Source organism: Silurus aristotelis (assembly GCF_946808225.1).
Source record: "Silurus aristotelis genome assembly, chromosome: 19".
Lineage (NCBI taxonomy): Eukaryota > Metazoa > Chordata > Actinopteri > Siluriformes > Siluridae > Silurus > Silurus aristotelis.
The window spans coordinates 7,535,803-7,808,954 of NC_139592.1; the positions used below are offsets into that span (position 1 = coordinate 7,535,803).

At 37.2% G+C, this 273,152-nt stretch overlaps 7 protein-coding genes and 1 long non-coding RNA gene across 68 annotated transcripts in view; 6 read left to right on the forward strand and 2 right to left on the reverse strand.

The window, feature by feature from the left end:
* Positions 1 to 6,729: 6,729 nt before the first annotated feature.
* On the forward strand, positions 6,730 to 128,648 carry rap1gapa (RAP1 GTPase activating protein a). 50 transcript variants are annotated; one of them, XR_014538020.1, is made up of 28 exons: positions 38,217 to 38,482; positions 56,193 to 56,228; positions 65,074 to 65,148; positions 88,291 to 88,384; positions 100,149 to 100,184; positions 102,983 to 103,030; positions 103,433 to 103,471; positions 103,566 to 103,751; positions 104,210 to 104,313; positions 104,752 to 104,830; positions 105,020 to 105,073; positions 106,358 to 106,441; positions 107,560 to 107,660; positions 109,169 to 109,298; positions 111,542 to 111,697; positions 112,019 to 112,090; positions 113,626 to 113,712; positions 115,854 to 116,003; positions 117,695 to 117,847; positions 119,649 to 119,726; positions 121,154 to 121,263; positions 122,002 to 122,097; positions 123,258 to 123,380; positions 123,745 to 123,880; positions 124,025 to 124,136; positions 124,292 to 124,489; positions 124,941 to 124,989; positions 126,513 to 128,648. XR_014538020.1 is itself a non-coding variant. In XM_083569827.1 (28 exons), exons 1-27 carry the CDS (start codon positions 38,439 to 38,441, stop codon positions 124,947 to 124,949), a joined length of 2,490 nt encoding a protein of 829 aa, XP_083425953.1. In that variant the 5' UTR covers positions 38,217 to 38,438; the 3' UTR covers positions 124,950 to 124,989; positions 126,513 to 128,648. The 50 variants fall into 50 exon arrangements, 21 of the variants coding, with proteins under 21 accessions (XP_083425964.1, XP_083425960.1, XP_083425962.1 ...); XR_014538021.1 differs by having other exon boundaries at positions 123,261 to 123,380; XM_083569827.1 differs by having other exon boundaries at positions 124,292 to 124,389.
* A 30,059-nt stretch (positions 128,649 to 158,707) lies between these two features.
* Positions 158,708 to 177,354, reverse strand: spsb1 (splA/ryanodine receptor domain and SOCS box containing 1). Of its 3 annotated transcripts, XM_083570601.1 has the most exons (5): positions 177,253 to 177,354; positions 175,983 to 177,014; positions 175,694 to 175,765; positions 162,144 to 163,026; positions 158,708 to 160,327 (listed from the first exon to the last, which is right to left on the reverse strand). In XM_083570601.1, exons 4-5 carry the CDS (start codon positions 162,835 to 162,837, stop codon positions 160,200 to 160,202), a joined length of 822 nt encoding a protein of 273 aa, XP_083426727.1. In that variant the 5' UTR covers positions 162,838 to 163,026; positions 175,694 to 175,765; positions 175,983 to 177,014; positions 177,253 to 177,354; the 3' UTR covers positions 158,708 to 160,199. The 3 variants fall into 3 exon arrangements, with proteins under 3 accessions (XP_083426727.1, XP_083426726.1, XP_083426728.1); XM_083570600.1 differs by lacking the exon at positions 175,694 to 175,765; XM_083570602.1 differs by lacking the exons at positions 175,694 to 175,765; positions 177,253 to 177,354 and having other exon boundaries at positions 176,050 to 176,192.
* Positions 177,355 to 194,042: 16,688 nt separating this feature from the next.
* On the forward strand, positions 194,043 to 203,118 carry LOC310741745. Its single transcript, XR_014538049.1, has 4 exons — positions 194,043 to 194,229; positions 195,011 to 195,130; positions 197,024 to 197,075; positions 202,166 to 203,118. It is a non-coding gene; the product is annotated as an uncharacterized lncRNA (long non-coding RNA).
* A 4,812-nt stretch (positions 203,119 to 207,930) lies between these two features.
* gpr157 (G protein-coupled receptor 157) lies at positions 207,931 to 214,361 on the forward strand. The gene is made up of 4 exons (XM_083569477.1): positions 207,931 to 208,552; positions 210,721 to 210,934; positions 211,441 to 211,635; positions 213,482 to 214,361. Exons 1-4 carry the CDS (start codon positions 208,176 to 208,178, stop codon positions 213,704 to 213,706), a joined length of 1,011 nt encoding a protein of 336 aa, XP_083425603.1. The 5' UTR covers positions 207,931 to 208,175; the 3' UTR covers positions 213,707 to 214,361.
* Positions 214,362 to 219,731: 5,370 nt separating this feature from the next.
* On the forward strand, positions 219,732 to 225,618 carry slc2a5 (solute carrier family 2 member 5). 2 transcript variants are annotated; one of them, XM_083570414.1, is made up of 12 exons: positions 219,732 to 219,888; positions 220,249 to 220,347; positions 220,437 to 220,594; positions 222,209 to 222,333; positions 222,414 to 222,566; positions 222,842 to 222,967; positions 223,455 to 223,642; positions 223,784 to 223,894; positions 223,971 to 224,072; positions 224,321 to 224,396; positions 224,594 to 224,721; positions 224,938 to 225,618. In XM_083570414.1, exons 1-12 carry the CDS (start codon positions 219,862 to 219,864, stop codon positions 225,154 to 225,156), a joined length of 1,512 nt encoding a protein of 503 aa, XP_083426540.1. In that variant the 5' UTR covers positions 219,732 to 219,861; the 3' UTR covers positions 225,157 to 225,618. The 2 variants fall into 2 exon arrangements, with proteins under 2 accessions (XP_083426540.1, XP_083426541.1); XM_083570415.1 differs by having other exon boundaries at positions 224,324 to 224,396.
* Positions 225,619 to 227,220: 1,602 nt separating this feature from the next.
* Positions 227,221 to 240,431, reverse strand: ca6 (carbonic anhydrase VI). Of its 2 annotated transcripts, none has more exons than XM_083569880.1 (11): positions 240,415 to 240,431; positions 233,270 to 233,393; positions 232,243 to 232,425; positions 230,298 to 230,446; positions 229,896 to 229,991; positions 228,825 to 228,891; positions 228,589 to 228,746; positions 228,385 to 228,511; positions 228,222 to 228,305; positions 228,069 to 228,095; positions 227,221 to 227,980 (listed from the first exon to the last, which is right to left on the reverse strand). In XM_083569880.1, exons 2-11 carry the CDS (start codon positions 233,349 to 233,351, stop codon positions 227,358 to 227,360), a joined length of 1,596 nt encoding a protein of 531 aa, XP_083426006.1. In that variant the 5' UTR covers positions 233,352 to 233,393; positions 240,415 to 240,431; the 3' UTR covers positions 227,221 to 227,357. The 2 variants fall into 2 exon arrangements, with proteins under 2 accessions (XP_083426006.1, XP_083426007.1); XM_083569881.1 differs by lacking the exon at positions 240,415 to 240,431 and adding an exon at positions 239,914 to 239,930.
* On the forward strand, positions 240,432 to 249,431 carry eno1a (enolase 1a, (alpha)). 4 transcript variants are annotated; one of them, XM_083569907.1, is made up of 12 exons: positions 240,432 to 240,832; positions 242,527 to 242,625; positions 244,149 to 244,244; positions 245,129 to 245,187; positions 245,807 to 245,876; positions 246,049 to 246,182; positions 246,277 to 246,499; positions 247,255 to 247,452; positions 247,900 to 248,101; positions 248,227 to 248,335; positions 248,438 to 248,496; positions 248,993 to 249,431. In XM_083569907.1, the coding sequence occupies exons 2-12, from the start codon at positions 242,541 to 242,543 to the stop codon at positions 249,054 to 249,056; spliced, it is 1,299 nt and encodes a 432-aa protein (XP_083426033.1). In that variant the 5' UTR covers positions 240,432 to 240,832; positions 242,527 to 242,540; the 3' UTR covers positions 249,057 to 249,431. The 4 variants fall into 4 exon arrangements, with proteins under 4 accessions (XP_083426033.1, XP_083426035.1, XP_083426034.1 ...); XM_083569909.1 differs by having other exon boundaries at positions 240,673 to 240,832; positions 244,149 to 244,504; positions 244,560 to 245,187; XM_083569908.1 differs by lacking the exon at positions 245,129 to 245,187 and adding an exon at positions 244,841 to 244,899 and having other exon boundaries at positions 240,673 to 240,832.
* A 6,613-nt stretch (positions 249,432 to 256,044) lies between these two features.
* rerea (arginine-glutamic acid dipeptide (RE) repeats a) overlaps positions 256,045 to 273,152 on the forward strand; it is a 166,350-nt gene continuing 149,242 nt past the window's right edge. For 2 of the 5 annotated variants that reach the window (XM_083569756.1, XM_083569762.1), the window contains exon 1: positions 256,045 to 256,380. The gene's annotated coding sequence lies outside the window, so the exon portion shown is untranslated. Of the gene's footprint in view, positions 256,381 to 259,816; positions 260,655 to 273,152 lie in introns of those variants that run through there. The other 3 variants (XM_083569759.1, XM_083569758.1, XM_083569760.1) reach the window with 2 other exon arrangements.

Sequence of the window (273,152 nt, forward strand, 5' to 3'; positions counted from 1 at the left end):
CTATCCATGGGCTACAACTGATGCTTGTGTCAAGCCACTCTTGAACCAGAGACAACATCAGAGGTGTCTTACCTGGGCAAAGGACAAAAAGGACTGGACTGTTGCTCACTGGACCAAAGTCGTCTTTTCAGATGAAAGAAAAAAAATGTTTGCATTTCATTTGAAAATCAAGGTTCCAGAGTCTGGAAGAAGAGAGGAGAAGCACAGAATCCAAGTTGCTTGAGGTCCAGTGTAAAGTTTGCAGTGGTGGTTTAAGGAGTCATGTCATCGGCTGGTAGTCCACTGTGTTTTATCAAGTCCAAGGTCAGCACAGCTATCTATGAGGAAGTTTAGAGCACTTCATGCTTCCCTCTGCTGACCAGCTTTATGAAGATGCTGATTTCATTTTCCAGCAGGATTTGGCACCTGCCCACACTGCCAAAAGCACCAAATGTTGGTTAAATGTCCATGGTGTTGTTGTTCTTGACTGGCCAGCAAACTCACCAGACCTGGACTCCATTGAAAATCAATGCAAATGAGCTGAAGGCCACTGTCCAGGGCTTCCATACCACCTCAGCAGTGCCACAGACTGATCACCTCCATGCCACGCCGAATTGAGGCAGTAATTAAAGCAAAAGGAGCCCCTACCAAGTATTAAGTACATAAACAGTAAATGAACATAATTTCCAGAAGGCCAACAATTCACTAAAAATTCTTTTTTTGATTGGTCTTATGAAGTATTCTAATGTTTTGAGAGTTTGATAGTGATTTAGTGGATTTTTGTTAAATGTGAGTCAAAATCATCGAAATTAAAAAGAAATGAAAAGAAATTAACACTTGAAATACATCAGTCTGTGTGTGATGAATCTAAATAATATACGATTTTCACTTTTTGTATAAAATTATTAAAATAAATCAACATTTTAATGATATTCTAATTTATTGAGATGCACCTGTATATAATGGAATCCCAAATATTCTGTATTTTTTACTGATATTGTGCCTTTAAAGCTGCAACTCCAGTGGCCTTGTACAGTGAAAACCAAACTCTCTCTCTCTCTCTCTCTCTCTCTCTCTCTCTCTCTCTCTGAAAAATTCCTCTCCTCTCCTCTGCTATCAACAATTTATGCAGCAAAATTTATTTTAGCATAAAAATATATATGGACAGGCTGGGCTCTCTTGAAATGGTTGGCCTTCAGCAGTTCTCGGTTACCAATGAATGCGACTTTAGACCAGTGGCAACAGAAAAACATAAAGAAAACTAAGAGTGACTGACTTTCATTTTATTTTTTTTATATTATCTTAACACTTTTACATTTTGTGAGAAAACTGCGAGGCTGCTTAAATACTCTTGCGACTTCACTACGCTGCTAGCGTGTTCCTGTTCTACTTTTTTAACCAGTAAAACCGCATGGCCTGACCGAGCAAGGTGAGTTTCTACTCTTTAGACAGCGATTTGCTGAGAAAATTGCCATTCACCATTTCTGGCCTTGTCCTCTATAAACATACTGTGGTGTGCCCCTTACTATGCACTTCTTTGTGCTGTGCAGTGCTTTTTGGGGAGGTTATAAAATGGGAAGCTTATTAAATGCTGAAAAACAGTCAGAAGGGGGTATGCATACATTATTTCTGACTTTATGCAGCTCCTTTATACATTTCTTTGTCCAGACAGATGTTTGGATTGAAATAAATGATTGGTGTGTGCACAATGAGATGTTTGATGTGTGTTGGTGTGGCCTGGGGCAGCAGTCTTTGATGTGTGTAAGGGACTGAGTGTTGATCTGCTTGGGGGAGTTGAGGGGTTAGGACCAATGTCGAGTAAAAAGGCATGGAAGAATCAATAGCTTTCATCATATCACAAAAGCAAGCATTATGTTTGGAGGAAGATGGGAATTAGATTCTGAAGGTGATAATTGTAACAGCTGTGAAATGATAAGACCATTGATTCTCAGCTATCTGGCAGGAAGAAAAAATAACAATTGCTTCGTTGGGGGAGTGGTAGCCTAGTGGTTAAGGTGCTGAGTTACTGATTGGAATTTTGGGGGTTCAGCTATCGCCAAGATGCTGCTCTTGGGCCCCTTAAGCATGGCTCTTGACCCTCTATGCTCCAGGGGTGCCATATCATGGCTGATCTCACTATGCTGTAATGTATATGTGACAAATAAAGTCTATTCTATCATGAAAACATTGAACTGATTTTATAGAACTTTACATACAACATCGTGCACCATGTGTAAAAAGAATAAGCTATTCTATATTTTGCTTTGTTTATGATGCTATTCATATTTCAGTGTAGATGTATTAGTGGCTGCAGGGCTACACATAAATAATTCATCAGTCAGAAATTTACACAACACTGTGCATTCTGACTTTAAGTGGTCATATTATATGTGCATGTGGTTCTATAAAAAGAAAGTAGAAAGATATACTGTATATCATGTGATGAAAAAAGCACACCCAGGATGAGCACTACAGTTATGTGGGCAATTATTAGCTATCTTTGAAGAACTTGAGCCATATAGACCCGTGGTTGTCTGAAGGCACAGAAGATGCACCAGTGTCAGAATTTATGTGTTTGTTGAAATGGCTATATTAGTTTTACTATCCAATGTAACTCACCTACTAATCATGCTTCCAAGACAGTATTCTAAGAGTAAAACAATTATTCTAGATCTATTAATCAAAGGATTTCTGATTGCATTTATGAAGGTCAGCTGACTGGGAATTTCTGGCAAGTTCTTCATTTCATTTGCCATCTCCTGATATAATCATCTTCAACCACAGGCATTGTCATTAAAGGTGTTTTAGAGGTGTCCACTTGTATAGACTGTGCTTTATCCTCTGAATAATCCAAACCTGGTTATTCTTCGGAGCTCTTACTATATACAAATCCGATTCCAAAAAAGTTGGGACCCTGTACAGATTGTGAATAAAAAAGGTTATGAATAAATTTCATAACTTTATATTTTATTCACAATAGAATATAGATTGAAAGTGAGACATTTTGAAATGTCATGCCAAATATTGGCTCATTTTGGATTTCATGAGAGCTACACATTCCAAAAAAGTTGGGACAGGTAGCAATAAGAGGCCGGAAAAGTTAAATGTACATATAAGGAACAGCTGGAGGACCAATTTGCAGATTATTAGGTCAACTAGCAACATTATTGGGTATAAAAAGAGCCTCTTAGTGTGGCAGTGTCTCTCAGAAGTCAAGATGGGCAGAGGATCACCAATTCCCCCAATGCTGCGGCGAAAAAATAGTGGAGCAATATCAGAAAGGAGTTTCTCAGAGAAAAATTGCAAAGAGTTTTAGATTATCATCATCTACAGTGCATAATATTATTCAAAGATTTAGAGAATCTGGAACAATCTCTGTGCGCAAGGGTCAAGGCCGGAAAACCATACTGGGCCCTTAGATGGCACTGCATCACATACAGGAATGCTACTGTAATGAAAATCACAACATGGGCTCAGGAATACTTCCAGAAAACATTGTTGGTGAACACAATCCACCGTGCCATTCGCCCGTACCGGCTAAAACTCTATAGGTCAAAAAAGAAGCCATATCTAAACATGATCCAGAAGCGCATGCATTTTCTCTGGGCCAAGGCTCATTTAAAATGGACTGTGGCAAAGTGAAAAACTGTTCTGTGGTCAGACGAATCAAAATTTGAAGTTCTTTTTAGAAAACTGGAATGCCATGTCATCCGGACTAAAGAGGATAAGGACAACACAAGTTGTTATCAACGCTCAGTTCAGAAGCCTGCATCTCTGATGGTATGGGGTTGCATGAGTGCGTGTGGCATGGCCAGCTTAAACATCTGGAAAGGCACCATCAATGCTGAAGGGTATATCCAAGTTCTAGAACAACATATGCTGCCATTCAGAAGTCGTCTCTTTCAGGGAAGACCTTGCATTTTCCAACATGACAATGCCAGACCACATACTGCATCAATTACAAAATCATGGCAGTGTAGAAGAAGGATCCGAGTACTGAAATGGCCATCCTGCAGTCCAGATCTTTTACCCATAGAAAACATTTGGCACATCATAAAAAGCAACTAGAAGCCTGTTTTAGACAAAAATGGGACAACATTCCTATTCCTAAACTTCAGCAACTTGTCTCCTCAGTCCCAAGACGTTTGCAGACTGTTATAAAAAGAAGAGGGGGATGCCACACAGTGGAAAACATGGCCTTGTCCCCACTTTTTTGAGATGTGTTGATGCCATGAAATTTATAATCAACTTATTTTTCCCTTAAAATGATAAATTTTCTAAGTTTAAACATGTGATATATTTATGGTATATTCTGAATAAAATATTGAAATTTGAAACTTCCACATCATTGCATTCTGTTTTTATTCACAATTTTTTAGAATAGCGTTTGTAACTTATAGTGGTACAGTAGTATTGTTGTCTCACAGCTCCAAAGTCCCTAGATTGATTCAGTGCTTAAGTTATGTGTAGAATGTTTTGTGTTATCCCAGTGTCTGTGTAGAATTGTTCTAGTCATACCCCATCTCTAAAAACATCTGCCAGTGAATTGTAAAATTGAACTAATAAGAAGAAAAATATTCTTACAAAATTATTGTCCCTTTAGAAAATAGCAATGTCATACTTAGATCACAAAAAAACTATGTATGTAAATGGAAATTGTGCCTTGGTGTATGAATATGTATAACCATGATACCCAGGTTGTACTGAATATGCACTTTGTATCTAGAATATCCCAGGAATGCCCCTAGAATCCACCACCATGATGAAGCATTTATTGAACACAACTGAATGAATAATAGAATGTAAATCATCAATAATAACTTTTATGTAGTAATAGCAATAAAATTAAGTATTATAATATTGAGTATTCCAACGTTTCAATGCAAAGCACAGTATATATGTTAATACTGTTGTTGTTGTTCTAATCTAATCTAATAGTTTGTCTACTTTGTGACATTAAACTGTAAATATATTTGTTAATTAAAGAGACCTGTTTAAAAGATTGCTTTATTTCTTTGTTTTTTTTGAAAGACATGTTCGGCCTACTTTTAATATGAGTTAAATGGTGTTGAAGTATGGAAAAGAAGCAATGTTGGTTCATTAGGCTTATTGATTGCTTGCACAAGTTGGAAGTGGTAGTTCAGTGGGTAAGGTGTTGGTTTGCTGATCAGCAGGTCCCCACAAAGTTGGGGGTTCAAGCCCTGGCATTGCCAAGGTAAAAATTTTATTTCTCCTTCGAAATCTAATAGTTTGTCTACTTTGAGACATTAAACTGTAAATCAATTTGTTAATTAAAGAGACCTGTTTAAAAGATTGCTTTATTTCTTTGTCTTTTTTGGAAGACTTGTTTGGCCTACTTTTAATATAAAAAAGTATGAGTTATGAGTTACATGGTGTTGAAGTATGAAAAAGAAGCCATGTTGGTTCAATAGGCTTATTGACTGCTTGCACAAGTCAGAAGTGGTAGTTCAGTAGGTAAGGTGTTGGTTTGCCAATCAGCAGGTCTCCATGAGGTTGGAGGTTCAAGCCCAGACATTGCCAAGACTCTAATGGACTACACCAGTTCTGGCAAGGTTCCTGGTAAAGGCCAGTGCATTGAAAAAAATCCACAGCAGCAATTCAAGGGAAAGGTTGGGAGGCAGTCAAATTTTATATAAAAAATCGCAATGATTCCATGAAGCGAAAAATTTAAAGGTGAAAAGCCTTTAATCGATGTTTTTTTTTTCATATGTATGTTAAAGGCAACATGTTCAGAAACATTTTAGTTCAAGTTGCTTACAAATAAATGTTAAAGAGAATTAAGATGTCACATATTCTTGTTTTTGTAGGTTTGCCCAAATGTCCAAACTTTTCAGGTGGTTGTTAATCATTGTTGTATATCAAATATCTTCTACTTCTACCTAAAATGTATATAGATATATAGCAATATAGCAATATATATTGCTATATTGCTATATAGCAATATAGCAATATAGCAATATATATTGCAACACGGTTGATCACATGCATGTTCTGTTTTAATCTAAATAGATTCCAGTATGCACAGATCATTATTTATTTTAGTCCATGATGGTGTAAATGAACATGAACATTTCCTGCTTGTCATATAACATGAGTGTTGTAGATACCAAAGTGGAACTTTTCAGACTCTCAGAATTGAAGAGAATTGAATGTGTTAAACAGGAAGTGAGGTAAGACTTTTTTACTGTTTACTTTCTTAGAAATTGTCTATTCAAACACAAGAGATGATAGGAAATAGTGAAAAGCAAAATAAATGAATGAATAAATAAATAAAAACAGTTAAATTCTTCCTTTTAAACAACACTTTAGTTATGGTCTGCACTTAATCTTCATCTTCGTTAATGTTATACACAGTTATAATTGCATATAAATTGGATAATCTGCAGATAATTTATAATAGTGACACCTAGAGGTGGCTGGTGGTAAGACAAAATAGGGACGTCCCCACCAGAATAGAAAAAAAATCGGACAAAAATTGTGCTCTCTAAACTTGTGTATTTCTGAATATAAAGATTTTTGGGGAACAAAAAATCCAAAAAGAGACGTCTGACTTAAAATTGTGGCCTTAATGTATTTAGAAATCGGTGTTACCACGAGTCAGTCAGGAGTCCCCACCATGTAGCAAAAACGTGTGTGTGTGTGTGTGTGTGTGTGTGTGAGAGAGAGAGAGAGAGAGAGAGAGAGAGAGAGAGAGAGAGAATGTAGTTAGATGTTAAAGCGAGAGAATGAATGAAGCTGTAACTCTCCACGCATCATCTCACCTTCAGTTTGGAAACGGCTTGTCCTTCTCTGCGGTGCAGACGTTGTAGTGGCCTGTGCACACTCGGCATTTAGCTTTTTTTGACGGTGAAAGCCACAACAGGACAAAGTAAGTCGCGATAAGCCGGAAAACGACATCAACGTATGGAAATGTTTCTTGCTGAATGCCCTTAACTCTAATGGCATCCACGACGCTCGCGCGTACGCAACGCAACTGTGCCTTGCGCATCTACTTAACATGTGAACGTAACTGATGTTACTAGTGTAAATATACTCTGTTTTTTTAAAGAATGAAGTATCGCTTGCAATACAATAGCACAGCCTTAGATGTTTGTATAACGTTAAACGTATGTTTAGTACGTTTTTACTGATGACCGAGCAAGTTAACAGTGAAAGTGTACAGTACAGTGTGTCCAATTACTAGAACTTTTCACTGACATGAATATTTATATATGCAAACAAGACCTCATCTAACTAAACATTTATTCATTTGCATATTTCATAAATCTAAGAATCTATGCTTTCTGTTGTAAGTTAGAATTGAAATGATTATTTCACTATTAAGACATTTAAAATGAAAGATTTACAGGAAATGTTGCAAAAAGGATTGCGTCAAGAAAATATTTGTTCAATTTGATGCATTGTTTTTGATATAGAATCTAAAATAAATTCAAGAATACTCAACATTTCCCATATGATTTCTATAAATTAGGGTTAGTAAGGATTGCAGGTCATCTATGCACTGTGGTTTTTATATAAAAAACCCCAACTGATTTTAAGATATTATATCATAACAGGAAACAAGCTTTTCAGTCATAAAAAGACATGAAGAAGTTAAAAACTGCCTGTAGGGTAACTCCTTTTTTAAGGAGATAACTTGCTAACTCTTTTGCAGTCATCATTAAAATTCATCCCAATGGTGGCATATGAATGCCAATTTTTCCATTCCAAACAATGTATACCATATTTTCATGGAGCTTGGAATTGTCATGTTGGAACAGGTTTGGGTCTCTTAATTCAAGTGAAGGGAAAATGTAATGCTACTGCATACTGTACAAATATATTCTATACAGTTGTTTGCCTTCAAGTTTGGGGTAATAACCACAAATGGCTGGAAAAGTCAGGTGTCGCAATACATTTGTCCATATAATGCATTATAGATGCAATTTATTCAAGAAATAAAAAAAATTTGTGCTGTGTCTTACCTTTTCAAGAATTACTTGTCAGCCATTGTTTAAAAAAATAAATAAATAAATATGAATACACAACAAATTTACAAGACATACTATTTATAGATCTGGCTATATTCTGTATACATTTATTTTAACCCAACATTTTTTATTGGTGTTAATCATGATTGATACATGGCATTAAATGAACAGGCTAAGCGTTTGAGCTTGGATGACATTTTTGACTTGCACTGTAGCAAAACATTTTCTAATACACTGAGATTACATCGAATACGTTCATTTAACGACACTCCCCTGACTCTGCTTTACAGCCCTTTCTGTTTCTTAAGTCAGCTTTTTGTGAACCAGTCAGCTTCATTCCCTGATTGATATTCACCGTTTCTCAATCACGGTACAAAATGCATCAGCGTTCAGGGAAAAACAAGAAATCATACATTTATCAGTGTGCGCTTTCTCTTATTCCTGTCAGGCGTGAGTGAGCGAGGCGGAAGCCGGGGCACAGCAAACAGACTTTAATGCACACTAAACAAAAGCAAACGTAGAAAACATAGAACACCCTCAGAGTCCAAACACAAACAATAACGGACAACGGAGTGGTGTGAGTGAGGCGTTTATATAGCTGTGAGGGTGATGAGGAACAGGTGTGTGGAATCAGTATGATGGCGAAGCGCTCCGGGCGGGCGGGGCGCGCACCGGAGAAGAAGCAGGGTGATCCCTGACAATTCCTACTGTGCCTCCACAATAATAAAATTGAGGCAAATTTGGAGGGTGTTTTTTTTCTAATAAAGCATGATTTATTCTGTGAAATTGCTAGCTCCAGAAAAGAAAAGAAATGAAAAGAAAAGTCACAGCTGGCTATATGTTTGTTTTTATTTTTTTTTATATTTTTTTTTTTTTTTTTTTTTTAGAAATATCTAATATTCAAAGAGATGACATGTTGCTTCATGTCAATCAAAAAAGAAAAGACATGCACACAGTGCTTCCAGCAAAAGCTATGTATTATGGAAAATGTCTTTCATGTGTTCTATTACTTGTGATACACTGATGTCAATAACTAGAAAGCGTAACAAAATATTCACACCAAATCAGTATTTAAGATCCACTGACACCTTTAAAGTACAATGTGAGTAGCATATTTAGCAGTTTTCATACCAGTATGCCTTGTGCTAGAAAACACTGGCACTACTGTAGTACTGCATTTTTAATACAATTGTAAAACAGCAAAACAAAATGTTATTTTTTCAAGCAGTATTGGGAAATCAAGGTACTTGATGCTCTACAATAAAAATTTTAAATGACTGATACAAAGTAAGAATATTTTATATTATTTCTCACAAGAGTCTGCACATGCACATTTATGTTAATGTTTGTTAATCCAGCAGAAGAACTAGTAAAGCTGTTTGACAACTTAAAAAATAAAGCAGATCTAAAAAAACAAAACATATTTGGATTTAAGGTAGACGTTGTCCTCATTTGTTATTAAAAATGCAAATATATTACAGTGGCGGCTGGTGAAAATTTTCTTAAGTGGGGCTGTGGCACACTGCCACAGCAAACAATTTCAGCAAGTGCTGCAATATGATTTATTGAAATGCAGACACAGTTTAAAAACATCTGGTCACATTTTTATTCGTTAAAGCATCTCTAAACAGTTAATTTACAAGTCGCAGTTAAATTCTGGATACTTCCATGACTCTGAGGATAACCATGTACAAGAAAATCAATGTGGTGAAAAAGCCTGCATTTACACACCCACATAGCCAGGCCTTTTTGGTGTACCAATGTGAAGAGTAGCTTCGCGTGTACGTCTTCCCCTTTTCGCTTGTCTGCTGTCTGATTAAGAGATCAGGCTGATCTGGACCCAGTTCTTTTACCTTCAGTTTTTCTGCCAAAGTTCTCTTCTCAAACGGGCATTGGAGTAGAGATTATACAGAGTTTTCGTGTCCGGAACTAATTACACCTGAGTCCGCCATTGTCACATAACATTAATTGAAAATCGCGCCACTACTGGCCAAGCCCTCATTTGAGCAGTTTGGGGGCGACAAAAAAAATCGGCCATTGCAGATAAGAATTGGGGACGCTGATTGGCTACATTTTATGTCACATCTTGAATATATTTATATATTGAATAGGCATTTGACTTAATTCTACAAAGACCCGCCTCCTTTGGGCGTTTTCTCGATTGCCCCTCAGCTGAAATTGAGTGGTGCACACAGAGAGGACATATGGTGATTGTGAAAAAAAATATTTTCCACAGATGATTTTCTAATATATTACATCATACAAATATACATTTAAATAATTTTTATGATTATAATTTTGCGTGTGTGGTTCAGGGAGGGCGGCGCCCTAGCACCCTCTATTGGCCAGCCGCCACTGATATGTTATCTACTTATAAATGTGAAAAATGTGACTCTATTATCAGGATAATTTATGCACGAGTTATATTGCATTTTAAAATTAAAACCTGAAATAAATAAACTGCAAAAAATTGCTTGTAACAGATATTTAAATTGATGCAATAGTTTGTGTCAGTATCTATCTTTCAATTATTGTTAAATAAACACCAACATTTTTTTTATAAAAATATCAAATCAAAAGGTATATCTGGATAGAAAACACAAAGGTGTAATGGTTTGGTTCTCAAGTGCAACATGCAACATTTATATGTACATGTATACATCCAGTAACTGCCCACAATATTACAGTGAGGAAAATAAGTATTTGAACACCCTGCTATTTTGCAAGTTCTCCCACTTAGAAATCATGGAGGGGTCTGAAATTGTCATCGTAGGTGCATGTCCACTGTGAGAGACATAATCTAAAAAAAAAATCCAGAAATCACAATATATGATTTTTAAACTATTTATTTGTATGATACAGCTGCAAATAAGTATTTGAACACCTGCCTATCAGCTAGAATTCTGACCCTCAAAGACCTGTTAGTCTGCCTTCAAAATGTCCACCTTCACTACATTTATTATCCTAAATTAGATGCACCTGTTTGAGGTCGTTAGCTGCATAAAGACACCTGTCCACCCCATACAAGCAGTAAGAATCCAACTTTTAACATGACCAAGACCAAAGAGCTGTCCAAAGACACTAGAGACAAAATTGTACACCTCCACAAGGCTGGAAAGGGCTACGGGGAAATTGCCAAGCAGCTTGGTGAAAAAAGGTCCACTGTTGGATCAATCATTGGAAAATGGAAGAAGCTAAACATGACTGTCAATCTCCCTCGGACTAGGGCTCCATGCAAAATCTCACCTCGTGGGGTCTCAATGATCCTAAGGAAGGTGAGAAATCAGCCCAGAACTACACGGGAGGAGCTGGTCAATGACCTGAAAAGAGCTGGGACCACCGTTTCCAAGGTTACTGTTGGTAATACACTAAGACGTCATGGTTTGAAATCATGCATGGCACGGAAGGTTCCCCTGCTTAAACCAGCACATGTCCAGGCACGTCTTAAGTTTGCCATTGACCATTTGGATGATCCAGAGGAGTCATGGGAGAAAGTCATGTGGTCAGATGAGACCAAAATAGAACTTTTGGGTCATAATTCCACTAAACGTGTTTGAAGGAAGAAGAATGATGAGTACCATCCCAAGAACACCATCCCTACTGTGAAGCATGGGGGTGGTAGCATCATGCTTTGGGGGTGTTTTTCTGCACATGGGACAGGGTGACTGCACTGTATTAAGGAAAGGATGACAGGGGCCATGTATTGCGAGATTTTGGGGAACAACCTTCTTCCCTCAGTTTGAGCATTGAAGATGGAAGACCCAGCCTCGACCTAACATTACAATGACCCGAAGCACACAGCCAGGATAACTAAGGAGTGGCTCTGTAAGGAGCATATCAAGGTTCTGGTGTGGCCTAGCCAGTCTCCAGACCTAAACCCAATAGAGAATCTTTGGAGGGAGCTCAAACTCCGTGTTTCTCAGGGACAGGCCAGAAACCTGACTGATCTAGAGAAGATCTGTGTGGAGGAGTGGGCCAAAATCCCTCCTGCAGTGTGTGCAAACCTGGTGAAAAACTACAGGAAACGTTTGACCTCTGTAATTGCAAACAAACAAATATTAACATTGACTTTCTCAGGTGTTCAAATACTTATTTGCAGCTGTATCATACAAATAAATAGTTTAAAAATCATATATTGTGATTTCTGGATTTTTTTTTTAGATTATGTCTCTCACAGTGGACATGCACCTACGATGACAATTTCAGACCCCTCCATGATTTCTAAGTGGGAGAACTTGCAAAATAGCAGGGTGTTCAAATACTTATTTTCCTCACTGTATATACTAAAATTTTGGACTCAACTTTGTTTCTTGTATTCTCATAATCAGTTTTTTTTTGTGCCATAAAATGGCTAAGTTTTAACAGCTATACATTATTAATACATTGAAGTTAAATTTAAACACCAATGAATGTTCGAGGCTAAAAATATTTACAGAAACTAATATTCACAGGTTTAATTGACTAACCGCAGGAAAATGAAAATGTAAACACTATTCTTTTAGAAAAGTACATATTATATTTGATATTGCAAACTTAGAACTTATGCTATATATCAAAACAGTATATAACCAAAATAATGATTTAAAAGATGTACAGTATATTGGTTAGGATGCGGCGCTCTCACCACTGCGGCCTGGGTTCAATCCCCGGTCAGGGAACCAACCCCAGCCACTCTTAGTGCCGGTCCCAAGCCTGGATAAATGGGGAGGGTTGTGTTAGGAAGGGCATCCAGCGTAAAAACATTTGCCAAATCAAACATGCGGATGATCCGCTGTGGCGACCCCTAATGGGAGAAGCCGAAAGAAAGTTTTACAGTATATTATAAAGATTTATATCATGGGGAGGAATTGTACGGGTATATCATGGACAATGTGATATGGCAAAGCCCTACTCATCACACATAGCTTGATGAAACCACATTATAGGAAAATTATGTGTGTCTTTATAGTAGGAAATGCCTTAAGCAGCATGTTTTCATTTAGAACATACATTACCACTGATTATAGAATGAACACTGCTTGTCGCTTTGCATATCCTGCAATGCCAGTTGGGTGAACAGAAAACTTTTGAAATGTACTAAAACTTATTTTCACAAGGGCAAACCAAATGTGTTTGCACTTCCCAGGCTGAATTTTTGCCATTTACCCATAGCAGACAAATTCAGGTCGGTGACTTGCCCTCCAGGAAGGTAAAAGATCTATGTAAAGCCTGCAGGCTTGCTGGTTTGATAGACATAATGACTGTGCCATCTCCACAGTACCACCTGAGCACCAGGCATTAGTCTGGAATCCAGATGGTACTTATATTCCATTTTATACACCATGCACTGTATCCGTTATCAAGGCTATATCATTAGGGCTGCTTTCCAACACGTGGTCCAATATAATAAATCTTGTATGGCATTTGAGGTAAGTGGCAATTAGTAAAATGCTAATCCATTTGCCATTTTGCCATTTTATTGGGTATTCTCTCAACATAAAAGCATTGTGCAAGCAAAGAATAAGCAGTATGTCCCTCACTCACTAGCCACTTTAATAGCCTGTTTCGTGCCTTTATCCAATTAGCTGAACATGTGGCAACCAAACAATGCATAAAATCATGCAGATACAGTTCAAATAGTTCAATTAATTTGATACCCTTATAAAAAACTGACTATGAGAATAGAATGGTTGGTGGTGCTATTTAGGTCTCATGCAGTATCTATAATTAATACAGAGTGTGCAAAGAAAAGGTGAAGAGAGAAGCCAGAATAGAATAGCCAAATTGGTTTAAGTTTACAGGAAATTTGATAGAATTTTAAATCAAAATCTTTACAACTGTGGTGAGAAGAAAAGCATTTCAAAATGCACAAATCAACAAACCAAACCATGATAGATCATCTATTACAGCAGAAGACATCATCAGAGTCCACACATATCATCGGAGTGCAAGAATGTAAGGCTTCAGTACACATAGTCACTTTGAAATTGGATATTTGGAGATTGAAAAATGTATGGTCTTTTTCCTCCAATATTCACCTGCCTAGTTTTGTGTCACACAGATGAAGATGGGTTTTCTTTTGAGTCTGGTTTCTTTTAAGGTTTCTTTCTGCTGTCACCTCAGGGAATATTTCCTGGCTTGCTCAGTTGAGATAATACATATAGGGACAAATGTATAAATTAAAAATTATAAGATAGAATGGAAAAAAGAAAAATGGCAGATCTCCTGTCATTGTAGGGCAAAGCATTAGCATGTTTTTTAAAACTGAGAGCATTCTTTACATGTGGTCTCGATTTTTCTTTATCAGAAACAGAGCATCTTTATTATTCCTTTGAGTAATCTAAGAAAAAAAAAAAACAATCTTGCAATCACTTTACAACCAAACCTGTGTGGGTTTACGTGGCTCGGTGTATGTGCATATACATATGTTTGAACGCCTAGATCCTGCTGTGTCTTTCATTTCTGTCCTCCTGTGCCCTCTTGCAGTGTGGCCAAATTGAATCAGTAGGGAGAATTGCTCTGTTCTCCAAGGTTTTAGCCTCTAGACGTCGGCATCGACCACAAAGACTCTTTACAATACAGGAACGTTTTCCAATACGGATTAAAGCTACCCTCTGGCATTAGGTATCATTAAACTGAGGTGTATAAGTGTTTGTGTGTGTGTTTGTGATTATGCTAGACTCTGTTATAGTGCTAATGCATTGTGTTATAGTGCTTATGCATTATGGATTAGGGACTTAGCAACGGATTGTTTTCCATCTGTCTCTAACGCTGTGAAACCTGATTCAAATATTCCATTAATAGAGGCAGTTAAGTAAATGTTCCAGTATATGTGTTATAGCTTCACACCATGTACCGGATATCTAAAGTATGAAATTGCTTTAAATTGAGTCAAATTCTTCTTCAGTGGATTTGACATGACAGTATAATGGAATTAAATATACACAAAGTTTGCATAATCACTTATCTGATAAGATGGAAGAAAGCTGAAATTGAAATGAGATGAAATGACATGAGAAAATGACATGAGAAAATGAGATCAAGTGTTTCTTGTTTTTGTTTGTGAAAAAAATCCCAAAGCTGCTTTATGCATTGTATTTCCGAATGCTTTCTTATGATAATGATACACAGGATATTCACAGAGGACAAGAAGCACGAATGTTTGTTATTTTTGACTTATCTATGCCAGTAAAGTTGATAATAAACTTCATAAAGGCTTTCCAATTAGTAAAATTCATGTCTGTACCTACAGTCACTTCATAATTATTGGTACCTCTAAAAAATGTGCAAGACATTGTGAACATTTTTTGAAAATACCTGTGAAATAAATTTTTTGTGGTCAATTTATTTTCCACCATCAGCATAATTGGTGGTTTGTTAATGCTTTGGGCTGCCTTGTAGCTTGTAATCCCAGACTTTCTTGTGCCATCACCTGGCTGCCTCTTTCAGGAGCTCTCACTAAAAATCAGTAGGACTTTTATCTATGGAATGTTACAGTGCAATTTTCAATAAAATGTTTTTATTTTATTTTATATTTGGGAAAAAATTAACTACCTACCTAGGAACAATTCTTTACACACACACACACACACACACACACACACACACACACACACACACACACACACACACACACACACACACACACACACACACACACATTGTTCATTGTTTTTATGGGGGCTAATATACAGGCTTTATCTAGTCACATTCATTAAACCTATGAAGAATGACAGCAGGACCCTTTTGGTAATTTATCTATTACTATTTAGAACCTGTCACAGAGGATCACATACAAGAAAAAGTATATTGTCATTTGGTTTGGCTCAGACATTCATAAATATTGTTGTTCAGCCCTTTTATTCAGAGTGGGCATAAATGCATATGGCATTTCTCTAGTTTTTTTAAAGCAGTGCTGGTTTTTTAGTAACCTTATGTAAATGTGTCGTTAATCCTTCTCCATGTTTTAAATCACACTGTTTTAGTGAACTTAGGTACCACATACAGTATCAGACAAAATCACACACTCTACAGTACACACACAGTCTCATTCACCGATTAAGACAGGTCTTTCCTGTGTCACCTTGTGTCTTGGTATCAGTGTAGCTTATCTAAAAGGAAAGGTTAAAGAAAACAGAACTTTTTTCTGACCTTCATGTTCAGCACAAATTTACAAATAGAGACTAGGAGATCTGATGCATGGGCCTGCCTCAAAGATAAATCACACTCATTTAATAAAATAAATTGTAGAAATATTATCAGTAATGAGCTGTTATTTCGAAAATGAACAAATGTGTGTGTATTTGTACACATGTATCGTTTACTATATATTCCATGCATATCTATAATACATTCTTTTATTCGCTATAATAAAACACAGTCTCAGCGAGTAACTCAGAAAGACCCTTTATTGGGCAGAAAAACAGAGCAAATATTACTTGGATATTTGTAAGGTCCTTTTCTTGTCTATCGAAGCTCACAAGTGTTCAAACACAAGGTCACTTCAGAGACACAAAGCCACCAGGCGAGCTATTTTTTTTTTTTACTTAAGTAAATACTAGCAAAAAGCCAGTGTTTAGAGCTCAGTATGGGTTCAAGTGGAGCTATTATGTGACTTCAGTACAAGAGTGATATATCATTTTGTCCTTGGAGGACAAAAGTGTAAGGCTTAACCAGCAGTGCAATGCATAGCAATGACCACCACATACACATTAACATAGAAAGGTGCTTTTTGCTGTTTTAACCCCTGCAGTCTTCACCATAGGCCCCTTCTGGGTCACAGGTATGAACTTTCTACTCAAGCCTAAGTGCCATACAGTGCAACAGAAAAATTCATAGCTAATTCAGGGACCGTTTAGGAGTGATATATACTGATGCCCTAGCAAATTAGCCCTCCTCAAAAGTAGTAGCTGTGGAGTTTCTGAATTGCTTCAGAAAATATGAAATGCACTTACTGCAAATGTGAAAGGATGAAATGAGATAAAAGGAGTGTATATCCTATACAATATCTTATGACAATAAGATAGACAATATCACAAAGGGGCATATGGGATCCGAATGAAGAAAAAATGAAGAAGAAAATATGATAACAACAGCGTTTGTGTAAAAAGTTCACTCTGTATGACTTTTGTTTTAAAGTTGTTTTTTCCAAGAACTTAATTACAGCAAATTAGGAAATAGTATAGCTGTTTTGACTAAATGATATTGTAATAATAATATAGTTTTATATGGTTTTCTGTTAGAGCTGTCCAATTTCAGCTGCTATAAGGTTAGCTTGTAGTCTTAAAAAAGTGAAAAACTTTTTGATAGAGACCTCTGTAATGGTTGTTTTTAGTGTGCTCAACAGAGTACTCCCATGGTTTTTAGTGTGCACATTAATCTTAATTTATAAACGGAATAAAGCATCTAGACTTCAGTATATTTATTGGTACCTCAGGTAAAGGCCATGGTAACAGGCAATAGCTTGTGCATTTATATTTGTTCACTGGCAGTGAGGGCATGTTTCTGCAGCTGACTCAGTTTGTTCATTATTGAAATTGCTCTATTTTTAGCTTGTAGAAGTGTCAGTGATTGTGTGCAACATAACCAGAGATAGCAAAAATACACACATCCTTTACCCAAGTAGAAGACCAGATACTTACTTTTTAAAAGACTCTGGTAAAAGTTAAAGAACTGAATACACTTTTTCACTCAAGTAAAAGTAAAGAAGTTTGGGTGCTGACATGTAGCCGTTACTACTACCTGTTTTAGTGTCATGCTGGTAACTGAACCTCACATCATATTAATATATACTAATACAAAATAATTTAACATTTTGTTACTTAATGAATGTATCCAGGCTAAACATCCACCATATAGAAAACAAGCAGAGAAAAGATTATGATAATACAGGTAGTCAGGAATGTCTATGTTTTGTCATGTTTACATCGCTAACTCCCTCTCCAGTCATCCACGTCAGCCTTATACTTCTTGCTGCCTTCTGCCCTGCTTGTTGTTAAGTTCATAGGCTAACTTACATTGTGGTGTGTGAGAGCCAGGAAATTATACACTAGTGGTAGGTTGAATAAGCTGCGCAATGACAAGAAATTGGTTGATCGGCAGAAAATGGCAAGCAACGAGAAGAAAAAATATTGATCACGTCACCAAATAGATTAAATCTAAAGTAACAAGCCTAGTTTGAAAATGTAAGAACTAGAAAGTACAGATATTTGTGTAAAAAAATGTATGAGTGAAAGTAAATAGTGACGTAAAGTACTGATACCAGAAAAGTTTACTTAAGTACAGTAATTAAGTATTTGTACATCATTACATCCCATCTCTGAACATAACACCAGGTTTGGCATTACATACATTTTCAAATGCTTTCTAAATGCTCACTATAAAAGATGGTGCAGCCATTGCAAATTGTGCATATTTTTAAACCTGTGCAATTTTTCTAATTTCATGCACTGTTAACAATGTATTAACAAAAGTGTTACCAATGTTTTAAACTCTTAAATATTTTTTATTAAAGATTAAAATAAGATGAATGTGGTACTTTAACCCTGTTTGTAAATGTGGGTTTAGTTTATGACAAATGGATAACCAGGACACTCTGGGTGACCATCCAGAAATCACAATGTATGATTTTTAAACTATTTATTTGTATGATACAGCTGCAAATAAGTATTTGAACACCTGTCTATCAGTTAGAATTCTGACCCTCAAAGACCTGTTAGTCTGCCTTTAAAATGTCCACCTCCACTACATTTATTATCCTAAATTAGATGCACCTGTTTGAGGTCGTTAGCTGCATAAAAGTAAAAATCCAACTACTAACATGGCCAAGACCAAAGAGCTGTCCAAAGACACTAAAGACAAAATTGTACACCTCCACAAGGCTGGAAAGGGCTACGGGGAAATTGCCAAGCAGCTTGGTGAAAAAAGGTCCTCTGTTAAAACAATCATTCGAAAATGGAAGAAGCTAAACATGACTGTCAATCTCCCTCGGACTGGGGCTCCATGCAAGATCTCACCTCCTGGGGTCTCAATGATTCTAAGGAAGGTGAGAAATCAGCCCAGAACTACACGGGAGGAGCTGGTCAATGACCTGAAAAGAGCTGGGACCACCGTTTCCAAGGTTACTGTTGGTAATACACTAAGACGTCATGGTTTGAAATCATGCATGGCACGGAAGCTTTCCCTGCTTAAACCAGCACATGTCCAGGCACGTCTTAAGTTTGCCAATGACCATTTGGATGATCCGGAAGAGCCATGGGAGAATCTTTGGAGGGAGCTCAAATTCCGTGTTTCTCAGCGACAGACCAGAAACCTGACTGATCTAGAGAAGATCTGTGTGAAGGAGTGGGCCAAAATCCCTCCTGCAGTTTGTGCAAACCTGGTGAAAAACTACAGGAAACGTTTGACCTCTGTAATTGCAAACAAAGGCTACTGTACCAAATATTAACATTGACTTTCTCAGGTGTTCAAATACTTATTTGCAGCTGTATCATACAAATAAATAGTTAAAAAATCAAACATTGTGATTTCTGGATTTTTTTTTTAGATTATGTCTCTCACAGTGGACATGCACCTACTATGACAGTGAAGTGGGAGAACTTGCAAAATAGCAGGGTGTTTAAATACTTATTTTCCTCACTGTATATATATATATATATATATATATATATATATATATATATATATATATATATATATATATATATATATATATATATATATATATATATATATAAAATAAAACAATAAGTTGTGTATTATTAGCTTAATTGTACAAATGTGAATTAGTTAAAACAAGATTGTATAATCGATCAATATTTAATCCAATGGGGATGAAACCCAACTGAGTATTCAACCCTTCTGCCATTTTTCAGGTGAAGGGTGAGGGCAACTTTTTCCATCCAAAGCAAATTATTTTACTGAGAGTGCCTGTACTTTTGGGTTAAACTCTTCGTCTTAACAATAAGCAAAATTTAATTACAATCTCATTAGAATGATTTTAAATGATAGGTTATCAAATATTATATTTTTTACATAAAAAAACTGAAATTTGTTGTTTATGTGAACAAATAAATATTGTTGTGAAACGTACTTAAACACTGAATTAGTTTCTGAAGTATAGGACTATAAAATGTGGACCACTTTGGAATTGGAATGCAAAAATATTATGATGTGTCTGGGTGGAAAATGGCTATATTTAAGTAGACTACATTCTCGAAGGCCCCTTTTCTTGCCAAGAGAATTCGCTGTAAAGTTACAAGGCTGTTGTTCATAGTTCATGACTGCTCTTATTTAGAGCTTGCCTGAAGCCATTCTGTTTGTCCGATGTTTCCTTTTACACACTTTTCAATGTAGCTGATAAATAATGTTATAATTTCCACGGGACATCATATGCACAACGATTTAATGTTTAGACAGTTGTCTTTAGATTACTGTCTGATCTTAAAATGAGCAATTACAGAAAAACTACTATTGCATACTTCTAAGCGAACACTGCTCATGTTCCAAACCACTAAATGTAGATTTTGCTGTTTGGTGCCAGGTCTGTTGACTTTGTGATTGTAGGGTTAAACATGCCTATTATTTGTGGTGTTGTATCCAGAGGCCAGGTGCAGCTTTAGCTGTACAGTTTCGGTCATGAATCACTGATTAGGACAGACTGTGACGTGACTGTCCAGACTGCCGGAAAATAATAGAAGAGAATTCTTCTTACCCATGCTAAATAGTAAGCTCTAAAACAGCATCTGACACTTTATACACAATAAAAATATATGAATAGTAATAATAAATAAAAAGATTAAGACAGTTTTATTCATTTTTTTAAAGAGTTTTTTTTACACAGAAATGTAAACAATTGAAAGTATTGTGCTTTTATATATTGAGTATAAGAAACGTAAAAGCAAATAATTACCATTTATGAGAGACAAATAAAAAACAAAAGTTGTATATATAAATTATACAGTATGTATATTTATATATTGCGTTATATATTATTAATGTTACGCAAAGCTTATTTTACTGAATGAAATATTTCTCATATCATTAATATTCTCTATTATTGTTTCTTTTTTTTCTTCTTTTTTTCACATTAGGGGTCGCCACAGCGGATCATCTGTCTTAATACCCCCCTGTCCTCTACATGTGCCTCTTTCAAACCAACTACCTGCATGTCTTCCCTCACCACATCCATAACCGTCCTCCTTAGTCTTCCTGTCTTCCTCCTTTCTGGCGGCTCCATCCTCAGCATTCTCCTACTGATAAACCCATGTCCCTCCTCTGCACATGTCCAAACCATCTCAATCTCGCCTCCCTCACCTTGTCTCCAAAACGTCCTACATGTGATGTCCCTCTAATCAACTAATTTCTAATCCTGTCTATCCTCATCACTCCCAATAAAGATCTCAACATCTTTAGCTCTGCTACCTCCAGCTCCACCTCCTGTCTTTTAGTCAATGCCACTGTCTCTAAACCATACAACATTGCAGGTCTCACCACAGTCCTATAAACTTTCTCTTTTACTCTTGCAGATACCCCACTATCACAAATCACTCCTGCCACTTTTCTCCACCCACTCTTTTCTTCAGTTCTCTAACACACTTTCTATTACTTTGCACTGTTGACACCAGGTACCTGAACTCCTTCACCTTCTCCAGCTCTTCTCCCTGCAACTGCACCACTCCACTGCCCTCCCTCTCATTCACACATATGTACTCTGTCAAACTCCTACTGACTTTCATTCCCCTTCTCTCCAGCGTGTAACTTCTGAACCTGCTCCTTACTCTTACCACAAATAACAATATCATCCGCAAACATCATAGTCCAGGGAGACTCCTGTCTGACCTCGTCTGTCAACCTGTCCATCACCACTGCAAACAGGAAAGGGCTCAGAGCCGATCCTTGATGCAGTTCAACCTCCACCTTGAACCAGTCTGTTGTTCCTACTGTGCACTTCACTGCTGTCACATTTTCCTAATACATGTCCTGCACCAACCTCACATACTTCTCTGACACACCTGACTTCCTCATACAATACCACAACTCCTCTCTCAGTACCCTGTCGTACACTTTCTCTAAATCCACAACATTTTTTCTCTATTATTGTTTAAAGAGAGCAAAGTAGGAATCATTCTACTGATTATCTATCATGCTATACATTTCGTCTGGAGCCTGCACCATTACTGACAGTTACAGTATTTAGCACTTGTGAAGTGACTAATAGCTTTGGATCACAAACAGGGGCATATTATAGGTACTTCTTGTTTTTTCAAAAATAAACCTCTGTTTGTGGCAATCAGCATTTTTGCTAATCACACTTCTGTTCAAAATATTCTGCGAATCAATTTAATTGTAAAGCCAGTATTGCAACTCAAATCAAATCATGACTGGAATGGATCATTACACCTCTGATATACAGTATATAATAAACACCCAATTACTGAACAAATGATAACTTAACATTTGACATAACAGAAGTGACACATTATAGATAGAGAATGTTTATTAAGATCGATTTTTGCCCACAAATAGGTTTTGAGTTACTATTGGATACTTTAAATGAGAACAGTAGTTATACTACACAGAACACATTCATGGCAGTAAGTGATAAAATATCAATAAAAATGAATACAAATTCCAAAAAGAACACCAGGGGAATATAGCTTTCATTGTCAGATAAGTTAATGTACATTAGACTGTAAATAGATATAATTAGTCACAAAAGGAAATATTTACAAACACGATATCTACAATAAATCTACTGATGATTATATGAATAAAAAGTATGTAAATACCTTACCATCACACCCATACATTCTTCCCCAAAGTGTGCCACAAAGTTTGAAGTACACAATTGTACAGGATAGAGATACTGTTTTACTTTACTGGAAGTATAAGGGCTCAAACCAGTTCAAGCATAACAATTGCCCTCTGCACAAAGCAAACTCAATGAGGCCATGGCTTGCTAAGGTGAAGTGGAAGAACTTAAATGTCCTGACAACAATTGCAAGAATAAACAATTGTGAATATTTTGCATAAAAAACACATAAAACCAGAGCTATGGCACTGCATGAGCCTGCATTTAAGGTTGTCAGTTACATTAAAATATACTGCTCAATATTTTTTATCGACGAGATAAAATATGTATCAACATTATCAAAGCTTTTGTTGAATACATTTGCAGTCTGAACACGATCCCTTAGTCATTTATCAGATCTGGCATATTAAAATTGCCTCCAAATCCACTTATTTTCTCCTTCTTAAATGTGACCTGTCTAAGGCTGTTAAAGCTTTGGCATCTGTAATTACATTTGTATGATTTTATTGAGATGAAACTATATTTATGCCAACAGTATTTATTCAAAATTTCTATCTAAAGCATGTAGACGGTATCTTTTATTTTAATTCACATGACAGTTTTATCGTAATTTATAGGTAAAGTATAAAAAAGCCAAAAATGTATCTTTTTAGTTTCTTCTTGAACTTTGTCTGCAGAGTAGATACTAATGCATTTTTATATTACTGTTTTACAGTGAATGTAGAAGCTGTGAAATGGAATATGGTATTGTATGGTACTGTGAAGAAAATTGAATAAAGAGATTGTGGTAGTGACTAAGGCTTTGTACTGTGTAATTTGAATACTTTTTCCCCTGATATATTTGTGGTATTAAATTGCTGATCCGAATTGTGCTTCTTTTTATCTCTTTCACCAGAAGATTCCAGAGCATCTGAGTCACTATACCCAGACTCTGCAATCAGGCATACCTTTCTATGACCATTACTACTAATCACACATGCACTTTATACATGCACCTCATGGCATTTTTGGGCTTTATTCATAGGGATATTTTACCCCAAAATGTCAAAATATTAATTATTAATTCTTTTTAACAGCAATTCATTGGTCAGACAACTGGCAAGAATGAATTAAATTGCACTCATGCACTCCTGCACTCTTGTGCCTTCATTTGCTTGATTACAGTGAACTATTTGGGGAAAATCTAGATAAACTATAAATCTATCACTTATATAGTTGTTTTTGTGTGCAACTGCTGGTGCAAAAATTGGCAGGTCTTTTGAGTCATGCTCCTATATTGCTCTATGCTCCACTATATTTTCTGCCGTATACATCGACATGGACTTTGCCTAAATAGATGTACACCAGTGATCACAGAAATTGTATTCATTCTTTCTGTAGAAAAATCTTTTTTATATAAGTTGTCTTTTTATTAAGAGGTTTATTATTAAATGTGATGTTTACTTTTTTCAGAATATTTTTGTGTTTGTTGAAAATGCTTGAATATGTGAAAATTAAGCATATTGTGACACATATGGGTGATGCTGCAGTCTCCAGGCAATGTTTTTAATAACGGAATGCACTGATGAACATAAAAAGAAAAAATATAATAAAAAGTAATAGGAATAGCATTTACCATTCCTTGCATCAAAATTTCTTTGAGAAATGTTCTTTTCTATTCACCAAATACTGACTGTGCAAGTTTTCCATCTGCAGTAAGGTAATCAAGGGAACATAACAGACTGAATCTAGGACACAGTGTACTGCACAGTACGGTGTGAGAAAATTCATAGTTAACACAAAAAATATAAATAAATCAGCAGGTTGGCTGAGTGGGAATCACTGGGTTTTAAATTGAGATCAAATGCATCAGCGGACAAGTGGGAATTTGTGATCTGCTTAATAAGATGCAGAAATGCAGAATGGAACGGAGAAACACAGCGATCTATCAGGCTTGAACGAAAGGACTAAATATGCATTGGTGTAAAAATGCATAAGCATTTGCTAAAACCCACAACATTGACTAAATATGAATTTGATTCATCATTATGTTGCGAGCGAGGTGATTATTTAACCTGATGCCTGCGAGTCATGACAGAACAGATAATTCCAGAAGTTAGCAAACAAACAGTTTACACAATAGCTCCTAATTAAACTATGATGAGGATTATACACTTTTTGCTTACCATGCTGATGATGACACTAGTGCATTTTCTTTTCATGTGCTTGTGCAGCACTGTGGTACTTCCATTTCATACAAGCTCCACTTTGAATAACTTGTAGGTTACAGTCTTATTTGTTGTGTTTAATATACTGTAGAATGCTCCCATGCCTTGGATGACTTGGGACGCACACTTTTTCCTGCTGTCGGTTGACCTGTACACTCTGCCATTATCTTGCCGTCACGTTAATCCATAACTGGAGCAGCCCAACTAATCGATTACACCATTCGTTCACAACAAATTTCATTATCACTTATTATCGATTTTAGCAATTCATTGTTGCATCCCTACGTACACAATAATAGGAATTTCAGCAAGTGCTTATAGAGGCCCATTGTGGCAAGCATCACGCTGCCCCATGTTCAGTAAAATAGGAATAGTAGATAGGACAATTAATAAAATTACAGATATAAAACAGGGATAAACTTAAAGGGATTTTATATTCTTGATCTATCTAATTTGATTAATTTAATGAAGCTAATTTGTGGCAATGTATATAAAACAGAATGTTTGGTTATATTTTCTAACAACAAACTAGACTGGATTAAAATAGTCTGTGCATGTGAAGGTGATTTATTGCAGCACAATTGTACCATAATATTAACCGACTAAATAATTAATTGACTAATATTGATATACAGTACAGTATATACTTTTGTTATATTTATAGTTTTACTAAATGCAAAATTAACCAGTTTGCTATTAGCAGTTAATCATCTTAGGTCAGGTATCAGGCACACAGCTATATTTCATTATGCGGCTGCTGCTGAGGACTGTATTTAAGTTTGCACACGTATCTTGAAGCATCAAACTCAGCTCAAGCAGCAGGAGTCTAAAGCAAAAAAGGATGAAATTGTTTTTTAGCAAAACAGCAGGCACAGTACTAAATAAGGTTTAGTGTGTGTGTGAACGTTTCCACAAGTAACAGTTGGAGTCTGTCTCATAATCAGGCACTAGGATAAGCACAGTTTTAATACCTTGATGTTCTCTCTCAGCTGGATTTTCTGTGCGATACTGCACCCTGATGTGTTCAGTGGGGTTTTATGTACAGAAAACCAATGACACATCACTTTTAATGATTAGTTTGTGGCTCTAAAGTAGAGGTTGACCGATTTATTGGTTTTGATTAATCAGCACAGATTGCAGGAACTATCAGCTATCGGCAAAAATCCATATCTATAGTTTTTCTGGTTTGCGTCTGGTGCTGGAGCGCCTGAAAAGGTCCGCTGTCATAACAAGAGCGGCCTCTAAAGGAGAATAACTGATGCCACATGCTGTTTGTTATGTTTGTTTGCTTTTCATCCAATATTTATCAATTGATTAATCTGTAAATGGCAAGTACATTCCAAGTGTCACACATGACTGCACACAGTATAAGTCAGTTTTGCTACACATATCAGTCCATTCCCTCCATTTCCCTCTATACTGTACTCCAGCTATGTGGGACATTAAAAGTTGCTGTTCGGTCCAACAGTTGCTGTATGGTTTGTGATGTATTTTTCCACTCTATGGACAGTTGACTCATACACATACTGTTACAAAAGATGCAAACATTCACAGCTACACGATTCATTAAGGGACAGGGGGTGTAGACTGTGCTTAAAAGTTTGCACCTCTTCGCTTTGAATGTATTCTGCTGCATTCTGGAGAATCTATAAGCATATGCTATGTAAAATAGCTTATTCAGGGCAGTACTTAATAAAAATACTATACAATTTTTATTATCCTTCTTACTTTTTGTTAAATTATCAATTTGCAAGTTCTGCAAGGCCTCTGATCACAGCACTGTGCTTTTACTCATATTTACTCAGGAGGATATGCTGAACAGATCTCGCTGATGTGCAATGACAGTGGCGAAATTTCTACAGTATACATGATTAATGGGTTGCTGAGATCATATTGGTTTATTCAAATTGGCTGTACACATTGTTCAGAGCTGACACAGCTTTTTTTATTGCACTGGGGCAATCTTTACTTACATTACTTTCAATCAAATAATCAGCTTTATATCCTAGCTTACTGCAGGCACAAAGTAATTATATTTGATTACATATCACATTCTTTCTAAAAGGTTGTTGATAGGCTGTCATTAAAAAAGGAGTTCATTCTTAGTTAATTCTGAAGTTTCATATGTTATATATACCATAATAAAACGTAAAATATAAATAGATTTTTTCTTTGTTCCTTATTATATTATATTCGCCTTTTGACCTACAAAGTATAATGAAACCTTTCAGTGCTTTTATGAATAAAAGGAGACTGTAAGAGTTCTATGAGCCCATACGCAGACAAAGTTTTGCTAACGTTATCGGTTCCCAATGTGGTTTTGTTCCCGTTAAAAGCAATTCCTCATGCTAACAATAAAACCTTGTGCATGGGGGATATGAGTCTTTTTTATAGTTTCTGTTTAAGGGAATATTAGGATATGCGGTTAGTTCAAATATAGTTACTTTATAACAAAGAATGTGGGAGTGGACACTATTCCACTCATCTTTTTTACTTTTAGGACAAGCCTGTGTATGTTTTGCAGACATTTCATCATTATCATGCGAGAAATTTGTAAAAAAAAAAATTAATAATTAAATTAAACTTTAACAATTCATGATATCTCTTCAAAGATTTCTTAAGTAATGTGATATAAATATTCGCCAATAAGGTGCATGCTACTACTTCACATTTATAATCTTTTTTTCTTTCCTTTGGGTCCTCACCTAAACTTTTGAACAAATGTTTAGCAATGCAAATGACAAAAAGAATCTGTAATACTAACTACCGGTAATTTGTGAAATATAATCCTGTCTTTTATCTTGAGTCAGTGTTTTAATTAAGTAAAGCAGCATACAGTTATATAGGATGTCCTTCAGTTTTAAAGCATTAAGATTCATCTTCACTGGAAATAAAGGGCACAAACCTGTTCCAACATGGCAATGCCCCTGTGCACAAATTGAGGTTCAAAAGAACAAGGCTGTTGTGGATGAACTTAAGCTTTCTGCACAGAGCCTTAACCTCAGCTGAACACAACTGAACTGGAACATTGACTTCACCAGAGACCTTTTATCTGTCATCAGTTCCTAGTCTAATTATTGTGCTTTTGGTTCAGTGAACACAAAAGCAATGTTCAAAATCTGGTGGAAAGCCTTCCCAGAAAATAGGAGCTGTTCTATAACTTAACTTAAGGGATCAGCTTTATGTTAATAAATTAGGCATATATGCATATGCTCTCTATCTGCACATGGGTGGCTGACTGGATAACTACATAGCAGAGCAGGTGTACCTGTGTTCCCATTAAAGAGAAAGGTGTCTGTTTGTGTGTATAATTAGGCAGCATTTACAGAGCAGAGCATGAGTCTCTGTGAATGGTTTACATTTTCTTAACTCCCTGACCGTACAGGTGGTGCTCATACTGACCACAGCTTTGACTATCCAGCTCTGAGATTTTGCAGACATGATGAAGCATTGGGTGCTCGACATCAACTCATTTAGACATTCAAGTAGACATGCAATTATCCTTAAACGCACTGCTGCACGTCTCATTACTGTCATTTAAGTTCCTAGTTATTACTTTTTCTCTCTCTTCTTAATTTTTTCACTTCCTTTCTTTCTCCTTATTTGTTTCGGGTGGTATTAATGTCAACGTCAATCTATCAGAGAAGGTTCACACAGAATGCACGCTAGCACTCTCTAGCTCTGTATCTTCTACTTCGATCCTTAATTTCCTCTTGAGACATGGTGACACGCCTACTATGTGGATGTGGAGGAACTCAGATACACAGCATTAAAGATTAAGTGATAAGAGATGTAGAACACATGAATACAGATGGTCAGCTTCAATATATTAGCAAAAGTTTATAGGCATCTATTCACAACATCTGTATGTCTTTTTTGACATCCCAATCCACCTTTAGTCTCCATTTGCTGTAATAAAAATCTACACTATTCTTGGAAGATGTTCTAGTAGATTTTGGAGTTATCATGATTTGTGCTGATTAAGGCACAAGGGCCTTGGGCAGGTACTGATGTAGGGTGATGGGTCACTGGGTGCAGTCAGGTTTCTAATTCATCCCAAATTTGTTCAATACAGTTGAGGTCAGAGCTCTATAGCAGGCCACTCAAGATATTCCAGTCCAACCCAGTAAACCATATCTTCTGGAGCTGTTATTGTGCACAGGAGCAATGTCATGCTGCAACAGGTTTGGGGCTCCAGTAGGAAAACACCAAAACATACAGTACAAATACTTTGTATACAATTGTGTGTCTCAAACTTTGTGGTGAGAGTTTGGGGAATAACCACATATGGCTGGAAAAGTCATGTGCCCCAATACATTTGTCTATATATAGTATCTTTATAGGAGAAAAATAGCAAGCTTTGCCTTGACATGCTTCAGCATTGATTTTAAACTCTATTCACTGAGAGGTACAAGAAGAATCTAGAAAGGGACTGGATAAATAACACACTTAATAATGATCATATATTTAAGAGTAGTTCAGTGCAGATAATTCCATATATTTCCGTTCTTTTTGTTAACTACAGACCTTAGGAAAGTTGTTTTAAAAGAAAGATATAAAAGAAAAACATCAGATTCTGTTATTCTATTAAAGATTATAACAAAACCAACAACTCCAGTCATCTGAAAATAGTTTTTTCTGTTATCTGTCAGTTCCATAATGCCTAGCTGTAAAAAAAAAAGTTTTTAGCAAATTTATTGAGCTATAGACACCACAAATTCAGCTGCAGAAATGTTTTTAATGAACCAAATCTATAACATTTTTATAAAACTATTAAACAGCTAGTCACAGCTTTTTTTTTACAAGCAAGTATCAACACATCAGGTTCCCTGGTGGTCTAGTGGTTAGGATGCGGCGCTCTCACCGCTGCGGCCCGGGTTCAACTCTAACGGCTGGGAACCGACCCCAGCCGTTAGGGTTGCACAAGCCAGTGCACTCTTAGTGCCGGGTTCAAGCCCGGATAAATGGGGAGGGTTGTGTTAGGTAGGGCATCCAGCGTAAAAACATGTGCCAAATCAAACATGCGGATCATGAATACGGATGATCCGCTGTGGCGACCCCTAATGGGAGAAGCTGAAAGATCCTAAACATCATAAATATCTGTCACAAGATTTACATTTATACATTCTTTAGATACAATGTGCAAGCAATAAAATCGATCTTGAAGATACTTATTTCTTTCCAGAAGTGCTTTGCTACTGTAGAATGCTGACTTCCACATAGTCTCCATCATTTTGTAGGTTCCTCAGTAAAGTATGCTATTCCTTCTATCGTTCTGTATAGATAAGAAAAAAATTTGTATTGGAGTTCTAAGCATTAGATCAATTCAGATTTTAGGTAATGAATATTTTAATTTATACCTTTCATCATTTTATTCCTGTTTCATGAACTTGACTCATAATCAAATTGTAGTCTCAGGACAAACATGGAAGTTTCCAATAGGTGGCAGTATTGCATGAGACTATCAAACTGGCATTCTAACAGGAACTACTTATTTGTAATTGAAATTTTTTGGTGTCCTCACTAGGGTCCTGTTGTTTGGAAGGCTTTTAATGATCTTGCACTGTCTCTGCAAGTCTGCTACTGAGTAAAGGACAAGGAGACAGAGCTCAAAGCTGCCTTGTGGTCATAAGGTGACATCCATCAGAGGCTGAGGCTCCATTAGAACGGTAATAGATCTTTACGGTTTGTCGGGGCAATCGATGTGCAGGAAAAATTCTTGGCCCGGCATCTATCCATGCCTGTAAATCACTTACCGAGTCAACCTATTGATCCAGCTTAGACTAAAAAGCTTCATTACAGTTATACTGAAGTGAGATTGGTTGCAAGGTGAAAGATCACATTACTAGTTGGAATGTGAATTTGATGTGAGGGGGTCTGCTATGAAAAAAGAAACTGAACGTCAATGCAGATGCACTCATTTACTACTTTAAAAGGTACACTTGTACATGTAACAAGCCGTCATGCGGCAACATTTCAATGCATCAATAGGCCACAAGCTACTGTTAGTGCTCCCGTTAAACATCAGGAGAAGAAAACGTGTAATATCAGTGATTTTGGACAATGGTTCTTGGTGCCAAACATGCTTGTTTAAGCATTTCAAATTCTTCACAGTTATAGATTGGAAAAAGTCCAGGTGACATTTTTACAATTTTCAACTGCCTTGTTTTGGTGAGCCTGTGCCTGCTATCTTCTGAGATTTATGTTTTCCTCAGATGTTTCTACTTTCTAAATTGCTTTTCTTTTCACTGTGTTTGTAAAGCGTTGCCATAACCTTTCTGTCAACACGAATCAGTCTGACTGGTTCCCTCCGACCAACTAATGTTAAAGTATGTTATCTAGTTAATAACCTTGTAAAAAGCGGAGCAACATGAGATTGCAGAAGTTGTTGTTAAATGACTGAAATTGCTGAATAGACAATTTGTGTGATTGGAAAAGTTCTATAAAGCAAGAGCCTTATAACTGCTAACAGTTTTCCTATTAAGTTGGTCAATGAGCCTGTTACAGTTCATCATTCCACTAGGCAAGAAAATACTGATCACACAATGACTTAAACTTGATGCTTACTTAATGTTACGTAAATGTTCTGCTGAACTTAAAAAAGTCGCAAATAACCTGTGTCTACTTTTCACTTTCATAATTATATTTAACCTCCCAAACAGCTTTTTTCAGATGCACACTAGGCAAAACATGCCAGGGAGTTTAGAAGGTCCCAGCATAAACGCTATATTTGCAGAATATTTTTCATGATTTTGCAGATTTTGGATAGTTTTCTGATGGCAGAAGACCAAATAACCTCAAAGTGATTCAGTTAGTGACCTAACGTTCTTCTTGAGCTTGTCTTTTGTCCAAGCATGTCTGACAAAGACAGACATTATACAACTAATCTGGCTACATTGCAGATATGCTCAGAACATTACCAGGAAAAATATGTTTTTACAGTAAGTCTAGGTTTGCATAAAGTATAGCCTTTTTTAATGAGCAGCATCATGTCTTCAAAGACGCAGAGCCTTTCTCACACAGGGTGCTGCGGTGACCAGAGCGGTTATATAAGAAGCAGCTCTAAACACAGTCTCATTGAGTTTACTCCACATGTGATCCAAAACTTAAATGAAATAAAAACCAAACAGTTAGCAGTACCCTGAAACCCTTTACTCTATGAAATCTGACCCAGCCCTCACCTCAGTGCATTAGCGCTTTAGCATGGCGGTATGGAAATGAGGACAAGAAAAACAAAGCACACACGAAATGCAGCTTATTTTCTCAAAATGTTCAGCACAATTACCCTTTGAATACTACTTCTCTCACCCCATGTTTGAGCCTCCTCCTACATTCTAAATATGACCCAGCTTAGCTCTCTTCAATCAGGCTTCTGTGCTCTGTCTGGCCTTGGGCAGGGTGCTCATCATGGTTCGGTGTAAATATTATCATTTAATTAACCCTACTCTCTCAAGCGTAATAAAGAACCAAGCAACCTTTTACAGATTCTGGATAAACAGCTTATGAACAGCTGCTCTTTCTGTTTACTTAAAAATTTTTGTGAAAACAAATTGCAAAAATTCAAAATAAGTCATACAGTTTTGGCTTCTGACTTCTGTATTCCACGTATATGTGTTTGCATTATATTTATAATAACATAATTTATAATTATATTTACTGTATTTGTCTCCTTCCCACATGTACAGAAATTGTATGCAAATTCAGACTTAATTATCGAACTAATTTGTATTCTATTTTTATTATAAATATCAACATGGCTGCAATTCGGCACAAAGCAAGTCAAACGGGTTAAATTAAGATTTCCTTCATCTTTCTTTTGTATCTCTTTCTTAAACAGTTTTTGTCTACTCAAGTGATTTTCATGAACAATTTAGCATTTACAATGTTCACTGATTATATGGCTAACTCTCCTGTAGTAACTATTTCAGTTAAGGAAGTGCACATTTATGTAGCAGTGTAAACAGTGAAATATTACAGTGTGTTTATGCAAAATATAATTGTAATGCACCATAACAAATCAAATTAGTGGTGTATAGTATGCTTTATAACAAATACATTACATTCCACATTTTGGGTAACTTGCAGCATTGTTGCTTTATACTGTAGCTCATGGGTACTTGGGCCCTGTGTCCTGTCTTTTCAGAATTTTGCATGTGATATGCACATCCACATGGCATGTCCAACACATCCTCTGATTTCATCCCAGAGTTCAAGAACATGCAGTTGTGCTGATTTCTATTACTACATTTGTTTGTAAGGTGCCTCACACTAGACTGGTGTTTCATCCCGGTTAAATTCTCCTGCCTTGCTTGCAGTGATCCTACAATAGTCTCTGGATCCACAGCAAAACCCCGACCATGCAAAACCGTCAACTGGACATAAATAAATTAATATTATTCCTCTTTAATGAGTGTCTTATTATAAAGGGAGTTCTTTTGTGTGGTGATAGGCTGCTCACCCCATTTACTAAGAATTTAACATATTCTCCTTCAATCATAACCTTTTAATTATTCTCTAAGATGCAGATAAACTCCAACTTAACACAGAAGAAGCTTGACTCTATGTGACCTTGATGAGATATTCATCTAATTATCTTAATTTTATTCAGGGTGATGAATGTTTTGCCTTGTAAGATCTAGCAGTAAAACTTTAATCAAATTTGCTAATTGTTATTGGTGCATGGCTGAATTGTCAGAGAAGGAGATACAGCAGATTATTAAAAAATGCTCTACTTCCTCTAGGCAAAGTTCTCTAAATTTTACAGCAGTACGATTTGTAGGATTAGTCTTCAGCATCTTAATTTCTGTACATGTTTAAATCTGGTTGGTTGTGTGAAATGTAGGTAATCTGTGGAGTCCAAGTTTGGCAGTTGTTCAGAGTGGCTTCACTGGGTACTCACTGTCTTGCCATTAGTAAGTCTTTGCATAATTCAGTTGACAGCCAGGATAAAAACCAAAGCATTGGAGCATACTTTAAATAAATGTTTTATCTGTCCTCCTGTACACATCATTTCATGTCATGTTGTAGGTTGGATACTCAACTATGATGAGTTACAATCTGATCAGCAAAGGATTTTTCTGCTGAGTATACTGTTTTGTTAATAGCCATTATTAGCATCTCCATGAAGATTTTGTTTATTAGGACTTTTCTAATCGCTGATTTCGAGCAACAGAACACCTTCAGAGTTTTCATCTAATCTGCAGGTTTTCCTTTTCTTTGCAAGGGTTTCCTCACAATTGTTAGTCCAAGCATCTTAGAAAGCCTATTTTCAAGTTTTCAAAATAAATCTGTTTTGGTAAGGGGGTCCACAATGGAGTTTTATGGAGTTTTTCCTAAGGTCCAAGGTTTCTTTATTTGCAGTTTAAACACATAGAAAGTGCTATAACGAAGCTGTAGCTGCACAATATGAGCCCTTACTACTCTCTATTGTCTGTAGCATTTAGGGATGTAATGCAATATCACCATCTGTATCTATATCTGTTTAGCGCTCCAAATATCTGTTTCCTGTGTGTATCTGTATTCGAATTTATACTGAAAGCTACTGTCACCTTAATTAGAAAGGTTATTGTTAGTAGTACTAGTAATAGAAGTACAGTAGTAGAATTATAAATTTTAAAGAAGTACAGGAAATCAATGAAAAACAGGTCTGCAAGAAAAAATTATGTTTATAACAAAATATATAACAGCAGATATGTTATTCGGTATGTTATTCAGATATTCAGTATGTTTTTAGACTCCAGCAGAGATATTTAGGACTGTGCACAGTATGTGATTTCTGTTTGGATGCTCTATCAAGTACTGCCTCTCTAAAGACAAGAATACATTAGATTGTAATTGTATTTAAAAACGAGTCATGCACAGTGAGAACAGGCACATTGCGATACAGAGGTATTAGGAGCCCTGACATAATGCTTAAGAATAGTATTAAAACAGTACAAACAACGAACAGAGTGAGCTTCCATTTATTTCACAAATGTGACAGACACAGACATGTCTTTGACTCAATCCACAGCCATCTCCTACTGACATCTGTATGTGTATATTTTTAGGACACACTAAATAATGATAGGTTATTTATTTATTTATTTATTTATTTAATCTCTATTGCCATTTATACATTTGTATATTTTTTTTGCATATACACAATGTTCTATAGCTTGCTATAAGAGTTGTGTGATACATTGACCTTGTCATTTGTTGGACCGTAGAACAGCATAATCAATTTGGATGTTTTTTATCTCAGTTTTAAATGTTGCTGTGAGCTTTTCCCCGTCGCTGTAATATTAGCTCCTTATGTGGCTCAAAGATTCCACACCTCCCCCATTGATGGTTCAGCTGTTCTGTCCTTAACCAGTGACATAAGCTATATTAACCTAGCTACACCTTTTGGAGATCGTTTTTTACATAATGAGCTGGTTAATGAGTTCATTGGGTTTTAAATCAGATTGACTTCATATGTTATTAAATATAATTGATCTAGAATTGTCTTTAACATAAAAAATACAATTTTAAGCTGTTCTCTGCCATTCTCTACCAACATTTTGGATGCAGTCTTTACTTAGGGTCTGTGAAACGAGTTGCAAGGCTTGACATTTATACTGGTCTACATGTAGAAAAAGAACACATAACTATTTCTACAAATGATTATAGATGTTATTTCTACTGCCATTTCCAGAAAGTGCTAAAAATGACATTTTGTGTTTTGTTCAATAATGCCATGTGGTCACTGTTTTTTGTCTCTAGTACAGATGTGAAAATGTATAAATGTGTAATAAAGTTTGAAAAAAAACACCACATATCACCTCTACCCATATGACAGAAAGGAAGGCAAGTTCCTGAGGAATCTAAGCTTCAGTGTACTTGTGGATGTCTGTCTGCCTATCTTTCTTTGATAGAAGAGTTAAAAACATGCAAGTCAGAAGCAAGCAGGAAGTGCTCTATCTTGGGTTTGTGTGGAGGAAAGGTTTTGGGCTGGTATTTTGCAGACATAATGCGGTTGGTGAAAGAAAGAAAGAAAGAAAGAAAGAAAGAAAGAAAGAAAGAAAGAAAGAAAGAAAGAACGAGAAAGAAAGAACGAGAAAGAACGAGAAAGAACGTGAAAGACAGAAAATAGTGTTGAACACTGATGTTTCAGTTGAGCATTAAATACTTTATTTTTATTCATCATAATTCAAGTTTAAATATCATGTAGTTCAAATATGTTGTTTATATTGACTATATTTAATAATCTTTTGCATTGTCTATATTTCTTTATCTGGGAATCTTTTATTTATATAATTATTAAACCACAGTCTATGTTTATAATTAACAGCCCATTTTGCATGCATTTATTGTAGCTATGTAATGTGCAGGAGAACATTGCATTGCTGACAAGTTAACCCAACAACTTTCTATTTTTGGCTAAGCAGCACTGCATACTGCCATGCTAATAATATACATCTGTACATACAATATATACATATAACCTATCCTAATGGCTACTGTATCTCTCAGGTTGTAACAACAGTTACAATCGACACATCTGTGTTTCCTTTTGGTTTGCCTTTCATATATACCATAGAAATAGAATGTAGCCAAACAAGAATACATTATTTAGGTTGAACAGATAACTTTCTTTTCGGCTTCTCCCGTTAGGGGTCGCCACAGCGGATCCTCCGCACGTTTGATTTGGCACATGTTTTACGCTGGATGCCCTTCCTAACGCAACCCTCCCCAATTTATCCGGGCTTGGGACCGGCACTAAGAGTGGCTGGGGATAGTTCCCTGACCGGGAATCGAACCCGGGTCGCAGCGGTGGGAGCGCTGCATCTTAACCACTAGACCACCAGGGGACCTCTAGGTTGAACAGATCATTTGTTTTAAATTAATTTGAAGACGATATGAATCGTATGCCTTTTCCTTTAAACAGCTTCCAAAATAGTTTCAGACTGGTGGCATTGGGACTGGGCTCCCACAGGGTAAATCAAAAAAGTTGCACAAACATGAGGTTTTACTTTCATGTGGAGCTTGAAAAGACTGCCTGTCGAAGTTTGTGGGCAGAATTCCCAGATTTCAGCAAATTCACACCCCAACTTGAAAACTGTTTAAAAAAGATTTGCAACTAACCAGAATGTTCAGGGTATCTTGCCAGTGGTTTTCTTCAGCAATCTTACCTAAACACTGTCTTTACAAGTAAAAGGAGTAGACATCGAGATTTTTTTTTTTTTACGATTTTTAAGATTTTACCTTATATAACCAGTCAAGTACCCCTAAATGAAGCCATTTTAACTCACATAAGCACTGTGTTCTACCATAATTTTTAATATTGAGTCAAGCTTACTTGATTGCAATAAACCCAAACTGAAATCACTTGGATAAAAAATTATTAGAAGGCCATTGTTGCCAACTATAAACTTATTTTTAAATTTGGGAAAGGCATCATTTTTATGAATTTTATTAGATCTCTTAGAAATCAAGCAAATTAAATGAGTTTAACAATATGTCTGGTTAAGGAGTGGTTTAAAGTTTATTGCAGATAGATGGATCGATACATAGAGGGACAGACAGACTGACTGATTGACAGACAGACAGACAAAACTTTGTGTAATTTGTCTTTAACTGTTTTAGTCTTAAATACAACAGACTGATCTTGCTAAATTAACACTTCCACTTTCCCCTGTTCTATTTAATTTATTGTAAAAGTGCAGGTGTAAAGGGGAAATAACAGCTTGCAGCAGCTGTAATCAGTGATTTCAGAACTTTGTTTTGCAAGACATTGACTGCAAAGGAGGAGACATGTCCCTCTAGCTGAGCTTGTTCCTTTGTTTTGTTTGACCAGCTGGCTTTTTTTCCCAATGATTGGTGAATATATCACCTTTTTTGCTTTGAGACAATGTCTGTTGTGAAAAGTGCTATAGAAATAAACTTTTGTTAATGTACTTCTGATGCTCTCTTTAAAAGAGCCACTGTATCTTTTATTTTCAGTCTGTTAATTATTCTCTATTTTGGCATTGGTGACATTAATGCCAGCAATCACATATATTCTGAAATTTTATTTTCACTGTTACTGTACATTATATACAGCGTTGAGTTTGCAAAGCTTTTGTAAAGTTCCTTATCGGCTTGTTTACAGATTGTCTGAAAGAGTTGAATCATATTTAGTGATCACCTATTGGTCACTGGGGGCTAAAAGTGGTCAGTGGGGAGAGAAAGAAAGGAAAGGGAATGTACATAAACAGAGAGGTGGAGAGGAAGACTGAAGTGAGAGACAGAGGCAGACAGAGAGGGAGGGAGAGAGTCAGGGGAGTGGAAGAGAAGGGACACACACACACACACACACACACACACACACACACACACACACACACACACACACACATGCTTGGCCACTCATGGTTCAGTCCGGTGAGACAGACATAGTGCCTCCATCTCAGTGCGAATCACTGCCACCGTCTGTGTGTCTCTAATGCTGAGTTTAGTCTGTTTACCAAGATGCCTCAAAGGAAAAGGAGTTTCACTTTTGGAGCATATGGAGGGTAAGAAAAACTGCCATTTATGTTTTCTAATTTACGTTTTCAGTAAATCACTTTGTGTTTGCTGAGCGGGATAATAATGGCTGTCCTCTGTCACTGGTCAGAGATTATTGGCTATGCTAAAGGAAATACCACTCATCCTTAGCTTGGTTTGACATTAGATAAATACACTGATACCAGTTTTAATGTGTCTTCAGGGGCAAACATAGAGCCTTTTAGCATGTGCTCTAACGCTGTTAGTGTTGATTGGCTATCATGTAAGGAAAAACCTCATTAAAACCTATTACAGCAAAGGCGGTAATCGAGTCCGGATTTTATTAGCCTGTGCAGCTGTTTGCAGCAGATATTGACATCCAGACAGATCTGTGAACTGGTCAGAGAGCATAACACAATCACGTGCTATTTACCTTCTCAGCCAGCCCATCTGGTTTTGATTATATCCCACTTGAGTTGCTTGTTAACTCACCAAAAGAAGGCACCTAATGTGAGATTTGTGATCGACACTTGTCCGGACAGCATGAGACATGAGTGGGCTCCAGGAGACTCTGAGCGGAATTCTTCTGTCTGCTCTGTGGAGGAGTATCCCACTTGAGTCAACAGGTGCAAGGCTACCGATTCTGAACACTGCCTCATCAAGGACAAGGGCTTTCTGTTCCTGTGCTTGTGTCTAGAATGCTGACGAGAGAACAGACACTGTCCCAATCGACTGGCCCTGAAATACAGAAAACATTTCTGTCTGTGAAAGGGCAACTCTTTGTTCTTTTTCTTTTTTGCTACAGATGCCAGACATTTTCGAGGTTCAAAACTCTATTGATACTCTCATTTTTTTTTAATGATGTTGATATTTCTCATCTTGGTGGGTGATTATGTCTCAGAAAAAAGGTCATTAAAAAAAATTGCATGCTGTTTATAATATTTTGCTGCCCAACATATGTTTCACTTTCAACTGAGTTTCTATCACCCATTCAGGATCTGAAATAAAACAGGGAAAACACTTTTAAATTAAGGAACTTCCCAGCCAGAAGTGAACTTGCTGGCTAGTGTCTGGGTTCATTCACATATTTGAAGTGCATGGCATTTTTTGTTTCATATGGGCAGTCATGCTTCATTTCATGCTCTCTTAATGAAGCAACTTGAAATCAACAGTGTGTTTAGAACCAGAAATGCTCAACCCCCACATGCTCTCTCTCTCATTGTAGCATTTCACCTAAACCAGGGCCAGACAATCTGGGCACTAGCTTGACTCACACCATGTCTTTGTCTGCTGTTACTGCCACAATGCCAGTATATAAAAAAATAAAAAAACGAAGGCTTTGTGTGGACCTTTTCAGGAACAGCCTTGTGAAAAAGGACATTTGTTGTATTGAATCTAGTGTAGTCATTCTAAGAATCCCACAAGTTTTATATACTATTTTTTTTAAATCATTCTACATTCTTTTATTCTATCAATCTAAGGCAATTGTAAATGGATCATATAGTGGAAAAGAACAGATACTATTGCTTTTTGCCATTATGTTATGGTTTCATAGCCTATATTGTATTTATTTGGCTTTACTTTAGCAGGTTCTTCTATAAGGTCTCATGTGGGATAACTGTAACATTTAATTTCTAAGAATTGTATTTAGACAATTGCTGATGGACTTCTAAATGGTAATACAATGTAGTGGTGAGAAATAATGTTTATCCAGTATTTTAACAGATTTTAACAGATTACACTAAATGTTGCACATGTGCACTTTGTGTTGTTAGTTTAGAGTTATGTGTACTTCTGTGTTCTTTGTATTCCTTTTGTTAATTTATGCTGTTTGCTGTAGCACCTGGGTCCTGAGGAAACATTGTTTTGTTTCACTGTGTTTAACTTCACACGTTGTAGCCATTAATTCTCTCAAAAACTGTTAATCCCAAAACTTACACTTGTTACAGTTATTTGCATTCGCTACACATGTACCTGCTGCTGTAATCATGAACATTATTACAGTCATCTGTTAAAAATCCTTTCAACACACTTCATGTTGACTGATCAATATTCATTGTCCCACAAAGACGATGCGTTCTCATTGAGTCTGGTTCCTCTAACTATCAACTCATGATAGATCTCACAATAGATCTAAATCCACATCCGGATTTATTTAAAGCTGCAAAGTAACTATAAGTGTAACTAAAGTGCAAACTATATATATAAATATTTTTATGTTTGTTTTAATTTCTTGTTAGTCATTTCACAGTTATTTGGGAATCATTTGCTTCGTTACAATTGCTGTGAAATTTGGCTTTATAGAGTAGCTTGTTACATAGTTAAAGCCGGTACGAAATGGTGCTGTGCATGCAGCTGTGCTAGGATGCAAGATACTAAATAGGAAAGGTTCACACAATATCTAGGTAAGCTTACACAAAATATTATTTTGGCCGACTGCTTATGAATAAGAATTACTAGCTAATCCTAGCCGAGCAGGTAGGATTGCATGTTGGAATGAATATTTGGTTATGCCTTGCAGTTCTTGTCCTAATTAACTGATGAAAAAATCTCTGATTGATTGCTGCACATGGTTCAGAAAATAATGCTTAGTTATAATGGTTATAATGGATGATCAGAACGTCAGGTATTTGGTCATTAAGTGACAAGTCATTCTTTACTAACAATAACTTGTCATGACTTTTTTGGATAATTTGCAGTTAAAATACATTAACCAATGGTTCTTATGGATTCCTAAAAACATATCAACGTTTCAGCTATTCTAAAAATGAAGGCCCGACTTATCACTCAGTGTTATCTGAGCTGCCTAGGCACATGCACATGACATTCTTCTTGTTCTTTTGTATGACAGGTGGCAATGAGTCTCAGGGATGCTTGTCCTGTTGCACAACATGATGTTATGTTGTGTTAAAAGTCAGTGACAGGGTCAAACGCCAATGTGGGCCGCTAGTCTTGCATACCAGCATGAAATATATACTGGTATGATGATTAGCAGTATTTATTTATGTGACTGTCATAGTGGATATATTCATCTGGCTGTCCTGCTATGTGTGAGTGTGTGTTATTTGTGTGAGTACAGTGCAGTATACTGTGTTCACTGTGCTAAGGTATGAGTATGCACATTTACACTTCTTCACGCTCAGTTACTGCATTCAGTAGATATTGACCGAATGAAACCTTGGGTCAAACTGCATACCAAAGTACTGTGGAAATACACCAAATCCTTATAGTAGTTACTTAGCAATATATGCACTATTGACATCGTTGACTCATCATTTTTTATGAAAAAACAAATACTCAATATGTCTTAAGTTTCATTATGTACAGACATGAGATATGAAATAAAAATGTGATTATGATTAAAATATGCAAGATCTCTCATGCTCCTGAATGAAATCGAGTCAATACATACATTGTCATGCTAAAAATATGCAAATAATGAAAATACATATGTATTTCTTACAGATTAAATATGCGCATGAGCTTTAAAATTTTTTTTTTTTTTTTTACTGTAGACACCATGAAAAAAACCTGTTTAATATTTCTTGTTTCTTGTTGAACATTGAAAAGTCAATACGCCTTTTGTGATTTTACATACACAATAAAATAAAATGTTTTAAATAGCAGTATGAATACATTTTCTGCTGTTATTCCTCAATCAAGTAGTACAAAGATATTAAAGGAAATTTTCTAACAAAGATTCAAGCTGTATTTTGTAGTTATTTTGCACTATATAGTTAAAATATTTAACCCACTTCTTTTTGTGAAGACTTTCTACTAGATTTGTACAGCTGGACTGTAGGAATTTGTACTCATTTAGCCACAAAATTATTAGTGCGGTCGGGCACCGAAGCCGACTGAAGACATCTGTGGAGTAAAGAATGTTCCAGTTCATCCGAAAGATATTAAGGTCAAAGCCCTCCAGTTATTCCATTCCAAGTTTGGCACACATTGTGATTCTGAAACCGGTTTTGGCCTCTTACCCCCAGTGAAGGGAGATTTTAATGCTACAGGATACAAAAATATCCTACACAGCTGTGTTATTTTAACTTTGTAGCAACAGTTTAGTTGGAGCTCCACATCTGATAGTCAGGTCTAAAGAATTTTGCATTTTATCCTTGTAGTTAATTTAGGCTAGACTGGCCAGACTAAACTGGTGCTTCCTTTGGACAGTTAAGGAATATATTTTGCAAGAATATTTGATTTTGTGTAAGAATTTGTGTTTAAACAACAATAGTGATTGCTATTGCATACTCTTTAATTGTGTAATAAATGCAGCGTTTTTGTTCATGCTGATATTTAGCTACTGTGTCTTTTGTAAACTTAGACATATCTAATGGCTACAGCTAACAAAAGGTTTTTCTTCATGCTATTGTGGTTTCCATGGATATCTTAAACACTCAAAGAATTTGTTAAAGGTGCTAAAGTTACAATATACTGGTATTTTGTTGGCTAGTTTCAGGGCTAGATTTACCTCAAATTGCTTGTCATTTGATTTGGTTTCATGGCATACCTAGTGGTTGGTAGCATTCTGGTTGAGACCACTAATGCTATAGGCAGGTTATATAATTGATGCCATAAATAATGAAAAAGCATGTTAGATATTAGGCACATGATACTGTAGATAGGTTTTGATTTTGCACATAATTAAATATATACAGTAAGCATATAAGTATACAGACTCAACCCAAACAAATCCTTTGTCTTTACGTGTCGGTGCAGCACACGGCACATTATCCCCAGTGTTTTTATTACTGACTGACCTGCTTATAGACAATGTGTTGGTGGTGAGAAGACAGTGTAATATCAATATTGTAATAATTTAAGTCAAAGTAAATTTTACTGAAATACCATGGATACCATGATTTAAAAAAAATATATTAAAATTTTAATTATCACAAACTAACTGGAAGGAACTCATCTGATTATTTATTTAGTTAAGCCATTTAAACCATAGTTAAAAACTAATAAACATTATTATTTAACTATTATTTTGGCATTTACTTTCACAGTTTTTTTTTTTTTACTATAACTGTATTTATTTAAAATAAATTGGATTAGATGTTTATTAATGTTTGTCAATATTATTATAGTGTTATAATTTTTTTATTACTTTTTACTTTAAAAATATTACTCTGTTTTGGTGGAGCTCGTCTTGTGATTTATTTGTGATGTCAGACTCCACAATAGTGATTAATTGTTCACAAATAGGTTTAGATATTTATCTTTTTAGTTTAATGTGGCACTTGTATAAGCTTTAGTGTAGGTGGGCTGTTAAGTATTTGCCCAGCAGGGGGCTCTTTCCTCTGCCATTGCCCTTTTTACCAGCAGCTAAATACTAAGGTGCTACACTCTACAAACAGTAACCCAAAAGACTTGTAACAGATGTGTGTCAATTAAATAATAATAATAATTCATTTATTCTTTCTTTCGGCTTCTCCCATTAGGGGTCGCCACAGCGGACCATCCGCATGTTTGATTTGGCACAGGCACTAAGGCTTGTGCAACCCTAATGGCTGGAGTTGGTTTCCTGACCGGGGATCGAACCCGGGCCGCAGCGGTGAGAGCGCCGCATCCTAACCACTAGAACACCAGGGAACCAAAAACAAAATAATAATTATTAATAATACAAATAATAATAATAATAATAATAATAATAATTATTATTATTATTATTATTATTATTAATAATAATTATTATTATTTTGTTTATACTAATTGAGCATGTCCAATGAGCTGATTTCAATTTAACCAGTGAAATGAAACATCAGTGTTTTGAAAGAAAGGGTTAAATGAAATGATCCTGTATTGCTGACAGTTTGTAGATGAAAATTTTTCTGTGTGATACCAATTGTGTAGTGTTGAAAAGCCTTAAAGAATCCTGAACCTTTTTTTTTTTTTTTTTTTTGCAATTTCCAGCAGTAATCTTTTATTGTTACTTCAGCTTTCTTTATTAACAGAAAGGGAACTGATTAAAGAGAAGCAAGATGTCTGAGATACTCTTTTCTTTTATTTCTTTCATTTCTTAGATTTCATGTGAATTTCACTTTGTGTGTTCCTCTGGCTATAAGACATGTGAACCAGGAGATATGTAGCAATCATCTGGTTTTCTTATCATAACATAAATCATAAACCATAATGTGACCTTAGACGCTTTTTTCAGTATTTTCTTGAGAACATAATTTGCACAGAATAGAAATAAAGAAAATGTGAAAAATGTATTTGTGGAATAAATTGCATTTGTGGTGCAGTAATTAATTCATTATCTTGAGTGAGGCACATGATATGCCCCTGACATTCTCAGCATTTCACATGGTCTTGTTATCTATGCTGTGCTCATGCAGAAATAAAGATAACATTGCTAGAACAACCCATCAATGGTGTTTGCCATAGGAAGTATGTTTTGTTAACAGTTAAACCTGTAACCTGTGTAACTTTATTTTGTCAGGGAATACAGGAGTATTCGTGGAGCTGTAACTTAGCATCTCATGCTCTTACATGTTTCTTTTGTCTTATTCATAATGTCGACTTTATCAAGTCTTCATGTTTTCTAAACGAAAATACATTTCACTTTTCAATTTGAATCACAATTCAAAGTACAGTTTTAAGAAAATCATTTTTCCTTACAATTATTTAAAAATTCTATTTCTATTCCACTAAAACACACAAACACATAAATATTTTATTTGCAATTGATTAATTAAATCAAACATAAGCACTTCATTTATGTATTAAACATAAAAAATAACCATTACATGAAAACTATCTTTATACTAAATGCATATTATAATAAATGCATCATTCCAGGTTGCCATTTATCTCCCAACAGTGTTGAATTATTAGATCTGAAGCTTTTGATGTATTTTCTATAACATCAATCAACTTAATAACAAAATACATGTTTATATTAATGTGCTTATTCTAGTAATGTACATTCTTTTCTATATAACAGCACATTCACATAGACTACATAAACAGGTCTAAATCTAAAACTTAATTTACAACTTGTGTTATCGCAAATTAATTATTATTATTTTTTTTTTAGATTATTACTATTATTATTATTATTATTATTATTATTATGGATTGGTTGATTTATTTATTTTTTATTTATCTTTGTACTTGCTAAATTAACTTTAGTTGAGAATAAGTGTGTCTGTGTGTATGGTGTTTTGCTAGAGGCTTATACAGTATCTCATCCAGAGTGTATTTAGACTCTGAATACAAGTATTCTGCACCCACCACCACTCTGACTTTAATAAAGCACTTACTGAAGATGAATGTATAAAATAATAATAATTTTTATTTAGATTCCTACATAAAGTGAAAAAACTGCTTTTATATAAAGACTGCATTTGATTGCAGTAGTTCTCTTTATTCGTTAGCACCCAAGCTGGCAAATCTAGATTCCTTTTTGTTCCATTTCTTCATTTCTTTTTTTTTTTTTTTGATGTATTTAATTAATGTCAGCACGGAAGCCAAGTAGGGCACTCCCTTCCTCTATGGCTCCATTATGTAGGCACAAAGCACTTGCTCTACTGGCCCAGATAAACCAGGATAAGGGTTCTCTGTAGGCTACACCTCACTGGTCATGCCTTATGCCACTGGGCACTAATGGCAATTTAATATGCAGCCTCTACTGATAGCAGAGATGGAGAAAATAAACATAGTTACTTATCTAGCATATCCTTAGCATAACTGTCCATGTCACACCTGTCATGGACAGTTCAAATTTTCTCTTAAATTAAACTAGAAGACCGAAACCTGTTTCAGCATAAAACTGTGTTTTATGTTTTGTGACCATGGTGTACAACGTCTAAAGTGAAAGATCTGAGTTCCTTGCAATAGAGCTCTGACTTCCACCATACTGAACATATTAGGGATTAATTGGAATGCTGACTGTACCTAGTTAGGTGTATAAATTCATCTTCTTATTTACCAAAGGCATTTGCTAATAACATGGATCCAGGGAACCTCTGTTTAAAGATTATATCCTAAAATCATCTACAGGGTAACATCAATCTCCAACAATTTGGAGTAGCTCACACAGTTCTTCTATCTTTTACTCAGAAGTAGACCACTTCTGCTCTTGTTTTGTAAAACCCTACGAATATTATGGATCTATGGGCAAATGCACTGTACTTTTAATTTTGCCTGTACTTAACCTTTGCCTTTCCTGGGGAATTGGTTTAAACCTGACCTACCACCATTTCAACCAAACAACACTGAACCAAATATTTACAGAGAATAAAAGAAAATTCTTAAAGGATTTCAGTTGTCTGGAATCAGGATAGGTTGCAGACTTTGAACCACTAATTAACTGCAAAGGTTTTTAAGGATTTGCCCATTTCTGCAAGTGATTCTTCCTGTGATTCAGCTCTGAAGAAGCCCTCTGATATTACCCTTAATCTAAATGGGAAACCTAGTGGTTAGGAAATGAACCCAATGTTTGAAAATCACTGTTCCAGAATGCTTTGCCAGCACTCCCGATCTGCTGTCTAGATGATGAAGTAATCAGCCCCTTATTCTCTATTCTTAATAGAGATTTACAGTGGGAGCAATTTTTTCTTAACAACATGGCAACCTTGAAAAACTGCAACATAGATTCTTTATGGAAACTAAAAGCAAAAGAACATAACTATTATAGGGGGAATCCAGAACTTGCTTATAATTAAGGATGTAGTATTGTAAAGAACTGTCTGAACATCTTTACAGGTCACCAGAACATAAAGCAAAGACATAAAGTCCATGCCAAGGCAGTGTCCCCTCTTCTTCACATATTCTAACCTGAAAATGCTATAGACCTGATTCCAATAGCTTAAGCACTTGCCTTGTCATGTGTCTGGTGTAACCTAATAATAATGATTTTCCCAGAAACCACCCTCCACAGGTCATGCATTGCAGCTCTATACTTCTTCTTCTTCTTCTTCTTTCGGCTGCTCCCGTTAGGGGTCACCACAGCCGATCATCCGTCTCTATACTACTCTGTCCTCTAAATTTGCCTCTTTCAAACCAACTGCCTGCATGTCTTCCCTCTTCACATTAAAAAACCTCTTTCTTGGCCTTAAGGTTTTCCTCCATTCTGGTGGCTCCATCCTCAGCATTCTTCTACAGTTATACCCCATGTCACTCCTCTGCACATGTCCAGACCATCTCAATCTGGCATCTGTGTCCCCAAAACATCCTACATGCACAGTCCCTCAAATAAACTTATTTCTACTCCTATCCATCCTTGTCACTCCCAATGAAAATCTCAATGCATTGCAGCTGCATTCAACTGGAAAATGATGATGGCCCAATACAACCATGGTTTTCCCTAGAGAAGACATACAAAGATGCGTGAGAACATCATCCAGTTATTACACATCTCACCTAGTTCTTTATATTCCAGGATTCAACAAGTCTGGATTCAGGATTTAGTCCTGGACTTTCATGCTGAGTGTTAGGTTCAGTTTCACACCTTATATTAATTACCACCAGGTTTTCTTAAACGTCTATACACCTCAAGAGAACATCTGTAACACATCGCTCTCTATTTAATCACAGATCTCCCAGTTTGCCATGGTAATACTACGATTCTGGATACAAAATTTCAATTTTGTCACAGATAGTTCACTACCACACCACCAGAGGGAACCCTCCCCTAAATCGTAAACTCTTTTGTAAGTCAGACTTATTTCTCGCCATAACTGTATGTACAGCACACAGACACTCATGGTAATTGTAATGTCTTGTTGCTTGTTTATAAATTGAGTAAGTTCAGAGCTGATGTTTCACTGATTGAGCTCTGTATGTGACCCAGCCTTACTTTTCAGTTTTTTGGGGTTTTTTTTTCATCCTGAATGCCCCTTGCTCTGGTTTTACATTGATCTACTCTTGCCTGTTTTGTGACTATTATTTTGGATCTGCTGTTTGGATTGTGTTTCATTAGATTGTGTCTTTGTGGTGTATGACCTAGATCTACCCATTGTATGTTTTTTTTTTTTTGTGTTGGACATTGTTTGAGTTAAACTTACACATCTAAGTATACTCTCAAGTCTCATTTTTATACACAGTATTTACATAAAGGAGGATAAAAAAAGTGTTGTTGTGAAAAACAACCAACCAACAAACCATCTTCAATATTATGCCCTCGGAGAAGCATGGTACCATTTAACATGCTTTAAATATCACATCAAATATTGACGTCTGTTACAGACACTTATGAATTTGAGACTGAATCAAATGAGAAGGAGGAATTAATTTTAGATAGACAGTGGGACATTAAACTAGCAGAATAAATTATCACAGTGATGACTAAACACACTGCATATGTTCAGGGATGTATGTGGGAAGCTTTAGAGTATCTCTCACAAGACAACTATTGAACCCTAAATCCTTAGTTATTATCCCACACACAGAGACACACAAACACACACACAAAAATCTTTCTTTTAATCTGGGAACACTGGCCGTGAGAAGGGAATCAAAGCCACCATTGCAAAGAACACACACCATGACACATCATTCATACCCAAGGGCAACTTGTGGCAAATTAGGTAAGCAGGACGAAACCAGAGAGCCCACATAGTGGTGGGAAAAAACGTGAAGCATCATACCAGGGACCCTGGAGCTGTAAGGTGGTAACGCTATTCAACAATTACACATTGCAAAAACTTGGAATGGCTTATTGTAAGGCAGTGTATAGCATATCAAATAAATATCTAAAATATCTTTCACATTAAATCCTGAGTTATTTTCCACGTTTAATACGATACTAGTGTCAAAGTATGTGGTGGAATACAATTATGTTTTTTAATATTGCACCAATTGCACAATATAGCAACATCAGAGTTTGTCTACTTTTGACATCCTCACAGTGCCTATCTAACTATCTGCAAGTATCTGTTGCTGACTTATGTCCATGGATAAGTATTAACGAGAGGATTATCAGGATGATTTATAGCTGAATAATCCATGTATATCTTAATAGAATTTTGCAAGATCTCAGGTCTCTGAAGCTGTGATTATGAGCATTATTCAAAACTGCATTGTGTTGTGCTGTAAGGCTCATTATGCCATCATTATGCCATCATTATGCAAAATAACATAGGTGTGATGATAAGTTGTGCCCTATATTCCTGAACTGTGTGGTGGCTGTAGATTGAAAAGATAAATATGCAAAATCCGAATTTTAGCCTTTCCTGCAATTGTCAGTTGGACTAATAGGTTTGCCTCATGAAATCCAGGCTATGTATTGCTGGAAAGCCCCAATGCTTTCTTAATATTTCAATATCCTGAACCTTAACACCACATGAAAGGATTTCAAATTTTATTTAATCAGGATTAAACATAAAAATACCTTTAAAAATACATCAAAAGTATGTGAACGTCTGAGCAATCACACATGCACGCACTGTGCTTATGCTTGTCGAACATCCTATTATAGATTTAGTTGCCCTTTGCTCTTGTAATAACCTCCACTCTTCTCTAAAGGCTTTTCCTGTCTATTGGATTGTTACTTGGTCATTCGTGTTCATTCAGCCACATGCGCATTAGTGAGACCAGGTAATGTAGTTGGCATTTCAATTCATTCCTAAGGTGAAAGGCTGAGGTCAAGGATCTGTGCAGCCACTTAAATGCTTTGAAACCAAACCTGGCAAGCCATGTTTTCATTGACCTTGCCTTGTGTACATTTGAAAAATAGATTCGCTTTAAGCCTTAGTCACAGTGAAGGGCAATCACAATGATGTGGAATTTAAGACTTTCTATATAATCAGGTGTCTCCATTTTCAAAACTTAAGGAAGTCTCACATATTAAGACATGACCTTGCCATTTTTTAATAATTGAAGGCAATCATAATGACTGAGCATATAAGATATTCCAAGCCATCACCTGCCATAGTTTTGTGCCAAAAGCTTGTGAAAGGCCAACATATAGAGGTCATTGTCAGGCATCTATATATTATTGGCATATTGTGCACTACCCATGTATTTCTTAAGCTAAAAAATACTAAAATGCCTTTAGTTTCTGAATTTACATTGAATTGTGCACATCATAGATTGATCTTAGATATTTATTTAGATATATATGCAAATCTAATCTAAGACAATCAATTATGATAGCACTATTTTTTATTCCTCTTGCACCATGATAAGCATTGTGCGGCAAGGGCCTGGTGGCTTACTTGCCGTTTGCATAGCAGTTTTGTTACGGGTCGGGTTGCTAGCCCAACTTCCCTTCCTCCTCCTTTCGCATCCGGGCTTGGGACTGTCAATGGCAGAGTATTTTGTCCCTATTCCACAACTGAGCACTCATGGGGGGTTAAGGGCCTTGCTTAAGGGCCCAAGAGTGGCAGCCTGGTATTGCCGGGACTTTAGCGCACAACCCCTGGATCCAAAGTCCAATACATTAACCACTAGGCTACCACTTCCCCCAATATGATAGCATAAAATGACTATGATAGATAATCTATACAAAGAAAAGCAATATCAAAAAATTATTAAGTATGCATAGTTCACTCAAACAGCAGCCATTAAATTGCAGATAAAACACACACTAGGTTTGAATTTCCTTTTTTTTTTTTTTTTTTTTACTCTGATTGTGACAATCTACAGATACTGCATGCATAATAGAAGTGTCTGGGATCCAGAATCTCTTAGTTTAGGTAACCAATATATTCATTAATGAAGTTTTAATGATATAACTATACAAACATTGAAAACAAGCATTTAAAGCCTCAGTAAATCACGTTCGAAAACACAAGTTACTAAAAGAGATTACAGGTTTGATAAAAAAAAAGAAAATAGTAAAATAATTTGATGTACAAATGCAAAAGCATTCGCTGAAAACCACAACAGTAACTAAAAATGTTATCGTTGCTGCTGTTATTTGCTGCTTTTAGATTTAGTGTTTGTCTGCACCGGTTTAATTGAATCAATCATTGTCGCGAGCGAGGGACATGACCTGATGCTCGCGAGTCACGACAGAACAGATCCAGTGCGACTGTCCCGAAGTTACAGTTTACACAATAACACTTCATTAAACTATACTATTTTCACTTAATGAGGATGATATTAGGTGAAGGTGATATATTGGGATATTTCTTATTATAAGTATTGGATATAATTTTAGGAAATCTGTCATTAACCACCATATGCAAACTTTAGCAAAAGGTTTTTTTACCAGCTTCTATAAAGGTAAAGAATGCAAGGCAAGAAAAGACAGGCATGTCCTGTATTCTCACAAGTGCAACTTTAGGTTTGTGTATATAGCACTGTTCTTTAAGCCACATATTAAACTTCGTCTGCTTATAAGTGCATCCACGAACAGTGCATGTTGTTCCTGATCTTTTGAGTGCTATTTTAACATATTCCTGTCTGAAAAACAAACCAAATATAACCAAAAATTGCCATCGGCACAAGTCAGTCAACGCTGTTATTATTTCCGTCTGAAGTTATACCCATAGTTTTTACAGCAGAGCCCTCAGAAAACAGGTGGATTTTAACCCTAACATTAGTGCTACGCTAGTACTTCCTGTCATTGTTTAACTGCAGAGATAACAAGACTGCTATGTATCTAACGGCCAGATATAAACTTTTAAAATCTTAATACAGTTCCGCCGAACAAAATATTGCGATACTGATGTGTATTGATATTTTCTTACACCTTTTTTTCTATGTAGTATAAAACAAAACGTATTTACTATAATACCATTAGTAACTTTTCATTTAAATGTATTCCTGAGGTGAGCTGAAATTGTTGATTTGTTTTCTGATATTCATGTGCCATATCTAATCAAGAATCAGGAGCATGTGATGTTAAATAAGGACCTGCCGAGTCTGTTTTGATTTTTGAATTTGATTTTGAGGTTGTTTTTTTCTCGCTAACCTGCAAGCACTCAGTAAACAAAACATCATGGAAACTGAAACATATTGTTCAACTTTCATGATATTGTATGTACGCCAGAAAGAGTTATATATAAACCAAATCCATCGTTTTAATCTATGATTAATGCTTCCATATAAATCAGAATTCTTCCATGGTAACAGGAATACCCGAATTGTTGTCAGATGGTGGTGGATGAAGCCATGAATAAGCATCTTAATCCAGGACAGAAAAATTGAGTAAAAGTGCTGGATTCCCAGAGTAGCCCACTCTCTGGCCTGCCTAGGGACAGGGGACTGTCTGTTCAAAGCAAAATGCTTCACAAAAAAGAGCAGAGATATGAAGAGAGACTGCTTAGCAGTAGGAGTGCTGAAATATTGAGCAGCTGGGTAAGATTTGTTGATATGACAGAGAAGTGTGTATATCTATTCAGATGCCTTCCTGGGCCTATTTAGAGGATTTTTGCAGAATAGAAAAAAAATAAAATGGATTTTAATTGAAAGCCTTGCTTTATGTCTAGTGTTGTTCTAATAAATCCCTGAACGGGATGAAGCATTTACTGGAGAGGAATTAATAAATGTAAGAAATGTGATTAAAAAAAAAAAAAAAAAAAAAAAAAAAAAAAAGCTGGCACTCTTTGTCATAATATTCCTAAATGACTTATTTACTTAGCCTACGTCTTTTACGTGAATGTTTTTATCTTGAGAGGATATTTCCATTGTTGCATCAGATTTAAGCGAATATATGGATTAAATTTGCCACTGTTCATGACCGACAATTGCATGCAACATAAAAATGAACTAAATAAGATCCAACTGCCACTCTTTTAATTTTTCGATCATCCTTCTGTCTTTGGTGTGTGGTGACGGATCTGAAATCCTTGCAGCTGTGCTTGTCTTTGAGTGTTGCACCACAGCTCCATCTGCTGCTTTCCAACACAACTACTCTTCTAAGCAACAGATGAATATTAAAATGTTTAATTCACAGTAGCAGCAGCTGTTTATGTGTTTATGATGCTGAGATGTTTATTTAACTCACGCATTCAGGTTGCATTTGTAATCATATACAGCCGAAATCAGTTTAAAGCGGAAGATGGAAAAAAATTATTAAGGTAAAGAACATGGAGGAGCCATCAGGAATCAGTGTTACATGACTACCCCATGTTCATTAGCCAGCTATATTAAAAGTTTAAATACTTCAGAATGTAAGGCAAAGGTTTGAATGAGGACATGGCTATCTAACAGGCAATGCTAGTGGGAATCCTGCTACACTTTTGGCACTCTAATTGGAAAAGCTGTTCTTGTGCTGAGGGAGCGGGTGGGTGGAAGTCATGTACAAGCAAATTAGACACCACTGTGTGTACAGTCAAATGAGATATCTCCAATAATTACTCTATATGCATAACAGATAGCAACACACTGAGATGTACTGTATATGTTCCAGTTCTGACCCATGTTCTCCTGCACTTACACTAGCAACTCACGCAGTTGCGGTATTAAATAGAGTAGGACTGAAAAGTGACCCCAAATTTCCTGGACTTGTATTAGATTGGATGTGACATACACTATATACACTGACCAGGTATAACATTATGACATTATAACATTATAAACGGTATAGTGAATAACACTAATTATCTCTTCATCATGGCACCTGATGCGAAGTTGCGACGGCTAGACGACTGGGTCAGAGCATTTCCAAAACTGCAGCTTTTGTTGGGTGTTCCCAGTCTGTAGTGGTCAGTATCTATCAAAAGTGGTCTAAGGAAATAACAGTGGTGAACCAGCGAGAGGGTCATGGCGAGAGGGCCAAATCTCATCAATGCACATGGAAATCGAAGGCTGGCCCGTGTGGTCCGATCCAACAGATGAGCCCCTGCTGCTCAAATCGCTAAAGAAAATAATGCTGTTAATGCTTGACAGGTCAGAACTGTTTTGGCAGCAAAAGGGAGACCAACACAATATTATGCAGGTGGTCATAATGTTATGGTGTATTATCGGGACACCTAATTTTTTTTAAAACATTCATTGGATGTGGTAAAATTCTTTCATTTGATCTAGAAGACCTCAACCCTTTTCAGCATGCCAATGTCCCTATGCACTAAGTAAGCTCCATTAAGATATGGTTTACATAGTTTGAAGTTGGAGTTCTTGAGTGGCCTGATATAGATATCTAACTTCAACCCTATTGATCATGTTTGGGGTGAATTGGGCCACTGACTGCACCCCAGGCCTCTTCACCCTACAGATACTGTATGAATCTCATGGTCAGATGTCAACAAACATTTGTCCATATATTGTATAAATACAGTATATTGTATGCATTTGGAATGATTCATGTCCAAAATAAGCACCTCACTTGTTATGAGGAATCTGCATACTACGCAAGATTTTTCACATGAAGCTGGCTCTTTTTCCCAAGATCACATTGTATATGAAAAAACAAGGCACAAGACTGATGCCTTGAATATTTTGGTATCATTAGTGCATGTGAAAAGAGGTTTAGTTGAGCATGTTGCTGTGATTTCTGATCAGATCTGCTTCTCATCTTTTCCCAAAATAATTGACATCATTTTCCTCCTTCAAAAAGTGCAGTGTAATATTGTTTTGGCTTCTTGAACCACCCCATCCATTTTCTTTGGTTTGTTACCTGATTGTGATCACCTGTTACTCACCTGATTACTTTATCTATGTAAACCCTGCTGTTTCTTTATAGTAGTATTTGGAATAATGTTGCAGTCACTGTCATTAATTCCAAGCTTTGTTTTCTAATCTGTTTTTTTAAGTCTTTTTTTGTTTTAGGATTAATCCTTTCAATGTTTCTGATTGTCCATTGCTGCATATTAAGTTTGTCTGCCTTTGTCTAAAATCCATTGCTGCAGCGTGACATTCTTTTGACATTCTCGTTATTACCCTCTCATTATTAGTTATTGCTTTCATAATGTTTCTCCATGCACTGTGACCAAGAATAAGGTTTTTGTAGTCATCTAAATATAGTAAATATATTTCGAAATCTTATGTCAGTAGATTTGTGGTTGTTTGACAAATGTAGAGATGCACAAAATTAAAATCATGCAAGATCAGTTTTAATAATTTATTATTGTTTATCTATTAATTTTATATCTGAGTAAAGAAGGACTTTGAGAATAGATTTATGTTGAGCTGAAAGTTTAAATGTCGTTTCATTTTTATTTATTAATTAATTTTTTTATATTTTTAATAAAAATGGTCCAAAAGAAATGCGCGCTGCGTTAATCGCGTTACTAAAATTTGTGCCATCAAAATGAAATTTGCGTTTGACATCCCCTGTATATATATATATATATATATATATATTATATATATTACTGCCTTACGAATTTCTAATTTTGTTGCCTAACGAATGTATCCAGACTATCTCATCTACGTTAACCCCAGACTTCTTGTTGTCTTTTACCTTGCTGATTGTTAGCTTCATATAAAATAAAATATAAAATAAATAGTGAAGTAAAGAACTGATACCAGAAAAATCTACTTAAGTACAGTAAAAAAGTATTTGTCCTTCGTTACTTCCAACCTCTGGGTACTTCCATACCACACTAGCTCCGCTTTGCATAACTTCCAGGTACAGTTTTCTTTGTTGTTTTAAATATAAAATGTTTCCCTGTCTTTGATGATTTAGGCTGCACACTTGCTCCTGTACTGTCTTGCATTTTCGCAGGCAGCTGTGTTATCTTGCCTTCATGCTAACCCATAACTTAAGCAGCCCAACTATTCGATAGCGGCCTTCGTTAACAACGAATTTTATTATCGATTATTAACGATTTTATCGATTAGTTGTTGCAGCTCTATATAAAACCTGCTCTCTGTGACAATTGTTTTATGTCCCTTCAGGGTTGACAGGACCTTCTCCAAAGCTCGAAGCTTATGGTGAGTATTTAAACTCCTCAATTACTCTTTTTGCAATACATTTATTTGTATTTAGTGGAAGAGAATTACACTGTGTATCTGTCAGTGGATAAGTCTGAGTTCAAAGCTTGCTTTTTTACAAACCTCTCTGATGCATACTTACAAAAATGCCCTTGATGATATGGATTAGAGCTTTATTGTTATCTTGTGGTGTATAATATAATCCATTTACAATGAACGATGTGAATAAAGTGATTAAAATATGAATTCTGGAATAAATTTTAGCTTTTGTACATTTTTCGCTCCATTTGCATGACAAAAGTAGGCTTGCTTTTAATAATCTATCTGCTGCTGTCTATCTCTAGATCTGTCTAAATTACATTTTAAAAATGTCATGCATTACATTCCTTGGATGTTTCAAGTGAACTTTTTCCCAAAGTTGTATTAACCTTGATGTTTAAAACCTTGGTGCTTGTTATTCTTCATATATATATATATATATATATATATATATATATATATATATATATATATATATATATATATATATATATATATATATATATATATACATACACATATATGTGTGTGTCTTAAAAAATATGTCCAACTTTTCTAGTTTCAAAGAGTATCTGTAATTAGTGTTAGGTCACATCACTCCACCGTGCCATTGATTATTTGTCTCTTTTATCTACTTACTTTGCACAGATTGAGTATTGAAGTACTAAAACGTATTAAGGATTCTTGTCATTTATTTCTACATGAAGACAAGTTAAGGCTGGTGTATATATAAATACTGCAGAAAACAAGTGTTGTGTCAGTTTCAAAGCAACATTATGACGGCTAACATAATTAGTGACTAAAAACAGACACATTTGAAACAGTAAAGTCTATGTTAATATGATACACTGGCTACATAAGCAAATAAATTATAATAAAGTTAAAATAAAGTTAAAATATTATAGGATAATTCATTTTGTAATAGTATATGTAATAGTTTATTTATTTCTTTTATTATAACATAATTATTATAGCCTGATTATAAAATTTCTTTATATATATATTTCTGTATATATTTTCTATACTGTATTGTAAATTTTTTTTTATCTTATATTCTCTTTTCAGTATTGCATGTATCTTATATGTATTTTACATTTATTCAATATTATAATTGTAATGCAGATTTGTTAGAGAGTAATTTGGCACTCCATATACCTGTCCTTTTTTCAATCCAACACAATTTCCTTCAAAAGTCTGAAAGCAAAGAGACTGCTGTTTCCTGAGCTAGATCATGTTGCCCTGTGCATGTGCGGGCATAGTGAGGCAGCGGCAGACAGAGAGCGGTCCCAATATGAGCCGAGACACTGCAGCCCCGCTGTCTGGTTGCCACAGTAACAGTAGACAGTTCTGCAGTGTTGGCAGGACAGAGCGAGTGAGGTGCAAAGTAGGATGTATGCGAGAAAGTGTATGTGTGAGTTTGCGTGTGTGCATGCATGCTCGCGATGACAGGAAGTGTGTGAAGGCAGATGGACAGTGAGCTCATCCAGCTTTGAAGGTCAGCCTGCTAGAGCCTCTATCAGGTTTCTGCAGTACCGGGCACTGGCGTCTTTCCATCTCTGAGCCTCTTTAGCTTCTAGCTGTCCTGGAAAACAGGAGCCTACCGCAAACCACACTCGAATCTTCCTCATCGCACTGAGGGTCTGCTTCGTAAAGGGAGTGCTACCTTCATAGCATACTTACACCAGTGGATTTATTGCTGTAGTTGCGGTTTGTCAGTATTTTTGCTGCTTGATGTGCATGATGACCTTTATGCATGCAGAATATGATGCTGATAAGATCTCAAAAGAGAATTTTGAGATATCATTTATATATCATTTGGAAAAATAAACTAGTTATATAAGACCTGAGCTATTCACAGGCCTTGTTTTGAAAACGCAGAATGCAATTTTACCTTAAGCGTTATTTCCGAAGTATGTTAATGTAAAACTTTGTTGAAGTTTAGAAAATTGGAATTAAAATATATCTTAGCTTTGGAAGATCATTTGGAAAGAACTTATCCAAAGCAAGGAAGAATGTGACCCATATTATTTTCAGAAAAATGTTTCAAAGTAAAAAACTTCCCATAATTGTGAGGTTGAGCATTAAACAATAGCCAAGGCCTTGTATTTCTTTAAGTGTATAATGTTGATAAGAATAGGGTTAATCTCTGGGATTCTGGGAGAAACACATACAAAAAAACTCTGTAGGTCTGACAAGAGAGGATCAACATGCCTTGCTCTCCATTCCGAATCGGGAGGCCAAAAAAATTCTGGTGAGTTTTGCATGCAGCAATGTCATGTAAATGTTGTGACATTTAAATTTGAATGAAAAAACAACTTTGCTGCCCAACAGAGGACTTTTATTTGCTGGAACATGTGCATGCTCTTCGAAGTTAACAAAAAAGGACAACAATTCTCACAATGCAGAACACATCAAATAAATGTACACTACAAATTAATTCCCATACTATTCGCTTATCAGTTCAAGTGTATTGTTTAGTGTGGTCAATTATTCAGTTACAATTGTGAAAGAAATAGAAAAGGTATACAATTACAAGAGTGAGGCACTGGTATATCCCTGGAGTTTAAGGGGTTAAATATTAATGAGTTTGAATAATAATGAATGAAAATAACATATTACATTCTTTTATATTCTCTATTACATGCCTTCTTTACCTACAGATGTTGTTTTTAGGGTTTATGTATTATCTATCAAATTATCAAGCAAAATAGCAGCGATATACAGATTGATAAGGAATTGCTTTAATTCATTTGCAGTTAACATTCATTTAATGCACATTGTTGCTTTCCAGCTTCAACAACACAACTGTAAAAGGTTAATGAAAATACCTAATAAAATTTCTCTAGCATTTTTTATCATTATTTTATCCTTTATATCCATTCCCTGTAGTTATCAATATACACTACATTTATGGATGTAGAAACACAAGGCACAAGGCAGGTGGGTTTGCACGGATGGGTATTTGAATTATAGTTGTGACAAGCCTTTTAGGTTACAAATGACTGCATAAATCAAAAATACCACTTCTGATCTGGTTATGTTTTCTATAAGTCTGGATAAACTCATTGTAATAAACATATATGTGATGTTAAACGAACATGTTTTAATGCCATTGCACTGAGCAAAACATTTCTTTTTGAAAAGTATGATTACAGTATATATATATAGTTTTCCAATCTGACTTCTTACTTGAGGAAGTACTGTGCTATATATTGCATAATTGCATTGCATTGTATATTTGCATTTACATGAATGTCAGGTAAGTTTGATGCTGTATTGGTCATAATCAAAATAATTTTATTGGACGTTCATCATTTAGATTTCATATAATGCATTACAGGTTATTTATTTCAAAGCTGGTGCTGTATTTGCAAAAGCCTTAAAAATGACAATACATATGCTAACAATTTTTTTCTACTTTCAAACTAAACTGACGTGTAAAAAGTATTGTTAATAAAAACAAGCAAATATTTAAAAGTGCATCCATCCATCTATCCACCTATCCATTAGTCAGTCCATCTATCCATCCATCCATCTATCCATCCATCTATCTATCTATCTATCTATCTATCTATCTATCTATCTATCTATCTATCTATCTATCTATCTATCTATCTATCTATCTATCTATCTATCTATCTATCTATCTATCTATCTATCCATCCATCCATCCCATCCATCCCATCCATCCCATCCATCCTTTGATATATCTTTTTATCCATTTATTTTTCAAATATCACCACAAGTTGGACATAATATTTTATTTATATATTTTTACAGTGTAAAAGAATTACTGCAGTCTAACACAGACAAATAAAATGCTACAAAAGTTTATTGCATTTGTAGAAAAAGTGTTTAAAATGTAAAGCTTCTGAATGCTGCAGTGATACTGTGTTAGTATTGATAGTATTCATTGGCTCTAATCTCTGATAGAGGTGACATTACTGTCCATCTCTCTGTATATGGACAAGGTCAGTTAACTTGCCCCTTAAGCATGTCCTGGTGTTCTTTTTCATTTTAAGAAGATCCAGTAAATATCTGCAAGAATTTTATCGTTAGCTTTCACCACCCCAGATTCGTATCTGTGAGACGGATAAGAGACAAGTGAAACAGTTTCTTTGTGAGTGAGTAAATTGTCAGATAGAAAATAAAAAGAAAAATATGTTAAAAAAACATATGCAGCCCATAAGGTCCAGTTCCACTTGATTAATGAAGCTAAAAGTGTGGGGAACAAATTCATCTATGTTTGGGTGCCAGGTGGCTTACTCGACAACTCTTATTTAGTCAGCATGGACTTCCCACTAAACCACAGCCTAGATTTTACCCACTGTTTTGACATTGGAACAATATTTGTTTCAGCCAAGAGCCATTTTAGCGCTCCCAAATTGCTTCTCATTGTCAAGTTGAACAGTTTGGTGGCAATAGTGAGGATGAATAAATAGGGGAAGTAATTACACTTCACAAAGACAGGATCAGACAGGATAATAAATGCAGTTGTTCACCAGTAAAGAACCATCTCACAGCTTTTTTCTTAGTGGTGGTAATAAATTGCCACATAGTGTGAATTTGTTTGCCTGTCCTTGGATTTTTCTATATTTTATATATGGGTTTTATGATTAATTACAGATTAATTATGAATGACGACGGTCATTAGTGTGAACTATAGGTTGAGACTTGCTTGGAAATAAGTTCACCACTAATTTCCCCCTGTTGTAAATTTTTTATCAGGATGCATGTTGTAATTGTAGCTGTGATATATAGAGCTCTTCTCCAAAATTAATAGTCGTCTAAGAGGAGCCAAAGCCAGGGCCAAATGGTAAATATGGAAGCACTAATTCATCATGCATACTGCACAGAACGTAACAGAGATGCCTTTTCACACTTCTTTTTGTCTGTGGTGTTGTCTGGCAGGCGAGCTGTCATTAATATTGAACTATGACTAACCTGTGTTTGGGAAAAAGGCAGTTTTGACATTGGGAAGTGATATTTGAAAGCAATCAAGTGTTTTTTTGTTGGCGTATTGCTTCAGCTGACATCAAAGCGACATGGCCTGCTTTGATTCAGCTCTGGACGTTGACAGAGATGCTTAGCTTGCACTGCCATAACTCATACTGCTCATTCATTACCTCTTTAAAAGAAGTTGTCTCATCATGTAGGCCAGGTGATTCTTTGAACTGAACTATTGCTGTTTTAATGAAGTTATATATACAAGGCAATTCTTTTAGACCCTGGCTAGTTTTCAACACAACAAGAACAAATGATGCATACTATATACTGACATTTACAGGACATCTGGAGTCTAACTAAATGAGGACACAGCAACAAGCCTGACAGCAGGGCATCGTAGACAGTAAAGCGATTTGGCACTCATCTCGTTTGTTTTAACAGTTTTTCTCAGCTGCTTTGGAGCATTTCTCCGATCATGCTTAATATTTGCAAACCAGTAAGTGCATTCTCAAAACATTATGTACAAACAGCACAAAACATTGGATTTTTTGCAAAAACTTATACTTCTCTCAAAATCCTTAGTTCATCTCTCAAAAGTAAGTATTTGAGTCAATAAACATGTCATTCCCATCAGAATGAAACTGCTATTTAAACATTTTGATGATTTTTTTGTGAACAATGACAGTCATGTTGTCAGTATGATGACACATAGTTTTAGGATTTCTTGATATAAACTTTGGTTTGGATTACAGGGACTGAAAATGCACACAATTTGACTTCCTTCTGTATGGCATCTATGAATTTCAGCGGCAGAAATTCATTTATTTGATTGCATATTTGATTTATATTGATTGCAATAGACTGGACAGGATTCACACTTTTACTGTACTATACAAGTGTTTGTTTGTTTCTTCCATTTCAGCATTTATAATTCTGTGTTTTGCTCTGTCTGTATACACTCTCCAATTGAAGGTTCACAAGATTCACCTTTGACCTGTTTTAGAGAACTAGTAGATTATTGGTTGATCTGATGCCTCTTTATTAGTGACATTCAAGATTCATCTGCACAATTCATCAATTTAAGTCACATTTACAAAAAAAACCTAAATTTAAATGACAGATGTTGACAACTGGTTTAACCATTTTTCAGTCAATGGCTTATGCAATAAACTGATGTCGAGATGTTTTGGGGGTTAAGACTATTTAGGTGAAACCAGTATAATATTTTTGATCAACATGACAACTGATAAAGTACGAAACAGCAGACACTTGTACACAATCGATGAAATGAATGTCCAAAAGCATTCACAATTTGATCAAATCAACAAGAAACGTTCTTATGATGTGCACAAGTGACTAAATGATGTGGAGGTTGAACAATGAGTTTTGAGAATTTAATTTCTGATCTGAGAAACGCTCCAAGGCAACTGAGAAAAACTGTAACAGCTGTTACAGTTGATATAAGCACTTTCACTTTAATGCTTTCAGGTAGTTAGTTTAAAAAAATATGCATTTCCCCTCATACAATATACTCTTTATGTACAAATGTTTGTGGACACCTGTCCATAAGATGATGTGCTTTCTAAACATCCTATTCCACATTTGCTGTTATAATAACCTCCACTCTTCTGGGAGGATGTTTCACTAGATTTTGGAGTGTTCTTGTGGAGATTTGTGCTCATTCAGCCACAAGGGCTTTGATAAAGTCAGGTACTAATATAAGGTGAAAAAGCCTTGGGTGCATTCAGAGTTACACTTCATCCCAATGGTGTTCAGTATGGTTGAGGTCAGATCTCTATAGTAGGCCACTCAAGATCTTCCACTCCAATCCATGTACATTATATCTTCATGGACTTGCATAGAGGCATTGTCACAATAGAGGTTTGGGTCTCCAAGTAAAGGGAAAATAAAGTTCTATTACATCCATAGACATCCTTAACAATTGTGTGCCTTCAACTTTGTGGTACAGTTCAGGGAAGGACCACTTATGGCTGAAAAAGCCAGGTGTCCCAATACCTTTATTCATATAGTGTATATAGCTCTTGGTCTCTTGATATTATATACAGTGAGGAAAATAAGTATTTGAACACCCTGCTATTTTGCAAGTTCTCCCACTTAAAAATCATGGAGGGGTCTGAGATTGTCATCGTAGGTGCATGTCCACTGTGAGAGACATAATCTAAAAAAAAAATCCAGAAATCACAATGTATGATTTTTTAACTATTTATTTGTATGATACAGCTGCAAATAAGTATTTGAACACCTGAGAAAGTCAATGTTAATATTTGGTACAGTAGCCTTTGTTTGCAATTACAGAGGTCAAACTTTTCCTGTAGTTTTTCACCAGGTTTGCACACACTGCAGGAGGGATTTTGGCCCACTCCTCCACACAGATCTTCTCTAGATCAGTCAGGTTTCTGGCCTGTCGCTAAAAAAACACGGAGTGTGAGCTCCCTCCAAAGATTCTCTATTGGGTTTAGGTCTGGAGACTGGCTAGGCCACGCCAGAACCTTGATATGCTTCTTACAGAGCCACTCCTTGGTTATCCTGGCTGTGTGCTTCGGGTCATTGTCATGTTGGAAGACCCAGCCTCGACTCATCTACAATGCTCTAACTGAGGGAAGGAGGTTGTTCCCCAAAATCTCGCAATACATGGCCCCGGTCATCCTCTCCTTAATACAGTGCAGTCGCCCTGTCCCATGTGAAGAAAAACACCCCCAAAGCATGATGCTACCACCCCATGCTTCACAGTAGGGATGGTGTTTTTGGGATGGTACTCATCATTCTTCTTCCTCCAAACACGTTTAGTGGAATTATGACCCAAAAGTTCTATTTTGGTCTCATCTGACCACATGACTTTCTCCCATGACTCCTCCAGATCATCCAAATGGTCATTGGCAAACTTAAGACGTGCCTGGACAAGTGCTGGTTTAAGCAGGGGAACCTTCCGTGCCATGCATGTTTTCAAACTATGACGTCTTAGTGTATTACCAACAGTAACCCTGGAAACGGTGGTCCCAGCTCTTTTCAGGTCATTGACCAGCTCCTCCCGTGTAGTTCTGGGCTGATTTCTCACCTTCCTTAGGATCATTGAGACCCAACGAGGTGAGATCTTGCATGGAGCCCCAGTCCGAGGGAGATTGACAGTCATGTTCAGCTTCTTCCATTTTCTAATGATTGCTCCAACAGTGGACCTTTTTTCAACAAGCTGCTTGGCAATTTCCCCGTAGACCTTTTCAGCATTGTGGAGGTGTACAATTTTGTCTTTAGTGTCTTTGGACAGTTTTTTGGTCTTGGCCATGTTAGTAGTTGGATTCTTACTGATTGTATGGGGTGGACAGGTGTCTTTATGCAGCTAACGACCTCAAACAGGTGCATCTAATTTAGGATAATAAATGTAGTGGAGGTGGACATTTTAAAGGCAGACTAACAGGTCTTTGAGGGTCAGAATTCTAGCTGATAGACAGGTGTTCAAATACTTATTTGCAGCTGTATCATACAAATAAATAGTTTAAAAAATCATATATTGTGATTTCTGGATTTTTTTTTTTAGATTATGTCTCTCACAGTGGACATGCACCTACGATGACAATTTCAGACCCCTCCATGATTTCAAAGTGGGAGAACTTGCAAAATAGCAGGGTGTTCAAATACTTATTTTCCTCACTGTAAATATATATAATTGTTTCTTGTGGGTTTTTTCCATAATATTCAGTGATGAAATTATATTTATGCAACCAGACCTGCCATACTTGCCATACATTATGACCTGCAAATTAACATCAGCATACACTAATATGTTATCATACAAAAATACACTATTGGGAATAAACATATTTATCTGGAATGATTTGTGCAGGTCTTCCTGTTCCCGTCCCCTGTTTTACATCCCTCGGGACTCAAGGAATGCCCTCTCTTTCCAATTTCTGTTAAGGTAAATGAAGAATATTTTTAGTTTATTAATATGAATTCAAATATAGCAGTAAATCTTTAATCTAGAAAGTATTAGACATGTACTGTAAATAATTAACATGAAATTACATGACACCATAAAAGAGAAGAAAAAAGATCTAAAGCAATTAAGTATGTGTACGTGAAGGGTCAGACCTAACACTTAAATAATGTTACTATAGTTTATATGCTAATCAGAAATTGATTGAATACTTAAATACTGCATTTTGAATCCCTTATAACAGACTGCACTTAGACACCTTTGCAACTAAAGCAACAGCATCAAGAGTGGAAAATATTGGTCATGTGGACATTAATATACCACCTTTAGTTGGCTTATGTTAATTGTTTTTATATGTAAGTTGTCTTATCAGTGTCACACAAGCCAATTGAAAACAATGTCAAAGGTTTATATTCTAAGTACAAAAGTGAAACTCCAGCTATAAGTTTGTTTTCTTTCTGACAGTGATAGTGATATTTTTTAAATGAAGAAATCATTCGTGCACATTGACATATACAACAAATTGATGTTTGCATTATACTTTATTTTTACTAGATGCAATGAAAAAAATAAAGTCATTTAAAACTGACTGCCTACAATGAGAAGGCTGAGCAGACATTGTTGACTCTGAAACTGAGAGCACACAGCATGGACGCTCATTAACAAACCCATGCCTTGTCTGGCTGTCCTTGTATGGAGGATAAATATCCTGTTTACTGCAGTGTCTGGGAGGGTTTTGACTTGGGGTCATACTTCAGCCACATTAGCCTCATCCTGGGTTAGTCGTAATAAGCCAGTTTAAACTAGCTGTTTGGGATTGGAGGATGACCAGCCCGACTAGTAAACACCTTCACAGTAGGCAAATAGTAAATACACTATATGGACAAAAGTATTAGGGACACGCCAGGCTTCTCATAACACCCTGGCCCTCTTCACACATAAGTACTTTACTAACACCTTTATAGGAGATTGAAGAGAGATCTTTAGAACCACATTTAAAAATCTAGTGGATCATCTTCCCAGAAGAGTTGAGGTCATTATAACAGCAAATAGGGACTAAATATGGAAAAGGATGTTAAAAAATCATATACAAATCTTTTGTTCACTTGTCCACAAGCCTTTGTCTATGTATTGTTGATTAGTCCACAGGTCTATTCATTGCCTAAATATACCTGGGATGACTGAGAAGACTTTTTTAATTAAAACAGAGTGAGCCATTAAGATGGAAATCTGTTGTTCCAGATGGCCATTAGGGGAGGCAATAGAGTCTAACTGAATAAAGAACTACAGCTGTTACCTCTTTTCTATGAGTAACTCTGATTGTTTCATAAAAAACTCTGGTAAGGAAATATTTGTATTTTATTATTAGATTAATTTAGCATTTTTTTGGCCAACAACCACAAAAGGACAACACAAAAACTACCTAAAGTGAAAGTAGATTAGTAGACAAGCACCTACATGATTAATATGCAGCCTGCAAAAAGAGATTTTGAACTTCATAGTCACTACACTATAGATGAATGTGTGAGTTTTCAAGATATATTCAAGTTCTGTGTATAAATTCTCTATATTATTGTATATAAATTAAAAATAAATGAAAACCAAAACGTATTTTATACTTTAGCTCATTAACAAGTTAATAAATAAAGGGTTTTGTGTGTACTGTTCTGTTTTAGATAATTGGTTACAAATATTTTTTTATCTTTCTACCAGTGTAACCAGTTATTACATAACGTAGTTGTAAACCACTCACACACTTACTAACTATATAACGAATGAATGAACAAACTAACTAAGTAAACAAACAAATAAACCAAAACTAATCATGAATTGTATTTTATTTAATTCTGTAGTGCAAGTTTTTGTTATTTGCACGTATTTTAGTTATAATCTTTCACTTAAATTTTTATATTCTATTTTAATTTTAAATCCAGATTACGTTCTAAAATGTATTTTGGATAATTGGAGGACAAAAAACAGCATCCTATATTGTGGAGCTGTTTTGTTTTAGATTTATTCTCGTCACGGGAATAACCCATTGACCCCTTAGTTTAGAAACGTGTGCAATTTATGTCATGGTGTATGTGTTGGGGAAGGGTAATTGCTTGGTGAGGATCAACTGTGCTGAAAAGGATAGGAATATATTACATTTTTGACCTTGTAGGGACACTGGGTTGAGGACATTGCTGTTGTGTGGGAAAATCCAAGGACATCAGCAGTTTCTGAAATACTCAAACTTGCCTATGTGGCGTCAACAAACCAGACACAGCCACTAAGAACAACATTTTTCACAATTTTGATGTTTGATGTGAACAGTATCTGAAGCCCCTGACCCATATCTGCATGAATGTATGCTTTGTGTTGATGCCACATGAATAAGCAGGTGTACAGGTGTTCCTATTAAAGTGGATTGTGAGTGTGCATACACACACTGAACTAGTAAAAACATTTCTAGGCTGCATTTATATTTATCCTGACAATCTGGTATATTAAGACAAATGTGTGCGAGTGTCTGGGTGTCTTTATTGGGTTCCAGGAGTTTAATAGAGGGAGCAGAGAGCTGTCATACTCAATCAGCTCCGACTGTCTGCGTGTGTCACCTACATGCCACAATCTCACTAAATATAGCAATGAAGTGACAGGCTAGTGTCTGACTCTCAGACACTACACATCCAAACATGAACCCATCCAGATCACATAGCCATAAGCGCACAGAGTAAAGCATGACGCTAAAAAGTAAATTCAACAAATCTGCCACATTTTACACTTCAACTCTGAGTAAATCTCTTCGTCTTATCTCTTTTTAGTTCCTCAAGCTGCCATTACAGTGCACTTATGTGAGGGGGGATTAAAGTACCTGCAGCTCAGTTATGATTGCTATGCTGGCGAGAGACACACACAAACACACACACACACAAACACACAAACACACAAACAGACACCAACAGACACACACACACACACACAAACACACACACACACACACACACACACACACACACACACACACACACACACACACACACACACACACACACAAACCTCCTTTCAGTGATTAACTAGAAAATAAATCTCTCTGTAAGCTAATGATTTCCATGAAAATAGTGTCACACAGTAGGATGAGGAAGATTGATCTGCTGCATGGAGAGGGTCTCTGTGTGTGTGTGTGTGTGTGTGTGTGTGTGTATTGTGTATGTATTGTGTATTGTGTATGGCAAAGCAGCTGTCTGTGTGTCTATGGCTAACAACATTATTTATTAATGCAAATGAAGATTAAGGTCGGCACTAACACTTTAAGAGGAGAATAATAGGGGTCAAAAGTTACCTTTCACAGGTCTCTCTGCATAATTGTCTATATTTTGTGACTTACTGTTGTACCTGTCATAGTGGCATTGGCCCATATGCCACTATTATCTGCTAAACAAATCGCTGTTAACTTTACAATATGGCACATTATTAGTATGCTAATTACAGCAGTTTCAGCTGGTTTAAAGAGAATACTCCAGCCTGTTTCAATCTAATTCCTATTCAGCATATTTGTTGGACATATATGTTGTTTTCCTTAACTAGAAATTGAGCAGAAAACCTGTTGAATTAAAATTCACTTATATTTATATGTGCATGCCTTAGTGCAGTTGTTATATTCTACACTACCTGTGCATTGTATATCAATGATATTATTCGAATTTATAGAACACAGTTTAAAAGCTCAGTTAAAATTCTGATTGTAAGAAAAGCTATTTTCAGACTACAAGGTGAATCAGATTTATACTAATATGCTATACATTTTTACCAGTTATATAATAGTGACACCTTACACAGAAACTTGTATGACACATAGTTCACATAAACAACAATAGCAGAAAACAACTTATAAATACAATTTGGGATTTAGCATGTTTTGTAAGAGCTATCCAGTGGCAGTTCTTTTTTTTTTTAGAACAGTCAGATATAAGGCTCTTCAAGCTTTGAAATCTTCAGCTCGCCTTCACAATAACAAAATGATCTGCTATTCCGTTCTGTCATTACTTTTAAAACATGTATAACACCAATAAGCATAACCATAAACAGATAACAAAAATATAACATTCTTTAATTAATAGAAATTCTTTGCTTGGCTTATTGTACACTATATGGACAAAGGTTTGTGGACACCTGAGCATAAGCTTGGTATGTGCTTTTTGAACATCCTATTCCACATTTAGTCCCCATTTGCACTTATAATAACCTTCACTCTTCTGGGAAGATGTTACACTAGATTTTGAGAGTATGGTTGTTGAGATTTGTGCTCATTCAGCCACAAGGGCATTAGAAAGTCAGGTAGTGATGTAGGGTGAAGAGGTCTAGAGAGCTTGTTTTCTGCACAGGGACATCATTGTAAAGCTCTAACAGGTGAAGGGAAAATGTAAACCTACAGCAGAATGTGTTCCTTTATCGTTGTAATGACAGTTGAAAAAGTTCTATGTTTTGTCCATATAGTGTATAAGAATAACATGATTTCTGTAATGTATGTTTTCTATAACAACAATTGCGTCTGTTTTATATGAGATACAATTTCAATCACCACCTAAATTATTCTGTCCATACTCTAAAAAGAGCTTTGTATGCCCATCATATGACAGAAAAAAGTAGGGGTTTGTTGATCTAGAAAATGTCTCAAAATGACAGACAGTTTTGTTAGGACTTGTTTATTTAACATTCTAAAAACTTTGTCTCCAGTGTCCGGCCTATGTAACCGTCTGTATGTTTTCTGACATGTAAGAGTGTTCAGGACAGGGAACTTTGCACTTAATGGTTTCTAAATGACAAAACAAGCTGGGATTTTTTTTTTGCTTGAATAGATAGAAAGTCTAGAGAGACAGATGCTAATGATGGAATAACTGTTCATTGTTGGTAATTGGTAAAAAGCACCAGTCATGCAGACCTCTTCAATGTAACCAAGCGAACACTAATTAAAGATTGTAATCATTAGTCAATTTTTGTGGTATAAGAGAAATAAACCTGCTAGTTTAGAAAAAGAATCAAATTTTGCATGGTAATGGCTTTCTGCTTTGCATTACACCACTCTTGTTGATTGTTTCCACCATGTTTTATTTGTAGGTTAATAAAAAGGAATAAGTATTATGATGGTGCTTACAGATATCTGGATAAAGGTAAGGCTGGCTGCGAGTAGTAGTGAGTAGTGGCTGAGGTGGATATGCTTTAAATGATGCCCTTTGGGTCAAATGTTTAACATTCTGCATTTTTAGCCTGCAGGTCTGTGCATTGTGTCATACAGTCGACAAGAGAGAGCACTTGTGTGTGTGTGTGTGTGTGTGTGTGTGTGTGTGTGTGTGTGTGTGTGTGTGTGTGTGTGTGTGTGTGTGTGTGTGTGTGTGTGTGTCTGTGTGTGTGTGTGTGTCTGTGTGTGTGTGTGTGTGTGTGTGTGTGTGTGTGTCTGTGTCTGTGTCTGTGTGTGTGTGTGTGTGTGTGTGTGTGTGTGTGTGTGTGTGTGTGTGTGTGCCGATCTGATTCAAATCTCAATGCATAGCCAATGACATGATACATTAAAGATACATAGGAAGCAGCTACTGATGCGATGCAACACAATGCGTTTTAATGCAATACTATGCAGTGGAAAACATATGATGCTATGCTATTTAAAATGGTACAGATGGTACGCTTTTATTTCTTTGGTTCAGACAGACAACATATTTAAAATGTACTTAAGTGCCTTCTGACCAGTAATACATGGCCCTTTAACAAAAGGCTTTTGTAGTGCAAAACAAAAAATAAAAATAAACCAGACATTCTTTTTTTGTTCTGTTTCCAGCAAAATTCAGCTCCACATCTGCCATGTAATCTATATTTTATGTGACACTTAAGACATGCCTCGGTCTTTGTAGTGTTGTGATATGTCATATTCACCTAGCATCATTGGTGCTGATGTAAATATGGTAAAAACAGTGATCACGATACAAATGTCAACTTGTCACCACCTGGATTTAACTAGTCAAAGAGGTAAGAGCCTCCCATTGGATAATTACTGCATGGATGATTATGTTGCAGCTGGCAACAACTTATTTAACCCTAACTGATGCAGTGAGTAGCTTTTCATTTCTTAAACCACCATGTCAGAAGACACATCCTGTGGTCGTGGAAAAGATGTTAATCTGTTTCAAAAGGGTCAAATTATTGGCATGCGTCAAGCAAAGAAAACATCTAAGGAGATTGCTGAAACTACTAAAATTGGGTTAAGAACTGTCCAAAGCATTATTAAAAACTGGAAGGATAGTGGGGAAGCATCATCTTCTAGAAAGTAATGTGGTCAAAAAAAAATCTTGAATGATTGCGATCGGCGATCACTTAAACGTTTGGTGAAATCAAATCGTAAAAGAATAACAGTAGAACTCTCGGCTATGTTTAATAGTGAAAGAAAAAGCACTTTCTCACGCACATTGTAAAGGAAACTCATTGGGACTTAATAGCTGTGTAGCCTTAAGAACACCACTTATCAGTGAGGCTAATCGGAAAATAAGGCTTCACTTATGTAGGGAGCATAAAGGTTGGACTCTGAAGCAATGGAAGAAGGTCATGTGGTCTAAAAAGTCCCGATTTACCCTGTTCCAGAGTGATGAGTGCATCAGGATAAGAAGAGAGGCCTAATGTCTACCATACCAAGCCTGTAGGGGCAGTACTATGATCTGAGGTTGCTGCAGGTGGTCAGATCTAGTTTCAGCAACATTATGTGCCCAAAGATAGAGGTCAGCTTACTACCTGAATATACTGAATGACAAGTTTATTCCATCAATGGATTTTTTCTTTCCTAATGGCACAGGCATATTCCAAGATGACAATGCCAGGATTCATCAGGCTCAAATTGTGAAGAGTGGTTCAGGGAGCATGAGACATTATTTTCACACATTGGCCACCACAGACTCTAGACCTTAACCCCATATATATAACATCTCTCTGTTTTTTTCTGTCTCTGACTTTCTCTATTGCTCTTTCTCTCACTTTCTCTATCTCTCCCTCTTTGTTGTTTTGTGTGGATTTTATTAATGTGCCAGGAAACTTTCTGCTGGTAGAAATAGTTGTGATATTTGGCAGGGTAGCAAAGTAATGTAAAGTGGTACAACCTGCACGAAAAGTCATGCAGTCAGTCTCATTCAGTATTTTACATCAAGCAACTAGTGTTGATAAAATTCAGCTATACTTCATTGAAATACTACGAGGGTTTACTCTGCTTTAAGGAGCAGAAAGCATGTCTGCAGATTTATGGTGACGAGATCATACTGTCTCCTGGCTTAATGCATGTGTGATGTTGCAGGGAAATGACAAGGTAGTATGATTATTAAGCAAGGGCTCGACCTTTAAAAAGCAAGTCACAGTTCAGATTAGAAGCAAGATTAGGATATTAGAAAAAGGATTAGATTAGAGAGAACACAAAATGAAATGTGACAAGAATTGTTTACAGATGCATAGTATTAACTTCTACATTTAAGTACAAGCAGTGCTCTAAATGAGTGAAAAAACAAGTATAATTCTTATTAATGTTGACCAAAGTGATTATTCAAAACCACAGATATCAAAGCACATTCATTATCATTGCTGTCTTTCTTCCCAGAACGAGGAGCATTTAAGGTCATTCTTCAGCCCAGCTAGGGACTTTTAATACAGTATTTCTTCTTCTTCTTCTTCTTCTTCTTCTTATAGCTTCTCCCATTAGGGGTCACCACAGCAGATCATTCGTCTCCATACCCCCTGTCCTCTACTTATGCCTCTCTCAAACCGACTACTGCATGTCTTCCTCTTACCACATTCATAAACCTCCTCTTTGGCCTTCCACTTTTCCTCTTTCCTGGTGGCTTCATCCTCAGCATTCACCTGCTGATATACCCCATGTCCCTCCTCTGCACATGTCCAAACCATCTCAATCTCGCCTCCCTCACCTTGTCTCCAAAATGTCCTACATGCGCTGTCCCTCTAATAAACAAATTTCTAATCCTGTCCATCCTCGTCACTCCCCATGAAAACCTCAACATCTTCAGCTCTTCTACCTCCAGCTCCACCTCCTGTCTTTTACTCAATGCCACTGTCTCTAAACCATACAACATCGCAGGTCTCATCAAAGTCCTATAAACTTTCCCTTTCACTTTTGCAGATACTCTTCTATCACAAATCACTCCTGCTATCACTCTTCCCCACCCACTTTACCCTGCACTCTTTTCTTCACTTCTCTAACACACTCTCCATTATTTTGCACTGTTGACCCCAGGTACCTGAACTCCTTCACCTTCTCCACCTTTTCTCCCTACAACCGCACCACTCCACTGCCCTCCCTCTCATTCACACACATGTACTCTGTCTTACTCCTACTGATCTTTATTCCCCTTCTGAATGTTAGTGTGGTTCATTTGGGTTTGCACAGTCTGAGAGTTGCCAGTCTGAGAGATGAACTCCAGCTGTGCAATAAGTATTGGTTTAGACTGGCTCACAATGAAAGTCTGCATGGCATCAGTTCTTGCTTGCTCTCTTTAGGGTAAAGTTGGGAGGGATAAGGGGGGTTATTGGCTGTTTAGAGAATCTTTATTTTTTTTCCCATTATCTTTCCATTTTTCCTAGCTGATACCACTTGAAAATTTGTGAGTATATCAAAATCAGTTATCTTTATCAGGTTCATGTTGAAAGGAAAATTAGATGAAAATAAATGCTTGTTCCGACAAACTCAAAGCATGATTTGGGTCACTTGACCAGAGCTATTTGCTTGTTTTTGTTCCTGTGTTTCTCCCAAGACAGACTACTGCTTAACATATAAATGGGGCATCTGCTGTATTACACAAGTCCAACAAAAAAGGTGCAGCAATCTGAAAAAGTCACACACAAAAAATAAATAAATAAATAAATAAATACATTTTGGTCAAATTTGCGATTTAAACATCATCTTGCCAATCCAATTCTGGATCTCGTGCCATTAAGCTAAATAAGTTCCAGGTCTTTTGCAATGAACTTCCCTGAAGCATTGCCAGCATGGACACAAGGTGAACAGACTTTACTAGAAGGTCTGCAGAAAATCAATAATTGGGGTAAATAAGTATATAAACAGACCGACTCGCCCCTGAAAAAAACCCTCTATTCTGTATTCTGACGTTGATACAAAAATATTTGTACAAACCCCTATAATAATATTCAAGAAAAATAAACAAATATAAACCATTTCTGGCCTGGAAAAGGTAATAATGATCACATTATTGTTTTAAGCAAAATGAATAAAATAAAACAAAAATAATAGTTTTTTGTTTTCTTTCCACAAACCATTAGATCACAAACACTGTTGTTGTTTTTTTTTTTTACAGTCATTATATGGGGTGTTATAGTGACTTAGTGAAGTGCACTCAGGGAAACAGCAAATTGAGGTTATATGTAGTTAGTTGTTTTTTTGTTGTCTAGCTTAGCTAGTTTATAAAGCTACACTGACCAGCTGGGCATGTTGCTAAATCAGCAAGCAGGTCACATATTGTGTGAGGCTTTATAAAATTTATTAAAATGTGTTTTAATGTCATTTAATCTAAAAACGTACTTTGACATGGCAGACACCAACATATACAAGTAATTTGTTTATGGGTGAAGTGAGATTTTTTTTATCTATTTCAGAAAATATAATGTGAATTTAAAATTATAAAAAAAAATCCTACCAGATAAGTTTTTTGGACGCACAGACACAATGAAGCTGAGTGAAGAGGAAAGATGTCACTTTAGTTTCTGTGGCTAATTCAGATGGGTACCAAATATAGCCCTGTCCATCTGAAACTGGTTGAAGTAAATCACAACAAAAGAAATTCAAAAGAGGATTCTCTTAAGTGACTATACCAACATTGTTCCTTCTTTCACAGTCACCGATTAACTTGGAACAAAAGCTACACCTAATAGTAAAGAGCTGATATAATAAACATTGGGTAACAGGGGCTTAAAAGCTAGCTTGAAGTGATGAATAGCCATTTAAAGAGAAATGCTGCTATGGGTTTTTTTGTTTGTTTGTTTTTTTGCATTGGCATTTGGCTGCCATAACTACTTCGCTAAGTGCATACTTGGCTGCCTGTATTCAATTCAATCACAAAACCTGCAGTGGAAAATAATTTTTCTCTCACAGCTGTGTACTCTTGCCCATAGCTCCCATTGACACTGAGCCCATGTCCTCAGTGTGTTTTTCTGGGGTTTTTTATTTATTTCATGAAGACAATTTGCTTGTGAATAGTGTTGAATAGTCAGAAGTAATTTTAAATTAGCCTTTTTAAATCTCTGCAAAAACAGTCCATTCAGAAAGTATTTAGACACCCTTCACGTTTTAATATTTTATGCTGCAGCCTGATACTACAAATGTTCAAATGGATTTTTTTTTTTTGGAGGTCTAATGGTAAGCTGAATGGAGCAAAGTACAGATATATCCTCAATAAAACCTGTTCCACAGCACCCAGGACCTCCGTTTAGGCCAAAGGTTTACCTTTTGTACATGACAACAACCCTAAGCCCACAGCTAAAACAACACAGGAGTGGATTAGGGATAACTCTGTGTATGTCCTAAAGTGGCCCAGCTAGAAGCCTGACTTGAACTCTATTAAACATCTCTAAAGATACCTGAAAGTTGCTGTCCACCAACAGTCTCCATCCAAACTGACCCAGTTTAAGAGAATTTGAAATAATAAAAAAATCTGCAGAAAATCCCTCAATCCAGGTGTCTAAAGCTTGTTGTGTAATGCCCAAAAAGACTTGAGGCTGTAATTGTTGCCAAAGGTGTTTCAACTAAGTACTGAGCAAAGAGTGTGAATAGTCATGTACATGTGATATGTCAGGCTGCAGACGCGGAAGCCGATATAGTCCGATCATTGTCCTTTTATTTCAACAACCGTACAACACAAAAACACTCATAAGCCGTTGAAAACAACAAACAAAGACATCCGCTCGATACGCGTTGTCCGCTATGAGTTTGAATGTCCCAAGCATAATCCATAAAGCCTTCGGCAATGAGTAATCCAAGTCGGAAGTGGAATTCGCATATACAGCCGGCGGTCGAGCAGCCACGCGATTGTCCAGCTTGACAATATAACGACCGACAGCCTGTGACTCAAGAACGTGAGTTTATGTAGTCTGATCTTTTATGAGCCACAGCTGTCGGTAATTTTGGGAAGCAGCGTGACTGCTATCGAGGGGGGCGTGGCAGGGTGAATCCCTGACAGCTACAGAGGGGGGCGTGGCAGGGTGAATCCCTGACATGATATTTCATGTATTTTTATTTTTTTTTAAGAATTTTTCACAGACATTTCAAGAATTCTGTTTTCACTTTATTATGGGGCACTGTGTGGAGATTAATGGAAAAAAAAAATCAATATAAATGATTCAGGCTGCATTATTGCAAAACTGTATAACTCATAGCTCATAACAATCCTAATAACCAAACAATGTTCTGAAAGCTCAGAAACAAGGGATAGACATTGGACGGTTTTGAATGAAGTGACAGACTATGCTAAATTAAGTGTGTAGCCTGCTGTGCTACAGTTGCTACTCTAACAAACTAGTAGGTTTAACTCAGTGGAATGCCCTCTACTTTTATCAAAGCTATAGACAGAATAAGGATAAGACAGCTAACACACTGTCCAGGCAAATGCCAACAGGCATCGACAAATGCAGCATGTGTTAATGTCATCTGTTGACAAGGCAAGGCAAGTTTATTTATATACCAACTTTGACCATTTAATGTGTGTAACAGAGAAAGTACAAGATCAAAGATCACAATAAAAACTCAATAAAAATTAATAAAAACTGTTTTTTTCCTAAACAACATGTTCAATAGTTAGATGCCAAACAAAAACATAACAAATAAAGATTAATGAGATTATTTCAGTGCAGAGATGGTGTATAGTTGATCTATTTGACACTCATTTTTACTCCATCAACACCATCATGGATTGTAGTTTTTTTTTCCAGCACAATTTTCATCTGTGTTGCTGCTGAAATCATTTTCAAAGTGATTACAGTTCACCTCAAAATGCATTCAGACAAATCTTCTTCTTTCGGCTTCTCCCATTAGGGGTCGCTACAGCGGCTCATCCGTCTCAATAACCCCCTGTCCTTTACATCTGCCTTATTCAACCCAACTACCTGCATGTCTTCCCTCACCACATCCATGTACCTCCTCCTTGGCCTTCCTCTTTTCCTCCTTTCTGGTGGCTCCATCCTCAGCATTCTTACACAGATATACCCCATGTCCCCATATTTCTGCACATGTCCAAACTATCTCAATTGCGCATCCCTCACCTTGTCTACTAAAACATCCTACATGCTCAGTCCCTCTAATAAACTAATTTCTAATCCTGTCCATCCTCGTCACTCCCAATGAAAATCTCAACATCCTCAGCTCTGCCACCTGCACTTCCACCTCCTGTCTTTTACTCAATGCCATTGTCTCTAAATCATGCACTCAGACATATAACATTTAAAATCTCTTGGGTGTACCTGTCCCTGAAGTCTCTTGGAGAAAGTGTAAACTTTCACGACTACAAAATTATTTTTATAAATTTTGGCTATGCCCTGGATGCACTGACTTTTGTAAGGATAAAATTACAATGAGTTTGCTTGCAGATGTTTGCATGACTTATCTCCAAACCTCACAGGAGATGAGATCAGCTGGATTTGTTTGAACAGTTCTACAGTTGTCACTGTGTATTGCTTGGGAGTGGCAATGTAATGGTTTTGAGCTAAACTGTTAACTAAACAGTTGCAATGCCATGACACAATCCATAGGAAGAGAAGCTGGAGAGATTAATGTGAAAATGGAAGGTTCGGAGGTTGGATTTTAAAGTGGGATTTACTGAGACCTCTAGGGGTTGGTAAATGTATATCCAAGGACATTTCGGAGGAACTTCTGTTTAAATTTTCATTGGAGTAGTTTGAGCTATTTTTCTTAGCTGGCACTATGGTAAGGTCACATTCTTATTTATACATTTTGAGCCAGTCAGAATATTTTAATCCACTTTATGGCCAAAAGTGTGGTTCCCTCTCTGTCATGCCCATATGTGGGCCTTCCCTAAACTGAAGCACACAATTGTGTAGAATGCCTTGGTATGCAACTATAATGCTTAGCTTAAGCCTGTACCAGCATGACAATGCTCCTGTGCAGAAAGCGAGCTTTATAAAGATATGGTTTTCCAAGGGTTGACAGGAAGATGTTAAGTGGCCTGCACAGAGCCCTGACCTCAACCCCACTGAACACCTTTGGGATGAACTAGAATGCTAATTGCACTTCAGGCTTCCTCACTTGCTAAAAGGCTAAAATCAGACTAATAAAAGTGGAGGTTATATCTGGAATTTGGAATGGGATTAAAAAAAAATCTATATGATTACAAAAAAAAATAATAATTTACCCATGGGTGTGATGGTCCGGTGTCCACAAATCTCACCATATAGTATACATCTGAGGCACTCACTAAGCTGAGGTGAAGAGATAAAGATGTTCAGGAAAGTCCTAATGCTAGCATTCTTAGAAAAAAGATTTAGACCATTAGCTCATCTTGGTGAAGTTTGTATTTAATGAAACACTCAGAGAGACATTTTCATTTCTGCTGTGTACACTAAAGTCTGAGCCATTAGTTTTTTGTGGTCATGTCCTTCTTACATATTGTACATTTATGAAAGAGAAAAAAAAAAAGAATTTTCTTTTCTAAAGCTTTGCTGTGCACTTAGCCACTAGTCCTTGTACTTTATCTACTCTCAGTTGTTGAAAGTTCCCTCTTTTTTCTTGCCTCCTTTAGAGGACGTTTGACAGGCATTGACAATGTGATAGATTAGACATTCTGTCCATTTGGCTAGTGAAAAAGATGACACTCACAGGTTTTCTCTGAGTGTGGCTTTAGCAGCCTGCTGTAAGCAGTTGGAGTGGTCATTATGATCAACTGGCTAGAGATTTGAAGTGATTTTGATTATTTGGTTTGTTGTTAAGGAGGCCATTATTGAAACTTGTCACATTTGCTGGAACTAACACATGTTTTTTAATTGAGGGTCCTTGCATTTACACTTAAAGCTTGGATTGACTGTACTCTTTTTTCCACTCACAACAAAATATTCCCCAAGCTGTATTTAGATTGCCACATGGATTAAATTATTAAATTCCCCATCCTAATTCTAATGTGATCAGATTTATTATAGACCTATTTTGTACATTTTTAGAGACATTTTAAGAGAGCACTGATTCAAATAGCTTGTGTATGTGTTAAAAGGTAGGAAAGTGGCAGGAACCCACACCAGCAGAATCTCTCCATATGTGACGTAAAAGTCACAAATGCAAATACAAGTGCAGGCATTATTTGAGTCTCCTGCCATTTTTACTTATTTCCTTCACGCAGTCAGAGTTGCTTAACAATAAAAAGAAATTCTGAGCAATTTATGTGCATTCATATGTGGAGGACTTTTAAATATGCATTTTCAACACACACACTAATTACTCATTGGTCTTAAAAGCAAAAACCCTAAGCCAGAATATTTTATTTTCTTAGACTGACTACTGTAAAATAATGCCACATTATATATTACATAGCTAATTAGGTCCATTAAAAATATTATTATAACATATTAATAACATATTTATAATACTAACATAGTAGTTTTATTCCCACGGAGGGGACTAGTGTTCATCTAGCTTCTTTATACCCTTAACTCCTGATAAAAATCTTCTGATGTAGCACATTAAAACCTCAACAAAAAGGCTCAAAGTCATTCGATTTATTTTTATTCTGTCTATGTTTTTAATCAAGTGATGATTGTTACTTAGCAGGACAACTTATAGCAGGTTCCATGAAAGCTCTGTAGCCCTGAAAAGATCACATCACCTGATCATCTTTATTTGCACATTAGTTAGATCACATACAGGCTGATGTGTGTAGTGCAGCAGATTGTACAATGCTGTAACAGCATTGACGTACAATGCACCTCCATGAGGCTCATCAATGTTGAACATGCACATTAAATACCTAGTAAAGATAAAAAAGAACACAAAATCTGTTTGTTTTAGATGATTTATTAAGCTTTGAGAGGTGCTATGCATCTATAAATGGAAGTAGCAAACATTTGTATTTATTTATTTACTTAAATGATTATTGTTACTGTTATTCTTCTTCTTCTTCATATTATTATTATTATTATTATTATTATTGAATTAAGAGATCACCACAAATTAAGGTTGTGGTTCTGGTTCTGTAATGATCACTGACATCTATACCAACTGTAAAAGTGTGAGGGCAAGTTCATGCATCAGGGCAGTAGAACTGACTTAAGATATAGTCAGAGATAACTAGCCTGTTCTGTACACATGAGCTCACAGGCCCCCATGTTTGGCTAGTGTAGCTATAATTGACATACTGTAGAAGAGAGGAATCCCCTTCTAAGCACCCAGGGACAGGGGTAATTACCACTCGTGATGAAAGGCCATGGCACTGCTGGGATTCTAACTCGTGGTCTCACGGCAAGAGGGCGATTGATTTTTTGTTCAGCTCTTCAGAATTCAGCATTTCAGAGAGAGAATAAATATGAAAGTAGAACATCCACCGCAAGGAATTAAGATTAGAGATTACAATGATTACAACACACCTCTCATTTGGTTTGGGGATTGCTCATTAATCTTGTGTTATTTGTATGAATGTGCTTGACCTCACTTTCATGCACTGCATATTGATTGCTGTGGCTTGTTTTGCCTTGAAAAGGTCAGGAAGGGGTACATGGGCTTTTTCCACTCTCTAAGCTCAGTGTTGGGCAGGGCACAATTTGCAAGCCAAAAAAATCTCTTTGTGTAGCTTATTGACCTAAGCTTCCATTTGTTTTTACGCAGGTCATCTGCGTTTGAACTCGGCTGGGGAAAAGGAGCAAGCTGCCCTAAAATATGCTACATATATATATATATACAATACATTCTGTGTTGAATTGAATAACATTTGTAATGTGAGGTAAACAGCACTGTTTCCATGGTTTCCTGTTCATCCTAAGAGCTTCAAAGCTTTGAAGAGGAATGTTGTAGATTGAAACAGGTGAGTGTGTGCTAGATGGACAGAGACACATGTATATTTAGAGAATGTTTATCGGTGAGTTTTATTTTCATTGCTGATTCCAGTTTCCTAAGCAACAGTTGCTAATAGGGAGATGCGTTTAATTATGGTGGAGCATAATTAAATGCAAAGTGCGGCTGTATCAAACATCTTGGATGGTCAGCACTCAGTCTTTTAGCAGCATTCTGGGGGAAGAGAGGGACAAAGAGAGAGAGAGAAAAAAGAGGGAGGGAGGCAAGAGGAGGAGCTAGCAGTGGAGTGGAAGAAAGAAGAGAGGGGAGGGGGCATAGTGAAGGAAGGATGAGCATAGTGCTGCTAGCAGGTGTGTGGCAGAGTTGAAAGCAGCACCAGCGATTGCACTGCTTTGGCTGGGGAAACACACAACCACTGCTACTGCTGCCACACAGTGAGTAACTTCTTCACGTTGCCCACTTTATTATTTGAACATCAGCATCCGGTGCACTGCGATGATGCTCAGCTTGCAGTTGTTGCGCGGTTTGGGTGAGATTGTCATTTTCAGTTTTGTGGTAATGGAGTAAACAGAATCAACGCACAGGCTCGGAGCAGATTTTTACAAAGCGAGTTATTCAGGTTGATTATGTGTTGCTGACAGCTGTTGCAGGGTTTCATGTAGCACAGGATCATGAGATCGCACGTATGAGTGTGGTGCCTGCTAGGAGCAAAAAGTGTAACCAGATAGCCCTTGCACTCCTAACCCTATGTTGCGCTTATTGACCTTGCACACTTCAATTCAATTGAGTTTTTTTTGTATAGTCTCCTGTGACATCTCTCTCTCTCTCTCTCTCTCTCTCTCTCTCTCTCTCTCTCTCTCTCTCTCTCTCTCTCTCTCTCTCTCTCTCTCTCTCTCACACACACACACACACACACACACACACACACACACACACACACACACACACACACACACACACACACATCCCAACATAGAAGGAGGCTGGCAGATTTTCCATAGCAGCAGTATTACTCGTATCCAGTGGGACAGACAAATCAGTGAGCAATAACAATGAGATCTGTTCTGTTCACACCTCATTAGCTGTAATCAAGTGCTCAGATAATGACGTACCATATATGAGTTTCTGTCTAAGAAGTCCTTGTTATAGGACTTGCAGCCACCACAATGCACAGCTGTAAACCCTCTTCTGTCTGTATCACGTTTATTTCCAGACAAATTTGCCTGGGAAAAAAAATGAAAAAAACAGATTATGGGCGATGGGTGCATCGCATTCGAAATGTGACTCACTCTGTCTGTCTCATTCTCATTCTGCTGTGGAGAGCTTTTAATATCTCATTTGCTCTCAGCTGAAGTCTCTTCCGGGAAGCTGACTTTGTCTGCTCGGAGGAAAATGAGAGAAAGAGCAAGACCGAGCAAGTGCAGCAAAAAAGACTCAGTTCAACAGGCTGCTGTCAGTCTAAAACTGTCTCTCAGGCATCTCTCAGTTTAATTTCACATAAAAGTTCTCTTTTAAGAAATTCTTAATCGAATCTACTCGAATCTCAAAAAAAAAAATCTAAATTGCTTTGCAGGTTCAGACCACATTTCTTTACTTTGTATGTTTGTGTAAAAAAGAAACCTCTTAGAGATTCAGTCAAATCACACAGTTTTTATACTTGTTTAAATGAACTTTAAGATTATAATCTGCAGCACTGTTCTTATAGTTCCTGTGTAGTAATTATAATATAATTATAATACACTTAATAGTCTCTGTTTCTATTAAGGTGACAACTGACCCAACTTCTCCAGTCAACTACTTTTTCATATTATTGTACATTTGGTCCTTTAAAACATTGCATTTTCATTAAGAAACAGAAGAGAACATGTACATGTGCCGCTTATGTGTTGTGAAGGGTCTTTTGGACTTCCAGGAGAGTGAAAAGATTAGGATTATTTAGTCAAATCTTAATTAAATTTGTGTTGATTAGTGTTTTCTGGTTAGCAGGACTCTGATTGCTGTTGAAAAATCTCTGTTGGGTAATTCAAGTTTATAAAAATTGTGCAAAACCTCAATTATTTTTCGACTGAGGCAGTTATTTTTTATTATTCATTATTCAATCATTTATTTATTACTCATTAATCAAAAACCTTTATTTAAGTATGATGCATTTTTCTAGTTTATTTTCGTAATTAATTTCATCTTATCTTACAAAAGTGCATTAATCACACAACGGCATGTCGAATTTTATTGGCAGCGGATGCTGACTTGTTCACAGTGAGGTAAATTGTCAGTTAGTTGCACCTGTTTACTGCACCGATCCATCATAATACATGCATGCCTTCAATTACAGTATGGAGGTGTAACAAATTGAGAGGGCTGATCCTTTTATGTTTTCATCTCATTGGCTGTGTATTATTTATGCTGTTGAACACTGTTGATTGTGATAATAACTGTGAAGTGTGTGTTTAATGATTGCAGTGTGCTTTTTCTCAGAGAAGCTCTGTCGATGTCTATGAAACATGGAAGATGATAAATGTTTTTGAATATGATTATTTACCAAAAAAATTTTTAAATTGTTTTTAACCTTGCTAGGGTTAATAATTATCTTCACAAACATACATTTGTAATTGCAGGTTAAATGTTTAATAATGAGTGGCTAACGGGTGAAGTGACTGTAGATACATAATATAAACCTAACTATTACCGAGAATCATTCCTCATTCATTTATTATATTTGAACTCCATGAAATAACAAATTGAATTTGACTCTAATCTTCACTTCAAGAGATGAACATGGTGGACGACTAAGACTGGCAGTCACACTAAATAGAGTTTACATTTCACTGGGAATCCCAGACACTTTGACCACATTTGCATACATTCTGTAGTAGATTATAAAATATCCTTTTTTTTTTTATTCATTTTGAAACATTTAACCATCTATTAAAAGATGTGGCAAAATCAATATCACAATTTGTTTATATGCGCAAAAGAAAGACTATATGATTATTTATTGTGACTTCCGAGCTTCCGAGATGGATAACTATCACATAGGGGGAGTGGTGGCTCCAGTGGTTAAGGCGCTGGATTACTGATCGGAAGGTCGGGGGTTCAAGCCCCGGTATTGCCAAGCTGCCACTCTTGGGCCCTTGAGCAAGGCCCTTAACCCTCTGTGTGCTCCAGGGGCGCCGTATCATGGCCAACCCTGCGCTCTGACCCCAGCTTCCAAGCAAGCTGGGATATGCGAAGAACAACATTTCACTGTGCTGTAATGTATATGTGACAAATAAAGGCTATTCCATTATTATTATATATTGTCCACAATCTTGATTTAAATTTTTTGTTCTAATTTAGAATAAAAATCATAATATTCTAATAGCAACTGCCTGAAGTAATATTATGAAGAACAGTAAAGAATACAGAATAGAGCAAAAAAAATAAAAATCAGTCTGTATCTCACAGAAAGAGGAGCAGCTGAAGCCATTCTCCAGTAATTACCTTTTAGGTGGACTGAGTGCTATAAAGACACCTTCTCCCTCCCAACAGCATGGTGTTAGAAGCTGTAGGGAAGCAGCAGTGGAAAACTGGTTAATGCACTCTCTTGGGAGCCTAATGGGAATTAGGAATCTCAGCACAAGATGACCAGGGGGGAATTAATAACCCTCTTCCTAATAAAGTAATGCATGATCTCAAGTGCACATTTGGCAAAACATCAGCTATGAAATTTATTGCTGAGTTATATGTTTTACATTAAGTAAATTGGGTATTAATGCCATGGTACCTCAACAAAGATAAATTCTTTTCATGATCAGTAAATGAGAATCTTAAAAGTTTGTTTTGGATCCTGCCTGAACTTCACGCATGGTCCATGCCTCATTCTGTGTACCTGTTTTAGCTCACCGAGTTTCACAGATTTTATTCAAGTGCCTTCATTTGAAATAATATATCACTATAATGCTCTGTATGAAATCTATTTAAACGGCTGACTAAAAAATGCAGAAAGGCTGTGTATTTAACAGAAACCCTCTGTGCATTAAAAGGAAATTTGAAAGTTAATGAAACCTGCATTGCATTCTGTCTTGCTTGGCATTTCCACTGCCGTTTATGATAATAAGGGTTCAGGAGGGTATGACCCAAAGGAGGCACACTGCAGAGTAACTGCATTTCACTCCAAAAATGCCTGTCTGCTCCATGATGAATGGATTTTGCTAGGCAGGGAAGGTCTAATGAAATCGGTGAAGGAAGTGCAAAACCCTAGTCAAGGGCTGATCCACAGAGATAGCTTCCATAATGTTTGTTTCCAAGCCGGATTCTAGTGCTGCAGAGCACTGCAAAGAGGATCAGATACATTAATATGTCAAAGTGGTAAAAAAAAAAAAAAGTATGGTGCTATACATTGGTTTGTTTGAGATTTCAAGATTTCTACAGATGGCTGTAGAAAGAAAATAAACTAAGTTCCAACTTAAACATGCACATTATGGACTTTGGATGTGGACATTTTTAAAGTGCATCTGGACAAGCAGTTTGATGCCTTTGACACAATGTGTGAACTTTTCTTATCAAGATGCAGGAAAGTCAAATCGGTGTTCCATCTGAGAACAATGGTCAGGATTCTCCTCCAGCTGAAGCTCAGTGGTTAAGACATTAGACAACTGTCTGAAAGGTTGTAAATTCAAATCCCAGCGCCACCATGCTGCCACTACTGGGCCCTTGAACCGGGCACTTAACCCTCGACTACTCAGTTGTATAAGTTAGATCCTTACATGACACTCGGGGTAAGAGTGTCTGCCAAATGCCATAAATGTAAATGAATTTAGGTGTATACGGCATTACATTTATCTGTATCAGTATATAATAGAATAACATTTGTGCATGCATTTGTATCAGATTTAGGATAAATTACCATACATATGATTGCCATACACATGCATAATTGCACATTGAGCATAGCTCTACTTAAAGGCTTTAATGAACTAAAAAGCAGTTATATAAAACATGACATGAATGCAAAGTTATAGAAAAAAGACCCAGTTATTGGTGTTGGTATGGAATGTTTAATGAATACTAAATATAAAGCCAGATATAAAAATATCTAGGAATATTCATATGAAAGATTGAGACATAATAGTTACATTTAGTGATATAATGAATGAAGGGTTATGAAATGCTAGCTCTTTAGTTGGCTAAATAAAAGTGGCCAGGGTCATCCAGGGGTTTTCTAAAATGGGTTCTACTCGGAACAGGCCTTGCAAGGGTTGATCAAATCCTCGTGCTGTGCATCAGGTGCGAAAGCTGGCTTTAAAAAACAGATGCATGAGTGCTGCCAGCATTACTTTAGAGGTTGCAGAAGCAGAAGGTCCGCTTGCCAGTGCTCAGACCATATGCCACTGACTTCAACAAGTCTATTTGCATAGCCATCATACCAGATAGTGTTTGGCTCAGATGGTGTACAGCATGTGCGGCAAAACCCTGGTAAGGAGAACCAAGAAAATTGTACCTTGCCCACAGTCAAGAATGGTGGTGGTAGCAACATGGTTTGGGGCTGCATAAGTGCTGCTGGTACTGGGGAGCTAAGGTTTATTGAAAAAAATTTGGATTCCAACATGTACTGTGACATTTTGAAGCAGAACATGATGCCTTCCCTTCAGAAACTGGGCCGAACGGCAGTTTTCCAACATAACAACGATCCCAACACACTACCAAGATGACAACTGCCTTGCTGAGGAAGCTGAATGTGAATGTAATGGAGTGGCCAAGTACAGTCTAGTACATGTCTCCAGAACTGAACCTATTGAGCACCTGTGGGCATCCTCAAGCAGAAGATGGAGAAGTGTCATGTGTCTAATATCCATCATCTCTGTGATGTCCTTATGGAGAAGTGGAAGAGGATCCCATCAACAACCTGTGCAGCTATGGTGAAGTCCATGCCTAGGAGGATTAAGGCAGTGCTAGATAACAACAGTGCTCTCACAAAATACTGACACTTTGGATACAGTTTTTCATCTTCACTTAGGGTATTCTCACTTTTGTTGCCAGTGATTTAGACTATAATGGCTTATGTTGAATAATTTTTAGAGCATAGTAAATCTATACTACTATACTATATATATATATATATATATATATATATATATATATATATATATATATATATATATATATATATATATATATTAATTTAACTACTCTAAAATATATCCAAGTTTTATGTCTATACTATTGTCTCTTAAGAACATATAATAAAATGGTTGCTGAAATGTCAGGGGTGTACTCAATTTTTGTGAGATACTGTATATATAGTCATTTTCCCAAATGTACCGTTTCATACACTAAGGAAGCCTGACAAGACATGCTATTGTACTGATTTAAAAAAACGCAGTCACCTGCCGACCCTGTTATTAAATCAGCAACACTTTTATGTCTAAATAGACATGTACACTTACTTGCACCAATGGAAATGACTGCTTTATCATAGTTCAAGGGCTCTCAGAAGATCTAAAGTAAAATGTTCTTTTCACTCTTACTATTCAGTACTGACACTACTAATACCTTTGGAGAGGACTCTTGCTTTAGACTCTAGCTGATTTAGAGGCATGTGTTTGGCTGGATATCCTTCAGCCTGAGGATAGAACAACAGTTATTTGCTGACCGGAAAATAAAGGTCATACTGGACAAGCTCACTCACATTGCTACTAAATCATATTTATCCTACATTTTAATACAACATGTTTTGTTTCAGACTCAAAATAATAGAAAAATTTAATTATGTAAAAAAAAAAAAGGTAGAGCAGAAGAGCCAAGAATTGATTTGAATCACTCATCTCTCCCCTGCAGCAGATAGCTATTGCTTATCTTCCCATGTGCAGAACACATACAGATCCAGGAATCTGCTAATGAAAGTGCAAAGACTGCTGGGAGGTGCTTCCTACACAGCTGTGTGGAGTAATACAAATGTCAACCCCCCAGGCTGCCACATTGATAATGCTTCCCCTTCTGTGACCTCAGTCTTTGTGTTTATGTGTCTATACACTATGTGTGTGCGTTTGTTCACGAGACGTGATGCAGCACTAAACAGCAATGCATCTGTCTCTCTGTGTTTGCAGGAAACAGGATGGAGGAGAGCCACGTATCTCTAGCACACTAGACGCCGCACTGCTCCAGGCTCCTTTGCCCTACACTGCCCCTGCGTTCCTTAAGGTACTTCCTAAGCTCTGCACTTTTATAACAAGTACACATCACCGCCTTTAACACTAAGCCTTAAATCCTCCCTGATGCCATCCTCAAGCTTTGCCTTGTCCTCTTCAATCTATCACCTTCTGCATTAACAGCAATCGTCATATTGTACAAATGGCTCGGCTTTTGACAACAACCTTTGCCACTGCATGAATTTTGCTAGCATGGTACTGTACTAACAACTGACACAAATGACTGACATGAGAATGAGTTAATCCAGTGCTGTATGAGTTATTTATTATTTATGAAAAAAACATCTGTTCTGGTTTTAATCAGAATTTTATTCAGTCACACGATTTATTCCTAGAAACAAACATGTAATTGTTAAAACAATGCACATTGCAAACCTTATATTTTCACACCAATTGCTGGCTTTAAGCTCTAGGGATCTGCTCACTAATTCAAGGCATTTGCGACAGATCTACTGATTATTTTACTGTATATAGTGGGATAAAATAAAGGAAAAATAGAAGTCAAAGTAAAAAATTTTACTTGCAAAAAATGTAGTGCAAAAAAACCTTCTGCCATCATTCACATTTAGTGGAGTGCAAAAGTTTGAATGAAAATAAGGGTGAAGGGGCTTTTTACTTGTCACTTTACTTGTCACTTTCTTTGCATATCCTAGTGATGATAGGAAACTGGGGTCAGAGCCCAGGGTCACCCATGATACAATGCCTCTGGAGCACAGAAGGGGGGCCATGCTCAAGGGACCAAGGGCAATACTGGGGCATGAACCCCCAACTTTCTGATCAGTTACGCAGCACATTGCCATGAGCTACCACTTCCTCCTAAATAAAGCTTCTTTACAAATAAATTGTAAAATTAAAAAGGGTTTAAAGAAAAATACAAAAAAATGTTTTGACCTTTTGTTAATAAAAGAAAATCTGTGAAATCTTGATGCACCTTGGGCCTTAGGTGTGAAACACTGAGATCCAAAATTATGCAACCTAATTAGCATGTTTTGTTTTGTTTTGTTTTTGTCTTATGCTGGTTGTTCTTGTAGTAATGGCAAGTCCAGATCTTTAAAAAAAATGCAAGGAGATGAAATAGGAATGAAAGTGGCATACACATATTAATATAAAATATATATTCATATAAAAGCTATTACAGACAGTGAGGTCTGTGGAAAAATAAAAAATTTAAAATATACCATTATGCAAAATAACAATGTGTCTGTTTTGTTTAGGAGACATGCTAAACATGTTTAAACCCTAAAACAAGACCATCTTGGACACCTTGTTCTGAGGTATATTTGTGATAAACATTCTCATTATTACATCCCAATGAATGGTGCAATTTTGTGTTCAACTCAATCTTCAGGTGCTAAATTAATCTGTTTGTAGTTCTGCTACATTTTGCACTTAAACTTAGACATGGCCCATATGTACAAATATGTAAAACACACCTAAAAGGTGTTGTTAAGTTAGCATGTACATATTTACACAAAAACCTTTTGTTAGTATATGTTTATTTTCGTACTTTTTGTCATTTTGTCCTAAGGGTTTTTTCTTTATATCTGCTGCTCACAAACACACTGTAGATTCACTTTTATTTTATTTTTACTGGCTGTGTTTAGGCACACTGTTGCAGCAAGCATTGCTCCCTCACAGCTTCAGGTCGCTGGTTCGATCCTGAGCTTGGATTACTGTCTATATGAGGTACCATCCCCACCAATTGCCCAAAACAACAAGTCTACATGTTTGTATTACGGTTTCTTGGAAGTAACTGATGTCACTTCCTGGCTTTATACGTCCTCATTCCAAGTGTTGGTACATAGTTAGTACTTAGTACTTATTACTTATTTTACTGGTAGGTAAATTGTTTAATATAACATATGCAACCCCAAAATAAAGGCTTTAATCTACTACTGACACAAAACAAAATGTTTTGTTCATCGAGTTAATAATAAAACACAATATAGTCCTAGATTGTGAAGCTCAATCCATCCTGGCTTGAGAAAAGCAAGCTGTTTCAAGGATGTTGCCTGCATGCCTGTTTCTGTGTTAACAATTGCTTCACCCTACAGGCAGGCAAAAACAGCGGGTGTGGCCGATCATTTGCAATGCCAGTCAAATAACCTCGACTGTGAAAGGAAGCAGTTCTTGAGTGTGTTGAGTGATGAAAACAACCAGACTGTCTAACAATAGTTGGAATTCTGCTTTGCCAGACGATACGGAAGGGGATACAGGGTTCTGCGTTGTGTCTGAAGTGTAGAGACTGAAATATCTTTGTGTAATCTGATACATGTGACTGTAACACTCAGGGAATTGAGCCTGAAAATTAACAGGAGAGAATGTAGATGATATCAGGGAGCTTTCAAGTAATATACTTAAAGCAATGGCTTCATGGAGCTATAAATCAGACGTTCTCTAAAATATAGACTGTGTTCCACTACTCAATGAAGTGCTTTCTCTTTATTTCACTTTGTTCTGCATTTTATATAACACTCTGCAAAACTTAATTAGCCGTGCCTCTGATTGTAATTTTAGTCAGTCAGTTAAAATTAAGTCACATATTGACAGCTGCTACTAAGCACTTGTGAAAGAGAATTTAACACTCCTATTTGCTTGCTATATCCCTTTCTCTGTAGTCAGTACACACCGCATGACTGTGATGCTTCTCTTTAAGCTCCTGTTGTTCCTCACTAGAAGAGAATTTCTCACTTATTCATCCCCACCTGCTCATGGATTGATAGCTTGAACTGCTAGACAGGCACGGTCAGGGCCAATTTTCTAACAGCAATGCATGGAGAATAATAATGTCTAATATCAATAAACAAGCAGAGAGTGTAGGTTGTAAACACTTTAATTAATGGCGAGAGAGCTCAGGCCAGGACCTGGTGCCCATGGGCCTGTCTGTGGCTGGAGGTGAAATGGAGTTTAACTCACAGTTTTTAGCCTGAGCTCTCAGGTCTTTTCTTCACCAGACACTTTAGCCATGATTAGGATAGAGGAGGTCCAAAGGACAGCAGTGTGGTATCACTGATTTAATTAGTGCTAAGCCGAGGAAGGGCACGGAGGAAAGAGTGAGCGAGTGAGAACGAGAGAAAGACAAAGTCAGAGAGGGGACTAATATTCTTGACCCTGAAATCAGGTCTGTTTTAATTAATGATTCCCAGTGTGCAATTCTTTATTCCCAGAACATGCTTGCTATCTAATTGAAAGAAGGAAAAAAAAAGCCTTGTACATTTTCTTTTTTACACAGAAGAGCACATGTTTACACTTCTGAACTAGTGTTGACTTTTCTGAATGGAATTTCAAAAAAAAAAAAAAAAAAGATAATTTTCGATTTCTGGTAGACATTAAAAGACATATTCAAAATCCGAACCGCAATACTGCTGGAGCGACGGATGTTGTATATGATGATGGATATTGTTTTATCATTAAGAATAAGTGCCATATTCCTTTAAAATCCAGGCAAACAAAAAACACCCACTTCAAAATGACCTTTCACAGAAGATTATGAAAACGAAGAGATCAGATATTACAGATCTGTCCCATGGAGTCATGAATATGGAATAGAGCATACACAAATCATCATTCCACTGGAAACTGGAAAGTGTTTTAAGACTGACTAAATAGATTTTCTGCTTTATACTTGGATATCCAACCCTGAAGCACCAGTATTTATCAGCTGGGTAATGACAGACTGCTAGTTATTTGCTCCCAAGCATCAAAGGCAACAAGACTACAAAACCTATTTAAAATGTGCTTCAGTGGTGGGGGATGCAAACATTTGAAAGCCAGAGGAAATTGAAATCTGTATTGCTTTCTTGTTATACTAATATTGGCCTTATGACATGCAACCTGCATTCACAAGTGTGAATAACTGGTGGCATACTGTATCTACATGGACTTTGTCAGAATGTCTCCTCTGTGAACATCTTAAGCTAAGACCATCTTAAGTTAAGATAAAGTCTGCATACATTTTTGTCTCTTTAACTGATGTTACTTGTTTAATCAATATGGCACTTAACCAAAGATTTTCATGTGAAGGGATGACAGTAATGACTTTTTTTCTTAGGTTTAACATGGGAAACAAGGTCACTGTTATGCATACACATTTATGATGTATAATCCTCTCTATAATCCTTCTTTCCCTCACCCAGAAATACCTTACAATGAGGTTTTTTGCGTCAAAGATACAGTCTGCCCTTGCACGTTGCATTGTCTTTCTTTTTTTTTACTCAATTATTAACTATATACAGTAGATCAAAGATTTTGAATCATGTCATTTTTAATATGTACATATTTACTCAGTATACTCAATATGTATCCTATGTTTATCTCATGAGTATAGGACGGCATGATTTCTGCTTTGGTGAGCCTCTATTAGCATTTTTGACCACAAGCAAAGTGGGCAGCTAAGTGAAGCAGTAAGCATGTTGCCTCATGATCGCTGACCAAATTATATTATTAATCATATTTGTTAAGTAGCAACCATTTTGGCACAAATTACAATTTTATTATCATTTAAAAATGTTTGGAGGATTTCTAGGTAGATTCATGTTTGCTGCAATCTCTCTTTTATTGTCTTACTTTCAACCGTGTGTGATGTGTAATGCATCAGCATTCTTCTTATTATTCAAACATGTTTAATTTTTAATTTTCTATTCCCTGGGACTTTAAAGGACATAAAATTAGGATTGTCTATGAAAAATGAATTATGCCATTCTCCTGGCTTTAAGTAATACTATTCATCAAACACATCTCAGAGGATTACATTTATCTAGTTAATACAGACAGTCAGCTTTATTATATCAAATGAAATTCATGACAATCCTGGATGCTGATTTGTACCACTGATATTATCCAACTACACTCTAATGAACTAAAAGCACTAAAAGCACAGCAGCAATCATATAACCCCTTTCACAGTAGGACTCATTATTAACAAACAAAATAGAGTTTAATTAAGGCATTAGATTCAGTGTTAGATAAAAGTCAAAACAATAGACAGTGGTTTCAGGAGACGTGAGACTAATGGAGTAACATAGCAATTAGTATGACACATTGTGCCGTGCAGCAGGACATGTGATGCATTCTAGCACTTTGCACATGATGCAAAAGACTTAACGATGGATCTTTAAGATGACTGAGAAGGTTTATTGGGTCTTTAAGACACTACTTAGCCTTTTCACATTCATTAGGTAATTTCATTATATCAAGAAACCATGGACTTCTCTCTCTTTAGACCATAGGTTCTTAAATGGTCAGAACACATGACAATGACATATGGACAAACGTTTGTTGGTACCCAACCATAAGGTTTGTGAACTTCTTAAAATCCTCATTCTACATTTAGTTTCCATTTCCTGTTACAATATGCTCCATTCCTCTTGGAAAAGTGTTTCACTAGATTTTGGAGTGTGCTTGTAAAGTTTTGTGCTCATTCATCCATAAAAGCATTAGTATAGTTTGATACTGGCGTAGGGTGAGGAGGCTTGGGGTACAGTCAGTGTTCCAATTCATCCCAATAGGGTTGAGGTCAAATCTTTATAGCAAGCCATAGGAATTATTAGAGTAGAGGTTTGTGTGGAAACCTGAGAGTTGTATTAGAACTTGACTGATTTCTGTGTTCTGTATCATTTTGATCTGCTTGTTAATGTACTGTAATAGCACAGGCTGATATCATGATCTGAACCCACCCATTCTGTGTCAATGGTAATACAACTGTCCTGTATAGAGGATTTCTTAGTTGACAGATATCTTAGTTCTGTTTTGTGAAGTTTCAGTTTTACATGATGGGTCTTTATTGAGGAAAGAGATTAAGAAGAAAAGATGAATGTTATGTAATACAATCATAGGCAGATGCAAATTTAGATACAAATGTTTTATTTACAAGCAGACAAGTCAAAATCCAAACTCATGAAGAGTAAACTGTGCAAATGGTCAGGCAATCAACAAACAACATAAAAAGAAAATTTAATGTGAAAACTGAAAACAAGACAGAAACCAGGTAATAGAAACATGAAACAAAAAACTCGGTATTAAACAATGAACAGACACTGAACAATAATTCACGATCTCACAATGAAAACACTGGTGCATTTAAAAATGAATTAAAGGGTAATCTCATAATAGCTGTAGACAATTAAGATACATGAGGAAATTAATAAATGAAAAAAACAGCATAGAGACGGGACATAAATATAGAAAACGCACAAGTGGGCTATAGCACTGCAAGCCGGCATCCAGTGCTTGGCACAGGGAAATCATTTCTGACAATAAATAATGTTGCATGTCATGAGCATAGCAGTAGCAGAAGAAGTCACAAGATCAGAACACTAAGCCCTGTGATTTAGTATGTAGGAAAAACAAGATTGGACAAAGTAGTGATCCCTGGGGAACTCCAATAATAAGGCAAGTGAAGTAATGAGTCTTCTGTATGGTACATGGTGTGATTAGTCCTGTAGATATGTTGGAAACTATATCACGCATTACTTATGCTGGTTTAAAGTGCTTATATCTAAGAGAGGTGAAAATTGAAAAGAGGTGTTCGATCCAAGGCCTTATTTGCTGCATATTTTATTCCAAGGTATCCAGATATTTTTTCCTAATAGAAATTGTATACTATGTGAGAGTTTGTAAATTGTATGAACAATTTAAATGAACTTGCTTGCACACACTCACTGATTTTCCTGTTGCAGGGTTTTAATTTTATGCATTACCCATTAGAGTGAGTTAAGTATGGAATGGGCTGTACACACCACCATTGACTGTGTGTACAGAAAAAAAAAATGGCTGTAGTGTCCCAGTGATGAGACTGATATTGAGCTGCACCCAGTCATCACTGTTTGTACAGTGGAATAATGTGTGTGTCTGTGTGTACTTTTTGACCATATCTACAGCACAGGATACTCTCATACAAGCATCCTTTTATGAGATGATTGCAGTTCCTTGTTTCCACGGAACTAGATGGATCACGATAGACATCAGCATTATGTTTATTATTGTCTTATTAAAACGATACATTCAGCTGCAGGTAAAGCGGCATCTTATTTTGGAGACGCAATAAGCAGATGCCAGGTTCTGTTCTGCTCTGGTGTTGTTCCGTGATTGTGTTCTTTTATTACTCTGTATTTTATTTGCATTCAAGTTTGAAAAGCAAAAAAAGGTGGATTCGCTTGCATGGTGCAGGCAGGGCTGTAATCAGGGAAAGGATCTGCAGCGTTAAATCCTTATTAGTGCAACGTTCTTTCTTTCTTTCTTTCTTTCTTTCTTTCTTTCTTTCTTTCTTTCTTTCTTTCTTTCTTTCTTTTTTCTGTGTTTGTTTGTTTGTTTGTTTCTCTGTTTCCTTTTTTTCATGCAGTGTCTCAGCCAGATTGCCAGATTTGCCATTTAAATGATTTTATTCAATTTGGCTGTATGCCATGTCAAATGACAAACAAAATGTAATCACCAAATGAGTCCATCTTCTTCTTTCTTCTTTTATATGTATTTCATAAATTATTATTTTTTAAATCCACTCCATTTGGTGCATTTCTTACTCAACCTTTTTAGATCCTGGAGATGTTTTGACATGCCTTGAAGACTGCTGCTATTTCAGATACCTATAACATCTTAAAGGCAATACAGTAATTTGAGTAACATGCATTTACCTGTTTGCATTTTTCAGATAATCAAGTTAAAACTAAATCAAAATACACTCCTGTGCAAAACAATAAGCCGAGCAAAAATATCAAAATATGAAGCTGTTAACAGTCTTCACAAAATCAGGAAATTAGCAGGAATTAAAGGATTACTATACTGTAGATCTCTCTCTCGTCTGGTTCCATTTATGATCTTGTTATCAGGGCCTTGTTATCATCAGGTGTGGCAGAAAATCAAATAATGACTGATCTTTTAAGAAAAAAACATTGCAGAAGTTTTTTTTAGCCCAGACATGTTAGTTTTTTGCGTGTATTGCATTTTACATCAGACATTTGGATCTGCAAAAGGGACTACATAAATGAATGTCCCTGTTTCTAGCTTTCCCCACTGCAGCACCAGTAAACTATCAAATAGTGGCACAGGGGAGACTCATGAGCACATTTGTTTATTTTTCGCTCATTTTCTGACCAGTGATCTGTTCTTAAGATATTTAAAAGCTTTATACCGACAATTTTGACCAAAATAAATTGACACAGTGGCCCTGTTATGCAGTGGAAGCATTTATTTCACGTTATGAGATCATATGTCTTTTTATATCGGAAGAGTCACTGCAAATCAATACTATTCAACTATGACCATCATATTCACCTAATCTTAATGCAACTGGAAAACTACTGTAGATTTTTAGTGACTTGTTTCATCATGCTCTCAATCACCATTATCAGAACATCTTTTGGAAATAATGGTGTTCATCAGTCCAGTACAGTTACAGAGATTTGCAGAATCTAAAGCTAGAGCATTGAGTCTGTTCTGACAGTGGCTGCATGCTTATCATCTAAATGAGACAGTTTTGGTTGGGTTTTTGTGCAAGGATGCGGGAAGTAGGGGTGCTGAGGAAGCTGCAGCAATTCGTGCTGTCAAAATTCTTTAAATTAATAATAATCCAAAAATAGCACCTGCTACATGCATGCTGCTTAAAATTCCAGCATCCCCAATCTAAAAACACATTTACATGTCTCTGTGTTGTTTTAAGTAATTTACTATATGTGTTTAACAGATGTTTTACAGTTTTTCAGTATGGAAGAAAATGTTTGTCTTCAGACCCTTGTTCTTGCTTGATTCTTTATTTGTTAACCAAGTCAGTGAAGCTCAGGCTACAATGTTTGTTTAAAAGTCAGTCTTCCCTGCCAATAACATTTTTGACTTATCTATGATTCTCTTGTCATTATTCAGCCTTGATAGTACTGTAATACAAACAATACAAGATAATTTTTATTTTCTATATAACTATTTTACCTTATCATGATTATGCACAATACAAAAAGCCTATTTTTCTCTGTGTAGCACTTATTTTCATTAATTGAGATTGCTGACAATGAGCTCTTATTGAATCCTAACCAAGTGGAAAAGAGGTTATTTAGTGATACACTTTTGGAAAGACTTCAAAATTTGTCATTTTGACCTAAAGGGAATGGAATGCTCCAGTGTATTCATCAAACATTGAGCTCATTATCAGTAAACATGGAATTTAATGTACAAGGTTCTCAAATACAGCTCCAAAAACTGATCTTAATAAAAAAAAAAAAAAAAAAGCCCAACACTGGTTGATGTGGCACAAAGCACTAGAGTGCCATTGGGGGGACTCTATGCAAGCTTGAAGTATAAACACAAGTATCAGCTCCACCTCTATACCTCAGAGAGGGAGAGTACAAAAAGAGCTGCTCTGTGAAAAAGGAATGCAAGACCTGTCTTGCTATTTCCCACACCAGTCTGGAGAGAGGAAAAATAAAAGAATTACTGGCTCTAACCTCATGTTCATACACACAAACACACTTATAGAGGACATACATCTCACAGAGCAGTGTAGCACTCTCTGTCAGAGGCTTTCTTACATTGCTGTGATGGGACACTCTGCTGGACTTTTCTTTTCACTTGAATGGAAACAAACAGGTGTTCTTGGCAACAAAGGAAAAAAAAAATTGGACCTGAACTAGTCTGGACTTGATGTAACAGATTTTTTTTGTCGAAGAGGCACTGGACATCATTTTCTTACTTCATAATGGCCACAAGAAGTCCCGTTCATGTGACAGTAGGACACTGGAAAAGGCCTGGGGTCGTAAGTATATCTTTGCACAAAAGGTTGATTGCAGAAATTAGAGAACAAAAGTAGGGAGAATGATGCTGTTCATCTAAGAACATGGTAAATTCAAATGGAGTCTGACACCTGCAGGCAAAATATAAATTTCTAAATAGTCATATTGTTTTAAAAAAAAGTCCCACAAAAACCCTTACCATCTCTGCTGTAAATTGAGAGATGCAATCAAGGAATTTTGTGTTGCCTTTCACTGTAATATCATTTAAAACAGTAAACAGCGCAATAAAATTAATGGTTTCCATGTACTAGTTGTATCCGGGAGCACATTTTATTGTTGTGTTTTTAGCTTTGTATTTGCTTTGTATTATTTTAAAGCAGCAAGTGTTCATGACTCAGCCAGTGTTTGCTGAAGGAGGATCCACTGAGCTAAGAATCAGGAAGAGCATCTGGTGCAAAGTTTTACTATTGGTCCTTAATAAAACCTCACTGCCTGCTCTTTCATTTTGTTGTTTGATAGCTGAGAGGTATGAGAACCCTCTATAAAGTAATATACTAAATAGATGATCAGTTTCTCATCAGACATACACTGTCTACTTCCTTCCTTTTATCTACCAGACAGATTGTGAAATTGTTTTTTTTGCCTGGTTGAATTTCTCAGGTGTTTGTTTGCTAGGCAGTAGGGTCTGTTTGCATATGGAGGAGGAGCAGCACACTGTACTCAAACAATGCAAGACGGTACACAGTCTGTTTGCCCAGGTGAACAGGACAAAATTAATGCAGACTTCATTAGACACACACCTCCGGGAAATACACTTGCATAGTCTGCACATTACTATGGGCAAATGTGAACTTTGTGCAGCTCATACACTCTGATATTTAGTGAGTCTAATATAAAATGAGATGAAAGAGTTCTTCTTAGAACTCGTTAAACTTCAACATGTACTTCCAACTCTTAAAAATAGTTTTCTATTTATTATAAAATGACAATAGAGCATATGAACACTAAGCATTAACACTATGCATTAATTGTGGAAGACAAGTGTGAAACAAATTGAAAATATCACAGATAATCCATATTACAGAAATGAAAATTATGGGTTAAAGACAATAAAACATAGAAGTATTATTATTGTACTGGGAAATTTGAAAGAGTTTTGTGTTATGAAGTATGTCTGTAAAACTACAACCAATAATTGCCCTAATGAAGGTGACTCACAAACACAGGCAATCACATGAGGCAATCAAACAATTTAAACAGACAAATAAGCAGTTTGCAGCGTTAGTTGCTCTCAGATCCATGTTGCACACTGAACGGGTGAATGAAACTACAGTTAGAAATAGACAATATGGACAAAGGTATTGGGACAGTTAACTTTTCCAGTCATACATAGTTCTTTTCCAAACTGGTTTTACAAAATTTGTAGGTACATAATTGTATACGATGTCTTTGTATGTGGCAGCATTACAATTTCCCTTTACTTTAACTAGAAAATACAAACATGTTTCATGGTTAAAACATGGAACATCTTCCCAGAAGAGAGGGGAATAAATCTCAAATGGGATGTTTAAAAAGTATATACGAATTTGTCTGTATACTGTGCATTTTATTCAGAAAATAAACATATGCACAACTAAATAAACCTTGCAGTATAATGATGTGATGTGGTAATATTACTCAAGTGATTTAACATGAAATTAAAGATTTAACGATAAAGATAAGCAGTGGGCCCTTGCTGATGACTAACGCTACTAACACCAAACTCAAATAACCTCAGCACAAGCTCCTCCTGTTCTAAGACACTCCCTATTGTAATACAATCTGCTGAAAATGCCAAAAAGGTCATCCTAATAGAGCAGAGCTACAGTGGCATAGTCAGGTAAAGCACAGTTTAGTGCAGGAAGCTGATTGAAAGAGTGTGTTCACTGTCTTCACTCTTGCCCTACTGACGACCATGCAACATAATTCAGGGCTCAGCTCTCACATGTCACTATTATCATAAGGCTCGTCACTCATTTCATCTCCTCTCCCCCCTTTTTTCAGACTACTGGTTTATTTGAAATGATTGAAAGGATGCAGGTAAAGTATCGTTTTTATTATCTTCATTTTACTCTTTTGTTTTTCATCTTAGATGTCTTCCACTAACCTCAAGACCAGCTCTCAGAACCCTACATGTTGTACAGACATGTTTGCTTTCCACTTCCTGTGAAGGACAAATGAGTGGATAATGAGAAAGCATTTCCTTATTTTGTGCCACGCTTTCTAATGTGCAACTATAGATAAGTTTAGCTGTAAACTCACAGAAAAACAGAATCATTAATTGATGACAGCTTTGTGAGAAGTTAAAATGTCCTTATATAGGTAATAGGAATTTGAATAACCATAATCTTATTTTTCCTGAAATATATATAAAGCTCAAAGACTGACTCACTCACTCATCACGAAATCTCAAAAACCACTGAACGGATTGCAATGAAATTTGGAACATACCTTCCTCTTGGGTCTTAGGTGCTCACTAAGAAAGGGTTTTGAAAAATTCGCCCTGGATCGCAGCTAACTCGCGAAAAACCCGATTTCTCACGCATTGTAAACTCTTTTAAATAACAGTACGGATCCTCATGAAACTTACTACATTGTTTCTTATTACATGTTAGATGCACGATAAAAATTATTTTTAAAGTAGTTTGCCCTGTATCGGTACTACAAAGGGGTAGTACGTTATTTGTTGACGTTACGTTCTGATCTCTGATCATCCAGTCCTGCTCAGTGCTTACTGCTTATTGCCATATTGCTTAGCGTTCTGCCTTCCGTAGCGAAGCACGGGTACTTTCAGCTAGTTTTGTATATCCAAAGGCATTGCATTTCTGTTCAGTTTTTTTAATCCCTCCAACCTTGAGTAAATTACAGTCCACAATATACAGTAAACACCGGGTCTAATAATATTGATTAGATCCTATTGGACAAACAATTTTCAAGTTTCATCTAAATGAAGATCTTGAAGTTCAAATTCTTCAAGTTGTTATGTGAAGACATTTAATATATTCGGAAGAGTGTCATTTTGCTGACAATTTTTGCAAGTGTAATATAACTTCAAACCTGTCTTCCATATTATCTTCACTGGGAGTCCCTTCGGAAGGAAATAAATAATTTACGTAAATCAAAAAGAAAATGTAGAAGTTATTAAAAGCTTTTACAATTACAGCTACAGGCCTTATAATATATTCATGTACAGTATGGCACAACATCTTGATTGTACTGTTTTGTTAATTAATCATTAAATATTTGTTTATATTACCACATGTGACACAAATGTCTGGTCCTGTAGAGAGAAACATTTTTCAAGACAAAATAAAAAAAAAAAAAAATGAAGAAAATTTATGATGGAAGATGTTATCCTGGGATGCAAAAAGAACATGGTAGTGAACAGGGCTGATGGATAGTGCAGGTGTAGTGCTTAGAATTCATTCCAGTGAAAAAGAAATTGAAGAATGGTACAGCAGAGGAGAGCAAAAATCACATTGTTGCCAGCCCACTCTATCAAGAAACAGCTGTTAACACAAAATGAGAAATATGGATGTTTGCGGTATATCATCAGCGAAACCAAAAATTCAATAATCTGAGTATCTCACTCCTGCTTTCCAGACACAAAGGCCCCAATCAGTAGCATCAGAACCTGTACAAACACATACACACAAACACACACACTTGCAGCATGATGGTTTTGACCTGGACATACACATCTCACCTCAACACCGCAAGACCTCAATGTATGTGACGTGTCAAAGATTTGTTACACTCTGACTAAAAGGTGTTCTGACAATTCTATATTAATCGTGTCGTCTTTTTTTTTTTTTTTTTTACTCTTTTCTACACTTTTCTACCAGTATTCACTTATTCACTTATTTACTTATTTCTGGTGTAGCATTTTGGTACATTTCTGTGAAGAGCATGTCTATAAAAATTAATAACACATGCATAAGTACTGATTTACTGTACATTTATAGATAAATGCATCGGAATTAATGTAAACAAATCACATCATTGTTCACAACATGACAAGATGCTCAAGCCTTGATTGGATAAAACTTGTTACATGATTGGCACTTTAGGGGGTAAGACAGTGAAATATATGAAAATGGCAAACGTTTGTGACGTATAATTTTCATAGTTGATACATAATGCTAATGAACACATTGCAGGAAAAAGCATTAATATATTCATTACATCAGGTAAATTATTAGTGTCTTGTTTTTTTTTTTCCATGAATACACGACTAGTGATTTTATTGACCTCACACAGCCCTGGGGTCAATGAGAGAGGAGGCTCATATATGCTCATGAATCAATGCTTTGAATGTGTTATGGCATCACTATTTTCTCAATTAAAAAATTATTTTACCTCTATATTTACTTGTACTTTTTAATCACAGATTAGTTACAGCATAACTTTTAAATACGGTGTTTAGGCTTTGGTGGAAGGAAATAAAGAACGATACAAAAGACAACTTCCTGATGTTGTTCAACGATTATACATGTGTTATGAAGTCACTGTTTCAATAAAAGGCTATCAACATTTGATCCATGTTTATAGCATGTTCCAAAATGTGATAAACCACCTGTATTTTTCCTCCTATCTCTGGCTCCCTCCTTCTCTCTCTGCACCACATTCACTGTAAAACTCTATTCAGCCCTATTATTTCACACCTGTACACATTTTGTCTGACCAAAGCTTTTAGTGCTGTCTGACTATAACATCTTATTCATTACTATTTATAGTTTATAATATACTACAACATCTATCTAATCTATTTAACTAGTAAAAGAGACATAAGCAGATCACTGATGCTAATATGCTGTATGTTTTTTGCTGTGTTTCAGAGCAACAGAATGGATGAACAGCGATGTGCCCTTCCTCCACCCCTTAAAGTATGCCCTTCATACAAACACACACAGACACAGACACACACACACACACACACACACACACACACACACACACACACACACACACACACACACACACACTCACCTCAGACACATCCCTATTGTTTCTAAGCCATTGGTTGGTCCTCTTTAAATAGACAGATGAGCTATCGAGGTAGGCTGATAAGCACTGTTTTGTCAGCAATAAACTGTCTCTCATACATAGAGTCACAATTAAATGAGATGAATTGGTGTTGAGCAGTAGATTCAGGCCTGTGGCTGTTTGTCTGAAATAATTTCCACTTGATTTTTAAGTCTAACTTTTGCCCCCAATTTCTGAATATTTTCAAGTTAATATGTTACGGGAGTATTTTACAATAATGTGTATTTGGTTCATTTCAATAGACGGAGGAGGACTATATCCCATACCCCAGTGTTCATGAGGTAGAGTATAAACCCAGAGACAGCTTTCAGTCACATTTTTTTTTTTTTTTTATCTGTTACCTGGGTACAAGTGTGTCTTTGCTCTTTCGTTTAGGTTTTAGGTAGAAAAAGCCCTTTTCCTCTGATCCTACTGCCTCAGTTTGGAGGTTACTGGATTGAAGGCACCAACCACGAGCTGAGCAACGGAAATGACGTGGATCAACTGCTGTCTCCTACGTCTCACATCAGGCTTGAGACCAACACTTCAGCCAAGATCTACAGGAAACACTTTATGGGAAAGGTAGGACTACAGCAGAACACATTTAATATTCATACATATAAAAAAAAAAAGAAAAAGACTAGAACATAAATCTTGTTTTATAACACTCCTCCTTGAGAATGTCAGGCTCCTACTTTGCATTTGTGTGACGACATTTGCATTTAAAGAAAAAAAAATTCCTTTATAGATTTGGAAAATCTATTTGACCAAAGTAAGACATGACTAGCGTCACACTAGCGTGAGGGTTTACGCATATCACTTTTCACATTGTAAAGCTTGGCTCTAATAAAGATATATTAGTTTTGCCCTTAATTTGACAGAGTGTGTTTAGCTAATGAAATCCTCATAATGTATGAGGCTCTTGGTGTGACCTTGTAGCCGACACATGTCAGTGTGCATTTCTTCAAATGTGCATGTCTGTGTGGTGAAGGATGAAGATGAATGAGCTCTCACAGTCTTTTTCCCTTCTCTGTCATTAGGAGCACTTTAATTACTACACAGTGGACAGTGCTCTGGGCCACCTGGTGTTCTCAGTTAAGTATGAAGTGATCGGGGACCAGGAGCACCTCCGTCTGATGTTAAGGTATGCATCATCGCCCAAAATATCTTCTCCATACTATTTTATTTTAAACCTTCATAATTGAGATAAGGATTAGACTTTGACAAACATTCTCATTCTGAGCTGCTGTGCTTTGCACTTTTATTTGGATTAAGGATTATCCATGGCTTTATCCATTCTCCGAACCATGAGTCATATCTGGAGACAGTAATATCCCATTCATTCACACATTTCCCTCCTGAGATTACATAGGAAGCACCTCCACAGAAACCTTGTTTCCAAATTAGACACCAGATGAACAATATGGGAAAGTGTGTGGGTGGAGAGTGACAACTGTAGGACATTGCTGACATCTCACTCATATGGAATAATTGCACTATAAGTCTATTATGAGTCGGTACATCTGTTATAATGTAAGATGAAAATGAATTCATATTCCTTTTTGGGTCTTTTTTTTTCCAGGAGCAAATTGAAGACATATCATGACGTGATCCCGATATCATGTCTGACTGAATTCCCCAATGTTGTCCAGATGGCCAAGGTGAGAGTGTAATTCAATGTTGTTCTTTTCTGCCATTGTAATTTATCATCCTCAATGTCATGACAGATAGATAGCAACATCTCACCAGTCCTGACAAAAGCAATGGATTGATTTTTTTACAACAAACAAGAAGAAAACAAGAAAGGAAAAAAAATCATTCAGCTTCTTTTCTTGTTTCTTTACTCTCAGCTTGTATGTGAGGAGGTGAACGTCGATCGCTTCTTCCCAGTGCTTTACCCCAAGGTACCTATGTCTTCACCTACATGCTTAGCCTTTTAGTTAATAAAATTACAACTTTTATTTATAGGGTGCCTTTTATACATTTAAAAATCCCAGGCAATGTATATTATCTGGCGAAATTTATTTGGACACCTACCCATCCCATAAGCGCATGCCACAAATTGTTAGAGTACAATTGTCTAGACTGTCTTTGTATGCTGCTTTATTACATTGCACTCAAATGAAAAAGCTCAAGCATATGTTCCAGCATAACAATGTGCACATATCAAGGTTTATATCAATAGACAAGGTTGGTCAGCTTTGGTGTAAAAGAACTTGAGTAGCCTGCACAGTTTTGACCTCTACCCAGTTGTGCTGAACTGGAATGTCAACACGCCAGGCCTTCTCTTCTGACTTCATTAAATCTGTGGTCTGTAAGGGCACAAATCCCCACTGCCACATTACAAAATCTAGTGAAACTCCTTTCTAGAAGAGTAGAACCTGTTTCGGCATTAAATAGGAAACCAACTGCATAGTAATGTCAAGGATTTTGGAAAGAGATATTACATAGCGCAAGTGTTGGTTTTCTGTCCATAACCACCTTTAAAAAATATAATAATCAAAAATATAACAGTATAACTATAAATAATGAAAACAATCACTGTGTATGCTATTATGTATTGCAGTATTGTTAAATGTTTTACAATCAAATGTCCATAGTAAAATAACTTGTTTATGAACAGATTTTTTTTTTAGATTCTCCACTCTCAGATCAATAAAAGAAATCATTTGTAAAGTAAAAAAAAATGCATTATATTACTTTTATAAATGACTAATTATAGTTGTTTTAAGTAATTAATAAGTATCATAGGTATTATAATTAGAATATTTTGTGTTTTAATAATATTGTAATAGTGTTAATAGTGTCCGTTCTGAAAATAGGCTTAATGTGCTTGAATTGTCTTCTCTTTTTCGTTTAATAATTAACAATTATTGAATACATTTTGTAGTTATTTAAGTTACTTAAGTTATATAATATTTTTGGTTAATAAGCAACAAAAAGATGTATAGAAAAAGTCTCCAGCATATTTGCTTTTCAACAGTTTACTCTAATTGTCCAATTGAAATTGAATTTGTGTTTAGCTTAAATGTAGTTCCTGCTGTTCTGTAAATGTTGTAGATCAAAGTCAAAAATGTGATGTTCCATATTTAAAAAAATCTTTCTTCACCTTTATACCTTGCAACAGAAATGACACAGTTCTGTTGCAAAATGTTGAGTCTGTCTCGTTTATTTTTGGTTTCCCCAAGGCTTCAAGGCTTATTGTGACTTTTGATGAACATGTCATCAGTAACAACTTCAAGTTCGGAGTAATATATCAGAAGTTTGGACAGGTGAGTCCCACAGGAGCATCTCTATCCAGGTCTGACTCACTTTTTCATTATTGCAGTCTGTTTGAAATCTTTTAGGTGCTTATCTTCAAACATTGCCCAAGTGTTCCAACCACAGACACACTGATTTACTAAAAGAGAAAAGCAGCCTGTGTTAAAAAGGTCTTCTTCACATTATAATGCCTCCTCCAAGTCAGTAGTAGAAGCACCTTAAGCATTACTTCTGATTTACTCTTTCTCGGTTTTTAAAGCTTTGGTGTGGCAAGGGCGAGATAGAGATGTTTGTTTACACAAATCTTTGACCTTTATGCTGGGCTAGATGAGCGGTTGGCAGAGGAAGAGTGCTTATGAAAACCGCCTCTCTCTCGCAACATTAGTCTAAAGTGGCTCCTAATGAGGCTGCCACACAAAGAGGCGCTTCCTGTCACGTCCCGGTTTGTCATCACACACAAACTGCACTAGCTCTGCTCTCGCTCCCTTCTACTCTACTGAACTCATCAGGAGACCGAGACAAGTGTCTTATGTACACCTTATCATGGCATCAAGACAGCTCTCTCTACCACTGTGCTTTCAGCACCCATGGCTTCTCTCAACACAAAAGGCATGATGTTTATTCAGAAAAACAATTAGCATTTTCATCAGGCTAATTGCCCCATAGGGAATCATAATGAACTAGCTTTGTAGGTTTTGCAAATATGAGAGTATGCCAGGGTCTTTGTCTTGGCAGTTGTTTGTTGAAGCTCTTTTTATTTAGCATCTTTAGAATTTTAAGCTTTGTTCTGCCTAATAAAAGCAGTGTCATTACATCTTCATGTTATTGTGAACATCATGAAAACAGCAAAAGCTCCTGGGAATTTTATTGACTTTCTGTGAAGGTCCTACTGTACAGCCAAGAACAACCCCGAATGTAAATACAATTGTGATGCACGTATGTGGATTAATAACAGTTTTGTTGATTGCATTTCTTACAAAGTAACAAAGGTTAAGGAAAAAGTTTATTTTACATTAACTGAGCTATTTGTACATTTTCATGTAATTTCAATCATAATCAGCAGAATTCAATATTATATAAAGTGTTATAAATGTATTATAAGTGAAATGCAATGTCTTTTTGATTGTAGACTGTTGAAGAAGAGCTTTTTGGAAATAATGAGGAAAGTCCAGCATTTGTGGAGTTTTTAGAGTTCTTGGGCCAGAAGATCGAGCTCCATGATTTTAAAGGGTAGGACACTGAACAGATACAGCAGATGCATATAATGAAGGTTATCATGATTTACTGCATATTTGTTTTGTTTTTTCAAGTTAAAAATAGACAGACAGTCCAAAAAAGTGACAATACAAGCAAAAAAGCTAACAAAAAAAAAAAAACAGGCACATTGACTTGAACTGGAGAATTAAAAAAGTGTTGGTGTGATGCAACTTTAAATGCTCGGGGGTCAAATGTTTTACAATAACACAAAATGCAGAAAATTAATCCTCAATACTAAGACACACGTCTTAAGTTTTATTTCCTAAAATACTAATCAAATTGTACACCTCAACCAGTGGTGGACAGTACCACATTTTTTTTTTTTTTGCGGGACTCGGAGTGCACACCCACCGCCCTGAGAATTTTTCTCACTCATACACAGAAATGAGAGGTGGGGTTTGGGTGATGTCACTTCAGTAAGGAGAACTGAACCCAAATTAACATTATGGATGGTCTAAACTCTCAGGAGCCCAAAATATAAAAAATATGAAAGAAGTAGCGGGAAAACGTGCAAAATAGGAAGGTGTGCATGCAGCTCTATCACTTATCTCGTTATGAGGATTATATAGGCTAATGCATTTATTGAAAGTGTATTTCACTTAGTTTATGCTCTGTTCCATGCTATGCTTTTACCCATATAGCTACTATGTTTATTTTAGCTTCTATAACATTATAATTTGTAGTATGTAGTGTATCATTATATGTGTAGCTAACAAAACAATTAAAAACTAACTAGTCTAGTTGGATTATAGTTATAAACTAGCATTTATTGATTTGGCTACATTTAATTGGGTTGATGCCATAAATGTTTAATGTGATTGTACTGAAAAGGTCCTGAACTGAGTTCAGTAAGGGGAATCTCCAGTGCAGTTTAAAAGGCTTACAATTTAAAATACATATATTATAAGCTAGAACCGCCATTGCCGCTTTGTGATATCTGCTCAGCGTGAACATACTGTTCAGCGTCAGTTCAGAAGCAAGCAGAACATTTTGAGAAACTCCTGACTCTAATGTGCCACAGCACCTGTGGCCTTATTTGTGCAATTTTTTGAAGATTTTCTGCTTATTATAATTTATTAGATAGCAATGTTATTGGAATTTATTAGATATTAATATCAGTGTTTGACTCATTAATATCATTTTATTAGTAGATCCATATGCTAAGAGTAACATTAGAGTCTTTTATTTTTACATTAACTGAGTTAATTAAGCAGAAGTTTTGTGATAAAAAATGATAATTAGTTAATATATCCATCATAAATCATAGTACCTTGGATGCTTAAGTATATTTGAAGGCAAATACTTTTTTACTTTTACTTAAGTGAAAGTTTCACTGCAGTAATATTTTACATACTGTAAACTCAAGTACAAGTACTTCGTCCACCACTGACATCAATGTAATGTAAAGGTACACTTGAATTTTTGAAACAAATTCCATAATGCTTGACAATGAAACCTCTGGCCATTTGTATTTTCTCTAGTTTTCGGGGAGGCTTAGATGTGACACATGGACAAACGGGCACAGAATCCGTCTACTACAACTTCCATAACAAAGAAGTCATGTTCCACGTATCCACCAAGCTCCCCTACACTGAAGGTGATATGCAGCAGGTACAAGCATCCTTCAGGTTTTATCATCTGCTTCAGCGAACATCTGTGCTCCCCATTCTTCTTTATTAGCAGACTAACCCGCCTGTCAATTATCTCTTTTGTGAGCAGCAGTATTGTTCTCAACAAGTTGGTCTGTTGTTACAACATGCTTATTTAAGATGATAGATAACCTATTAGCTCAGATGAGACAAGCGTGAGCGGCAGTCATCTTACCCAGCTGTCCTCTGCCGCTGTGCTGGCAGACGACATGCTGCGCTGACTGACCTTCTTGTCTCTTGGTGACAAACACTATCTCTGAGGAGCAGTGTTTTTCTAGACACTCCTTAGAGACGCAACCATTTTTATACCCATCACACACAGAGCAATAGCAGCTGTTGCCATTTGACAGACCATAGGGTGCTTTCTGAAAGAGCTCTAGGTAAGAAAAAAATAAATCAGCAGCACCGTCTTTTCACTCGGCCCTTCCAAGCTCTACAGTTTGCATTCTCATTGCCAGACATCTGCTCAAGAAGCTTATCATGACTTTAGCAGTCTTTCAGATGCAGAAGGTTACATTTTCAGACTTCACTTTACTTCCAGGCATGATGCAAGAGGCACAATGGTTTGGTCATTGTGCATTGCATCAAAAGGTTTTAATATATTAAGAGACATATTCTCATACAACACATTCTTTAGAACATTTGCCTGTGTTTGATTTCATCTGTTGTGTTTGGGTTTGCAAGTGATAATACATTTCTACTGCGTTGTTTAATTTAAATACATTTTGCACTACCACTTTATTTTAAGGAGCACAATTTGTGGGTATATAAGGAGCTTTTTATGTGTTTATTAAACACCAAATTTGAAAGTTCTACATGGTAAATTCACTGTAAAATAGACTATGCTCCTCAGCACATGTATTAGTTCATATGTGGTGAACTATTATGTGAAAATGTCTAAAGTAGTTATATTTTGCAATAAATACTTGTTCAAACTGCTGTTATGTAAATTATTGAACAACTAATCATCGAAATCAATCTTTTATAAGAATACAATCTGTAACATGTTATACATCTAGTTTCTAGGTAGCATCAAATGACCTGTTGTTTAGTTCAGGACAGTGGTGCATCCCATATTCTAAAATCATTTAATGCAAAATTGGTCTAATACCATATACTGATGTCATATGAAATAAAAACATTTTTTATCTTTGGTGAAAATTAACATTATAGAGCATTGCCCAAACAGCATCTGAATGTTATTTTTAAAGATTTAATATTAAATGTATATGAAACTACTATGTGGGACACATATTGATATTATTATTAGTTATTAGTCACTTATGTGACACCTATTATGTCATATTAGTGCTCTCTGAATACTGCAAAAGTCACCTGATGCTACAGAGAAAATACAGAAATAGCATTTTGACAAATAAGAATTCCCAAATTTAATGATCAATTCATGCTCAGTTATTTGCATAACATGGACATAAAAAATTTATTCCAATTTATAATGTGTTTATTAGACATTCAAAATGGTGTGAAAGAGGCAGATGTAGAGGACAGGGTAGTATAGAGACGGATGATCCGCCTTGGCAACCCATAATGGGAACAGCCAAAAGAAGAAGAAGATGAAATCATAAAAAAAAAAAATCACAATTATAGCATGTTACTGAGTGAAGTATAATTAATAGTGAATGAAACATTTAGAAGTGTCATATTTAGACTTTACAAAGAACAATTTCTATAATAAGTTTGCTGTTTCAGGCATGTTCATTTGTATATCTTTGTATTTGTAATATTTCAGTCATGTTTTACGAATGCTGCTGTCTGCTCTGTAGTGTGAATCTTAGCAGAGAGACTGGATTACCGTATCAGATGCTAGTGATGTACAAGAAAGTAACAGGATTATACTTCCCACATTTCATGGTTTTGTTCTGGCTACTGTTTTTGTTCTGCTTGAAAAAATGTTTGCAATATTTGCCCCCGTTTATTCTAACAACAAAAAAAAAGGGGGGGGAAAGAAATTAAATAGGAATCATATTTTAGAATGTTGTAACTGATAAGGCAGAAAAGTTAGGAATTTTTTAAGTACAGTTTATATCAAGTACAGTTTATAAGATTTATTTTTAATTAAATCAAAGCAAATTGGAAAATGGACTAAAAAAGTAGAGAAACATGACTGATTATTGATCAGTGTAGTATAATATATATATAGTGTAGTTTTATTATTATTTCTGTCCTTCACTCTCTATGTTTTAGTTGCAGAGAAAGAGACATATAGGAAATGACATTGTGGCCATCGTGTTCCAAGAGGAGAACACCCCCTTTGTGCCAGATATGATTGCATCAAACTTCCTCCATGCCTACATCGTGGTACAAGTGGAAAATGCATGTTCTGACAATGTCCTGTACAAGGTAGAGATCCTAAAACAACTGACATATCTATTTATTACTTCACTGTTAACCAAAGGGTTATTTCTTGATTGATCCTAAAACAAGCTATAGAGTTATAGCAGGCAGCGTTCAAGATATATATGTATATTAAACATATATTTTACTTAGGAATATATATTTGATTTCATTATAATTATCAACAGGCTTGAGAGCTGCTTATCTTGCTTGTTTGCTAGTAACTTATTATTATAAGTTATAATATATAAATAAATACAATACATAAAATGTAATACATCTGTATTATAGATTATTTTTATAAAACAAAAATGTGTTATTTCACAGGTGTCAGTGACTGCAAGAGATGATGTCCCATTCTTTGGACCGGCCCTACCTGATCCTGCCATATTCAAAAGAGTAAGCTAAAAGACATTTGTTGATTTATCATATAATTAGTAAAATGTCATTCTTTTCCATTACTTATATGCTTTTAAGACATACCCAGCCATTATGGATGCACAAGCCAGTGCACTGTTAGTGCCGGTCCCAAGCCCGGGTAAATAGGGAGGGTTGCGTTAGGAAGGGCATCCAGCGTAAAACATGTGCCAAATCAAATATGCGGATCACAAATGAGAATTTCATACCGGATCGGTCGAGGCTCGGGTTAACAACGACTGCCACAGGTATCGTTAGCCGACAGGGTACCGGTGGAAATTGGGCTACTGTTGGCCGAAGGAGGAGGAGGAGAGGAGGAAGACGTCTACGGAGACGGCAGGGAAAGGAGCAGTGTAGGAGAGTGGAGGTTCGGGTTGGTACTTTAAATGTTGGTACTATGACGGGTAAAGGGAGAGAGGTAGCTGATATGATGGAGAGGAGAAAGGTAGATGTGTTGTGTGTTCAGGAGACCAAGTGGAAAGGGAGTAAGGCCAGGAACATTGGAGGTGGGTTTAAACTGTTTTATCATGGTGTGGATGGAAAGAGAAATGGTGTAGGGGTGATTCTGAAGGAAGAGTACAGTAAGAGTGTAGTGGAGGTGAAGAGAGTTTCTGATAGGGTGATGATCGTGAAGGTGGAAGTTGAAGGGATGATGATAAATGTCATCAGTGCCTATGCTCCACAAGTTGGCTGTGAGATGGAGGAGAAGGAAAAATTATGGAGTGAATTAGATGAAGTGGTAGATGGTGTACCTAGGAAATAACGATTGGTGATTGGGGCAGACTTTAATGGGCATGTAGGTGAAGGGAACAGAGGTGATGAGGAGGTGATGGGTAGGTATGGTTTTAAGGAGAGGAATGTGGAAGGGCAAATGGTGGTAGATTTTGCTAAAAGGATGGAAATGGCAGTGGTGAACACTTATTTTAAGAAGAAGGAGGATCATAGGGTGACATAGTGATAGCAGGAGTGATTTGTGATAGTAGGGCATCTGCAAAAATGAAAGGGAAAGTTTATAGGACTGTGGTGAGACCTGCGATGTTGTATGGATTAGAGACAGTGGCATTGAGTAAAAGACAGGAGATGGAGCTGGAGGTGGCAGAGCTGAAGATGTTAAGGTTTTCGTTGGGAGTGACGAGGATGGACAAGATTAGAAATGAGTTTATTAGAGGGACAGCGCATGTAGGATGTTTTGCTGACAAGGTGAGGGATGCGAGATTGAGATGGTTTGGACATGTACAAAGGAGGGACATGAATTATATTGCTAGAAGAATGCTGAGGATGGAGCCACCAGGTAGGAGGAAAAGAGGAAGGCCAAGGAGGAGGTTCATGGATGTGGTGAGGGAAGACATGCAGGTAGTTGGTGTGAAAGAGGCAGATGTAGAGGACAGGGTGGTATGGAGATGGATGATCCGCTGTGGCGACCCCTAATGGGATCAGCCGAAAGAAGAAGAGGAAGAAGATATGCTTTTAAGACAGTTCAGCATTAAACCATGGCTTGTGTTCTGTTTCCCTTTTAGGGTCCTGAGTTCCATGAGTTTTTATATACAAAGCTAATCAATGCCGAGCATGCATGCTACAAAGCTGAGAAGTTCTCCAGACTGGAGGTGAGTTGATTGTATTTAAGGCAACACATTATTTTTTCTTTACTCATATTAGAACACAAATTGTTTGAGGAGCACTTATACTGTACTAAAACTGATACATCAGCGTGTTGTAAATTCTGCAAAACATCAGTTCTAATCAAGTGTATTTTTAAATATACAAACCCGATTCCCGAAGTTGGGACACTGTACAAATTGTGAACAAAAAAGAAATGCAATAATTTACAAATTTCATAAACTTATATTTTGTTCACAATAGAATATAGATAACATATCAAATGTTGAAAGTGAGACATTTTGAAATGTCATGGCCAAATATTGGCTCATTTTGGATTTCATGAGAGCTACACATTCCAAAAATGTTGGGACCAATTTGCAACTTATTAGGTAAATTGGCAACATGATTGGGTATAAAAAGAGCCTCTCAGAGTGGCAGTGTCTCTCAGAAGTCAAGATGGGCAGAGGATCACCAATTCCCCCAATGCTGCGGTGAAAAATAGTGGAGCAATAATCGAAAGGAGTTTCTCAGAGAAAAATTGCAAAGAGTTTGAAGTTATCATCATCTACAGTGCATAATATTATTCAAAGATTCAGAGAATCTGAAACAATCTCTGTGCGTAAGGGTCAAGGCTGGAAAACCATACTGGATGCCCGTGATCTTCCTGCCCTTAGACGGCACTGCATCACATACAAGAATGCTACTGTAATGGAAATCACAACATGGGCTCAGGAATACTTCCAGAAAACATTGTCGGTGAACACAATCCACCGTGCCATTCGCCGTTGCCAGCTAAAACTCTATAGGTCAAAAAAGAAGCCATATCTTAACATGATCCAGAAGCGCATGCATTTTCTCTGGGCCAAGGCTCATTTAAAATGGACTGTGGCAAAGTGAAAAACTGTTCTGTGGTCAGACGAATCAAAATTTGAAGTTCTTTTTGGAAAACTGGGATGCCATGTCATCCGGACTAAAGAGGATAAGGACAACACAAGTTGTTATCAGCGGTCAGTTCAGAAGCCTGCATCTCTGATGGTATGGGGTTGCATAAATGCATGTAGCATGGGCAGCTTTACACATCTGGAAAGGCACCATCAATGCTGAAAGGTATATCCAAGTTCTAGAACATCCAGATGTTGTCTTTTTCAGGGAAGACCTTGCATTTTCCAACATGACAATGCCAGACCACATACTGCATCAATTCCAACATCATGGCTGCATAGAAGAAGGATCCGGGTACTGAAATGGCCAGCCTGCAGTCCAGATGTTACACCCATAGAAAACATTTGGCGCATCATAAAGAGGAAGATGCGACAAAGAAGACCTAAGTCAGTTGAGCAACTAGAAGCCTGCATTAGACAAGAATGGGACAACGTTCCTATTCCTAAACTTGAGCAACTTGTCTCCTCAGTCCCCAGACGTTTGCAGACTGTTATAAAAAGAAGAGGGGGATGCCACACAGTGGTAAACATGGCCTTGTCCACACTTTTTTGAGATGTGTTGATGCCATGAAATTTAAAATCAACTTATTTTTCCCTTAAAATGATACATTTTCTCAGTTTAAACATTTGATATGTCCATCTATGTTGTATTCTGAATAAAATATTCAAATTTGAAACTTCCACATCATTGCATTCTGTTTTTATTCACAATTTGTACAGTCCCAACTTTTTTGGAATCAGGTTTGTATTTGAGCATATTTAATGGTCAGCATTTTAGATACGTCACTAGAAACATGAAAAAAACGTCAGCACAGTGTGTGTGAATTTTGGCTCTGATGGTTCCTCAGCCCCAGGTAACTCGCCAGATGAGTGTTTTCTATTCTTACTCATGCATTTTTCTTCTGTTTGTACCTGGCTGTGATATTTTTCAACTAATTTAAATAAAATAGAAATAGAAACATCTAGTGGCCTAGTTTAAACTACCTGACTATGCAGGTACTAAGGAAGAATAAAAAAGTTAAAAAGAAAATTAAGTGTACTGCACCACTCATCCACTTAACCACTTTGTATCTGAATAATGCATTTGGATTTGGTTACATCCCCACTGTCGAAATAGAAAGGTTAATTACAGAAAATATTTGTATGTCTCTATGAATGTATTAATTTATCTAATGGATTCAATTGTCTGTTGTGTGTGGGGTCAGGAGCGCACTCGGGGAGCCCTGCTTGAGACGCTGTATGAAGAGGTGCATATCAACAGCCAGGCCATGATGGGGCTCGGCGGGGATGAAGAGAAGCTTGAGAATGGAGGAGGAGGAGGCGGAGGAGGAGGGGGCTTCTTCGAATCATTTAAGGTAGGACCTTGTTTTTCCTTCAAGTGCTCCTTATGACAATCTGAAGGACGGGCAGTGATTTATGGGTGGCTGGGTAAGTCTGAGTGTACCTAATGTTAATCCTGCACTGCTTTTGTGTGGTCTTCCACAGTACTCTTCTTTACAGGTGTAGGAGTGTGTCGCTTTTGTGCTGGTTTTGTCTGCGAGACTATATTTTCCTTAATCAAACCTAATCATACCTTATTCATTAGGCACTTTTTCTCTGCCAGCTTGGTAGCACTTTTTGTGAAATGTGTAAACGCCAGGTGTCGTAATCGTCCAGGATGGAGATATCAAGTCAGCATGCATATTACACCAACTGTTAAGTATCAGTACTCAACAGATTTTACAGTGTTGTAATACAATCACTCATTACGTTAATTAACCCTAATTACTTCACTTAGCACATGGAGAAATAGCAGTGCTCAAGCCTGTCTTCTGATAATTACAGCTACACATATCTAATAACCTTACATTAATTGATAGCACATGCGGGAAAAAGCACATCCATATTCGTTACGCTGTTACTTAAAAAAACGAATGACCAAAAAATACGATTAGATTATGTGTGAATTAATGTCAACTCTAATATGTATTTTAGACTATTATCAATGTATAGTACGAATTATATTCTCTACTTTCTTAAGGCTACATAACCTATTGTGTAGACTCTGTTTACATGTACTATATTTGTTTAGTTCAATCCTCTTTTTAAGCTAATCTTTAATCTCCTAAAACAGTTAGGCCGCCTTAACACTCAGGACTCATTAGCATGTTAATCATTTCCTCATTCTCATAACTAAATATCATTTACAAGTGGTTAATAAAGTATTAAAACATTATTTGGCTTAGCAGACACCCATGTAACAATTTCCCTATGGCCACATATTAGATTGATAGATTAGAATGTATTGGAGTGTTGGATTTGGTATGGAGTGTTAAATTTAATTAGCCACAATGACTTTAGGAATATCAAGAGCACTGTTATTTTCTATGGTGTTACTGTAATATTTGGTGCTGTGGATACATCAGTACGGACACAGAACTCAACTGTCTATCCAATACCGTGCTCTGAAAGTGTCCTATATAAGAGCACTTATGTTTTATTATCTTCTCCTTACTTACCAGGTTTTAAGGTTAGGTTCACAGCTCATTTTAAACATAAAGAATAAACCAGAGCTCAAGTACATACTCTCTAAGGCAAAGAAGCAAATCCAAAAATACATAAACTGAGCATGAAAATAATTGTACTGATGCATCCTTATGAACTGCAAATTTAAGGGAGCATAATTGTTCTTAATTGTTTAATTAACGTTTGTTTGGGGTATGGACAATCTGTTTTCTCTGTAAGGTTGCTTCAGTAGTGTGTGACACATAACTCTGTGGCTTCTCCTTGGCTTGAGCCTTGTTTGATTTCACTGTGTGCTTCATGTGCATTTAGTTTCTCTACAGTCATGGACATGTGCTCTGCTTCATTCTCTCTATTACTTGGTTCATTTCTGTTTCTCTTCTCATCTAAAGAAAACTTCAGGCCTCAGTGAAACAGGGTGTTTCTAATTTGAGATTTAAAAGCAGCTAGTCCAATCTCCCCCCCCACCCCTTACTTCTCTGTTCATGGTCCCTTTGCCCACTATTGCCCCCTGGCTCACATAGTCTTTCTCTCTGACCCCTAGCGGGTGATCCGCAACAGGAGCCACTCTCTGGATGCCATGAGTTTCAGTATCGGAAAGCGCGTGGTCTCCTCTAGTCACAGCGGCAGTTTTACCCAGAACAACAACAACAACGATCAGCTGCACTCACCAGATGCCCACAAATACACTGGGATAGTAAGTAACACACCCTCTAGCCTCAACATGAGCCAAAAGAAGCTCTTAACCCGTTTCTGCTACCCTTGTCCCAATCCCAATAATGTGCACCTTTCAAGTCCGACCCTCACACTTTTTTTTCTTAGCCCACTTATCACACTTATTTTCAATAAACATATAATGGTTAGTACAGTTACAAGCAAAAAAAAAAAAAGACTCCTAAACAGCATTTCTAAGAAAGACATAACAAGAGAAGCCAGCTGTATGAATTCATATTTTCATGTAACACTGTGTTTTTATATATGTATGGATATATAGCCTTTGCCATATCCATAATCCTGCTTCTGTTTTGTTACTAATGACACACTGCCTCGTGCAGTTCTTTATCACATACTCATTGGAGTGCATTCTCAATTCATGCTCATCTAATCTAATGATAAGCTGGATGAAAATGACATTTGAACCATAACAGAGGTTTAAATGACTATCTGCTCTATTAAAAGCATGTCGTATGACTCAGAGAAATGGTCCAAACCCTATTCAATGTTATTGACTTCTAGTCCTGGTAGAAGGTTTTCTGGAGATCTTGGCAAGCCTTGAGATTTGTATATGTTGTAAAGTGTGTGTTAGAGTTGTGTATAGTTTTGGGATGAAATTGTAACAGGTTCTTGCTGAAGGTATCAGAAAGAAGACCTACACAAATATGTGTCATGAGAGTGAAATGCGCATCATAACCTGCTGAGTGAGGTGTGTATTTGTAAAGGTGCATGGGTGTTTAAATGTTGTTTTTTTTTTTTTTTTTTTTTTTTTTTTTTTTTTTTTTTTTTTTGCTGTTCTCGTGTTTTATCCACAGGCATGAACTGACGATGAACTGAGCTGTGCTTTGCTGTGTGTGGTGAGTATGTGATGTGTACACAGCAGGCCTGGGTCACACTGCTTGAGGGCAATGCTGGCCTTCTCCAGCCAGCCAGCTCAGCCGCCTGCCTGCTCCTCTCTATATAATAATTTCTCATTGCCCAGTACAGCTGCTCTAATAGAGTTCCTGCCAGCCCTGTGGATTGTTGCAGCTGTCGGACTCCACGTGAATTACGTCACTGCCAACAACTATGTTTGCTGGGAGACCCCCATCTCCCCTCCTTCTAACAATCACACGCTTTTGTCCACAAGGAACACACATCCTGGATAAAATTTCCATGTTTTTGCTGGTTTGTTAATCCAATAGTTGTTGTTGTTTTTATCTCATTTGTGTTTTAACATCCCGTGTCATTTTTTGGATATTTTGACTTTGATATTTAACGTTTTACAAACTGCTTTCACTTCTGCACTGTGAATTTTTCAGCTGTAATGACATTTCAGGGGGTGAAACAGGGTTTGGAATACTCCCACTCAAATATTACATATAATCTCATGAAAACTGAAGGATATACAATGAATTTACTTATTGTAAATTGTATGTTAAAACCCAAAGATTTCTTAACAGTATAAAAAAAAAACCTGTGTTACGAAACGTGTTTGTGTGTGTGTGTGTGTGTGTTTGTCTGCCCGCAGTGTCTCAATTGTCTCTAACAGTCTGCTTGTGTGCTCCTTTTCTCAGCCCTGCTCTCTTGTCCCTCACAGGCCTCCGTACCCAACCATGGCTCTTCAAGTTCCTCATCTGGCTGCTATGTTTCCATAATAACCATTTTACTGTCTAATTATTAAGCCTGACAACTGCCCTGTGTGGTTTTATAACAACCTGCTGCATGACAGCTCATGGTCTCTTCCCTCTCCCCCTTCTCTTCCTCTCTTTCTTTGTCCCTCTGTTTGTGTGACCCCTCTGCAGTCTTTGCTTGTCCCAGGCAAAAGTCCCAGTAAATACGGACGTCGCGGCAGTGCCATAGGGATAGGAACGATAGAAGAGGTTCATGTAAAACTCTCACTCTTTTCTCCATCTTTTTCTTCCACTGCATGACCGACTCTCATTACCATAGCACTGCATAAGCAGACATCAAATCTCAATCAGAGGAAACAATATGTTGTTAAGTGTCACTTAGTTTTATATCTAGAATAATACATTTTGATTTAAAAAATGTTTCCTGTGTTTACAGGATTTTTCCAAAAGAACATTCTTTGCAACATAATGTTGAATGTTCTTAAAGGCAGAATCCATGGACATCTGTTTATACAGACTTTTCCTAGCAATTCACAGGCACAGCTGACATTATATATTCAATGACTATGCTTTTAGTTTGTTTATGTTAACCTACTGAATAGCTAATTTCTCAGTTGCTTAGCATTAGGATTTTTTTTATATATAATATTAACTACTTTAGCAGTAAATGTACTTTAGACTCAAATGGTCATTTATTAATTTGGCTACATATCTGAGTGTAAAAATTTAACTACATTACCATAGGTGCCTATTTGCAGTAGCCCCTATTTTCATGCCCTCTATGTTGTGTTGTGTAGGGACAATGACCCAGAGCACATGGTTGTTTCACTAATAATGCATGGAATTGTCATAAACTTACAGCATTCTGTTACGCAATGAAAGCCCCTGTAGCTGCCTAAAGCATTTGTATTTGTATCATTTAGCATTTGAACTTACTCAGCATTTTTGTCACCGAGGTGAAAATATCGCTTCTTCTTTTCAATATCCTGCCTGTCCAAATATATTCCATATTGTGTCCTGTATCGCTAGGTTTCGCAATGTCTCCCTACCTGTTTATTGTGGTATATATAGCTCAATGAATTTCTTTGCTCTTGTCCAAATATCAAATATTTAATAGTTTGCTATTGTACCACAAGGTAGAAGAAGAAAGAAATAACTGTAAGTGTCCGTTCTTACCCAACACTTCTGAAGTTATTCCAGACAAAAAGGTTTTTTCAAGTTATATTTTTTAAAGCTTTAAAGTGGGAGTAGGAATAACCCAGTAAACAGACTGAGAACAAAGTGGCCACAGTAAAGCAAACATCATCGAAGCTCAGTAGTTCAGCCCCTGTCTTTTATCTTGCAGCGATGCATAAAGCCTGGTTCTGTAGTCATTTAATGATGCCTGTGGACCAGCATGTTGCCTTTGGGCAGTTCTGGATCACATCAATAGTTTTCAGTCTCCCAGACATGTCAGAGTGCATCCTGTCACAATAAAACTACAACCGTGTGGCAAAAAGCTATAGTTCTTAAGCATACTTGGCAAGTAAAATAAATAACATAGCTGTCCAGCCTAATTATTCTGTGACATACAGCAGAATATTAAACTATGTGTACTACAAAAATTGTGGGAGGCTGATCGTATGGTGTAGTATTTTGATTATCGAAATCTCACAGATTCTGTCTGTTTTCTACAGTCTCTGATCATTCCCGGGAAAAGTCCAACGAGAAAAAAGTCTGGCCCATTCAACTCTCGCAGGAGCAGTGCTATCGGCATCGAGAACATCCAGGAGGTGCAGGAGAAAAGGTAAGGAGCTCCGGAGCTTCAGGCACAAAGCTGTAGCATCTGTTATGTCAGAGGCCATGTTATTACCTGGTACACTGCTGTTTGTCATGCTGTTTGTGAAATTTAGACATTACATGTGTACATGTACACACTATAGCAACTTCAGTAGGAAAACAAGAAACCTGCTCAGACATGCAATTATCCAATCAATTATGGCAGCAGTGCAAATGAATAAAAATATACAAAATAAATATGATCCCAGTGACTGAATGTGGCTTTTTTTTATGTTGCCAGAAAGACTGGTTTGGTTATTTTAGAGGTGGGTTTCATACTGGGATTTGCAGGCTCTGTCTTTAGAGTTACACAAAATGCACTAAACAAAAAGACATACGATTAGCAGCAGTAGTGTGGGCAAAAAAGAAAGGTGGGAGGGCAATGGTCAGATTTGTTTGAGTGGACAGGAAGAGTGCACAATCACAAATAATCACTGTGGTGAGCAGAAAAGCATGTTAAATCCAAGAAGAAATCAAGAACAGGGATCTGAGGCTACAATATGCACAAGCTCACTGAAACCGGTCAGTTAAAGGTTGAAAAAACATCACCTGATCCGTATAATTGCATAAATGAGCAGGTGTACATTTGTTCCTATTAAACCACAGAGTGTACATTTTAACTCCTTTTGAACCATATGTTGAGACAAACAAAAGGAAAGGTCATTAATTGTGTGCCATTGTATTTGTGTTTGTGTGGTTACTGAAGGATTGCTGCTCTCTTGTCAGAGGACAGAACAGTGCTCTGTGTCTCTCTGCCCAGCGTCAGTCTCAGGAACGGCAGGCTCATCATGGATTCCTCTAAGTAGAGATGCCACCTCAGAATCAAATTATTAACCGCAGAATTGCCTGGCACTGTTAGATATAACATAGTGGAATAGAGTGCATAAGATTCTAAGCTTTTGTGCGCATGATAAATTAAGTAACCAAAATATTAGTGATAACGATTATTTATTTATTTAATGATGCAGCTTAATTGACCTCTGTTATATTTGCTAGAAACGTTAGTAACTCATAATCTATATCTGTGATGAACAAAAGAGAAGATATGCTGCCTAAAGGCCCAGTGCTTCCAAGTAATAAGAATTCCACAGAGTCTATGCACTAAGCTTTTTTTTTCACTAGTCTGCTTAGCCTGAACCTAATGAGCTTTCACATATATAAGAATTGGGGCCGACATATAACTGTCCAGTTTTTATTTTTGTGAAGAGAAATGAAAAAAAAAAAAAGCATTAGAGCCGTTCATCCAGCAGTTTTACAAATATATAATAACATGGGTACAAATAAGTTAATTCAATACAAAACACAAAATGTATTTTATTAATAACAAAAACAATCAGTTTGGTGTGGTGGTTTGAATTGTAGTTTTAATACGTTATACTCCCCAAAAGACATATTCCATACAAGCATGATATATATTAAATCTATAATATATCTATAGGTCTTTAGGTAAATTCTTACAGTCACTAAAAATGCAACTGAATCCTGTACCTCTTTTCAAAAGCACTATCTTAATTTGGATGTAGTCGAACCTCATCTATTCACATCAGATTTTAATGAATTTATTCTAACCAAATTTTTTTCCCAAGTACTTCTGCAAAGTTGCTCGAGAGAGAGAGCTTAAAATATTTCTGCCACCTGCACCATGCCATGAAGAGGTGTCTTATTTTAGCCCTGGCATTACGATCTATATTAAAAAAAGAGCTCTTTATGTGATTTATGTGGAACCTCAGAGTACAACTTTCACTTGCAGCAGCTCTTCTGGAATTCTTGTTGTTCAGCAGATTCTGTAGTGATTCAGCATGCTTTATTCCCATTATAGGTGTCTAATATGCCTCATTACTAACAAGCAGATGTAGCGTGCAGCTATATCGTCACCTACTCCTAACTGGAGCACTGCATTCATCTACAGTGTGGATGAGATTTCTCCTGCTGCCACCTAATGGTTGGTGTGTTTATGTGCAGCAGCAGCAGGGACAGTTCGCCAAGCACACAGAAGACTCCAGACAGCGGACATATATCACAGGAACCCAAATCTGAAAACTCGTCCAATCAGAGCTCACCTGAAGTCCTTGTTACTAAGAACAGGTAAGAGATATGACCTTGAAAAAATTACTATTGGGAAAGAGTAAATCATTATATTTTTTTTACAAGTTCTATAGATGTGGGGAGTGGTAGCATAGTGGTTAAGGCATTGGACTTTGGATCAGAATGTCATGAGTTAAAATCCCAGCTTTACCTTCTCCCACTTCTGGGCACTTGAGCAAAGCCCTTAACCACTCTGCTGCCCAGTTGTATGAATAAGACAAATATAAAATGCTCTGAATAAGGGCATCTGCCAGAAATGTTAATGTTAAAATGTGTGTGTGTGTGTGTGTGTGTGTGTGTGTGTGTGTGTGTGTGTGTGTGTGTGTGTGTGTGTGTGTGTGTGTGTGTGTGTGTGTGTGTGTAGCTCAGCCATGTGCTTCAGAGCCACTTCCATCCCAGAAGCTCATGATTTGTCACGCTCATCCTCAAACGCCAGCAGCTTTGCCAGTGTGGTGGAGGAAAACGAAACCGAGGCTACTGAGGACTATGATACAGGAATGGTGCGTGGTTTATAAATCTATGTACAAAGCAAATGATACATTCTAAAAGAATTCAAATTTGTTTATACAGTATCTGTTTTTTGTAGCTATATATTGTATGAATCCATTCGAGCAGACAAAAATGCTGTAATTTTTTGTGTTTAGGAAAGTCTGTCGTCAGCAGGGACGCCACACAAGCGGGACTCGTTCACCTGCAGTGCATGGCTGGAGGACAACGCAAACAACATTAACACCACCAGAAGAGGGAGCTCTCCTGGTCAGTTACAAACAGCAGTGATAAGCATGGCAATAAATAAGAAACAATTTACAAAATTTTCTTATTCTATAGTTGTAATGTCTGATGTATGTTAATCAGTCAGGTTGAGTAATGTCAAATATGTGAAAGCTAACTGCAAAGTGTTCATGCAACAGGTATAGGCAAACCTCCTGATGGTGGTAAAGGTAATGAACAGAACCGGACGGACATCCGCATTAAGCTAGATCGTCCACTTGACCACAAGTCTACATCGGTGAGGAGCATTTTCTAATGTCTTTTTCAAACCTTTTAACTGCAGCTTTATTTATAGGTTAGATTCACTTTGTTAGAGAGCGTGTGAAAGAAAACACAGGGTAAGTGTTTGTAGTAGACATAATATACTCTAGGTTTACATACTGTAGGAAAACTGCTGGGGAGGGAAACCGTGCAGTTACATGCTGGACATGAGCAAAACAAGAATTTATTTATTTAAAGTTTATGATTTCTACAGTGACTACTTCTAGTAAAATGTCTACATGTAATACTGGGTTGCAATATTACATTTCAATTACACTTCCATAAATTAGTTTTTGTGTTGAAAAATAAAACACTTCTGGCTTTTACACCATTGACTGCTTATAACTACTACTCGGTTATGTAGTTTGTGTCATGTCCTGTAGTTTTTCTGCATCTTGATAGTTTATTATTGACTAGAGCGTGGGCCTGGATGTTGCATCTGCTATTACGTGAGACAAAAAATGCAGTATTTAGGCAACACTGTGTGTTCCATGTATAACCACTGTTCGTTGTGTGTGTCATGTGCAGAGCTGCTAGCCTTTCCAATATGTGTGTAATCCTGGATCTCCATCAACAGGTTAGCAGCGTCATTCAGCTTCTTACCTATGCAGGATTAATTAACATATATGTGAAGGAGTAATCAGATGTTTATTTACTGTCACTGGAAAGAACAGGTACTATAATATATATATATATATATATATATATATATATATATATATATATATATATATATATATATATATATATATATATATATATATATATATATATATAATAGTACATGTTCTTTCCAGTGACACTCTCCTTTTGATGGTTTATATATATATATATATATAATATACAAAATATATATTGTGGTGTCAAAAAGTGGTGTCAAAAAGTGTTGGCCCCCTTCCTGATTTTTTTGCATGTTTGTCACACTTTCATGTTTCAGATCATCAAACTAATGTAAATATTAGTAAAAGATAACACAAGTGAACACAACATGCAGTTTTTAAATGAAATGTTTTATTATTAAGGTCTAACAAAATCTAAAACTGCATGGCCCTGTGTGAAAAAGTGTTTGCCCTCTAAATCTAATAACTGCTTGGGTCACTCTTAGCAGCAACAACTGCAATCAAGCGTTTGCGATAACTTGCAATGAGTCTGTTACAGCGCTGTCGAGGAATTTTTGTTGTTGTAAATCAGCCACATTGGAGGGTTTTTCGAGCACTATTTTTTCAACACTTTTTTACAGCACTGTATGTGTATATATACAGTATATATATATATATATATATATATATATATATATATATATATATATATATATATATATATATATATATATATATATATATATATATACTTTTTAGGGCTGTAAATTCATTCAAATATTTAATCGTGATTAATCGCATAATTGTCAGGAGTTAACTCGTAATTAATCCCAACTTAATCGCACATTTTTATCTGTTCTTAATGTACCTTAAATTAATACTTTTGTAGTTTTTAATACTCTAATCAAAATGGCTATGGACAAATATAAATGCTATATGTAAATGTTTGTTTATTATTAGTGAAACCATATTCACCATAAAGCATTAATATAAAATATTCTTGTAAATATGTAAAAGTAATTCCGGTGTTTTAAATTACGTAAATCATCAGGACACCAAACAGAAATTTTGCATCCACGGATGGTTTTAATTGCCGGAAAGGTGCACCATGATGGATTTCAATGCTTAAATTGAGACTTGACGCATCAGTCAAACAGATGTTTAGTGATTAGTTTAAATATATATATCTGAGTAAAGAAAGGACGTTGTGAATAAATGTGTGTTGTGTTGAAGGTCTTAATTTCACCTCTTATACATTTATTTATTTATATTTTTATAAAAATGGTCAAAAAGATTTGCATGTTGATAAAATAAGTGGCGTTAAAATAAATTTGCAATAACAATAATGACAGCCCCAATATATATATATATATATATATATATATATATATATATATATATATATATATATATATATATATATATATATATATATATATATGAATATATACTGAAATTTATTCATTTTATTGTCTCTATAAAACTTGTCTTTTTTTGACAGCTACCATTATAGCATTCCTATAAAACTCATGAGCTCGGGTTTTCACCGTGACTGCTACTGCTGTTGAAGATGATGAAGGTGATGAAAATAGCTCTAGCCTGGACCTCAGTGACAGCTGAGAGGATGGTGATTATGTAGATAATAGAGTGACTACATCCTGCATCAGACTACTGCTTTACTGGTGGCCCGGTACAGGACTGAGAGAGTGAGGGAGAGAGAGGCAGGAATGGGGGGCACAGGCTGCATGGAGAGACCTTATTTGCACTGCATCACTTTCCTCTTCATTGTGAATTTCTTGTCTCTTATTCGATGCCGCTGAATTTGGAGTGTTCTGTTCTGTCCTGTCCTCAGTGCTGCTTCAAGTCTATGTAAAAAAAAAAATGTAAAAAAAAATCGATCATGTCTATTAGCCTGTTATCGACTGCTGTCTGTTTCTCATGTTGGTAAATGGCTCCTAAAGCTGTGCCATCTTTAGCTCCAAATATTCCAAAAATGAAAAGCAGCATGCAGCAGGTAAAGCTGGCTGGGGTGATTTTCAGACATTGGCATGGGCATGCTGTTTTGTTTTAGTTGTTATTTCTTAATTATTATGATTATTGTCTGATTTTCACCTCTGGATAATCACTACTGATGCTGGTACTATGTTACACCTCCAGAAAAATGTACAGTCTAACATATGTAAACAAACATTTTCCATCAAATTCATTTCAAGTCTGTAAAAAAAAAATTCAAAAAGGGTTATATTCACCTAATATATATTCTTGAATTAGACGTGAATAAATTATGTGAAAAAAAATGCCTTACATATCCCTCAAACAGGTGATTCATCTAGCCAGCTAAGTCGCTCCAGCATTCACATATAGAATGTGATTTACTGTGTTGTTATAAACCTCATATGCCCTGCTTATAACAAGAGAAGCTTCTTTATTGAGTCTTGGTTAATTCTGTGCAAGGAAAAAGTTCACCATAATTATATATAACACAGAAAACATTATATACAAACAAACTGTGAGTTCCTTCTGTAATGTGCTCACTTGAGTATAAAACAGTGTCTTGGTTCTTTGTCAAAGGTGTTCAGACCTTAGATCTGTGAAGAATGCCACTGTAAGATTTCAAGCCTGCATAAAATATTCAGGCCTTCCCATTCAAATCCAGCTCACGATAGAAATATTCATGAATGGTGAAAATTTTTAATGTATCTGACTCTAATGTGATGTTAAATATATATATTTTTCCAGACATAAAGATTAGTTTATTCAGATCTACTTTACAATATATAAGCATATGACTTAACCTGATACTGTCTTTGTACCTCGGTAATATCAAAATCACTGATAACATGATTGTAGATGTCAATGAGAAAATCTAGCACAGGAATTAGTGTGTGGGTTGCCTTACTGTGAGGAACAATGGCGATTAGGAAGGAAGTGGGGTAGATGAAGGTATAAATGTAGAGTAAATATTCAAGTATATATAATTATTTATTTATTTAAAAAAAACCAAAAACAATGAGTTGTCAATGTTGTTTTATTTGTCCCAGTGGCCAGTGCTTGAGCAGAACTTCCTATTCTATTTCCCATTGCCAACAAGCAGATATGAGCATAATAAATGACTCCAGTAAACCCTTAATCCCTTAAATTATGTAATAATATGTAATAAGTATAAAGGCAGATCCACTAGGAGTCCTGGGAGATGAAACTGAGTTTTCGTATATAATTTCTTGACAGTCTAAATTTCCTTAAAACAAGTCATAATTGTGTAAAGATGGAGGACATTTCTAGAAATACTTTGAATAGAATTGAAATAAAAGAATCTGGGTTTTTTCTGAATAAAAATGAAATAAAATGCTTATGTCAGCCATGCGAAGTGTTTTTGTGCCCCTCTGTGGTCAGTTCTGGTCTTTTTTAAAGCTAGAAGCCTCAATATTGTAGTTTCAGTACAAAAGTCTAATTAGGTAACAAATAAATCGGGCAGGAAATGTGGCTGCTTAAAACAGGGTACAGATCAAGAAAAGCTTTGACTGTTAGTGTGATTTCTTCATGCTTTTGTGGGCTCATTTGTGTAAATACAGCTGTTTTGTACATTAACCTGCTGCCCCAAACAAAAAAAAGATGAAATAAAGAGATTTGGGTGAAATATTTCTCTGAGACTTTGATTTGATTTTGTTTGATTTAAACACATGCAATAATCTGTAATGCAATCATCTCCAATTACTGGTATTCAATAACAGCATAAATTGTTTTTAAATGTAATAATAATTTCACTGCTTTGGCTTTATGGTAATTGTTTCAGCTTTTCTCACTGTACTTTGTAAAGCAAACAAGACTCACGGCTGATGCCTGACTGTAATATTTTCATACTAACACTCAGTGACTGTTTTTCCTTTCAGAACTCAAAAATTATTTTACTTTTGTGCTGTAATGCTGTTAGTTACATCACTTATTGTCCGAATCAATGAAAACACCTGGACATCCATGCGATCATGTGGCACCAAAGAGAAAAGTAATGCAGATGCAGGTCAAGAGCTTCAGTTATTGCTCACATCAAACATCATACAGGCTCATACGGGCACAGGCTCACTGATATTGGGATGTTGAACATTGAAAGAAAATCAGGCAGCTGCTGCTTAGACTTTATTCCTGATTTTGAATAACCAGAGTGGGTAATGATGTAGTGTTCTGCTGTTGCATTCTATCCACACCCTCATGATTTGGTATTTGTTCATCATGGTTGTAATGAATGGTTATTTATCATACAAACCAAAAGCACTTTTTACATAAAGCACTGCAACCCACAGGATGTGTTATTTTTCACATCATACTGGCTGTTGTATGTGAAAACATGATCAGTAAGATCACATTTTCTCTATTCTTATGTATGATGTGAACATTATTTGAGGCTCTTGGCCTGTATCTGCATGATTCTTGCCTTGCCCTTCTGCTACATGACCGGTTGATTGAACAAATGCATAGATGTGAAAGTGTCCAGATGTTCCTTATGTACGGAAGTCCCAAGAGGCCATGCATTATAATGTATTTTTCTTTCTTGTTTACTGGAAAACATCTAGAACATGCGGTTATGCCGACTACATAGAAAAAATACTGATCACGAGAAAATTAAGTCGTGATAACGAGAAAACAAGAAAGAAAAACTTTATAATACATGGCCTCTTAAAACTCTCCAGTACTTATGAAGTGACGGTGAGTATAAAGCTTAAATCCACAGCTAGTTGCACTGACTGAACACTAGAGGGAGATGGTGTATGATAGAAGTGTGTATCCTCACTATTACCTGTCACATGCACTTCCTTCAAAACAGCCCAGTTCCAGTTGGCTCACAGAAAACCTGTTAGTAAACAGATTCCTCAAAGTTTGCTCGAGATAAAGAAAAGAAAAGTTTAAAGTAAAAGTAAGCATGAATAACAAATTAGCACACAGATGTTGCACATATGCACAAAACATCTGTAATGTCGAAACGGTAAAATACAGAAACATTTAAAAGACGGGCATTATTATTGTTGTTGTTGTTGTTGTTGTTGTTGTTGTTGTTGTTGTTGTTAAAATAATATGGTGGGTTGACATTCACCGGTCACGCCAAACAATAGAGCAATGGAATTTAAATAATTCTATTTTAAAACATATTATTGAAACTATTATTTTAAACAGAATAATTACAATTTGATATAAAGAGATACATTTTAATGTTAATTATTAAAATGTATCTCTTTAAGTAAGTAAGTAATTACTCCTTTTAAATTAGTAGGCATAGACTAATATAAGGACATTTTTACAAGGTGGATGATTTGTGGCATCCGTCCCCACATTGATCCCTATACAGTATATGTTATAAGACCATATCTAGTTCCAATAATTAACATTAAAATGTAGGAATGATATGATACTAAGGTTAACAGTAGAAAATTAAATTCCACATTTTGCCTGTGAAGCACAATTCAGTATGTTTTTACAGTAAGCTTCCTGTGTTTTTTTTTATTCCCAACGTTTCTATTCTGAAGCTAAATCCACTGCTGCTTTCATGTGTGATTCAAAAACAATGTGTAGGCTTGAATCACATATGGAAGTAAGTCTCCAGTAAGTGAGATTCTGTATTATAAAACTCTTGTGTATCAGCTACTGCCCTGAGAAATAAACAAAAATTACATTTGTTAGCTTCTTTGCTTTGTTGCCTGCTTTCTATAGGGAGTGCATTTAATTAAAATTATACATGAGAAAGAAATATATACAAAAAAAGAATATTCAGCTAAAAGTATCTACGTTTAGTTTGTGCAAGTGTGCACCATTGTAACAAGAATAAAGTGTGTAGCTGATGGATTCACACCCCATAACATAATGTGATGTATAATTCATGCCGAGCCTATCAACCCCCTTATTTAGCACTTCATTTACTGCTTGCCACCCACCTAACACTCTCCTCGTCGCCTCACTGTGCCTAAGGGTCTGATCGAGCTAATTAACCAGCTCTACATATCCATTACCATGTTTTAAAAGTCTGCTCCTTTTATTTTTATCATAGTCAGTAACTCTTGTTTTTTTTTTTTTTTTTTTTTTTTTTTTTTTTTTTTATACCATGACACAATAATGGAATTAAACAGAGGTCAGACATCTCTATTTGAACTAATGAACAATGTCTGGCTGCCCAGTGGTTTGCTTAAGGCATTAGACACAAGCATGGACAGAAAAAGTGTGTTGATTGTGTATTATATTATATTATGCATCTATGTGTTAAAACACAAAGGACGCAGTTTGGGAGAACTCCACATTTGTGTTGAATAAAAAAGGTAATGGTATAGATATAGGTAGAGCATATCTGCAGCTACTGAAAACATCCACATATTTGCAGACATTATATTCCACAACAACCCATAAATCACTACTACTTTCCAAAAACATTCAGAGGTGTGTTCCATACTTATCTCATATATATCTCAGCTGTGAGCAGGTCAGAAAGCAAAAAATAACTAAAAGCAAGATGACAGAATGACAAATGAAAGCAAGATAACTGTTCATAGAAAAGTTGTGAGGGAAGAAATTGTTTCCTCTGTCTGGTCTGAGGATCTGTAAGCCCAGGCAACATTGATGGAAGTCCTCAATAAGTGTAAAAAAAAAAAACACAGAGACCAGTCTGTTCTCCAACAATGAAATCCCAGTCTACTAAATAGCAGAAAACCCACCCTGGCATAGGTCTGATTGAACAGACATTTTTGTAGAATTTCCATTGAAAGATCATTCAATAATTAATAATTGAATGTTACAAATTAAATGTAACTATTATCAAAACATAGATTTCTGTTTTTGAAAACACATTTCCACTTTCTCCTTTCTGTGTGACTACCTTGCCATGTTAATGATCATGTTAATCCTAGTTTTTCTGTGTAAATAGGAAATGGTGTAGACAGAACACTGTAAAAAATGATGCTCTTTATTAAATGAAAAAAAAACTATCATTTGTTCTTTGATTTTCCTTCATTGCGCTAATCTTAAAAAAGCATTATCAAATCATTATTTTCTTTATCATTTTCATGCATCGTACCATAAGCAATTTTTTTTAATTTGACCTAAAAAATATATTGTGTTTGTATAACATGATGCTTGTACACTTGTAGAAATGTTGAATAAATAAGAATGCTGTCTATATACAATACAAACTTTTCCTGTCATGGCTTGTAATTAATTACTGACTAACAAGAGTCATGCAGGCCATTATACAGAGTGTACAATGTTTAGAATTAATAAAAAAATTATATTTTCCATTTGAGTTCCTCCTTTACAGGCACTAGACAGTAGACACACAATAGATTTTGGTACACAGCACCTTGTAGAGATTCCAAAGCACCTGGAACAAGTAGAAATTTGTAGTGATGATTTAGTTACAATGATTTAGGATTATTTATGCTTTAATAAAATTGACTTATTACATATTGGGTGGAGTAAAATAGTTTGTAAAAGATATTGCACAAAATGGAACTGTACCAATTCCAGTGATTGATCAGGAGAGATGTATAAATTAAGATAAAAGGAATTAAAACAATGAAAGCTTCCTGCAGAAGAGTTTCTCCTCCTCATATGCGTGTATCGGCACACAGTGTTGGGTTACAGTGTAACTACATTTCCCAGATTCGCATATAAAATAATTACCCAGCTGGTGTAAAAGGCTTTCATTGTTATGTATCTGGCAGAATCCAAATTTATGCAGAAATGATTAAAACCAGAGTCTCGTCCTTCACAAAAATGAAAAAAAAATAAATAAATCTGTTGTTTAATAGAACACAAGATGAAACTTCACTGCTTATGTCTCAGACAGCAACAGAGGGTAGACGTATGCTCAAGGACACATTACCGCAATTAAGCTATTAATAGCACAGGCATCTGAGGAGACATATGACCCTGATCTTTCAGGACATTTTCAAAGTGTTGTTTTGATAGCACTTCAAGTGGCTTTCAGTACTTGTTGAGTTACAGGGAAAGAACTATGTACATTATACTATTCTCTGTGTCCAGCAGATATGTCTATCAGGTCATCACATCTAGACCCTAAGATAGTAAGGTTTGAGGGTGAGGAGTGAGCTAAATTGTGGGTTTTTGTTTTATTTATGCTGGCAGACCTCCAATTTGAGCTGAATGTCAAATTACAATCCTGACTTGTATGATAAATATGGATGAATTAAAAACTAAGCAACACCCAGCCTGATGGCTCATGTGACAGCAATGGTGCTTCTCATAAGAAAACTAGTCAGGATATGAAACAAAAGTCAGAAGAGTTTGGCACACCCACCTTGTCTGAAACATGAATGCAGCAACATCTGTCTAATATTCTGCCACCGCTTAACTCACAAAGACACTTTTATAATATCTGGCTGGGATTTTGGCCTCGTCCCTTCCATGTGGGCAGCGTGGAATAGAAATAGAAGAGGTCTAGACTTTATCCATAATGAGAGCATTACAGACAGGAAAAGTGAGCCAGCTGATTACAACAGAATGTAAAAGTGATGTAGTCTGAGAGGGGGAAAAAGTTTTTTGTGGCACTAAGGGCACAGGGAGTGTCTGGCAAGAGTCATGGGATTAGATCAGATGTTCATGTTACTGTGTACAATTCTCCATAAAAGACATTGGATGTAATTTTGTCCTACTAGTCCCCTAGCACATCACTGCCTCATTGCCAACATTTCACATACTCTTGTTTCCCATGGAATATCAAATTAACTCATGGAGAGATTGAGGAACTTCTTGGGAATATATAATAGATCATATATACCAAAGTTCTGACTCCCAATGACCGGGGAAGTGTTGGGCCTTGAGTAGTCGCAAAGAGTGATTTGTAAATGTTTTTACTGGACCTGCATGAGCAAAGTATCGCAAAAGAATTGAGTAGTTTATCTCTTGACTCTTCTTGTCTGAAACATTATTATTTTTGTCACATGACTACCATAGATGCTATGCAGTTATAAATTGCTATGCATATCTAAATTATTGAAAATAAAGTCAAAGTTCAGTGTATGTAGACGTGTTGGGGATCTGCGTATTGAAAAACTAACATTTTATCTTATTTCCGATTAAAGGAACGATATAAACTAAATGGATTAGTTTTTTTTAATTTTGATGAACGAGAGTCAAAGAACCAAGTCGCTAAAATGATCCGATCTTGCAATCACTAGACCGAGGTCTCTTGAAAAAAAAAGCTTCATGTCACTGTTATAGTTCACAATTTGCATCTGTGAATGAAACCCAACATTAGCAGTAATTTAAGATACACTAGAATTAAATAAATGTTATAATATATATATACACACACACACACACACACTTGAATGTTGATTTCTGTAAAGCTGCTTTGAGACAATGTCTGTTGTGAAAAGCGCTATAGAAATAAACTTGACTTGACTTGACACACACACACACACACACACACACACACACACACACACACACACACACACATTATATATATATATATATATATATATATATATATATATGGGACAACTACAAGGTGATTTATTAATTTCCAAGCTTGTGAAAACTTTGGAATGATTTCTATCAATCACTAGAATAAACTGAGGAATAATTGTTAATTTTATTTCCAACAAAGCAAATTCAAAGTATGAGACTTAACATTAGAAATCTTCTAATCTTGAAGTGCAGGAGATGTTTTGTTCATCATAATCAATCAATAATCAGTGGAATAACATAAATGTAATCATCATATTGCATCAGTGTCAGCAGTATGTCCTTTTTGTAGTTTGTATGTTCACCCAGTCTAAATCTGAGAGTCTGCATGACAATAAGTTGGAGATATCATATAAAAATAATAACATATCAGTGTTATATGATGTAATACTGACAGGACTGCTGCTCTGGCTCTGACGAAGCACAATGCATAACCAACTCAAATGTACTGAATTCACTTTTACATTCTCCACTGAATGTACATATAGTTTAGGAATATTACTATCTAATCGATGAGAGTTTTTAACATAAACCTACAAAAATTTAAATATCTTGACCATTGTTTGCCAGAACAATTTTACTTTTGTTTATTGCATCACAAACAGTCTCAGAAATCAGAAGAAAAATAACTTAACCTTCACACAGGGTTAAACAAGAATGAGAGTGTAAGTGTCTGGGTGTGAAAGTACATTAAAGAATGCCACCGTTTGCATTCAAATCATAAGTCATGAAAACTTGACTCATTATAGCGAGAGAAAACAAATGTGGGAAGCTTGAGAGAGGAGTAGAACAAGTTTGAATCTGAGTGAGCAAGAGAGAGAGACTGCAGCCAAGCAGTGGTGGGATTTTAACCACTGGTTACCTCCCAGCAATGATCTTGGTCCCACAACCTTTTGTACTTTGGATACACTCAAATATACTCAACTTTTTTTACCAAGCTGGATCATGGCCCCTTTAACAGCTCGGTGTTTTTGGTGTGTATCCTTGGCTTTGTTTTTGTGCCAAAATAGTCAAAAAGTAGAGAAAAAAAAAAATCCCACATTTCCACTTGCAAAGCTGGACTGCCATTGCAATAAATCATAACAGAATCACAGTTGAGTGCTGAAAAGTGTCATGTTTAGCTGTATGTTATGTTGTCTTCTGTCCTTACCTCATGGTAATAATTAATATATGCAGGACACTGGCATTACATTGAACTTTGAATGTAAAATGATATATCTTGTGAGCAATCAGATTACAGTGTAAAGGAGCTGAAAGGTTTTATTTCCATTCTGTTCTACTTAACCATGATTGATGCCACCTAGTGAAGGAAAAAAACAGCTCACTTCATGACCTAGGAAGAACTTAACAGGTCATGGATGCCAAGGCCCCAGATGACGTCAGTGTGTTTTTCAGACATTATCACTAAATGGACAAACTGTCCAGTCAGCATCACTACATCATAGCCACATATGCTTCTGTAAAATATCCTCCCCATTCCCAAATGCTTTAACTACCTTCCTAAACAAGTACATAATAGGATTATAGGAAAAAGGACTTCAAACATGGTTACATAGAGAAGTGAAAGCTTTGCTTGTTTACCTTAAATATCATTCATGGGAATGTGATTTAATTAGTCAAATATATTTGTCTAACTGAAGGCTTTCAGGAAATCACACTGGAAATTACCCATGAATCAAATGGTTGAAAATGACTCACTGTTTCATAAAACAGGCATGGAATTGGCTGCGCAAGTGACAGGGAGCTATTTGGTGTACTTTTAAAGTAATGCTGACTGCTTTTCCAAGTGTCATAATAGATTATCATAAAAAAGCATGGTCTGCTATTGTATTTGTTTTAATAAGGGTGAACTGAAAGTTTTGTAGCATCTGGTTGCCAAGAGACAGGTAGGACAAAGAGTCTATCAGAGACAGTGAACCCCAACACCTGCTTGTTAAAGACAAAGAGGGATTGACAAGCCTCTAGAGATAAGTCTTCAGACTGGATTATGTTTTCCAGCCATCCACAAGCACTGAGAATCCAGGGAGAGATTGGTGCAGAAAGTAAAGCTGCACAGCACTGCATGAGGCACTCTGAGGCAATTTGCATGGTCCATAAATTAAATGGTAGATAGAACCATGTTGAATTGACTGCATCTAATGATCACTGACAGGGTACTTTTGAGAAAATAATACAAGAGTCAAGCTTTAAGAAAATTCATTTATTGATCAGTTTGGTCTAATAGTGGCAAAGATGGTCTACCAGCTTGATCACATCAGAGATAAACCTAAATTGTATAATTACATTCACAAATTTACTGTGACATTAGCTTGTGCCAGGTACATAAAAAGAAGCAAAAAGTGAAGAAATGTAAACATTTACAAATGTAATTTCTCCTGAGAAATTCTGTCAGGTTAATGCCTAGTGCTATCAAAAGATAATAAATACATTCAATCCTAAAGCTGACTGTTTCTCTCAGAAATTACATTTAGAATTGCTCATGGCAAGTAGTAGCAGTAAAGGTTTATGCAGTTAATATAAACATCACTCAGAAATCCTATCCAGTTCACTGTTCTTAAATTGATCACAAGAAAATGTGTTTATATAAATGCCAATTAATCTTGTTTTGCTCTTAATTGAAAGCTTCCTTGTGGGAATTCAACAGCTCAGTGTTTGTGGTGTATGGTCTGTAGACCCTATAAAACAATGCAAATATGTTCTAACGTTGCTTTTGGCTTTGCACTGGTAACATTCCAGTGTGGCTTTTTTAAAAGATGAGTTTAAATAAACAAAGAGTAAATCAATTATATAGAGTGATTTAAGTTTCCACAATTTCTCTCTCTTTCTGAGAAAGAGAAGAAAATCCAGCTGTTTCTCACAGCTAGTCGCCAACCCACAGCAGGACTACTGGGAAACGACGATCCCAAAAGAAACTTTTCACTCCCCATAAATTTCCTTATAACACTGAAAGATTCAGCCTTTTATCCAGCCATCTATTAAGACTTTGGAATTAATTACAAGCACATACCACAGACGTGTTTAGTATTCACTGAACCCTGTGACACTTTCTGAATGTAAGAAACTGGAGATTAAAAATAGCCATCATGCTACAATGGTTTGGTAATATAGTAATATAATTCTTGTACCTATATAAGCTATATAAGCAGATCATACTGCTTTAAAGTCGTTATTGTGGCCTCCAGGCCACACGTAAAAAATACAGACACGTGAATTGTTCTACTATCCTTATAAGGAACTGCCACTGACATAATTATTCACACAGTAAGCTAATCTTTTGCCTAATATGAAACTAAGCTTTAACTCAGTAACCAAAAGGCAATCATTTGTTTTTGGTTTGGTTTCTAATGTTTTCTTTAATTATGGAGACCAGCCAAATGTCCCCGCTGGGTCAAAACTGTCACCAAGATAAAAACATGCCTTTCCAACACAAACACAATGTTTGCTCTTACATAACTAATACGGCTCCTTCTACCACACATCTTTCTTTCCTTTAAGTTTTATGTATACCAGAGACATTTCTGAGGTAAATCTGTATAACTTGACATACAGAAAGGAAACCCAGCTGCATGATTGCTTTACCATTCTCTTTCACTCATACTTCAACCCTGACACAAGAAATAAAAGGAATTACAATAACCACACTCCTGAGTCAAATGACCCTTTTTACCAAGTGCTGTTAATATGACTGACTTACTGCAAATTCACACACGGACACTGATGGTTTTGTCATTTTATTAAAATTCTTACCTATTACACATATGGTCTCCAGTTGCATTAAAAAAAAAAAAAAAAAGAAAAGAAAACTTAAAATGGGTCCATTTGAAGCACAAAATATGACCTCTCCACCACAGGAAACATAATCGTGTCTCGGCCACATATGCGCTTTCGGGTGACTGTCACAATGGTTTCCATTCATGAATGTTTTGCCTCCTCCTGTAAATAATATACCAATCTATATTTCTTCCCATCATTTAATAAAGCAGCTTTTGTCTTTTCTAAGTATGAATCCAAGGCCCTGCAGACAGATTAATGTGGCTACAACCGCAAACAAATGCCTATTTGTCTGGATACTTCACCAGGGAAGGAATGCATAAGTATGCTGTACACTCGCAGAGTTCAAGACTTGAAATGCATCCTATTAAAATATCACCAAATTGTTACTAGAATATTTTTTTCGCCAAAGAGTGCCCTATCTCAGCCTCTGCCTCAGCGCAGTTCTTTCCATAGACAGCAATCACATGTTCATTTAAAGTGTTTGTAAGTGTTTTAATGGCTCTTGGTAATAACTATAGATTAGGCTGCTCGTTATTATTATCAGGCACAGCACAGTAAGTCTTATTATCTGCTCTCTTTTTCTGCAGGCACTGTGAGGCAGATAACTTGTTTACCATCACCCATTGTCTGGTTTACCGTTGTCTGGTTCCTCTCGAGGTTTCTTCCTCATGTCATCTAGGGGAGTTTTTCCTTGCCACAATCGCCCCAGGCTTGCTCATCAGGGATAAACACACATCATTCACCTTAATTCCTAAATTCTGTTAAGCTGCTTTGAGACAATGTCCATTGTGAAAAGCGCTATAGAAATAAACTTGACATGACTTGACCTTCCAGCACAACAGATAAAGCCTCTTATTTCCTCAACCGTAAGTTTCGGTGAACAATTAGATCTATGATAACATAATTAGGGCCAAAGTTCAGAATCTGAAAACTAATTAAGTGGTTAAAATCATCATATTTCTTCAGGAAATAAAATGTAATCAAAACAGACTAAGCCGAGTATAAATATTGTTGTGTGCACGTTTTTGTAAACTTAAAAAAAAAATTATAATAATTTGCTGAAGAAAATTACTGTTTATTCTTTTTTTTAAATGACAAAAAAAATTGATCACATAGTGTAGGTGAGAAATTAATAGTGAAAATAATGCTTGAGCTTCATATTGCCTTGATTGTGCATACTGTATTTACCCCATTATTCAACATGTTCAAACTAAGAACCTCACATTAAAGTACTGTAAGTGCTTGTGAGCAAATACTGTTTTTTTTTTTTAATGGTCCAAACAAGCCAAATTAATATATAATAAAATATCATTTTAATCCACATTGATCATTGTTGATATTATTAATAAGCTGAACAAAGCACATAATGTAAACCCAGCCATATGGTACATGTTTGAGGTCAAAATGTAATTCTGAGGCTGAATAATGAGACCCGGAGTTCATCCAGCTATAAACATTCAGAAAGATACTGTAATATCATTCATTCATTCATTCATTCATTCATTCATTCATTTTCTCCCGCTTTTCTGTAATTCGGGTCGCGGGGGCAGCAGTCTAAGCAGGCCCCCGCCTTCAACTGCTGCCCAATCCTCACAGCACCGTCCCTTACGGTCCCTCCTGCAGGTGGTGAGCCCACGGGAAGGCGGCCCCACGTCACTCCGACGTCCCGGACCTTGATATTTCCCTCGTAAGGGACCCCCGGATTAAGGGCCTTGCTCAAGGGCCCATGTAATATCATTTTTAATAATTAAATAATTAAATTATTTTGTGTTATGGTAAGCATTAGCCAACACAAGTGTATTTCATTATTATTTAAACAATTGTAATCTACTGACAATGCTAATGCTAATTCTGTAAATAATATCAGTTAGAATTAATGTAAAGCATACACAACTAATCTATATGGTATTAGTATCATAATATTATATTAATATCATGCATACATCATACATATCTGCCCTTGTGTGTGTGTGTGTGTGTATATATATATATGTATATATATATATATATACATATATATATATATACACACACACAAGGGCAGATATGTATGATGTATGCATGATATTAATATAATATTATAATTATATTATAGTAATTAAGTGGTTAAAATCATCATATTTCTTCAGGAAATAAAATGTAATCAAAACAGACTAAGCCGAGTATAAATATTGTTGTGTGCACGTTTTTGTAAACTTAAAAAAAAAAATTATAATAATTTATAAAATTATAATAATTTATAATATATATATATATATATATATATATATATATATATATATATATATATCATTTCAACTCCTGCACCCACCTATTTCCTGAGAAACCACAGTTAGTTTTATTCTTTGTACATTCTTCTTTGAACATCTGTTTTAACTGGAACAGATGTCAAAGATAGCCGTCTTCCAGTCATATCAGAAGTCTACCTGATATGGCAAGTTTAACTCTCTCTCTCTCTCTCTCTCTCTCTCTCTCTCTCTCTCTCTTTCTTCAAATGATTATTCAGTTGAGTTTGGTATTTGTATATATGCATATTAAATATATTAACATTTTATTATTAACTATTGAATTCTATTAATTAAAAATTCATTACTTTTTCTTACAAAGAAAAATGAGGTATGAACATTTTATGAAGGTTCATGGTTCTCAAGTTATATTACAACTCACCGGAGCAAAATGGCTTTGTTGACAGGAATAACCTTTAGTGACACGGTTGTGATTACTGTGTCATATAAGGGAGGAATGCAAATCAGAGGTAAAATATCAAACCAACAAACCCTTGTGACTGAGTAGATTAGGTTTTATGTAACTACAATGGCTGTCTCCTGGCCAGACTCCTGGGGGGTTACTGTAGGACAGTCATAAATATGACAGCAGCTATGTAGTGGTAAAGAGACCTCTATAGCCCTAATGCTACATTTTATATTTGATTGAATTATTCTGAGATTGCACAAGTTTTTTATTTGCCTTATTTGTGGTCACTAAACAGAAAAACCTCACAGTATGTTGCTGAGGACAATAATATTATTTTTTTCTATCCCAGAATTTTTCCTTATTGGCTTGTTTTAAGACTGCTAATGCTTTCTAATAGTCAACTAAAAAGGATTTTTTTTGGGGAAAAAAAAACGGCCTGGATTATTTAATAACCGATGGCTTTATGGCTGTGAGCAGTATTAAAATTACCTTTAATCAAGAAAATTTGCATTAATCTTAAGATTATGGCTGTACTCAAGAGCATGATATTATGAGAAAAGGGACGTAAGAAACTAGCATGATCATTCCTTAGGAGTAAAATCATATCTTTAATACCTACCTTATGTAAAGGACATGTACAATGAGCATATAGATTAAACTTTAGCTATTTTCCTATTCCCTATTACAAATGTATAATAGAAAATCAATCACAAAATCTATGCTACTAAATTAATTATAGCTTGTAATCACCACAGGTGCAATTTTCACAATAGTTCAGTTGTGCTGCTTGTAAACACAATCTTCAACACCAAGTAACCTCTTTTACAGCTCTGCCACCTTAGCAGGAGACCTGGTTTATGATGTTTGATTGAATTTTATTGACACACAGAAGTTCTGATAAATGGATTGCACAATATCAGACCGCAGCTCTTTTCTACAGCTATTTTATCCTGCATTTGAACCTTTTCACCATTTGCTTTTAATTTTACTTCTAAGCATTAAGAAAAAAACACACATTTTCAACCGTCTAGAGTTGCTTTAAGACAAACACATGTTGAAAATTCTTGTGATTCTCAATTTTATTTTGTGTGCGCCATCACAGTTTATCCGCATACTTGTTTTTCAAGCCAGAGAGGTATTAAGAGTTTAAAATTAGCAAGATGTCCTCAGGGCACCAGATTTGCCCAGGTGGCATGTATGATGTTTGTGAAAGCCACACAGGTCTTGCTAGAACTTTGCCTGTAACTCAAGCTGAGTCTTTTTCTGAGTGTCTTTCTCTCTTTTATTCATCCACCCGGCCCTATGGCTCCTACCTCTTTCAGTTATTATTCTGTTTTATGCAACTTCATTCAACAACTTTTAGCTGTTTGAAAGGATTCTATATGGTTTGTGATTTATATGTTGGTTATATTGTTTGTTTGTTTAACAATCAGCAGCAGTCTGTCCAGAATCTGTGTCACAGACTTTACTCACTGCCTGTGCTTGTTTTGAAGGACAGCAGACATAGAATGAAAGAGAAAGAAGACAAAATGTGGCTTCATTTATTAGTCATTGTAATTATAAAGAATGTCTGTAAAGGTGATTTCTCTCTCTCTCTCGTGCTTTCTCACACACACACACACACTATCTACCTTTTATAAAGTAAATTATCTCTATTAATATTACTCATGGCAACTATTGTTGTTTTTCATATGTGCCTCAGTTGGCTGTTTATTTTTACATGTGAGTATTTCTTTATGTGCTAAGTATTAGTACATTTATTAATGTTATGTATTATACTTTTGTGTAGACTTGTTTAAAGAGTATTTAATAATATTTTGTTTATATCTTGTCTGAGCTATAACACTTTGTACTTTTGAAGTTAAATTGAGCTTAAGTGATCTGTTATAGAGGTTATAACAACTTGATCCACAATAATCATGTTAATCGTCATCCCAATAATAATCACAATAATCATAAATCTGTTTGCGCTGTTCCTGAAATGTAATCATTTTAGATTTAAGTAGTCAGTACAAAGTTTAACTAATGTAAATTCCAGTCAAATGGGGAATCGCATTAGCGATAGACTAGTTACAGATGTGAAGATTGGCACAACTCTACAAACACTACTAAAGCAAATATTACTTATTAGTGATATTAATGTCACCTTGTTTGTACATTCATCCAGCTCATAATGTTCCTGCAAATGAGCAGAATGTTTAATAATCTGACATATAGTCATGTAAAAATGAAAGTACACCCTCTTTGAATTCTATGGTTTTGGGGATTAAGACAATTAAAATCATCTGGTCCTTATCATGTCTTTATATTAGATAAATACAAATGTGGCATTATTTATTTAACAAAATTCAAGCACAAAATGTGTCAAAAAGTAGTTATACCTCCTGACTCAATAGCTTGTAAACCACCTTTAGCAGCAGTAATAAAGTAATCATGACTGTATTAGCCTCTTACATCATTGTGGAGGAATTTTGGCTCACCCTACTTAACAATGTCGCTTCGGTTCATCGAGGTTCAGGCATTTGTTTATTTTGTTTATGCATTTGTCATATTACAGCATTTCATTTGGGCTCTAGACTTGAATAGGCCATTGCAATACCTTGATTCTCTTTTTTTTTTTTTTTTTTTCTTTTGAGCCGTTAAATTAAAGATTTTCTGGTGTGCTTGGGATCATTGTATTGTTGCATGACCCAATTTCAGCCAAGCTTTAGCTGTCGGACAGATGTCCTCACATTTGATTCTAGAATACTTTGGTATACCAAGGACTTCATAAGTGATAAGTCTTGTGGTGTGTTTAGGTGCAACTTTGTAAACCTAAGTCATGCTCCCATTCTTGTTCAGTCTTTTACTAATTGTACTGTCTAGAACATTTACATTACACATGTTGAGGCCTGTCGAGCCTGAAATGCATCTCTAGGGTTTTTTGTAGTTTCTCTGAGCATTGCATACACTGACCTTGGAGTAATTTTGCTGGGACGTCCACTCCTTAGAAGATTGACAGCGGTCAACTGTTATCCACTTGGGAATAATCTTCCTCACTGCAAAATAATGGACTTTATTGTTTGGATCTGGCCGAATAACCCTTTTCAGATAGAAACAACAGTTGCTCCTTTAAGATCATTACCTATTCCTCTTGGTGTTGTATTAACACACAACTGAATTTTGGTCTTTTATAGAGGTGGTCACACTTGCTGATGACCAATCAAAGGCATTTGATTAGCAGCGCCTGGTTGCTATTTCAATCCTACAGAAGCAGTGAAGGTGTACTTAGTTTGTCCACACATGGCTTTTCTAATTTGGGTTAATATTGTAAAATAAAAAATGACTGTGTAAGGTCGTTTTATATGTTGTTTTTCATCTGAGGTTGTATTTAACTAATTTCAAGACCTGAAAAGGACCAGACAATTGTTATGATGTCCTGATACGTAAAACCAAAGAGGGTATACTTTCCTTTCACATGACAATAGTTTTTTGCTGTTGCTTTGAACAAGAGCTTTTAGGCAGAGATTTTGGTTTTAAGACAAATGCCATGCCATAGTCATGAGTAAGTTAAAAGTAGCCACCTGCATACTGTTTAATAAAATTACTCACACATTCATCTTTCTGCAAGAACAAGGGTCTCACTCCCACCATCTGTAGACATCCTTTCTATTCTCATTGTTCAGCTGTATATCAAGAGTTTGGCAAGCTCTTAAGCAATCACACTCAAAAGCTTGGGGGCTCTAATTGGGCTCAGATTACACCAGAGATAAGGTCTAGACCATGGAAGTCAGAAAAAAATTCATTGCTCCACTCCTTAAACAGAGATCTGCAGACTGATAAATTCTCCATCTGTAGTCTATTTTGGGTTCATAGACCCTGCTGCTGTGTCAGAATTGTTTTGCTTAACCAGTTCCATACTAATACATTGGGTTATGCATCATTCAGGATGAGTATTTTTTCATTTGCTACTATGGTCTGTCACAAATAGTCAATTTTCAACATGACATCCAGACAGCTAATTGTCTCAGCATGCAGTCCATCATTCCAGCAGAGCCTTGAGGTCAGCCTTTTCCTCCCGCAACTACAGCATCCCAGAACCCAGGAAATGCCCCTGAATCAGCCACACACATGCCCAGCAAGGTCAGCAACAAACAATTTAGCCTGTACCATTGCCTAGTGTTTCTAGCTGTGCCCATCTTCCATAGCTGATCAGCACTGCTAAATTACTGTGTGTGGTCAAGGCTATGAAAAAAGCGAGGAAAAAAGAAAACAGCATGTTGTGGTGTCTGGCTGGGGGCTTGTGATGTCTAGCCAACAGGGAGAGCTGTGAACCACACAGGCCTGCGAATAATTTCTCCACAGGAAGTGGCCTGCTCACATGAGCTCCCGGCGCTGGGCGCTCCCTCATGTTCTCGCCCACATGGTTTTAATCACCATCCACATACACAGACCAAAGGACACTTAAAATGTGCTTGTGACGAGCATTCCTATGGGATATTCTCAGACCATGCCTGAAACACTTTCCTTGAAACAATGGAAGAAAATGTAAAAAAAAAAAAAATGGTGAGCCCACTCTGCAGGGGTTAGGGGTATATGAGGACAATAATGGCCAACTTTGCTTAACAATTAAATGTCGATGGCAAATGGCAAAAACTTTGCTTTGACATTAGTTGATATAATTCAGAAATGTTTTGTAAATGTGTCTAAAAATGTATCTTCCAGTAGCCCTATGGTGTATGACAAATTATGTTGCTACAAAGAACCATGATTCATACAGGCACCTTTGTACATAAGGGTGGTAACAGAAACTGCACCAAGGTTTAGTAGGAATGTTTGAATGCATTATAAGGGTACCGAAATACATTTTGCTGTGAGGATCACAAGCCTTGGTACTGCAACTTAATAGTAGCATTCTGGAGGGAGAGTTAAAATGTTTGATAAATATCTATCAAAAACTTGACAATAAAACAATGTGGGTTGAGCAATGCATTACATCACAAGACGGTATAATAAGATGATGTGGCAAACTATTACACGCCCACACACAGACACAGGCAGCTGCATTCATGACTTATAATTTCCATAATGCTCTTCTGGGTGCATGCCGTGTTTCCTCCGAATACCCGACATGGTAAACAGAAAAGTTGTAATCCTTTCATTCAAAAAAAAAAAAAAAAGTATAAAACTTCTGCCATCTGTCCTTTTGTATAATTTGTGCTTTAATTGGACAATGTGTGTTTAGTCTATCTACTTTTAGTTTCTCCTCCAAAAGGGATTTAGGGAAAAGTAATGGATGATAGAGTGAATAATCCACCTCATTCATAGTAGTTACACCTGCGACTGCATTTCCCATGCACCTGATGATGTGACACAGATGTGTCAGTGAAGCAGGCTAAAAATATTATCCCAAATGCACATATAATCTAAGGGGCTTTTAGTCTGACACAACTTTCACTAATAGGTTGCATCAATCTAAAGCCTGGGAAAGAAAAATACAACAGCTTTAGCCTTGCTCCTTTATACAATATGAAATATTAGAACTAGAACAAATGACTGTAATAGATTATTAATGGTTAATCTAAAGAGATTTCATTGTTAATTTAAGAAGAAATATGAGACAATCCAGGAATGATCCATGGACGCTTAAAAATTGCACATTGCTCAAAACGGTAAACCATCATCTGTCTAGATTCTCTGACACCAGACAGACAGTTATATTTAGACACAAAGAGAACCACAGTGCTTGACCTGAAACTCCAATATGAGTAAAAGGTACTGCTGCTGATGTAATCAGACTGCTGCATTACTGTACTTGAGTCAGTCTCAGTGTTTTAGTGATTCCATGCAGGAGTTGCTGCAGTCTGGACCACAACCTCCTCACCTGCCTCATCCACCCTGACCTCAGATACACCCTTAGCCTCCTCCTCTTTAACGCATGATGGAGGACTGAAGTAATCACCGCTGCTCGCTATAATGAATTTGCAGTCTAATTAAACGGGCCACTTAAAAAAACTGTCTTGGTTAATCAGTCTAGTTTGCCATTTTTTCCACTTTCAAATAGCCGTTGGCACTCATTTGCACCAATTACACTCTTTTCCATGACTGGACTTAGTTACTCCTCAGAAGTGCACCTCCTGTCCTCCTGCCCTCTCTCCTGGGTGGTATGCCATTGATACCCTTAAGTTGGGCACACATGGACAAAATTATCCCCCACACTTGTGCATGCTGGTAAATGAGAATAAATTGTACACAAAACACATTCTCTGTCTATAAAGCCTTTAAAAAATAAAAATAAAATGAGTGACTCAAAGCAATTGCACAATAAAAGAGACAAGAGTGCAAAGTTGCCATAGCATTGCGTTGGCAGACAAATATTTACACTTGTAGATGATCTATTCTTATAAGCTTGATTGTATAAGAAAGGGGAAAAGGTTTGCTTCCTCATTGGTTCCTGGTAGAAAATATGAAATGTTCCACTCCTATGCAACTGATCTACAAAACAAGGTTTCTGTACTGATAAATGGTATTATAGCATGATATTAAATATTTATATTAGCATTGTTCTGCTTTAAATACTGACATGTTACAATGACTAAATTATATGTAGTTCATTTGATTAAAAAGGCAGCTAATTATCAATTATATCACATTATATTCTTTATTCTTTCAACTTTAAAGCTTTGAGTTAGAGAAGGCAATTAGAGCAAAATTTTAACTTTACAATATCACTTTTCACAGAACACAGAATATATCAGAAGGTTTAGGGATAATATTAATTATTTTTTTTTATTATATAAACAGTTATTCTAATAAAAGTCCAGATTTATATCTCTCAAAAATGCAACTGTAGTTGTTTCACTATTTTTATTCATTATTTGTAAAAGTATTTTTGCTAATTGTGTTCATCTGTAAAGCCCAGCTTACATTAAGAGTCTTCTTGGTTTCAACATGCCATAATAAACTGCACTCGACTGTACTGCATGAATCCTCAATTTCACAAAACCACAGAACAGGTGGCCAGGCTGATGATGTATTCGCTGGAAAAGTAATAAATGGCCGATGTTACAGCCTCTTAAACCCTCTTTCACCTATAGTGCATTTATGAGCCTAAATTGCACCCTGCTTTTATTTATGACTGAACTGTTCTTAAAAGTGTTTTTGTTTCAACATAGAGTAGTACAGTGGAATAACAGCGGAGCCAGGCATTGCACTTTTTTCTGTATGCCAAAATAAATATAAGTAATTCCTAACCGAACACAGCAAACCGGTGGTTCTGTCATTAGAGGTTGTGAAAGTACAAGCTAAAGCTGCTGTTTGGGGTTTTGGAAAGCATGCTAAGGATGAATTTGTTACATTGTCCAAAGAATTATATTTCTGCTCCATTCTGTGTGCCAAATGTCTTAAGAGGATTAAGTCTTTAGGTCATAGGTTTGGAGCAGCTAATTTACCACGAGTTCCTGGACAGCGTGGAGAAAGAGAGAGATAGTGGTGAGACCCTGCTGACATGTGAGTCCTCGCTTCCCTTCTGGCACTAAAAACAGTGTGCTGTTTAAAAAAAAAAACTGACTTTTTGCTTCCAGCACAGCCATGGGGAGCCACACCGCTTTGCCTCTCCCACGCAAATCCAACTCTGCCATTCCTGCACTTTTACATACTCATGTCCGACAAAAATATACCAATCCTCTACTCTTGGGCAGAAACACTGCTCTATACAATACTCATACCTCAAATTATAGTTTCCACTGTATTTTTAAAGTCTTGCATGTGAATTTATTACACATATAAGCATGAAAAGTGACACATAGGATTTAGTCAATGCAGAACATTTCCATGAAATCAGATATGTCTAATCAGACCGTACCCTGTACTTGCAAAATCTAGAAAATTCTCCTGTTTCCTACATGATCATACCAAACTAAAAAAAATATTTTTTGTCACTTAGCCCAAATAAGCACACGGAGAAAGAAAAAATAAATAAATAAAAAATAAAGTATGTTGGACATTTATCAGTCTGAGCTTAGTGGGATGAGTCTGTTGAAATATGGTCTACAATAATTCCCTTTTCATCTTGTGTAACTTCTTAGACAAAATACTCTCGGAACCTTGACTATAATGTGTTGTCTAGACAGCAAAGACAGGCGATAATCTGACCAAAACCAGGCATGTGCAGGATAGAAAAAGTGTTTCAGACACGCTTCTCTCATAGACAAATTCTGGAGGTGAGGTGAGCACTCTGGATTTCCCCCTAGTTTCCAAAAGGATTCTGTTTATATGCTGTGGTCATGGGAACGTTACCAAAGAGGACAAATTCTCGACAAAAGTCTTTACTGTTAACCTTTTAAACAGGGTACCCTGTCAGTTCAGGTTTTATTCAGAGAAAGCAATCAAATTTTATTATATGAACTGAAGTACGTTCATTAACAACTTTCAATTTCCATACTTTTATCCCTATTTACAATACAAACTCGTGATGTTTGTATTACAAGATCATAACATTCACATATAACAGACAAATCAAGAATTTAGAGGAAGTTGTTTCAGCTGGTTTCAATGATGAGTTTAAATAACTCATGGCTTAAAGACAGATCTCTTTGGTCAAGAGACAGACGTTCATAAGGCCAGCCAATAACACTGTGTGACAAGCCTAGAGAAAGTCCAACACCCATTTTAACCTTAAACTCAGTACACTGATTCCAATAAACATTATCAAGTTTTTATAAAATTTTCAGTAGAACTCAATGGTTTCCATGTATATTTTCATTGAGTTGTTCTAATAATTTTGTTATAGGTAGGTCGGCACCTTTGTTACATGTGCAGCCCCTTAAACATGTACTTTAATTTTAGTTTCAAATCAAATCAACCTTGACCAGAGAAAATCCAAAACAAGGTATAAGAAAATACTTAAATTACCACCATTGTTCCTGTCCCGAAAAAGACCCAGCCCGCCTGCCTCAACGACTACCGCCCTGTAGCCCTGACCTCAGTAGTGATGAAGTGCTTTGAAAGACTGGACAGAGACTTCATCACTGCGACACTACCAGACACACTGGATCCTCTACAGTTCGCGTACCGCCAGAACCGCATTACTGAGGACGCTACTACAAACAAGGATGAGCCACCTGGACTACAGAAAAGGGAATCATGCAAAGATGCTGTTTGTTGACTACAGTTCAGTGTTTAACACCATTATTCCCTCCACGCTCACCTCTAAGTTGGAGGTCCTAGGACTCAGCCTGACGCTGTGTCAATAGATCTCCAACTTCCTGGGAGACCGACGGCAAGTCATACGGGTGGGCAAACACACCTCATCCACCCTCACCCTCAGCATTGAAGCTCCACAGGGTTGTACTTGAAGGGCCCCCTTTGCTGTACTTACTGTACACATATGACTGTGTGGCCACTTTCAACTCCACCGCCACCATCAAGTTTGCTGACGACACTGTTGTGGTGGGCCTGATCTCCAACAATGACCAGACGGCCTACCTACAGGAGGTTAAAAACCTGGAGAGATGGTGCCAGGAAAACAACCTTCTCTTGAACGTCAGCAAGACTAAAGATATTGATTAAAGTTGATATTGGATTTCAGCATGAAGCAGGAGCGGTCATACCAACCGTTAAACATCAACGGAACTCCAGTGGAGAGAGTGGACAGTTTCCGGTACCTAGGTGTTTACATCACACAGGACCTGTCTTGGTCCTGTCACATCAACACCCTGGTGAAGAAGGCCGGGCAGCGTCTGTACCATCTGAGATGCTTAAGGGACTATAAACTTCCCTCTCAGGTCTCTTTCTCCACCTGCACCATTGAGAGCGTCCTAACGGGTAGCATCACTTCCTGGTTCGGGAACAGCACCATGAAGGATAGGCGAGCCCTCCAGAGGGTGGTGCGGTCAGCTGAACGTACCATCCACACTGAGCTCCCTGACCTGCAGGACATCTAAAGCACACAGTGCAGGACCAGGACCAGGAAGATTGTTAAAGACCTCAGCCATCCAAACAATGGACTCTTTTCTTTGTTGCGTTCAGGGAAGCGCTTCCGCTCCTTAAAAGCAAACACAGAGGAATGAGGAGGTGCTTCTTCCTGCAGGCCATTCGGAGTTTAAACCAGGAAACACCCAGGATCTAGTACTGGACCTCTCTCTCTATCAACTTTCTTGCACTATGACACTTTAACTCTGGACTTGCACAACACAGTGCCACTTTATACCACACCATACTGCACACGGACACTTTACGGACAATTACGTTAATCACTTTAATTTTTACTGTCAACATCTACCATACGCATCTATGTATATAACACATTTTCACATACAGTGAGGAAAATAAGTATTTGAACACCTTGCTATTTTGCAAGTTCTCCCACTTAGAAATCATGGAGGGGTCTGAAATTGTCATCGTAGGTGCATGTCCACTGTGAGAGACATAATCTAAAAAAAAAAAATCCAGAAATCACAATATATGATTTTTTAACTATTTGTTTGTATGATACAGCTGCAAATAAGTATTTGAACACCTGAGAAAGTCAATGTTAATATTTGGTACAGTAGCATTTGTTTGAGGTCAAACGTTTCCTGTAGTTTTTCACCAGGTTTGCACACACTGCAGGAGGGATTTTGGCCCACTTCTCCACACAGATCTTCTCTAGATCAGTTAGGTTTCTGGCCTGTCGCTGAGAAACACGGAGTTTGAGCTCCCTCCAAAGATTCTCTATTGGGTTTAGGTCTGGAGACTGACTAGGCCACGCCAGAACCTTGATATGCTTCTTACAGAGCCACTCCTTGGTTATCCTGGCTGTGTGCTTCGGGTCATTGTCATGTTGGAAGACCCAGCCTCGACCCATCTTCAATGCTCTAACTGAGGGAAGGAGGTTGTTCCCCAAAATCTCGCAATACATGGCCCCGGTCATTCTCTTCTTAATACAGTGCAGTTGCCCTGTCCCATGTGCAGAAAAACACCCCCAAAGCATGATGCTACCACCCCCATGCTTCACAGTAGGGATGGTGTTCTTGGGATGGTACTCATCATTCTTCTTCCTCCAAACACGTTTAGTGAAATTATGACCCAAAAGTTCTATTTTGGTCGCATCTGACCACATGACTTTCTCCCATGACTCCTCTGGATCATCCAAATGGTCATTGGCAAACTTAAGACGTGCCTGGACATGTGCTGGTTTAAGCAGGGGAACCTTCTGTGCCATGCATGATTTTAAACCATGACGTCTTAGTGTATTACCAACAGTAACCTTGGAAACGGTGGTCCCAGCTCTTTTCAGGTCATTGACCAGCTCCTACCGTGTAGTTCTGGGTTGATTTCTCACCTTCCTTAGGATCATTGAGACCCAACGAGGTGAGATCTTGCATGGAGCCCCAGTCCGAGGGAGATTGACAGTCATGTTTAGCTTCTTCCATTTTCTAATGATTGCTCCAACAGTGGACTTTTTTTCACCAAGCTGCTTGGCAATTTCCCCGTAGCCCTTTCCAGCCTTGTGGAGGTGTACAATTTTGTCTCTAGTGTCTTTGGACAGCTCTTTGGTCTTGGCCATGTTAGTAGTTGTATTCTTACTGATTGTATGGGGTGGACAGGTGTTTTTATGCAGCTAACGACCTCAAACAGGTGCATCTAATTTAGGATAATAAATGTAGTGAAGGTGGACATTTTAAAGGCAGACTAACAGGTCTTTGAGGGTCAGAATTCTAGCTGATAGACAGGTGTTCAAATACTTATTTACAGCTGTATCATACAAATAAATAGTTTAAAAATCATATATTGTGATTTCTGGATTTTCTTTTTTAGATTATGTCTCTCACAGTGGACATGCACCCACGATGACAATTTCAGACCCCTCCTTGATTTCTAAGTGGGAGAACTTGCAAAATAGCAGGGTGTTCAAATACTTATTTTCCTCACTGTATATCTTAATATATTTGATATAGTTTTATTTATCTACCTTCTATTTTTTTCTTTCCCATTTTTATCCTCATTCCATTCCCCTTATATTCCGTTCCTTTTTATGCTTGAATGCCGGACAGTCGCAAAAAGCATTTCACTGCATGTCGCACTCTGTATGTATGTGACAAATAAAATTGTATTTGACATTGAGTTACAAAACGTTTGAAATTTTATTGCTTTGATTTGTGTACTATTGAATGTCTATATTAAAGCATTTACTCCTGCTTATGATTCTTGTGTGATTTTCTTTTGCTCTGCCATTTAACTTTTTTTTTTTATACACTATATGGAAAAAAATGTGTTGACACTTGACCAGTATACCCATATGTTTGTATAATGGTCAACATTCATTCCCCAACTGTTACCACAAAGTTAGAAGCACAGAGTTGCCTAGGAGGTCTTTAAATGCTGCAGCATTACAAATCATAAACTAAATCTGTTTCACTTCAACAATACCCCTGTGACCAAAGCAAGCTCCAGGAAGACATGGTTTGCCAAGGCAGAAGTCAAGTGGCTGCACAGAGCCCTAACCCTGACCCCAGTGAGCACCTCTGGGATGAAATGGGACTCCAATTATGCTCCAGGCCTCCTTCCGAACTTCAGTGCCTGACCTTACCAAAGCTCTTGTGGCTGAATAATCCCCACAGCTACACTCCAAAATCTAGCATGAAGGCCTTTCCAGAAAAGTGGACAATATTATAACAGTGAAGACAGGCAAATTTTGATTAATCATCATTATACCATGAGGAGGAAACCAAAATAAATATATATTTGTTTAAAATTATATCTCTAGCTGGCCTAGCATTTCAATTCTCATAAAGAGAACATGCTCTAGTATTACACAGTTTTCTCAATCTAAGATTACAACAGGGACAAGAACATAATAACCAGAGCAAATTGTAATCAGGACACTATATTTATGTGGTATCAAAACTCTTTTGTGCCCACAGACACCCAAACACAGATTGGCATTATAGGAGCATTAAGGTGTTGACACTGTGGCTTAGTAAAAACTCAGTGCACTTAGCGAAGCCCCACATGGAGCAGTTACTTACAAAAGCTTTTAATTTGAGGTGGTCAGACATGACGGCTGAACTGAACCAGACTGTAGCACTGTGTTGTCATGTTATTACATATAATTTACAACCACTATAGAACAACGTGTACATCCAAATTTAACAGCCTCTATTGAGTATAAGCCTTTTGGAAGCTGATGACCCCCTCATGCTCCCCTCTGGACGACTGAATTCTGGGTAACTTATTACCCTTTCTCTGTTCACCGCATTCCCCGCCAGCTATGGCATTATGTCTACAAGGGAGACGGCATGTTCACACAGTTTCCCACAATCCCGGCCCTTTGCACTTTAAGATCTCAATCAGGGTACATAGATCATTATGGTCAGCAGAAAAGAAAAAAGAAAAAGACAAAGCTCTCCTGCCAATTTCTGTGTAAAAATTTCCGGATATAACTCATTCCCCCATTTCTCAGCACCTTGAAGTGTTTAATGGAGGTTTTCTATTTTTTATCCATGACCCCACTTGAATTCCTTAAATTTTCACATTGAAAGCATTTACGTTATTTAAAGCTGGAAGCAATATTGACTTTGCATTTTATTTCATAACATTAAAACTAGCCAATCTAGATGCCTTCATCTCATGCTTGGTTTCTTGTAAGTCAATTCCATTTGCTTCTGGAGCTCCTTTTTTGCTCAGATGACCGATAACATTTACACACATGACGAAAGTTCCCATGACATTAGTGTCTGAAATAGCACCGCCGGTGTTCAGTCACAGCAGGCCCTTAAAAAAAGATATCATATTGTCATATTGCTCTCCCATCACGCTTACATGTCGGGTCATGGAGCTAAACTTAGCTAAGCTGCGAGACCGTGTTTTCCAGCAGTGCTTTCACTTTAGGTGGCATCCTGAGTGATCTCATTACTCCAGCTTTACTTCCTTAATACAATATTAGCAATAGATGATGCTCTCTAACCCATATTGAGACCTTTGTAGGGATAAGCTGCTAAAAAAAGTTAACAAATGGAAAGGTTTTGACTGCACACTTCCTGTAGAATTGTACTTTTGAGTTTGGGTTTAGATGTATGCTCTTTGATGGCTGTACAACCGAAGGGTAGAAGCCAGAAATGTGTTTAAAAACAGCGTTCCACAGTACACTGGAGCAGATTGATTCTTCATGATGTGTGAGGCCCAGGGAAGACCACATGTAAAGCAGCTCAGCTAGGTATGTCTTTGTACAAACATTTACAAGCATATTCAGCTTGTTGTACAGTGCAACTTGGTAACTGCTTGGTTGGGAGGCTGCTTTTGACCCAGACTATTTTTTTTCTGAATGTAAACAAGATTTGATTTCTTCTCAACAGACTAAACAGGAGACAGTAACAGTGTTCGCATCTTGCCACAGTTTTCTAGACAACATTCCTTATTGTTTTTGCTAATGGAAAATTACGTGGAAAGACGCTGTGTCCGGGTGCGCTGTTGGAATTAAACACATCTATGTTTGGATCATTTACACAGAGCTGAATTAGGGAACAAGATCAGTTCGAGGTGTGTATACAAACGATTTTGCACTGACGACGGAATAATGGATGGTCTTAATTAAGCTCTGCTGACAAAACATTAGTGACATTTCTTTAACACCTCATTCCACACCTCAATAACAGTGCTGATTCTGACACCATATGTTTCATTCCATAGTAACAAGTAAAATAAGGTTTTCTAAATGTCTCCCAATAACAGGTTTTATAAAGAAATAGAAAGTTTGGCCTTAACGCATAAACATTGTGTAAGTACTGGAGCTTATCATAATCTACTGGACAGCTATTACCCAGGAGACATGGTGGCTAGGTGAGAAACTCCTGATTGCATGTGTTTGTAGACTCCCAAACATGAATTTTGACATTATGGGAGTAATAAGGCGTTAACACTATGGTCAGACAGAAAAATTATAATTTCTTACCATGAATAGTCCCAGTGGAAGCCCACTCATCCACTGACTGGATCTGCTAGTTGCTAGAATTCATGGCTTTTAAAAATGTTCTTTCACTTGCTGTTCCAAATAATGAAAATCTATTTTCATTGAGCTTGAGGTCAGGCAAACTGGTAAACGTGTCTCAGTTTGATGAACCTCATGAAACGCTATGAGCCATAGTACATCATGGAGGAGAAGTATTTGTTAATATTGTTAATATTCATCCACCGGACCAGTGTAGTAATGCACAAAAATGCGCCGCTGTTGGACATAATGCTATTCATTAATACTGGAAATGAATATGTGTGTTAAATGTGTATTTTCTTACCATGGTTAAAATGCAACAGTTTCTAAAAGTAACAACTGTATGCACAAACGGTGGAGGAGGAAAGAATTTACATCCCCAGGGTTGTGTACTGAGCCCCCTGCTGTACTCAGTGTACACATATGACTGCCTACAGGAGGTAAAAAACCTGGAGAGATGATGCCAGGAGAACAACCTTCTACTGAACGTCAGCAAGACTAAAGAGTTGATGATAGTGGATTTCAGCACAAAGCAGGTGCGGTCATACCAACTGCCAAACATCAACGGAACGCCAGTGGAGAGAGTGGACAGTTTCTGGTACCTAGGTGTTCACATTACACAGGACCTGTCTTGGTCCTGTCACATCAACACCCTGGTGAAGCAGGCCCGGCAGCATCTGTACCATCTGAGACCCTTAAGAGACTAAACTTTCCTCTCAGGTGCTAAAGACATTCTACACCTGTACCATTGAGAGCGTCCTAACGGGTAGCATCACTTCCTGGTTCGGGAACAGCACCATGCAGAACAGGCGAGCCCTACAGAGGGTGGTGCGGTCAGCTGAACATACCATTCACACTGAGCTCCCTGACCTGCAGGACATTTACAGCACACCGTGCAGGACCAGGGCTAGGAGGATTGTGAAGGACCTCAGCCATCCAAACAATGGACTTTTCTTAAGTTCATGGTTAAAATGCTACAGTTTCTAGAAGTAACAACTGTATGAACAAACAGTGGAGGAGGAAAAAATTCACACTCACCATATATCCTGTAACCCTCACGCAGGTTACAGGACATATTCATGATTTTTATTTAAATCTTTGAAATCTCACCATGATCACAAAATCTGGGGAGGATATTTAAAGACCTTTGGGAAAGAAACTCTAGGAGATGCAAGCCTTCAGTTTAAGGAACAAAACACAGATTGCAGCCCAGCTGCAAAAGCAGAATCTGTTGCATTTGTCTTTAATGCCATCAATAGCACACAGTAAGACTCTGGGCACTACATAAAGCCTTTTACAGTCACAGAAGAGTGCAACTTGAGGCTCTGGCTCTCAGCCTTGTTTGAGAGTTTCAGCTGTTCATTTACTTCTAAAAGAACTGCATCAGATAACCTGCCACATGTTTACAATGGCTATACAAAGTCAAAACATTCATATCAGAGCTGTATTACATTTTCTTCCCACAAATAAGAACTTCACCAGTCCACTAGAATAGACAGTATTTTAAAATCACAAAGAAGTACTTTTTCTTTAGTGTGTGCAGATGCTCCTGGCCTTCAGTATTCTGGGAGAATAGCACAGGCAGGAATGTGCTGTTCCAGACACCCAAACAGTGCAGTGTTCCCGCCAAGCTGCATACTTGAGATGAGTGACTTCATACCGAGGCAGCAGCACTTGGTGTATGCAAAACACACTGCCATGGCAACCACAGTGACGTCAGGAACATGATATGAACAACTCTCCATGACCCGCAGCATTTCATTTGCCTTAAGAGTCTAAGAGAGTCAGGAATGAGCTCATGGTAAGCGCTCCATTACATCAGAGCAGCCGCAAAGCAAGTGAGAACCAACCAAATGTCACTGTGTAACCTGGTAGAGAGACACAGCCCTGTTCCTCTTACAAGGCTTCTGAAATGTTATGTCTAGAGATAAAGTTTCCGTTACGTGTGCGCAGGACGTGGACGAACTGTTTAAAGACAGGCTCAAAAGCAAAGTACCAGTGTTAAGATAGTGGCTTTTCAACAGACGACAGGAAGGAAACAGTCTGGCTGTCAAAATTGCTATTAATTCCAAATGGAGCAAATAAAGTAACAGGCAGTGAGAGATGGGAGGCCTACCTTGTATGTATTACATTACCTAATCATTGTATAATAAAAATAATGCAATGCAAACTATTATGCATATAATTCATATTCATTGAACCAAAGAATGTATGTAGCATGCACAGCCTCCACTGCTGCTGAAGTTATGTTCCTTACATGACAGAAACTAGCTGGGGAGGAAAAGGAAAGAGACTAAAAGGCATCAATAGGATTAATTAATCTACAGTCTGGGCTACAAAGAAATCAGCCCTACCCATGTGTCTTTATTCCATATTGAAGACCATAGCTCATGGTGCTGAACTTGGTTCTACAGCCAGCCCAAAAAAAAAAAATAAAAAAAAAAAAAAGGTTCCTCGTTTTGATAACCGTATTGATGCAGATGGCGAAAAAAATAAAAATAGGTCTTTAATCTGTGAAAAGACAAAGATGACTGTGCACTGCTGTCTTGTTTATCCCAGACACCTCAGTTCCATATTTTGCACTTTCCTATAGTATCACTAATGCGGTAATCTGTTCCTAATGCATCCTACCACAAAGAACCAAGAACAGGTTTCTGCTTAATAATCTATTGATGCACTTTTATAACTACCCCTCAAATCAAGACTTCATATTTAAAAACTTTATATTTATAAAAAAATATTTAAATATAAATAAACTCATGGGCCCTTCTCACTTTACCACTATCTTTCACAAAATAAATAAAAGAAATGTAATGTTCATTCATAATAAACTTTTATTAGATAGTCATTAACATTATCTACAACACTTAATACAAAGAGGATGATGGTCTGCAGGCAAGAAGGACACAAGAAAAAAAAGCAGAACACCACCCAGCAAGCTGGATTCCAGACAGGAAACATTTGCACATCTAAAAAGATTATGCAGTAAACTGAGAATGGGCTGGGCAAAGAAACTTGAACGTTTCCTCATCAGTATATCAAATTTTCCCAAATTGACACCAGGAGAGTCAATAGTTAGCTCATGGGCAAGGCACGGTACAGTAGTGTCACAAAATATGCACTTAAACTCATATTTCTGGACCATGACCCCCTCTTCTCAGCACTGACTCAGATTAAAACAGCATTTCTCACAAATACGTCAAAAAGGTCGGGTGCAACTACAGAGAAAATGATTTGTAATTAAAAAGGGAGGAGGGGGGGGGGAAAAAAAAAAAAAAAAAAAAAAAAAGACCAACAGCCAAACAGCCTGCTGCTTTTACTATTGTTCATGAATGTTTCACAGTGACGCCATCCTTCTTTTCATTTAAAATCGTGGCACTTTCTCTAAACACAAAGTTCCCACGGGCAGGCACTTCAGATATTACAGTGTTAACTAAGGAAAGGACATGCTGACTGGAGGCGCAAGGAGACCAGCAATTAGAACATGCTAGCTGTTTAACGTTGTGCAAGTGCTAGCCTTTCAGCCTCAGTTACATACATACAGAGGTCATATCCAGTTTCTCAAAGCTAGACAGCTAGGGCTGCTAGAGCTAACACCAGGCTATATTTAACCAGCCAAGAGGAAAGGGGGAAAGCCATTTGCCATGCACCCAGTCTGCTACAATGTCAACTTGTATTTGCATCCTTTTGAAAAAAAAAAAAAGAAAATACCCACACCCCCTCATAATTCTCATTTACTTGCATCTGTCCTGCCAAACCTGAGGGAAAGAAACCGATTAAAAACTTTAAAAACAACTCGACCAGGTTTGCACTGTTGCCCAAGTAGACCACTTACAATTCGACATCTAGCATTCAAAAACCATTCACACATATCGCCATGTAGTTCTAATTAAAAAATCTGTGGAAAGGCAGAAAAAGGAAACTGCAAAGAGAGTCAACCATCATGGCAAACAGCTGAGGTTTCAAACTAGTCAGACTTTTCCATCCAGCCATGTAGACACGTTCTTTTCTGGGACAGCTTGTGTCACAGGGTTCAGTGCGTCTCCCATTGTGTATTCAGTATAGAACATGACTGAAGCAAGCCACCAATACAGGGGGGGTTAAAAAGTGGACGCAAAACATGACCGTAAACACTTTAAAAGTGAGACTGAGGCGTCCTTGGTGTAAAAAAGTCCCAAAGTACCAAACTCCAAAAGGAGGAGAAAAGCTGTTAAGAAAACAAGTCTGCCAAGGGAAAAAAAAAAAAAAAAAAAAAAGCATCCCAGAGAGAATAGCCGCTCTGCCTTACAAATAAAGGCACTCCTATTATCATTGATAGAGCAGGTAGTTCTTGAGAGAGGCGGGTAAAGGGAGTCCATGTATTTCAGTCAGCCGCTCCCGGCCCAACGCTAATCTCACTGAACGTCTGCACAGGTCCATGAGAGGAAGGGGCTCAGCTGAAAGTAGAAACAAAAAAGAAACGTTAAAAACCAACACACATTCACAATAAGAACAAATTCCCCTAAAATACGGCTTTCATTCTGTTTCCGTTCATCATCTGGTTTTCATCTTGATTCTCACTGTTCCACCTGCTACACAACGCTTACTTCATAACCTCACAAACTGCACTCTAGAGAGGGAAACATTATATATAAGCATCAGCACGTTTAGGCTTTCGTCCAATTCACTCACATTGCTGAAGGAAACGCATTACAAATGCTATGACACAGGGCCCGGATTCGCTGGAAGCCAAGGCTTCAGACTCCAGAGGCTGAGTAATGCATGCTCTCAGCCAGCTAATCTCGAGGGAGCAGACCAAAAAGCACATGAACACCTGCATCCTGAGCTGATGTGGCACATTAAGGTTGCATTAAAAGCATCTTCCCGAAGTCAGACCATCATTAAAATGTTCCTACAAACAGGTCGACTCACTCGATCCCCTAAAGGGAGGCCTTGTAAGAGCCTTTTCAACGTCTGAGGATGCACAACGCAGCAGGCTAGATTAGACAGGCTGCAATCGGCGGTCAGGAAACAGTTTCCTTCGAAAAACAGGGTGTTTATGGGAATGCTGAGAACTGGCTAGACTGCTCCTACTCAGCTGTGTTTCACATGGTAATGAAGCACACTGCATATGACCTCATTCAAATCACAAAGCAAAGCTTGACTGAGCACAAGGGATTTTTTTTTTGTACCACTTCAAAAGGCATTCAGGTAAAAACTAAGCACCATATTAGTAATTACAAGAGTGAAATCAATTGACCTTCACATTCACATTTTACATTTGAAGCTTATGTATTACACCAAATACAACAAAGCATGTAAAATCTAACTAAACTGCAGCTAGGTGACTCAGTAAACAGATCAATCAACACATTTGAATAACTTCGACTTATAAACCAACTCGGTGCAAATTCAATTGACAATGCGTTCTGTAGCCAGGCGTGTTCTTACCAGTTCAGTTAACAGGAGGTTAGATAACTGCTAATGTACTGAAGAGGCAAGGACTGTGCATGCTGCTTTATTACTGGTGCTAATTCCCACACACGCTTCACAGCTTCGATTTGAGGGTTTCCACTTGGAGTAATCAAAGGCTGCAGCACCACTGTACATTTACAGAGCCTCATTACAAGCTTCATTTTATATTGCAACGCTTGTAAAGGAGAAAACACGTCATCGCACCACCCACTTAAAAAGGTTCCCTGTTAGTTCAGTTCACCACCTTAGAGTCAAACTATTAAGTGGTTTATAAACACCTTGGGCGTGGAATAATTTTCAAAGGGTTGCTGAGCTGGTTGTGTGTCATTGGGTAAAATCAGGCTACAGAAGCTTCCTCGAGCAGTAAACATGTACAATTACAGGACTTAAAAAGATTCAGTCTAGAATCTTGCTGAAGACACAAATAGCTTTTGGATTCATTTTAACACTGGCAAATATGATAATGAATTGTTCAAAAATACAAAATAAGTAATACAAATGTAGCAGGATACAAACTAGGTGGAAATTTAAATGGGTAAAGCGTGATTTAAAAAAAGTCCTGGAGTGAGTGTGCATAGTTATGGAACAGCTCCATATCAGCAGTGGAACAATAAAATGCAGTGGAAACCAGACAGCAGCTAGGCTTATAAAAAAAAAAACCTTGCGAGAACAGTAATGTTACTTTTTTTGTATGTGCAAAAACGTAAAGTTTCCACAAACTGACAGCACAAATTTTGAAACTATTTTAAGGTTAAACAAAACATCTGAACCAAACAAAAATTATAATTTAGTACTTACGATCAAGGCCATTGATGTACCGGATCCTGATTTCACAGTGTCCCCAAACTGCACTTACTACAGGGTACACTTTTCTGCCCTTCAGTCCTCGGAAAGCCACCCCCAAATACTGTCCATCTACAATGAAACTTAACGTGCCCTCATCCATGTCCAGCACAACCAGAAATGAATCTGGAACAATAAACGTCTCATCTGACTCTAGGAAAGCTGGATAGGTTTTGCTGGGCTGATTTTTGCCATCGTGATAAAGTTTGTTTCGGCCCAGGTCCCAGCCCCAGGACTCGTTGTTGTTCCCGACCAGTGCCGTGTATCCTACTGAGTGCAGAGGGGCCTCCCCGGTGGCTACACCCACAACAGCGTGAGTTCCACGCTGACGCAGGGCCCATGAGATCTCCCAGACGTGCAGACCACGTGTGTAACCGACACGCCCGCGTATGGCGTCCGTACTCTGTGCCACTGGGTGTCGATGGAAAATGAGCTTGTTGTCCTCTTTGACAAAGATGTTAAGCGATCGGTCATCGTTGTTCCACGAGTGCTGCACCTGCATGGTGGTGGATGCAGGCGGCATGTCGAGTAGCATGTCCAACCGCGGGGGTTTGCTGTAGTCCAAGGCCTGCAGCTGGAGCTTCAGCGGACGACTAGCGGGATCCCGCATGTCCACGGTCTTTATGCCCCCTGGAACCTTCTGCCCCATGCTCTGCGTGCTTCAGATGTTGCTTTGAATCTCCCTCCCTTCTCAGTAGTCGGTATAGAACAGCAAACAGCAAAGGTGGTCGGGGTTTTGCTCCTTTACCTCGGCCCTACCACAGAACTCAAAAGTCGTGATACTTTTGAATCAAGCGGTGGCAGAAAACCAGGTCAAAAGCAGTACCAATTACACCACCTGTAATAAACAAAAGGAATATACGAACGTTACTGGTGTTCATTCAAACATGGAGAAATTTTGTTGCTCTGAGCCACACAGGTGCAAAAGTATGTTAGGCAGGTGTTCTAAAACCAATAAGGTTTCATTCGGTTATTCTCAACGCAAATTGTTAAAAAAGGGTTTATGCATATGTCTCTTGAGTAACATCGATTTTACAGAGGCATGTGTATTTGGCTTCTATAGTTGGGTACTAAAGAGTTGAGACTTCTCTGGGTGGTGGGGGGGGGGGGGGGGGGGTTTGACTTACATGATGCAGTGTACACACACACACACACACACACACACACACACACACACACACACACACACACACTAATGTTTACCACATTCAGCATAGTCACCACAAATGTTTGATAGGAAATAAAGGGGGGTGAGTGCAAGCCATTTCCTCTTTCAAACTTGTCTAGGCAGAAGATAACGGGAAAAGCAACAACATGTCTGGCTTTAAAAATATAATATGCAGCTGTGTTGTTTTTAGAAAAAGCCACAAGCACCAATATTCTGTCTGGGTCCCAGACAGGCTATGGCCAAAAAAAATAAAAATAAAAAAACCACAAAAAAAGACGCAAAAACCTCATTACATCGGGTGTCTACATTTACCAGAGCCAGCTATTATATAGCGATTATATCCTTGTCCACTGTCATGCTCATACATACACACCTATGTGCACACAGCACTGATGGCATTTCTTCACACAGGTCTAAAAGGAAAGACAAAGAATCAAGTCTGTTAAATTCTGGACCGCTCAAGGGGCCAAGTCCTAATTGAATTGTAGACAAGAGTTCATTGAGGAGCATCTTGGTTCTTGTTCTGATACAAGTAAACAACCATTTAAATGGGTCATGCCTCTCTGGCAATAGCCTGACCGAGGGAAGGGGAAAAAAAACTAAAGCAAGCAAGTGGGTGGCAAATGTGCAAATAGACAATAGTTTTTTTATGGCTGTCCAACCTGTAAAAAGTAAGAAACGTGTTAATTTGCAACTCATTGATTTAAACATTCCCCGTCACAACATCTAAATGGAAAACGTACAAAAAAAAATAAATATTAACTATTTGAACTATAAAACAATATTCTCCAACACAATAAAGCAGCGAAAGGATTGTGTCCGAAGAGCTTGTCCGAGTACAAGAGCATGACACATGGAAGTGACACCATGCTGTTGTCACTAAGGCAGGTTATTTTAGTACCTGAGGGCTCCTACTGTTGGTCATTGCATCAGTTTTTGAATGTGGGGGAACTGATTGAAATGCATGGGACACTATGGGGATTTGCGGGGTCTGGAGAACACTGGCAGCTTTTGTCTTGATCACCAAGACCACATTTTAATACTGATGCTAATAGGGGCTTTCTTGGATCCAAATAAATGTGACATGCCAAATTGGTGCCACTTTGCTCTTATACAGCAGTCTATTAGCCTTTCATTTAATAGAGTAATAGAAGTGAAGACCAACTGAGCAAACAATTTGAGTGCAAGAGCAGTGTAATGGCAATCAGCCCAAATAATTATAAGTAGCAGCAACTGCAATGCACTGCTTTTCAAATAGAATAGCACAAAGCTGAAACGTGGACTGGAGCACAGACAGGTTGTAGTCACACACTCGAGGCATCTTACAGTTAACTGCGAGTGAGAGCATGGGAAGGTAGATGATGGCAACGCATGGCATAAACAGAAAATGTTCCACCTGGCCAGATATGGTAACATGGCAAGCAAACATTTTGTAGAGTTTGATTTCCTTAACTGTGTGGGCAAACACCTTTTTTCTCTGTATGTTCTAGTAGCACTCTTTTCTCTCAAGTTCCATTCCTAACTCAAATATAACCAATATAACCAAATCGGTGCAAATAAATCCTTGTGTTGTTTACCCCTTTTAAAACACAGAATCTGAGCCTGTTACAAACTTGCAAAAGCCACAAGGGAAATGATTAGTAAAGGGCGTTTCAGTTACAGTCAGTCAGCTACGAACAACTCGCGTCAGTTCATGCGAATGAGGCACCGTGTGCAGTATATGGGGAAGTAATAGCACATGCAAAAGTTCTAATGGTTTTATTTCAGAAGTCACACAATGAACAGAATACAGTCGTTGTCATCCTATTTAGGGGTCTAATGAAAGTTAGGTCTATTCACCCCCACCCCCCTCAATAGGGTTTGTTTGGTCAGACGAGAACACAGCAATCACACTCAGGTGCAGACCAAAACAACCGGTCAGAGACTGTCTGAGGGAGGTGACGTCAGACTGCTTCAAAGAGCAGCAAGAAAGTGACGACTGAATCAGCCCAATTGCAGGGAGTGAATCAAACTGTTGTGGATTGTAGAGAAAGAGGAGTCGCTAGATCAGTCTTACACAAATATTTCATAATTATGTCAATGAACAAATGAGAAGGGAAAAAGTTTAATCTATTCAAGTCAAGTAGCTTTTGTCATTTCAACTATGTACATAGCTGACGCAGTACACTGAAAAGAGATGACGTTTCTCCAAAACCCTGGTGCTACATAACACCGAGCTAAAGTTGTCCTAGCTACATAAAGTGCATCGTGTGCAACCTGATGCAAACAGTGCAAGACAAAGATGTCGCAGATGTACAGTGCACTAGACAATACAAGACAGTGTGGGAGAGACAAAGCGCATAATAGCACCAACCCGTAAACTTACTGTATGTTCTACAGTACAATGTGCAAAAGAGAACTAAAAACTAAAGTGCATTTGTAATGTTGTGCGAAAACAGCAGGGGCAGCAATAGAGAGGTACAAAACAGCATGTAAACGGTATAATGATAATAGAACATGTGAGGTGCTGAAGACGTGAATGTGTATGAACTGAAATGCGTAGAGAGAGTGTTGAATTCAGGTTGTAACAGTTAATTAACATCAATAATTCTGACCAATCAGGTTTTCAAATCATACTCAGCCATTGTTCATGCATTTTATTCGAATAAATGCCATCAAAGCAAAAAAAAAATATTTGCACCAATTCAGGCATAAGAGCTCAAACAATTGTATTTTTATTAATTTAATTCCATGTTCATTGTGCACTGCATAATCTTATTTTCATAAAGACATTTTAGTTAATCCAAGAGACGACTAAGAATAAATATAAATAAAGTGTGTCGAGCAATTCCAGCAGAGCATCTAGTTTTGCTGACTCACTTCCTTGCAGATCTCACGCATCTACCTGCCGGAGTCAATTAGTCTAACCACAGGCTCCATGCAAGAAGCATTCTGTGAAATGTGATGAAACTCAAAACCTTTCTGGCAACTCGGATTAACAACGATTAATTTCCTGAGCTGAAATTTTTCCTTCCCCCAGTCAGACTAGTTTGATTCAATTTCACAGTGAATGCATGTAAAGCCTTTAGCCTTTGCAGAATCCATTTATATATAATAAAAATAAAATATTTATGCTAAATGAGAAAACATTGTCTCCAGGTAAATCCTAGAACATCCAGAGCATCTTTGCTGATTATTTATAAATTAGCCTGGTGGTTATTTAAACAATAGCGGCACCTTATACCCAGTTTTAATGAAAGGTTTACTTTGAAATACAGGGTTTTTTTTTTTTTGGTTTTTTTACAAAAGGACGATGGCCTCTTAAACCTAAGCATGTCTGAACAGTGAAAGGGAAAAGAAACGTGTTTATTAAATGGTGGAATGGAAAACGTGAAATACGAGAATGCTTTTTCTTTTTATATAAAAAGGAGCGCAGTCTTCACTGAACTTCAGATGAACTTGGGCTCACCCTGGATTAAAGCAATAACGCAATTCAGTCCCATGCCAGCATATTTGCCAGGGTGCACAGCTTCCTACACAGCAGCGCTGAAAACACACGCACAGAAAAACACTGCACACTCCCTCACTAGACGAGTTCAACGGCTCCAAAAACGGGCGCAGTCATAATTAACCCATACCATCGCACTGAGCGAACACGTACGACTTCAACTGCCAAATCAAACCCTGAAAGGAAGCGCTCACTTTTTTTTTTTTTTAGGCACACGCCTACTAATGAAAAGTGTTCACCCAGGATTATGAAGTAAGTGCAGGACTCACAACTCTTAGACACAGTATTTCCTAAAATACTACTCAGTCACCAAGTAATGGAGATCTTAATTTTTTAGACTTTTGCTGCAAATCACATTTTTTGGAATAACTGACCAAACAAAGATCACAATTTATTACACACACACACACACACACACGTGTAATAGTGACAAATCTTCAGCTACGATTCACTGTACTGTGTACATCATTCCTCTTTCTAAACCAGTATGCAGACTGTCCAAATTAATTCATACACAACCTTAATTTGTTAAAGTGCAGATTTAATTGTCAATACTAATAAAATGATGCTTTGTCTAGAATATAAAAATGTTCTCATCTGAAGAACATCATACCGAATTGCACCGTCTTGGGGAACCATTTACCTGAATGCATGACAAACTTCTTTCAGAGGTAAATTAAACCGATGTGTTCATGAACCTTCTCCAGTTTGTCCCCTTATGTTTTCTATTTATTGATTTTTAAATTTAGAGTGCCCGTTTAAACATATTCGTTGGATTTTCTACTATTTTATCCATCAGTTGCACACATGGAATACGGTACAAATAAATAGACACGGCGCTGTGCTCCAGTACGCAGTCAAAACACGTTACTAAATAGTTTTAGAAGTTGCCTGCTTTAAAAAGCAAGACGAGTCCACATTCCTACAAGAGATGCAGGAAACCAATTCCATCCATTTCCTCCTTCATGTCTGTAGACATCTTACTTTAGCCTTTTCCTAAATTCTGTTTAATCTCTCCTCAATTTAACAAGTTCTCAAATTGCTAAACTTAATGCGATCATTGTGTATGATCAAACCGTCTTGTGATAATCCATGTTCAATATCTATCACACCTATTTGTAATTGGTGCGTAAAATAATTGTAGGTTAAATATTAGAATATGGACATTATAACAATAGTGGTTAAATAGTATTACATATGCTCAAGATTTTTCCATTCAGGCATGTTTCACAAGGTCAAACGGTCCACTGATGAACTTTCTCCACTTACAAAAATTCTCTTTTGATGCTCAACATTCTTACAACCATGTAGAACATGCAAAGCAGTAACACCAGCTGCAAACCACTGAGGCATTGGCATAGAGTCATTGAGCTGCTATTAACAGACCAAAAAATAAATAAATATACACAAAAGTGCGGGCCCAAACCTGTAGCCATACACTCAGTGTATAGTGCAGCCATTCACCATTATTAGTGGTAGAGACATAGTAATGAAGATACTGCAGGGAAAATGTCACTTTAAAATACACTTTCATGTGTAAGCTTAGACAGAATAATGACTAAAACCTACATGCAAGGATATGACCACAAACCATCATGCAGCTGTGCCAGAAAAATGGCTATCAAAAATGAGACTTTGCTGGGACATGAATTTGTACTAGGTGTTTTCAAGCCATACTAATTATAATAGCGTACCATCCTACAGGTCAACACGAGATCGCATTTTAATTAGCACAAATGCAGTGACCCACAAATTCTCCAAATCTTTTCTCCTACCTCCACATGTTTTCTGGTAAATTCAAGTCATGTTTTTAATTAAAAACCCATCGATTATGGCTGACTAGTCCTTTTAGTCATCATGCCTCTCTGAACTGAATTGGTCCAATGTCATCTTGTTTGGGAGACTTCCTCTTTAGACAACCCACGCTAGATCTTTCCAAATTGCTTACCATAACACTAATTTATTTTATTACCGCATGTAAATGTCTCCGCACTTCACCGACAGGTACCGTAAAACAAGGTTAATGACTTCTAATAACCCTTCATGCTACTACAATTCCCAGCAACAGTTTTACCTGTTAGTGTTCGGGTACTCAAAATCACTCTGAATCACCAAAAAAAACAAAAAAAAAAAAACCACGTAATTGAAGTGAAATTTGTTCAAATTTCTCTTATAGTTCAAAAGTCAAAAAACTCCTGCATTATAGAGTTGAGCTTCTCCACTTGTATGCAACATTTCAATAACTCGGTTATGATTCATAACAAAATACCTCATGCAAATAAGAGGCATTATGCATAACAGTGTGTGTCTACACTATTCACTACTTACTCTAAAGCTTTGTGCAGCCATAGATTTATCCAGGGAACAGGAAACTATTCAGGTATTAGGCCCATTATATAAATGTGCACAATAATATCCAGGATAAATTTTTTTTTTTAGAGCCCTAGAGAGATTTCTTTGAGATTTTCCACTGACAGAACACATCAGGTCCAAGTAGACATTACTTATAGACTTACTGGTTTGTGAATTATTGAGCTTTGAGTTCAAGTGATTAGTAAAATAGACTAATAACTAGAATAACTTTATGCCTATTCTACAGACCACTTTTTCCCACCCACATCTGCTACTTTGTTCTTTGCTCAAATTCTCACACTTTTCTTTTTGCATAGTTTTCTTCTAGTCTCAGGTTTGTTATAATTCAACATACAGTGCAAGGCCATGCAAATGCCAAGTGCAAGGCTCGGTATGTGCTCAGGAAGCATTTAGAATTTCACACAAAATACAAAATATATACTTCCATTGACATTTACACTAAACTCTTAACAAGATATGGTTGTCAAAAAAAAAAAGATGGTAAAATGACTTTCAGGCCTCAGTCTTTAAATAAAGATGTATGTGAAATGCTCTTTATAGTCACATGTTTATGTTAATAAATGGCATGACAATCGACAGTAAATTACAGAAGGTGTGCACACCATGGGTGATTTGAATTTGGGTAGAGACAAAAACCCTCACAAAAGGAGGACAAAATTACTTTGTTACTTGACTGCATAATACATATGATGCATTATGAATGTTTTTCGAATCTGAAGGGACTTCAAAAGAATGCCATGGTATTGGTTGTCCCTGGGGAGAAAGCATTACAGGTTCTCACTAGAACCTGAGAGCATCAGATGCAGGCTGCACCTACAAATAAAGGAAACCAGCATTGCTTCAAATTGCTTCTTTTAGTCCACTATTCCAACACAGGCTAGTTACGGCTTCATTTCAGCACTAATCATTAACCTTAGCCTCATACTAAACATTACATGTTTGTCAATACTGTTATTGTAATAAAACTGTTCTGGCATAATTCAGCAGAAATAATCCTAGCATTTTACAAATGCAGGCATGCATATAGTGGTGAGAAAGTGGAAGAGAATGGGACTGTTTAATAAACAGTATCGAATCAGTGCTGTGGTGCTTAATTTTCACAACTGATGACTTGCTGGATTAATGTCACGATATAGCCACAAAAAAAAAAAAATAAATAAAAATTACGCAATGTAAAACTTAATTTTAGTTGCCATGTGTTGATTTATAACCTACAGGCCAGAACCCAGACAAATACAAATACTATTAAGATTTTGCAAGGCAAATCAGTCCGGGTAAAGCAACTACATACTCATTGGGTATGTGCGCTGTGGTTCAAATATTGTGGAATAATTGATGTGTAGCAGTAAGGCATTGTAAAGCAGGCGAGGACAAATCAGAAATCCATCAGTGAAATTTCCAGTACCTTACCAAATGCTGCCAGACACAAAGGAGTAGATCAATTCCTGCATTTCTAAGGTTGCACCGCATGCTTACACTCATGACAACAAAGGCTTGCAATGTTCTGTATAAGAAAAACACTCGGACAATCGAACTAAACCTAATGTGTGTATTGCAGCAGGTAAGGGAAGTCAGAACAAGTAGCATTCGCTATAGTACGTCACACCATAAGAAAGTGCACTTCGTTTTAATATGCATACGAAACAGTAATACCCAGTTAATCACGGTGGTTATGTTCCAAAACCGGCCGGAATCAATTAACAGACACCATTCCAAAAATGCTATGCTATGTATACAGTAGTCTTAAAAATATAATAAAATGAAGTAAAATGTTATCATTTAAAAATAAAACTCCATAAAAAAAAATTCACTACAAGTTTCTATAAAAACTAATTAGTTAGGTGGCAAATGCAATTCCACGATAAACCGGGGGCTCAAAATTTGAATAATCTGAGCAAATAATTCTATCCTAAGCAAAGGAATTGAAGATCCCTGTAAATGTTACTTTTAGTATACCGATGTGCTCATTGTGAATTAGCGAGCTGGTCCAAGTACAACAATTACAATTTAAGGACAAAATTAAGTGCCACCATTTTAGAACCTTGACAAAAAACAGTTTAGGAAGACCTCTAAGACCTTTAGGAAGTTTTCCTAATTTATTGCTATAAAATGTGATTATTACTGAGAAGCAGTTTAAGGCAGACTAAGAGAATTACACATTGCGTTTTGAGGTCAAATGTTTCTCTACTGAACGTGGATCCTTATTCAATGAACAAAAAAGTTGCACTTGATGTTTCAGCAAACAAAACCGAGCAAATCTCAGCCACTTTTCTCATTCATTACAGTAAGAGGTGTGCCGATTACAACTGTCCTCGATGGCTTTGTGGTTTAGCCAAGCTTGTGGTACCAATGTATCCTCCAAACAGACTTCAGGTATATCACCACACAATTCCACTGTACTGGACTCTCAAAGGATCAACACTTATTAACCATGTGGACTAAACATTGGAGAGAAAGTCTGCTTACCTTTTAAACACAGGATTCCTCCATACACAGTCAACCAGCTCAGGCACACGTGAATGCACTAGAGCTCAAATCAGCTTAGTGGCAGATCAACACTCAATAGGCCTCAGTGAGTGCTGAATACTGAACCCCAAAATCGTGTTAGCCTAATGAGTTTTCACCAATTTAATCCAGTTACATAACCCAGAAAGCCAGGCCAAATACAAATACAGGCCTGACAATGTGGACACCAGAAACCAGGACTTCAAAAAGGTAAAACAAAATAACTAACATGACAAACACTTTGGCCAATCCAGCTCCTTGACAAATAACTCCAATATAAAACCAAGATACTAAATGTCAGTAACAACTGTACATAGAGTGGCAATGTGGAGTAGGGCAAAAAACAAAAAAGAGGAAACACTTCTTGTATTATGTTTTACCCTGTATATTATTAGTTTCCACAGCTGATAAAGCATATTTAAAAAAAAAAACTGAAGTTACTCACTGGATATACACTTAACATGGTCTTCTATAGGAACAGGAAAATCTGGACAAGCTCCACTTATGTAGATTTACCAGTCAGTTAAATGTCAAACAGCACAATGCTAGAAATCATGCAGATACAAGCCAAACGCTTCAGTCAATAAACACTCGAGAGTTTAAAGAAATTCCTAGGAAATAAGTGGTTTCTAAAATGACTCAAAACTGCACAATTGGCACCAACAACGATGCAACATTTAAACTCAAAGATCAGTCGGAAGTTTAATATTAAATTATTAGCTGATGATCCAGATAGGATTTTCTTATTGTGCTGCGGGCGCATAATTGGCTGACTGGATAATGCCATAAATTAGCAGATGCTCCTATTAAAATGGACATGAACGTATACGTATATGCATTTATTTCATGAAATTCAATGAAATTCTTCATTAACCAAGCACATGCAAATACACAATGATCATAAAAATTTCCCACATTAACAGAACTGAACCATTTCAATACATTGGGCGATGCGATAACCCACAGTTATGCCTCATTTACTGCAGAACAGATGATTCAATTTGAGGGGAAAAAAAGGGGAGGGGATGATGGGTTGCAGTGGTTAAACAGTTGAGTCATTGCAGTTGACAGATATCAGTCTTCAACAGGTTATGGTAATACAAAAATAGAAACAAAGAAATTAATCAACTGCCTACCTCAGAACAGAGCAATATTAGAGAACAATAAAATATACAAATATATATAAATAAAAATTGGCATGCACACAAACGAGATTACAATTCAGTTCAGCAAGCACTGAGGACTGTAAATGAGTGCTCACATGGTCATTTCCAATCCTGCAGTATAGAAGTTTTTTTTTTAACTGGCACCAATACCAATTATTTTTCTTCACCAATTGCCAGTCATTGTACTGAAACTTGATGGCAGTTCAGTACACTTTTAAGGCTGACAATAAGTTAAATGTTAACAATATCCTGTATTATTGTTGTATTATGCACCGTGCTGATTATCTGGCTGAAGATGATCAATTTAAGTGTGCAAAACTAAATTAATGCTCACAATACTGATCACAGTCAACTACATTATACAAGTGAACCATTAAATAGATCGATAGAACAATAAACTTTATTCATCCCAATGGGAAATTTACAAAAACACAAACCTGATTTAGACCTGAAAACTAACACAGACCTGAATCTTTGTTTACTGTAAGCTTTATCAAACGGCAGAGGCCTAGGGCAAGTATTCCTTTCAGAGTTCACCTGCTCACTCAGGGAACAAAAGAAAGCTTGTCCTTTATTCAAGTGAAACCTAGTGGAAAAACTATAAACTAAAAAGAAGACAGCTGCCTGCTTGGATATTTATCATGTCTGAAAGATGGCAAAGTAAATGTTCATAAAATTGGGAATTGGCAAAAAAAAAAAAAAAAAAAAAAGGGGTCTTGTTAGATTTCTGAGAAAGTCGGCATGGACTAGTACACCTCGTTTGACTGTAAAACAGTCAGACACCAAGAGCTGTAAAGATTAGTCCTTAATTATTTTATTTACCATTTTAGATTTTTAAATACTATTTGAACACTGGGAAATTACTGAAAATTAACTGAGCATTTTAAAGACCTTTGTATTACAAGCTTCACCTTTGAGTTTTATTAGGAAAAAAAAAAGGTACAGTACGAAATATTTCATTGCAGTAAACTAGCTTGATTGGTCAAATTGTGTTTCACAAGTGCTTATATATTCCATAAGCTCACAAGGTTGTTTCACTGTGATTCACTCTGCGTCAGTGTTTGCCACACAAAAGCTCACTTCCTAGTTGAAAAGTTATTACAGTACAGTTAGTGACAGTGACATCAGCAACACCCCCCCCACACACACACACACACAGAAACGAATCATATGCAGATAAAAAGGAAGAAGTTATCCCAATTCGACCATAAGCACCTTTAGTGTGAATACACAAATATCCACTAGCCCAATAGAAATAGAAGACAGGCTATAAAATTAACATGGCTTCTCTGAGGGCCATTTAATCCAGCAGTGAAAGCTAAATTAAATATTTTGGCTATATTACACCCAAAATATCAAATATTTTTTTTTTTTTTGCACTTACAACTGTGCATTAAGTCGATCTGCCTGTGCTTGAATGCACTGTTGCTATTGTTTAATTAAACACACCAAGATCATGGTTTGTAATAAAACAAACTCTCTCGCCCTCTTGGAAAGTATGTGCCCAGGAGTTTGATGAAGTGGTGCCCATGTTATTGGCGCATGTAGAAGGCATCTCTAAATCCTGACTAAAACCAGAAGACACTAAAAATGGACTGGATAATACTGAAGAAAGTAATGCTTTAACAAAGGCTGCAGTGCAAAAGGAGGAAACTGCAGCGTATACAAACTCTTGTAGACCTGAAGACTTTCATGGCTGCTAGTGGCTCCGTTTCAAACCAAACAAGCTATCAGCGACAAGATAGACTAAACAACCATCTAATCAGCTCTACAGATAGTAATGAACATGTTCAGTTACTGAATCATCTGACAAACCCCATGGCCCATCTTACACTGATGGGGGGGCAGGAGGATTACTGAAGGGTTCTCCAGGTATTTTAGGAAGGTTTATAATTGGATTTTTTTTTATTTCTGAAAAGGGAAATCTCTTTTGTATGTGACTATTCAACATTTAAGGCGTTTCTACAATGGAACAAAATGAAAAACCTTTTAGGAAACCTGACCCGAGTTATCCTACCCATCTTCCCCTAAAGTGAACAGGTTGATTTGCACATTGGCACAGGTTCAGTCTGGGATAAAAAAATAAAAAAACACTTTAAATCGTTTAAGTGAATTTAAAAAAACAAACTAACAAAAAAAAAAAACAAAGAACAGTGAGGCTTAACAGGGCGAGTTTTGTCTCACGACTCAAAACGAAACTCAAGCATGGAACCGGCATTTTCGGTTTGCAACACCCTTTCAAAAAACACTAAAGACCTGTTCCAAAAAGTGCAATAAAAATGTTACTGAACACAATACTTACATACTATGCCACACATCTAAAATGTGTTTTCCAATCTAAAACAAAGGGCTTTATTGCTAATAAGTGGAGCACGGTCTCGTATTCGACGTCGCACTTGAACGCGGCATGGTCCCCCAAACTCGCATCAACCGGTATATCAGATAATAACCGTGTGTTATTACCAATTTAAACTCGACCGTAACGAAAAGAAAGTGAAAAAAAAAAAAGAGAAAGGATGGAATAAAAGGTACTAATTACCTCATTAGCCGAACAGGTGTGATATTTTCCCCGTAGGAGAGTTTGATTAAGTAAACCTGCGAAAGGGAGCATGTTTTTATCGCCACCGTGCAGCGTTCAAGACCACCTCAAGTTGGTGTACCTGTTCTAGCTAATGAGATACAACGACGCTGCCGTGGTAAACGTCCGGGTTCTATGGCGTGTACACGAGGGCTATGTTTATAGATTTCCATTGTTAAACTAATGTCCCAGGTGTTTCCAAGTTAAAACAGTCCGGTGCAAATTTACCTCGCTAATTACAGGAAGTGGTGGTTCCGTGTGCACTGCGCTCGACTCCGGTGCTTATATTTAAAAGCAAACCTGTAAGAAAGTAGCGTTTCCGGCTTTACTTGAGTTTATATGCAGGAACATGATTTAACATGGATCCAAATCTAATAACACGGAGTCTGGCTACACACAACGCATCATAGTACAATAAAAGCCTTTGCAATATACATGTATGTGTGTGTTTGTGTATACACAACGCTGAGCGAGCGCAGGCGGGCGCGCGCGCGTACGCGCGCGCACACACACTCACCTGCAGCTGATGTGGCCTACACAAACAAAGCAAAAACAGGGCAGCTTCTCTCCAGGATTTCTCTTACATTGTATTTCCGTACAAAGTCATAGCTGTCCAGCAGCGCCTCTGCTCTTCCTAATCCCGACCTGTATCAGGGTGATATGATGGCTGCTTACAACCCGAGAACCAGCCCTTAAGGTCACGTGGTCAAATAGCTCCCAGCTGCGAAGCCCCGCCCACACAGCTGCGTTCAAATTTCCGGCTGCGTCCCAAACCGCTACCGCTTCACTACATAGTGCCCGTGTTACTGTACCACGTGGGGTGTCCCCTGCAAAACAGTGAACCTAATATGCACAGGAATCATTTATACTACTTTAAAACGCCGTAGTTGCGATACTGAGCAAACTGTTTTATTGGAATATTTGAGGTGCACCGGGATGCGATTCTGGACAGAGTGCTTTTATTACAAGCTGTAACAGCGTGTTCCCCAAAACACATCAACCAGTAGATCAGATCATGAGCTTCGGTTTAAAATGGACCATAATAAACATCAACATACTGCATACAGTTCTGCATGTATATTTCAAAGTTTCCAAGAGTGTAGCCAAAATGAACATTCAAATGATATCAGTGATCCTCAAGGTGAAATGATGTACCAAAAAATATGAAGTACCCTATTCCATTTTCATGGGTGCCAAAAAAAATATATAGAATAGAATAGACTTTTTCTACTGTCATTGCACAGGGTACAATAAAATTAAGTTGCAGTCCTTAAGGTGCATGCAAATAAAAACAACATAATATTGTATAAAAAAAAAACTGTAAACATTTGTGATCTGTTAAAATATTAAGGTATTGCACATGCAAAGCCTCTATACGGATTGTGTTTGGGAATAAAAAAATAAATTAAATAAAATAGAAATTACCCTATTCCATTTTTCACCAAAAATATTAAACAAGCTTTGAGCACCCTTAATCACCACCATCAGCCAAGATCAATTTGTTCCAGCTCCAGTCCAGTTTGGGGTGTTTTGTAATCCAGGTCAAATTCTGCAAAAATAAGAATAATTTAAAAAGTTAATATTTCTCACAGATGCTGTATTTATCCACAAAGTATACCCTGAAACTATACTTTCGATCCTTTTATTCCAATAGTGCAAATGTGGGCAAAATGTCTGCCAGTCCCACATGTTTACATAAAGCAAACAATAGGACCGAGGGTTCCTGAGCTACAGGTGTATCCCAAAACTTCCGCTATCACAATGACTACTTTACCACTTCTGCCCACCTGTTCTCAGACCCCACTTGAGTTGACTCACTGCATTTCTCTGAATGGAGTGGCTGCTTTTCATAATGATTCAACAGACAGTCAGGCTCATTACGACAGTCGAAACTGTCTGGAGGACTGCTGAACTCATCCTCCAACCTTTCACAAGCCTGCCACACCTTCCTGGCTAAAGCCTGTTGTTTGCAACTGTCTCATTTTCTGGAAGAAATCAAATGAGACCCTGTTTTTGCCAAATGATAATTTAGTCAGTCTGAGGCATTATATAAATGCACTTTTGGTCATGAGGCCTGTGTAACAGACAAACCAAGCAGTCTTTATGCAAAAAATGCTGAGACTATTAAGAACTAGAGGTGGTGTGGAGTGATTTAAAGCTTTTACTGGCCCCTTGTGTTGGGACTTGCAGTGCACACATCGGACACAGAACTATCCTATCTGGAATAGCACATCAGAAAACAACAGGGGCGATCATGAGGGGCGATTATTCCCCTCTATCTGCTTTGTTTGTTTTCAGCACTTGCTTTGATATCTACTATCTACTATACTAGCACATAAACTAGAATGCTATTGACTGATCAATGCTTCGGTGCATTTAAATTGTTGCACTTATGATCACCTATAATGATGTCACATGAATGACATTAGCAAACCATTTGCTTTGCATGAGTTAGGAAGCCATCCAGGAAAGGATCAAGTGGAACTGTATACGAATAAGATGAGAACAGTCATTTTAGTTTAGGATATTAAGTAAATAAAAGAATAATAAATGAGATACATGCATTTCTTTCTACAGTAGATCATTTATTGTGTCTATTATTATTAAAAAATTAAAAAAGCATATCATAAATACTAAGTACTAGTAAACAATAACTTGTATGACCTAGCTAACTTCATACTATTTTTCTGATAATTAAATATTTTGGATTATTTTTCTGAGCAAACACACACAATTATAGTTTTAACTTCCTGCATAGATACAGTACACACAAACACATTATAGGGACCCCCGACTTTTCCAGTCATGTGTGGTTCTTCCATAGATTGTCACCACAAAGGTTGATGTACACAATCATATAGAATATCTTCGGATGTAAAATTTCCCTTCATATGAACTAGGAGGCTCGAACATGTTCCAGCATGGCAATCTTTTGTACACAAAGCCAGCTCTATGAAGATATAGTTTATCTGGACTGAAGTGATTAATCTTTAGTGGCCTGTTATAGAGCTTTGACCTTAATCCTATTGAACATCTATGGGATAAATTGGAATGCTGATTTCTCCAAGGACTCCTCCTACTAACACTCTACACACTTTTCAACATCATCAATTAATAATTTTTCAAATGATAAATTGTGAGTTAGCATTATGCCCACCGTCTTAGGGTTCTTTGAAAGGTCTTGTTCAGGTACTAACATTGTTTTAGTGTTCTTCAATGGGCCTTTAAAGCTTTGCTCTAGATGTACAAACCACAGTACTCTTCGAGGCTCTAGATTAAACTTTTCAAACTTCTAAGAGTACAACACTCATTGATGAAAAGTTGGTGCTTTTTGCTTCAGTTTACCTTTAGAGCCTTGGTCTTTTGAGCAGTAGTCATGTATTTGGAGTCTTGGTCCTTCAGAGGACACACGCCATCTCTGTGCAGAAATGTTTGGTCGTCCGTGGTTTTGGCCACCTCATTGCTGCCACACACATGCAGACCTCAGCTTTGGGTGACTCATTCTCTCTATGTTTCCGCAGCAGAGCCTCAACAGATCTCAACACAAGCACCTCTTTCTTCTCAGAAATAGATGTCAGGCTTGAGGTATGTGGGTGCGAATTTTGTCACTGTTCTGACCTAAGGTCGGGCCTAAAGGAAACGTAGCATGAGGTAATCTCACACTCAACCAAGATATTTAGACTAATCCATTTTCTCATACTACTTAGTCACACTACTTGTGTATTGTACATTGTATAGTTTTGACTGTCACATTAACAGTTTTTTTATATAACATTTTCCATAATATAGGAATGCTCAGCAAAGGCAACAGTTTATTATTAAATCTCTAAGGACTTTCTGCACAACATACAGATTTTCTTTCATTACTTTTCACATTTAAGGGCCACCAGCATTAGTATATAATGGCAGTTGCATCATTTGCAAACTTTTGCACTACTGGTAGTATTTAGTATTTGGTGTAATGTACACTGTATTTTTGTAGTTATACAGTACCGTGCCAATGTATTTACTTTATTCACTTATCTTTTAATTTTATTTTTGAATTTCAATGCACAGTAGTAAATTGTGGTAATTAAAGACAAGTAGTGTGCAAAACCCTGATGGAAAAATCAAATACATTTAATTTCTGCTCATATCTCAAATTTAATGGAAATATGAAAGAAATATGTGCTCATATGTACAAAACATTTTTTTATGTTTATGTCCTAAAATTGCAAATATGAATTTTTGGAAAAGAAAAATGTAAATTAAACAGTATTTTGACAAAAGTATTGGGACACCTGATTTTTTTTTCCTGCTTAAACCACAAATTAGGAGGCATACATTTGTATAGGATGTCTTTCAATTTGAGCGAATTTATATTTCTCTTCATTTGATCTAGGCGAGTCAAAAAAGGCTGAATGAGCACGAATCTCCACAAGCACACTCCAAAATCTCTTCTCAAGGCAGTGTACTTTATTATAACAGCAAAAGGGGGACTAAATGTGAAATAAGATGCTAAAACGTTTTATGTCAGCAAGCTTTTGTCTATAATGCGTATGTGTAAAATAAATGTGAAAATATCACAGGCAACATTAAAATAAATCAGGTATGACAAATATCACTACATGCTCTAACTGAGATAGATCATTTATAAAGGTTTGTTCAGTGGATGTAAAAAGGTCACATTTGAAACCTCATGTGATTTCTGAAGGTCATTGTACATTGAATGTACATTTAAACATTGGAAATTTGTATAGAGCTTTAACATAATTTGTGTCATTTTTGAGTAACTACTATATTGTACTCATTCATCTCAGACCCAACAACAAAGAAGTTCAGGCTTAATGATTATTGAATCATTTCAAATATAACAATGCACCGGTGTAATAAAAAAGTCGAAGTAATTTTTCTACACATTTGTTTTGTGAAAAGAAGGCACAGAATAATAATGAGACTGAGACTTAGAAAGTCATTTACTAAAGCTGAATCATTTTATTCGCAAAATTGGAATTATAATAACCACACAATTGGTGGCTTCAATTATACATCCTGATTGCAGTCGTAGGCACTAAAAAAAAAGTAAGGAGAATCTGCAGGAAAGCTCTTTACTGCCCCCCTGTGTTCAGTATTGCACACAGTTTGATTGAGCTTCAAACATGAATGAGATGGAAGTGAATGTATATGTACAGTGAGATTAATGTAGGCATGTAGTTAATAACCTGGTGAGATTGGTAAGATTTAAAGTTAAAAATACAATTTTAAAGATCACTTACACATTTATACAGAGAACGACATGAAGTGAAATGCTTTTTATGACTGTCCCAAATGTAAATAAAAATAAAATAAAGTAAAATAAAAATAAATAAATAAATAAAATAAAGTATAAAAGTATGTTTTTTACTTTTTATATATATTTCTGACTTTTTAACCCTATTTATGCTAGTGTGCTGTGATATCTGGCTCCATGACATTAGCAGCAGTTGTGTAAGTGGTGAGGTAAGACTTCTTTGTACAGCATATCCACAGATACTTGATCGGATTGAAATCAGGGCAATTTGGAAGTCGAGTCACAGTTGTAATTTTCTTGCCACTGTTTGGGCAGGTCCTGAGTGTCAAACTTACATCCAGATGATACCAAGATTTCCCAACAGAACATTACCTTATCACTGTCTTGTTTTCTTCCCATAGTGCTTCCCATCCTGCTGTCATCTCTTCGCCCGGAAAGTAAGGAACATGCACCCCACCATCTATGTAATGTTTAAGAAATCATGATTAATCAGATCAGGGCACTTTCTTTCATTGCTTCATGGTTCTTGTTCTTTTCTGAAGTGTTTCAGTAGTGGGCAGGGGTCAGCATTTGCACTTTGACCGCTCCGGGGCTACGCAGGCCTGTATGCAGCAAGCTGTGATACTTGCTGTGTCTGAGCCAGTATGAACTTCTTAACCAATTTGTGTTACAGCAGGTTTTTTGTGTGAAAGAGCCAGACAGACTATCCTTCGCTCCCCATTCCCATCAATGAACACTGGTTTCACTCATTTTTATTATCCCATTAATATGTGATGTAATACTTTTGCTTTAGATTTTGGATTGCAGCCATTTTGACTGTGAATGAAATATTTAGTGTACGTCTGCACTTATGTACCATCTTCTTCAAGAAACTCAATGCATTATGCGAGGTGTATATTTTCTCCATCGCGTTTCTCCGTTGTCCTTAGGGTAAGGATGAAAGGTCAAGTCTGTTTGAAGGTAACATGGCTCACTTTACTTTGCTGGCAGAGGAGCTGGGTGCAGAATTAAATTACCCAGCACTCAGCTGTCTGTATGTGAAATTCACATTTTCCTGCACAGCACCAGCACAATAATGCTGAGCGTGCTGATATCTGCAGGGGGGGAGGCATGCAAATGCTGCCGCGAGCACCTCGCTTACTCCTCCTCTTTTTCCGCCAGCCTTTTAAAATCTCTCCATCTCAGGGCAATCAATACCTTGTCCCATCAGGCAGCCCCCGGCCTGCGCTTTCTCCTACAGCAGCTAAAGCTCTGCTCCCCCGGTTTACGTCAAGGTGAGTGAGTGCCCAATGCGTCAGGAAGTGCAGTCATTCCTCTGCATACAGCTGCTGTTGGGCTCACCATCACAGATGCACTAATGAAGCTTGTGGGAAAAGAGAGGGAATTTATTTGTACAACTGAGTGAATTTAATATAGTAGTATAAAGTTTAAAATCATAAGAGTATGACTTAAAAGTATTAGATTTAGATTAGAGTATTAGATTTTGTTGCATTTATTATTTGCTCGCAAAAATCTGCCAGATAATGTAATGTCAAGTACTGGTGAAATTCAATACAGTGATTTTGAAGTATTCTACAATAATATATTTTTAGTCTTAAATATCTTGCAGCCTTGCAGCTGCACATAAATGCCTTGCAGCTGAGTGACTATAATATCCTACTGGATAGCTGAAAGACATATCTAAGTGGGATCAAACATTTTGTCCTGTATCATTTTTTTATTTAGATACTGTAGATCTGCCAGTTGACTGAATGTATTATCCTCCGTACATCTGGCAAAAAATGAAAATGGGACCAAAGTGTTCTATTCTGTTCTATTGTACATTATATTTTATTTAATCATAAATATACTGCAGTGAATCGAATGTAATATCCTGCTGAATAGCTGAAAAGCATCAAACTGTGATTCATATAATCTATTCTATACTGTTCTGTTCTATTCTATTCTATTATATGTACTCATGAATACTTTGGCAGTAAATTTAATTGAATTGAATTTCCTGTTGTATAAATGAAGAAAATCAGCAAAGGATTTAAGTAGTCTACTCGAGTCTAATCTATGCAGGCATACATTTTTTGCAGTGGAGTTAATTTATTACTGTAAAATTAAAAAGAATCATCAGAATAAGGTTTCAATTCTATTGTATTTTAATTATCACTCATTCTGTTAACTGATTATGCTCATTTTTTAGCTATAACACTCTTAAAGCGTTTTTTTCTCATACCCATACAGGAAGATTGAAGCGCTTAGTGCAAACATCACAGTTTTATGTAAAAGCAGTGCATCAGTCCAGGTGCACTACAGTTGGGAGCAAGGTGAGTGTGTGTGTGTGTGTGTGTGTGTGTGTGTGTGTGTGTGTGTGTGTGTGTGTGTGTGTGTGTGTGTGTTGGTGAGCATGAAAGGAAATGCTGTATACATGTAAAGGTGGGTGTATGTATGTATGTATGTACTTGTGCATTGCTACAGACTTCATGCTGTGATCTTCAGTCATTAGTAAGGTGTGCAGTGTGGGCCGCTTGCTGCAGTGCACACGCACCACTGCTATTATTGCAGCTCATTTGTCAAATTGCCTGCAGGACTTGAGTGGTGCATTGCTGCTGAAAGAGAGAAGCAATCAGCATTAAAACATGGCTGTGGAGGATCGCATGTGGACCATGTACAGCCAACGCTCATTTGCTGCAGTCTCCTTGGGCTCTCCGTGGGAAAAGATGGCAGCAAGGGATGTAAACCCTGTAAAGGAAGTGCAGTGCACTTATCGGTCATTGAAAGAAGATTTTTAATTAGTTAAAAAAATGCATTTTTTTAATTCAAATTCGATTGCAATTTCTGATTTCTGTTTTTATATTAAGCAAATTTTTCCTGAGTGGATATTAGACATGCTGTAAAGATTTAAGGACACATATAGGACAAAACCCCTGGTGAATTTATTCAGGCCATGCTTTATCTTTGGCCCTTTAACAGCTGGTACATTTCCTGTCCACAGTGCTTTGCATTAGATCTACACCAGTTGTCAGTTCATTAATGATGAATTTGTAATAACCAAAAAAAGAAACCAAAAAATATAAATTCTTGAAAAATGGCACCTTAAAAATGAACCCGCAAATTTCTATAAATGAAAATAAATATACATGAATGGAATGGAAATAAAATCTAAAATAATTTTATTGACACCATGGTTTTCCTGTCAAGTTAAATATTAAAATAAGTTGATCATGTGATATTGTTTGTTTACTTGCACTATTGTATGCAAACTGATAAAAAGAGTGAACAATATGCATGCTACTGGGTACTGGATTGCAACATGGTATAAAAAAAGATCCTAACTTGGCAAGTTGTGTATAATATCCTGGTATAGCTTTTCTTCTGATAATAAGCCATTTTTGCCCGTACCTAAACCTGTTGTACAATTACATCATGCTCAAACTACAGGAATTGTTCGTGATTTTCAAGCCAAGTCTTTACAATGGGATTATCACATTATAATAAACTGCTGCTTCAACATCCTGAACACAGAGGGAGGTTTTCTGAAACCCATATTTCTGACATTAACAAAAGGTAAAACTTGTATTTGAGCCAGGACTGCACAATAGAACTATTGTATAGAAAAAGCTCACATATAACTGAAATGAATATTGCTTTAGATGCTTTTTTGTTTTTAAAATAAGATCTAAAATAAGCTCTACAAACACAGCTTTATATAAAGCAATAATGTGGTGATTTCCTGTAGCTGTATAAGATGATCATTATCCAACACAGTCATGACTGCATACAGTCACTGTACAAAAGCTTTTTTCCCCTTGCTGCACCTGCTTTCATGAGGCAGAGGGAGATTCAGTCTATGGTGTAAAGTGCCTGGATAAGTATAGGACAGAAAAAAAGCTGTTATAATATTTATACTCCTGGGCAAAAAATGGGCCACACAAAATGGCAAAATATTGAGATTTCTAAGGTGATAACAAGAAGGTGTTATCAAAAATAGTAGCAAGAATTAAACAAATAGTGTATATTTCTTCTGACTCCTTCTGTCCTGGTTCCATTTATGACCTTGTTATCAGATCTTTGATGGGTTGCACCAGGAGTGGCAAATAATCAAACATTAACTAATCTTTTCAAAGAAAAAAAAAACATCCCAGAAGATATTTTTGGGGATTTTTTTTAAAACACAGATGTGTTAGATTTTATGGTGTTTGTTTTATATCAAATATTTAATTTTTTACTTTTTTTTGTGTGTACAAGAAAACAATATACATGGTATTTTTTCTGTTTTTAGCTTTTCCCTAAGCAGTTTACTGAGACAAAAGTTAAAGAGCAAATGATGGCGCAGGAGCTAATTTGTTAAATTTGTTAATATGTTGTTGTTTATTAATTTTTTTGCCCAGGAAATATACATGCATGCACAAGATATAAGTGTTTTGCTAAAGATATAAACAAGTTACTATTTCTATATTGCAAGCAGATTCAATTATATTAATATTTTATAAAATGATAATTAACCCTGCTTTGTTAAGTTTCAGTCATTACAGAGATTTGATGTAAAATAAATGACTGTGTAATTTGTTAGAACATGTTTAATGTCTGGCAAATTTTAAAGGTAAATATAAAAATATAAACTGTTTTTGCGTATTATTTATATATATATATATATATATATATATATATATATATATATATATATATATATATATATATATATATATATATATATATATATATATATATATATATATATATAAAGCAGATTATAACATCACATTGCAGAATTAGGCTCAGTGTATTAAACTCAATACATAAAAATTATAAGAATTATATAAATATTTATATATTATTACATGTAAGACCATGACTTTTCTGTCACTACATTTTAGGCCTAAATTCCCATTGAATTGTTATTTCTTTTTAATTTTGTTCATTTTGATTATAAATAAATAAATAAACAAATAAATAAATAAATCGTTTTGTGTGGATAAATAGATATACTGGATAGACACTCTACTAAAAAAAACCAAAAACTTATAGTTAAAATAACAAACTTATAGTAAACGATTATGAGATTATTCTGTTTGAGTAAAAGAAATATAAGTGAATAATTACAAGTTACACAAAGTGAGGGTTTCCACAGGAAACTGTAAATGAGAAAGTTATGTTAGTTGAATTTTAGCTTAAACCAATAAAAACTCTAAAATGTCTATCTGTACAGAAAAGCTTTTTTGAGAGGTTCAATAAACACACAAATTCTGAATTCTGTTTCCCCCAGGTCACACCAGGCTACAACAGTATACTGTCTCTTTAAATGCTCTACTGCAAAATCTTCTGTGTTGATGTGTTCTGCAAGGCAGCAGATCTGTTCTTTGATTCCTTAGAGCTGAAAATCTGGTATTATGGTGTCCTACTGAAGCAGATTCTATGCCAAATAATCTATCTCAGAAATTGAGATAAATGTTTTCCTCATTAGCGAGGTTCTGGTCTATTTGGTGTAAATATAACGGCAATAAAATGTAAAACTGTAAAGGCTTGTGCTCATTTGTGGACCTATAGTTTCCACAGTGGTCAAAGAAAGGTCATAGAAATGCTTTGAAAGAATTAATTGGGTTTTTCTTTTTAATCCTATAACATAAAATGTCCCTGTGGCTGAACACTATGAGAAGGAATTCAGCATTGTAAGAATCTGTTCATCATATATTCTATATGTGACTTGTTCCATATTCTTTTATGAGGCACAGAGATACAATAAGATGTTGTTTTGTGCATTCAAGCAAATTATTAACATGTGAGAAATCTCTGCTTCTCTCTTGTTGTGCTAATATCATATGCAATACCATTGACATGTGAACACCGACCACTCTAGACTTCAACGAACCACTTAATATTTAATTGAGAAGTTAAATGATCCATGCTCAGCTATTATATTTTTTTTTCCAGGAGTTGCCACAGAAATGGAATGTAAAAAAATGCTATGTTTATTTTGAATACCCAGATTTGGGCTTACATATAGATCACTGAAACCAGGTTTCTGGGCTCATGGGGGAAAATTTATTTTTTTCTTATGCAGCCATGTGTCTCATATGTACGTATGGCCACTCCATCATGTAGCATTTACTCCAATCTGCCTAATGTTGCAGCTTACAGGCAACGTAGCAGCAAGTGAACTTCATCAAAACATGAAAAACCTGTGTCTCTACCACCTGCCCTGTACTTCTACATACACAAAGACAGAGAATGCAGCAAATAGTTTAGGTTTTCTGCATGTTTGTATCTTTTATCATGTCGTGGCTTACACACATGAGAATACGTTTATGAGATTTTTTTTTATTTAAGAGATTCAGTGTTGTTTTTTTCCTTGGATGGAAAAATTTTAGATGATTAAAGATCTTCCATATAAACAGTGCACAAAATTCAAACCTGTGTGTGTGTTTTGAGAGAGAGAGAGAGAGAGAGAGAGAGAGAGAGAGAGAGAGAGAGAGAGAGAGAGAGAGAGAGAGAGAGAGAGAGAGAGAGAGAGAGAGAGAGAGAGAGAGAGAGAGAGAGAGAGCGAGAGTGTATTTTGGGCATGGGGCCTGTTTGTACTAAAGCATATGTGTGTGTGTGTGTGTGTGTGTGTGTGTGTGTGTGTGTGTGTGTGTGTGTGTGTGAGTGTATATATATATATATATATATATATATATATATATATATATATATATATATATATATATATATATATATATATATATATGCTTCAGTACACTCTATATATTTATATGCATATATGTGTGTATAAAGGGTGAATAAAGGGTTAAAAAAAACCCTCAATTGTCCCCACAAGGTCAAAACTGCTAGATATTCCTATCTTGATTTGGACCATTTTTGCTGTTATTGCAAAGTCAAAAAAATTCTATTTGGTTGTTGTAATTATGGTGTTACATTTAGGTATAACGTTAATTAGCTACATTAATAATTATGTCAGTGAAAGGTCCTCTCAAGGATAGTAAAACAAATGTGTGTGCACACACACTGCTTTAGTCTTGGCCTAGAGAGCAATTTGCCCTGCTTCCAAAAAATGAGGTCATCAACGAGGCAGTAGCTCTCGTGAATTAATTGTGCTAGTCTGACCAACTGACTAACGGCAGACCCTTGTCAGTCCTGTAACAATCTCAGCTGGTTGTGAAAGGCAGAGTGGGATCATGCGGAAGCCTTATTCTTTGCGTAGACAGCTGTCTCTGTCAGGCCGAAGTGGAGGGCAGGCTGAGCAAACACTTCGCGTTGGATAAACCACTAACCTGTATGAGTGACAGAGAACTGCTGGGAAGTGTATAAAATTAATGCGGCTTTTATGTCTATTGGCCACGTGGACAGGCTGGAGAAATAACCCGCATCAAAGCAGCACATGCAGTGAACATGCCTGCATGCTGACTCTGGTGTATCTCATTATTAATTTATAGAAATCACCCCTGCATCGACTGACTTCAATTGAGAATGCAGCGTTTACAGAACTCTCATGCAGCACACACTGCTGCAGTCATATTACACAGTTTTTAATCTTGCGTAAAGAGGTTTGATCGCTGTTAGATTTATAACATACAGACACAAAACAAATTCAATTCACACACACACACAAACACACATACACAGCTAAAATACACCTACATAAAACCAATGCATGTGTATATGCAGCAGCAATAGAAAGGACACTGTAACAGCTGACTCAGAGTGTCAAGTGAGGCGAGGTAATGTGATCGGCCATGTAAAAGGGCCTTCACTTCTCTTTTATTTATCAATAGAGATGCCATTACCAAAGTATACCACTCAGAGGGGAGAGGCAACAGTGAAAATGTGTCAAAATAGATGCAGGATGTGAACATGAACGGTGCAGATGCAGAAATGCAGTGGACTAGGAACACATGCATGCATTAGAAAGTGTTTAGGGATGTCTTTGGCTATGCAAGAGAATTCAATGGAATTAATATCACTATATATGGTCAGCCATTGTTTGTACTCTTCGATGAATATATTTTACATTTATTTATTTACAACCCAATATTATAAATCTGCAATTATACGTTTATAGAACAAGCTATAAATCACTATGTTGAGGTTTTTCAGCTGTTTTTTTAAGATATTTGGAAAGTTAGCAAAACAGCAATAATACCGAGATCAGCAAACATGACTAGACCCATTTTGTTATGTTTAACTCAGGTCTCCGAATACAAAAAGCCATCTATCTTTCTTTGAGGTCTTTTTAAAGAATTCAAGGTGTACGTTTTAAGCATGTGGTGTAGAGAAACAGAAATAGCAACGGTTATGCTGCAGGAATGCAGCAGATGCAGCACTGCTGATGTGGAGCCAGTGAGGTTGAGATTGATTTCCCATCCCTAAAGAAAACCAAACATTTAACTGCACTCTTTCACACAATTTGACCGAATTAATACCATTCGGGTTTTTTTTGGTCAGGATTTCACCCGCATGCCAAGCAGCTTTCAGAATGGAATATGAGACCACACTACAATCATGTTAATTGTCAAAATGCTTTGTGATCTTCCTGTGTCAGATATTATGTTGCATGCCACTGGTAATGGATCTCTTTCACTCGCAGACCATTGACCTGCTGGTTCCTGATACACCTTGGACGTACCTGGATCCAGTTTCTTAAGATGCTGGTAAAATGAAGTTTCGTATTTCCACGTTCCTTTCTTCTCCTATCCCTCTAATGCTCTGCCAGTAGTACAGCAGAGAAAGAAACAGGAAGGATTAAAGATTGTGTCTTTCAATGTAATTCTACATATGAAGTCCTGATTGTCAAAACACTCTACACCAAGACGAATTCTGTGGATTTAGGCCAGCGTCAGCTACAATGATGGATGCTCTTTGCACACTTCACTCTAGAAAAGGGTCACCCTTTTATCTCGAGCACTTATGGAGAGCGGGGGATTCGGATTTGGTGCCCCCTTCTTATACTTGCACTCTCTCTATCAACCCCCACTTTTTTTCTTTTTCTTTTTTTTTTGAGGAGCGTCTTGTCCAGCTGATGCAGCCGAAGGGGGTGGAGGGTAAGGATGGTGGTGGTGGGAGGGAGCTGAGGTGCACGCTGACCCTCCAGGTTGCGTTCCCCTTTAAAAGTCACGGCACACTCGCTCATGCAGGAGCTGCTGCGGCAGTAGGGGAACACTGCTGAGCTGTGCAGTTTGAAGAGCCAGCGAGCACGCACTGAGGAATAGGGAGAGGGAGAGGGAGGGAGAGATAGAGGGAGACAGCAGAGCGAGGTGGAGAGAGAGAGAGAGAGAGAGAGAGAGAGAGAGAGAGAGAGAGAGAGAGAGTGAGCTCAAACAATGTCATTCCGTTCAGCAGCCGGTGCTGCAGTCAACTTTGCTGCTGAAGTCAACCAGAGACACCGGCAAAAGGCTCCACATCCTGGGAAGTGAACACAGGGCTGAGTGAGTATACAGAACTTTGCTTATCTCCCAAAGGCTAAGGGTGCATGAAGAACTTTTCACCTTAAGGTGTAAAGCAGGTGCCTGAGAATTATCCTAAGAAGTAAGGATGATTCTCTCACAAGCCCAGGCTCTTTGGGTTGCCTGTTTAAGGATGTATCGAGCTACACGATGAGTGCGCTTCTCCATTCAGCCTCCTATTCGGGCAAAGCGTGTCTGACTGCAGCTCAGCAAATGATTCCCGTGTGTGAGCTAACACATGGCATGATTTTTAAATAGCAGAGCAAGTCTCCCTGACAGGCACAGAGGCCGGATGTAGGAGGGAATTAGATGCCGTGTGGGTGCATGGTCTTTGCATGCAGGCAAAATATATGAGATAGCAGTCCATCCTAGTCAGCAGTATGCAGACGGAATATGCAGCTCTAGCATTCTGAAACGTCAAAGCCCTCGTTTCTCTCTGCACCTTGCACGCTGCCTGTTCATGTCTATATGTTTAGGATGTGTGCACCAGGAGGGATAGAGTTAAACAGTTTGCAGCAGAAGTGAAAGTGGAGACAAGTTTTCGAGGGCGGCCTAGCTGGGACAGAAGGTTCTCACTGCGGAACTGAGTGCACGGTGCATGTCATCTAACAGTAAATCCTACAGCTGAGACAGAAGATTTTGACATCAAGTCTAAACTGACCAGGTGCACCAGAGCACCTTTAGTTTGTGCAAGTGTGTGTCTTTGTAAATGAAAAAATGAGCTGCTACTTCTTTGACATTGAAGTCACTTAATGTTTGATTGAGCACATAGTCTTTGCGACCACCTGGCCAAATATATGTACCACAGATCAAGCAAAATGTGAAGGGGGAGTGCGAATGGCAGGCTGTAGAGTTATAACTCTTCCTGTGGTGCAAGCTTATATTTTGCCTTTTTTAAAATGTGCATCGTGTGTGTGTGTGTGTGTGTGTGTGTGTGTGTGTGTGTGTGTGTGTGTGTGTGTGTGTGTGTGTGCCCTTGGAATTTAGATTATTACCATAAACATTAGCCTTCACTAAAAGCTCTTGCTTAGACTTCATTTAATTTTGAAGTAGTGTGTATGCGCTTCATCATAAGACGGCACAGTGAGCTGCAGGCGTTGCTCAAAATTCAGATATCCAGGGCCTTGTAAGAGATTACGTTTTTTTTTTATACTTTATACAAGATGGAGTGAGGAGTAATACATCATTGTCAGATTTCACAGCTTGACATCATTAGCAGAAACTGCAGTTTTCTGCAGCTCTTTGCTGAATGGTGGTGGGATGGGAAGGGATGGGGTGGTATAAAGGGGGAGGATTGGAGTATTGCTGTTGCTGCAAATTGCCGCACTCACCTGACACTCTCTGCACACACACACACACACACACACACACACACACACACACACACACACACACACACACACACACACACCCCTCCCCCTCCCCTCCACCACCACTATTTTGTCCCATCTTTCTCCCTCCATCCCTCTTGCTTGATCTCCTTCTCTTTTTCTTTACCTTTCTCTCAACTCCCCAGAGAGCAGCTGCCCAGTATAGTGCAACATTGGCATGTTTTTTTTTGTTTTTGTTTTGCTGTGGGACATAAAAAAAAACTTAGCAACGCATGCAGCACTTTTCCTGATTTCCATCTCATGTGAGCAGATACAGTAAGAAACAATGAGAGAGACAGAGAGAAGCAGAGTCTCTTCTGCAGTGTCCTGCAGCACAGCTCCTGCAGTGTTGGGTTAGCCTGGAGCAGCAATGCAGTCACATGGAGGGAATAAACGAGAGAGTGCAAGAGCGAGAGAGAAGAATGACTCTGCTGCTGAGTTTGGCAGCTATGAACATCAGTGTGTCCTCTGTGTATACAAGAGCCTCCAAAAAAACAGACAAATTTCCCTGACCACCACATCTCCTATACAAACCACCCCCACCCCACCCCCCCAACAAACACACACACACACACACACACACACACACACACACACACACACACACACACACACACACACATACACTTTCCGCCAATGGTGCATTGTCCCATACCAGTGCTCTAGTCCTCCCGATGATGTAATCAATGCAGCAAGCTTTGAACTTGCCCCACTAAGAATTCCTACAAAATTCCTGACACTTTGTCACCTTCAATCATACTTTTCCTAACCCTCCTTCAGTCGTTTTTGCCATATAAAAAACGAAAGACAGATAATTTACCACCAATGAATGTAGTTTCATTACAAAATGAAGTTAGTAAAAGCAGCACACTTCACTGAGTCTGTTCCCTATACACAGTTCAGAAAGAGAGAATCAGTGAAGTGTTTCGGCCTGGTATAGGGAACGTGCTCTATGGATTCTGATGACTCAAGAGAAATGCGACTCCAATGCAGTAGGCCACTCGCCTATCACTGTCTTAATGGCCACTGCAGCTTCTGTCTCACTCAGCCACTTGTGCAAGGGGGCTCTCTGCAGTGGGACACACTCATGCAGATGAGTGCTCCCTCACTCTTACCAAGATTACACTCCAATACACAAAAGTTCATTACAAATTCAGGTTATTGCTTGAGGTAAATAAACATGGTTTTTAGAAATAGGAAAAGTAAAAAAAAAAAAAACAGCAGAATATCAGAGTGGGGCGATAAACATAGTGAAAATGTCAAGGTGCCTAAGAGCGCGCTGTAGCGGAAATAGGAAATGCTGGCTTTTGTGACTTTGTTCCGTTTATTGATAAGGTCATCATTATGAAAGTGCTTGGACACAGTAGAGTAGAGTGCAGTCACCGTCCAGTACAGTAGCCCAGACTGCAGATAGAGGAAGACAGAGAGACTGCTGAGCTACGCTGTAACTCCAGGATGCTGCGCTTGTAAACCTGCGCACTGTAATCATCCATTACACCAGCCTTCTGCAGAGACGTCCAATTGGTTCACACTTAATTAGGCTTAAGCCACAAAAAGGGCTAATTCCTATAATCAATAATGAATATATCAGCTAGAAAGCTATGGTTGTAGGACTGCACAGTGTAAGCACACAAACAAGCACAAGGCATTTAATATTTAGCTGTTTAATGTGTAAGTTGTTTCGCAGAATATTATGCTGAATCCTCCTTCAGGATCCTTGTTGTTGATGTTTTTTTTTTTAGAGTTGAAAATATGTTTCCTTAATAACACTGGACTTGTGGGTTCAGAATAAAACAATTACATTTGAAACAAGTTTCAAAATAGGAATTTTTAAAAGATCTTGACAGTACTGTAGTCAGGTTTATTGTCCATTTATAAAGCTCAACCAACAGGGGGCGCAATGAATCCATGCCAGCTTTAAAAAAAAAAAATGCAATTCACTCCAATATTAAAATTATGATCTTGATTTATCCTATTTTAAAAAATACAGAAGAATTATAAATAATGCATAACATCAATCATGGAATTTCATCATATTATTCCATGATATTGTTGATAGTTTTCACCCTCCATACAAATGATTATTCTGAACATTGCAAATACAATGTATATAATATATAATAATAATAATAATAATATAAGATTGCAAATATTTATTTGTTTGTTTAAATGGTTAAATGGTTAGTTAGTTAGTTAGTTAGTTAGTTAGTTAGTTAGTTAGTTAGTTAGTTAGTTAGTTATAATTATATAAAAGTATTGCATAATCGTGTATGCATATTTGCTCTTTAACTCTGATCCTGATTAATCAAACAATCTTTACCTTCCTTTTGTCCCTGACATTTTTGCTTCCCTCTGCATCTCTCCTGTCTCTCCTCTTACACCCACATCCCTCTATCTCTCTCTCTTCTTCTTTCCCTTTCCCTTTCCCTTTCTCTTTCTCTCTCGCCCTCTTCCTCTTTCTTTCTAGGGGGCGCTCTCTGTCCAAAAGGAACATGCCTTGACTTGTACCGGCTTGTCTGAAGGCAGCTCTGGTTTGTGGTCAACACAGCAGCTGTGTGTGTGTGTATGTGTGTGTTTGTTTGTTCCCTCTGCACAATGATTCTGACCACGGTGAAGAGAACTACACAAGTTCTGGTTCTACCAGTATCTCTGTGTGTCTGGTTTGTGCTCTGGACTTACAGCTTTAAGCCCATGGACAAGGTAAGAAACTTTTGGGGTGTGTGTGTCTGTGTGTCTGTCATTTAACAGGTAGTGCTTTTTAGTGTCTTTTTTAGTGTCACAGAGTGAAATGAACACCCAACATGTTTATTTGTGTCTAGGTGTACTTTAGGTGTTCCTTCAACACTGTAAATATGTTGAAACTGTCAGAGGTCATCAAACACCATGATTTCAATTTAATAATGTAATAAGTATAAACCGTAATATCTCATTTAGGTTCTCTGGAGGACAAAAGTCAATACTGTATATGTTAAATCTATACTGTAATAGGATTGTTTAAGAGTGTAAGAGTGTGTTTAGGTTTGTTAAACATTATACATGTAGGTTTTATGATGTAGTATGATGCTGTAATTCAGGACCGTAGCTACAAATGTAACCGCAGTCATGCCAATATACACATGATATATAGGTATTGTTTGCAATCATGTACTAATGCTAACCACAACAGCAATGATATATTAAGCAATGGTGAACTTAGCACTTCAGTTAAGGCTTGTGTGTTTCTCATGGCTGTGGTCACTACATTCAATGAAGTGCGAGTTTGCACACAATGTCACCTAACACCAGCCTCTGCCCCTCGCCTGAACAAATAATGGCGAGTTGAGAAACAGAGGAAATCAATTTGCTTACTGGTAAAGCCCATCAAAAGTTTAAAATCACTCAGTGCTTAACAAAGTAAAGGAATTGTCAGTCTCTGAGATCATTTGTGTGTGTGTATGAGTGTGTGATCATAGAATGTGGTTTGTGTTTTTTTATTCAACAGCAACTATGACGGTGGTTGTCCCTTCACTGGTGGAAAAACCCCAACTTTACCATAATTCACTATGTTCCTTCACGCAGAGAGAGACGGTTAATCTGTTCACGCAGCCGAAACAGACATTAGGTAAGTTAACAGATTTTTTTAGCAATAAATATTCCTTAAATAAGTCTTTTATTTTTTTTATTTTATTTTTTTTAATATACGTATGTTGTGTAACAGTTTAAACCTACTGACATGTTTTTAATTGGATTTTAATTAAAATGTAATAGTTTTGAATGTGTCCCAGAGATTTATTTTATTTATATATATATATATATATATATATATATATATATATATATATATATATATATATATATATATATATATATATGTTATATTTCTCAAAATATGTATATATATATATATATGTTATATTTCTCAAAATATGTATAGTTTATATACCTTTTACTTTTTAAGGCTTTGTTGTTTGTATGCAATACATTTATTTACAATAATAATAACAATACAATAAAAAATTTGGTAGTCATGTGAAAATTTCCATGAAATAGAATTAAGATTCTATTAAGACCTTTAAAAGGTAATAAAAAAGTAATAGTGTAACATTTATGCATATTCATAATTTTAATGCAAAAATTTATTTGTTTATTTATTTAATTAGTGACTGGTATGGAACTGGGACAGTTCGGATGTTTTGCCCATATGATTTAATTTATTCAATTTGTTTTATGTATTGAGAAAAAGTATGGTGTAATTTTATTTTTTTTGTTCGTTTTTTTGTTCACACTCTTTACAAATGATATTAAACAAGCTATAAAATAAAAGGATAACATGTATAAGATCTAAATATATAATATATGCAATTATATGTCTTAAATGTTTTGTATGATGTAATGTATAAAATAATGTTATGTAATATAAAAATGATTTTATAACAAAAATCATATTAAATAAAATACAAAAAAATATATATAGTGCATGATGTTAAAATTAGGATTCTCTGTTACTACATGTTGAGGTTTCCCACATTAAAACAATTATCATCTGTAGAATCACGTGAAATTGGTCAGGATGCCTATTTGTTTTTCATTAGAAAGCACATTTGCATACTGCAGCTTCAAATCAGTATCGAAAAAGCTTCAAATCGCACATCATAAAGCTATATTATTTTAGTGCGTATGCTCAAATCAGTTTTAGGAGCAATGCGGTGATGTTAGGAGTGTATTTTTTCTGACTGAAAGGTGAGGTATTACATTATTAATGCTCTCCAGTTCTACAAATAGAGCTTGCATTGATCACCAGTCTCTTGAGGTAACTGATACTGTTTAGGAATGCAGTGTTTGCACTTTGTCTTCCCAGATTGTTCTTTACTGTCTCCAGTTTTTTGGAGGGGAACGATAGCGAGTTTCTCCCTTGTCAGTCATTGTGGGCATGAGAGTGCGTACCCTATCGTCAGAGTTCCCACAAGAGACTTTTTTTTTATCCGTGTCTATTTCCTTGAGATTAACGTTTCGGAAAAAATGATTTATTGTTTGTAATTTATTCGTTTTGCATTATTGTTTTTATTAAACAATTTAATGATCAATTAAGGCGACACACACTGTAGTGCTTCAGTGAATCTTTTGGAGTGACAATGTGATTTCGGGGAAATCAGATGCCACATATATTGCAGTATGAAAATCAAATATCTTCTATTTTGGTTTGTATTTGGGGTCAATATGTTTTTTTTTAATCATTATATCATAGAAAAATACATTAAAATATAATGCATAAGCTTAAACTTTGAAATGAACAATGGGCATTTGCAACACATGCCTCAGGTGACAAGTACTTTCCCTTTAAGATGATTAAGCTTGTGGAATGTCTGGTGTACACTGTAGCAGAATGGACAGGGTGATAGTGCAATTTGTGTGTTTGTGTGTGTGTGAGAGAGAGAGAGAGAGAGAGAGAGAGAGAGAGAGAGAGAGAGAAAGAGAGCAAGAGAATAACTATCACTCCTATACGCTTCTTCCACAGCAGCTTCCCCAGATGTCCTTGCAGTGACTGAGAAACTAAAGTAGACACACTGGTGAGCTCAATTTGCGCATTATTTCTTGTGCCTCTCCATATTACATTTTATTTCAGTATTCTGTATGCAATAGCTTGCTGAATTTTATGTAAATCTTCTTTTCGTTGTGACATGTGACTCTTGGGTGCATGACGTTAAAACAGCTTTCAGTAAATAGGAAGTTAAAAATAGGCAGTAATATTTTCCCAACAAACAATGGCATAAAAAAGTTGACTAAAGTTTTTTTTTTTTATTATTCCTGAGGGTTTCGTTTTTCGACCACTAGACAGATTAGCCTCTTCTCGTGTCACTTTCGATCTATGAGTAAATTTGAGAGAAGTGTAGACGATGATTCAGCATGTTTGGAATATCACATCCTTTATATCAGCCTATTTTTGTGAGTAAATATGTGAATCAGTGAGAAGGTCATGTGTCAGAGGTGTGCAGGCACACACACGTCGGTGGCAGGGCTGGGGGTGCCAACTGGCAGTCTCATGCTTTTCCCGTACTTCCCGAAGGCCGGTATTAGGGATTACATCAGGGTTAAGGCAGCATGGAATTCCTGCCGTCATGTGCCCTCGTGTGCCTCATGAGACACACGCACGAACTCGAAGCGGTAGTTTGGCAAGTGCAGCAGGACGGGATCACGAGGTTTTGATTGCATTTGCGCCTCTGTCCGTGTGTGTACATGTGTGTGGGCAGTGGGAGGAAGTTGATTGTGAAGGTTTTCATTTTGCATAGTCTAGCCCAAACCCAGTGATTTATCCTTTATGCTGTGAGGTAAGGCGTAAAGATTCCACGTACGTGCTTTCTGACAAAGTACGATGGTCTTATGACTACAAATTGTTTACAAGGTTGTGTTTATGAGCACGATGTGTTTTACGGCAACATTACCCTGATCAGTCTCGAGATCTATTTAGTGACCCTAGCAGTTGGATCCACCTGTACGCCCTTGCAAAACATGTGATCAGATGAGTGTCATGTCGGCTCACATGTTTTTCTAGTCAAAGAGTCTTCCGCCTCAAGCAAGCATATACAGGAGCAATGACGCAGCAGCACACACCTGGCATTGCCAGACCCACAGGGTGTGTGAAATATGGAAATGAAACCTAGACAAATAGAAGAGGACGATAACTAGATCAGAAGTGGGTCTAATATTTTTTCGAACAAAGCTCATCATTGTCGCGGGGAGAAAAAATACAAGTTTAAGCTTATTTGCTGTGTCCCAGTGTTGCTCGATTCATGATGAGTTTCAGTTTGACTCATCTGCGTGCATACATTCCCACAATCCTTTGCTGATATGATTCTTGAATAAGGCAGCAACCATAGAAGGAACTGAAATAGCCTCCTAATTACAGGTGTGTTTGCTCAAGCACTGATAACACATCTGGCCCCTGGAATGTTGTGTCAGCAGCAATCATAAAACCACACAAATGGTGCCAGACTGTCCGATACAGGAAGCCAGCGGAAGCACAGTCTTGGACACGCACAACTTACTGTTTGGTTTTTATCAGTATTCTATTGTCCTTTATAACAGTTATATATGTATTATTACTCATGGTGAACATCCAGTAGAGCCTTAAACAAGCGATTAGATGAGTGATTCATGGGCCATTTTGGTGAATTATGGCTTTCATGGGATCCAGCAACATAAATAATGTAACTTAATAACAAATACACACCAATCATTGTAGCATGATAGATCATGCCATTAATTGAAACACATTGCAATAGCTATATAATCACAGTCTACTTTTTTTTTTTCCTGTCATGCACCTCTCACATGATAAATATTTAGTCTCTATAGTCAGTTTAAAATGTAAATAATGGCTTTATGACAGCACTTAATATTTCAACCTACAGTAATACTGTAATATATCTGTTATATATGTGTAATTACCACAGGTACAAATTCTTTCCAGCTTTTTTAAAAATCTGTTTACTTGAAATTCACTTATTTGTGACGTTTGAAGGCAGCTGTTAAGTTCTATTAATAACTGCTTATAATTCACATCCATATTAGACAGATTTAAAAGTACAACCTTTACGATTCTAAATTTACAATACAATTCTTATGGAGATTTTCCATAATTGCATTTTCAATACTGAAAATGCAATTATTTCATATACTTAATTCTACACCAATAAATATAATTCATTCCACACCAAAAATACAACTGTTCTTACACTTCTGTTATAAGTGAGTTTTACAGAAACCTGGACACTTTTCTTTGTGTCAGTCACACATATACCACACAGGCGCAAAAAAGAGCGATTGAGAGACTACTGCAAAATGGTAATTTTATATATTGCAAAAAGTATTCCATTAGCACTCTGTTTTACCTGAGAAACAAACACAGACGTGAGACAATATAACCTATGAATCAGTGCCCCAGTCAATGGTAGCGAGTGTGACATGACAGTTGGTGAATTAACGACAGCGGCATGGTTGCAAGCTCCCGTCCACTATTTAAATGTCATATAAATATAACAAGCTCCAGTTTAATTTTATTTACATTTTATTTATGTGAAATAAAATTTAATAGTGATAGTTAGCCAATAAAAGAAAGAAAGAGGTAAATGAAGGGGAGAAAGAGGTGTCCTTCCAAAAAAAATTCTAAAAATGATAATGGATCAATAAATTGGGAAGAATAAAAATGGTCGTAATGATCTGGCTTTTCTAGCTCCTAGTTTTTATTAAAGTTAAAGAAGGCTTGTGCTGTAGGTATGTATAGCTAGATAAATATAGACATATGTGCTGCGTTGATGTTTTTTCAATAAAGCTGGTTGAAAATCTGGTAGAAAATATCAACTATTTATTGCTTTATAACTTTTTATTAGATTTTTTTTTTTTTTTACTTGAATACGTTTTATGTAGAAAACTAAAACAAGCCAAGTTTCCATCTGGAGCAAACCTTTTTTTTCTTGCAAATATAATTATTTTAAAAAAAAATTAAGCAGAAAATTTGACTAAAATTAATGAATCGCATGAGTTTTAGTTTAGAAATAAAATTATGCTAGAACCTCAAGAATCCCACCATGATATCCAGGCTCGTTCGGCTGCCTGTCCGCATCCTGGTCAGTGTTTTATGGTATTTGATCACAAAAGCACTACAAATTACTGAACCCCAGTGCTGATTTATTGATAAAAAGTTCACCTCTGCTCGTTCTGATTCATATTTTAGGATGTGGTTTAGTCACATTATTTCACTTTTGATTATAGTACTTATTGTTTTTTGGGGGGGGGGTTATGATTTGTTTTGGATGATATCGGTACTATTTAAAGGTTGGTAAAGATTTACACGCACTCCGTGTAGATTGTTGCTCGTACAGCTATTGACAGAATTAGTGAACTCGCATTTGGTGATTAGATTTGACCATAGCGAACTGTGATGAATGAGGGTCGCTGTTTCAGCCTGGGATTTATGAGCTTGCAGTTGCTGAGGGTAATGCATAAAGCTTGACCACATTGTCCTTGGCAGGCCCTGATTTCTCTCTCTCTCTCTCTCTCTCTCTCTCTCTTTCTCTCTCTCTCTCTCTCTCTCTTTCTCTCTCTTTCTCTCTTTCTCTCTATCACTCTCTGTCTTGTTCATCTTTTTCTTTTGTTCTCTATTGAAAGTGAGAGCAGCAGGCTGGCTTCTATCAGCTGTGAGAACCGTGTCTTTGTCAGAGCAGTAGAGAAAGAGAACGAGGGAGCAGGAGAGAGAGAGAGAGAGAGAGAGAGAGAGAGAGAGAGAGAGAGAGAGCATGGCAAGTAACCTAAAATAACCCTGCGATGGGGAAGCTGATAAACCTGAACGCTGTCACTGTGGGTGTTCAGCAAATCGTAGCCGGGGCTCTACCTCTTTCCTCCCTCTTACACTCCTACAGCATGTTCATATCAGCAACCCTTATTAGAAACACCAACACATTCGCCTGCGTGTGTGCGCACACACACACACACACACACACACACACACACACACACACACACACACACACACACACACACACACAAACCCTACTCCTAAGTCTAATAAGTTCTTAAAGGCAAATATAGCTGGAACCAGTGTTCATTTGCAAACAAATAACTTATTACTTTTTGTAGAGATAAACTTACAGGATACATTTATGAATTAAAAGCGTATATTCTTAATCTTTTTATTTTGGGGAAAAATGCTACTTTGTGACCATGTTCAGTATTAAAATGGCTAAACAGAAAAAAGGAATTGAATTTTATGTGGATGAGAAGGTGGTCACAGGGTATAGAGTAAAGAGATAAGTTGAAAAAGTTGCAGGAGTCTCATATGGGGCCTTCTTTATTTTTACATTTTTAATTTTACGATTTTGCTCTTTTGCATCTAGGGGGTCAGAGTAATTTGTGGCTTATGTAATCAAGGAGTGGCTGTAGATTCGCTCCACCTATATACACTCAAGCACATATTCTCTAAAATATATCAAACAAATTGGGAGGAATAGTTGCTAACCATGCGAGATTTAACTGATATGATATGACTCATGTTTTCAATTACAAAAGAACAGTAAAACATGCATGCTGAAAATATAATTACAGTCATCCAAGAAGTGTTGTGTGGCTCTTCTCCAAACTGTTACAACGAAGTGGGAGGCACACTATTGCATAGGATGTTTTTGGATGACAAAGCAAAATTTTTCCCTTCACTTGGAGAAACTATTAGACACAAACCTGTTCCAGCATGACAATACCCCTGTTCACAAAGTGAGCTCCGTGAAGATATGGTTTACATGGGCTGGAGGCTTGTGTGGACTGCTATAATGCTTTGACCTCAACCCTATTTAACAACTTTTGGATCAAAAGTTCTTTACTTTACCAACACCCTTATGGTTGAATAAGCACAAATCTTCACAAGCACACTTCTTACATTGGAACATCTTCCCAGAAGAGTGGAGTTTATTATAACAGCAAATGGAGACTAAATGTGGTTATGGTAGAGTGTCCACAAACTTTTGTCCAAAGTGTAGTTAATATTGTTTATACTGAGTCAGAATAGCGTTATAGTTAATATATAGTATAAAACGTGTATCTGTTTATGTGCTGTGAACATTTGAAAAAAAAAGTCTTTCACTTTCATTACATTCTTTTTTGTATACAGAATCAGTTCATCATTCCTGTAAAATAAATGGAACACGGATTCAAGACTGTTACACCGCAGTGTGAAAATTTCGCACTTGTCTGCCATCAGCTGCTGTTGCAAAACATTTGGACATTGAAGAAAGAGTTCATAGAAACTCCTGCTTGCTGACACAAAGGCTTCTAGGAAACAGGACATGTATATCCGAAATGAGTTCTCGAGGGCAAAGCACGAGGAAAATAAAGAAGAGAAGTAAAAGCACAGAGGAGAAGGAGGTGGATCATGAGAAGTGGCTACTGTGAGTGTTTCTCTGGCAGTGTCTTAGCTGGTTGTTGTGAGGAGTGAGAACGAAGCAATCAGCAAGTATACTGCCGCAGAAACTCGTCACCATGCGAAGCCTGTCCAGCTGACATCTTTAACACACTCGCCAAGTGAAAGAAGAAGGAAGTTCACCTTATCCCATCAACCTCCATTTCAGGAATGTTTAGCACTGTGAGACAGTGATAGAGTTCTTAATGTTTGTACAGTGTCTCATTCAGTTTGCATTTGACATGATTGAATCTGAAATGTATTTCGTATTGTGTTCTGTCATCCCTATGTATCAGTTGTAATAAAAATGTGCTGAAATATGCTGTTCAGTTTTGCTCTTTGACCAGCAAGGCCTCACCTGTTGGAATAAACAGCTAACTTTTTTTAATTCATTATTTTAATTTATTTTTCAAAGCACCTTTTGACAGTAATGCGGATTCAGGGTAATGCTGGCACGCCGAACATCTGCGCCAGTTTTACAGACTGTCGTAATAAAGTAGCTGCTATCTCTCACTTCTCTCCTTTAAGCTGTGATTGCGTTAAGTGCACCACTTTACTGAAACATAGTGAAGAAGCCAGACGTTCATTTAGCTGTGCCAGAGAGCCTTCTTTGAAAAGATATAAAAGGCGGTTTCAAAGTCAGCAAATTGGCAATAATGTGAGTCTTTAAAAGAAAACACTGAAACACAATAAATATGCTTATAATAAAATATTTCTTGCATGCTTAGCAATTCTGTTGCTGATTTGTCGTTCGGTGACGTATTGCCATGAGACGTAGTCTGAGGGACATTGCTAGCGCAGTTACAATGGCATTTAAAAAGGAAATAATTCATTGAGCTGAAACATAATCAACAATGGTGAGGTATGATTGTTATCAGAGTCAGAATCACGTTATTAACAAGTGCAAGTACACAGGAATTGATCAAGAACATACAGTATACAGGCAAACAAGTATTACACAGATTACAGTATCATATAAAATGAACAGAATATAAATACAAAGGTGGCATACAACACTATAATGGCAAATGTAAGAGATGGACTGTCTGGGGGAAAAGCTGTTTCCCACCTTTTGGGTAAAAAAAAAAACTTCAGATGCTGTGTGCTATGGTTTTGATGGAGCGGTAACATTTACCTTAAGAAGGTTTATAACAGATGTGATTCCCTGACGTAATGCAATTGAGAGCCACTTCTCACCGATCAGCATTTCTGCTGTGCTGTTTGTCTTTATACAAGAAAAGCTGAATCACAGTTAAGGATAAGAAAAAGATGCTTTCGGTGACCAGCTCTACTGCAACAAAACCATTTGAGAAATGTTACGCTCCTCAATTCTGGTAGAAAGAACACTCCTGAATAGAGCAAAAAATTTTTTTTTGCTCTCATAATTTTTTCCAGGAAATTTCAGTGTAACAAACGAGGAGCTGTTTAAAGGATTAAAATGTATTGGTTTCTTTTATTGGAAATGAAACAAGGGTTCAATCCCACTGATTTCACTATAAGCAAGTAAAAAAAGGAAACATGAGTAATGCAGGAAATCATTAACCCAAGTAAAAATAGACCAACATTTCATTGAAAGACAGTTGAATTAAAATCTAATGTAAATTTTTATATTAAATCATACAGACACTATACAGATTACATATTGTTTAAGATTAATATAATCATTCATGGTGGTTTTCATTAGATAAAAAAAGGAAATGACTATATGAAAATATTTTACATTTGACATTGTAACAAAAAATGAATAAAGACAAAGTGTTCAAAATATTATCAGTTATGAATGTTTAGTGAATTGTGCAGTAAAGTGGATTTTTTTCTTTTTTCAATCGTGCTCAGCAGGTTGCTTGGTTTTCCTTGTGAACAGCAGGTTGTGCAAGTGTGAGAAGAATCTCTTGACAGTGAGTCAGAAGGGGCTTTTGGTGGTGAAATCATTTTATGGTGCTGATGTGCCTGTGCTTGAAATAAAGGAAGCTCATATTCATATCTGTGTCAAAGATGACTGAATTTCTTCTATATTTAAAGCAAATTAACCAGTTCATTTGTTTAAAAAGTCCTTTAGGTGAACGCTAAGATCACTAAGAGACATTTATTAATGTTACACACAAAAAATTAATAAAGAAATACCTATTTCTTCTTTCGGTGCTATGAAACATAAATGTGCAAGTATGTGATAAAGTGACATACCTGTGACATTAAATATATATATTTTTTAAATATTTTTTTACACTTTATACATAATGACAAAGCAAAAAAAAAAAAAACTTTGGCTTATAAGCCATTTATGTTGCTCATGATTGCCATTTTTTTTTAAAGATTATGCATTTACAATAAATGTTTTACAATAAAAAAACATCTTGGTCATTAAGCATCATTTTATGCAAATATAAATGTTTAAATACACAATGCCACTAAATACACACATACACAATATGGACAAAAGTTTGTGGACACCTGACTAAGATTTGTATGTGCTTTTTGAACGTCCCATTCCACATTTAGTCCCCATTTGCTGTTATAATAATTTCCACTCTTTCGAGAACATACACTAGAACAGCAGGCCAGGCAAGAGCTTCATGTCAAGTTCTTCCACTCCAACCGTTCAATATTTTAATCAAGCTGGCTTCGTACACAGGGGCATTATAATTCTGGAACAGGTTTGGTTTTCCTTGAGTGAAGGGAAAATTTTATGACACCACATACAAAGACATCCTATATAAAAATAAGGAACCCCATTACTTTTGTCCATATAGTGTATAAAAAAAAAAGTTAAATATGTGTATTGTTTAACTAAATGTGAGAGTGGCATATACAGGAGGATATGAGGTACACACAAACATTCAAATGTACATTTCCAAATGTATTTGTTTAGTCTTAATTCATTTCATGAATTATGCCTCATGAAATATATAAGTATGAAATATTATACACTACTACAACAAGACTACTACTACTATAATACAAATTATATACCGTACCATATTGTAAAACTAATTTCAAAACACAGAAATACTTTACGACTATTCAAGGACAAATTATCGGTGTTTTAAATCCTAATAATAATTACAATTTTAAAACTTCAATAAATTATTTAAATTGTGTATTTTTTTATAAATAGATCTAGCTACCATTCTAAGTGTGCAGAATATGCAATTCACTACATATTGTATGTGACGCAGCATGGTCCCAGTGGAAAATCTGCACCAGAACGAGAGGACAAAGCATGGCTCGGATTCATGAACCTATAAAACGACTATAATAAGCTGTTTTGACTTCTTTTTTTTGTAGAAACACACAATTATGTCAGACACAGTTTGGTAGGTATAAAAGGTTAAGACAGATATTGTTGATTCTCATGGCCAATATAGCAGTAGGTCTGGTGTGGATGTTTCTGGTTTCACAAGCAAGAAAGAATTCACAAGCAAAATACAAAATACAAAGATACTTCCTACAGCTATGTACAGCTATAGAGAATGACAATGAGCCACAGCCTGACACCCACACAGAGAAAATTGTACAGCAAAACAGGTCTAACATTTGTGGGCTCATCTTTTAAAAAAAATTGATTCCTCTTTCTCTTGTTCTCTCTCTCTCTCTCTCTCTCTCTCTCTCTCTCTCTCTCTCTCTCTCTCTCTCTCTCTCTCTCTGAGATGAGATGATGCATTTGCTGCAGAGTACAGCACAAAGAAACACTGCAGCTCTTCAGCAGGCGAGGCTCTGCATCGCCCTGTAGATAACTAAATGAGGAGGGGGGAGATTTCCCCTTTAATGCATCAGCAAAACTGCAAACCCAGTGATCTTGCCTTTAGAGACCTTCTCAAATATCCTCATAAATAAGGAGCAAATATTTTCCGATATTAAAAATGATAGGCCATTTTATCTGCCGTTTATGGGTTTTTCTTTCATCTTTTTGAACAGTGTAAAATGTTTACATGGTGTAAAACAGTATCAACAGATCCAAAGGATTGAAATATCTGTCTCATTTTGTTTAAATTGTATAATTTATTTATGCTAATAAAACAATTTTAGGTCATGTAAAAATTCATGTATTAAGCAGGAATGCCGTAGCCTACAGTAAGACAATTGGAAAGACATGCAGAAATTAATTCTTCAAGAGTTTATTAAATAAATAAAAAAGCTAACATGCATAAATGTGCATAAGATAATAAAAGGACACAGACACTGTAATAAAAAAAAATTTAAGTTATATCAGTTTTCAGTAGCTCACAAATGTTCAATGATCCCAGGCTGATACTGATATAAAGATATATTGGATACTTTCTTTCTATAGCATTGCTTGCCTAGCAAGTAGTGAGGATCGATATTTACTCTATAATGTATATATGTATATGTGTGCATGTGTAAGTATATGCATACAAACACACACATACCCACACAAACTCACACAATGCTATAGAATCGCAGTATATTTTATATATACATGCCTTTCATAAAATTTTAATTATACACAGAATTTTCTTTTAAAATTTGAACATAAATTAAACTATATAAAATGTATAAACAATGCTTAATTGTTTCTTACACTTCTCAAAAATTATTCACCTTCTCTAGTCAATGTAAAGAAAAATAATCGCAAACTTTTTTCTAATTTACAACATTGATATGCATAAGTGATGCTTTCAGTGGTTTCTGTCTGTTCAGTAAACTTCAAACATATGCTTTATTTACTTACTTATATTTAGTTGTCTTTATAGATAGATAGATAGATAGATAGATAGATAGATAGATAGATAGATAGATAGATAGATAGATAGATAGATAGATAGATAGATAGATAGATAGATAGATAGATAGATAGATAGATAATGTACGAGTACGAGAATAACATTCTTTTTTCTTTTTAATCTTGGCTATATAGTTGTGGTCATTATTATAGGGAGTTAAAAAAAACAACAACTAAATATTAAAATAATTCAATAAAAAAATGTTCCCTTCTTTTGTATTTCTTTATTCAAGTACTGTGCAAAATCCCTTCAGTACCGTGAAGAGCTGCTGATTCATCCTCCTGGTTTATGGCTCCATCTAATGGTCACTTGCTATAACTACAAACTACATGCTTATAAAATACAAATATTAAAACGCTAAATAAATGTATAGCTTACAATAATCATTTTATATATATATATATATATATATATATATATATATATATATATATATATATATATATATATATATATATATATAGTCGTTTATGGTTTCGTTTTTTTTTAATAGGGTCAATTTTTTATATTAGATAAACAGTAATAAGGGGTATATGATGAGATCAGACTGTTGTGTAAAATCTAATCGTGCATTTTTTGGATGATCAGGAATTAGATTTAAATAACTAATAATCCTTGTTGTTTGTTTTATTTTAGATGTTTATTTTAGTTCATCTTGACTTTCGCTCATATGGAGATATTGGGAGGAGTTACATGGGCACTGAGAGAAACACACACACACACACACACACACAAACACACTTCCATATTTTCCTTCAAGTGACGAAACTGCTATAAACCGAGTTGCTCGTGTGTATTTTGTAGTTCAGAATGATTTAGCAACTTTCTGCGTCGAAGAAGCAAAGTGAAAAAGAGGCGCCTGAGTGATTAGTTTCATTTATGCAGTATTTCTACATGAAATCAGCTTCAGATCCGGTTTAAAGGGAGAGGGAAAAGGAAAGAGTGGAGGAGTTGTTGTTGTATCTGTAGTTGAGGAAGTCATGGCGCTGTTGGAGCAGACGGACGTGGCTGTGTATGAGCAGGTCGTGGTGTTGTTATCGTGCGCTCTCTCGGTGCTCGGCTCGGTGCTGGTCATCAGCACGTTTGCGCTGTGGTCTGACCTGAGAACCACCCCGAGGAAGCTCTTGGTCTTCCTCTCGATAGCTGATCTCCTGTCCGCCGTCTCCTACTCGTACGGAGTCTACAAGGTTTTCAGCGACAACACATGGGACTGTGTGACCCAAGGAGCCGTTTCCACCTTCTCCAACACCAGCTCCTTCTTCTGGACTATGGCCATTGCTGTGTACCTCTACGTCCTCATTGTCAAGTCCAGCCAGAGACTAGCCGACAGTTTGGTCTTATACTTCCATCTCATCAGGTAGCAGCACCCTTCTTTTACACTCTGTGTGCGTCCAATCTGCAGCCACAAAGCTGAAACCTTCTTCTGCTGGTCATCTGTGTATACAAGCGGTTCCTCTGTTTCTGAATCCTATTTACTTACTTCATACATGAGAGAATCAGTGTGCATCACTGTAGCAGAACCTGACACACATAATGCACTCTACACAATCAGGCCTACTAATCTGCTCGTTTCCTTATCACAGAGCTTGTTTAGCAAGTTTGAAAATATTTATCTTTTTACATAAATGTAATGTAATAATTGATCTGGAATGTAACAATAATGGTTCACACACACATTAAGGAAGAGATATCGCAAGAAGTGTGTTGCTAAAGCGAGAAATGGTACAGTTTGGTTCTGAGACTAACACACTTTCCAACGAATGGATACACACCTTTTGGAAAACAAAACTTAGTGGTTAAGACATCAGACTTTAGATCTGATGGTCTCGAGTTCAAATCACCCCAGTCACCTCAAGCTACCGTTCCTGGGCCCCAGAGCACATCTCTTCACCCTTATAATGCTCAGTTATATGAGATGTTTTTCAGAATGATGTCAGTCTGGATCAAAATGCCATTAATATAAATGTAAAAATGTTAGTCAGGACATGAGCAAGATTTAAACATATACTGTAGATATCTCTGCATTTCATGCATCAGTTTTGTTTTCGTGTAGGTGAGAGTGGTACGCTGCCTGTCAGGTGTCTCAGATAACCAAATACCAACCCAGCTTTTAATCAATGGAGATATTTGGGGAAATTTTGTACCCTCAGACACACTTTATACACTTCTTGTGTTCGTTTTACATCTTATATAACTGATATTTCCGATAATAAGTGGATGGAGGCACAAGAGCTGTATCTAGCTCATTTCTTTTCATTTGTAATTAAGACAAATTAAGACAGTCGATCTCTTACATATTAAAGTTGTTGCACAACACAAGATACCATCAACCCTATAGTACCAAGGAAGACAGGGTGATAGTTTCATTGAGCTTCAAACTTTCACATCCTCGTTTGTGATTTATGTAGAAAGAGGACAGAAATAAACACACGCAAACCCATAAACAGTAAAGAAATGAATCGTATGCTTTTACTATTTACTTATTTACATTGGTCTGAGGGGGATGTTTTCATTTCTGCAGCAGAAGCTCTGACAGTAGTGCCATCTACAAAAATCACTCACTGAAACTTGTATTGTTGATGAGTGAATTAATGATATTTTTACATTTACATTTATGGCATTAGGCAGATGCCCTTATCCGGAGTGATTCATATTTGTTTTATTTATACAGCGAAACAGCTGAGGGTCAAGAGCCTTGATTTAGGGTCCAGCAGTGGCATTTTGGTGGTGCTGGGATTATAAATCACAACCCGATCAGCAACTTCTTATCCACTGAGCTACCACTTACCAGCTTGCACCAAATCAATAAATCAAAAATGCCTAATCGTTGATGCTTTCTGTAGGGAGGCTATATTTCTTCAAGGAGTCTCTAGTGTACGTTTTCTGTAAAAGAAATGTTTACCCATGTTCTAAATATCTGTTGGAAAAAATATTAATTAACATTCCAGTTGATTTGATCTACAGGTTCATCAAATTTCCCGCAGTACGATCGTTTAAAATGCAGAGTGAATACGCGTCCAAATCTGGTGAGGTATTTCATTACATGCTGACTGGTCTTAAATTTGGTCAACTGCATCATTGTGCTAATCTTAAAGTGGATTTTTAGTGATTGTTTAAAAACATGACTACTGCAAGCAATCAGTAGGCATTTACAGTTAGCATTGAGCTGTTGTGACAGAACTTGAACAGCATTTTAAGCTGGCCATTTGAGGCACTATTTGTGAAGGGTGATTGGACCGTGCAGGTTGTCATTTAAATGAAAACGTTTTTATTAAATTTTATTAAATTCAGCAGAGGGTAATCTCCACCAGCAAAAAATATAGAGGTCTGTAATATTGGTGTAGATAAAAACCAACAAGACAAGAAATCAGTACAGTACCGGTTCACAATAACATGGTTCAACCAAATGACTGAAGCACTGTAGCTGAGGGTCACAAGCAAGTAAATACCGTTACCATTTATAAAACACTGCATAATATATAACTGAGTGTGTTGTATTTTTCTCTTAAATGTCTGTTGATGTAGTTGGGGTGTCCCCATGGCTATCACAGTAGCAGCTGTATCCCTGCAGAAGATCGGCTACGATGCGTCTGAGGTGTCTGTGGGCTGGTGCTGGATCAGCATTGAGGAAGACGATCATGTGCTGTGGATGCTACTGACTGGCAAAATATGGGAACTGCTTGCCTATGTGATACTTCCTGTGCTGTACATCCTCATCAAGATCCACATACGCAAAGCGGTAATCTGCTGGGGTCCATGCTTGCACTTTCATTATAGATATGTCACATTGTAAAACTGTCTGTTCTTATACTTCTTAGTATATACTGGAGAAATATTGAGGATTTGTAATAATATACTGTACATTTGCCATTGGTTTCGATATTCACATTTTTATATGCTTAAAACTTGGATAAAGGAGCAGAACACATTTAACAGCTTTTAAACTGCTGCTTGTATTCTGCTTTGTGGGACAAATAGAGTTTAGCAGAGAGCTTTATCTGGATATGAGCTGGACCATTTTGTGCATTATGGCACCTCATAAACCACAGCTACCCCGTGCTAAATCCAGCTTTACACTCTCATCTCATAGCTGAGTGAAATCGGTGTTTGTTTTCGGATTAACGCTTTAGTAACTGGGTGTGTTATTTTATTTACAGTCAATAATAAATTCATAATGGCTTTGGTTTTCACAGTTCCAGGTCATTCTTTTTATTTGGAGTATGCTTCTTACATTTTTTTATTCAGCATGCGGCTCTCTCAGAGTACAGACCCATCTTGGCCCGTAACCAGCTTTCCCACTCCATTCCTGCAATGGCTGACAGAAAGCTCACCCTCATCCCCATCATCTTCATCGCACTGCGCATATGGAGCACTGTTCGTTTCATGCTACTGTTGACCGACTCTCCTGCCGGACAGAATCCTTTACTGGTCATCCTTCATGTAAGCATGACACACACACACACACACACACACACACACACACACACACAGACACACACACACACGGCTCCACCAAATGAATGGAAATGGTGTAATGAGGTTAATTTTGAGCAAGGTTTTTAAATCTGACAAGGTTCTAGACATAAGTGCAGCATTTGACCTTCACAGTTATTCATTTTGTAGGTACTTTATATCCAATGAGGTCTCTAGTGAGATGGAATGCAATCCAATTATATACATATAAGTGCAAACTCCGAATTCATTACATAATACAAAAAAAAATAGATTCAAGAGTTTATAGCCGTATGTAAAGGAAATAGTCTGTTACACCTACATTTTATACTCTGTGAATCCTCCAAGCTGCTCGACATAAATTAAAGACCTGAGGGAAACAAAAAAGAAGACACAAGACATAAATAAAAAATTTACAGAGTAGGAGTGTAACGGTACACAATTCACAATTTACGGTTCGGTGCGTACCTCGGTTTTTAAGTTATGGTTCGGTTCAATTTTGGTACGGTTAGGGGCAAGAAATGCAAAACATAAAATTGCTTGTTTTATTTATTTTTTTAAATTGATGCAGTTTATTATTATTATTAACATTTGTGAACTGTTTACATAAAAAATATTTTTTAATAAGATGTCTGCTTGGTTAAATAATATATAAAATAATATTTTATTAAAATATATTAATATCAAAATAAAATGTAATAAATCTAATTTATGCAATGCACTTTGTTATAATACTGATTAAATGGAGTAATTGGTTAAATTGACACAAAGTAGATTGTTTAAAAAAAAAAAATAATCGGAACAATGTAATTAAATATTTTACATGTGTTTGACCCCATTTGGGTAAAACTGATACTGTGTGTGTGTGTGTGTGTGTGTGTGTGTGTGTGTGTGTGTGTGTGTGTGTGTGTGTGTGTGCGCTTTACATTTAATATTTCATTTTCTAAAGATAAGATCTACTTAACTGTTCTACTTATTTCAGCATACTTTAACAAATGTCTTCATTCCTTCCATCCTTCATTAATTCACTCTCTTTGATATACAAATTGTCAAGATTTTCTCATTTTAATAGAAATTTTGAAAGCCGTACATAAAACGCTAAAGAATCTATATCTATCAGTAGCATTGGCGATGCAGGAAATGGCAGCAATCTCCAGTTTCCAGCGCACTACAGATCGCATTTCCGGTACGAAATAAATAGCCATCGTGACGCTGCGTAAACTTAGTTTATTTTTATACCCCTGCCATTGTTGTGTATGTTTTCAAGTTTAATACTAATAATAAAAAATAAACAGCGACACTCTTAGCTATGTTCCACACATAAAAAGGATTGCATTCGGTACACAGGTGAAACGGTTCGTTACGAATACGTTACATCTCTAATACAAAGTTATAGTGAAATGCAAAAAAAAAAAAAAAAAAAAAACGCTATAAATGCTCACTGTGTGTGTAATCCAAACACGACACATAAGGAAGCCCTAGCTCTAAAAGTTTATCTATTGCTTATGCGTTTAAAAAAAAGGGCTGTGTTCTGATGTATTGTGAGCTTTATCATGTAGGAGATTGCAGATGTAGTTGGGTCTCTGAGAACCGAACTTTCATGATCTTATGGCAGCATTGACAACTTGGAGCTTTCACTGATGTTGAAATGAAAATAATGGTTTTAATTTTAGTTATTTTTTATAAAAGCCATAAGATAAAGAATGTTGCCCACACTGAATCATGCACAGAGATGAAGAAGACCATGGTTTAAGTAAGGAATAAAACGTTACAATTTGCTTACTTAACAGATCAGATGTTCTGTTTTTTTGGGTTTTTTTCCACATTTGTGCAGGGGATTGGTAACACCTTCCAAGGCGCAGCAAACTGCATCATGTTCGTTCTGTGCACTCGGCCGGTACGCGCAAGACTAGCGGCTCGGCTCTGCTGCCGGAGCATTGACACCCGTAGCAACTCCGACGTGCCATCTCGACACACAGATCACAAACACTCGCTTTCTCACACGGGCAAGCCCACTGTCTCGCACACTGGGGTGGAGGAAAGCAAGGACGAAGTGTAGAAAGTGTTGAAGTGAAAACACTGCTGCTTTGTGCCCTTCAGTGGACCTTCAGCAGCGAGAGCATCGCACTCAGCCGAGCACATCTGCCGCTTCTACAAACGTGTCCTTTCGCAGGAAAGTCAATGAACTGTAATGAACGTGTGGGTGTCAAGTGCCCAAACTCTACTATCCCAGTTCACTTTATGTTCACAGTGTAGCTGTGCGGTTTTGTATACTGGCTTTTTTTTTTTTTCTTTTCACTTAATCTTCAGCTCAGGGATGTGAGGATTTAGAGGTCATTTATAATTTAGTGACCAAAACACTGAACTTACTGTGAACACACTATTGATATACCTCAGTCGGTTTTTCTTGACTAAACACAGCTCACACTCACAAAGTGCCTTCAGATGAGCTAAAATTGTATATAAAACTTGGTTTTAAACCAATTTGGATATGCAGCAAGTCTTTTATTTCACTATAACCAGTTTCTGTTATGTTAAACATAATGGAGAAATGTACAGGATGTCTGGGGGGGTAATAATTTTTGCTCCAGATCATTTCTTTTCAGTCATCAGATTATTTTAATAGAATTTACTCCAAAAGAGGAATGGCTTTTACATAGTATATTTAATTATTTGCAAAGATTTATTTTTAATAAATGTTGTATTAAACCCTATTTGGTGTGACTGTGTTTCATTGTGTTGGTTGTGTTATTATGATTCTTAGCACATTGTAACATCAGGAGTTTTTTTTATGATTATTTCTTAAGTTTTTATTATTTTTTAAATAATTATAGTCTCCATATACACTGTATGGGCAATAGTTTGTGGACACCTAACCATAGGATTTGTATGTGTTTTTGAACATCACGTTCCACAGTTAGTCTATATTGAATTTTTTGAATAACCTCCACTCTTCTGGGAAGGTGTTCCACTAGATTTTGTGTGGTTGAGAAGATTTGTGCTCATTCAACGACAAGGGTGTTAGTAAAGTCAGATACTGATGTAGGGTGAGGAGTCCTGGGGTGAAGGAGTTCCAATTAATTCCAAAGGTGTTCAAAAGGTTGAGGTCAGAGTTCCATTGCAGACGACTTAAGATCTTCCATACAACCCATGTAAACCATATCTTGTTTTTTGTGCTTATATTCATGTTGGAACAGGTTTGGGTCTCCTAGCTGAATTGTTGGAAAAAATGAATGCTACCTCATTCAATAACATCCTATACAATTGTGTACATCTATCTTTGTGATAAGAGTTTATGTCTAGAAAAATCAGGTGTCCCAATATTTTTGTCTATCTAGTGTAGCTGGTAAATCTAATCCAAAAATGTTTTATTTTTGAAGGTAGACCCAGAACTAAAAAACAGACAAGAGGAAGTATCTGTTCAACACATTTTGGATTAAGCATGTGACTGCTGAAGATGACTGGGGTGTTTACTGACTCACTACTCCAGAGGGAACAGCTAGTGTTAAGCAAGTCTTATGATTGCTCTGTAGTAACAACAACAACAACAACATATGTGTGCAGCAGCAACTGAAATATGCTAAATTTAGCTTTATAGTAATTTCTCATGGTCTGTTAAAGGGTCTGTTATCTTTATACTGTTATCAGAGGTGTAGAAATAATTTCCTAAAGGAGTCTAGAGTCCAGCAATGTTTGATTATCTTACAATATGAAGGTTGCTTGATTGGGCTTTGAAATGGTATGAGAAGTTCTTACATACAATCAGTCAATCATACAATCAGTCAATTCATCCCAATGGTCAGGGCTCTGTGCGGGTCATTGGATTTCCTCCACATCAGATTTGTCAAAATCATGGACCACCTATTAAGCACATGAACAGGAGAGGGTCTTTTCCAAAACTATGGCTACAAAATATCTTTCTTTGCAGTAGTATAACATTGCACTAGATTTTTACTTCATTACTGCACTAAAGTAAATTTTTCAGGTATCTGTACTTTATTGGAGTATTTTCAATTTGCACTTTGACTTCATTGCACTTTAATGTCTAATATCATAATTTTTACACCAATATATATAAGAAAATATCCTGTTTTTCACTAGTTTAAGATTAATACATAAATTGCATTAAATTATAACCTGTCACAAGACCACAACTGTAACTCCACAGTTCTCAGGAGAGCTTGCATGGAGATTCATTGTGTGTCTGTAACAATAGACACACTCTTTCCATTAAAAGATATGATGCACCAGAAAATAAAACATTTAATAGTAGAAATGGTTAAGATAGAATTGTAATAAATCAGTACTTTTGATGCCAAAGTATGGTGAGTATTAGCTCATGGGTAAGGCTCTGGGTTACTGAGCAGAAGTTTGGGGGGGTTCAAGCACTGGTATCACCAAAGCTGCTGCTTTTGGGGCCCTTAAATAAGGCCCTTAAACTTCTCCAGAGGTGATGTATCATGGCTAACCCTGTGCTCTGACCCCCGTTTGCTATCACTGGGATATGCAAAGAAAGAATTGCACTATGCTGTAAAGTGCATGTGATAAATATAAAATATCGACTATTATTAAACTGTGCTGTGCAGGGTAGATAGAGTTCTGGAGAACTGCCAAGACCAGATTTGTTGATCACTATCATATTGTGACATGTATTTCATCACTCCAGAGAATGTTTCCATTGCTCTAGAGTTCAGTGGCTGCATTCTTTACACCGCACCAACTGACACTTGGCACTATTGCACAGTGATTTTAGGCTTGTGTGCAGCTTCCATGGAAATCCATTTCGGGCCCAGTTCTTCTGCTGGTATGGCTTTCAGTCAGTATTGATATGTCTTATGAGTGATGCAAGAGAGGTTATGTGATGTTTCAGAGCATGACATATTGCAGAACTTCAGCCTCGTTCTGTGATTCTTTGTGTGGTGTACCGTTTCAAGGCTGAGCTCCTGATACAATAGTTACAGTGGATGTGGACTAAAGACTTAAAACTTTTTAATACTGTAGATCTGCCTGTTTTGAGTGACTGGGATTTGGATTAAACCCATGCCTTTCAAATGACCAATTAAATACAATGGTTACATTTCACACACTGATTAAGTACTGATTGTACTGATTTAGAGAGAAAAAAACACGAGCAGTTAAGATTACCTTTACACTGGCAATGAAATATATATGAAAAGTAATTAGAAAAAATATATGTTGGTCATTGAGTATAATGGTGTTGTCAATCTAGTCAGATTTCGATTATTCCATTGATTTAGTTACATGTTATAGTCACGATAGAGCTGAAAAACTGTACACCTCTATGACAGGATATATAGACAAATGGATAATGCCTATAAGTCTATATTACATTTTGCTGTGTTCACATGGTCACAAGTCACTGTCTTTGTTGAGTTTTGCTTTTTATTTATTTACATTGGTTTACATTATTTACATGAGTGTGTGAGTGTGTATGCATGGTGCAGATGCATTTCCTGTTTAACGATCATTGTCATGTGTTGTACAATACACAGTGCACCATACAGTATACCTATATCTCACACACACACACACACACACACACACACACACACACACACACACACACACACACACACACACACAAACACCCCCCCCACCCCCGAGTTGAGCACTAAACTGTTGACCTTGGCCCAGTCTGCATCACTACACCTCAGGATTGTACTTGCAACACAATTTATTGAATACTGTAAAATTCCACTAGCATTTTTTTCTCTTCTTAGGGTTCAGTGCCTGGATGGTGCAGATTCCCCCATTCAATTGCTTTATGGCACTGCAGAGGAACATCCCACATAAAAATGCTTTCAAAGACCATGCTGTGTGGTCGCCCTCCTTTTTTCAAACTTCCGCTCTGCATTTTGTCCCGTGCACTGCAGAAATAAAAGAGCCAAGTCCCTCCTGCTTACGCTGACGAGGTACGCTACAATCAATAAGATTAATGAGTTGTTGAGGGAGGAATAGGAATGAGGCAGCCTGCAGTGCTGCACTGCAGGACGGAGTCAATCCCAGTCGCACAGAGACCCCTACCGTTAACCGAGCACTGCTTCAGACATACTTAGGAATGACTTATGAGAAGTTATCAAGAAGGGAAATGATTTGATCATTTTTTTTAAGACTTATGGACAAAGGCTGTGTATTCGTTATCAATATATTTGCAAGTTTGACTTATTGTGACCTTGATATGACAGATGACAATTTTATCCTTGTTATTAGTATTTATAGATAAATTTTAAGGGTAGAAATGTGGGGTTTTTCCTTATTATACTATCTGCTATGATAACTGAACATAGCATTAGAACAACTAAAATAAGCATTCACTGCTGCATTATCTTTGACGCATTCATTATCATATATGAACTGTGTAAATTGACACAAAACTGCATATAATAATTGAGGCTCTTTAAAAATGTTCATGCATTTTGTGCATATTGTAAAATTATAACATACAATCTAAAAGCTCTAAGGTTAAACCATGTAAAGCTCATAAAGACACATTTGACAATAGTAATATGGAAATGTTGTACAAGGAATGTTCACCTTGCTCTAGTGTGAACACAGTCTTTTGGCATTTTTTTATGTCAGTCAGTGCATTCTATTCGAAAGGTTCTTGCACTTTCCCTCTCATTGCTTTGGCTGTGTGCCTACTTAATTCAGTAAGTGCGACAGTGGAGCTAGGAACAGAGCACAGAGGTAAAATACATCACCACAGCGTCTTCCTTCAGATTGTAGATGGTTGAGTATGCAATGACAGCTGCTTGAGCTGATGCCTTAGAGCATCACGTATATTGTTTTCAGACCAGTGAGAATAAATGATTCATTAAAATGTGTTTATAAAGTGGGTTAGAAAAGACTTTCTTTGGCATACCTCAATCCAGAATTGGTAAAACTGACAGGAATGGATCTGACACCACTCTATGTTGAAAGAGTGGTCTTGATACTACTTTAGAAATGTTTAGTACTCTGTAATATTCTGTTCAGAAGTGTATTTTCTGCAGCTCCTGACATTGAGTAATTCCTCTATTACCCATTCCAGAAGTTCTTTACATTATTTTTTTCGTTGTATATAAAGAGGTGGTATATCGCATGTGGACACGGGTAGTGAGCTTTAGTAGCTTGGCTAACACTGTTGTTTGAGTGTAGGTGAAATAGGGAACATTAGATGTGTTCATCAGTAAAGGTGACAGAGAGGACAAGCCATGGTTCATGAGGAATAAATAAGTGTGAAATAATATTTGTAGGTTTAACTGTAACGTGTAATAATGTAAACGATTCCCAATTGCTCAAAAGAAATGAAAGTTTTGATAATGCAGGATGCAATATGGGGTTGCATTAGCAGGCTTGATTTAAATTGACAATCTGCATGTGCTTGACGAGTTATGACGTCACGGCACCAAAAAGCATTTGCTGCTTTATTTTATACACTTCCAGGCATTCTAAAAGCCCCAATCATCTGCAATAAAGCCTGTAGGGGGCGCCAATGTGCTTTGCTTGTGCATTATCAACCTTCCACGCCATGAGAAATAAACCCTACTCAGACTAGAAAGGTTCCTTTTAGAAGGTAGTGGAAATGGCCTGTTCATGACCTCCTTCTCCTGCCAAATGCTTGTTACAGTGATCAAAGTTGAGGGGGTTAACCCAGACCTGACAAAGGATTCCAACCAGTTCCAAAAAGCCTTTAGTGTTTCCTCTCTTTCCCTATCAGACGAAAAGCCTTTACACTGCCTACACGCTTCAGCTGTCATCCGAGCTCTGGGCAAAGACAGAATAAGGTCACAGTGTGTGTGTGTGTGTGTGTGTGTGTGTGTGTGTGTGTGTGTGTGTGTGTGTGTGTGTGTGTGTGTATATGTGTGTGTGTTGGGGGGGACAGACATCACTGTCTATGTAAATATTTTTTCCTCACATAAAAAAACTGAAACTCAAAACGATTTAAGCCTTTTTCTATTAATACTATTACTATTCATTTTTCTGTTATCATGAAAAAGGTCTCGTCCCAAGCATGAAACTTTATCACAGTGTGCACGAGGCATTTATCAGTGATCTTTCCAAGCAGGCCTAGCCCCCAAGCACTGATACCAATGTCCAAAGTGCATTATAAAAATACAGGCAGTTTTCACGTGTTCTAAGCTCATACTAGTATTTATTTACAGTTGAAAACGCATTATCACTGTAATCGTCATTGTCAAGAGAAACATCCATATGGAGAACCTGGAGGAAAGAAAAGGGGTGAGTCAAGTTTCATTCCCGTTGTTAGTTTCTTTATTGGTGTGTTATATTGCGACTAAAGAAGACCTCATTTTTAATGTTTGTCCAGTCTTTAGAAAAATCGTTATTTAAATTAAAATTTAAATTTTATTTGTTACATACATATTCATACAGAGTATGACATATAGTGTAATGCTTTTTTACGACTGTCCAACTTGTAAACATGAAAGAAATACAATATAAGATAAAAAAAAAATTTTAATAAAAAAATATTAAGTATAAAAGTATATTAAAATTTGTGCTTTAAAACATTCTTCAACAAGATTCGTTAAAGTTGTGTAGTTCAACTAGACGGCCTTTTAACAAATGCTTCTCTTCCAGAAACTTACTCTGTTGTTGGCTTTTGCAACCCTGATCTCTGCATTCGGCTCATCTTTTCAGTATGGCTACAATGTGGCTGTTATCAACTCCCCAGCCACGGTACTTGCTCTGAATTTACATATTTACTATCTTTTGTGTATTGTTACTTGTAGTCTAGTGTAATCCAATGGATGCAAATGAACTTTCAGGACATGCAGAATTTCTACACCAGCGTGGTTGAGAGTCGCAATAGCACAGTCACCAGTGATGTGTTAACTCTGCTGTGGTCCCTGACAGTGTCCATATACCCTCTGGGGGGGTTCTTTGGCTCTCTCATGGTAGCACCACTGGTGAATAATTTAGGAAGGTAACCAGATCATTTAATTCACGTACTATAAATCTTTGACTGAATCTAAAATCTAAATCTAGACCCTTAAATTTTTTTTTCTGTCTCTTTTCTATCATACATGTTCAAAGGATAATGTTTTAAAAACCAATGAACCCACAGCTGTCGAAAAGTTTTCTAATAATGTCCCATTCTTATTGTCAAATTTTTGTTTTAAATTATGTGGTAATTAATTAAACCATTTTATATTTGACCACTCTTTTCAGTTCAGTTTCATACAATTTATTTCATTTATAGCTCTCGAAGAAGATATAAGCTAAATATTTGAGAGGAATCATCCTTATCTCTGTAAAACCAGATGTTGTGATTATAAATTATATTCAGTGCACTTTAGCTGTGCACTATATGGTCAAAAATAGTACACAAAACAAAATATTATAGTTTTAGTATGCTATTTCACATGTACATGAGGAATATATTACACAAAATTAATGAATTGTACTTCTTAATACATACTACATGGCCAGAAATATGTGAACACCTGACCATCACACATGTTTGTGCTTGTTGAACATCCTATTCCAGATTTAGTTTCGCTTTGCTGTTCTTAAAAACCTACATCCTTATGGGAAAGCTTTCCTCTTTCAGCAACAGGAGCATTAGCGAGATCAGGCCCTGGTGTTATATTAGGAGGTCTGGAACACAGGTGGATTTTTATTTCATTCAAAAGTTGTTCAGTGGGGTAGAGGTCAGGGCTCAGTGAGAGACACTTCAATTCTTCCACTCCAGACTGCCCAAACCATGTCTTTATGGGCTTTGGTTTGCACACATGTTGGAACTTGTTAAAACATTTTACATGATATTAATATATTGTTTTAAATCACTGAAAAAATGACTTATTTTAGAATGTGACTACGTCTTGTTTTTTCTTTTGGACATTTTATACATTTTATACGTTTTATATGTGATTTTGTGGGATTTTCATCTAGATTAAAAAAAAAGAAAAAAGGGGATCTTAAACCATCAGTACTTATTATATGTCTAGCATTTTTTTTTATATAATCTTAGATAATGTTGTGCCATGTTGCCAAGCATTTTACTATATGCCATACTCTGTATGTCTGTGTGTGTAACAAATAACATTTTAATTTTTATTTGATTTGTTGTGCTCAAAAATGGTTACATGGCACTATATCTGCACTATTGCTACATTTTGCACTTCTGGTAGATGCCAAAGATTCTGCATTTTGTTGCTGTGTACCTGTACAATGGAATGACAATAAAGTTCTATCTATCTATCTATCTATCTATCTATCTATCTATCTATCTATCTATCTATCTATCTGTCTGTCTGTCTGTCTGTCTGTCTGTCTGCCTGTCTGCCTGTCTGTCTGTCTGTCTGTCTGTCTATCTATCTATCTATCTATCTATCAAGAGAACTAAATATAAGTAAGTAAATAATGTTATGTTTGAAGTTTACTAAACAGACAGAAACCTCTAAAAGCATCACTTATGCATATCAATGTTGTAAATTTACAATTTGTAAATGTTTTCTTTACATTTATTTAATTTATCTAACAAATCTAATCTATATCAAATTTAATCACTCATCATACATCTCATACTTGTTCATAGGAAAGGTACCTTGCTGTTCAACAACATTTTCTCCATCATTCCTGCTATAATGATGGGTGTAAGTGAGGTGCTGGGCTCTTTTGAGATCATCATCTTGGGTCGCTTCTTTGTCGGCATCTGTGCTGGTGGGTAAAACTTTACTCACTGATATGTACCAAATTATAGATGTTCTTAAGGATAGAATGTTTTTATGCCTCATTTCCAGGCCTTTCATCCAATGTGGTGCCAATGTATTTGGGAGAAATGGCCCCAAGGAACTTGAGAGGAGCTATTGGGATTGTGCCTCAGCTTTTCATTACTATAGGCATCCTCACTGCCCAGGTGTTTGGTATCCGAAATATTCTTGGGAACGCTGAAGGTATATTAGATTTACAAGTGGTTAAGGTTTTTCTCTACAGGATTACTAACTCAAATTTTAGAAAGCTTTACTAAATAAGTACATGTAATGTAAATGTTGTTGTATATTGTATATATAATAATACAAATCTCCCACTTATTTTTGTGGATTTGTATAAATTTGGATAATTGATGAATTATCTTTATTGCTGTGTAACTCAGATATATGATGTAGACTATGTATACAGGAGTGATTGCCAGATGAACAGAACTTTCAGTGCTCTTTCATCTCTGTAGGTTGGCCTATCATGCTGGGTCTCACTGGCATTCCTGCACTTATTGAGCTGCTTTTTTTGCCCTTCTTCCCCGAAAGTCCCCGATACACGCTCATTCAGAGGGGTGACGACAATAACGCCAGGATTGGTATTTTTTAAATTTCTGATAAAAATTACACAATTGCAAACAGCTTAACTTACCTTTAGACCAAGACTTATCTTTAACGATGTTCAATACAGCAGATGTGCTTCCCACACACAAAAGAGCCAAAGTAAATCAGGTTTGTCAGGTTACAGCAAAATTTCCATTCCATCTTAAAAACCACACAAAAAACATAGTAACCAGAAAAGATTAATATGTTAAGACATGCAGCTAAGCTTATGCAAGCTAAGCTTTGGCTTATGAGAGCTGGTCCTGTTCTGATTTCCTTGAACATTTCAGATGTACAAAACAATTAGAATGGCACATCCTGTACCAACCAGAGCAAGCAGGAGTATTCAGTCAGTTAATGTTTGGAACATGCTTTAGATATGTCACTGTAAAAATGTATTTGGTTACAAATTAAATTTACTTTATGCCCAAATCAGCGAAATTACATCAAAAGTTATATAGAATTAAGTGTGCTGTGTTTAAGCACTGCAGCGTCTGAGAGGATGGAAGGATGTAGAAGAGGAGATGACGGAAATGCGACTTGAAGAGCAGTCAGAGAGAGCCGAGGGCCAGCTTTCTGTGCTCAAGCTCTTCACCTTCCGCTCTCTGCGCTGGCAGCTATTGTCCATAATCATCATGAACATGGGCCAGCAGTTGTCAGGAGTGAATGCTGTAAGCCATGGCACACTGACTGCAAACCGCTCATGAAACCCATGTTTTCCTGTTTCATCTTTTCATGTGCTTTGAATGCATGCCACTATGGCTTTGTGGCCTCTGCTTTAATATGAGATTGAATCCCAAATCTATCTGCAGATTTATTACTACGCGGACAGCATTTTTTCTTCAGCCGGAGTGAACGAGAACCACATTCAGTATGTGACTGTTGGAACCGGGACTGTGAATGTTATCATGACCTTTGCTGCAGTAAGTGTTCAATCAGACCACAGCCAAGCTGTTTCCCATGACTCGTCATTCATGAGTGTGTTTTGCTATTGCACAGGTCTTTATAGTGGAAGGCTCTGGCAGGAAGTTGCTGCTTTTGATTGGGTTCGGGATCTGCTGTGCAGCCTGTGTGATCCTCACCATAGCTCTCAGCCTGCAGGTACAGCCCACAAACACTAATCTTCCAGTATAACACTCAAAATCATTTTCAATTTCACTGTAAGTGCCTGTGGGCTCACTGTTGTAATAAATATCATCAGTGGAGTGTGATAGATGTCATAAATAGTCGTCTGGAGCTCTGGGATGGAGAACATGCTGCAGCAGCAGTTCTTTGTCTAGTCAGTATCGGAAGGATGTTCGTAAATATGAAAGGTTACAGTGTATTAATAGACTTCTGGACTATTCTAGGAGAGCTTGCATTGGATGTCCTATGTCAGCATCGCCTGTGTAGTCATTTATGTCATTGGCCACGCCATAGGCCCAAGTAAGTGGAAATTTAATCTTATCTAATCCAGTGGTTCTTTATTTATTTGTCCAAGACCTTCTTTTTGGATAATACGTCACTGTATAGAAAGCATGATACATTTCAAGTTCTTTCCTCTATTTATTTGAGAAACTTTCTCTTAAAAACATGTTTTGAAACTTAAGTAAAAGGCTTTTGTTGTATATTTCTACCTGCAGGTCCAATTCCCACTGTGATCACCAATGAGATTTTTCGCCAGTCCTCGAGACCTGCAGCTTTTATGGTGGCAGGTTCTGTGCACTGGCTTTCAAACTTCACTGTAGGCCTGGTCTTTCTTTTTCTTGTGGTCAGTGTAATTTAAAAACATACATTACTGTGATAATTATTTAAATATGCCTGAGAAGAATAAGTTAACATGCAAAAATTGCTTGTTTGAAGGCTCTCCATTCTGATCTTGAGAGTTTTATGGCCTTCGAGTGAACACACCCCTAGGACCTCATAATTGTCAACACAGCTAATGAGCAGGACCACATTCCTTATGTTTTTTATGTGCTTTTTACAGAAACATCTAGGAGCTTACAGCTTCATCGTCTTTGCTTTCATCTGCCTTGCCACACTCATCTACATTTGGGTGGTCATCCCCGAAACTAAGGGTGCCACCTTTTTGAAGATCAGCAAGCTGTTTGCTAAGAGGAACAAAGTGGAGATTGTGGTGGAGGATGAGGTTTGTAGGATGAATGAGGCTCGAGTGACAGATCATGACATAATTACAAGCTTCTGAAGGTGGACTGGCTAAGAGCAAATTTTATGCATATATCAGACTCTGTTAAATTCTGAAGCTTAGTATGCATCATATTTTTACGTGATATATTCCTTTAATTGAGAGCATTTTGGGTAGAATTCAGGCTATGCAGACTACCTATATGGGTACCAGGTGTTCAAATACGTTGGTCTTCCTAAAGAAGCAGTCCAACATACATCATACATAGGCTGAAAACATAATTATATGTCTGACATTGTCAGACTGCACCTAGTGTTGCTGTTAAATAGGCAGTATAATTATAGTAGAACAAATCCTGGCTCTGCTAGTATTACATGTGTGCACTACAATTTGACAAGCTGTCTGGAACCTGAGATCTAAGTTCTAAGATATTGTGCAACAACATTTGAATGAATCACCAAGACATTTAAAATTCTGTTTACATGCTTTTTACTTATTTAAACATAACATTATACCTTCAAATATATACAGTGAGGAAAATAAGTATTTGAACACCCTGCTATTCAGCAAGTTCTTCCACTTAGAAATCATGGAGGGGTCTGAAATTGTCATCGTGGGTGCATGTCCACTGTGAGAGACATAATCTAAAAAATAAAATCCAGAAATCACAATGTATGATTTTTTAACTATTTATTTGTATGATACAGCTGCAAATAAGTATTTGAACACCTGAGAAAGTCAATGTTAATATTTGGTACAGTAGCCTTTGTTTGTAATTACAGAGGTCAAATGTTTCCTGTAGTTTTTCACCAGGTTTGCACACACTGCAGGAGGGATTTTGGCCCACTCCTCCACACAGATCTTCTCTAGATCAGTCAGGTTTCTGGCCTGTCGCTGAGAAACACGGAGTTTGAGCTCCCTCCAAAGATTCTCTACTGGGTTTAGGTCTGAAGACTGGCTAGGCCACGCCAGAACCTTGATATGCTTCTTACAGAGCCACTCCTTGGTTATCCTGGCTGTGTGCTTCGGGTCATTGTCATGTTGGAAGACCCAGCCTCGACACATTTTCAATGCTCTAACTGAGGGAAGGAGGTTGTTCCCCAAAATCTCGCAATACATGGCCCCGGTCATCCTCTCCTTAATACAGTGCAGTTGCCCTGTCCCATGTGCAAAAAAACACCCCCAAAGCATGATGCTACCACCCCCATGCTTCACAGTAGGGATGGTGTTCTTGGGATGGTACTCATCATTCTTCTTCCTCCAAACACGTTTAGTGGAATTATGACCCAAAAGTTCCATTTTGGTCGCATCTGACCACATGACTTTCTCCCATGACTCCTCTGGATCATCCAAATGGTCATTGGCAAACTTAAGACGTGCCTGGACATGTGCTGGTTTAAGCAGGGGAACCTTCCGTGCCATGCATGATTTCAAACCATGACGTCTTAGTGTATTACCAACAGTAACCTTGGAAACGGTGGTCCCAGCTCTTTTCAGGTCATTGACCAGCTCCTCCCGTGTAGTTCTGGGCTGATTTCTCACCTTCCTTAGGATCATTGAGACCCCACGAGTTGAGATCTTGCATGGAGCCCCAGTCCGAGGGAGATTGACAGTCATGTTTAGCTTCTTCCATTTTCTAATGATTGCTCCAACAGTGGACCTTTTTTCACCAAGCTGCTTGGCAATTTCCCCGTAGCCCTTTCCAGCATTGTGGAAGTTTACAATTTTGTCTCTAGTGTCTTTGGACAGCTCTTTGGTCTTGGCCATGTTAGTAGTTGGATTCTTACTGATTGTATGGGGTGGACAGGTGTCTTTATGCAGCTAACGACCTCAAACAGGTGCATCTAATTTAGGATAATAAATGTAGTGGAGGTGGACATTTTAAAGGCAGACTAACAGGTCTTCGAGGGTCAGAATTCTAGCTGATAGACAGGTGTTCAAATACTTATTTGCAGCTGTATCATACAAATAAATAGTTTAAAAATCATATATTGTGATTTCTGGATTTTTTTTTAGATTATGTCTCTCACAGTGGACATGCACCTACGATGACAATTTCAGACCCCTCCATGATTTCTAAGTGGGAGAACTTGCAAAATAGCAGGGTGTTCAAATACTTATTTTCCTCACTGTACATTAATCACATGATGTAGCTGACGGTTTCATTGATATGCAGCATTAAGCTTTTTGACAAAACTAACATGTAACTATTAAAATTATTAAACTTTTCTATGAGTATGGTGTAAATCAAAATTGCTAAATCAGGAGCACCTGCTTTCAGTCTCCAGCTGGACTCCTCCATATAGACTCATGCGTGTGACGCCCCAATTCAACACATTGCCTTTGAGTTTGCCTGAGTTTTTGTCACAGTTCACCTCCTCCTGGATCTCCTTGGGACTTAGCACATAATCCCATATATTCAGATCAGTCATATCACCCACAAATGCATCTGAATCAGAGATTCCCAAGATGCCATCCTGGTCCTTTCCCAGGATGAGATCACCACTGGAAGAAATACTGTAGCCTGATCGCAGGTACTGCTCCGGTCCAACAGCTCCATTTATCCAAAGCGCTGATCCTCCAGTGTGTGAGGACCAAGTCAGGCAGTAATGTGCCCAATTATGGGGACGCTGCTGGTATTGCAGGTTAACAAACTCGTTTCCGATCCACAGGCCCACCTCGTATCCCATAATGATCGTGAGCTCGTTTTCGTGTTTGGAGGTTGAGTAGGAAAGCACAGTGTGCACAGGGCGTGGGTTCATACGCAGGTTCATGCACACCGTAAAAGAGTGCGAGATCATTGGGTGAGCCAGGTTAATCAAAGCATAACTGTTTAGCTTGCTTGCAGGGAAATTGAGCACTAGTGGAAATATTGCCTGTGGATCTTACAGTGAAAAAGACAATGGTTAGGTTTATTTTTTTTTTAGGACATTTACTCCTTGGAACCTTTAAAAAAATTTATTGCTGCTTACCTTTGCTGGAAAGCCTAAAACCTCCATCTAAAAATAAAAAACAACAAAGTATGAAAATGCAGTGCAATGTCTAGTTTTCTACCTATATTTAGGAATAGCCAGTCAATTCAGCTTGAATAACATTTATTTGCTACAGGCACTATTAAATCTTACCTGATTGTATATACTTTCCAAGAGACGTAATCATGCTTTCGATATTTAAAAGCTTTGTCTCAATATCTTCTTGCCTACAAAATGCTGACAAGAGATAACATTTAAAACAAAATGCACATGCACACAAATTGTGATTAAAATAACTGAGAGATAGCGTACATACTGCCTTTGCCCAGGCGAGGAAGGAATGAGGATTCGACAACTCGGTCATTGAGAGGTTGTGCTATGCGGTAGTCATTCCATAGGGTCTTATTGTCCATGTCCATAAGTGTGCTCTCCAGCTTCCTAATCTGCAATTCACAGCCATTAATTAGAGATTAATTTAAAACTGTTGTTATATTTGAAAATCATTACAACAATGAAACACCTGGTTAAGGGACAGGGTTATTGGGGAATCAAAGACAGTCCACAGGATGCTCTCGTAGCATGGTGGCGTTGTAAGAGATCCCTCATATCTGAAGAAATGGGCAAGGTTCTCAGGAAGCATGGAACGTAAATTTAGAGTTGAAATATTCATGGACTGCCCTGAGAAAAGTTACAGAAAAGAAGGGTATGAGGACTGAGTGATCAAACAAAATGCCTGTTGTAACATTAAACAGGTACCTGCATATTTGACTTTTTCCAGATTATTAATGAAGTCGCTGTAGTATGTGTTCTCAAAATGCCCGTCCTACAAGCAAAGGCACACATCACAAACTTATTGTTGTCATTTTGACAGCAGATCGTGATACAGATGTTTACTCATATGTTTGTTTGTGTGAAGTAATCAGCTTATAAATCAATGGTAAAAGCTTGGGTACAATCACAAGCTGTGAGAGATAGACTGAATAATGCAGCTGAGGAGAAAGCCTGTAGCAGTGCTATTACAACAGCCAGGCCCTAATACTACCACAAACACTAGCGAGGATGACCTGCATATATTACACTGGGATTAAAATTGAAGCCAGTGAGCTGACACACAATGACTAGATCAATAGTCTCATTTAATAGAGTGCCTGACTCTGCACAGCACTTGCATTGTACAAATATTATCTTAAAAATTGCATGTGTTATTAGTTATTAGCAGGTCAAAGTACTGATAGTAACTACAAAAAGGCAAAATAAACAGGTATCTAGAGTTCCACCGCATTGCAGTAAAAAAAAATAAAATTAATGCACAGATTAAGAGAATAGGATGAATCTATCAATGAATAGATCAACACTGGTTCAATAGGTTACCGACTTAAGATACCATCAGCCTAAAACGCTGTTGAGAGGAATAATAGCACACTTTTTTAAAAATAATAATAAACTAAGACATAAAAGAAACAGGGAAAAATGTGTTTCAGGAATGAGCTAGGTCTTCACCCATCATTTAAAGATAGGAGGTTATTCAGCTATTCGAACGTCATCATTTTGACAGCAATGTTTACATTTTTTCAATTCCCACTTTTCCAGGTCCAATAATTGAATTTTTTTTTTGTGCCATATATTTTCCGACATGGCAAAGAAACCTGATTAACTAATTAAAGAACCCCACATAAGTAATGAAAAAAAGAGCTCTAAAAATGTGAAAACCCCAGATATTGGTTTTGCCCTCTTTCCACAAGATGGCAGTCTCATACACATATGAATTTTAATTCATTTTAAAAATTATTTTGGTATGGTCAGGCTAATAAGTGTGTAATGTCTTACCTCATAAAAGAAGGCCAAAACTGCCAGACCATCAGGCTTATCCTTGGCCTCATCAAAGTTTGCGTACTTATCAGAGTTGTAATGGACCACATGAAGCTATTAAACACCAGGCCACAAGAATTAGTGCCAGGTCATATTTGGTAATTGCAGAGATAAAACACAACTCTCTGATCGTACATGAGTTTTTTATGATGGTTTGGTTTTGGTCGCTCTTTGTACTATGTTAGGTGATAAGACATGAATTATACATGTAGGGAGTCAGTTGGAATTTGTCCAAGACTGTCACAAGGAGTGTTAACTTAATAAATTACCAGGCTTTTTATTTCACATTTATATTACTATATATAAGATTAACTCATATAGCTCAAAAGACATATTAAAACAAAAAAGAATATTTCTTACTTCCGCCATATAACGGATGCCATCCACAGTATGTTCAGAGCCACTGGCTTCCAAGTCCCATCCACCCCAGTGTAGGTGCATTTGAACAGCTGTATAGCGATTTGGCAGCCCCTTCGTTATCACCATAGTGGGGGGAAGGTTAATTTGAACTATTCAAACCAAACAGAGTGAAATTTTGATATCCCTCATATGCTCACATTTGAAATAAAAAAAGATATGATGCATATTTAGGATGTTTAATGATTTGCAGATAAAGTAAAAAAAAAAAAAACAGAAAAAAAGACCTAGAAATTCAACAAACTGTATTCAGTCAAGGAATGTATTGCTTTGAATGATTCATTTTTGATATGGAATTGGAATAAAACCAAATTAATCCAATTAATCCAAGCATGATTTCACTCCAATTATTCTTCTTATGCTGGAGTGTGTAAGATGAGACACATTAAAAGTCAAGAGGCTGCAGACATGTTTGAACATGTTTAATCAACCTATATATTTTTAGAAAATGTTCAAGCATGAACAACCTTTTCAGTTTAAGTCAATAAACGCACACACACACACACACACACACACACACACACACACACACACAAACACACACACACACACACACACACACACACACACTTATTGTGGTATTTCATTGTATGCAGCTGTATATACCCTCCTCCTGTACTGGCATGCAAGGAGGAGGAATAGAATATGTTCCATTTAGGTTAGGGATGAAGAAAACAAATAGCTTGACAGGTACGAATTGGACAAACCTGATTTGTAAGTTTTGTTCTGATTTTAGAATATGAGCTTTGTTAAGCTTTGGGAAAATTTGACCATGTAGTGGTATGGGTTATCAATGTATACTATAAACCCTATAACGCCAAACGTATCATATTTGAATATAGTTTGAGACTTGTCTTCTGCCCCCTACTGGAGTTATCTATGCTCTGCAGTCAATAGCAGGCTTTAGGCAGGTTTTTCCAATATGGCTGTATTTATGAATTGACTTGCTATTTTTTTGCAGGAACATCTTTGTAGATTTGGTTAAAAAAAATTTTTATGTTGTTACTGATTTTTTAAAATATGAAAATTTACTTTTTTTAAAGCAAATAATAATTAATTTATATTTTTTTAAAAGAATGTTATAGTAAAATCGTGATACAAATCAAATATGATACAGCAGGTGTATAAGGTAATTTAGCTTAATCATCAATGCTTTGCATTTCATGGTGCAAGCTGCATAATTCCTTCCACAATGTCAAATATAAAGATTGTATTATTTATTAAACTAATTATAATTTTAATGGTCATTTTAAAATAATTTCGAACTGATTCCATGCTAGTGGAAATGAAATATGTATGTCATGTTGTAGCTTGCTAATATTTGTCTTTTCATTAAAACAGTTAAATAATTATTATAATCTATATGTTATTTTTTACCAATTCATGGGAGAAATTCAGGATACACAAACATTATTTTTCTGTATGTATTTTCAGATGTCAATTATAAATAGTGTTGAAATTGGCATTGACATGCTTATGTACGGCAATTTAAGTGCCTTAGAGATGAGAAAAATGATGACTGGACATTCCAAATAAAATAATCAGTCTTTGTTTTTGTTATAAAATATACATTGTAGTGATCAGTTAATTGGCATTAATGCCTAATGCATAAAATAGTATCAAATATGATACAAGAAAAAAAAGAATCGCATTTGTAAATGTATTAAATAGTTTTGTTTAAAGACAACATAAACACTTCAATTTCCAAAAAAATAGAATTATGTTAATTATTTCATGTCAGACTTCACAGGGTTAAGTATGTTTAATCAAATTATTTTTAGCCCACTGAACCTTCAAATACAACTATTAACAGGTTACACATACAGTACGGACACAGTCATGTAAGAGACATGGACAGATTAGACAAAGTAAGATGAGAGACATTTACCCGAGTGTCCATTGTTGCTCATGAGGAAGTTGATGTCATACATCTGTCCATATCCAGTCAACTCAAGTTGTAGCATCTGAGGGTTGAAATGCACACTGCGCCGTTTGATATCAATAGGAGACTGTTTACGGCCACTGCATGCAGGATACTCATCTGGCCAGTGTCTCTCATCCAGTGATCCCTCTGCAGAAAAGACAGGTTTATCAAACCATATTCATATTTCTGCCAGTTTTTTAGTCTGTAAGAAAGTGTGTGATGTTCAGGTGAAGATTGTAAAGGCTAAAAGTTTATTAAGACTCCTGCACTGAAATGCACTCATAGTTCTTTTGGTATTTTTATATTGTCTGGCTTGTGGTTGGTCCCTAAGAATTCCTGGAAATTTCCCTGAAATTGTTAAAATTATAGACATTATGATAAACAATATATTTATTTGGCAAATAAATGTTAGAAGATAGGGGAACACTGTTAAAATATAGCACCATAGAGCTAGCCTAAAAAAAAAAAACTATAACACTGTGCTGCAGAAACCTCAAATATCCACAAGTATAACTTTTCCCACACTCTTACAATAAGGATATTAACTGCAGCTGTTTTGTCTCTGTAACTGTACACCTTTTTTGTGTTTTTAGTATTTGTCTTTTACCTAGAATGATGCATTGTGCACCTTTAAAACTTTACTAAAAAATGTAAATGTTTTAAAGTACTCTACATCCACATTTGTAGTAGATAAACCTACTACCTCAGGGACAATAAATGACAGTTTGGGATTTTTAATATATATTTTTGTTGTTTTTTTAGTATTTTCTTTTTAGTTAGATTGGATTTTCTTTTCACCCAAAGAGATCAATTTAGATCAGTGCCACTCTACATACAAGTCTAATGCAACTGTATGAAGATTGTGAGTGTCATACCCAACATCCAGACTGAATTAACCTCAAGACTAAGCTGCTTATAGAAGACCAGAAATATTATACTGTAAGAGTAAATATAACATTTAAATGTAATTTACAAAAGTAATAGTACTTGCCTTTATATGTCCAGTGTACCCCAGCTCCTGCCAGAACAAAGCTCAGTGAAACTGAATGTATAATCGCAGTGAACAGCTCCATTGCACATCCGTGTATGTCTTTGGTGCCCTCAGACTGGAGCAGCTAGTGAAAGAGAGTGGAGGCGGGTTTAAACACGTTGGTGCCCTGAAGCCAAACCCGTCAGTCACCAAGCTGGACAGACAAAGTATTTTTTTCTATACTTTACTTTGGAACTAATGGGCCCAAACATGTTTCATCGAGCACAGAGTGGGGTCCTTTAAGACTGATATGGAGAAACTACACACCTTTTAGGATTATTTTAATATGCCTTATTAACTTACAGAATTTGGTCATGATGGTTTTGTCTTTGTTCATGGTTTTCTCTTTTCTCTTCTTTTAGCCTTGAGTATTGTTTATATGCTCTTGAGTATGTACAATTTGTGTCACTTATGTTTGGACTATAGAAAGGTCAGATTATCTGTGCACGTGATCTAACATACTTTTTTGTCAGAACCTGGCCCTTGGTCTCCTGATTCTTCTGGCACAATTAAGTTAAAACTGTAGCATTTTGTAAACCAAAATTATTTACTGCAAGAGGAGCCATGTGTATGATCATTCCAAAATGTATAAGTCTAATTATTAGCTGATCGGATGTCTAAATACTTTTGGCCACCTTAGTATATTTTATGAAAAAGCAGCCAGCAACATTTGTGGAATTCGTATGGCATTTGTATGAAGTTAAGCATAGTTAAGCATATGTACATTAAAATGTCTCTGGTAAGACTCATAAATTGCAGCTTGAAAAAATATGATCAAAAGAGAATTCAGCAAGTGCGTCAAGAATACATGAACAAAGTATTGTCTTGTGTTAAGGTAAGGTATAACGTGACCAGGTGACAATGGACTCAGTAGATATAAAGTGTAAAGTGATGAGGTAACAAGGGTATCTCAGTTGTCACATGATATGTTTATCTGAAAGGACACATTAATAAACTATTATTTCTAGTTTACTCTGACAGAGTCATTGCATAAATATTAATAAATTATTCAAAATATCTGCAAATATGTTCAATGTGTCATTACTGTATGTAGCAATACTTCCTGGAGAGTTAATATTTATATGAACAATTTTTCCATTTTAATTTAATAATGATCAGCCACTTGTATATTAAGCTGTATTTTTGCATATTGGTATTCCGTACATTGAAGTTGAAGTTAACTGTCTACCTGTTAACTTAATGTATACGTATAAACATGCACTGCCTTGTTGATGGCCTTGATATTTTATCACTGGATTTATATCAACATGCCGTGCTGATTTTCTTCTAAAGGACAAGACTAAATGGCAGACAAGAGCAGGCTTGCCTTCTGCATTGTAAACAAATAACTCTGTCATGCATTCAGTGCAGAGTTTGTTTAGTGAGAACACGTACAAAATAATGCTCAGTGGGTGTGAAAATCATTCAACACATTTAAAAGCACTTAAAGTATACAGCATTGGAAATTGCAGCCCAGCAGATTAAAGGATTAATCTAAATATTATAAAAAAATAAAATACTGTGTTTAAACCAGTATTAATGTGCTTTACAGATATTTTAAGAAACTATTTAAAGAATTGGCAGATTATATTGAAAAAAGGGGACTAATTGTATAGCAACTCTGCTGTGAATGTAATGCACAGGAGAAGATTTATTGGCAATTCCAATACACCATCCAATATAATTATTTAATAATTAAGACAATGATAAAGCAGACTCAGGCATCACATGACATACATGAGGATAAACAGAGGATAATCGACAGAATAATCAAGACTAAGAGTGATTGAAATGGGGCCCACAACATGGGAATCTAGAAAATTTCCAAATCTTTGCAGTGAACTACTGAAAAGACTGAGCTTATGAAATAAGGATTTAAAGAAGTCTCACTAAAACCCATAAGAGTGCCACCTCTACAGGTAGAGATAGTGTTATAGAAACCATTATTCATATGAGACGTTGTTTGTTGTATGCCTTGATGGACTGAGACAAACAACGCTTAAAAACAGAGGCACAAAAACTCAGTTTAATGGGTACTGTGTGCTTATTTCTCTTTGTCCTAAGATATTTTCTTAACAGACATTATACTTTATGTGGAAACTATTGTTGAGTATTGGCTTTTAGGTTCTTTCATATTGTCCTGTAAGTGAGCTTGAATCTGATCCTAGTGAGGAAAAGACACATTCTAAACCAAAAAAACAACAACGCTGTTGTAACACAAACACTAACAGCTACTATAATGTCATAATAATATGCTATTAGCATAGCACTGTTATTTATGATATAATAGTGACAACCCGACTAATATCCACAACTAGTGTGTGTTGTATGCTACTATCTGTTGTCTAACTACTTAGGAGCTACTGTTCTAATCATATATTTTAATTATTTCCAAATGAAATATTCAGTTATTCAGATTACCTGAGTAGACAGTAATTGGCAAAAGTTCAAACCCAGCCATTGGGGTTGCACGAGCCAGAGCCCTTAGAAAGGGCATCTAGCGTAAATCGTGCCAAATATAATATGCGGATCACGAATCAGAATTTCATTCCAGATCGGTCAAGCCCTGGGTTACCAACGACCACCACAGGTATTGTTAGCCAACTTTTTGGCTACTGTTGGCCAAAGGAGGAAAAGAGGAGGGGGAAGACGTCTACAGAAACAACAGGGAAAGGAGAAGTGGAGGAGAGTGGAGATTAGTGTTGATACTTTACATTTTGGTTTCCTGACTTATATGATAGTGTGGAGAAAGGTAGACATGTTGTGTGTTCAGGAAACCAAGTGGAAAAAAAGTAAGGCCAGGAATAATGAGGGGGGTTTAAACTGTTCTATAATCTTGTGGATGAAAAGAGAAATGGTGTAGGGGTGATGCTGAAGGAAGAGTTTAGTAAGAGTGTAGTGGAGGTGAAGAGAGTTTCTGATAGGGTGATGAACGTGAAGGTGAATGTTGAAGGGGTGATAATAAATGTCATTAGTGCCTATGCTTCCCAAGTGGGTCTGAAATAGAGGAAAAGGAAGTGATGGAGAGTGTATCTAGGAAAGAAAGATGATAAGGTGGTGATGACTAGGTATGGGCTCAAGGAGAGGAATGTGGAAGGGCAGATGGTGGTAGATTTTGCCAAAAGGATGGAAATGGCAGTGGTGAATACTTAGTTTAAGAAGAAGGAGGAGCATAGGAGGAGCATATAAGAGTGGAGGAAGGTGCACACAGGTGGACTATATTATGCAGGAGATGCAACCTGAAAGTTTAAGATTTGAGACTGTAAGGTGTTGACAGGGGATATTGTAGCAAGACAACATCGGATGGTGGTGTGTAGGATGGCTTTGGAGTTGAAGAAGAAGAGGTGGAGAGTGAGGACTTAAAAAAGAATAGGATAGTGGAAACTGAAGGAGGAATACTGTAGTATGAAATTCAGGAAAGAGGTCAGACAGGGGCTCGTGGTGGTGAAGAGCTGCTGGATGATTGGGCAGCTACTGCAGAAGTGAAAGGGTAGACATCTAGGAAGGTACTTGGTGTCACAACTGGAAAGAGAAAGGAAGACAAAGAGATGTGGTGGTGAAATGAGGAAGTGCAGGAAAGCATTAAGATAAAGAGTTGGGTTTGACGGAGAGATGAGAAAAGTAGGCAGGAGTACAAGGAGGAGGAAAACGCACATGAAAAAATAATTTGTTCCAATTAGCCAAGCAGAGGGACAGAGCTGGGAAGGATTTGCTGCAAGTTAGAGCAATAAAGGATGTAGATGCAAATGTGTTGTCTAGTGAGGAGAGTGTGTTGAGAAGGCAGGAGTATTTTGAGCAGCTGATGAATGAGGAAATTGAGAGAGAGAGAGAGAAGGTTGGATGAGGTGGAGATGGTGAAACAGGAAGTGAATAGGATTAGTAAGGAGGAAGTGAGAGCAGCATCTAGAAAAAGCATATGACAGGGTGAAAAGAGAGGAGTTGTGGAATTGCATGAGGAAGTCAGGTGTGACAGAGAAGTTTGTGAGGGTGGTGCAGGACATGTACGAGGACAGTGTGACAGCAGTGAAGTGTGCAGTAGGAACAACAGACTGGTTTAAGGTGAAGGTGGGATTGCTTCAAGGATCGGCTATGAGCCCTTTCCTGTTTGCAGTGGTGATGGTCAGACAGGAGTCTCTGTGGACTATGATGTTTGCAGATGATATTGCGATTTGTAGTTAGAGTAGGGAACAGGTTGAGAAGAGCCTGGAGAGGTTGAGGTATGTGTTGTAAAAAAGGTGAATGAAAGTCAGAAGGAGAAAGACAGAGCATATGTGTGTGAATGAGATGGAGGGCAGTAAAGTGGTGTGGTTGCATGGAGAAGAGGTGGTGAAGGTGAAGTAATGGAGAGTGTGTTAGAAAAGTGAAGAAAAGAGTGCAGGCAGGGTGAAGTGGGTGGATAACAGTGACAGGAGTGATTTGTGATAGAAGTTTATCTGCAAGAGTGGAATGTTAAGTTTATAGGACTGTGGTGAGACCTGCTATGTTGTATGGTCTAGAGACAATGGCATTGCCTAAAAGACAGGGGGCGGAGCTGGAGGTAGCAGAGCTGAAGATTTTCATTGGGAGTGACGAGGATGGACAGGATTAGAAACTAGTTTTTTAGAGGGACTGCGCATGTAGGACGTTTTGGAGACAAGGTGAGAAAGGTCCGACTGAGATGGTTTGGAGATCTGCAGAGGAGGGACATGAGGTATATCAGTAGACGAATGCTGAGGATGGAGCCACCAGGAAGGTGTTCTAACTTTACAACTGTAGGTTAGAGGACAAACCAAGGAAAGCCTTTGGACTAACCACCTTTGGAAACTACTACACTGTAGTTCCCTGAGATTTGGGGGATTTCAACTGATCTATTTTTTCATCAATGGACATCATGGAAATAAGCAAGAATAAGAATGAGATAATGTTTTTATGAAATTTTCCTTTTTCTAGGCCCTCAAAGGTTAAGCTACCTACAATGGACTTTCTACAAATGTTTGCATTACTAATGGGGTATTGAACAGATTAGTATATAATTAAGTATCTGTAGTGACCTGAAGCTATAATAAAAATGGTAAGTTGTTTGTTTTCGATCAATAAAGATAACAGCTGCCACAGAGGCTATGAAAGCAATGTAATAATGGGATTTTGAGCACTATGGGAAAAAAATATATAGTGTACTTTTGCTTTCTGTATGCTGAGGTGATGGACATGTTTATGTGGGTCATGGGAATGTTTTGGAAACAAATTGCCATTCAATTTCCGCCAAGAATAATTTTAAATGATTGACTTCCACTTGCTCACTCACACATTCTCAATGCACCTTTACTATAACAGGGTTTATAATAGTAGTAATAGTTTTAGCAGTACATACACCATATGGACATTATTTTGTGGACACTTGATCATAAGATTGATACCTTATTTTGTTATAATAAACTCCACTTTTCTGAGAATATGTTCCACTAGATTTTGGAATGTGGATCCAACATTGTGGTAAGGATTTGGGGAAGAACCACATATGGCTGGAAAATTCAAGTGTCCCAATACAATCTCCCGCTGAATTAATTAATTTAATTAATTGTTCATCATTACATGCTAGTTCAATTTGAGGCCTCAACATACTGAGAGAGTAGTCTTTCAGTAAATAATGTTATTACAACAATTAGCACATAGCTGCCTCAGTAGTAGAATATAGAGAAAGAGGGTAAGTTGAAAAGCATATTGCATTAGTACATCTTTTTGTATTTCCCCTGGGACATATTGTGCTTTTTTTGTAAGGTTATTCAAGGTTAGGTTATATTGATTTCTGGGTTCACTGCTTGCACTCACTGACACATCTGCCTTTCGACTTTGTGAGGGAGCAGTATAGCCTTAACACAAACTGATCAACTTCTCAATTGTGACAGAAACATGATGTGCCTCTGAAGCGTAGTTGCCTTTGAAAGATGATCTCTGCTAGATCCATGTGAACAGGCAGTCGTCTGAAGGTTTAGAACCCATATAGAGAAAGCTGTATTGACAGTACCATTATGCAATCAAAGAGGAGACCAGGGAAAACATAATCAGGCCTCAGAAGGAGAAATAATCTTAGGTTTTAATGAGTAGTTAAATTAAAAGGCAAATGATGTAGACACATGGATGACCAAGGCTCAGCAAATGGAGAATTGACAAGACTCCACAGCAAACAAATATTTATAACAAACTTGTACTGTATATGTGAAATTAAGGACATTCGAGTCAAAAAATAGGCAAGAACTCAAAAAAGCATGACATCTGCTGGCAGGGAGGGGTATATTCCATGAGCTGGGATTAAAATCTGTCATTTCAATTATATTACTATTATTTATTCTTTGATTACCTTATTGTTAGAACCGTTTTCACTTGTATTATAAGAAAGACATATAAGATACATGTTCATTACAGGATAATATGAACTGGTTGCTTTAAAAGATCTGCTTTTTGCAGATTCTTATGTTATTGTTTCATATAATATAGTATTTATATTTGAAGATATAATATATTTTTAGGTGAAGGATGTGAAACAGCAGGATTTTCAGAGTGTATAGAATCGAGCAAAATGCAAAATGTTGAGACAGGAAGCCCAACGTTTAGTGCAGATCGCTTACTAGACACCAGGTGTCGTATTTGCATAGTCATTCTCTCTCTCTCAAGGTCAAACACTGATTCACACACTGCGTCAGTGGCGGCCATAGGCGACGCTTGGGTTTGCACAGCATCACTACAGCAGAACTCTCTCTCTCTCTCTCTCTCTCTCTCTCTCTCATACACACACACACACACACACAAGCAATCACTTCAACTCTGTTATCCCAAAGATGCTCTAGTGTACGTGGAGACAGGACTGGAAAAGTCTGGATAAAATGAATGCACTGTTGTATTCATTCGTATAATTATTAGAATGAATCTATGCATTTACATTATTCGTACAAAATAATTTGTGCCCAAATCAATATTATAACCATAAGTTTGATAACCATTATCATAAAATGAATGCATTTTTCCTTGTAAAACAGTTGGATTCAAATGCACATGTTTAAAAAAACTAATGTTTTAAATGTGGTTGGGGAAAAATTGTCATGGTTCTGGTGCCGGATGTACTGACTAACCCTCGGTGACGCAGTCTGTCTGTAGCTGATGCCCGGCACGTAGACTGCTGGGTACCGCCTACCTCATGCACCTGATATAAAAACTGATTTAATTAAATTATGCATAGGGTGAAAACAATTATTTTGATTCGAATCGGATTATTCGGATAATTAGATATATTTTTCCCTTCAAAATTAATCTACGGATGAGCTTTTTCTTTTTTTATTGAGGTGAACGTGCGCTCGTCCATGCACGCGCTCGCCCGCGTGATGCCAATTCGGCCAATCAGGTCGCTCTGAAAAGCCCGCACGCGCGGCTTCCTGATTTCCTCTCAGGGTTATCACTGCGCAACACTCCGAGCAGTCCGCCTTCTTCTGCTGCTGCTTCTGCGGAGAGTCAAGCGACCCATACTCCTGTCCTTGCACACAGCTAGGCGAGGTGAGGACACGTCAAAGTCAACACATTTCTTACAAACAATAACCTCCTGCTGCTTTTCGCATGAATTTCGGCGAGTTTAAAAAGAGACGGTTTGGATTAAATCTTCGTGACAGGATGTTGAGGACGCGGAGTGCGCGTGCGCGCTCTAGATATCCGCGTTGACCTTAATGTTAATATTAGCGTTAAATTGGAAGGAATTTTATAAGATACATTTTTATAATATAGTTAGTTAGAACACTGTGGGCTATTCTAAGGTGCCTGACGGTTAATGGCTGTCTCTGAGCAGCAGGAAGAGGAGGAGGGTTTCTGCTTGTGCTTGTCATGACTGATATTTTTTTGCCCTTGAACTTCAAGCCGGTGATGATGAAATGTAAATGTAAACGATTTATCTCCATGTTGTGTATTTTGGTCTGGCTCGACGAAAGACGTATGTTTTTTTCAAACATTCTATTCAAACGGCCTTTTTTTTCCATCTAAAACGCAGTTAAAAAAAAAATCGTATTTGATGACGTCAGAACGCGAGTGCGTTTAACCCGGATTCTTGTAGAAATGATGGTTTCTGTGCTCCTTTTATGGCCGTCGCTTGCTGCCTTAATGGCTTTAAAACACCACTATATCATATTTTGCCATATTGAACGCCAGATAAACTCCAGGAAGTCTCTATTTCCCTTTTACCGGTTTCCTTATTGTCATTAATGGTTCATGGTGTGGAAAATAACTTGTTGAGTGTAGGCAAAGGGTGCATGTGCTGCTGTCTGTCTTGCCCGGTGTTTTGTGGCCTTTTGTGGACATTTAAGGCTACAACACTTTCTATTGGTCCAACTAAAGCTCATGTAGCTGTTGCTCTTATGTAATGTTACTAAATGTTTAGAGCTTCCCTTGACCTTGTAATTTGTTTGTGGAATTGGTTATTTGAGCGTTGAAATTATAGCTTTAAATCAAGCTTAAGTTTCTTCAGCTTTTTTCCAGCTCTAGGGCTGAATTTTGTATGAATCATTTTGAAACATGTCAAATTGGTTAGTAATCCTGTGGCTGGTGACTAATTTTGACCCGGTCTTTGGGAAAATTCTTGCTGCAGATCATTCCCTTTATATTTAGGGACGCAACAGATCGATACTCTTATGTGGTGCATCAGTGTTTGTCAATGAATATCAGTTCAGCATGCCTTTTCATTTTACTGGCTTCCATTTTTACCTGTAGTCATGTGGGGATTCACCTGTAGTAAACCACCAACACGGACATACACGTGTGGTTACAAGTGTTTTTCTTTTGGGTTTTCAGCCTCCTCCAATCAAAAACTTAGTGTGATGCAAAAACATTACTGAGGGTTCATTAGGGCAGGCGGGCGGGCGTGCGTGTGCGTGTGTGTGTTGCTGTTCCTGACATGGTGTTGAGTTTGTGTTTGATGTCTTACCTGAAAGGTTTAGCAGGGGATTTGCAAATTTCTGAATTTCCCCTTGAATGAGAATTAGCATGCTGATTCAGTTCAAGAAAATTTTACTTTTTATTCATGCACTTCTGTAACTGAAGCAGTTTCCTTACTACAATGACTCATCCATGCCGTGTCGGGTGCTTTTTTTTGGAAACCTTCATGTAAAATGTGATTCGATGCTCTTTGATCAGTCATATAATTCGTTATTTATAGCATCGTTAATTGTGTTGCAAATGTTTTTTATTTTTTTTGTCTCCTCCAGAGAGATCCTGCAAAATGTCTATCCTAAAGATTCACGCTCGTGAGATTTTTGACTCCCGTGGAAACCCAACGGTCGAGGTTGATCTCTATACTAAGAAAGGTAATTTCCATTACACAGACAAGGTGTGGAACTTTAGAATGTAACGCGTTGTACTTGGTGACTTCCTTCTTAATACATGTAATCTCCTTGTTCATTGCAAGTGTTTCCTCAGCAGCCGAGTCCATTGCAGCAGCCATTTCATTTCATAGCATCTGTGAATGATTGTGAGTTCTGACCAGGCAAAAGTCTGTATATGCAGGCACAGAGTTTACGAATGAATGAGCCATTGAGTTGCTTTCTCCATGACCAGTCTCCCATGTGCTGTCCAGTAGGCTGTGGGATGCAGATCAAGTGGTAGATGAATATAAATAGTCATTGTAATGAGATACAGGCTGGATTGCATTGCATCTCACTGTAAAACGTTATACACATTACTAAACCACCATCACTAAAGCCAAGTGACTAAATAACCTCATAGCTATTAGTATTAAACTTTGACTCACTGTACCTGGTGTGAATAAGTTAATAAATCCTTTTTTACAAATGGATTTTATACAGGATTTTAATACTTAAGATTTAAAATAACTGAGTAGGTGAAAGGTTCCAGCTTTATAGTGATGGTTTGTCCAACAATGCAGTGGTTTAGTTCCTAACATATGCCCTGACTGTTAATGAAGCTCAGTGAATAATTATTAGTAGCTTGGGCTTCCTAGCAAGCACATGGTTAGGTTGGCTTTCCAGAATGTACTGAGCTGAAGGACAGCCCTTCTCCCTGCAATACGAGTGCAGCTGAAGTAGTAGTCATCTGCACTTTGAGCTATTTTTGATGAGCCGCTGTAGTGTATACTGTATCCTTGCTCTTGCCAGGTTATCCAGTTTAACTACACCACAGTTTGTTTCCTAAATAAGTCCAACCTTTTATTTAATATTGTTTGAAGAAAATCAAAGGGACCACTGTTTCTTTGAAAAAAACTATACTGGTTTTTTTTTTTGTCTTGGCTGTATTTATTTATAAAACTTTAGGGTAGGTCTGCCAGTTTACATGGAATGTGTAATATTTAGTGAATTGCCAGAATTGTTTAGGACATTAATGAAACGTTAAGTCAAATATACTGGTAGGTAAAACTGCATTTGCATAAGCATGTCTGTATGTGGGGTTATTTATTAATTTTTTTTAATATCAGTTTTCCATCAAGGCTGTCAATTTGGAATTTTTAATGTTAAGAACAAGAGAAAGTGACCTTGTCTGTTATTACTCGAGAGTTGATTTTCCACAGAATTTGACCAATAACAGTCATTCCATATAAAATTATTACTCATGCACTTCATATTGTATTATTTAATGTCTAAAACCGCTTAGTTCCTCTTCTTCCTGCCTAAAAAAAAAAGGATAAAAAACCCCACCCCTTGTAAGGTTTCTAAACGGCATGCTTGTTAATGTTAAAACCTCTAATCAGCAAGTATTTGGAGGAAAATGTTGGTTATGTGAAGTGCCTTGATGTTTATACAGTCACTTCATTAATAAAATGGATCTATGAGGAAGCGAGTCACCTGGACTTGTGATTTGTGTTTTATTTTTTAAGGTCTCTTCAGAGCTGCAGTACCCAGTGGTGCCTCCACTGGCATCTATGAGGCCCTTGAACTTCGTGACAATGACAAGACACGCTATTTGGGCAAAGGTACGGTTACAGGGGTTATTGCAAAATGGCATTATGTTGTAATCTTGACATTTGGCCATGTTTTTAGGTTTGCTTAAGTGGGTTTTAGCAATATGGCTAGATCATGTTATATTGGGTGTGGGGGAAGGGTGCATTTTGATGACATCTGGATAACTAAAGCAGCTACACTGTTTAAAAACAAAACAAAAATACCCTCATTCTATGGATTTTGAAATTATTTTAGCTATTTGAGACAAGGGGTTTTTTTTTTTGTGTTTTTTGTATTATTTTAACAAATTTTCTCACTGATAGAATGCAAACCCAAAACTAATATAGCTTTGTGTCCCCAGACTCCACTATCAGCTTAAACATTTAAATACATGTTTTAACCTTTTAGAGCACAGTGCAGAATTTTTCTCCATTAAAATTCTTTGTCTACAACAAGACTAGTAGGAAATTCCCAAGCGGAAAGCAAAGCTGCTTCACCTCAGCCACACAGCAATTAATTATTTACTGTTTTACATTCTCCCAGGTCTTTGTTAATTTTGTTCTGTCACTGCGTACTGTCTTTGTTTTTCTGTCTCGCCACTATTGACATGTATCTTCTTCTCTGTCAGGGGTGAAAAGGGCTGTAAAATATGTAAATGAGTTCTTGGCCCCAGCTTTGTGTAACCAGGTAAATGTGTGTGCAGTAACTGAAACTGGGTCCTCTCACCTGTGTGTGCCAGAGCATGAGTTTGATTTTGCAACCTAACAGATCACGGAGGTCCTGAGAAATATTTGAATCTCTGTTAAAGCTCCCTCAACTGAATGCTATCGATGCATCTTCAGGGCCTGTGATCTAATGTCTAACTCTGCATGTTCACCACCGCTCGGGTCAGTGATGGTCTGCTTGTTCCTTGCAGGTGTCACAAAAGCTGTTGAGCATATCAATAAAACAATTGCACCTGCCCTGGTTAGCCAGGTAGGAATATTTATTTTTCGACTAACTCAACAATGTGTGTTATTGTATGTAACTGGTTTAAGCTTGTTAAAATATTAAATCAGTTTTGATGTAGTAATTTATAAGAGACCAGTTTTATGAGAGACATTAATTTGCTCAGGACAATGCAGTTTATACTGTTCTCTCCAGAACATTTTGTACCCTTCATGAAAATAGCATGTAATGTAGGAGATTTTGACCTCGACGGTAGTTTTATTTTATTTTTATCATTAGAGCAAGTTTAAGTAGTGATTTCCTCCATGCAGTAACGTCTATATGTATGTAAGCTCTGTTTATAGTAGATATGTGCAGCCTTATTTAATTCCATGACTTCAGAAAGGGTTTTTGTCATAAATTGGGTTCTAGTACTATTTGGGCTAGCTTTTTATTAAATTTTTCCTTTATAATGAGGGTGCTATTTTTGTGAAGGGTGCCAATAATTCTAGAAGGCATGGTATGTTTTTATAGCCCTTGTCTGCTGTGAACCTGTAACATAACATCAGCTTTGTGCTGACAGCATGATATTTAACCCAGCCTTATGGATAAATCCTTACTGCCAAAATACTTTATTCTTATTTACATTGCTTTTGTTTTCAAACAGGACGTGTCTGTCTTGGAGCAGGAGAAGATTGACCAGCTAATGCTTGATATGGATGGTACAGACAACAAATGTAAGCTGAAATCATGTACACGTTGCTAATAAATATGGATTGTAAAACTTGCATTAAGCAAAAGTATGTTTTATATAAAGATGTGGAATGTGTAGATGTACAAAATGACTGCATATGAATAACTTACATTTTATTAATTTATGCGTTTTACTAATGCTTTGTGAATCTTCAGCTAAATTTGGTGCAAATGCCATCCTGGGTGTGTCCCTGGCTGTGTGCAAGGCCGGTGCTGCAGAGAAGGGTGTCCCACTCTTCCGCCATATTGCTGACCTTGCTGGAAATCCAGAGGTCATCCTCCCAGTGCCTGTAAGTACACATTGTGCTCATGTTGGAGTCTAATCAAGCCTTCGGTAATCTATATGGCTTTTGGCACACTAATGAAGCCATTTATTTTCCTAAGGCCTTCAATGTTATCAATGGGGGTTCACATGCTGGCAACAAACTGGCCATGCAGGAGTTCATGATCCTCCCAGTTGGAGCAAGCAGCTTCAAAGAGGCAATGCGTATCGGTGCTGAGGTCTACCACAACCTGAAGAACGTCATCAAGGTGAAGTACGGCCAAGATGCCACCAATGTGGGAGATGAAGGTGGCTTCGCCCCAAACATCCTGGAGAACAAAGAAGGTGAGGGGAGAAACCATGTGGCAGTTTGAGTGCACTTGCTTCCTTCTGCAAACAATTCCGTTGTTGCGTTTTGTGTGTCGAAGTAAAGGTTATGCCATCACTCAAATATTTTTCATGCTCATACAAGTCAAGAGTATTGCATCTCGTTCAAAATTAACACTTCTTAGTCCACAATGAAAACATCAAGTTATACATAGATTCATAAAAATTATATAGCGGCACATTTTAAAGATTATTACGGTACTAAATAATTTTTGTTTTTGTCAATACAATGTATCGAGTAATATGTGAAAAGCATTGGTTTGCTACATCTGGTCAAAAAGGTCTCACTTACTCTAACTGCTGTTTGCATTCAAACTTGGCAGAATCCAGAGCTGTAATTGGTAATTTAATTTCATTAAACATGAATCTTTACAAAACTTGGCCTGCCTGGTTTAACTGTAACTATAAATTCCTTCTTTAAGCAGCAGCACAAGGTGTCTAATTTCAGACCAAGCCTATGCCGGGACGGTCGGTCGGACACCTGCAGTGAGACCTCTCAGCTGTCGACCTATGCCTTTTCTGACCTCAACGGGGAAAAATAGATTTTGGTAGTCTGTCCATCTGCTTTATTGTTGGTGTACAGTATGAGAAACGTGGTGGTTAAACCATTTTGGGTTGAAATGGCAAAAGCGCTCAAACGCAGAAGTGTAATGCAACTAAAAATGCTTTTGTCATTGTATTTTTTTGGGTTAAAAATAAATTATCTTTCTCAGCTCTTGAGTTGCTGAAGACTGCTATCAGCAAGGCTGGCTACACTGACAAGGTTGTGATTGGCATGGATGTGGCAGCCTCTGAATTCTACAAAGGTGGCAAATATGACCTGGACTTCAAGTCACCCGATGATCCTAGCCGTTACATCAGCCATGACCAGCTGGCTGACCTGTACAAGAGCTTTGTGAAGGATTATCCTGGTAAGATTTCATTTTAGAGTTCATCTTCTATGAGCGAGTGCCATGAGTTTATAATGCTTAAACTGCTTGCTCTAGCAGGTACACTACGGTTATATAATAGAGAAAGCATGTAAAGGGTTAATTTTAGTGGGATAAACGCTGATGTCAGCAACTCTGCCATGCTTATGTGCTCTGTGATGTACGTGCCTCTGAGCACACGGCCTCGCTTCAGCTGTGGCTTTTGGGATTTTCAGGGCTTCTGGTCAATTCATATTTAATGGATGACTGCATTTTTATTTTATACTTTTTTTCCCTTCAATAAATCAATGCTAGTTATAAAAGCTAATGCAAGCATATTGAATAGTTGTGGTTTAAGGTTTTTGCTGTTATAATTTTCAGACCAGGTTTGCGCAATTAATTGGTGTTATAACCAAATGGGTGTTTATTTATTTATTTTGTCGTCTTCAGTTGTCTCCATTGAGGATCCCTTTGACCAGGATGATTGGGAAGCCTGGTCCAAGTTCACAGGCAGCACCAGCATTCAGGTGGTGGGTGATGATTTGACTGTGACCAACCCCAAACGCATTGATAAGGCTGTGTCAGAAAAGGCCTGCAATTGCCTGCTGCTCAAGGTCAACCAGATCGGCTCAGTCACAGAGTCCCTCCAGGCGTGAGTGACTACACAAACACTGATGCTTTTCAGTATAATTACGCTTTTAATCAGCTAGCATCAGATTTCCATCTGGGAAAATGTGCATGCTGTAACATGTACTTGCATCTCTCGTGCCTGTGTAGCTGCAAGCTAGCTCAGTCCAGTGGCTGGGGTGTGATGGTGAGCCACCGCTCTGGAGAGACTGAGGATACGTTTATTGCTGATCTTGTGGTTGGCCTCTGCACTGGCCAGGTGAGTGGGACTTTTTTTTTTTTTTTTTTTTTTAACCCCCACCCCTCCCCATGTGTTAATTAATGAAGAGAACAACCTAATTGGATTTGTGTGTTTATTTAGATCAAGACTGGTGCCCCCTGCAGATCTGAGCGTCTGGCCAAGTACAATCAGCTGCTCAGGTACAGTATAGATCTAGATCGCACAGCATTGAGATTAACGTCTGCAATTTCTTGAGTGGTGATTGAGTTTTGACACACAGCTAATAATCTGCACTGAAAAGAACAGAAAACGCATTTATACATTTCGATCAATCATTTAAAATGCACGGGTTTCTAAGCAACCATTAAATCCCTTGAAATAAGGCAGGAAATTAGCTCATCTCTGACAGCAGGAATACAATTTGATTAAAAGCTAGATCTAAGTTCCATGAAGTGGTGGCATAGAGCATTCTGTGAAAAGGCCAGCTGTATAGGAATATTTAGCTGTGGTTAGACTCGTGTGGGCGATTGTGGTAAACGGATATAATTACTTTTCTTAGTGTAAAGAATAGTTTTTCTGTTTGTGATCCACACATGCTGTTGAAGGTGGATTATGTTAAATTATATTCTAGCCTTTTGTGAACGGCTTTTGTTTATAGATTAGAGTAACTATTATTTTCTGTCTTCCTCTATGCAGGATTGAAGAGGAACTTGGTGACAAGGCCCGCTTTGCTGGCCGGAACTTCAGGAAACCCATCTGAAAAGCAGGCCTTTCACAGGCCACTGTTTACCATCCTCACACTTCCACACATTAAAGCCACACTATATTACTCTCTGGGGGGGAAAGGGATGCAGGGAACGCATTGAAATTCAAGGTCCAAGTTTTTAGGCTAAGGCATAATTGTTTCTGTGCCAACTGAACACCTACCTTCCAATGCTTTGGCACCCAAGTAATAGCACTGGTCCTTTAATTATTTGTGTATTGTGTGATTTCACTTGCTTCTTGTGTGTTGTACTGAGTCTGATCCTCTTAATTAGGAGTTGAGTTGATCAGCTGCACTGTATGTAGTGTAATGTAATTCTCAGTGTTGCTGTAGTGCTACTGTAAAGTGTGGCTGAAATAAACTCGTGGAAGTAAGTCTGTGTACTTCGATTTATTTATTTTTACAATTTTGTTTGCAAACATCAACCTCTTTTTATAGATGATGGGATGAGCAGCTATGACTAACCTGTGAATTGAAAAGGATTGTTGAGCAGAAACATGAGTAGAGTGGAAAAGTGACACCTGCCTGGTAATAAGAGACCGCCCAAAGCAATGATGCATGAGAAGCAAGTAACAGAAGACAACCCAGTAACTCAGCACAGCATCTGATAATATTATGTACAAACTTGCCTTCATTTTACTGGTTAAACATATACAATCAATGCAAACATTCCTTCTTGTTTGCTAGAAATCATTTCACTAAGCTGGGAAAAGTATACCGTGATCCGTTAACTTTGTTCAGGGACTGCTTTCGAGGTCTGTACTGACCTCTTGTGTCACTCCAGAGTAATGCAATCTGAAGCACTTTATCTTCTGGGAAATTGAGGTATTATATGTACAATACATTATTTTTTAGGTAAAACGCACTCTGCATTTTTCTAATACTTAACCTTCTGACCGTATAAGATTTGTCCATATTTCACAGACTAATTTGTCTAAAGATTGCGTATGTCTATATATAATATACTAAACTGCAATGATTTTCAGGGCTGTTCCGAAGAGTATGGCGCCCCCTGCTGACTACTACATTGCGGGGTTTTTTTTGTTTTGTTTTGGGTTTTTTTGTTTTTTTTTATATAAATACACCTCAATTTACCATTGCCTTACAGTGGCAATAGTTTTTTTAAAACATTAACAGCAAAGCGACTGAAACTGCATGTCCAAAATTAGCTAGACCAGCACACAACTACAGTTACATGGTTTGTAACTTTTAAAGGTATTAAAGTACACATTTGTCATGGTTTCATCATGGAGAAATAATTGTTACTTTAAAGTGTGGAGTTTTCACTGTTGCACAGCTACACCTGAAAACATCATTCAAAGTTTGTGCTGACTAACAATTTGCTATCCTTTCTACAAGTTTCACGTCTATAATGCAAAATCCATCTGTTTGCTAATGAATTCACCAGAAGTTAAATATAACCACCCAGCTGGAGAGCTGACATTGGTTCAATATCACATTTTGTGCCAAAAGCAAACAGATTTTCAACCTTCTTTAAATACACCTTGACAACCTCAGTCCAGCATTTGTTAGTTCAGAAATCAGACTTTAATGTGTAAATGTACTTCGTTATCTTGTCAATTAGGGAAGGGGGGAAAAAAGTTAATTTAATGGGTTCATTTTAATAGAATAAACCCAGAGGCCATCAACTGTGCCAGGATAATGCATTTTGTGATGTACATGCCTCTGAGCACACACAAATTAGTTTTTTTTTTTTTTTTTTTTCCAGGGGTGGGGGGGATGTTATCTTAAGCTTTGCAGTGTTATTAGTAAAAGTGCCAATTTTCCACCACTGGTTTAAAATTGTATAGAGAGTGCCAGCCTAGTCACCCAAAATAGATGTTGAGCCAGCATTAATTTTCTTTCTGGGTAATATTTACCATTAGTTCAGGTTTGACTTGTTACTCAACCAAGTATAGTCAATACTGGAGTTTATTCTAATCTAACTTGAAACCTATAGCAAAGAAAACAGGCTGATTTCATTAATATAACCATAAAATACCTCAGAACCCTAGACTTACCTTAGCACGAGGTGAATTTCTGCCTTTCATGGAGGCAATTTCATATGAGCTTTAGAGAGAATAAATGCTCATCAAGTTCCACACCACAGTCTACAGTCTTCGAATGCACATGGTTCGCTATAATATAATCATATTATGTAGCATATGAAGGTGACGGCATACAACGAACTGTCAAAATCAACTGACCTATTTTTCACATGGATGAGTGTGATTCAATCATACAGTGTAAATAAATTGAATGCGAGTCGTCGAGTGATTTAAAGAAAACAGTGCTAAAGAAGAAATGACTTTCAAGATAGAGCACAGTATTTTAGAAGCTCGTAGAAAACAGATAAATATTCCAAAACAATGCTTGATCGTGTTTTATGCAAATGCGGTCTGGTGTCTGTAAATCTGCTTTGAAACACTTTGTATTGTACAAAGCACTATGAATATATAATAAATATTTAACACAAAAAAATAAATCTAATGATTTCTTGTGTAATATTTCCTAATCTTGTTTCAAAATTGTTGGCACCCAGACAATTATTTTTATGGTGAAGAACCCTCAGGGAGAGATTAACACCAGAACCTACAGTCTTTTCTGTAATGTCTGACAAGTTCAGGGAAACTTGTAGAGGAATGGAGAATATTTGTATTGTGCTTTATATTCTTAGATTTGTACATGAGGATTCCTTCAACTCAGCCCTCTGGTACTCTGGTAAAAGGGTTTAAATATAGACTTTGGCATAGAAAAACATGGATTTTGTGTTTTTGAAACATTTTTGTGTTGCTGCAGTTCACTAAGATTTGTTGTCTTGTTAAAAAATCTGCTTCTGCCAAACTGTGAAAAAAAATATATACAGTCCCACAACATCAATGATTTACAGAGATATTTTGTAGTGGGTATCAGGTGCTTTATTTAGTATGCAGTCCCTGTTTTTATCAAACATGCTGGTTGTGTTTAGAGCCAAAAAAAATTTTATCCTGTCTGTACACAACATACAATTTCAACTGTAACGCCAATCATTTTTTAGGTTGCTCCCAAGAAACATTTTGTTTGTGTATAATCTTCTAAACAACTTGTTTTAATGGACATATGTTATAGTCATTTTAGACGGACGGACGGACGGACGGACGGACGGACGGACGGACGGACGGACGGACAGACAGACAGACAGACAGACAGACAGACAGACAGACAGACAGACAGATAGATAGATAGATAGATAGATAGATAGATAGATAGGTCTGTATACATGTTTGTGGAGAATAAAAAAAGCACAATGGAACCATAGTGATTTATAACCCTGATAACAAACAGGCAAAACTATAAGGAAAAAAAACAAAAAAAGAACAAGTTGGCACTCTTACAGCAGCATAATCTCACATCCATAATTATACATTTGACAATTATCAAATAAATCTGTACCAAAATTACATCAGCCATCCACTTTATTGTGTAACACCTGGCAAATGATCAGTTGTTCCACACTGTGATTAATGTTGCTTGTGAACCTCAGGGTCAGGATCACAGTGACTATACTGAGAGCACAGGGCAGGTGTCTGGAATATAGCATAGATATCGGACCCTAAAATATTGCAGGACACCCTGCACACACACTTTCACACCTAGGGGCAATTAAGCACAGTTAATCCATCCACTGGCATGTTTTTAATCAGTAGGAGGAAACTCACATAAACACAAAGAGAAGATGCACAGAACGCACTCTGTTATAATGATTTCTCACGTATAATCATTCTCTTGCTGCCTGTCATGATGTGCCATTTATCTGCCACTGACTCCTGCCTCATCTATTCATGAAATGTTTTGCAGTACAGAATTATATTTCAGCGCAGTCTATTAATAACTAGTGATCATTGATCATAATATTGATGCACACATACCCTGTAAACCTGAAACGTGCTGATCAACATGCGCATTAATGGCCAGAGAGATGATGTCAGCACATTCTTAGTAGTTCTAGTGCCATAATTATTAAATACCAACCTTGCTGTGTGGCCTAATGGAGTGTCTGGAATCCTTGGAAAACAGCTGCGACACACCAGCAACCCCTTCATCACACCTTTTGATCACACAATAGGGGTAGTGAAAGAACCGTGCAAGAATAATAGCTTTAATGTAACTTATACTTTGACAAACATCGTGTAAAGGATTACTGATATCAGAGTTTCAGATGGGCTGCCAAGACAAGGTAGCTCAGTGGTGGGAATGAGATTCAGGCCATCTGTTTGGTGCTGGCAGGAATGATGGGGGTATTATGTGTGCAAAGGGTCCATTAAGCATGCATTTTCTAAGTTACAAAGGAAAAAAAAAAGGGTGGTGTACTTTGCTCGTTTCTTCTCTTAGCCGCACTTGTCGGCATTATTGTCTCTGTGATTATAGGCACTCCGGTGAATTGGCTGTGACTCACCTCTTGCCTCCTCCCTCTCCAATCATCGCCGGTGTACCCTATGTCTTCCTGACAACACACTTTAGAGTTTCCTCTTTCTCTTCTATTTGCATTGTTCGTATGGCCCGACGTGCTGCACTGATACGGCAAGCAATTCGTTTTTTTTCCCCCCGAGGCACAATATCTTAGACACCTCTATCATACTGGAAAAATAAAAAAAACAGCTCATTGTGATCTTTTCAGTGAAGCAGTTTAGGTGCAACCTGCAGAACCAGGACTCAAGGGATGATAGCACAGAATAAATCTTTCTTTGTGGTCTACACTTACATATGTAAATGTAAAAAAAATCCCTTCTTGCATTAACCTTTATCGTGCTTTACTGGTACCACATTAAAAAAAAACTGATCTGCATATCAAAACCAAGCAGTGTCAGGTTCAATCATTCTGGGCGTGTTATTTCATCTTTGTTTCTTTTTTACCCTTTCTATCTTCCTTTTTTTTTTACTGTCTATGGAAATCTGTAATTACTTATCTCTCAATCATCTCTAACCCTGTGCAGTAATAACAGCCAGTTATGCCGAACCCAGGCATTTTCATCCTCTGAGCTTTATTTCATCACCAGCCTACATGCTTTTCTGTCAAACTGCAATGTTACACAAAAGCACTCAAAATGGAAAAAAAGGTCATGATTTTCATGGCGCATTGCCAGTTTTCACTTCAGCCGCCAAAAAACTGTAATAGGCATCTATTCATCTATTTGTGTGTCTTTGTGTGTAAAATGACAATGCAGATTGAATTATTGTGGAGCAGGGAGAATAAATGACAAAGAAATAAAAGTAAAGTAATGCACTAGTGTACAGTATTGTGTTAGGAAGCACACAGGGGGTTAAGTGCAGCATGCAGAGCTCAGTGGTAATGGCTCAGCCTGATCATTCACTTGTGAATGAATCCTCTGGGACCAGAACTGCCTCTTAGACAAGGGAGGAGAAACACACACACACTGCTCAGAAAGTCACACTGCAAACCAATCATTCCCTCCTGCAGAGGGCTGTACACTGACTACACTCGCAGGCACATTCAAAACCTATACAGCCTGAAAGCTTTTATTAAAAAGAATTCCTTGAGTTTGTGGCATGAGTGCTGTGTTCACAGGGTCACCTTCTGCAAAGAGCGTGACAACAAAGCTGTTTGTCACAAGTTAAATTCATAGAATCTGTCTGATCATAAGATCATTTTTAGAATATATTTATTTCATACAAGCATATTCATAATGGTGGTAAACATGGTCACATTATAAGAACCATTCACACATCAACCTAAAAAAGATTTGTGTTAGGACGTGAGCAAATTCTGTTATAATAAAGATCCTCCTAAGAGACACCAGAGATCAAAATGACAATAATAAAAAATAGTAATCCTTCAATAGGATCCTTCCTGTTTGTGAGTACATTTTAAGGATATTTGAGATATACAAATTGATAACAAGAAACAGAGACATGAAGTTAATGGAAGAGGCATCCCAGTGTATTTTTTAATGTTTTAAAACTTTCTTTATCACATATACCTTACATTGAATTTACATCACAGTGAATATATTTTCTTTGTCTATCCCAACTTGGCATAGGTTGGGGTCAGGGTGTGGGGTCAGGGTGCAGGGTCAGGAGCTTGAACATTCATTCACATGCATCATCAAACTGACCTTAATCATTTGCCCTGCTTCATATATACAAGTACTGCATTGTAAAAACAATCACTCATCACTTCATCCCCATATATTACACATACTGTTGCTGCTGCATATTGAAGAAAAGTCCCTTCTTTACCTTGTGATGCACACTACTGCAATTCGCACTATCATGCACTCTCACACTTTATGTACATTACCGATCTGTCATATAATTTGTATATTGTGGTTGATTTAATCTCAATTGTCTGTATAGTCTTGAATAGTATTGTCTAAAGGCTAAATGAGTAGTGTTGTTATTTATGTCTGTACTTTGGGAAATCACCAACAGCTGGAAACCAAATTTCTTGTGTGTCAACACACTTGGCCAAAAAAACCTGACTCTAAACATCATCATCATCATCACTGATGGTCCATTCTAGATTCTGTCAAATCCCTTTATTTGCAAAAACAAAAAATAAAAATAAAAACTATTATAGTTTATTTTAATATTGATTAGGATAAACGCAGGTTTTATATATATATATATATATATATATATATATATATATATATATATATATATATATATATATATAAACCCTGAGTGTAAACAAAGCAGTCAGCCCGGGGTTAAGATTCCTCTTCAGCCGCCAAAACACCTTTATGAATCGCCAAAAAAAAAAAAAAAAAAATACAACACGCGCGCACACCCGATCTACTACACACAGACACACTAACACGCACGCGGAGACGAGCGCGCGCTCCGTCGCCGCGCGCCCACGCACGCGTTTTTAAATCACAAAAACCCCGCGCCTGTTGGCTGCGCGCGTGCTCCCAGGCCGCACGCTGGCCAATCGCGGGCTAGGACACTAGAGGTGGGCGGGGCTTCGGCGCGTCCCTGTGGCCGGGAGGGCGGGGCTTGTGCATGCAGGGCTTTTTCTTTCTTAGTGAAGAAGGACAGAGAATCCCAGTGCCATCATCATTCAGAGCTCCTCTCTGTCTCTCTTTCTCTCACACACACCTAGACAAGATTCCGCTCAGTGAAATCACCATCATTCCGCTCCCCATTCGCAGCCCACAGAGCAGCTCCGAGCCCGCTGGCTAGAGCTTGTACAGCTTTATAGCTTTAGCTGTAGCTACCTGCTGCCGCCGCCGCCGCTGCTGCTGCTTTGTGTTTGTGTTGCTCGCAGTTGTTCCCGTCTCAAACAAAATCTCTGATGTTGTAGAGCAAAGACCCAAAGGTAAGTTTTGACACCGTTTCCGACTTCCAGTCTCGACCGCGTCCTGCAGCGTCGTTCTTCGGGTCCGAGTGTCGGTGTTTCGGTCGGGCAAGGCTGCTGCAATTAGCCTCCGTGTTAATCAGTGGCTATTAGCTAGCAGCGTTCGGGGCTGCTGATTAGCCCAGCGTAGTGCTGAGAGGTGGCTGAGCTAGCTAAACAGCAGCGCGGCTCTTAGCACTCACTCAAGCAGGAATGATGCTCCTGCTGCTGGGTATTGTCATGGCTGCTGCAGGTACAATCCAGGATTTGGACTTGGATGCTTTGTCCGCAGCACTGCCCAAGTTTGAACTTTGTGGACGGAGGTGTCTCCTGGACACATTGAACTTGTTGAAGCTCCTGTACTCGTGCTTTTGTTGTTGATTTGTTGTTGCTGCTGCGGCTTCAGCTGCTTTCTGTCTCCCCCCCCCCCCCATCAACAACATCATCATCTGCTCCTCCACTCAGCTCTTTCCTCCTCCAGGACCTGGGCTTTCCACATGCCACTTGTTTCATCTATTACACATTATTACTATTATTATTATTCATAATAAATTCTTTAGTTTCAAAGCTCATACAGCAACACAAGTCTCACAGTGCTCCTCAGGAACCTCCAGAGGTTTCAGGATTATGATTATTAGAATACTTCTCCTCTTTAGGGACATGGCTGTCAGCTTTCATTATGTATGCACACACTCAATTTCCTTTTCCCTTCTCTCTTCAATAGGATACTGACATTAAAAAAATGGACGTTCAGATGCCCAGATAGTGTCTCTAAAAGCTTGTGATGGCAAGTTATGTAAAACTGCCACTGTGGCTGGTGTGTTGTGTTATGACTCAAAGCATGTAACTTAGGATCAACATGATTTCAAAACAAGAAATAAAAAAAATAAAACGTTTGACTTGAGAAATGTGCCAGATCCTGCCTCGGTTGCCCCAAACACATCTGACACCGCTCATTGACGTGTATGATTATTATTGTTTTTCTCACATCCCTTAAAAAGTTACCGTCAGCCGTTATGCCGAATGCAACGACCCTCCTTTATTTATTATCTTTGATGCGTTCCCAGTCACATACATGCTCCCTACAAGCGTTTTTCTTGTTGCAAAGTTATGCAAAACATCACAGCCGTGCTCACAGCGAGCCTTCAGACAATGTGTTCTGTGTTTACCTGCAACACCTGAGGCATGCCAATCAAAATCCAATGCTTTTGCTACGCGTTTTCTTTAACGCCACGTTCTTTTATCGTTTAAGGTTATTTCCCGCTTTCGAGTTTGGTAACGGATTGTGTAATAACAGTGCCAATGGAGATCCTGTAATGATAGAGCAGCGATCAAAGAGAATTACTAGGTTTCGCTTATGTCATCAGTCAGAGAGAACCGTGCAACGCATCACACAAACAAAAACATCCTTCAGAGTTTGATGGAGAAAACAAGTTTACGTTGTTTTTGTCCACTTATTAGAGGTTCTCTTAAGCATTAGGCCATCCTTTTTTGGGTGGTTTTTAGGTAATCGTGGTGACAACACGAATAAACACATTTCCAACACTGCAAGGCGCTGAATCAGCACTAATAAATGCTTTGTGACATGCAGGTTTTAATGTGTGACAGTAAAAGGCAAAACAGAGTTGTAGCAGGAAGTGTAGGTGCTAGAATAGTGTTTCTTTGCACTGCTTAAATATATGTAGAATATATTATATATATATATATATATATATATATATATATATATATATTTTTTTTTTACTAGATCTTAGTGCTGCGTTCGACACTATAGACCATGATCTCCTCCTCGATCACCTAGAGAATTACATCGGCATTCAGGGACGGGCATTAAGCTGGTTTAAATCCTACCTGTCTGATCGTTACCATTTCATAGATTTAAATGGAGAGCTATCCAGGCTAATGCAAGTAAATTATGGGGTGCCACAAGGTTCATTTCTAGGACCCCTGCCCTTTACAATATACATGCTTCCGTTAGGAAATATTATTAGAAGGCATGGAATTAGCTTCCATTGTTATGCTGAGGATACTCAGCTATATATCTCATCTAAACCAGGCGATACAGCTCAATTAGCTCGAATAACTGAGTCTGTTAAGGAAATAAGAAATTGGATGACCCATAACTTTCTACTTTTAAATTCTGATAAGACGGAGATTTTGCTCATCAGCCCAAAAACTAGTATATAGAAGCATATACTTGTGTGTGTGTGTGTGTGTGTGTGTGTGTGTGTGTGTGTGTGTGTGTGTGTATATATATATATATATATATATATATATATATATATATATATATATATATATATATATATATACACACACACACACACACACACACACACATATATATATATATATATATATATATATATATATATATATATATATATATATATATATATATATATATATATATATATATATATATACACACACACATACATACATACACTGTATGTGTATATGTGGTTCAGAGTGCATATGATTGGACCTACATCCTGTCAGTCATTTTATATATATACACACACACACGGGTCATTTAGGCTCATAGGGGCGGGACAGTGATTTTAGGATTGTAGGTAGGAATTATTAAGTCTCGAATCAATCAAATGGTTAGCAACACAATCTTTGCTAAATAAGACTGTTTGTACGAAATGCACTTTTTTAACGCTTATTTTGTTCTTATGACGTGACTGGGGAACTCTGTCCTGATCAGACCCCGATTTTGTGTTTATGCACAATACGACACTGAGCATCATTAAAGCAATCCTTTAGTGCGTCTACTTTAGGTTTCTGTGTCTGACCAGCATTAATAAAATGAATTCAACATGTATGAAACATTTTGATTTTTAACAGCGTAAGAACTTATAATAATAATAATAATAATAATAATTTAATTATTACGGTTATAAACTGAATCCTTAAGTTGTCTTTCAAATCTTTCTTTCTTTTTTTTCCTCCCATTGAGAAGTCTCACTAACTTGTAATGCCCTGCTCTAGTATTCCTACAGTGTGTGTGCATGTATGAATATACAAGTTTGCAGTGAAAGTTTTGCTGTTATTCCTGAGCAAAGCAGTGGAAAAATGAAAAAGGGAGCACATGTTGACCGTGTAATTCTGAAGAGGACAGATGGTGATCAGATGTGGCCTAAAAAACATCTGCTCGTCTCGCACGAGTTTGTGTCCTACCCACAACACAACATAATGTTTTCGGTTGTAATGGAAGAAGAGCCGCAGAGATTAGGAAACTGTTTGTATGTAAGACATGGAAATGTATCAGCAAGCAAGAGGACGTTGTGACAAAACCTTTTTCCAGAGGAAGCTTCTGTGACAACACATTCCATCCTATTGAATAAATTGAAGGTAATCTGGAGAAGCTGATTATTATTATTATTATTATTATTATTGAAAAAAGCTTTTCTTTTTAATGGGAAAATATTAGTGATTAGTTTTTTCCCTTCAAGTATTTTATGTATTGAATTATTTGTCTGGGGTTTTTTTTGCTGCTGTTTTATAAATGAGTTATATTCTGTTAATATTTTATTGATCTAACCATACTGAGAGCTTTGTAAGCAGTGACATATCAAAGTGAAATATTTCAATGCAGAAATTTCTCATATCGTTCTCATTGTTCTGTCCTTAGCATGTGTGGAACATTCGGTGGATTGGCGAATCTTCTAAAATAAATGACGTTAATCTGGATATCTCCCAAAAAAAATAGCGTCTTGACACATCCGTGATCTAGATATGAGGTGATGTGATGATATCTCGCACAGCTCTAGAGGAGGTTAAGTACCAGCCTGAGATGTCCTGTTGTCATTATTTCATGTTTGATTCATTCATGCATTATGGTGTTTAGAGTTTATTTTATTTTTCCCTCTCTTCTTTTTCAACACCCTGTTTCACAAAGGACGCTTGTTTAATTGGAAGTTTCCTCCGTGCTGTTGAATAAGATCATAAACGTGTCATTGTGTTGTGTCCATTCAGTGTGCAGGAGACACAGGGTGGATTGTATGGCCACCTGCCACTGTGTTGCACCACTACCAACTGGAGCTCTCAGTAGCATGTGATTGGAGGAGCTCGCTCTCTCGCTCTCTCTCGCTCTCTCTCGCTCTCTCTCTCTTTCGCTGTCTTTTCCCTCTCTCTACACACAAACATGCTTCTCCACCAAGGCCTGTCTTGTACATAACAGTTTGCTTACAGTGAGTCAGTGTGCTCACGCTGAGGCGTCTGAACGAGTCGGCATACCCGGCTGCTTGGTAAGCATTTGTTTGTGTGCCGCTGTCCATCGCGATGTTCTCAGGTTTAACCCGTGTCTAGGTGTGTGAATTTTGTGTGTGAGGCTTGCTTCGCCTCGCAGTGACCTGGTTTTGTCAACCGGGTTTGCTGTTGGTGGTGTTGGTTGACACCACTTAAAGGGTGTCAACCAAAGGCCTTTCTCTGGATTAATATTTCTTTGAAACAACACAGATTATGATGTTTTGGGATTGTTTGACCTTTGGGGGTATAAAATCCACCCTGAATGTTGTTTTTGTTCTCTTTGGTCAAGAGTTTTATACATTACCTTTTAATGCCGTTCGAATGTTTGCAGACAGATGTGCTGGTGTGATTTATCAGTGCACTTTTTAGTCTATTAGCAAATCCTGCTATTGCATCTTATCTGTATTATCAGCTTGCAAAGCTTCATCCTCTTGTCGACATTTTCAGTTAGTACCACCTTTTTACACTACTTCAACATTGGACTTCTCATTAATATGTCTCTGGATAATAGTGAGAGAGAAAAGAAGCTCCTGCAACTTTAGCTTGTTTTTTTTCTTTTTTTTAGACTAAAAGCCATCGTAACTTCTCCAGCAGAGTCACAGTGCAACTTCAGAGCAACAAACAACCCCCACGTTCTCACATATTTCATGAACATGATTGTATTAATTGTGTTGCAGGGTTTGGGTTTCCTTTACCACGGACCTCCGTGTGAGTGTGAGCACAAGTATCAGGTTATTGTTTTAACCCTTTGTCCGACTTTGACATTTCTAAATGATTAATGAAAATGTATTCAAATACACTCGTTGCCCAACCAATAGCAATTCTGTGCAGTTATCACATCCATTCTTTGCAACATTCTCTTCCAGAAAAGATTTCATACTCCATAGATAAAAAAAAAAAAAAAAAAAGAAATCCCTTGTACAAATGTCACAGTTCTATGCAGGCGTAGGATAACGGCTCACTTTAGTCGTTAACGCCGGGGTGAGACACGGTGGAATAATGTCTCGCTTCTTTGTGAATTGCAGAGAGAGGCAGTCAAACAGCGTAGGAGGCATCTATTAGTAATCATTCCCCACAGGCTAGAGGGCATGAAGACGTCTCCTGGGTCCTACAGAGAGAGGCAGTGTTTGAGCAAAACCAGTGTCACACACACTTCCTCACAGCTGTGCTTATTTTTCCTCTCCTGAAGTGACTCAACGTCTTTGAATCGTTTTCTGTCTCAAACAGCTCCCCAGATCAAGACAATCCCATTGTGCTCGGCTCCAGAAAACAAAACGGGGGAAAAAAAAAAAAAAACCCTTAAAGAAAGCATGTTTCTTTTGTGCGACTTCCCGCCGTTAAACTGAACGCCAATCATTTTCTCACAACGTGTCATCTCTGGCTCGGTCAGCCGAGCGTTCATAGCCATCGCTTCACTTCGAGTCTTTTATTAGAATAGTTTTACATGGAAGATTAGCGCTCGCTATGAGGACGCGGCGCTCCTGACTGTTCGCTCGCCCCTCGCAGCTTTCATTCCATCAATCACGTTTTGTCTTCTGCCATCCTGGATGCCTTTCTCGCCTTTTCCCGAAGCAGGGAAAGCCTTTAGAGGGGGGCTGTGACAGAACAGAAGTAATCTGGTTAGTGTTTTTGGCATAGCGTTAATCCATCTTTTGAGCCCGAGTGTGTTTCCGAGTTCACCCAAGAGGGCAATTTGGAGCGGCTGCTGCCAGAGCCTGCGTGAAGCACTCGCAGACGGAGAGCAGTAAATAATGTGTTGCAAATGGAGCTGCTTTTTCTATGATGTGTCGGGGCAACCTGTAGAGAAGATCCCACGTGGAAGCCGGTGTGCGTAATGGAGTTGATTTGTCAATACTCAGCCTGGATTTCCAACACGCTCAAAAATGCAGCTCCTTTTGATCTGGGCTTTGATTTCGTTACTTGTTTAGAGACTAAACAGCACAGCATGAGGGCACGCACCACTTCAAAACCCAGTCCATTAGTCCTGAAATAAAAAATACGAGGAGGGATTTCGCCGGGTCGGGTTCAGACGGAGGATTTCGAGTCGGGCAGCATTAGATTCACGGCCGTTCGAATTATGTCATCCTCCATCACCGGGCACAGGCTTTAAATGCCGCTCATTTAACGTAAACCGTCGCTTTTTTTTTGTTGCTTTTAAACTTCATTGGCATTCTCCTGATTTTCTGGGTGATGTGTCTATTTTGAATGGCTAGCTCTTTCGTTTCATGCTACATTGCCCAACATTTAAGACTTTTATTTAGTCCCTTGTGTGAGTGTGTTTTTCCACTATGTTCATTGGATGTGTGTGTGTGTGTGTGTGTGTGTGTGTGTGTGTGTGTGTGTGTGTGTGTGTGTGTGTGTGTGTGTCCAGACCACATCAAGCAGAGTCTGCTCTCTTGCTCGCCGCTGGTCGTGTTCCTTCAAAAGAACTCTTGATCGGGTATTCACTTGCTGTGTACTCATTAAATTGAACAATCTGCCAACACTCCTTGACAGCACACACAGCCAGCCCCGTGCTCTGCTCTTCTTCAGAATCTTTTTTTTTGTGTGTGTGGGTGCCAAAAGCAGGGTAATTGGCCTGCTCGTCTGTCGTTTTAAGAGATTCAGCTGACACTCAGGGCAACCCGGCAGAAATGAGACAGGCCGGCTTTTTCCCACTCTGACATGCGCAGGATCACTGTAAGCAAAGCAACCAGAGATCAAGCCGCTTTCCTCACGGAGCCCTCAGTTTCCCTTCACTTCTCGAAACACGAGGTTTGTGTGAACAGGCTACATCCTGTGTCATCTTTAGTGTTGCTTGAGGAGAAGCAGGCAGGCTCTGTGACAGCCCTCAGAACACCAGAGAACACACGTGTTTGTGTTGAGCGTATCGAATGGACGCTGGCTCAATGTGCCTGCGGTTAAATTTGCATCGATTGTTGGTTTTTTTGGCGAGGTTCATTTGTTGTGATTTTCAGAATTTTAAATTATGCGCTCAAAGTACTTAGTCATTATGGCCAAGGAGTAATGTTCTTGTAATCAGCTGTATACGCCACCTAAAGGAAACAGAAAGCTAGTGCAATCCAGGGCCACGTTCATCCGGATCCGTTTAAAAACGCATCTTTCCCTCTACATTTTGGTCTTTGGTCCGATTGTGTCTAATGAAAACAGCTTTTTCGAGTGAATACCTTGGGAAAACTCCTTCAATAACAGGATACATTTATAGTGTATCATGTGACACAATCATATGACAAAGATGGTGGATGATGTTGCACTGAACTTGTTGTACCTGCCACCCAGTTTGACAGTTTTCTTATAGATTACAGGGTTTCCGCTGGGTCTTAAAAGGTCTCTAGGACTGCTTCTAAACGTCTTCCAAGAAGATCGCGAGTTCCGATAATCTGCCAATTTTGGACGCACCCACCGCAGCCCCTATGGTACCTTAGTGAGTTTATCTAGACATTGTCACTTTATTACAAAAAACTGTCTTAAATTTGCTCTTGTAGGTCTTAAATCATTTTAAACAGGTCTTAATTTTTCGATGTCGATGTAACACCAACTCTAATGCTTCTGCAACTCAAATGCTTCCGCAGCACTTTAGAATGATTTTGTTTGTTAGTTCTAGTTCGTTCTTTCGCTTGTCCAAATATAATTCCCTGTATTACGACTACAAATGAGACCAACATGCAAATTTCATCTTTAAGCTATGGGGAAGTGCAAGTTTAGCGATACGTGACTTGAAAAACACATAAATTTAGGGCTTGGTTTAGGCCACTTGCTAACAACGTATTTGTGTGAATTTGAATGCGTGATATAGGTCCTAAGTTTCGTTCTTAATGGTCTTAAATTTGACTGCAGAATTGGATTAATATCACTTAGTGCAACCGTGTACACATTGGACATTCTGTCCCCTTGGGGGAAAAAATTATGGCATTTACTTCTTGTTTTAAAGAGCCAGTATTTAAATGAAATCCTGATGGAAATGATGAAAGCTAAAGCTTCTTCCGAATTTTTGCGCATTAAACTGAAAGCATTTTTAAATGTAATTCGAGTTTTCAGATTCATCCCGATTAACGAAGACGTAACCAGAAACTCCACTCTTTTTATAACCACGACAAGAAGAGAAGTGTTTCAGGAGATGACCCGACACTGGTTTCCACTTCTGTCAGCTCCAAGAATCCGAGCCCACAGTAGGAACAGTTTTACCATAACTGCACAGTTGAAGACTCGCAAGACATCGCCGGATTTCATTTTTTGATTTTCAGCTGCTCAATTTCAGCCTGTGCTTGCTGTAGCCTCAGGGTTCGATGTGTTATCCGTTCTGAGACGCTTTTTCTGCACACCTTGACTGTTTGCTTTTCCATAATCGTACTGTCAGTCGGCCATGCTGCTCTGATTTTTCTCATCCATGAGGCATTTCCATTCACAATACTGCTGTGCACTGTTTTTGTTTTCGATTTCAGCACTTGTGTTATCTTACTGAAATTTCCAAACCGTTCCTTCAGGCACCAACAGTCATGCCAAGGTCATTTCTCCTTTATTTTGATGTTTAGTATAGACATCTACAAAAACTCTTCTCTTGTATCTGCATGATATTTTTTGCATGATTCTGAATCATGAAGCTGCATGATTCACTGCGGTCACATGACTGGCTGATTAGATAACTGCATTGCACTGTATTTATGTAAATACTTTTAAATGTAACATCTTTTACTGAACAATATTTAAAAACAATTTCACTGCACATCCTACAGTGCTTGTGTGTGTGACTAATAAAATGGTTTTGTATGATCACGTGTTCCTATTGCAGTGGTTGGTGAGTGAATCGACACATGCACTATTATGGGCAAAAGTATTGGGACACCTGACTTTTCCAGCCATATGTGGTTCTTCTCCAAACTGTTACCACAAAGTTTAAGGCATGCAATATATATATATATATATATATTCTTTAGATGCAGTGACGACATAAAATGTTCCCTTCACTTTGGGGCTAGTGCACAAAGAGCACACCATGAAGATATGATTAATATGGGTTGGAGTGGAAGATCTTGTGGCCTGCTATAGAGTGAACTCAACCCTATTGAACACTTTTGGGATTAATCGAAATGCTGACTGCACCCCATACCTCCTCAGCCTACATCAGAACCTGGCTTTACTGACACTTTTGTTGCTTAATGAGCGCAAATCTCAGCAAGCACACTCCCACTCTTCTGGGCAGATGTTCCAACAGATTTTGAAGTTATTTTAAAAGCAAAAGAGGCTTAAATATGGAATGGGATGTTTAAAAAGCATATGCGACTCTTATGGTGAGCTGTCCATATAATTTGCACATGTATCAATTCACTTAATTCTAAAGATGAAATAGAAATATGTAATAAACGAACAGTCTGGCATGTGCTTATTCACATCATGTACTGTTTAAGCCTCTGGTTGCTTTCAGATGAACCCAAATAATGATTTATTGATCAAATCCAAAGCAGTAAAATATAAAAAACGCACTGAATCCGTACATCCTTGTATGTAAGCTTTAACGCCAAATCAAGAGCTTCCCACCTTTGCTTTAAGTTGGTTTGATACATTTTTAATATGGTTCCTCCTACCTTCTGTTGTTGTCGCTCTTCACTCCTACACCTTTTGTACCTGAAAGCTAGGGTGCTGCAATGAGTGTCCGAAAGTTTTGTGAGAGGATGTCTGAGTCCATTTACTGTCAATTTACCACAAATCAGTCAAATAAATAAGATGGCAAGAATGTATAAAGAGAAAAAAAAGAATGCACTCGATGTAAACGAACTCAATAGCTGACTCATTGTTGGTTGATGGGTATTACTGGTTATATTGGTATAAACACATACTGACACGCACCATCTTGTGGCTTTTTCTGTAGTCCGTGATTAGAAAAAGTGTGGCGTAATGCAAAAGTAAAATGAATGAAAGGGAGGCACTAATTGTTTTACAGCCAAGTCCTTTTCTTTTGTTCGTCAGACTTTTGATGACTCAGAGCCGAACTACACGATGCTGATGGACTTATGAAAGATTAACGAACAGAGCTTTTTAAGTACACGTATATAAGACAGGAGTACTCGCAGTTTGCTACGTGCATGAATTTGTAATGTAAAACAATCGATTCTTTTCCAGTCTGAGAAGTACAATAATGGGTGTAAAAGCAACAAACGGCTTCGGCATAATACTTGTATTAAACTGCTGCAGGACGATATATGGGAATGCTGCTTAAACAGAGGTCATAGGGGATATGCATAGACTGGCCACTTTAATATTATTTTTGCACATTAATGTGGGGGGAGGAATGGCCACCTGGTGTTTACTTCCCAAATTTTTGGTGCAGCTTCAAATTCCTGTTTTTGGCAGTAAAAGCTGTTTTGTTGCTGCAATGTAAAGGCGTGCTGTCTGAGATGCTTTTCTGCTCACCTCAGTTGTAAATGGTGGCAGTTTCAATTCATGGAGATTTAGCCTGAACCAGTCTGGCCATCTCACTGGGTGCATTTTGAGAGTGTTGTATGTAAAAAATCAATAAATAAAAGCTCCGGTAATGAGAAGACGTTTTTCCCCTTCTCATATGTTTGACGGAAGTGCTTGAGCCGTATGTGCATGATTTTGTATTTGCATTGCACTGCTGCTACATGATTGACTGCCCGGCTAATTTCAGCAAAGCCAGGCCAAGTTCCTATTAAAGTGGCCGGCGAATGTATAATCAGACTCTTGATTTTAGCATTAAATCAGTCATACGCTTGATTGCCGGCTGCACCTCTGGTGTAGTGTAGGATTAACTTTCCTAAAAAAATAAATAAAAAAAATCATACATCTCACCTGAATAAAATTCCTCCATTAAGCGAATAGAGGTGATTTGCTTTCCTGAACGAGCCCTGCAATCCCAAGCAATTCATTGTTACAATAGCGTAGGGGTCAGATTCCATTAAGCCGACTATTTACACCGCAGTAAATGTCAGACACTCGAGCGTCAGTGTTACGTGACATTTTATCGAGTGATGCTGAATTTCAGCCGTACAGCCCAGAGGGCCTGATGTTATATCGAGGTAGTACCCCAGCGGAGAACCAAGTCAGGGTCAGAGCCGACAGCCGAACTCCATCCTAGACGACTTACGAGCCGCGCTCGCAGATTACTGCAAGATGTCCTTCTTAGATCAGACGGAGCTGCACTTTGAGGGAGTCATCGTGCCGAGTCGGATGAGGGGGAGTGTTTGCAATTTAAAAGCAAAACTAAAGCAGATGTCGGAGAATAAAAGTAAAGGAAGATTGCTGTGGACCGCTATGAAAAAAAACTGAGCCATGAACAAGCTGGTGTTTTTGTTTTAAGAGCAATGCAGCCGTTTGTCTGGCGGCCTGTTGTCAGTAAAGCGAGTGGAAAATGAGATGCCATCTTGTGGGAAAATGAAGCCATATTGGTCCGTCCCTGTTGACTGGAGTGTGGGGCCGAGTGTTACGCTGCTGATTAGCTAAGAGATTTCCTGCTGTAATGACACGCCGTGATTCTAGCTTTGTGCCTCACACACACACACACACACACACACACACACACACACACATTAGTGCTGTAGTGTTTTATTGCCTGGGCTGTGAGCTTTCTTCTGATAATATCCTTTTCCACAGCTCAGGCGTATACATGGGGGAGACGCTCAGATGCGCGCACACAGGTTCCAGTCTGGTTGTGTCTGTTTGCAAGCGAATTAATGTTGGGAATGAACGAGAGGCCAGAGAGATGAAGAGCGATATTAGCGAAGGCAGTGCAGTTTTCTCTCCGATGCAGCAGCTGTGACAGGGCAGGTCGAGAGTCTGCAAGTAGGGACATTTTTATTAGGTTTGATGCATGCCTTAAACTGCTGCACCCTATAAAACAGAGCGAAAACATTTCAGATAAACATTTATCCGGCGCTTCAAGTGCCTCTGAAAAACAAATTTGGTGTTTCAAAGAGTCCTGTGGTGTATTATACATTTTTAGGTAACCCCTCCTGCTCTCATGTTTTTATTATTAAATGTACTGTATAATTTATATACAGGACTGAGATAAGGTTTGATTACTATTGTTATTTTCCAGACGAACGTGTACTCATCAGCCACTTGAGCCTGTTCTCAATGTAGCCTCAGTTTCCTGTTGTTGGCTGACAGGAATGCTCCATTCGCCTCAAGGTCGGACATGTTTTTAGAACCAGAGCAGTTTTGGCTCAGTGGTAAAATCTCTATTCACTTATCTGTTACTGATCAGCAGGTCAGCGGGGGTCAAATATCAGATTTGCAGCCTTCCCTGTTCCAGGGGTGCGAACTAGTTGGTATTTGCACTATAATGTAGATGTGGCAAAGGCTGCTTTTTTTTCTCCTGTTGTGTTTTCTGGGCTGCTTTTCTGCTCACCACGACTGTAAAGAGTAGTAAATTGAGGTACTGTCATTTTTGTGTTAACTCAAACCATTCTCCCTTGGCCCTTGACCAATGAGGTGCTCCATCTGGGTTCTAGTTCACTCTAGAGCAGTGGTCGGGAACCTATGGTTTAATGAGCGGCTCTTTGACAGATTATGTGGCTCTCCAGCTGCCTCTCTTCACTAATATTTTATATTTAAAAGATTCATTACCCTTCAGAAAATACAATTACAATTCCTTTGTTTTACAGCGAATCAAAATGAATGAAAAGTCAGTTTACAGTAAAATGACGTCGTTCCGACCAACGCGTGTATTCAGCGTTGTGTTTAAGCTTCAAGACACCAATGAACGGCAAACCATTCACGTTTCTATGGTAACCACGCACGCGCAGATTCAAGCAACAATACCCATGAGTGGTGATGGCGAAAAGAAAAGATTTAGAGGAACATCGAACGTTTCAAAATGAGTGGACAGAAACATATGCTTTTATTGAAAGCCCTGGTGCTCTGCTCCGTCTGGTTTGCACAGAAAGTATTTCCTGTTTTTAAAAAGTCAAACGTTAAGAGACATTTCGAAATCTGACAAATGAGAGTTTACATGCTTGCATCAAATTAAACCTGACCACTTGTGAACCAGACTACAAAGCTATTAGCAAGACAATGCAAAGCCAGAAGTCGCGCTAAATGTGTGTATCCCGAATATAGGGAAATGCGCTTTTTTTCCGTGACAGATGTGTAATGAAGTTTTATTTTATGAAGTTTTGATGAAGGCCTGTAAGTAGTTTAAAAGCAATGGAAATATTTTTCGGGAGGCCCCAGTTTAAGAGCCGTCCTTTGATCTTTACATGCACTTAACTTGTGTTGCTGCATATTTTATTTAATTGTTTTGAGTTGGTTTTGGGCCTAAATAAAATTATTGATATGCTGTTTTCTTAATAATAGTAAAATACTATTTTCCCTATAAAATTGCTCTATAAAACATGTATTAGTTAAAATTAAAATGGTGCTTTGTTCTTCATTCATGCACTTACTCAACGTGTTGCTGCATACTTTATTTTGAGTTCTTTGACCTAAGTAAAATTATTTAAATGTTATTTTACAGTAAAATATTGTTTATTTCAAATAGATTTTTTGAGGAAAAAAGTATTAACCAGAATTTTTAATTGTGGTGGTGTTCATTCATGCACTTGCTCAACATGTGATGATTCATATTTGTTAATGTTTAAGTTGGACATACAGGTTTTCAATAGCAAAACCTTTATTTTAGTTATATGCATATTTTTCAATGACTTAAAAAATAATAATAATAATAAAAAAAAGCATTCGGGAAAAAAAAAATATGGCGAGAAAAATATATAATTATTATATAAATGTTTTAAGTTGCATATATAATTTAGGGCTCTCCGTGCAGCACGCAGTCTCACGTGGAAAAAAAATAAGCAGCATGTGGCGTCAGTGACTGCCTCTAGAGGCCGCTCTCGTAACGGCAGCGGCCCGAAAGATCTGTATTAATTTTTGTCAAAAGTTGCAACGATCAACTAACCATGCCAATTAATAAGCAAAACCGATGAATCGGTTGACCTCTAAGCACCGGAAATCTAGACACAGTCACAACAGTGATCTTTAGATGTATGTGCACGATTTGATTTATTGTTTGATGATTCGTGATTGGCAGCTCCACAGAAAAAAACTCTTTGTATGTCCTCTTTATTTAGCTAGTTAAATTTACCAAGGTGAGGTCAGGCTCTATTGGCTGCTGTGTAAATTAGCCGAGCGCTTCAACATGCCAGCACTCCTGTTTCAAAAGGAAATATGTCAACCTACGGTATTAAATCATGACCCTCATTTTAGCTCATGGCACTTCTCCAGCCTCAGTACGTCCGATCAGCCCGTTTCAGAGGCTTACACAGAGGTGAGCCATTGTTTGGCTTTTTCCTGACCCCGCAAAGAAATTTAAATGATAATCAATAGCTCATCAGCGATTGCTCATAGTCCGTGTCCACCACCAGCCAGCGGCTCATGTTGCAACAGATTGATTGGCCTCATAGGCAGCGATCGTTAAAGGAGATGTCAGTCTCGAATTCTAGATACAGTGTTGCTTTCATCACTACAGTGCTCTGAGCTTCTCTGAGATTTTTAGTTTAATTCTTTCAAGCCAATAGCTAGCCTGTAGTAAACGATACTCTGGAGGAATAGTAAAGTTGGAACACAACCACAACATTGGTTCGATTAAGCATTTTCCATGAGCACTTAGTAAACATGTAACAAACACCTCTGTTGGATATGAGCTGCTGACATTTTTTTCATAAATCAGACAAGTCATGTAAAGGTTTCAGAATTGCTGTTAAAGACGTGTGTGTTTTCATGCATCGCCGTGCATGTAAGCAGGGTTTTTTTTGTGTATGTGAATTTCCTTCTTCCTCTGTTTCATGAACACGAGCTGAAATGTCTTGACAATCGTGTTAGGAGTTTTTTTTTTTTGCCTGAAGGCTTTTTATTTATTTATTTTTTTTTGTGGGTTGGGTTTTGTTTGTACATGAGCCACCACCAAAAACAACAACCTTTTTTTGGTTGTAAATCGGTGATGGAACAACGCGAAGCAAACCTTGTGGCAAGATTGTGTAGAAATTGCAAATAAAAATAAATAAATAAATAAAATAAAAACCTAAAGCTGTACACGAGAATAACACTGATGTATTTTTGTTGATCGGTGCTAATATACCAAACATATGATATTACTGCAATGTTACAGCTCTGCCATGAGGCTAAGGGTCTGTTTAGCATCTACAAAAAAATATTGCATGCAATTTTAAATACACTGGTGGATGTGAATTAAAAATGCAGTTGAGTCGACTGTAAGTTGACTGAAAAGGACTAAATGGGGATGTGTATGTGAAAGCGATTATTTCTGCAGCCTATTTGGGCCATCTGTACTCAGACTATGGAATCATGTTTATGGAATGTTGCAGAGGCTGAGGAAACGAGAGTAGCGCGAGCGACACTGGACTATGCTCTTAATTAAGAGTCGCTTGGTCAGTCATGGATTTACAGCGTCATCACAAGTAATAATAGTGTTATGGGCTCTTGTAATGCTGCTTGTCTTTTTTGCTTCAATAGCTTTACGACCTGCATACACAGTACAGCTCATTAAAGAGTCCCTCAAGCCTCCTCCATGCTACTTTTTTTTTTTTCTTCTCCACCTTTTTTCTTTTCTTTTTTTTAAAGGGCTCTTGGGTCAAACTGAGCAACATCACAGGATGATATTTAAAAGCTGCGCGCCAGGCCCATAAACCAGGTCGCGGCGTTCTTTCTAGTGCCGTGGCGTTTTGTTACTGCTGCCTGAGTTTGAGATGATCGAATTGTGCCTGATGTTTTAATGGGGGGGGGGGAGTGCACGGGGATCTAAACTGATGAATTATGGGCATGAGGGGAGAGTGACCTTGCTGCTTTTGTGTGCTCTAATCAGCTTTGAGTCATCATAGAGAACGAGTCGCGTGGCCTCTCTAGCACTCTGCCCTTGCTTTGCCCTTGCTGTGAAAGCCTTGCATCCGTGTTCGAACGTCGCACCATCGGATCGACATCTTGTCTTTTAACAGCTCTCTCTCTCTCTCTCTCTCTCTCTCTCTCTCTCTTTCTCTCTTTCTCTCTTTCTTTTTTCTAACACACTTTCTTTTTTCCCCCCTGAGCGCAGACAAAAGCAGCGGTTGTGTGGATAGGTGTGATATCTTTATAGAGCTTCCTCTTTGTCGAGCCGGTAGGGGGGACAGGAAGAGAAGAGAGATGAGAGGGAGAAAAGTGTAAACAATAAGCCACAGCACAGCCATGTCTAATGGCTCAATTTGTAATAAGTGTGTTGCCTCGAGCTGTTGAGCAGCATGCAATTTTAAGGAAGAACTCGGGTTGACATTTTGTTGCATTTAATGAACCCACTGGATTGAGAAGGTTGGAAAATTTTTATAAAGACCTGTAATTCATTTATCAGAACAAGACCGTCTCCCCCTACTTTAAGCACTGATGCGTTCCCCCTGTAGCCCCCCTGTTTTTGTTTGTTTTTGTTTGTTCTTTTTCTCCTCTTGGTCTCTTCATTCCCCCTCAATTAAGCCTAAATGGACTTGGGTATATATTTG

Bases quoted from the DNA above. Each gene is read 5' to 3' on its own strand.
- eno1a (XM_083569907.1), top strand. From the start codon at position 242,541: ATGTCTATCCTAAAGATTCACGCTCGTGAGATTTTTGACTCCCGTGGA. The intron at 244,245-245,128 runs GTACGGTTACAG...TGTTCCTTGCAG, and splicing joins GACACGCTATTTGGGCAAAG to GTGTCACAAAAGCTGTTGAG. The intron at 246,500-247,254 runs GTGAGGGGAGAA...TATCTTTCTCAG, and splicing joins CATCCTGGAGAACAAAGAAG to CTCTTGAGTTGCTGAAGACT.
- ca6 (XM_083569880.1), bottom strand. From the start codon at position 233,351: ATGGAGCTGTTCACTGCGATTATACATTCAGTTTCACTGAGCTTTGTT. The intron at 229,992-230,297 runs GTAAGAAATATT...GGTGTTTAATAG, and splicing joins GCATCCGTTATATGGCGGAA to CTTCATGTGGTCCATTACAA. The intron at 228,306-228,384 runs GTATGTACGCTA...ATCTCTTGTCAG, and splicing joins TCCTCGCCTGGGCAAAGGCA to CATTTTGTAGGCAAGAAGAT.
- slc2a5 (XM_083570414.1), top strand. From the start codon at position 219,862: ATGGAGAACCTGGAGGAAAGAAAAGGG. The intron at 222,567-222,841 runs GTATATTAGATT...TCATCTCTGTAG, and splicing joins TATTCTTGGGAACGCTGAAG to GTTGGCCTATCATGCTGGGT. The intron at 223,643-223,783 runs GTAAGCCATGGC...ATCTATCTGCAG, and splicing joins AGTTGTCAGGAGTGAATGCT to ATTTATTACTACGCGGACAG.
- spsb1 (XM_083570600.1), bottom strand. From the start codon at position 162,837: ATGGGGCAGAAGGTTCCAGGGGGCATAAAGACCGTGGACATGCGGGAT. The intron at 160,328-162,143 runs GTAAGTACTAAA...TTCTACTTTCAG, and splicing joins GTACATCAATGGCCTTGATC to CTGAGCCCCTTCCTCTCATG.
- gpr157 (XM_083569477.1), top strand. From the start codon at position 208,176: ATGGCGCTGTTGGAGCAGACGGACGTGGCTGTGTATGAGCAGGTCGTG. The intron at 208,553-210,720 runs GTAGCAGCACCC...CTGTTGATGTAG, and splicing joins TTATACTTCCATCTCATCAG to TTGGGGTGTCCCCATGGCTA. The intron at 210,935-211,440 runs GTAATCTGCTGG...TTTTTTATTCAG, and splicing joins AGATCCACATACGCAAAGCG to CATGCGGCTCTCTCAGAGTA.
- rap1gapa (XM_083569827.1), top strand. From the start codon at position 38,439: ATGCCTCAAAGGAAAAGGAGTTTCACTTTTGGAGCATATGGAGG. The intron at 104,314-104,751 runs GTATGCATCATC...TTTTTTTTCCAG, and splicing joins CACCTCCGTCTGATGTTAAG to GAGCAAATTGAAGACATATC. The intron at 104,831-105,019 runs GTGAGAGTGTAA...CTTTACTCTCAG, and splicing joins ATGTTGTCCAGATGGCCAAG to CTTGTATGTGAGGAGGTGAA.